The sequence below is a fragment of the Micromys minutus genome (assembly GCF_963924665.1).
Source record: "Micromys minutus genome assembly, chromosome: 9".
Lineage (NCBI taxonomy): Eukaryota > Metazoa > Chordata > Mammalia > Rodentia > Muridae > Micromys > Micromys minutus.
In genome coordinates this window covers 36,860,950-37,149,307 of record NC_137978.1, presented here as the reverse complement: position 1 = coordinate 37,149,307, position 288,358 = coordinate 36,860,950, and the positions used below count along the sequence as shown (strand labels likewise).

The 288,358-nt window shown below is 42.7% G+C and overlaps 3 protein-coding genes and 1 pseudogene across 10 annotated transcripts; 2 read left to right on the top strand and 2 right to left on the bottom strand.

The window, feature by feature from the left end:
• Positions 1-49,654: 49,654 nt before the first annotated feature.
• On the top strand, positions 49,655-88,024 carry CTPS1 (CTP synthase 1). 4 transcript variants are annotated; one of them, XM_080920807.1, is made up of 19 exons: positions 49,655-49,773; positions 52,182-52,359; positions 53,985-54,155; positions 56,421-56,521; positions 57,402-57,518; positions 59,857-59,940; positions 60,343-60,423; positions 65,074-65,225; positions 66,395-66,527; positions 69,995-70,083; positions 70,802-70,896; positions 71,608-71,670; positions 74,404-74,447; positions 75,456-75,552; positions 76,427-76,482; positions 76,579-76,675; positions 77,280-77,424; positions 77,896-77,984; positions 87,961-88,024. In XM_080920807.1, exons 2-18 carry the CDS (start codon positions 52,194-52,196, stop codon positions 77,978-77,980), a joined length of 1,776 nt encoding a protein of 591 aa, XP_080776933.1. In that variant the 5' UTR covers positions 49,655-49,773; positions 52,182-52,193; the 3' UTR covers positions 77,981-77,984; positions 87,961-88,024. The 4 variants fall into 4 exon arrangements, with proteins under 4 accessions (XP_080776933.1, XP_080776931.1, XP_080776934.1 ...); XM_080920805.1 differs by lacking the exon at positions 87,961-88,024 and adding an exon at positions 78,607-79,312; XM_080920806.1 differs by lacking the exons at positions 49,655-49,773; positions 87,961-88,024 and adding exons at positions 49,947-50,053; positions 78,607-79,312.
• SLFNL1 (schlafen like 1) lies at positions 87,955-93,073 on the bottom strand (the record flags this gene model as incomplete). The annotated part of the gene is made up of 5 exons (XM_080921240.1): positions 87,955-88,077; positions 88,681-88,824; positions 89,032-89,550; positions 90,722-91,162; positions 92,939-93,073. The coding sequence occupies 5 exons, from the start codon at positions 93,071-93,073 to the stop codon at positions 87,955-87,957; spliced, it is 1,362 nt and encodes a 453-aa protein (XP_080777366.1).
• Positions 93,074-94,158: 1,085 nt separating this feature from the next.
• SCMH1 (Scm polycomb group protein homolog 1) lies at positions 94,159-212,434 on the bottom strand. 4 transcript variants are annotated; one of them, XM_080920905.1, is made up of 16 exons: positions 212,273-212,434; positions 174,450-174,578; positions 170,504-170,566; positions 170,053-170,076; positions 160,475-160,545; positions 153,794-154,028; positions 146,430-146,518; positions 141,679-141,922; positions 120,691-120,920; positions 117,146-117,272; positions 107,985-108,185; positions 106,331-106,522; positions 100,870-101,064; positions 98,253-98,318; positions 95,542-95,684; positions 94,159-94,678 (listed from the first exon to the last, which is right to left on the bottom strand). In XM_080920905.1, the coding sequence occupies exons 2-16, from the start codon at positions 174,460-174,462 to the stop codon at positions 94,553-94,555; spliced, it is 2,019 nt and encodes a 672-aa protein (XP_080777031.1). In that variant the 5' UTR covers positions 174,463-174,578; positions 212,273-212,434; the 3' UTR covers positions 94,159-94,552. The 4 variants fall into 4 exon arrangements, with proteins under 4 accessions (XP_080777031.1, XP_080777033.1, XP_080777032.1 ...); XM_080920907.1 differs by lacking the exons at positions 170,504-170,566; positions 174,450-174,578; positions 212,273-212,434 and adding an exon at positions 161,444-161,586 and having other exon boundaries at positions 170,053-170,078; XM_080920906.1 differs by lacking the exons at positions 170,053-170,076; positions 170,504-170,566; positions 174,450-174,578; positions 212,273-212,434 and adding exons at positions 161,444-161,586; positions 167,382-167,509.
• Positions 181,106-181,847, top strand: LOC308423883 (large ribosomal subunit protein uL30-like; annotated as a pseudogene). The gene has a single exon. The product of its transcript is annotated as a large ribosomal subunit protein uL30-like (transcript).
• Positions 212,435-288,358: the final 75,924 nt, after the last annotated feature.

The following is a 288,358-nucleotide window of genomic DNA, read 5'->3' as shown; positions in this document are numbered from 1 at the left end:
GGCACTTGAGCAGGTCACAGTTACATCAAGAAAACAAATTGCAGATCGTATTTGTTGACCCAGGCTGGACTCCATCTGCGTCAGGCTCCCATGGCTGGGATATAAGAGTTTACCAGCATGGCCAGCTAAGCGAGCGGATTTAACATAAGAAACTGGCCAACCAGCATTGGACAACTGGAAAACAGTGAGATCACCAGATATAGTATGCTGCAGGAGACATGAATGCAGGACTCCAAGAAATGGGGAGCCAAAACAGCAGGAGGTAGTGCTAAGAGCCTAGAAGCAGGGACTCAGGGCCTAAGGCCTTCAGAGGGCTGGTTGGCAATATGGGAGGAAAAGCTGGCTCAGTACCAATGTATAATGGAATCAATTGTCCTAGTCAGGAGGAGGGCCTGCTGCTGACAGGAATGGAGAGGCCACTACCCTTCTTCCTTCAGCCTGGCCAGCTCCTGTGCCCACCGAAGGCAGAGCCTGCTATAGACTTGGCTGGGAAAATGGAGACAGAGCGCCTGCTTCGTTGTTATCAGAGAGTGTAGAGAAGTAGGCTGGAGCTGAGGGCTAGAAGTTAGTGGGGAGGAGAGACGGTTTGGGCCCAGAGATAACGAACTCTTCGTTCCCTAATTTAGCCTCCCTGCCATTTTGTCTCTGTGGCTCCTCCTAGGCCAGGGCCTCTTTGAGGTGGTATCTTTTCCTGGGCAAGGCCCAAACTGCTTTACTCTGGGGTCCTCTTATTGATCCCCTGGGCATTCTGAACCTGTGGAAGAGGAGAGAGGTAGCCTCGAAGCTGGAACCTCCCACTCAGCCTTTCTCCACAGCTCCCAAGAACTCCTTGTTTCCCAGGGACTGCCTCTTTCTTGGTGTCAGTCAAACTTTGTCTTCATAGGTCACCAAATTTCATTTCTTGTTATTTAAAGACAAAATCAAAATACCTGATGCAAACTTTTCTCTCTACCTCTTAATTCTTATATTTTAACGACTTCAAAAATAGTTCTGGCATCTCTTAAGAGTCTAATTTAATCACCACAAATATTTAAATGATAAGCATGCAACTGGGTGGTGAACAGCTCCAATCCCAGCACTGGGGAGGCTGAGGCAGGCAGATATCTGTGAGCTCAAGGCCAGCCTGATCTACATAGTGAATTCTTGACTAGCCAGGGACATATAGTAAGATCCTGACTCAAACACAACAAAACAAGCATGTGAGAGAACAGATTTTTAATTGGCCTATTTTTAATCATTCCATGTGATAAGTAGGATGTTGTTCTTCATGAATACACACAATTATTTAATCATTAAAAATAAAACTGAAGGGGCTGGAGAGATAGATCAGTGGTTAAGAGCACTGACTGCTCTTCCAGAGGTCCTGAGTTCAAATCCCAGCAACCACATGGTGGCTCACAACCATCTGTAATGAGAATCTGAAGTCCTCTTCTGGTGTGTCTGAAGACAGTGATAGTGTACTCACATACATAAAATAAATAAATTTTTATAAAAAAGAATAAAGAAAGGAGGAAAACCTAAACCAATTGAATCTAGCTTGTGTTCACAAAACACCCCATCCAATAATAGAAAAATAAAATTTAAAGCCAGGTTTGGTCATGCAAGCCTTTAATCTCAGCACCCAAGAGGCAGATAGAGCTCTATGAATCTGAGGACATACCTAGTGAATTCCAGGACAATCATAGCTACATAGAGAGACCCTGTCTCAAAAATAAATAAATTAATCAATCAATTAATTAATAAAACAAAATTTAACAAGGAGGCAGGAAATATGGTTCTGTAAGTATAGTACCTGTTACCAAACATGAGGACCTATGTTCTGGTCCTCAACACCCATGTAAAAGACATTGTATGTAACCTCAGGGGTGGTGATGGAAACAGGCTTCTCACTGTTATCTAGTCTAACCAAAAGTAGGGAGCTGTTGGTTCAGTGAGAGACACTGTTTCAGAGAATAAGAGAGAGTAACAGGACTCCAGATGCCAGCCTCTGGCCTCCGCACATGCACTCACAGGCACACACACTGGCACACCACACACACACACACACACAAGCACACACACAATTTAATAAAAGGGAAAGAAAAAAATAAAGAGAGAATTGAACTGAGTGCTGAGAGCTTCCCTGAGTCCAATAAAGGGCCATCAAGCCATTTTGGTCAAACCCATCATGGTGGTTCACGGAGATTAACCAACAGGTGGGAAGTAAGACAGAAGGATCAGGAGGCCGAGGCATGAGAAGTTCAAGGTCAGCCTTGGCTGCAGGAGACTATGTCTCATTTTTCTTCCATCCTTAGTTTTATTTTTAAACTTTATTTCTGTGTATGTCGATCTATGTATGTGAGCATGTGTGTGCATGTGTGCTGACTCCAGGGGCCAGAAGAAGGTACTGGATTTCCTGCTAGAGCTGGAGTTATTGGTAGCTGTGAGTCTTGAGACATATCTATTGGGAACAGTGTACTGAGCTGACCCTCTGCCCTTTCTTTATTTTTTCCTTTCTTCCCTCCTTCCTTTCTTTTCTCCTTCTTTCCCTCTCTCCTTCCTTCCCTCTCTTCTTCCTTCCCTCTCTTCTTCCTTCCCTCCCTCCTTTCTTCCTTCCCCCTTCCTTCCTTTCTTCCTTCCCCCTTCCTTCCTTCCTTCCTTCCTTCTTTTCAAATGAAAAGAACCAGTAAAACCGAGGGTTAGGGAGGCATGGAGCTCTGTGATAGGCACTACGTTATCACTAGATAAGAGAAGCGGGTGCTGATGTCCAACTGCAGTGGGTTATTGTAGATAAATATGCTTATAGTTCAAATTCCAAGAAGACACATGATATGTGAGGCCCTGGGCTTTGTTCCCAATGAAAAAAGCTAGATGAAAGGGTTTTGAATGTTCTCATCTCAAAGAAATTATAAACATGCTCCACTAACAGGTGAGATTTTTCATGGCCATGAGTTCAAAGTTACACTGGTCTGCAGGGTGAGACTTTTCTCCAAAGACAAAAGAAGTGCCAGGATTGTGCAAAAACAAGACTGAGAAATTATCATAGGAAGAGGAAGACTCAGGAGGCCTGACAGATGAATACGATGTGTGTGTAGCTTAGGAATCTTGGAACAGACATACAGACACACAGACAGAAACACACAGTGCAATAAAGAAACTGGTAAAATTCAGAAAAGTCTGTAACTTAAATGTTATGTTAAAATGTATGTTTAAATGTATGTTAAAATTTCATTTATTTATATGTGTATGTGTGCATGCCTGTACCTATGTATGTATATTAGGTACATTCTTGGTGCCCTTGGAGACCAGAAGGGAGCATTGTTTCCCTGGAAACAGGAGTTACAGGTAGTTGTTAAGTTACCATCATTGTGTCCTAGGAACAAACCTGGATCCTCTGTAAGAGCAATTGACCTTCTGCTCATGGTTAGTGTGCATGGCACATGACATTCAGGGAAGACAGACCAAGGGACTCCCCATCTCTATAACTTTATAACAAGGAACCCTATCTTTATAACTTTGTTGTTATTGTTTCATGAACCACAGGCTGGACTCTATCTAACTACGTACATGAGGATACCCCCTAAAGCGTGATCCTCCTGCCTCCACTGCCTGAGAGCTGGAATTTCAGGCATGTGTCACAACTCCTGGTTTATGAAGTACCAGGAATTAAACCCAGGACTTTATGCTTGCTATATCTGCACTTTTTTTTTCAGCTGAGTCCTATCCCTGGCCCGATAGCTCTTCTTTAAATATAAACATATTGCAAGCCAGTGTGGGGACTGGAGAGATGGCCCAGCACTTAAAAGCCCTTACTGCTCTTGAAGAGGGCCTAGGTTTGGTTTTCATCACCATCAGGCATGTGTGCCACAGAGACATAATTGCAGACAAAACACTCATGCTCATCAAATAAATAAAAAAGTTCAGTTGAACTTACATGATTTGCCTAGTGCTAGACTGCTCCAGAATTTGTATGTGTGCCTGTTGTAAGATTCCTCCTAGGCTGCACACACAATGTATTCAGCTCTCAGACCTCCTTAGTCTTCCTATCTATGATAATTTCTCAGTCTTGTTTTTGCAGGATCCTGGCTCTTCCTTTGTTTGTCTTTTGAGACAAGGTCTCACGCTGCAGACCAGGATAACTTTGAACTCATGGCTATCTGTTTGGTTTAGCTTCCTAAGTGCTGGGATTACAGGTTGTGAATGAACCACCAGGCCCAGCAACTTTGGACCTTATGAAGAATACAGTTTAGGTATTTTTGTAGAATGTCTCTCGAGGCCTAATCTGAAGTTTCTCAGGATCAGACTGTGGTTATTGGTTTGGAAGAGGAAGGTCACAGGGATGACGTTTCCCTCTCCTTGAGTCATGTTGTTGATATGTGATAGCAACATCCCTTGTGGCCATGATATTAACCTTAGTCGTGTGGCTCCAAGGTCATGTTTGCTGTCAAGTTTCTTTCTTTACTGTAAAATTACTCTTCTTTCCTTACTTGAGAATTGAGTCTAAATCCAATCCTCAGTCAAGGGTAAGAGAATGGGCTTTGCTTCCCAGGAGAGGAGTATCAAAGTAGGAACAGCCATTAATTGCACTGTGGTAATTAAGGATTCTAAGGAGACACTTTGAGGCTGTACCAATATTCAGTTTCTCTGTAACATTTCATTCTCTTTTCTAGTATTGGTCAGTGGATCTTGCCTACAGCAATTCTTCAAGAACAAGAGAACACTTTTCAACATTAAATAACACATTATCCATTGTTTGAGAAAGCATGCAATGTCAATGAGCTATTGTGAAACCAGCCTTTGTATTGTGTTAACCACAATCAAATCTACATGCTCTAGATGAACTTAAAATGTCTTCATGGCTCATTCAGAGCTAGGACCCACCGCTGTGGTCATATTGAGCCTGAGTGAGTAAAATCTTGCCTCTGTGGAAAATGGTTCTCACTCCTGAAGAAAGAAAGAAAGAAAGAAAGAAAGAAAGAAAGAAAGAAAGAAAGAAAGGAAGGAAGGAAGGAAGGAAGGAAGGAAGAAAGAAAGAAAGAAAGCGTGTTTATACTGTTTATTTGCCACTACAATATCCTCTAGCTGTGACAACATAGCTAGCAGGCCAAGGCAATTTATGTTCTTTCCTAGAAGGGACATTTTATGTGTGTGTAAATGTGTCACAGTATGCTTGTGAAAGTGGGAAGATATTGCAAGAACTGGTTCTTTCCTACCAGGTAGGTTCTAAGGAGTGAACTTCAGGCTTGGTGGCCAGTGTCTTTAGCCACTATGATATCTCTTCATCACTAACCCCCCCAAAAACCCCCCTAATTTTAGATTAGCAGGAGAAAGAGAATATTGCCCAGTTATTAAATAAATGCAGTCATATACTTTGGGACAATTGTGCTTCTTTCCCATTGGATAGGCACCGAAGTACAACCTTCATCACCCCTGCCAGCTAGGGACAAGGGTGTTGTGTATTCTGATTGCAGTCCTGTGCTGGGGTGATGGTAAATTACTCTGGATAGCAGCCAAGCTTTGTGTGAACACAGGAGAGATAGTAAGTAGCCGGTTGACAGTTGAGTTCAGACATGGGTGGTCTCAGCTCAAAGAAAACAGGCACTAGAGCCAGAAAGAACTGGTTTTGAAATTATATTAAATACAAGTTCCTTGGTAGTTTTTAAACAAGCCTTTTTTTCCCTTTAGACAAGCCAGAAATGTTATGAGGATTTGAGATGATGAGTGTAATGTTTTTGAAATGGTATTTGGAAAAATAACATGCATTCAAAAGTGGTAATAACAATAAACTAGTAATAATAATAATAATAAGCCAGATAAGCCAGGCATAATGGAATGCTTGTAATTCCAGCACTCAGGAGGCAGAAGCAGGGGAATCTTTGTGAGTTTGATATCAGTCTGGACTACAAAGTGAGTTTCAGGCCAGACAGACATAGTCTCCAAACAGGAAACAAAGAAAGTAACAACCAGGGCTGGAAAGACAGCTGACCAGTTAAGCCCACTGGTTACTCTTCCAGAGGGCCCAGGTTTGATTTCCAGTATCTACAACCACTAGAACCCAGTTCGAGAGGATCTAGCACCCTCTTCTGGCCTCCATAGGCTTTGTGCATGCACACAAACGTACTTGATACACAGACGTATATGCAGACAAAATGTCGGCACACATTAAAAACAAAACACAAATCATTAAAAAGAAATAGTGGGCTGGAGAGATGGCTCAGTGGTTAAGAGCACTGACTGTTCCTCCAAAGGTCCTGAGTTCAATTCCCAGCAGCCACATGGTGGCTCACAACCATCGTAATGAGATTTGATGCCCTCTTCTGGTGTGTCAAGGACAGTGTGGTCATTTACATAAAATAAACAAACAAACAAATAAATAAATATATTTTTAAAAGAACATGGCTCACACCCATGATTGGGGGCTCACAACTACCTGTAGCTCCAGCTCCCAGAGACTTCTTTTGGTCTCCAAATGTATCTGTACCCGTGTGCACATCCATGGCGACATGTAGACACGCAGACATACTCATAAATTAAAAAAAAAATCTAAAACCTTTAATTTTAATTAATTAAATGTGTGTGTGTGTTACACACACATGCACAACTTGTAGAAATTGGTTCTTTTTTTTCTCACTGTATGGGTGCCAAGAATTGAACTCGTGTAGTCTGGCTTGGCAGCAAACGCTTTCATCCCTAAAGCATCTTGCTGCTCCAAGAATTTTTTTTATCTCTATAGTAAGAGTAAGACCGGTCAAAAGAAGCACACCCAGCCGGAGCAAACCTTGAGCATGTAAGGGTTCAGGACAGACAGGGTGCGAGTGCATAGGAACAACAGGAACGCTGAGTGTCTCCACACTGTTTCAGGCCCCCGTTTGAGAGAGAGCCTCTTTCCAAAATATCACAAGATATCCTGAAAGTCTATTTTCACTCATTATTCAGTTTAGTTTTGTTTTAGACGGGGCCTCACCATGTGGCCCTGGCTGACCTCCATCTGAGATGCCCCTGCCTCTCTAACAGTGCAGGCTCTCTGTCTGCTTACCACATCCTGAAGGTCTGAAGGTGGGAAGCTGCATGCAAGAATAAATCAGAGCTTCTCATTAACAAATAGTGAGTTGGGACTGGGCTGTAGCTCAGTGGGTAGAGTGCTCGCCTCGAGTCCTTGAAGCCCTGGGTTTAATCCCTGAGTATTGTTTGCTAAGCAGGTTCCCTTCTCTCGGAGTTTGGAAGCCATGGCTGTACTTGACTGACCCATGGCGAAAACCAGAGGAAAGGAGGCACTGCAAATAAAAGTGGGCTGCTCAAATACTCCACAAATTCTTTTGTAGGGATGGCTCCATAGTTGAGATCGTGTACTCCCTGCCTTTTCAGGGGACCTGAGTTATGTTCCTGGCACCCATGTCGGGTGACTGTCACCTGTGACTCCAGCTTCAGGGAGATTTAGCACCTCTGGCCTTTGTGGGCATCTGTATTCATATGTACTTGTGCATACTGATGCCTTACACACACGTGCACACACACACACACACACACACACACACTTAAAAAATGGTAAAATTAAATAAAAATAAAGTTTTTTTTCCATTACAGAAGTTAACTGTGGTTCCCTGCCACGTCATGTACTGCAGGGGACAGTGGTTGCTGGAATGGGGACTCATATACAATGTCCTCTCCATCAACTCTCCACAGGGAGCCCACAAAGCCCCTTTGTGTGTGCCAGGATGGAGCCACTTGGCACTTGACAGTTAGAAGGACTTAGGAAGGGCTGCCGTTGTCCTTGGAGAGCTCAGTGAGAGCTACCTCCATCTCTGAGGCAAGAGCCAGGAAAAACAGAGCCGGGAGGAAAAAGAACCTTGCCGTCACAAAGCTTTAGTCTTTTGGAAAAGCAGTGTCATACCTGACCATTGCGTGTGCCACACAACGGGGTGTCCATTATCCATTGTGTTCCCAGACAAAAGGGCCTTCTGTTTCCATCTTAAGCCAGGCTGTTGTATAGGGGGATGAAAAACTATGTCAAGTGCCCTAAGCTCTGGCAGCTACCAACACCCACCCTACAGAGGACCTAGTACTTCATTCCAGACTCCAGAAGCCAATGGAGACCAGGAGGAATCCTAGAGCAAATAGCGTTACCTCGCAGATTGAAGCTGAAAAAAGCACTGTTATCTCCCCCTTTTCTTGAGCCTTCTTTCTCATCAATGGAGACCTTCCATGACTACATCTGTGCCCCTGTGACCTCACATGCTTTCCTGCACCTCCCACAATTCCAAGTTCTTCCCTTTGGTTTGTCTGTGGCAGATGGAATTGAATATGGCTCTCATAGAGGTGTTTTTGGTTTGGTTGTTTGTGACAAAATCTCATGGAGCCCAGGCTGCCCTTGGGCTGACTACATAGATGAGGATGACTCTGAGATCATTCTACCTCTACTTGCCAAACCGCAGGATGACAGGTATGTCCCACCATGCCTGGACCTGTGGGGGTTAGCGGCTCAAAGTTGTCCAACACAAACTCTATCTCTAGTATTTGATTGGTATCTAATGGGACAAGGCAGGGACAGGTAGGACTCTGGACAGTATTTGATGGGTGTTACAAAGGAGTTAGTTAGCTCTTGTGTCTGGTCTGGTGACCTGGGGTAAGCCTTGGACCAGGCCTCCCTGAACTGGTACCTGGTCAGGTGGCAGCAAGTGACTGGTAAAGGAATGTCCCTGGGAAGCCCATCCGGCTGCCTCTCAGCCTTGGTTTCTTCACTTGTGGAATGGAGATGGTACTCTTTCTCTGCTCAGCTCTTGAGTCTTGGGTGGAATCAGTTTTGGCAGGCAGTGTGAAGAAGCACAAGTCTTACATAGTCTTGGCAAGTCAAAAAGAAAATTAGCCCGTTTGGATGTAAGTACCTTTCCCCTTTGTTTACTTCAAAGTTTGCATGTATGCATGCATGTGTATATATGTACATATGTATGTATGCATTCATATATGCATGTATGCATATATATGCATGAATGTATGTATCTATGTATGCATTATGTATGTGTTTTCAGACAAGTGTATGTATATATATGTACATATGTATCTATGCATGCATGTATATGTTTTAAGACAGGGTCTTTTGTGTAGCTCTCAAACACACAAGCCTCCTGTCTCAGCCTTTCAGGATGTGATAAGAGCTGTATATTACATACCCACCTCTTAGGTACTTTTTCCTCGTTGTCTGTCTTTTCTGCTTGCCTCCAACTTTCCCTAAAGACATCTGTTTTAGTTAGGAACCACTTAGCAGTCATTCACTCCTGAGTGTGAATTTAAGCCCCACCTCCACCGGCTCCACCTGCCCCCCCCCCCCCCCCCCCCCCCCCCCCCGCTCAGCCTCAGGTCCCTCCCCCTTGTCTCTGACTGGTGGAAAAGGCTTTGTTTGAGCAAAGTTCCATACTGGATTTTTAGGTTGTGTCAAAGATTAGAAATTTGAAGACATTTTCAATGGAGTTGGGGTTCAGGGGCTCTGCTCATGGAGCTTGGGAGAATACTGCTTTCTAGAGCTGGGAGCTTTAAAAAGTGATGGCATTGCAGAGAGACAAGCAGGGGACCCCAGTGAACTTGTTCTCATGCTGAGGGCCTGCCTTCTCTGGAAGGGACTCCAATAAGTGTCAGAGAAAACTGCTGCTTTTATCCAAAGATGGGATCTTTGATTTCATTGTCACAAAGACCTCCATCCCAACTCTTTGTCAATTCTATCCATGTGGGGGGGGGGGCAGAGAAATTCTCCAAAGGCTGAGTGACTGGTCTCGAGTTTCTCCACATTCCTGTGGCAGGGGATAACCTGGGGTCAGTGTCCAGCCCAGTGTCTCTATACTGAGCTGCTGCTCATGGGGCCGGGGCTCTGGCAGTTCTTCCTGGGTCCTCCCATCCCCTCAGCTGTTCCAGTGTGGTCAGGCACTGTTGAGAAGTTCCCCTCTGAGTCCAGTCACATCTGCTTTCTAGTCCTATATCCCACCCATCATTCTGGATTCTCATTGTTCCCAGTCACTCTCTGGGCCAGGAAGCAGTTCTGTTCTTACAGAGGTAGCTATGGTGGGCACCAGAGACCACTGCCTGGGCAGAGGGACCAGCACGTGACTCCATCTGTCACACGAATGGCCATGGCTCAGTCCCCAGCATAATGCTTGGTGCACAGTTGGGTCCTAACCTGATGTACTCTCTCTACAGGAGATGGAAAGTCTGTGACCATGGAAACTGTGTGCGGCTTGGTGGTCACATCCCCAGAAAGTGAGAAGCACAAGAGAAATAAGAGACACAGAGAAGAAAGTAGACCCAAAAGTTTAGTGCTGGGAAAGACCAGTGCACCTGGTCACGTGAAGGGCACTGGATGGGACTGGATGGGACTGGATGGGACTGGATGGGACTGGATGAGGGCAGAAGCCTATTGGGAGGGGGCTGGAGAGAAAAAAGCTAGAGATGGCCGTTGCAGACCTCACTGTCGGGCAGTGAGGGTGGGACAAGCAGGGCAATGGGCTAAATGCTGCTGGGGTACCAGAAGGGTTCTCTGGCAGCATCTTTTGTGACAGACAGTGAGCATGCCGTGGAAGAGAGGAGGAGGAAGACTGTGGAGTGAGGGGTTTTCTGGGTAGATTTCTGCGGGTGGGTTGCATGACTTATATGGGGGTTGTAGTTTGCGGCTCTTCAGTTCAACCCCAGGAATCAGGAGGAAGGTAAAGGAGGTGGGTGTGGACCTGGGGCTTTAGGGCACTGGCGCGCAAGGGCTCTGTTAGCTGCTGTGTTCACAGTGAATCAGTAGGCAAGGGAGGCCATGCATATAGCCTAAAGCAGTGGTTCTCAGCTTTCCTAATGTTGTGGTTCCTCGTGTTGTGGTGTACCATCCATAAAATTATTTTCCTTCCTACTTCATAGCTGTAATTTTGCTACTGTTGAATTAAAATGTAAATATTTGATATGTAACCTCTGTGAAAGGGTTATTTGACACACACTCCCCCCAAGGGAGTCAGGGCCCACAGGGTCAGAGCCATTGGCCTAGAGTTTTGAAAAATAGACAAGAACTTGTTGCCTGGGAGTATGACTGGGCCAGGCATACATTGCCAGGCCCACCAGGGCCCTGCTGGATTGAGTAGGTACGTACCACAGTGAGATCCAGCAACACAGGGAGTCCAGCCTCACTTTTGACCCCTCCATCAGGAAAGGCAGGAGAGAATGAGAGAATGCCACCTAGGAAAGGCGACTGCAGCACTCAGGAGGCATAGGGATCTCTGAGTTCAAGGCCAGCCTGGTCTATAGAGCAAGTTCTAAGACACCCAGGGCTATACAAAGAAAACCTTTCAAAAAATCCACCCAGGGCTATACAAAGAAAACCTTTCAAAAAAATCCAACCCAACCCAAACCAACCAAACAAACAAACAAGGAAAAATTGTGGAGTGACAATGTGGCATTTTATACCTCAGCTAGGGACAAATTTGGAACAGATGCTCCCCAGTCATGCCCAGGGCTGGAAGGAAGGCCCTGAGGCAGAGGGGAAGAGAGCATGGCTGGGTTTTTCTTCAGCCACCAGCTTGGGTGCTCAGGGACACAGGTGTGGCTCCCCTGGAGCCAAAACAATGCTTCAGGTTTGCCCAGCCCAGGACTCTGTGTTCCCACCTGCTTGCCCAGGTCTCCACCCCAGCATGCCTGGCTGCTCCCCAGGAAGCAAGGCAAACAAGCTTCTATTGATTCCAGCCCTGGCTGGGAGAATGCTCCTTTGTTGAGCTCTTCCCCCTCGTGTCCGTGCCCACAGGACAGGTGTTCAGGTAAGAGGCAGCCAGGCCAAGAGCCTTTCCTAGGTGTCCAAGAGGAAAGCAAAGGGCAGAATGCGCCCCCGCCCCCTCCTCCCCACACCTTTTCCCCCCACCCCCATAGCATCTGTGTCCTTTTCTCGTCTGGAATTGTTCAATCCCGGCACCCTTTTGTACCCTTCTCTTGGGCACCCTCCCCACGGCTTGAGAGTCTGCTGCTCCACCAGGTTGTACGTGGACAGAAGCTCACGTGGTGGTGAAGGCATAGTTTATCCTTGTCCACAGCCCGGTGCCTAGCCTGGAACTCGATTCAGAGAGGCAGAGCAGTCTAGGAGAACAAAGTCCACTTAGACCTTGAAAGCTAACCTGCTCTATTCCCCACCTCCCAATCCCCACTTGCTCTCTCACTCCGTAGCCCAGGCTGGCCTGGAAATCCTGGGCTCCAGCCATGCTTGCCTCTTCAACCTTCCGAAAAGCTGGGATTTTAGGCACAAAGCACCAGGCCTGGGTTTTCAGAATTTTTTTATTTATTTTATTTTAGGGGGTGTGTGTGCACCTGCATGTAGAAGTCAGAGACAACTTTATTTAGTCAGCGCTTTCCTTCTACCCGCATGTCAGTTCTGGGGACCAAACTCAGGTCATCAAGCTTCCCAGAAAGCGCTTTTACTCTCTGAGCCACCTCATTGGCTGTTGGTTCTCTGGCACTTGAGTTCTTTAGCTGGAGTGCTACAGCAATGCCCAATTTGGGCATGAACCATCTCTCCCATGCTTCTCCTGCTGGATACTCCACTGCACAGCCACCACCTGCTTTCCCGGTTCACCAAGCATGCGCAGTGCGCCTTCATAGCTCAGGGAACAAGAGCTGCGTCCAGGAACCAGGAAGCTCCACAACAGACTAAGTAATGTAGTAGCGGAATGTGCAGGGTGCTGTGAGGAAACCCCCAGCTCAGGGGTCAGGGACTGAGCAGTATGTGTGTATGTAGATCAGGGAGGGGACACTGTGAGGTGGTGCAGGGACTGGCAGAGCTGAGAAGCAAAGCAGAGAGCAAGTGTTGTGTGCGCTTGCCCACTCCCACTTCCGGACCCTGCACCCCTTCCCCCTCCCCCAGCTCAGTGCCGTCCTCTCCACGGTGTCGCTCTGCAGCCTTCCTTATTTACTAACCTCAGCTGTCTCCTTCCAAATGCTTAGATGCCATCTCTGGTGGTGGACTTTGTCACTTAGAGGGTTCAGCTTCAGATTTCTCAGACTTGCTTAGCACCAGCTGTATGCCAGGCAGAGGCAACCTCATTGCTCTTTAGTGCCTTTCCACCAGGTTTGGTTTACGGCCACTTTTACAAATGTGTATTCTGGGACTCAGAGTAACTTCATGTCTATGGAGTCGTGGGGATGGAATTTGAGTAGAAGTTGTATGACCCTGGAGCCTAGCTCCATTAATTTTTTTTTTTTAAATAAGAGAATTATATCATTTCCCCCTTCTGTTTCCTCCCTTCAATGCTTCCCTCTTGTTCTCTCTAAAATTAATGGCCTCTTTTTCTTTAATTGCTGACACACACACACACACACACAGACACACACACACACACAGACACACACACACAGACACACGCGCACACAGACACACACACACAGACACACAGACACACACACACACACAGACACACACACACAGACACACACACACACACACACACACACACACGTTCCATCATGCCCAGGTTATTCAGTGCTGGGCACTGAACCCAGGGTTTCATGCATGTTAAAGTAGGTACTCTGCCTCCAGCTTACCACTTCTTTCTTTAGCATGGGATTCTGGTCTTCAGACGCCCCAGCCTGACCCTAATCTCCTTCCCTACCTTGTCTTCTATGGGACACTCTGCTCTTACACATCATCAAAGCAGATGATTCCACCCTCTGTTCCTTCCCGCCTGTGTCGTACCAGTAAGTGAGCACACCCACGCCAGCCAGTTTGGGACGAGGACATGCAAGAGAGGACACTGCCTTCCCCTCTCACAATGGGTTCCTGCCACGAGAACCCAGAAGGATGCTGCTGTGACACCAACTCCAGAGAGCCGGGAGTCCTCACGTAGAAAGAATCAGGGCCCAGTGTTCATCACAGAGTTGTGTACTGTAACTCCCTGGGTGAGTGATGTCATGGGGTGACAAGTGTCACCAAGGCCTTGGCTACAGTGACTCCTGGCTTGCACCAGTCCGTTTTAAACTCTTTCTTTTGGGTTTAATTCAGGATGTCAGCAGTAATAACAGGCGATAGTAGCTGCGTTATCGTCCAGCAAACTGAGACCATCTCTTGTCTTTCTGCTAACACCCTGAGGATGCCACTGTGAGTCTAAGACAGGTGAGGCAGATGGTTCTCTATGCCTGGCAAGCCCCAGCGCCCAGGCTAGTGGGCACCCAAGGGCTTGACCTCTACTAGCTATGCCACCAGGTGCTGGGCTGCTTGATCACAGGCGGCAGGGGAGTAGGAAGACTTAGGAATCCCAGTCCCTTAGAGAGGGAACGGTGCTGGGTCTGCTGTGCATCTCTGCTCACATTGCTTGCCCTCTCTGTGTTATGGCATCAACTGTGTAATGAAGTGGTAAGTCCCCTCTCTTGGGCCTGCCCTGACAAGGGTACACAGTGATGCTTGTGTACACGCTTTGAACCTGCAGTATGTTGTTATCTATCCCTGGAACAGTAGAATCAGAAACTGTGTGGTGGGGGAATGCTGGGATGGGCTTGCTCTAGGTAGAGGGAGGCAAGTGAGCCTATTGCCTAGCCAAGCTCACATGACAGGAGACCTGCTAAGTAGGTCAGCTTGCGGCAGGAAGAGCTATTCTGGGATCTGCCTGTCAGCGCAGTACAGGAGCTGGGAGCAAAGCCTGGCTATTTCAGGGCCGCCAGAGAACAATGCTCAACAGCTTTCTCTTGGATCCTGGCCCTGCCTTTGTGGCTTGGGCCTGAGAGGCCAGAAGGTCGTCATAAACTCAGGGCCAGTGCTCTTCGTGGGTACTCTAGGATAGAGGTGAGGACATAGGAGCATCCCTGCATAGTTTTCTGTCTCCTAGGTACCCCTGCCCAAGAGCTGTGGGTAAGGACACCAAGGTTCTAGGCTCGAATTTCCCACTGATGAGAGGCTGAATGACTGCCCTGCAACCCCGAAACTGCTTGCATAGGCCTGGCTTCCTCTTGTAAAGCGTGTGTGTGAGTGTGTGAGTGTGTGTGTGTGTGTGTGTGTGTGTGTGTGTGTGTGTGTGCGCGCGAGCGTGTGTGCGCAATATGGTATGTGAATAAGGTATAGTGTGTATGTAAGGTATATTGTGTATATGGGACTTAGAAGTGTGTACATGTATATGGTGTATGTGTATAGGGCATGTAGATGGTATGTGTGTATGGAGTGTTGTGAGATATGTTGTGTGTATATGATATATGTATAATATGTGTATTGATATGCCTATATGTTCATACATAATGTATGTATGATGACATGCATGTGATGTGTAGTATGTGTATGATGTGATGTATGTGGTGTTTGATATATACATTTGTCAATACAGTGTATGTATTGTGTATGTTATGTAGTACATTTTGGGTGTGTGTGTAGGTGACGGTGTATGTGTGTGCAATATGTTTGTGTCATGTGACAGTGCTTGTGTTCCAGTAGGGTTTTATTTACTTTATTTTGAGATAAAGTCTCACTGTGTAACTGTGGTTGGTCTGGAACCCACCATGTAGATCAAGCTGACCTTGAGCTCACAGAGCTCTGCCTGCCTCTGCCTCCCTAGGGCTGGGATTAAAAGTGTGTACCACCGCACCCTAGCAGTGTTTTAAGACTCATGAGATATTGATAGTACCATGTGCTGGTCTGGTCCAGGCAAGTGCTCACCAACATCTGTTCTCACTTAAGCTTCTAGGACCTTCCAAGCCATGATGGTAATTGTGGGTAAAATGGGGGTTGGGGAGACTGGAGCACTGGTGTGCTGCAGGGTAGCACAGGGATGGCAGAATGGGCTTCACTGGGATAGCTGGGTTTGAGCCTGGGGAGCAGTACTCAGAAGACACTCATCTGGGCAGGGCGACACATCTGTGGCCTCCTCCCCCATTGTCCTCCCTTACTCCCCAGCCCTCTGCCTGGAGAACGAAGACAGGAAACTGCTGAGAGTGAGAGGTATTAAACAAAAACAAACCTAAACAAAAGTGAAGAATCCCTTCAGGCACACAGTGACCTTGAGGTCAGCCTGACCACAAGGGATTTGCTCAGTTCCTCCACCTTCCTGCTGGCAGGTGGCCTCGGGTGCTGCGTCTGCACAAAGCTCCAGTGAGAAGTGAGACAATTAACACCACACCTGATGGAGCTATTATTGCTACCTTACTTAATCCTAACAGCAACCCCGTGATGAAAACGTTAGGACCCATTTTATAGACAAGAAAATGGAAGCTCAGCGGGGGAAGAAGTGTATTCATGGTCTCATAGATGAGAAGCAATTTTACTGAGAGTTAAGTCCAATTTGGTGCTAAGATTTGTTGTTTTAGTCCTCACTCACTATGACTAGTGTGTGTGTGTATGTGTGTGTGTGTGTGTGTGTGTGTGTGTGTGTGTGTGTATGCCAGCCACTTGCATGTGCCCTCACATGCAGAGAACAGTCCCGAGCACATCATGTTACATAGTTGATGAGGAGTAGCCGCTGCTTCTGCTGGACTGTTATTATCACACATATTGCTCAGTATTTAGTTGGAAATAATAAAAGTTCAGTATGGCTCATAAAAGTAGAGAGTTTTCTAAGATATTAGACAAATGTAACAATCTCATTCCCAAGTGAACTGTCAGAAAGACGGGCTAGCACCTGGAATCATAGGTAGTTCCTGATTATGAATTTGCAATTATGAAACTTGGTGAAATGTATATATCAAACCATAAGGCAGTGGTTATATAAATTATGGTTAATTTCTTTGCTGGAAAATTACACACCTTCTTAGAACAACAGTAATATGACTTAACATGGGAAATGTTTATTATATAATTACTATTACAGAAAAGATGCTGGGTATGAAAATTCTATTTTTGTTCCAATTACACCTCTATTTAAAACATCATCTGCATGTCACAAAGAGCTGAGAGGGAATATATAGACAGTTGGTGTGTTAAATGCTGGAGTCGAGGGTTTCTCTTTTTGTAATTGATTCAATAATTTAACCATAATTTACTGAGAACTTACTAAGTGTCAGTCATCAAGTTGGGGATAATTATTAGTGTGGGTACTACTAGGCTGCAGGGAAACTTGGAGAGAAAAGAAGGTTTTATTGCCTCCTGAAAGCAGCTCCAAACTGATATGATGTCTTTAGGGTACCAAGGCCCTCTGCTCTCTACTGGGTGCCTCTGGTGTGCCACACCCACATTCTTGATGGGCAGGCCACGCCCCTTCCCGGGGAAAAGTCTAAGGGAAGGTTGTATGTACGGTGCCACCTATGTCCCAATGCTCCAGTCAGATCTTGGTTATGTCGCCACCCCAGCTGCAAGGTACATCAGGACGTTTCATTTCTTTAGCCATGCTGACAAATAGGGCTTTGCTGATAAGGGAGAGAGAGGAGGACAGAAATGGGGTACCACATCCCTGTGTGACTTCCTGGGAGAGAAGTCAACAAAGGTCTGCTCACCTGGAAAGAACGCTGACACAAAGAGTCCCTTTCACTCAAGGTCAACTTGCTGAAGCAATGAGTTCACTGGGGTTTCCTATGGGAGCACAAGTGAGAGCTTACTTATGGGAGCATGGCCAACTGAAGCCCACCCCGGCATGGGTGCAGCTCACAAAGGCTGCATCTCTAGAGCTCCCTGCCTAACATGTACACAGCTCCATCAAAGACAGCCTCCTCTGGACACTCAGCAGCCGCCTAAGACTTTCATAGCCAGGTGCCTATAGCTGCAAATGCCTAGTGCCTATAACTGGCAACCCCCTGAGTTCCCTTGGCCTGATAAGTCTCATGAGTTTTTAAAATTATTATGGCTGGGTGGTGGTAGTGCCCACTATTAATCCCAGCACCTAGGAGGAAGAGGCAGGCAGATTTTTGTGAGTTCAAGACCAGCCTGGTCTAAAGAGCAAGTTCCTGGATAGCCAGAGTTATTACACAGAGTAACTCTGTCTCAAAAATAAGAATTATTTTGGTGTGTGCATTTGTGCATGCATGTGTGTGTGTGCTTACAGGCATGTGAGTAGCATAGCATGTGTTTGGAAGTTAGAGGATAATTTTGGGAGTTGGTTTGAAAAGTCAGTTCTCTCATTCCACAGTGGGCTCCAGGTCATCAGCTTTATGTGATCTTACCCACTAAGCCCAAGTTAGCTCAGTTATGATCCTCCCTCTCCCTCCAAGAATGAGTATATCAGTTTGGAGCTCTACAACACAAGAGCCCAGCATGGAGGAGAGACTTTGTATGTCATAACTGTGAACCATCTCTGGGGTGTTGCGGTGATGTTGCGGGATCCCAGGGTATGGGATGATGAACTCTGCCTGGAGGGTCTAGCCTCTCCACCTTTGGGGAGATTCTGCCTCTAAGGAGGGTTTCCATGACTGAGCCTCTCCTACCCTGTTCCCACCAGTGGCCTTATGCAGGCAGGAGTCAGGGGTCCTCTTGACTCAAGCTGCGACTGGCCAGTGCTTCTGGGAACTGAATAGAGTGGCAGCTTCTAGAGCCATGTGCTGACTGGCCCATCATACTGACTGTCAATCTAACTCCCGCCCCCCTTCTATCTACCTGTTGTGTTCTCAGAAATCCATAGCTAGCACTCCACTTCCCACCATCTATTTTTGGCTTAAGGTAGCTAGTGAGACCAAAATAAACTGAGCTAATTTAAGGGTTGAGGTATGTTAACAAGGCCCATAGCTTTGATTTTCCCAGTGTGATGAGAAGCCAGGAGGGTTTGAAGGGGGACAGGGCAAGGTTTCCAGGCAGGGAGTCAGCAGTGTATAAATCTGGAAATCTTTTATTTCTGTGAGTGGTTTATTGATTGTACAACAAAAATGACCACCAAGAGGAGAAAAATACTTAACAAGGCATTAGAGGGAAGGGAGCTAGAGGCTGAAAATGGCTCCTGGGGGAAGGGCTTGGAGGCTTGCCATCCAAGAAGAAGCTTGGATGTGTGATCCGGGCACAACAGCAACCTCTCTGGACCTATGTCTTCAATTCAATGAGAAATTTTAAGTGAATTAAAAGCCACAGCTAGATGTAGTGGTGTACACCTACAATCTCGACACTTGAGAGGTAGAGGCTGGAGAATCAGGAGCTGAAAGTTATCTTTGTCTATTGAGTCCCAAGATAGCTTGGGTTACATGGGGTTACATGAGACTCTGTCTCACACAAACAACAAAACAACACACAGAAACACACACACACACACACACACACATCACCACCACTACCATGTGCACACCTTTGATCTCAGTACTTGGAAGGCAAAAGAAAGCAGAGCTCTGTGAGTTCAAAGCCAACCTGATCTACATAGAGAGTTCCAGGCCAGCCAGGGTTACATAGGGAGTCTCTGTTCTGAAAAACAAACAAACAAAAGCATACTTCAAACAAAGCAAACCTCAGGGAGACCTTACTTAGAGAAACTTTAATATGCTGCTCTCTCCAGGCCTGACTCAACCCCACATCACACTGACCCCTACTCTATGATGCTCTGTGATGATTTCCCTGTAATCTGTGTACCAGCAGCTCCCAGAGGTTCCCAGAAATGGGGATGTCTGTGTTCCCATTTTCTCCCACTAGTCTGGCCAAGCACAACAGTGAGCTCTCACTCCTCACCAGCTTTCCTGCCATTATCTCTGCCTTCTTCCACTTGTTGGCTTCGGAACAGATACCATGGCCTTTAAAAAAATCCATAACAAGTGACCAAAGGCACTCTGAAAAGGGACCCATATCAGTCACTGACCTGTTTCTGGGGTCAAACACCACGACCAGAGCAACTTTATTTTGTCTAACAGTTCCAGATGGCTAAGAGGCCACAGTGGCCGGGAAGTGTGTGAGCAAGAGGCTGGCTGGCATCGGGGCAGGAGGAGGAAATGGGAGATCACATCTTTGACTTCGGATATGAAGCAGAGAGAGCAAGCACACCAAGGGGAAGTGAGGCATGGCTGTAAGCGTTCCTCCAGCGAGGCTGCACCTCCTAATCTTGCCCAAGTAGAGCCGCCAACCTCGGATGAAGCAGTCAAATGCCTAAGTCTACAGGGCGGGGGTTGTTTTTCATTCACCCCATCACGGTCATGTAGTAATAGATACATAGACAGGAAATAGACAGAAACAAATATGAGAGAATGTATGTAAGAGGAAGTGGATGGTTGTGTGTGAGAGGGGGTCTAATAAAGTGCCAGATCACATTCCTTGGAAACCCTCCCTGAATCCCATTGTACCCACTGCCCAGGAAGCCTGCATGCTGGCTCCACACTGGGAATCCTTCCGTTCCTACTTTGTTCTTCAGGCCTTTGCATAACTGTTGATTCTGCCAGGGCACTTCCTCCAGGTAGCTGGCAGAGAAGACACCCCTGGCCACTGACCAAGAACTGCCTTCCACACAAGCCACTCCTTGCTGTACAATCCTGTTTGAGCTCCTGCATGAAGCCACTGTTGCTGCTTTTCTTGGTTGTAGAGTACCTATAGCCTGTGATGTTGCTATGGAAATCGGGTCTTCACTGCCATCTTGTTGCTAGCTCTAGCTCCTAAGACAATGCCTGATAGTTCTGTGTTACTTAAATAGACACTGTGTGTTCATAAGTATGCAGGTGTGTGTGTGCATGGAGGTCATACCACCTTGCTTCTTCTCCCTTAATGGCATGACCTCAGACAAGCCTGGAGAGAAACATTTCTCAGGAGGCAGGCTTCATTGAGAAGCTCATTTACTTGTGGGGAACAAAAGCTATAAAAACCTTTGGGGGGTGGAGGCTATGGTATAAGGGGACATCATTGGTCCAGGCCAGGGTGCTGGGGATGTCTCATTTGCATAAGGTAGAATTCCTTCCATGGGGGGGGGGGATGATGGGTGAACATGAGCTGGAACGAGGAAGGAGTCTTATTCCCGTCAGTTTCAGGAGGAGATTTATGGGATTTGGACATGCCTCAACCCCACACTTGCTGCAGGCCTGCTCCCCATGGCTTCACAGCTCCCCTGACCCCACAAAAGGTCAACCTTGGGTGTCACCCCTATCTTCTGCTTTTATAAACAAGGTCCCTTATTGGCCTGGAACTTGCTATGTATACTGGGCTGGAAAGCCAGCAAGAATCAGGATCTGTCTCCACCTCCCTAGTGGTGGGATTACAAGGGAACACCACTATAACCACTATAACCAGTATTCTATAGCACGGTGTTGGGAACTGAACTCAGGTTCTTAAGCATGTGTAGAATTTTCCAACTGAGCCATCTCCTTGTCCCCCATGGAAAGAGTAAAGGAAGTGAGAGGTGATGAATGGGCATGAATTTGTTGAAACACTCCAGCCCAGGCCTCAGCAGGAGCCCGGGTAACTGGTTGTTGGTAATTCTGGCTCTCAAATTCTACCACACCACACAGAGTTTATGTGGTGTGGGAGATGAAGGAGTAGCTGATAGCATGGGCCCTGGGTGCACAGCTTTGTATGTGACATTTTATATACTCAGTCAATGCTGGTCCTCATTATTATCCCGCACAACAGTACTCTCCTTTCTGGACATTGTTTCTTGTATGAGACAGTGGTCTCACACTATAGCCACTATGTGGCTTAAGTGTGTCTTAAAACTTCCCTCCCCAGGGAGATTACAGATAGCTGGAGGAACAAGAGCCGCCATCTTGCTACATACATACGGAGACTCGGAGACCGGAGGTTACCTGCTCAGTTTACCCAGAGGAGGTGGAACTCCGAATGACTGTCCATTCACGCAAAGGGAACAGAGTGGGAAAGGAAGAGGTAGCCCAAAGCCCGTCCTCCTCCCCCACCACGGCGGCTCCAGTTCTAGTCTACTGGGGATACGTTGATGGGCGGAGTCTGCGCTGCTCTCTGGTGGCCTCTCATTCTCTATGGGGAGCTCTGGAAGCAGCTCAGTTAGGGTACAGTGCCAAGAGTTTCTCTTTATCTGGATCCCTGACCCAAACAGGCCACCCTGGGCTCTTTAGCCGGACCTAATAATTGGCTGTCACTTGCAAGGAGGGGAGCAGCTGCCATCGGCCTCTATGAGTCTCCGGTCTGCCCGCTTTAGTGTAGGGGAAACCATATGGGCGTTGCCGAAGCCTTGTTATTAGTCTCTAAAGGAGCAGAGATGATAAGATGAGTGTTATTAAAAGGGAATTTGTTAGGTGGGCTTCCGGGATCAGAGTAACTAGTCTATGCAGCAGCAGGATAGGAGGGGGAGGAGGAGAGGGGAGAGGGGAGGGGAGGGGAGGGGAGGGGAGGGGGGAGGGGAGGGGAGAGAAGGGGAGAGGGGAGGGGAGGGGAGGGGAGCAGTGAGAAAAAGTAGAGAACTCCTGTTGTCTTGGACAGGCCACTGATCCCTTTTCCTTGTTCACACAGCAGTGAAGAGTGAAGTGTGTCTTACAGGGTACCTCCGAGGAGCAGTACCTAGCCCATACCAAGGGCTCCAGTAATTAGATGCTAAGGTTGTAGTAGTTGGCTCTGCTTCATGAAATTTACTGTGTTGTGGGGGAAGATAGACGTTGAGTTAGCAAGTGTACACGTAGTTTATGATGTTTCTGCCAAGTGTCAAGGGGGAAAGCCAGAGTTGGATGTCATGGCATAAGCCCGTCTGAGCCTTCCAGGAAATCAAGGCCAGCCTGGGCTACATTAGGAGACCTTGTCTTAGTACTTTGCATCATGGGAGCATAAAGCATATGAGCCAGGCTTGGCCAGGGCTTCTCAGAGGATGCTGTGTTTAGGTGAAGATGGGAGTGAGCAACCGTGGCCTGCTCCAGGAGGATGTGAAGTGAGAGCATTCCATACAGCAGGAACAGCACGAGCAGAGATGCTGTGCTCCAGGAGGAAAATGAGGAGAAGCAGGAAGAGAGAGCAGGACAGCAGGTGACTCTGTAGAAAGGCAGCCAGGGAGGGGCATGTTAAGGACTGGGGTCTGCGCCCCACTGTGGGGAAGAAGTGACTAGCAGGTCCAGGACAGAGTGACTGCTGGAGTGGGGGTATTGTCTACCTTGATTTAAATATATATATTTGAGGTATATGCATGTGTGTGATATGTGTATGCGTGTGTTCCTGGTATCAGCAGTGATGGAGATACATCCAGCACACACATCAGAGTCAGAGTCTGGCAGAAGCAGCTGCTCCACACAGCAGGTGTGTTGTCTTCCATTTGGGATGCGCTGAGCCTGAGGTTGCAGATGGGGTTAATCATTGAAGGGAAGTAAAAATAACAGAGAGACAGATCATACTATATTAAGGATGCAAAAGTAGGCGAGGTAATTATAGGTTGAACAGAGGGTTTGGGTTGGGGGAAGGGGCACTCTTCACCTAAGTTACATCAAAAAGGGCTACGGCAGAGGGAGGTTGGTTCCTTTTTTGTGAAGAAGAGAGTCAAGTGGAGGCTAGTTTTAGTACAAAGGAGATAAAGCCTACAGTGGGTTCCTACACTGCCCTTCATGGGTCCTGGCAGGCAGCAAGACAGTTGACAGAAGTCACAGTCCAGACATCTCCTGTGATGTCTCTCAGAAGATTCATCTATCCATGCAAAAATAAACCAGTATTTCCCAGTCACCATCCTTGGAGGCACAATAGTGATGTGAATCCAAGTCCTTTGGCTTTTTCTGGAAGACACAGACAGCAAATGTGTCAGCATGTAATTTGACAACAGATCCATTTAGGAAATGATGAATGTTTAAACTGGACAGTGATAAGGAGAGTCTGCTCTGAGTGGAAGGAGTGGTAACTGGTGTGTGTGTGTGTGTACACGCGCGCTCATGAGGTAGCATGGTATTAATATAAAAGTCAGAGGCCAACCTCAAGTATCATTTCTCAGGTATTATCTACCTTGATTTAAAAAACTATATTTGAGGTATATGTGTGTGATATGTATATGTGTGTGTTCATGGGTAGCAGTGTGAGCTTGCTACAGTGCACATGTCAGAGGACAATCTCAGGTCCTTGGCTTCCATCTTGAGTAGCAATAGCTTTCCCCTGTTTATCCAACTCACTGGCTTCACCTTTCTATTTTTGTGTTTATATGTTAAATACTCAACATAAAAATATTTAAGGCAGGAGCTAGAGAGATGGTTCAGTCGTTAAGAGTGCTGACTGCTCTCCCAGAGGTCCTGAGTTCAAATCCCAGCAACCACAGGGTGACTCACAGCCATCTGTAATGAGATGTGCTGCCCTCTTCTGGTGTGTCTGAAGACAGCCACAGTGTGCTCATGTACACAAAATAAATAAACACTTTAAAAAAATATTTAAGGCAGTAGAATATGAAATAAAAGCCACAGAGATGAACAATGAAACCAATATAAATCAAATGAGAAAAAGAAAAGCAAATGGCACTGAAAACATCTCCATGTAGCCTGGAAGCTGAAGCTCAGAGAGCTCCTGAGGGCCTGGGACAGCTCAGCAGGGAAAGCGCCTGCCGCAGGAGCCTGGGGTCCCAAGCCAATCCCAGCACCAGTGTGAGATGCCTTTCGTAATCCTGACTCTGGGGAGGCAAAGACCGGAGGATCACTGGAGCTTGCTGACCAGTCAGTGTAGCCACCAGGGTGAGCTCCAGGCCAGAGAGGCCTGCCTCAAGGGTGCTGTTCCTGAGGATGACTGACATTCGAAGCTGTTCCTTGGCTGCCACGATCACCAGCACACATGTGGACACACATGCACACACATACACATCAGGAAAAAAAAAAAAAAGAAGTGGTACATTTGAAAAAAGGTATTTGGAGTCTCAGGGTCCCTTAGTAAAAGGCACATTGATATTGGTAAAAACAAATTTTAAATATCCTTTCTAGTTTACACAAATTGCAGAACCGCTAAGGCGGCACAGATACCGCCCTTCAGACAGCTGCTGATGAGAAAGAAGCTGGATAATAAGCTCAGTTTAAAGGATTCAGGCTTAGTCATTGTGCAAGGACACTGGAGATGATCTGAAAGCAACTTAGAGGTTTCCCCAATATCAACAGCAACCCTAACCATTTTACAGCATGACCAGAATGTTCTGTGAAGCTAGAAAAAAGGTTCTGGAAATTATCAAGGGGGAAAAAAAGTTATCCTGTAGAGAAGGAGGAACCATCTCTTCTGTCTTCAGAAATAAAAAATTACAAAATTGCCATAAATAAAGAGACAATGACAACGGTTACAAAAATGTAAGAAATCATAAAGGCAAAGCAGACAAGCAGTTAACCAGAAAATATTCTAAAGTCCATCACGGTTGCCAAGGTCTTGGCCAACTGTTAAAAAACTGTTTTATCTCATTGTGATTTATTTCCTCATTGCCCAGAGGTCTTCACATTTTGCACAATACTGCTGTGTAACACACTGCCTCAGGGGTACAGGGACTCTTAATCTCTAACCACAGTGAAGGATTTGCATAGATCTGCAGATCCAACACGCTACGCAATTCCTCTCTTAACACAATGCCCCAGGGCACAGGGGCTCCCAACCCCTAACCACAGTAAAGGATTTGCATAGAGCTGCAGATCGAGCCCAGTAGGCTACAGTATGGTGTGAGTGTGTGTGTGTGTGTGTGTGTGAGTGTGTGTGTGTGTGTGTGTGTGTGTGTGTGTGTGTGTGTGTTTTATCAGGGCCGGGTCTCAGGATGGCTCTTCTCTTGAGTGTTATGCAATGTCCTGCAGGGAGCAGTGTGCTTAGTAGGTAGAGGTCAATACCTAGATTCACACTCTCTCTTCTGCTCAGTTCCATTGCCCACAGTTGAAAGGGTGGAACTGAACTCTTGACTCTTTAGTGGCCATAACTGCCAGATCTATAGCAAAGATGGAGGGACCAGAGAGTGAAGACCTTAGGGGAGGTGAAGATATTTTTGAAGCCCCTTCTCTTTCTCTCTTTCCTTCCCTTCTCCCCTTCTTCCTTCCTTTATACAACACAACATGACCAATAGCATGTTGTGAAGCTAGAAGAAACTTTTCTGAAAACTACCCAGAAAAATATTTGGAATAAGCTGTGCTGAAGAGATATAGTTTCTCTCTCTAAAAACGTAAATTTCCCTCCCTCTCTCCCTCTGGTGTAGACCACCACTCCCACTGTGAAATCTTTTTCTCAAAGCACCCCTCGATCTTCAAAATTATATAAACCCCAGGTTTCCACAGCACTTGGGTCTCCCTGGCAGCTCTGTTCTCTTAATGGACTGTGCCCAAGGTAACTGAAGGCTGACTCCGCTAACAGTGGGCTTCTCTCAAATATGCACTTCATTTATTAGTATTTTGAAATACTTAATAAACAAAGCTTTATTGAACTTAACATTCACTTATATTGTTTCAAGCAATTTTATTCATTTATAGCAGAAAAGGAAGTGCTTTTGGAGTCTTTGAGAAAAGCTAATTGTCCTAATTTGCTTAAGCAGTTGCAAAAATATGATAGACATTTGTAGGGTAAATTACTTTTTAAAGTAAATTTGATGAAGAATTTTTTTTGGCATTTCAAATATAAAATCTGACCTAAAAGTACATGGTCATAGGAGCCAACTAAAGGTACACACTGTAAGGAAAAGATGACGGGGCACCAATGAAAGGAAAAGTCACTGAAAGGAAAAGTCACTGAAAGGAAAAGTCACAGGGCACCAATGTTGTGAAAAGATGAAGATCTGAGTCACAGCACCAATGTTAGGGGAAGGATGAAGAGAGTGGAGGGCATATGGACCATGGAGGTGAGGCGAGGCCTGGGGGCAAGGGAGATGCCTCTGGGGGGTCCATGTTGGGAATCCCTTTTCCCTGAAGGACCAGCCACACAATGGTATAGTACAGAATAGAGTTTATTCAGGTCATGGGAGAGTTAAGAAGGTGGTAGAGGCAGAGAGAGAGAGAGAGAGAGAGAGAGAGAGAGAGAGAGAGAGAGAGAGAGAGAGAGAAAGAGAGAGAGAGAGAGAGAAGTAGAGGAGTAGAGGCCGGCCATGAGCACGTGGAGGGAGGGGGGAAGGGAAGGGAAGGGAAGAAGAGGGGTAGGGGTGGAAGAGCAAGGCTGCAAGAGCACAAGAGCAAGAGAGAGAAGGGGTCAAGCAGCTCCTTTTATAGTGTCAGGTCATTGGGGCGGAGCATACCTGGCTACTGCTGGGTAACTGAGGGGTGGGGTCTACAGAATCTCAACACACACAACCTCATCAACATGATAGGTGTTTTAAGGTACTCTTCATACTGGTTCCTGTAGTTTACTCTTGTAGTTATTTTTGGTAATATACCATCTAAAACCAAAGCTAGAACCTTGATCATAATCATACCATGCAAGTACTAGACTGCAAATTCCTACATCCTGTGCCCCGTTCTCTATCCCCAATACCACATTTTTATTTAATTTTTTTCTTTCCCTCCCTCCTTCCTTCCTTCCTTCCTTCCTTCCTTCCTTCCTTCCTTCCGTTCTTCCATTTCTTTCTCTGTGTCTGTCTGTCTGTCTCTTTCTTACTATGGGTATTTGCCTGCAAGTGTTTCTGTGCACCATGACCATGCAGTGCCTACAGAGTCCAGGGAAGAGGGCGTCTGATTCCCTGGGCCTGACATTCCAGACCATTGTGATTAACCATGTGGGTGCTGGGAATCGAACAGTAGTCCTGTGGAAGAGCAGCCAGTGTTCTTTAACAACTGAACCATCTTTCTAGCCCTTTATTCTGATTTTATGAATACTAGATGCTTTCACCTTTATAGGCCTTTCTGCCATTGTGTGTACACATACACACATACAAATATTTGTGTGTGTATACGTATACTTATAGTACTTAATCAGTAGTATGCAAAATATATATTTATAAATTAAAACATATCCTTTGATCTAAAAGTGTATTCTTTTCTTCTTATTTTAAAGAAACTAAAATATCTGTATGGAAGCTTGAAAGTATGGAGAGCCCCAGTGTGGTGCCTCCTGTGCCCTGTGGATGAGCCTTTCCAATCCTCCATGCAAGGAACCACATCTGGATCTCATCCTCGTCATCCTCATCTTCTCTTTATCATAGTTTATGAAGCCATATGTGTTTCTTAGAGAAGGTTATGTCCAAAGTTAGTCGTTTTGAACTTCAGAAAAGAGTAGTATGCTTGAACCCGTTGGCATATAATCTTCCTCAATCGCTATTAGTTTGGTTAGATAAAGTCATGTCTTTTTGATTTTCTGACAAATTTGTATGTGTATATAATGTGTTTTGGTAATTTTCACCCCCATTATCTTTATCAACCCCTCCTACTCCTATTCAATACCTTGTTTCACCAACAAACAAGTCCCTTGCTATTTTCATCTCTGTCTCTGTGTGTCTCTGTCTCTGTGTCTCTGTCTCTGTCTCTGTCTCTCTCTCTCTCTCTCTCTCTCTCTCTCTCTCTCTCTCTCTCTCTCTGTGTGTGTGTGTGTGTGTGTGTGTGTGTTTCTGAGGCATGTCTCCACAATACATCTGACTGCTGTCTACAGAGCTGCATTTGTGAGCATATCACACCCTGTGAATCAAGCTCCTATTAAAGATATTTTTCATTCTTTTGTATCAGGAAAAACAACTTCACTATTTTAATGGCTTAAAGCACCAAATATGTATTCTAGTTTTTGTTCTTGCTTATGTTGTACCTCTGTGCACCATTCATGTGTCTGGTGCCTGCAGAGGCCATAGAGGACATCAGATATCCTAGAGCTGGAGTTACAGATGGTTGTGAGCCACCATGTAGTTGCTGGTCCTCTGTAAGAGCAGTAAATGTTCTTTAAAACGGAGCCATTTCTCCAGCATCACAGTGGCTCAAACGTGCCCAGAATGCAGCAAGGTCCCTAACCCATGGCAGGGCTGGTAGTTCACACACAAACACCTGTAGGAAGTGGGACAGCTGAGGAATTGGAGATCCTTACTGCATGCCAGCTCTGCCCCTTTTAAATGAGTGGCTTTGGACACCACGCTTTCCTCTTGGCATCTTGGTTCTTGTGTATAAACGAGGAGAAATAATATAACCTGGCAAGGTTCAAGTAAAGCAGTTGGTGAGAGAAGCTCCTGGCGCCACACCTATCTCTTTAATCTGAGCTTGTGGAATGGAACCTAGAGAGATCTGGCCACATGCCCAAGGCCATGCATCTGGCTGCCCTTTGCTGCTAGAATTCAGAGAATTTCTAAATGTTAGCTTCAGTTTTTCTGCTTCCTGAAGTTTTTTTTTGCTTTGAATTTCTCTAATCTGATGGGAACAGGATGAGACAGACAGTGTCTCTCCAACACTGTTGGAGTTGAAGTCACGTTTATTTAAAATTTATCGTCTTTTGGCTGTTACCCCTGACCTTGGCCAACCCATAGATGAAGGAAATACAAAAGCTACTAGATCCGAACATGGATTCCAGAAGAGCTCCAGGGAGTGATGGGAAATTGTTCCTGGAACATGGGATTCTCGAAACTCACAGTAGCCTTGAGAGTTAATTTCTAAATTCAGCATGTGAGGCAGTACCATGCCTCTTTAGGTCTCAAGTCAGGGTAGCTTAATAGTACAGGGTTACTGAATGAATGAACAACATAGGTCAGAAAATGCAATTTGGGCTGGAGAGATGGCTCAGCGGTTAAGAGCATTGACTGTTCTTCCAGAGGTCCTAAGTTCAAATCCCAGCAACCACATGGTGGCTCACAACCATCTGTGATGGGATCTTATGCCCTCTTCTGGTGTGTCTGAAGGCAGCTACAGTGCACTTATATACAATCAATCAATCAATCTTTTAAAAAGATGCAATTTACTGTGAGGAGACATTCTGACCTCATTCTGAAGGTGTTAACAGGAATCTGGAGAGATGGCCAGCAGGTTACTGTAACTGCTGTGCAGGTGTAAGCTCCCGAGTTGGGTCCCAGCACACATATGGGAATAAAAGCATAAAGTGGTTGTGTGCTCCTGAACCCCAACATTGGCAGGGCCAGGGTGGGGCACAGGCAAGAGGATTGCTAAAGCTTGCTGGCCATCAAACTAGCTCCAACCTGAGAAAGAGAGATCCTGCCTCAAGGAATAACGCAGAGAGTGACAGAGGAGGGACCCAAGGCCATCTTCCGGCCTGTGCAGGAAACAAACACAGGCTCAAATGTTTGCACGAGCACACACACACACATGACCTCCAGAAAAACTAGTTTATGGACACAAACATAGAATAAGTGAGCTTGCACACTGGGATGATGGAGAAACCTGGCTAAGAAATTGATTCAAGGAAGACTGAAAGCCGCTAGCAATAGTCAGTGGAAGACTGGCAGGAGAGAGCGTAGATTGAGCATGTTGGCTTACCAGATGGTCTCTTTCTCTCTTAATGAATTTATTCTATGTGTGTGGTTTGTGGGTATTTATTTATTCATTGAGACAGGGTTTCTCTGCGTCGCTCTGGCTGTCCTGGAACTTGCTCTGTAGACCAGGCTGGCCTCAAACTCAGAGAGTTGCCTGTTCCTGACTTCTGACTGCTAGAAATAAAAGTATGTGACACCACCTCCTGGTTATGTACAGGTGTTTTGTTTACTTGTATAGCATCTGTGTACTATGTGTGTGCCTAGTGCCTGTGGAGGCCAAAAGAGGACATTGGATCCCCCAAGACTGGAGTCATAGATAGTTGTAAGATACCATGTGGGTGTTGGGACTTAAACCCCAGTCCTATGGAAGAGCAGCTAGTGCTCAGAGCCACTGAGCCATTCCTCCTGCCTCCTTATCAAATTATTTCTTTGAGGAAGAGAAGGACTAGGGGGCAGAGTCTTCCCATGTGGAGATGGGTGCAGGGGGAGGTGGGTATAGGGAAGATGGGTGTATGGGGAGGTGCAGGGGAGGTGGGTGCAGGGGAGGTGGGTGCAGGGGGAGGTGGGTATAGAGAAGATGGGTGTATGGGGAGGTGCAGGGGGGATGGATGCAGGGGAGGTGGGTGCAGGGGGAGGTGGGTGCAGGGGGATGGATGCAGGGGGGATGGATGCAGGGAGAGGTGGGTGCAGGGGAGGTGGGTGCAGGGGAGGTGGGTTCAGGGGGAGGTGGGTGCAGGGGAGATGGGTGCAGGGGAGGTGGGTTCAGGGGGAGGTGGGTATAGGGGGAGGTAGGTGCAGGGAGTATGGATGCAGGGGGGATGGATGCAGGGGAGGTAGGTGCAGGGGGGATGGATGCAGGAGGGATGGATGCAGGGGGAGGTGGGTGCAGGGGGATGGATGCAGGGGAGATGGATGCAGGGGAGGTGGGTGCAGGGGAGGTGGGTGCAGGGGAGGTGGGTGCAGGAGGAATGGGGGATGGATGCAGGGGAGGTGGGTGCAGGGGGATGGATGCAGGGGAGATGGATGCAGGGGAGGTGGGTGCAGGGGGGATGGATGCAGGGGAGGTGGGTGCAGGAGGAATGGGGGATGGGTGCAGGGGAGATGGGTGCAGGGGGGATGGATGTAGGGGAGGTGGGTGCAGGGGGATGGATGCAGGGGAGGTGGGTGCAGGGGAGGTGGGTGCAGGAGGAATGGGGGATGGATGCAAGGGGAGGTGGGTTCAGGGGAGATGGGTGCAGGGGAGGTGGGTGCAGGGGGATGGATGCAGGGGAGGTGGGTTCAGGGGACACCATGCTCCCTATTCCATCCTGGTTAGTGTTGCTGCTGACATCTGCTGGAATTTGCTTCATGGTGGAGGTAGCAAGAGACAGAAATACTGAGAGGAACGTGTGTGTTGCTCTGTGCCCAGCACAAGGGGTCTGGCACAGAGTAGGAGCTCAGTGAATATTGAGAAGGCAAAAAGCAAGAAGGCAGAAGAGAGAGCAGAAACAGAGGAGATAGGGATGATGCAGCATGGTGTCGGAATGCTTTGAGGGAGGCCATTAGGGGGCTGTTCCTACTATGCCACCCCTCTTCAGGTTTCCACAGTCCTATGTGTGTGCAGCAGGTTGGGGGGGGGGGTGTGCAGAGAGTAGGTTGTACCACTTCGGTGGTTCAGACCTGGAGCCCCAGAACTCTAGGGAATTCCCAAGATAGAAACGTGTACCAAGAGCTATTTCAGTATTTCTAATGCATGGAATCTAGCGTTTGCTCTGGAGATGGTAGGCCGGGCGTCTTTGAGGCCAGAATTCCATCCTTCCTGGGACACAGGAAAGCATGTGGCTCATGTTTGTTGGCAGGGAGGACTAGCTTAGGGGTAGACATCATCTGGAGATATGCTCTTGGGGAACCGACTTAGCCTCTTTTGGTGAAAGTTTCTTCAGTAAGATGAGGGTCATAAGAGCACCCCATTTATGGTGGTCACTGGAAGAACTTGTCCACAGGGAGTGCCTGGCAGCCAGTAGTTACTGTCATTATTAATTCAGAGTAGGAGGTCTGGACGTTTGTGCTAATCAAAAACTCTGATTAGAGCTCTGTAGGTATTGATTAATAAGTAGTGGAAATGCATGAATTATTAATTATGGTCAGCTTGTTTGGAAGACAGCTTTCAAAGCAAGAGAACTGCTGAGAGAAAAGTCTGGAGCTGGGAGGAGGAAGGCTAAGCCTTTTGTGAGGACCCCTGGAGCAGCTAGTATTTGCCAGGATCTACTATCTCCCTTCCTCCCTCCCTCCCTCTCCCTCTCTCTCTTCCTCTCTCTCTCTCTTTCCACATCTTGGAACTATATCTTCTCATCTTGAAGACCCATCTCCTGAGTCTTTATTGGTTCCTAGGGCACTAGGAAGCTTTCCCTGGCCTCTGTTCTGCTCCACTGGCCTTGGAATAGCCGGTTGCAGTTCTCGATACATGGTGGTGTGAGTTTTTGAACCGGTGATTCACAGTCTGTCCTGCCTGTACATCACCATGAGCCCCCAGCCCACCCTGACCTCCCAGATCAGAAGATGAAACTAGGCTCTGGGTCTATATTTTTCACATACTCTTAAGGATCTCTGATGCTGCTGGCTCTAGAACCCCCTGGCAACCACCAGTTTCCTGTGCTTCCCACTGCACCTGTCTCCCCAGCTCCAAGAACTCCACGCCTCAAAGGTTATTACATAGAAAACAAAATTCAGCTGAGCCCATGCAAATTTGTACAAAGATTGCCTAAGGGCCTGTGTGCTGAGTTCTTGTTGGCTCACCTTTCCCTCTCCTGGCCCCTAAAAAGTTTCCAAGGGTACTCTCTGCTTCCTTTTAGAGCAGAGAGAGCCCAAGAAGCTGTCTGGTTTGTTCAGGTCTCCTGGGAGGCATACTAAACTGGCAGTTATAACCAGCTAGAAGCAGGAGTCTGAGTGTCTGGAAGGTTCCTGTGTCCTAGGTTATAGCACCCTCTGGTGCCAAGAGCTCAGGTCAGCACTTGGCACTAGAAAGGCAGGTGAGTGATGGTTGGTAAGGGAGCCCTTAGCTGACCTCCCAGCCTCTGGCTTTTCCCTCTTGACTTCAGCTATGGTACCACCCAGCCTTGGCTACACTCCATTGCCCCTCCCCTTAGCTTAAGCCCTACCTTTGGCTTTCCATTGCTTCTGAGACAAAGGGCATCTGTCAATGTCCCTAGCTATTTACTGGCTGGGGACACTTCAGTTTGCTGCCTCAATGACACAAAAGTACCCGTTTGAAGAGTCTGATCCTCCCTGAGGCCATGGGGTTTTTGGAGGTCCTGACTCAATTTGGGTGTCTATACATGGCTTACAGAATCTAAAAAGGCTATTTATCCTCTGTAAAAACATACCGGAGTCTCCAGTTCCATTCATTGGACCCTAACCCCAGTGCAGGGTGTTATAGGGAAAGGAGGATAAAGTGGGCGGGAAGATAATAAGCAGAATATATTACATTCTGATAAGCAGCGGTAAAGTGCAGGCAAGGGGCAGAAGCCAGGGGATGAATCCATCCCAGGCAGTGCTGTTAGGGAATCCTCGATGGCGAAGTGAGATATGAGTAAAGACCAGAACAAAGATGAGCCTCACGTGGGCATCTGGGGAAGCCATTGCAAAGACCCTGCAAGCTTCAGTCACTCGAGGGACAGCAGGAAGGCTAGTGACTTAGAGGCAGGTGCTGAAGTGAGGATTCCTTAAGGAGTGAATGCTCCTTAAGGGATGGTAGTGGGAGATTTGGGAAAGGTAAACAAAGTAATGAAAGACAAAATCCTCCTGAGAGGTCTCTAGGGCTGATCCCAAAGAGCAGCTTGAGAATTTAAGTTGAGACAGGATTTGTCACAGCAGGGTTAGGAGACTCACTCACTCCTGACCATCTGCCCTGGTGTTGGCCATCCCAGGGACCCAAGGCCTCTTGGGAGCCTGTGTAGGGAGAGTGGGCTCCAGGGCTGCAGTTAACAAGAATGGTGGCTCCTTCAAGAGCCTTGGGCACTGGCAATGGGCAGAAAAGGCACACAGAGTGAGGGAAAGGGGAACTTGGAGGCTCCTGGTTAACACATCTGCTCTTGGTAATGAAGAGGAATCAATGGCTGACTCACCACAGGAGGGGAGAGCAGAGGTCTCAGAAGCAGCTGTGGTGGGGAGTGTGACTTCTCTCAAAGAGGCAACAGGCAGAGCTGCAGACCAGGAATGTTAGGGAATGTCTGCTGGAGGCCTCTGAGGAAGGCCTGATAGAGGCATTGCACCTTCCTCCTTGCTGTTTTATTCTTGCCTGGAATGTGAACCTGGGGCCTGAGGTAATGTAGCCATCTTGTCACCAGGATAGGGGAAGGTGAATTTGAAAAGAGAAGTTTTCTGTTAAGCCTGGCAAAGCAGAGACACAGAAAGCCCAAGCCCCTCATGAAGTTCTGTGGCAGCACCTGCCTAGTTAGTATGCCTAACACTAGGTTTGTGTGTGTGTGTGTGTGTGTGTGTGTGTGTGTGTGTAAAAATATTAACCACTTATTTGATGTATTGGCTTTGGGGTATACTCCCTCCAAAGAGTCTGTCTGTCTGCAGGCTTCCCACCTGAATTGAGGGCCATCTCAAATTTAGCCATTGGACAGCATATATAAGAAGGTCTATTTTGTTTCAGTGAGCAATTGTTTAGTTATGAAGGGCTTTTTTGGGTCTGGGTGCATGTAGGACACTCACCCTACCAACTGAGCCACATTCTCAGCCTCCCGCTGAATTGTATTCATTCATTAATTTAATAATTATTTGTGGGGCTAGGTGTGGAGGCACACACCTTTAGTCCCAGCACTGGGGAGACACAAGCAGGTGCCCTTGAACTCTACAAGTTCAAAGCCAGGCTGTTTCACAGAGTGAGTTCTAGGCCAGTCAGGACTACACAGAGAGTTGTTTCAAAACAGATAGCATCTTGCTAAGTTTGAACTCACTGTGGCAGCCCAGATTGGCTTCAAGCTTGTGACTCTCCTGCTTCAGCCTCCAGACTACTAGAGTTACAAGTGTTCGTCTCTACCCCTTGTTCCTTGAACATTAGAATGCTTTTGGGATATTTGTTTATGTGACCTGTGTGTTTCTGGGCCCATCTATTGTTATGTGGAGGTTAAAAAAAAAAAGTCTGTGGCATTCCTGCAGAGTTATTGAACCTGGGGTTTAATTTAGCTCAGCTTCTTCGGTTATTAGGCTACAGTGCATGTTTTGTTCTGAAATCCCAGTTTCCATTAATTAGGACACAGCTTTCTACTGAGTGGGCCATGAATGAGCCAGAGGCACACTGGCCTGTTCCGACTCCTAGAGATTTGCCACAGCTGAGAATATACTTAAGTAGTATGGGATGGCTCCCTCTAGAGACATCCTGAGTCCTGTAATAATCATTTTAGTATTTTGGTTTTACTCAAAACCGGCTTCTGAGAAGCCTTTGTCATGATCATGAGTACACTGTTACACCTCTGCCACACAGCAGACAGGCCAGGTAGTTGGCTGATCATCTGGCCTCCTGCAACAGTTTCTAAGTTAATATAAAGACACTGGCATTTCAAGCTGGACATGGTGGCTCACTCAGAGAGTTACAGGCCAGCCAGGGCTACAAAGAGAAACACTGTCTCAAAATAACAACAGTAACAAAATGTTTAGCTTTCAGAGATATTGCCAATACTGATTTTAATTTTTTGGATTTACTTCTTTCTCTCTCTCTCTCTCTCTCTCTCTCTCTCTCTCTCTCTCTCTCTCTCTCTCTCTCTCTCTCTCTCTCCCCTCTGTGGTTATTCTAGAAATACCATAGAATTTAATTAATTGCAGAAATCTCTTGTTACCTTATATTCTGTAATAGTATGCCTGTCTGCCTTTTGAATGTGGTGAGATACTTTGCTGAAATTGTGACAAGTTAGAAAGACTGCTTAAACAAAACAAAGCAAACCTGTTTGTCCTCAGCATCAGTAGAGTGTGGAGAGACAGGACAGATAGCCTTCTACTGTTTCATTCCAAAATGGTGGACTGTCCAAAGAACGGTTTTGGGGGGGGGGGTTGTTGTTTGTTTCTCTTCTTTTGATACAGGGTTTCTCTGTGTAGCCCTGGCTGTTCTGGAACTTGCTCTGTATCCCGAGTTGGCTTCAAACTCACAGAGACCTGCCTGCCTCTGCCTACCAAGTGCTGGGATTAAAGGTATCCCAGATGGTCTGTTTATCTGTTGGGATTTTCAGGGCTCTAGCCCAGCCAGAGTGGCCAAAGAATTGCACTCTCCAAAGGGGAAGTCAGTGCACTCTCCATAGGGAAGGGGAAGTCTGCTCAAGGCTCTGGAGGAGCCCGTGGCACGTGACTTGCTAGCCAGCTACAACCTGAAGGCAGGGTGTAGCAGGTTGCTAGGAGCCAAGGTCCGGTCACGGAGGGGAAGTGACTGCCGTAGGCTAGAGCAGCTTCCATCAAGGGAAGCTTCCAGAGAGAATTCTTCCCCAAGTGTTTCAGCTCTATGAGACAGACGCTCTTGTCTTTGATGAAATAACTCCTGCACTTCATTCCTTATGCACAGGGAGGTCTTATATGCATTTTGGAGTGGGTTTGGGGTCTAAAAGCAGATGCTTTCCAGTGGTTTGGTTTGAAATATTAGGGATGCCTCATCTGCATGTGAAGGCATGTCAAGTGTTACCCCTACCTGATTGTCACAGTCCTGAACTTGGGGTGTTGTGGTGACATGTTCCAGGACAGGAACCTGGCCAGGAGTTAGATGAATGCCTACCATTCTTAGACACAGAACTGCTGGGTTTCTGAATCTGTTTAACCTTACCAAGTTTTCTGTCTGGTGGCAAGGTCCACTGCTCAACAGGCATGTGATACCACCACCTGCCCAAAGAATAGTTTTGTCGTGTATTTATAAGCTTAAAAAAATAAGAAAAAGTTGAAAATTAGGAATCACTTTCATGTCACAGTTTTTTTTTTTGTTGTTACATAATCTAATTTAGAACAGGCATGAATCTCTGATAAAAAAAAAAAATTCCTGGGCTGGAGAGATGGCTCAGTGGTTAAGAGCACTGACTGCTCTTCCAGAGGTCCCAAGTTCAATTCCCAGCAACCACATGATGGTTCACAACCATCTGTAATGGGATCTGGTATGTCTGACAACAGGTACAGTGTACTCATATACATAAAATAAATAAACATATTTTTTAAAAAATTCCCATAGGAAGAACAACAATATTAACTAACCAGACCATCCAGAGCTCCCAGGGACTAAATCACCACTACTCAAAGAGTACACACGAAGGGACCCAGGGCTCCAGCCGAATATGTAGCTGAGGATGGCCTTGTTGGGCATCAATGGGAGGAGAGGCTCCTGGTCCTGTCAAGGCTCAATGGCCCAGTGTAGAGGAATGCCAAGGTGGGGAGGCAGAGGGGAGTAGATGGGTGGGTGAGGGAGCACCCTCACAGAAGCAGGGGAGGGGGTTTTCAGAGGGGAAAAAGGGAAAGGGCATAACATTTGAAATGTAAATAAAAATATACAATAAAGAATAAAACAATAAAATTCTAAGAACTGTGTCATTAGATGTATTGAGTGAAAGGTAAACTGGGGGTGGGAGGTGGTGGGGGTGGGGGCTGGATCTTTGCTTCTTCTAGATGACCTAGTCCTTGATCAGTTCCTGGGACACAACACTGCTACCTATGGGATCTCCTGATGGTTGAAGGTCTTTTCTGTGCCTAAAACATTAGACAGCTCTGTGTCACTGACTTCTGTGGGTAGTGCTGGGTTGGGTTGAATGACCCAAATTCTTATGTGACAACCCTTGATTAAACACTTGGGACACTGAGGTTAGGGATGCTCCTCTGGTTTGCAGCACTTTATTCAAGTTTTCATAACCCTCTGGGGAGAATTAAATGGCTCCACTGAAGGACAGTGGGAGATAGAGCCTGGTTTTCCATGCACCAATGGCTCTCAATTCTCCTGATGCTGTGGCTCTTTAATATAGTTCCTCCTTGTAGTGACCCCCTAACCGTAAAATTAGTTTCATTGCTACTTCATATCTGTAATTTTTCTACTGTTATGAGTTGTAATATAAATACCTGACATGGGAGCCCTGCGAAAGAGTCATTTTACACTCCCAAAGGGTTCACAACCCCCAGTTGGGAACCTCTGCACTGGATCTGTATCTATTCTCCATGATAACTGTATCCTTAGCTGTCACAGCTGTTCTGAACATGTGCTACTCAGCCAACGGATCCAGAGATACCTTTGGAAACCCACCACCCCCAATACTAATATGTGTTAGTAATCCCTACAGATTCAAAGAAAAGATGCTTTTATAAGGGTGAAATTACAAGTGTTTATTTGTGAGTCAGTTGGAATAGCGTGAGAGGGAAGGAAAAATCATGGCAACTACAGAGAGCTGTGTCTATGTGTGAGGAAAACTTAAGTGTGACTTGAAGAGGATGAGCCAAAGTGTCATTGTGCTACGATGCCTCTCGTATTATTTCAGCCGATCCAGCACTTCGTTTTAAAGAGGCAGAGCTGTCAGATCAGAGAACAATTGTGCCCGCCCAGAGCTCTCCAAGGACCCTAATTGTATTAACAAGAAAGGCATTGCTGACAGTGGTGGGTGGGTCATGATGGACGAGGCCGCTGTTTGCAGACTCCGCATTGTGCAGTTTCTTGTCGATGCTCACTATGACCAGGAATTTAAAGAAAGGATAATTAAAAAAAAAAAAAAAAAAAAAACATATCCAAGGATTTTGTAGCCATCCCAAGCATAAAATCTAATATAGAAAATGCATTTGGAGAAGAAAGCTGATTTTTCATAAAAACTCTGAAACTATAGTACTGGGACATTTTATCCTAATTAAATATTACTGCCTTCTGAAATACTTTGTGCTTTATTCCCTTTTATGTGCACTATTAAAGAAAATGTGGCCAGGAAAGTCTTTAACAGATTTTGACAACTCCAGAGTTTCTTTAATGTGTCTTAAAATACTTCCATATTCCACAAGTCCCACCCATGACATGAGAAACACTGGGAACTACACAGTTAAAATTCGTGTCCTGCTGCAAAATAATGATGGCTTAAAATACAGAAATGTATTCCCTCTCCACTGACAACCATCCCAGGAAGACCAAGGGACTCACTCCTTAGGTTCCGGGCAGCAGAACACCTTTTGTACTCTGCTCATTGTACCCAGCATGCATTGTGAGCATTTCTCAGCTGCCTGGGTCACTGTGTTTCCTAACACAGCGGCACTCTTAGAGCTAAACAAACTTACCGGGCCTCCCATTTCTGTTGATTAAAGCTAGGTGATCAGGCTAGGTGCTTGTCCTTTCTAAGACTCAGTTTCCACATCTGTGAAATTGGGAGAAGAGGGCCAACAACCTAAAAGGCATCTGGGAGAACCAAATGAGGAAGGCAGGGAAAGCATGAGCTGAAGGGGGCTCAGGCTTCATTGTCTAGTGCAGTGTCTGTACCGGGGGACAGCATTAGTGTCAGTGGACAGGAACTGAGATTAATGAAATGTTACTCTCTGGCCCAGTGATCTCTTGGGCACAGCAGATCTAGTAATCAACACACATACACACACACCACCATCACCACCACCGACAACAAAACAGAACAGCAACATCACACCAACTAACAAATAAAGTAAAATAATCTCCCCTCTCCCCATGAGAGGTTTAGATACTGATTTGGACAGAGTCACAGGCCCTGGAGGTCTAAGGACCAGGACAGGGAACTCAAAGCATCTGCCACACTAGCTAATGTTATTTTTCCATATCATTTGTGAAACTACAAGAGGAGCCCGAGGTGTGGAAAGAACATTTAGTGAGGAGCACTTGTTTCTAGACCTGAAATGGTAGCCAGGCTGCTGTGAGCTCCTACAATCTGTAGAAATAGTTTGTCTGAGACTCGGTTGCCTGGCCTGGAATTCCATTTCCTAGTCTCCGCTGAAGCTGAGCTACAATAAGAGGTATGCACTCAGCCGAAGACACCAAGCTCGTCTCTATGGCTTAAGCAAAGTAGAATTTCGTTCTCTCTGGCCACTTGTCCAAGCGTGAGCAGTGCGGGTCTGGTGTGCTTAGCTGGAAGAGGAGCAGATGTGAGGACAGAGAGGAAGCAGCTGCTGGTGTGCGGCGGCTCCAGTGTGTCTTTTCTCTGCCCCACAGAGGTGCCAACCAGGCACAATCTCATACAAGCTGCAGCCGTTCAGTCTTCCCCTGGTGCCCTTCCCTGAGGCTGGCTGTGCTCAGCTGGGCCCCCCACCAACTCCAGCTGTCCTCTGCAGCCAGCCCCCTCTTCGCTTCCCCAGCTCCCCTTCAATGTGCGGAGCCTAACTCCCATGTCGCTCTGTACCTATCCGTGCAAATCAAAATGATCTCATTTTCTTCATTAGTCCCTTGACTCTTTTGTTGTTTGTGTTGTTTTAAGACACATTTCCTCAGTTTTCCATCTGATTTGTTGCTTCTTGAAATTTTCTCTTATTTGATTCCCTGTTCTGCCTGCCTGTGTGGATTTCACTATAAAAATAATGAGGTTTTGTCGTGTTTGTTCAGTCGACCATCTTTACTCAGGGGCCTCTACACTGTCCTCATTCATGTGGAAAGAGTGTTCTGTTCCTTGAGAGCCCTGGGCCTCCTGCCTCCTGCTGGAACCCTCAGCCCACCTCCCTCCACCAGAACCTTTACTCCTACTACCCTGGCCTCACCTGACTTCCTCTGTGGGATGACCTCTGCCCATCCTTGGAGACTCTGCTCCGAGTAGGTGATGTGCATTCTTGTGGATTTCAAGGCATCTTACCACCTCCCCCACGTGTGTCCTGACCTCCCGATCCCAAACTGTATCTGTAACTTAGGTGACTCAGGCAGTGTCTGGCGTGAGGAAGACACCCATAAATGCAAGGTTAATGAATAAACAAAACACACCCATTCTATTGACTTCTTTAAATTGTTTGCATAGTGATAATCAAAGGAAGAGAAAGCCATGCCTGGTGGTGCATTCTTGTAATTTCAGTACGTGGGAGGTAGAGGCAAGAGGATCAGGACCTTGGGGCCAGCCTTGGCTACATAGCAAGTTGGAGGCAAGCCTGGAAAAAACAAAACAAAATAAACTAACCAGTAAGTGAAAGAGAAAGGGAGAGAGAGAACATGGGGGCCTGGGAGCGAGTGAACAGGTACCATTCACAGGAGCTTTATAAAATGTGAATATTGACACGTTAAGACAAGGATCCTCAGAGGTTTGATAACATCATTCTAAGTTTAGCTTTAAAAAGACACCCCACATACTCATGTATCTGAACCCACTGAAACCCCCATGCCCATACCCCCATTCCCTACCCCCAAAAGAGCACTGAGAGACCAAACCAATGACATGAGAGGTCAAGGTTGTGGTTATGCTAGAATGGCAACTCAAGGGGACCAAGGGAGCTTCTAGGCTTCTGTTAGTGTTGTCTTGGGGTCCGGTGACACAGATATGGAAAATTTATCAAGTTGTGTTCTAACGATTTTCATACCTTTCTAAAAGCTTTGAAACAAATATTTAAAAACTGTAATATTTAAACATAATAGATTTTTCACTTTTTGACACATATTTACTTATTATGTATTGGTCATGTGTATAAGCTTACCCATCCCATAGTATATAAGCTCTTTACCTGCTGAGCCATCTCACCAACCTTCCAAATATAATATTAAACTTCATAATATGAGATAAAAAAACTGCCAGTTCTAAACTTTCCTCAGATTGTCTTTAGTGTGCAAAGTAATTCAAACTCACAAAGAGATGGGAGTTTTTCTGTTTCTTTGAGCTCAGCTAAATACATGTTAGATGCAGTTATTTGAAAAGGTTGACTCACTTAAAAACTCTCACGTGCAGTGGGAGTTCAAGTGCTTATTATGTGAACGTGAGGGTTCTTGGACGCCCTGTTTTCCACCAGGTTTCAAACACGCCTTTCATTGTGATAATGAGTATGAACTGTTGCTCATGGAGACAGAATGTGTAACTCTTAGATCTTGGGTACAGATGTCTGGAGCCTGGCCCAGAATTTGAAATTACAACTATTGAGTTTTATGCACATATAATAGCTCCAGTGAGTGCTTGGTGGATGCAAAATCTCATGATTTTTCTCTCTACTTGACGTCATTAGGTGCTGTGGCAGCTGGGAGAATGCTGGGTGTGTAGTGGGTACCCCGAGCACATGGGCATACTGATCCACGACAGTACCCAGGCCACAAACAACCCTTGGGAAACATTGCCTGGCAATGCTCAAGACACTGCAATTATTGACTTCAGCTGATGCAAAGATGGTTTTTGTGGTGTTTTCCAACCAACTGAAATACAATAATTGGTTTGCTTTCAAGAGTGCTTATTGGTCTTGGTCAGATACATGGATAAAAGCCAGACCATGGAGAAGCTTGCATGCAAGAGGTAATTTCTGAGCTTTAATTTAGTTCATAATTGAGGGGCTGATATGTGCCCAGCTCTGTGCTGGGAACGGTGGACAAAATGCTGTTTCTAAGACTGAAAGATAGCTCAGTTGGTAGTTACTTTCCTTGAATGCAGGAAGTCCTGAGGTTCTGTCCCCACTATATTCTTGTAATCTCAGAATTTGGGAGATAGAAGCAGGAGAATCAGAAGTTCAAGGTCACATAGAAAGTCAGAGACAAGCCTGGACCACAAGACACTCCAATTTAAAAGCAAAACCAAAAACAAACAAACTGGGTTGGAGAGATGGTTGAGTAATTAAAAGCACTGTCTTATAGAGAACCCAGCTTCAGTTCCCAGTACCCATGGTGGCTCACAACCATCTGTAACTCTGGTTCCAGAGACTCCAACATCCCCTTCTGATCTCTGTAGGTACCAATACACATATGGTATACATACATGCAGATGAAATGCTCTGTAGTGGCTATTCCTGGTTGACAACTTGACTATATCTGGAGTGAACTACAATCCAGATTTGGAAGGCTCACCTATGATCCTGATTCTCACTTGAATCTTGGCATGGAGATCTTGAGGTATAGTGGCCATGAATCCCAGGAGACTAAGCAAGGGGATCTCTTAAGTTCAAGGTCATTTGAGACAAAGGAAGTCTCAAATCCAGGCATGGTGGACACACCTTCTGCTGGAAACCTATATAAGGACATTGGAAGAAGGAAGATTCCTTTTTACCCGCTTGTCTTTTGGGACTGAGCAACTACTACCACCTTTCACAGCTGCTGCTGACCATTGTTGGGGAGTTGGACTACAGACTGTAAGTCATCAACAAATTCTCTTACTACATAGACTACCAGTAAGTTCTGTGACTCTAGAGAACCCTGATTAATACACACTCAAACATAAAATTAAATAAATCTAAAAAAATTATGAAAACAAGTGAAAATCCCAAAAACCCCCCTCCCCCAAAGAAGCAAAAAGAATGCTGTTTCTAGAGTCGCCACGTTGGGAAGGGGCAGCATTTGGGTAGAGTACTATTAAGGCTGGGAGAAGGTGGTTGAAGGTCATCTTCCAGGTCTTTCCTATAATGAATATAGTTTTATGTAGTCAGCATTCTTAGGGTGGTTCTGAAGGATTTGTGAAAGCTGAGGGGTAGCTTTATCTACTCCTTCTGCAGCTATTGAGCCAAAAACAAAGCATTTTATTTCCTTGGTCTAGAAAGCAGAAATTCATATATAATCTCCCATGTTGTATGTGTTGGGACAGAGAAATCTTTTTTTTTGGGGGGGTCCTGGAGCCTCTGTAGACTAAATTGGCCTCAATATCATGGAGACCCACCTGCCCCTGCCTCTGTGCTAGAGTTAAAGGCTTGTGCCCCCACAAATCTGTCAAGATTTTTAAAGTGAGGGTCTAATGTTATCCAGGCTGTGATCTTGCTAGATATCTAAGGATGATCTCAAATTTCTAATCCTTCTGCTTTTACCACCTGCGTGTTGGGAGTACAGGTGTGTACCTTAGGGACAGAAACCATGGCTTCATGCATGCTGGGTAAGAACTCAGCCACAACCCCAAGCACATGCTTTTATAAAGTGGATTTCCCCTAAGTGTGTGGAGTACGTGATTACACTGTGTGGTCACAGACTTATTATAGGCCTCACACAGGACAGATATCTTGGCCAGATTATTCCCACACCTCACAGTGCTTCCTGCAAAGGGCATCAATTAACTTGAGGTGAATATAAATTTACCCTCCTGTCTAACTGCTGGCTGTAGGCCTTCTGAATTTAACTTGAATACAGAAGAGCTTCCTTCTATCTCAGAGTTTATGTTAGGTCCACAGTTCCTCACTAACCCAGCACCCAGGAAAAAGCTTCATAATAGCAGCTGATACTTTATTAGCAGCTGATACTTTATGCCTGTGTGTGTGCCACCTTCACTTTCTGAGAGGCTGGATTGACAAATGTTCACTTGGTGACATTGCCATCAGCTATGCTCTCAAGTCATTATGAGGAACAGGCCAGTGACTCTTTCCCATGTGTTCTCCCCATGAAGACTAGATGGGGTATTAATTTCTGAGGTCAGCGGCAGGTCTTTTATTTATTCAACAACCATTTGCTGAGTGTCTCTTGCATACAGACACTATGAGGTGGTGTGGGCAGACTTACAAATGCAGTAGTGAAGACACAACTCAACTTACCATTTATTTTGCCAAGTATTACAATTTTAATAATTTACTAGGAAAAACAGGAGGGACTTAAGGATGCAAGAAAGGGAATCCAAGAGCTAACAGGGGTAGAGGGTGTGATGTTTCTCTTGAGCAATTACTGTATGTTTTCTACACATTCAAACTGGTTCTACTCACTTAGGCTTCTAGAAAGCTTAAATGATGGAAAAACCAGGAAGTTAAGTTTGCAACTCACCTGAAAAAGTCTGTAATCTTATTTCATTTCATTTGTGGAACAACTATTTACTAAAAGCCTACTGTGTGCTAGGACCAGGGAGACACAGAGCAAACAAATGACAGTTTTTTATGTTGTGGTCACTTTAGCCACAAACTTATTGCTACTTCATAAATGTAATTTTGCTACTGCTAGGAATTGTAACATACATATTGGTGTTTTCTGATGGTTTTAGGTAACCCCTGTGAAAGTCTCAATTCAAAGGGGTTAAGATTCACAGGTTGAGAACCTCTGATCTATAAGATAGTGATAATGAGGATGTTTTCATTAGAGGGTTCTAGTGAGAAAGATGTTAGATCCTGTTTATTAAAAGGTGAACAAGATTGTACCTGGTAAAGAAATGGAGGCAGAGAAAAGTTAAGTAACCTCAAAGAGATTCCAATCTGGGGTAGAGGAGACAGACAAGTAAATAGGCAATGCCATCCTACTGTGACAAACACCTCAGCACCCAGTAAGGTGTGTGGGGTGCTACCTTAAAGTCCCCTGGGAACATGGCCTGAGGTGGGGCTCTTGAGTCAGTGGATGACTAAAGAGTGCTGGAGGCTCTGCTCCTTTAACCCACGACTCAAAGCCTCAGATGAGGTTGCGTAGCTGATCGTGAGTACTGTGTAAAGTTTCTGAATGTGCAACCACCAAAAAGAACTCAAAAGTAAATATGTGTCGGCTCCAAGATGCCTTCTGGTTGTGCTCACCTGTGTTATGGCATATGAGTTTTACCACAGCCATGGTTCTAGACATGCAACATGCGTACGTACTTTGCACTAATTATGAAAAGCCAGCAACTATTGCCTGAAGCACCTCTGTTCAGATTTAAAGTTGCTGCATGTTATAAAGTGCAGAAGATCGGCTGAGTATAGACATGCTCATATAGAAACCTAGTAGCTAAATGACAGAAAACAAAGACTTTTAATATTTTCCTGCCATCTTTCCTTAGCATCAACGTTATATATATTTCAGTTGTACTGTGTTAAGAGTTGGTAGAGTACTCGTCTGTTAGAGTGCAAGCCCTGGTTTAGTGTACAATACCAGGCAAAAAAGGCTTGGTGGTCCATGTCTGTAATCCTTGTATTTCATAAATGGAGGTATAAGGTTGTCTAGATGTTCAAGGCTGTCCTTGTATTAAAAAAAGAAAGGAAGGGGCTGGAGAAATGGCTCAGTGGTTAAGAGCACTGAATGCTCTTTTAGAGGTCCTGAGTTCAATTCCCAGCAACCACATGGTGGTTTACAACCATCTGTAATTGGATCCAATTCCCTCTTCTGGTTTGTGTGAAGATAGCAACAGTGAGCTCATATACATAAAATAAATAAATCTTAAGAAAAAAGAAAGGAAAAGAATGTTTGATTAAAAACTTGCTGTTTGAGTTCCTGACTTGATTTTAATTTTTAAAAAATCATTAAATGAATTTTGGCTTTGGATTAGAACAGAACTTCCATCAACTTCTAAAATGGTTATAAGCATAGTTCTGACATTTTACATTCAGTCTTACATATTTATTTGGTCTTCTCATCACTGATTATTATAAGATCCATCACCTCTAGAAAACCTTGAAGACACCCTATGTCCTGTAGTATCATATATTCAACCAAGATTTGTGTGCGTGTGCGTGTGTGTGTGTGTGTGTGTGTGTGTGTACTCATTTGTTTGGAGACCTGTTGAGGCTAAGAGACCGGAGGATGACATCAGAATGTCTTCCTCATATGTTTCTCTTTAATTTTTGAGACAGGGTCTCTCACTGAATCCAGAGCTTGCCCTTTTAGCTAGACTTGCTGGTCTGGACAAGAAGCCCTCGGAATCTACCTGTTTCTGCCTCCCAGTGCTGGGGTTATTGGTGTGAGCTGCTTTGCCCACCTTTTCATGTGGGTGCTGGGGATTCAAACTTAGATTGGTCCTCATGCTTGTGCAGAAAGGACTTTATTCATTGAACCATCTTCCCAGAGATTTAATTTATGTAAAAAAAGTAAGCTCATCTATTTCAGCAGTATGAAAAGTGCATTCACCTTCAATATATTATATACTAAAGAGTTATCTTAAACTTATGTTCTCGTACAGCAGATGTTTGTATTTATATACCTATATATCCAAGGTTACTCCTTGGGTGAAAAGGACTATGGGTGGAAAATGTTTCTTGTTCTAGGCTAAAGCTCATGATAGAGTGAGGGGAAGAACACAGGGCAAAGAAGAAGCTAGGCAATATGTATGTTTTGTTGAGGGACTGGCAAGCTTTGGCCTTTGTACCATTTATGTACTTCTGAAAAGAAAGGTTCTTTGAAACACAGTTGTCTTTCGATGAGCCACACTAACTTCATGATGTACTAAATGTTTCTCTTTCTGTGCTATGAAGACAGAGCTCAGATGTTTGGGTAGCGTCAAGTATGGCTTACCTGCCCTTTACAGAAAGTTTGCCTTGACCTCCTTCTCTGAGGAGCTGTTGATCAGGAAAGGCACCACAGAGAGCCAGGTATAGATGAGGACAAGATGCCTAGCTGACTAAGGACTGTGCTAGGAGGGGAATTATTCATGAAGTTCAGAACAGGTCCAGGCTGGGGATATAAATCCCAGAGTTGTCATTTCAAACATGATTATTTAGGAGATGATTATAAGTGGAGACTTTTACAATAAGGCCTGAGGCAGAACAGTGTTTACAGGTCAGGAAGAGGGTCTAGACAGATGCAGAAGGAGAGGTCTATACAATTAGGAAAAAAATGAATGTGGTTTCCTAGAAGTCAAAAGAAGACCATTCTAGGGAGGAAATGATCAGCTGGGACATAAGATGCTACAGAAGTCAGTTTAATGGGCTGTTTTTTGGGACACATTATGGCTGTACACAGAAGCTTACAAGACGATTAAGTCTAAGGTTAGGAAGACAAGCAGTCCAAGTATGTGTACACACACAAATGCATTCACACCACGTACATATTGTCTTCCTTTGGGGCCTGGGAACAGATATGAGATTAGAGTCAGCATCCAATGTTCAGAGGAAAGGTTTGGGAACATGAACCTCATTTTTGACCAAAATGTTTTTGGTGAAATTACAGAACATGGATTGGGCTGGAGATAGTTCAGGCTTTAATGTCTATGGCTCCTGACCAAAACACATCAAAAGCTCAGTTACCAAGAACATGAACAATGGCTGACTAGAACTCATACAAGGGGCAGGGTGGGGGGGTGCAAAACCCAATGATAGTCAGTGCCAACAATTTTCTTGAGTTTTGCTGAAAGGTGACAGAATGGGAGGTGGGTGTAGACAACCAAACAAGGTCCCTGGGCAAACATGGGGGAACAAGTAACACTCTGCACTGGGGTAGTAGAAGGAGAAAAGTTGTGATGTGGGAGAGCAGACATGACAAGCTTGTATGGTACCTGGAGCAGTGGGGAGAGGCTGCCCTCTCCGTTTGCAGCCGCTTGTCTGAAAGACGATGTAGCCTGCACACATGAAAGCAGGTTGGTAGAAGTTCTCTCCTTGGCTTCCATTTTCTTAGTGAAATGGAATGCAAGACCACTGATGGAATGCAAGACCATTGGAGAGTGGAGAGGAGTGAAAGGGTCCCTCAGTAGAATGGCTGGGTGAGAAGTTCAGTTTTGTACCTTTTACTGAAGCTTCTTGGGAGCAGAGCAGCTCGGGTATGCTGGCAGACTCAGAGCATGCTATTGGTTGGGATTTGGAAGAATGCGGAAGTCTGAGAGCAGCCCCTAACTGGTCTTCTGAAATTCCACTTGTTTGAGTCATTTTCCCGGAAAACCAGTATGGTCAAGGAGGGCATACGTTTTCTTTAACTCTTTTCAGCACTGAAAAAGTGGTAAATTACGCCTAAGGAAGGAAATAAACCTACTGGACGTTCAAGGTACAAGGTACTTCTCATGGCAACCTTTGTGTAGTAGTATTTGCAGGGTGGAGGGTATTAAAAACTCAGATGGATTTTTGTACTATTCAAAAGACAAAATCAAGTTTCTACAGCTTTCCACTCTCCTCAGCGCAACTGAAAACCTGACAATGTTCTGCATGGGGCTTCCCTTCCAACCTCTCCAGACTACACTGTCCAATCTGCTAGGCTCTTTGGGCCTCGCCTGGAGTGTGCACATAGGCTTTTTCTTCTGCCCCATTTTCTATTCTTACGTTCCCTTCTCTATCCTTGCCAGTAAATGTTTCTGCTTCTGACCCAATCCCACACACGTGTTTACAACCCCCTGGATACTAATTCCCCAAATCCCAAAGATCTGTGAAAATCCCGATTGTTAGAAGTGGGCTAATTTGCTTCTCTACATTTAGTGCCAGATGGAGCTACTCTAGCGATCGTTGTTCGAAAGAAGGCACCATGAGGGCTCGTTGTGTGGAAAGGGGGCTGGCTAGGGGGTGAAGCCGAGCGGCCCGGCCTGAGAGGGAACAGGCACAGGGAGAAGGCCGTGTGGGGCGTGACTACCAGATGGCTTGGCCCGCAGCCCGAGGGAAGGTGGACGGTAAGCGAGAGTGTCTACCGGCTATTGCGGGACGAGACGAAGGCCCTCGGTGTTCTGGTTAGATGTGAGTCACCAGCAGCCTTCTACACGAAGAGGCCCACAGAACGCATAACTCCCGAGACACACCCGCAGCAACCACCCGACACGCCGCTACGAGGCGTCCCGCGCATGCGCGCCATAGCCCCACCTCCTCCCCCGGGCCCGCCCTCTGCGTGCGCACCGCCTAGAGCCCGCCTCTCAGAAAGACTGCCGGCGCATGCGGCCGGACTGAGCATTGGCTGCCCGAGGCTCACCGCGTGCGCGTCGGCCTTGCTGCGGCTGACACGAGACTCTGAAGCCGGCCTCAGGTAGGCTGACTTCAGGGATCCCGGAGGAACGGCTCCCGGGTGCAGGAGCCCGTGGCGCCGCCGGAGCCCGGCGCGGACGGCCACGCCGCCAGGGTGATAAACGCCTCTTCTCACCAATCAGGGGAGAGTTGGCCCGGCGTTTTGCCCAATGGGCTGCATCTCTAACGGGAGTAGGGCGGGCAGTCCCGGATCGTGAGGTGCCGGCTCCCGCGCGCGGGCCGCGTGGCCGGGCTGAGCAGAGGGGCCGAGTCGGGCGCCGCGGGCAGCCGGGCTTGGTGAGGTAGAGAGCGCCGAATGCCGCCGCGGAGGGGCCTCCCAGAGCCCCAGCCTTGATGGGGCCCGCTTGGCGGCCTAGTGATCCTCCCGGCCCTACCCCGCGGGAGGAAGGGGCTTGTAGGTTCGCTGGGCCTCACGGCCCAGGTTGCCCGGCTGCTGTCGCTCTTTTCAGCCCAGAGTGAAGATGCTGGGGTTCTTGAGTTCACTACGTCAGCGTAGCACCCTTACGTCCACGCTCATTATTTTAAATCCTCAGCAGCCGACTGACGCGGGTGCTGTTGTGGTTCTCGTCCCACTTTTTACGACGGTGCGAACCGGAGCATCAGTCGCTTCGGGGGTAGATTTAGATCCTCAGCACATCGGCCCGAGCCTGATTTCTCCGACTTCAGTTTTTAAACAAAAGCTTTCAAGATTTTTCATTCGTGAATTTCTTTGGTGCCTCTTGATCTATATCGCGCCTATATTTGAAAAACCTTTTGTGTCTTGTCATCTTCAGAAAAAAGTGCAGCGTGGACATTCAACTTTGCCCATGAATTGGCCCCAGACCATCCCTTTGCCCTCATCCTCTTTTCTTTGTGCATGCTGTCGGTTCACCTGCTTGTTCATACTTTGCTTGATTCTTAGCTCATTTCAGTCAGTCAACCTTTGGGGCCCATTACAGGGCAGGTTTACAAAAAGAGCTCCTGGATCCTCCCTCAGTCCAGGTCATCCCTCTCTGTTACCTTGGCCTTGGCACTAAAAGATGATAGGCTTTCTTATTTCCCTATTAATATAGCCTTGTCGTGTCTCTGTTTCCTTCCATCAAACCCTGCTACTGATTTATTTTTCAGTGTTCTAACTGGACTGCTAGTTACTTAAGTATGGGCCCAAATTTGACTTAATGTTTGTGGTGCCCCTAGCATGTGAGTAGCTCTCCCATATTTTTTTGCCAGTCACTGTGGGAGACTACAAGAATCAGAGAGAGATGTATCTGCCCTCACTGAGTAAAGTTGGGGCAAGATGAGGTGATTCTCACGGTCAAGAGTGGCTGAGGAATCTGTAGGAACTCAGGCTGTAGTCTTAGTAAGGTATGCCAGGTTAGGACATATCTAAAATATAGCCAAATTTGTTATGCCTTAATAAGGAACCATTTAATTATGAGGCGACAGAGTATTTCCCTCAAGGGTATTGTCTACTCCTATGGGGTTCACAATCTGCATTAATATACTGAACACTCCTGAAGGTCTTGGGTTAAAGATTAGTCATCATTTATTTTGATTTTTTTTTTCTGCCCATAAAGTCACCTTCCCCTCTTTGAGATAAGATCGCCATTAGATCAGGGTGTCTTTGAACTTGGGGCAACCCTCTTTCCTCTTTCCAAGTGCTCCTTTACAGGAATGGAGTACCACACCCAGTCAAGTCCTTTCTGGAAAACCTAGTTGTACTTTGCAGAAATATATTTCTGAAACTACTGCAGCGGAGGGTAGAAAAAGCAGGATAACATTTCTTACTGTGGAGGGGAAAGGTATTTCAAGCATTATGATTTCCTTGCCAAGTATGTTCATTCTTGTTCCTGGGAGGAGTGGAGCTGGGAAATGAGTCCAGCTGAATTCCCCTTCCCTTGTTCCTTAGCTTACTTTTGTCTTAATTTGGCTTTACAGCTTTCTAGAGGAGGAAAGTGTCTTCTCAGTGCTAAAGCAAGCATTTTTTCTTTTTGGTCACATTTGGGTTTGCTGACCAGTTGGTGGCCTTCCAAGCTGGGTTGTTTTACAAGTTCCATTTCCTGCAGCCTGCATCATCTCTGTAGGGCATACCTGGGAGAGACTGTTGCCATGAAGCAACTTATTAAAGCACAGATGAGAACTACATGCAATTGAACGAACTTCTTTTAAACACTCAACATTGGTCAGTCTTTCAGAACTTAGAGGAGCTTTGTTCTCTTTGTGTGATACACTATAGTTTAGCCAAAGCATTCTTTCAAGGAGAATTTGAATGCTCATTCAAGATTGTGATCCCCCACTGCCCATACTATGCAACTGTCTCAATATTTACCCAGTGTGGGGAAAAAAACCTCAATCTTGAATGAGCTACAGAGTTATTTATAAGATTTATGTATATAAATGTGTATATTTATATGTACATTTTCTATCCAGGTTACAAGAAAAATGAAGTACATTCTAGTTACTGGTGGTGTTATATCAGGAATTGGAAAAGGAGTCATCGCTAGCAGTGTGGGCACAATACTCAAGTCATGTGGCTTACATGTAACATCAATTAAAATTGACCCCTATATTAACATTGATGCAGGAACATTCTCTCCTTATGAGCATGGTAAGAAAACTGCATTTTTTCTCATTTAAATAATTGTGTCTATGGAGAACATGCTTTGTATAACTTCCATTTCCTGCCTTCTAGAATGATCCTTAGTGCAACAAAATGCTTTTTCTCTCTTGGATTAAGAGGAAGCTGCTATCTTAATAGATAACCCAAGAGTTTCTATACTACAAGTGAAATATGGAGTGAGATGGGGTGGTAGCAGCTGAATAAAATTTTCATTTCACTTGAAAAATGAAACATTTGAGAAGATAGAATATGCTGCTTTGTGGCCCCAGTCTTTAGAAATTGCATGGGTCCGTAGAAGCTGTAAGAGACTAGTTTTTGGCCTTGCCATGACACGTTTTTCAAACAGTGAGGGCTATTTTGTAGCAACAGGTAGATGCTGGACTTCAAGGATGGGTAAGCTTGGGATACTGTATTCCTACTGGAGTTGAGTAATATTCATAATGAGGATCTTTTGAAGTGAGTAAAAGTTGAAACCATGAAGAAGAGTGGAAGATAGCATTTTACTTTGTGATTAATTTCTTCTTTCTTTTTGTGTTTTGAGATAGGGTTTCTTTTGTGTGGCCTTGTCTGCCCTAGAACTAGCTCTGTAGACCAGGCCCACTTTGAACTCAGAGAGATCTGCCTGCCTCTGCCTCAAGATTGCACTGCCTGGCTTTGAGTTCTTATCTGTGGTGTGATGAATGAGGTGTGGCATATTCAACATTCTTTGTTTAAAGTTGGAGAAGCAGTGTTGAAACAAATCTTAAAGCTGAGTCTGGCACAGTCCTGTAGTAGTAATCTTAGCATTAGGAGGCTGAGACAGGGCCATTGCGAATTGAGACCAACCTGGACTAACTAACTACATAGTGAGTTCAAGACCAGCTTGGGCTGCATAGCAAGACCTGTCATAAAACAGTAGAACTTGTTAGGTCCCCATGCCTTCAAATGCTAGCAATATATATCTGTCTGCCAATCTATAGATATACATAGATAGATACCACCTTTGGAGGAATTTTTAATGATAAGTTTTTGAGCAGAGGATGGGTTCCTTTTCTAAAAGGGTGATATAAGACTGCTTCGCTGTTTTTGAGCTTGTCCTCTATGTTGGTGGTAGGGATGAATCATTCTAGGTAGCATTTCCACCAGGAAGTTATAAAGAATAAACGAAACAAAGGATGGAGTGCCTTGGGCTGTTGAATAACTACTCAGAACTAAAGAGTAGTTCTGGCTGGCTTGTAAACTCAATTACCACCTTTCTGTGTATGTGTCTAGGGGTTTTCGAAATGTCTCTTTTCTGTTCTTGGACGTTTTCTGCTCTAGCAGGTCTTTTGCTCAAGAGGCTATATTACTGTAAAGTTCCTTCACCCACAGCCTTCATGGCAGGCCTTTCCTTCCATTCCATGCTGTTTAGTTGTTCCTGATACAGAGTGAGTTCAGGCTGGAAGTATGAAGCACTCTCTTGGAGAATAATTGGTAATTTTTCTTTTTGTGACATTTAATTTTCTAGAAATGCTGTCCTTGTTTCGTAATCAGATTATGTAGACTTTGTTCTGAGTGTTTATATTTCAAGATTGAAATTGCGCCATGGCAAATGTGTTTTTCATTTCCTTGAACATGTTCACTCTTCACTGCAGGAGAAGTCTTTGTGCTAGATGATGGTGGAGAAGTTGACCTTGACTTGGGAAATTATGAACGGTTCCTTGATATCCGCCTTACCAAGGACAATAATCTGACCACAGGGAAGATATACCAGTATGTCATTAACAAGGAACGCAAAGGAGATTACTTAGGGAAAACTGTTCAGGGTAAGACTGAATTTACCTTTAAGGCATAAATTATTAGCCAATTTAATTTCTTTTGAGTTCAAAAACTTACTTTTATGTAGTTTCACTATTTTGTCAAGGCATTATTACCAAAATATCCTTTCAATTGAAAATCCAGGATTGTATGGTTGTTCACTCAAAAAATAATTTGAGAATGCTGTTTGTAGTAATGGCATTGGTGGTGTCCGTCTAGCATGGCGGTGTGGTTGGAGCCTATTGCCAAGCGGCTTGTGTAAGGGAGGAGGAAATGAGCTGCCATTGTATATGTTGGGTTTTAGGGTTTTCATCTGTCATGTGGGCTGGAGGGAGTCTGAGAAATGGGCTCTTGGGGGCCCTTTTGAGGGCCAGCACAGCTGACATCTGTTGACTGTTCTGAGATTTTCTGTAAATAGTCATTTGGGAAAAGTATTTTCATTTGAAAAGGTGGTGTTGGGACACCATTGGTCTAGTGGAATGACAGTATGTCAGTTTGGGCCACTGTCCAAACTGAGTTATAAGAACAGATTTGCATTTGATTTTTTTGCCTTGGCTGCACTGAGAGCTGAGATTCAGCCTGACACCTGGTTCTGGCATGGGCTGGCCTTGCCAGATCAAGGCTTAATCATTTGTTAATTTATGGCTTAGCTCTATTACTTAATAGCCTTATGAACACCTTTTCTGTAAAATGGAGGTGGCCAAGGCTTCTGTTACTTGGGCTGTTAAGAGTTAAAGGACTGTCAGTATGGTGCTGCTCCACCTTTCTGATGCGTAGAAGGGACTATTGTGAATTAGGTGATGTCAGACATACAGTCTGTTCTGGTGTACTTGTTTTCTCTTCATCACAAAATGTTTACTGAATACTCAGCTGTGGTCCAGCTCAGTTAGTATATGTGATGAAGAGATCACTGTCCTCATGTTAGTTGGCCATGGGACAGGCAGAAAACAAATCACATGAGATATTTGGTAGAAGGTGTGGTGGAAGTAAAGAGTAGGGCCAGAAAGCATGACTGGGAAAGCCACTCCAGACAGGTGTTTTGGGGCTCCAGGAGAGAGCTTGAGCTTAGGAGCCAGTTAAGAAGAGTGAAGAGGCACAGGTACACAGGCCTTAGACCACTGGGATTTTTGGGCAAGGGCTAGAGGGGAGGCTGCTGTGGCTGAGACAGTGTGGAGCAACGGAGCAGTCACTCAGTGGATCTTGTGAAGCTTTCATTGAGTACTAGACTTAAATGTGGAGTGGTGATTAAATGGGACTTCTGATTGTAGATCACTTGGCTGCTCATATCAATGTGACATAGATAATGGCTATCTATGCAAGAGCACTGCTGCTTAACCCCAGATCATTCCAAACAGTCACCTTTGTACTTCAGGGACTTGTACTCTTGAGTTCAGCAACTGTGATTCTAAAGTGTCCCACAGTAGCTGGTTGTTACTGAGTCCTGCCTGGATGTGCAGCTGTAAAGACATTTTGAGAAGTAGAGATAGCAGTTACCAATAATTGTTAGATGGAGACACCAAGCTTAAAAATAGAGGAAGCCTTTTATTTCTGTGTTTTATATTAAATCAGTGAGGCACATGTAGTGAGTGGTGAACTGAGATTTGACCCTGGATGCTGTGACTTTCACCCTCTGCTGTGTTGTTGAGTAGATTGTACTTTGGCAAACTGGGAACAAATGGCACAGGGTTCTGGTAGACTGTTTGTTGGCTCCTGGAAAACCACTCAGGTGTGATGTACCCACTGCAGCCTCAGCTGGGAGCAGTGGGGGTAGTCACATAGCCTTGTGTCCATGTGTGGCCAGAAGAGTAGACTGCATAGGGCAGGTGTTCTGAGGTCCTTAGGGAGCCACCCACTCTTATTTTATTTTTTAAAAGGCTATATTAAAGACAGGTTTATTGGGAAGCTTCTCTCTGGTGAATTCACTAGTCTCAAGGACTGAGGCCAGGGATGTCACTATGGGGGTTGGGGAAGAAACAGCAGAGAGAAGAGAGTAGGGAGCCACTCTTGGCTTCATTCTTTTCACTGACTTCTAGCAACAACCTACAAATATGCAAAGGAGGCCTAGGGAACTATGAGCACAACGATTTATTGATTCATGTAAGAGTACTTCAAAAGTATTTTTATGATCCTCTTGCTTGTTTAGGCAAAAGTACCCCATTGTTTGTTTATCTGGACAAAAAAGTATATCAGTTTGTTTTACAGTGAATGCATTTACCTTTATAAATGCTGATTGGCAGCAAGTGCAAATCACAGGTTTCTTTTCTTTTTCTCAGTTGTCCCTCACATCACAGATGCAATCCAGGAGTGGGTGATGAGACAGGCATTAATACCTGTAGACGAAGATGGCTTAGAGCCTCAAGTGTGTGTTATTGAGGTTTGTATGACTTGTTTCTGTGAACTAATTCAGTCATTTTTCTCCTTAGCCACCAATAGGACCATGCCCAGTGAAATCCCACCCTTTCATTCCTGTCTATGCGTTCGCAGCAGCAGGTGGAAAGGTGCTTAGGGGAAGCAATGCTGTCCCCAGTGATGCTCCCTTCTGTGTGTGCTGGACAGTCTAACACTTGACTTGTAGTGGCAGGAAACATTTTTGTCCCTCCCTTGATGTTGGCAGCCCTTTGCTTATCTCTGGTGGAGTTTACCCTGTTAGCTTCCTTTGCTTTGTTTCTATTTCACTGTCTGTTCATTCCAGGGCTAGAGCTCAGAAATGCTGGTAGTTTTGTTATAACTGGTAGCTTTTACTAGAAAAGCTATTTATACCTAACTAAGGAGACACGTTTAGGTTTCACTCTGTCTATTCTTTGTGGCTCTCAAGTGAATTAAAGGTACCTAAGAATTATAGTTTACTTCCTGGTCCATTTCTTTTTTTGGGGAGGGGGCAGGGCAGAGCATGGGGGGGGGAGTTCGGAGACAGGGTTTCTGTATGTAGGCCTTGACTGTCTTTGAACTAACTCTGTAGACTAGACTGGCTTCAAACTTGAGTCTGCGTTAGCCTCCCAATTGCTAGAATTAAAGGTGTGCCTAGCTCTTGGTACCTTTCAAACCTGACCATTTTCTTAAAATGCTATGTCAATATCTACAGTATTCTTGGTAATCAGGAGATTCTGACAGGATCACCTTTGAGCACAAAGTAGTGTCTGAAGACTGACTTCTGCAGGGCTACTAGGTGTTTGCAGTCACACTGTAACTGGGCACTGAATTGAGACAGCACATATTAGAGAGTCAGTGTTAACTTGTGACATGTGTCCTTTCAGCTTGGTGGCACCGTGGGAGACATTGAAAGCATGCCCTTCATTGAGGCCTTCCGCCAGTTCCAGTTCAAGGTCAAGAGGGAGAACTTTTGTAATATCCATGTCAGTCTGGTTCCTCAGGTAAGGCATGCAGTTTGGCTCTAATAGTTCTCAACAATGGAGGTGCTGGAAATAGAAAATAAAGACCTTCCTGTGAGTTTATTACAATCACATTCTTATATTAACTTATTTGGTATTTGTGTTACTGGGTGGAGGACATACATGCTCATACCTGCTGAGCCTTTTTGCCAGTCTGTGATATGAAAGATTAAGTGGAAAACATTTAAAAAATGAATCAGGACAGTTGTAATTAAAGATGGTAGATTGACCATGTATGCTTGTCTTTACTGTCTGTCAAAGTAAAATAATTTTTTAAGACAAATTAAAAGAAAAGATAGAATGGAGAGGAGCTGGTGGTAATAAAAATAAGGAGCACACAAAAGAAGTCATCCTTTTTCTGTGGACTATGTAGAGGCTCAGGATGGGCAGTGGGAGGCTTTTAGGCTCTTCTGGGAGTAGATGCAAATAAAGGGTCACTGTAACTGTTGCCTTAGAAGAGGTGAACTATTGATTTATTTGCTTATGTGCTCAGTCAGGCATCTGTGTTTCTTGTCGTAAGACAGCCCTGACAAACAGACATTGGACAATTTAGAGCAGTGATGCTGACCATAAACATGCCTTGTTGCTGAGATACCTTGCTGTCTTCTACCTGATTGTTTCCAGAGTCTTCAGAGACAGGGTGGGCCCCTCCACAAGGGAAATCTGAGTCTTATGTATGACTAGCCTAGGAGAAGACACTAAACGTAAGGCTCCCCAGTCACCAGCCTGTCATTTATAGGGAACTTGTAGTTTGCTTTTAGATAAGAGTCAGCAGCCAGTGACTGCATGTGCTCAGCAGGAGCTGGATACCATAAGACAGGAACATGAGATGGGTAAGAATTGAAGTTAAGAATTGGGTAAACAAAGATGAAAGTATGAAGGAAGGAGGTTGAAGTGGGGCAGAGACAGAAAATAGGAGAGAAGAGGTAAGAACGTTAGAGGATTGGTCCAGATGTGTTATATATAAAAGGATATCCTGAAAATTACAACAAAGAAATGAAGAGGGAAGTGTAGCTTGAAGCAGGTTGTCACGGTGTGGCTGGGGGTCAGGGGTTATTGATTGTCTATGAAAATAGAGCCATATTCCTTTGTGGATGTGTCATCTTGACTGCTTTATCCTGAAACAGTAGAGCTGAGTATATATGAAAGCAATATGGTTCATAAAGCTCAAAATAATAGTAATGGGTTTTGAGATAGACAATGTGTCATAGAGTGGCCTGGACACTGTGTAGTCTAGGCTGCTGGCCTTGAACTTTTGGCATCCTAAGTGTTTGGATAATGTTCATGAGCCACGATGGAAGGTTGAAACCTAAAATAGTATTAAAACATTTTTCAGAGTTTTCTGACCTCTGCTCTGAACAAGGAAACTTTAAGATACAGTTTCTAGATTGAAAAAGCCCATTGAGTGCTCACTATATTTGATGTAAAATGGCCAGCACTCAGGTTATTAGCTAGGAGAGTACAGAATAATGGAGCATAAGGCCTCAAGGCTCTAAGGAACAAAACTCAGAAGTTAGTGTAGCAAAACTAGGAGCTAGAAGAAAGTGGAGCCATGGCATCCAAACATTCGGAGGCAGTGGTTTTCAACCTTCCAACACTGCAACCCTTTAATACAGTTCCTCATGTTGTAACTCCAATCATAAAATTATTTTTGTTGCTACTTTCTAACTAGTTTTGTTACTGTTAGGAATCCTAATGTAAATATCTGTTTTCGGATGGTCTTAGGTGACCCCTATGAATAAGTCACAGGTTGAGAATTGCTGTTCTAGAGGAAGGTTCTTTCTATCTGAGAACTGTAAACCTGGCAGATTTGCCTTACGTGTGGGAACATAATAAAAATGCTTTACTATAGACAGAAGTATGGCACATGCCTTAGCGGAACAGGTCTTTACATACTCAAGTGTGCACAATTGAAGAGGATGGTGTCATGTCAACAGAGCATGCCTTAGACAAGAGCTGAGAAGTCGCAGTAAAATGAAGACTCGAGTTAACATGGGGGTCAGCTCAATGGCAACCCTTGTCCTGAGTATGGGAAGAGCCCTGGTTCAGTTGTGTCCAAAATATAGATATAAGCAGAACCATTATTTGGAGGGTTTGGAGAGTGGGAGGACAGGGCTATGTAAAACCAAACCCCATAGAACCAGTAGATTCTAAAACATGAATCTACTATACATTTTCTACATGAAACTTCAATAAAAATTGAGGCTGAATTATACAACCGAATTCTTCATTCAGAGGTTAAGGAAAAGTTGTTCTAGAATTCTCTTATTTTTTCATAAGAGAAATGAACCACTTTCCCCCCCCCTCTTTTGTAAAATAGCCAAGTTCAACAGGGGAACAGAAGACAAAACCCACCCAGAACAGTGTTCGGGAACTTAGAGGACTCGGACTTTCTCCAGACTTGGTAAGATTTCCTGAGTCCTTGTTTCTGAAGTTATCTCCCAATTCTAGTTAAACTCTGGCCTGTATGGCAGGATGGACATTTGCATCTAGTGGGTCTGGAGTTTCTGTGGACTTTCTGGGTCTTGCTTCTTTCTGTCCTCCATTCTTCCTGAGAACAATAAGGAGGAAAACCTGTCAGCTTCTGAAGTTCACTCATTTCTCCCTTGCTGTCTCATACTATCCTTGGGATGTAGGAGTTTTGGTAAAAAAACAAAACAACAAAAACAAAAACAGCAGTATGTTTGTGGATCATGTGCACTGTACTTAGAACTTACGTTTTTATCTCTATTTTAATTCCTGTTGTGAAAAAGCCCTACTTTGACCCTTCTTTCTGCTCATAGTCCCTTGTTTTCTTAATTGCTAGGTGGTGTGCAGGTGCTCAAATCCTCTTGACACATCTGTGAAAGAGAAAATATCAATGTTTTGCCATGTGGAACCTGAACAAGTAAGTACAATTTATTTCAGCTCTGGAAATGGCTTTTTACTTCTACTTGCCTAAAGCCTAGACCACGATCCACTTCTCAAGACTTCTCAGAAAACTGTCCCCTAGGTCTTAACCTTTCTTTTTCTCTTCTCTCATCCTCTGTTCTTTATGCTGTTTGGGGTGAATGTCTCTAGGGTCCCCTTATTTCTTGTTATCCCAGAACCTTGTGCATGCTAGTCAAGTTCTCTTACCATTGAGCTATCTCAGGTCTGTAGTTTCACTCTGTGCTTCATTCTTGCCTTCACTTTATGCTTGTCTAGTCTTAGTCTCTCAAGTGCTGAGATCACAGGTGTGTGTCCCCAACCTAGCTATTGCTTTGTTTTTGTGCTTTTGGTTCAAATCCAATTACACAGCGATAACATGGTAAATAGATGATCTCCAAAAAAAGATTGCCAGAGAATGCAGTTTTGCTTTACTTAAGCATGTATACCCCAAACCAATTCAGGCCAGATCAACCCTTCTATTTTTCATACCCAGATATGTTCCTTAATTACAAACTGCCTAAAATGATTGTTATGTCACCGGCAGGGACATTTACACGACTGTTCAGAGATGGTAGTACATGTAGCTTGGTGCAGGTTGTAGGTTATGGGAATGTGAGGTTGCTAGATGCGTGGTTTGACGATGGGTGTGATACATAATATGTACAAGTGAAAGAACAAGGTTGCTAAGTACATCATTAAAGGGAGGGTCCAGAACTCAAAACCAAATGTGGGTCCCAAGCTAAACTGTCTCCTGTTTGCCTGCCTCAGTACTTATAAAAACCCTCATCCCTCTGAGTTGCTTGTATGTCTCAGATATGCTGGTCATGAACCTATCTTTACACCCCTTGATATGTATATACACATGCATATGTAATCCATTTTATATTTCTGCAACCTGGTGTCCTGGATGTTATGGCCCCCACATATTTTTGTCTGTTGAAGTATTAATATTTAAGTGTGGTGTTTATTTATAGAAACACTAGTAGATATAAATTGAGCTTATGGCATTGGTCAATGTATTAAGGGTTTCTTTTTCTAAATTTATTTTATGTGTTTGAATGATTTGTTTGTGTGTGTCTCTGCACAGTATGCATGCATGGTACCTGTAGAGGTCAGAAGAGGGCATTGGATCTGGAATTAGAATTGCATATAATTATGAGCTACCTTGGGGCTATTGGGTCCTGGACCAAGGTTCTCTGGGTAAACAGCTTATGTTCTTAACAGCTGAACCATCTCTTTAGCTCCAGCTACTCATTTTTACAGCAAAATACCTGAGGCAACTAGTTTAATAAAGAAAGACTTATTATAGTTTGGGAACTGAAAGTCTAAAGCATAGTTGAGACTCTGGGATGGACCTGTGGTGGCAGCTGGAAGAGTTCAGGAGTTGGAAAGATGCACTTTCCATTTCAGCTGCAGAGAGATTGAGGGACCAGATTCCATAGGGAATGCAAGGGTTCTAGGAAGAGTCTCACAATTCCTTCCAAGAGCAGGATTCCCAACCTCTCAAGGACCTCCTAGGTCTGATCTTAAAGTTCCCTAGCACCTCATCTTGGGCTTGACCCTCCAGCCACATGGGCACTCAAGGAGCTCCAAACTATGTGGAAACCGTAGCACTAAGAATTTCCTGAAGGAGGTCAGAAGAAAGGTGCAGGAAAGGAGTTTCCAGATGAGAGTGTGTAGAATTTGTTTTACTGCTCCATGACTGAGGGTCAGGAGACAGAGCCGGAGAGCCCAGCTAACCTGGTGAGAGGAGCAAAGCAGTGGCCTTAAAATGAGAGCAGTCTACTTGCTGAAATTCAAAGGACACTGGTAAAAAGGGCAGTTCAGATCATTGGCATGCATGGAGCAAGGAGCAAGTTTGTTGACCTTCACAGAGGACTTTGTCTATGAGATCTCAGGCCTTGGGATAAAGGCATCTGGGGCTGGGGTCAGGTTCCTTGCCTGACTCTTGAGCCAGGGGCTCTTTCTCAGGTTTTGCTTTATATTCAAACCACTGAGCATAGAATGGTTTTCACTTTTTCACAGTGCCCCTTTATTATGTACATTATTTCAGGTATGTCTGTCTTTGCAAGTGAAGAGGGGAGATTAGCAGACTTGGCTTTTCAGAAGAATTATTCTCTGGGTATATGGTGGTACATGCCTTTAAGCCCAGCATTTGGGAGGCAGAGACAGGTGGATATCTGTAAGTTTGAAGCCAGTCTGGTCTACAAAGCTAGTTCCAGAACAGCCAAAACAAAACAAAAACAAAAACAGAGAATGTGGGAAAAAACCCAAAAGCTGTGAAAACTCTTCACTGTTATTCACTGAGATGAGTATTTCCTCATTTATAACAGTGAATTTCAAATCTTTTGCCCGTTTTAAGCAATGTTTGTCATGGTCTAAGAGATTAGTTTGAATGTGATCTTTTTGTTATATATGTGATATGCAATGTTTTCTCAGCCTCTAGTTTGCTTTTACACTATTACAGTCCCACAAAAACTTTTTTTTCCCAAAGATTTATTTATTATATGTAAGTACACTGTAGCTGTCTTCAGACACACCAGAAGAGGGCATCAGATCTCATTACAGATGGTTGTGAGACACCACGTGGTTGCTGGGATTTGAACTCAGGACCTATGGAAAAGCAGTCAGTGTTTTTAACCGCTAAGCCATTTCTCCAGCCCCCACAAAAACTTTTAGATGTTCAGTGTTTTCTTTTGTGGGCTGTACTACTTTCTGGCTATTTGAGAATCCTGCTTAATCACCATCATGAAGATTTTCCTCAATTTTTGCAAATGTTTTAATTTATACCAGACACATCTTTGAGTTGGTGTTTGTGTTTGATAAGGAATAAAAAACATCTTTTTGTGTATGTATATTCAGGTATGGAGCTCTGTTTATTGATTGAAAAGGCTATTTGTGATAATCATTTTTTGTGTTGTATATGATATTTGTTTTATAAACTAGATTTATATATATAACTTCATAGTTTTTGTTAACTATAACAAATGATATTTTTAAAAATTGTATTCTTGGGGCTGGAGAGAGGGCTTGATTCCCAGTAACCACATGGTGGCTCACAACCATCTATAATAGGATCTGATGCCCTCTTCTGGTATGTCTGAAGATAGCAACAGTGTACTCACATCCATAAAATAAATAAAAATCTTTTTTAAAGAATTGAATTCTTGATTAGAAATGGTTCACACATGAAACACCCTAGTGATTTCTTTTGATTCATGGTTTAGCATCCTACTGGAATTCTTTTAGACACAGATAACTGTAATTCCTTTTTTATGGGCACATGCAGGCAATAGTGACACATGCATATAGTACTAGTTGCTTTTGGTTTTTCAGATTTCACTGTGTTTCTTGTTTGACTGTAATGGGTGACATCTCCAGTACCTGAATAGTGACTGGGGCCATCTTCTTGTTGTTTTAGGTTCCCTAGACTTTTAACTGTAAGCAGGAATAGCAAGTGTCAAGCTGAGGCTGTTTTCTATTTTCAGAATTTCTCTAATTATAATTTACCTAAAATTTTATTACGAGCAGGTTCTGAACTGTAATCTTCTGAATTATAATCATTTGTATCCACAGAGATGATCTTATTTTTCTCCTTTTAATGTGCTTATGTGACATGTTCCCTTGTTACTCTTATTATTGGCATACATTCATTGTACACAGAGATAGGGTTTTTAATAGCATTTCCATAAATTTATATCCTGAATTCTGATAGTATTTATTTATTTATTTATTTAAAAAAGTATTTATAGCAGGGGGAGGGGGGCAGGATGGAGGTTTATGGAGGGGAAACCGGGAAAGGGGATAACATTTGAAATGTAAATAAAATATATCCAATAAAAAAGGGAAAAAATAATTTATGTTTTTTGAGATAGGATTTCTGTGTAGCCCTGGCTATCTTGGAACTTACTCTGTAGATCAGGTTGGCCCTGCTTTCACAGAGATTCTCTTGAGTTAATTAAATTCCACTTCCCTGTTTGTGTTTGACTACTGCTTAGCTTGAATTTTACAACTCCCACCCCCTTTAAATTTGTTTTCCAATCTGTTGCTTTTCTACCTTTACCTACGGTGTGAATCTCCTGCTTTCTTGTCCTACATGTCTCAGAATGGGAGAGCAGACAAATTCCATTTAAGATGGTTCAGTGTAGTGGATTTCAGATTTGGCTGCACATTGCTATAAGTGGGGAGCCTTCGCTTCCAGAGATTCGTTACAACTAGGATTCTTACAAACTCCTTCAGAGATTCTTCTGTTAGCTGAGGTTGAGAACCACTGATCTATTTGTGGATTCAGGAACAGGTTCTCTGTGGGCATAGTTTTGTTGTTTTGTGATAAGTATTATGGGATAGCCTAAACTTAGCCTCTTGAGTGTAGAAAATGCAGGCATGCATCACCACATCTGGCTCTTTTATAAGGATTTTTGCATTCATGATCATAATAGCCTAGCCATGAATTATTTTCCTTTCCTGACTCCATCGTGGAAGTTTATCTTTTTCTAGAAAAGTACCCCCCCTTTGTTCCAAATTAAAGTGTCCCTCCACCCCCAAGGTCATATAGATATAACCGAAGTTATTTGTTTTTATTTAAGTCCCTATTAAATCACTTTTTTTTTTTTTTAAAAAAAAACAGGTGATCTGTGTTCATGATGTTTCATCCATCTACCGGGTACCCTTGTTGTTAGAAGAGCAAGGGGTTGTAGACTACTTTCTTCGCAGACTTGACCTTCCTATTGAGAGACAGTCACGAAAAATGCTGATGAAATGGAAGGAGATGGCAGACAGGTTTGCCTCCTCACATGCTATTGGGCAGCATGCTTTGTCTTTTGCAGGGGCTCCACCATGCTGTAATAATGTTAGCACTCCTGTTAGAAAAGGTACTTAGAGGAAATGAGGTTTAGAAGGCTAACAAGGGATTTATAATCAGCACAGAGGAGGAGGCTTGGCCAGGTGGGGCCTCTTCCCAGGCCTCTAGGCAGAGTTCAGATTACAGTACTATCTCTCAGCACCAGCAGCACCAGCAGCAGCCTAGTGGCAGAGGGATGAACGCTGGCCTTGGCTGCAGTGCTGCTGCTGTGTTTCTGTTACTAAGCTGAGTTTGGGAACATTCCATTCATTCTACAGGAAAGGGCTGAACAGGGGTAGGCTGCTGCCATTTTGTCCTGAAGCTCTGAGATTGTCTCATTTCTAAGATATTTACTCATGGTGTAGAGCAGGGTGAACCCAAATGGAGCTGGGAAATCACTGGTGGTGGTGTAAGTACACACGGAGCAAGCAGGGCATTTGTTTTCTTGTCTGTGATAACGGCTTTGACAGTTTTTGATTTTTTTTTTTTTGACCATTTATGTGGTGTGTTTTGTGTTCATTTGTATGTAACTGCATGCATACATACTTTAGCCTGTAGTTTTCAGTGGTCGTTTTGATAAACATGAAACATTGTCAGTCTGTTATTAATTATATTTCAAAATGAAAATTTTTAATGAGTATGGCCATTTCTTCTATGACTGTGCCAAAACTTGACTTATCACATTAACTTTATGAACTGTTTGTTTAGGTTTCTTTTCTCCCTTTTGGGTTTTTTAAATGACATTTATTTATTTTGGTCATGTTTGTGTGCTTGAGTATGTGCATGCCACAGTTGTGTATGTGGAGGTCAAAGGACAACTTGAGGGCATCTTTTTTTTTTTTTTTTTCTATTGTGGGTTCTGGGGATAGAGTTCATATCTTCACACTTGTATGGCAAGTGCTTTTAACCACTAAGCCATCTTATTGGCTCCTACTTTCTTTGCAAAGCCTGCCCAGTTGATCTGAGGGTCATTTTTATTATTCTGTGCACAGTATTAAAGTGATACTCCCTGGTTATCATTTTTCCAGGCATGCTTTTTGTTTTGTGTAATATTAGTTTCATGATGGTGTGGACATTACCAGTAACTGTCTTGACCTTTATTTGCTAGATATGATCGCTTGCTGGAGACCTGCTCTATTGCTCTCGTGGGCAAATACACCAAATTCTCAGACTCGTATGCCTCTGTCATTAAAGCTCTAGAGCATTCTGCATTGGCTATTAACCACAAGTTGGAGATCAAGGTAAGGAAGGGGGTGTAAGTACAACTAAGAATTAGATGGAGACAGCTTGTGTGTATGTGTGTGTGTGTGTGTGTGTGTGTGTGTGTGTGTGTGTGTGTGTGTGTGTGTGTGTGTCTGTCTGTCTGTCTGTCTGTCTGTCTTAAACATTTAAGATGGTTTTTGGGTGTAGGTTTATATGGGTCCATGTTTGTGTACCATGGTATACATATGGAGAAGACAATTTGTAGAAGTCAGTTCTTCCATAATGTTGGTTTTAGAGATTAAACGAGGTTATCAGGATTAATGATAAAATACCTTTATCCACTGAGTCATCCAAAGACTCAAGCTTACTGATTTGTGGCTTTTCGAGCTCTGCATTCATTTTTAAGGATAAGTAAGATTTATATTGGCTGCTGGCTCCAAGAAGACACTAGAATATTTTCCAGAAATAATGAAAGGGCCTTACTGCATGGGTTTGTGTGTCAGTTCCTGTGGAATTGGAGGGCCTGGTGGACATAGGTACATTGCATATCTGGGGGAGACTCTCTTTCCCAGGAGCTGCTCTGATGTCAGTATAGGCTTCTAGCAAGGGTCGTGGTTAAGGACACAAGACCACAGAGCAGGTGGTCAGGCCTAGAGTGGTGACTTTGGTGCCCAAGTGCTCTGTATTCTTGGATATCTTAACTTCATGCCCCAGTTTCCTTTAAAAGGGGATTATAATAGCCCTTCCTCCTGTGGTTAAGAACTAATAGTTTACTGGGAACTGCTGAGCTGAGATTGGGTGTTCCATATACTAACTGCTGGATGTATTCATTGCCCTTGGAAGCTAGGAGTTTGTCCCTTTAGAACTTTTGTTCCTATTGTACTGGATGGAGCTTTTCAGGAGATTGAGGACAGGAGAGTGGGAGCTCGGTGCCCAGGGGCCCACGTAGCTGCTTCTCCACATAGTTCTATAATGGAGTATGCTGGCACATAAGTTCCTATAGATGGACATGGTATATGGGTTAAGAAATGGAAGAGCCCAGTATACTCTTTACATAATTGATTTATTTTATTTATTTGAGGTTACCTTGTGGCCACCATGTGTTCAATGGTGGAAGTTGAGAGAAAAATAAGAATAAAATGTCCTGTTTTTTTAGGAATACTAAGGCTCTCAGACACCTAGGGAGGAGGATCACCTGCCTTGGTGGATATATGAGAGGGGCAGACGTCTCAAGTCCTGAGGAGGTTGAAAAGGGTTGAGGAGGCAGGGGGAGAGTATTTGGAAATTTAGTATGAATTGAAGGGGGTCTATAGGTAGTGGTGAGGACATGAACTGGGTCAGCATAGATTTTACCCTGAGGTTTGGGGAATAATTGCAAGGTATTAGACAGGATTGATTAGGAACAGTAGCAGAAAAGAACCTTATTTTAAAAATAGTCAAAAGACTTTAAAAAGAGAATGCTGCAAGAAATAAACCAGGTATAATCTGAGCAGTTTTTAGGTCTAACAATTGAGGTCAAGGTAATTTTTATCTTCATTGTATTAGAGTCAAATACTGCTAAATGTTCATATCTTATTATAAATCATTATGTTTTCTGTATTATAAACAATATGTTATACTTTCATTTGAGTTTGAATCCAGCCTGGAATATATGAGACTTGTCTCAAAACGAAGGGGACAAGGAAGGAAGGAAATTTTAAAACAAGATGCTGGTGAAGAGATGCTTGGTTTTCACAGAAATAATTGCAAATGAATTCAAATGAGCTAGTGACACATAACCACAGGTGCCCGAGAGGACTGGGGACCTTGTGCTTTGCTGCCAGGAAGGCATGCTAAAGACACTGCTTTAGAAAGCTGTTCTACAGTTTCATATAAAAGTAGAACAGCATGGCCTTATGCTTTCACACCCAGGTACTTACTCAAGAGAAATGGAAATGTGGTGGTAGCTTGGTTAGTAGAGTGCTTACCTAGCATTCAAAAATCTCTGAGTTCAATTCCCAGCACCACATAAAACTGGGCATGGTGCTACATGTCTGTAATCTCAGCATTTGGTTAGTTAGAGACAGGAGGATCAGAAGTTCAGGGTCATTCTCAGTTATGTAGGACAGGTGGGCTATATGAGACCCTGTTTTAAAAAAAAAAAAAAACAAAACAAAAAAGATTTTATACAAATGGATACAGGCATACCACCTCAAGTTTGGGAATGACCTAAATGCCTTTACCAGGTCAGTGTGTAGAATGTGATGTGTTTATGTAGTAGAAATTGATTCAGCAATATAGAGAAACACCTCATAGTGCAGGAGCATGGATACCAGACAGCCTGAACAAAAGAAGCCAGGCACAAGACTATAGCTGTTTGTTTGTTCATTTACATGGAGTTCTACAAGAGACATGGAGTTGTAGAAGAGGCAAGGCCAGTCTGTGGTGGCAGAATCAGTCCTGTGGCTGTCTAAAATTGAGAAGCAGGGAAAAGCTATCCCTAGGCTGAAAAGGTTTTTTTGGGACAATGGTATTATGTCTTTGACTGGGTAGTATACATTTTTATAGGGTACATTCTGTCTTCATGGGGTACAGGTGTATGTCCTAAGTCAGGGTCACTATTGCTGTGTTGACACCATGAACAAACATCTTGGGGATGAAATTGTTCATTCAGCTTACATTGCCACATCATTGACAGGAAGGAACTCAAGCAGGACGGGAACCTGGAGGTAGTGTTGATACCGAGGCCATGGAGGGGTGCAGTTTAATGGCTTGCTCATCCTGCTTTTCTCTTTAGAACCCAGGACCATCAGTCCAGGGGTAGCACTACCCACAATGGGCTCTGCTTTCTCCCATCAATCATGGAAATACTCTGGAGGCTGCATTTTTTTTTAAAAAGAATTATTTATTTTATGTATAAGTACACTGTAGCTGTTTTCAGTCACCAGAAGAGGGCATTGGATCCCATTACAGATGGTTGTGAACCACCATATAGTTGCTGGGAATTGAACTCAGGACCTCTGGAAGAGCAGCCAGTGCTCTCTAACTGCTGAGCCAGCTCTCTAGCCCTACAGCCTGATCTTAAGGAAGCATTTTCTCAACTGAAACACCTTCCTCTCTGACTCTAGCTGTGCCAAGCTGATATAAAATTAGCTGGTACAAAGTACATTGGACAAATACTCCTAAAATGTTTATATCTTATTGTTCATAAGACATGTCACTGTTCAAATAGGGAAAAAACAAAACAAAACAAAACACCAGCTAACATAGCAACCAAAAACTTTAGTGGAGTTGGCCTGGGGAGAGTGTCATAGTCTCCTCCAGTTGCTTCCTTGCAGGAAGATGTAAACACTGAGTGGAATGGGTAGAACTGGAATTGAAGGTTAAATAGTTGGAAAGGAAATTTAATTATGTTGTCACTTTAAAACTGAAATTAAGGGAGATGGAACACTGGTAATGTTTTTGAACGCTGAGAGTATGGTTGGATTCATAAGCTCTTGTTTCTTTGCCTTCCTTGGTGCACTAGTACATCGATTCCACAGACCTGGAGCCGAGCACCCTGCAGGAAGAACCTGTGCGCTACCATGAGGCATGGCAGAAGCTCTGCAGTGCTCAGTAAGTAGCCTTTTTTGCCATGGTTTCCTTTTGTTTTTTGAGACATGGTGTCTTTGCTTAACCCTGGCTGACCCATAGCTCTAGTCTGGCCTTAAACTCAGATATCTGCCTGCTTTTCTCTCCAAGTGTTGGGATTAACCTAGTGTGCTACCATGTCCAGTTAGGGGTGTGTGTGTGTGTGTGTGTGTGTGTGTGTGTGTGTGTGTGTGTGTGTGTGTGTGTGTGTGTGTTTTTGCTTAGATGCTTGGTCAGTATGACAACACTGCTGAGGAAAGTCTCCTCACAGGACCTAAGAAGAGTGTTGGAATTGGGAGGGAAAGTGAACTGATTGCATGTTGGACACACCCATAGTCTGGTGCTTAGGAGGCTCAGGCAGGAGGATTGTGAGTTTGAAGCCAGCTTGGGCTATGCTGAAAGACCCTTCTCAAAAAACGAAGTGAATAAAGAATTTGGGGGAAGGGCAGTGGTAACATTGTCATTATAGACCCACCATTCTTTTTTCTGTGTTTGTGTGGTGCCCATGTCTTTGTTTGTATCAAGTTTTTTGTATGTATAAGCATGGAAAGTGCATCCACAGGCTTAGTTACAGTCCTAGTCCCTGGGGGTTGAGCTAAATGGAAAGTAAGTGCAGGGCCTCAGTATTTTGGCAGTGCCTTTGACATGACTGAGAGCTGGATTAGTTAAATAGGGAATTTCCTCTGTGCTCTTTTCTCTGCAGTGGAGTGCTGGTTCCAGGAGGATTTGGTGTTCGGGGAACAGAAGGAAAAATTCAAGCAATTGCCTGGGCTCGGAAACAGAAGAAGCCTTTTTTGGGTAAGGAGTTCTGCTGTGCCCTCTTCACTCTGACAAAGAAGAATGAGAGGAAAGGAATTTTCTGGGGGAAATTCAGTTACATCTATTTTTATATGTGTGTATAGGCCCATGTCATGGCACACGTGGAGGTTAGAGGACAACTTGCCAAGGTCTGTTTTCTCCTACCATTTGTGTCCCAGGAATTGAACATAGGTTATCAGACTTGGTGGCAAGCATCTTTACCTGCTGAGCCATCTCATTGGCCCTTAGATTCGAAATATGGAAAGTTTAAGAACTGCATGCAGATGACAAGGAATTTTGAGAAAGTGGACTGTCAGGTAGGAAATAACTTTGCAGTACATGTAAGGCTGGCTTTGTGTTCTAATTTGGCAAACCAGCCAATAACTGGGCCAAGTGATTTTTGATGCTTCCTGTTGCTGCAGATTTAGGCAGTTTTCAACTTGATCAGTTTGTAAATGAGAACTTAATGAGAGAGGATTAAGAACTTGGATTTTAAGGTACTGACTGAGTAGAGTGTCTTTAACTGAGTAACTTTGTAGAACCCTGAATCTTAATGTATATGTAGTCCTGATTTTCATTCAGTACAGGTAACACTTCTGGGTGTTTCTTATATGGTGTGATTTCCACTTAGGATACAAAGACACTGATAGGCAGGGAAATGTGGGAGTTGCCCTCTTATTGGAAAGTGATGTTTTTTCCTTTCCTTGGAAGGTGTGTGCTTAGGAATGCAGCTAGCAGTGGTTGAATTTTCAAGAAATGTGCTGGGATGGCAAGGTAAGTGTATGTTTAGCAGCTGATTCCTGGAGGGCCCGACAGCTATTGTGTGCTGGTGGTTGGAAGCTGTGAGCATGATGCCTTCTTTCTCAGCATTTGTCAGTGTTCAGTGAAATGGGCACCTTGTTCTGAGGGATCAAGCAAGCAGGCCTTTGGCCACTGACTCTTGTCTCAAGATCCTCACTTTCAACACAGTGACCACTACCCTGATGGTACCCAGCAAGAAGCCACTGGCCTACTGAAGGGCTGAGTAGTTAGAGACTTGGGATCAAGCTTTATCACTAGTTGTGCGTGGTTTTAGGCAACTTTCTGGCTTCTGTTGCCTGTAGAATGGGCATCAAAGTGATTCCTACTTCACACATTTGTAAAAAGTAGGTGAAGGCAGTTAAAGACGGTTCTTCCAGAGGACCTAGGTTCAAATCCCAGTACCAGCACGGCAGTTCACAGCTGTCTGTAACTCCAAGATCTGATTCTCACACGTAGACATGCACGCAGGTAAAACATTAACACACATTTTTAAAAAAAAGTAGGAGAAGCCTGATGCAAACTACTAATTCCATCACTTAGGAAGCAGAGGCAGGCTGATCCCTGAGTTCAAGGCCAGTCTGGTGTACAGATTGAGTTCCAGGATAGCCAGGGCTACATAGAGAAACCTTATGTATGTGTGTGTTAAAAAAAAAAGAATAAAACTAAACAAAACTGAGAAATAGTATAAATAAATGGTCCTTAGCAGTTTCTGGCAGATAGAAACTGCTTAGTGCAATATCTAACTACATTGACCATGGGAGCACATCCAAAGGACACTGGCTTCTTGCAGCCATTTGTGAAACTGCCTCAGAACGGAGCAGCATGTAGCTGGAAAAGCTGTTTGGCTTAGGGCAGCCGGACTAGTCTAGGCTTATTGGAGTGCTTTCATAGCTCGTGTTCACACTCTGCCTCTTTTCAGGGTTCTCAGATGGACATGTGGCCTGATGATGTGGTTATTGTAGTTTAGACCCAGGCAGGACCTTACAGAAAACCCAATACACAGTGCTAAGGGCTTGATCTATTGCCTTTCTTCCTTCCTTCCTTCCTTCCTTCCTTCCTTCCTTCCTTCCTTCCTTCCTTCCTTCCTCCTTCCCTCCCTCCCTCCCCCCCCCTTTTGTCTAGTGGTTTTGCTTATTGTTGCAGTAAATATTAAAAAGTAAAAAAAACCGTTTATCTCTTTACCCACCCTGATACGGAGCCGTGTGCACCTCTGGAGCCTGGTCCGAGCCACCACGGCCCAACTCGGCCACGCAACTCCCTTCCCTTGGCGGTTTACTGCTGCCTGTTCTCTGCCTCTGCTCTGGGGTATTTCTGTACCCTGAAATTCCACACAAACACAACTCTACAGCCCAATAGCTTTTCATACAGGTTTATATGTTCAACTCTCAATCCACAAACCCTCTACACAAGATTACATTAAATAGACAAAGATACAAACTGCCCTTCATATAAGATGCTAGACCTATAAAATCCTTAATGTTCATAGGTATTTAATGCCAGTTAATATCACCCGGGACCAACTGGTCCTTGGGAACCTTCTAGTTGCCACGACCTTCACCCTCAGTCTGACCTCAGAGGTTTCTGCCCACTCCACCTACTTCACACCGCCCAGTTACTTTATTTTACTAATTAAAATGGGAAGATTCAATTGGAGTCACGTGACTAGCCAGCCCTTCTTGGAGAAGTGGAATTAACATTAAAATACAAACAGCTTCAGGACAATCTACAGCTTAAGGTTAGAACATTTCATAAAATATAGAAAGGTTGTTGAAGTCAGTTAACTTCCCAGCTTTCCCAGAGACTGGGGCAGGAGGATCACAGATATAAACCTGCTACCGAGTGAGTTTCATGACATCCTTGACTACAGCAAGACCCTGTCTCAAACTAAAACAGAAAAAGGGCTAAGCATGTGGAAGCCCCTGGATCCAGAATCAGTACTGCAAAGAAAAATAACAAGTTAATTCCTAACTTAGCTGAGGATAGTAGCATAGTAGATGCTCAGGATGAAAGAAAGGTAGAAAGAGCAGTTCTTGTTCATCTCAGAGAATCTGCAACAAACTGAAACATTAATGTAAGTTGATTTTGATCTACTTTGTGCAGCTTGACTTCCTACAAAGCTGAAGATTTGGTAGGAAAAATTCACCTGTGTTTGTTTGTTGTCTTATCTTTAAAATGCTGTTTCCTGAAGGGGAAAACAGTGTGATTATATTTTAAAGTTACCAGTTTTCTCTTTTTCCTTTGCTTTTTTTTTCTTTTGATACAATTTTACTGTGCAGCCTTAGTTGGCCTAGAACCCTATGTAGTCTTGAACTCTCAGAGATCTGTCTACCTGAGTGCTGGGAATAAAGGAATGTGCCACCACACCTGGCTATTGGTGTCCCATAATTTTCTAATCATGTATTTTTCTTTATTTTGTGCAAATGCATGTATGTTAAGTGCACTCTGCCTGCCTGGTGTCCATGAAGGCCAGAAGGCACTGGATCCCTGGGACTGGAGTTAGATGGTTGTAAATTGCCAGGTGGGTGCTAGGAACCATACCTGCATCATCTGTAAGAGCCACGAGTGCTCTAAGTACTTGGCCATTCTCCCCAGCCTGTAATCATCAACTTTAGAATGAGAGAGCTCATGATTTGATGCTTAGCAGGAAACTAGTAACTAAGGTTTTGTTCATACTATGTTCATGACTCAATTATTTTAACTTTTCAGATGCCAATTCTACAGAGTTTGACCCTAAGACTAATCATCCTGTGGTGAGTCAAACGTTTGTACCTCTCGGGCTTAGAAGGGGGGTGGAAGGACATCTGAGAAGAAGGGGCTGGCATACAGGCAGTAAGACCACTGTGTCCCAAAGACCCTTTAGACCTCCTGACAAGGACCTTTTAAGTTTCGCCTAATTCCTCACCAATCTTTCCAGGTTACCGTGGGAAATCTTTAAATGGCAGGTATATTCCCTAATATCAAGAGGAGGTTCCCAAGTGAAATATCCTCACATCCCTCAGCGCCTGGTGGGACGCGCATGTGAAAGCTTGCTGCCTGGTAGCCACTGTTCTCAGAGTTCCCTATTTTCATGTTCTTTCCAGTGCCAGTCCTGGAGGGTAGACAGGCTCAGGTTAATGAGCTAAGGGGTGGTGATTTCTTTAGTGGTAAGCAAAGCTTTCCAGGCTGCAGTCCTGCTGCTGCTGATCACTTAGGTCATGTGGCCCAGTCAACCTGTGGTGGTACTAAGGCTCAGTGAGGATCAGCAGTGTCTTTGTCTTTGAATCCCTAGCCCATTATTAGGTATTTGCTTTTTCAGTATTCAGCAAATGCAGAGCATTGGTTGTGTATGAGGTACTACTGTCACAAGCTGGACAAAGTTTTTGAACTTTTCTTAGCTTCTGCATATTTGTTCTAAAGTTGAAGTTTTGTTTATGTAGGAACAATGATGGGGTGAGGGAGTGGAACACAGAGGCCTGGAGGGGTTTTATAAGTTGCTCAAGTACCCTTGGCCAATAGATGACTATAGCAACCCCCTCTGGGGTGCCAGTCTTCCTGTTCCCAGACTTGCTAGTGGCTGCTGGTCCAGAGGATGGCTGTGTCCATGTTCCTATTGCCACAGCACCGAGCCTTTGGCATTCCAAGTGCTAGGGCAGGTGACACCATCATGAGGCAGGCTGGAGCATTGAGTTCCTGCCCAGGAGGGCTCCACTTGGGGAAGGAGCTCTGGCTCTAACAGAAGCAGAGTATGGCAGTCAGACTTCTTTTTTGAACATCTCTAGGTCATAGACATGCCAGAACATAACCCTGGGCAAATGGGTGGAACCATGAGGCTGGGCAAGAGGAGAACCCTGTTCCAGACCAAGAACTCAGTCATGAGTAAGTTGTTTCACATAAGTCTGGCTTTTGTCCTGGTCTGTGCAGGACATGTGGGCTAGGTGGTTCCATAGCTTCAAAGAGCCAGGCCAGCCTTTCTTGGCTATCGTGCTACTTTTGGGTTTCTTTCCTCCTCCTCCTCATCTCTCATGCTTGTTTAGGATGGATGGTGTTAATGCAGCTGGGCCCTGTGGGTACTTTAACAAAATGGGCCATTAGGTTACATCCATTGCAATCTGTGGTTACTTTCTTAAACTAGTAAATAGAACTATGTGGAATTTGGTGATTTAAAAAACATTAGTTTCACATAGTCTAATCTAAATAGTTTTATTCTAGCAAATAGTGATCGTGGTTAAAACTTAGGGAAATTGGAGGAGAAAATGTCCCTATAAGACTTGCCCATTGGGAACATTGCTCTTTTAACCACTGGTAGAGGTACCTATGTCTGTCTAAGGATTCCAGTCAGACTAGTTTGAGAATCACTTGAGTCCATTTTGTGGATCTTCCAACTATGCTGTTCTGTGGGTTTGGGGTCACAGTAGGAGTGACAGGTGAGCCAGTAAGCACCCCATTTGCACACACTACACTTGGTCATCTACTGTCACCACATACCAACCAGCTTTTCTTTTCCTTTCTCCACACACTGTTCTCAGGGACCTGGCTTTCTGGGAAGGACAGTCCTGTCCCTTTGGTGTTTCCCAGCATCACAGTGCCCCAGGAATTATTCCTCTGAATTATATCAAGAGCGGGAGAATGTGGCTAGCAGAAAAATGATAGCCTGGTTTATTTACATGATAAGAGTGAATTGGGATTAGTTAGTACTTTGCATAGACTTTTTGCACAGGTAGAAGTCATATAAATTGCTTGGTTTTTGCAGGGAAACTCTATGGAGACACAGACTACTTGGAAGAAAGGCACCGCCACCGATTTGAGGTGAGGATGTGAGCCTGTTCCTTCCATTACTTTGCAAAGGTAATGGAGAGGCCAGAACAATACTTTTTTTTTTTTTTTTTTTTTTTGTCCCACCAGGTGAATCCAGTCCTGAAAAAATGCTTAGAAGAGCAAGGCTTGAAGTTTGTTGGCCAAGATGTTGAAGGCGAGAGGATGGAGATCGTGGAGTTGGAAGGTGACTGTCTCGGTAGTGAGAACTCAGTGGACAACTGCAGTGAGGTTTTCTTGGCGTGTGGGAAAACAGAAAAATGTGTTCCCCAGATAAGATGTGCTGGTGTCATACACCTGCAGTCCCAGCACTTGGAGAGCTGAGAGAGGAGGAGCCTAAGTTCTAGGTCAGCCAGGGCTACAGAGACAGACTCTATATCAAGAGAAAGAAAAGTGCTGTGCTGTCTCCTGACCTGGTGCAGAGGAAGCTGTAGTGTCAGGGGAGGAGCTTCTGACAGGTTCTAGAGGTGGGAGGCACATACATATATACGGTATCCATAGCAGCCATGTAGCATGAAGAGCTAGCTGGACTCAGTGCTAAATCCCTTTTAGCTTTCACGTGAACAGTGTAGTTTAGTCTGTGCCAGTCACAGGATACTCAGATGGAACTCTGGAGAGCAGGGGAGCTTTGAGTTACACAGTGTAACACAGTATCAGTGTGTCAGCTGACTGCTGCTTTGGGATTCCCTTTTCCTACATTTTGATGACTTTTTCAAATACTAATTTTTTAAGTCTCCTCTTTTCACTTGATGCACAGAATGCTAATTGTTCCTTTTGAATTTGTGTTGCAGATCACCCGTTTTTTGTTGGAGTGCAATATCACCCTGAGTTCCTGTCTAGGCCTATCAAGCCCTCCCCACCCTACTTTGGCCTCCTCCTGGCCTCTGTGGGGCGTCTCCCACATTACCTTCAGAAAGGTTGCCGGCTCTCACCCAGGTGGGGATGCTAACTCATCACAGTGAGGTTCTACACAGTTCTAAGAAAAGGCTATAGGTGTCAGGACCTGGTCCTAGTGTAATGACCACATATTCCTTGGTATGCTGTGAAGTTCCCATTCTTTTGCTGGGGTTTTGTTAGGCTGCCCTGTCTTACTGGCCAGGTCTCATCTTTGTAGTTTCTGGGTTCTGTTATTGCTGCTGAGCATATCCTTGTCCATGGCATGTGGGTGACAACCAGGTAGGCATATGCCCTATTACTTCTTTTATCTGAAACTGGTTTCTCTGGTTGGTTAGTATATCAATGCTGAACTGTTGGGGAGGGACTGTATCTCTTGCAACTAGAGGAAGGAATTCCCTCCACAGCCTCATGTATGTGGTAGAGGTAGTTGCCACATGATGTGTATAACAGTGGTTACAAAGATGGGGAAGTAGAGTGAGTTTGATGGAAGTAAACATCTCAATTCTACAGGGACACTTACAGTGACAGAAGTGGGAGCAGCTCCCCCGACTCCGAAATCACTGAGTTGAAGTTTCCATCAATAAATCAGGACTGATTCAGTAAGTAACTTTTTTTTTTTTTTTTAAACGAGTCACTGTAGCTGTCTTCAGACACACCAGAAGAGGGCATCTGATCCCATTACAGATGGTTTTGAGCCACCACGTGGTTGCTGGGAGGTGCTCTTAACCCCTGAGCCATCTCTTTAGCCCCAGTAAGTGACATTTTTTAAGGCTTATTAAAAAAAAAATCAAAAAACAAAAAGTGGTAACAGGCTCCCTAAGAGCTCACTGGCCAGTCGCTTTAGCCTTCCCTGTGAGCTGCAGATTCTGTGAGTTGTCATCTCACAGAGTAAGCTGGAGACCGACAGGAAGACGTCTGTCAACTCACCTTCCACATACTGTATAAGCACATGCACAGGTGTATACACCACATTTCTCCATTTGTCAATCACTGGGAATTGCCTGCCCCTCAGCAGCTGTGAAACAGGCAGTGCTGTGGACAGAGTGCTTGTATCTGGCTGAGACACAGATTGCTGCAAGGCCTTGAAGGCCTGTGGATTTGCAAATATAGGCTCCTGTCATTCTCATGTAGGAGCAGGCTCGTTCCCTACTGTGCTGGCAGCTAGGTTCTGACACCTTAATACACATCATGTAATTCTAGCTTTTTTTTTTTTTTAAACAGGATGATTCTTCAAGAAATCCTTCAACTTTTGATAGTTTATAACTATGATTTTACACCCTGCTTTTGACACTTTTAAATTATGTTTTTATTAAGATTATTTTATTACAGGGGAAAGGCATTTGGAAAACTTTGTCACTTGCATGTCCCATCATTTATACTGGATCCTGCAACACATGTATTTGTGCGACATACCTTTGCACTTTGTGTGCTTCTGCGATAGGAAGCAGGACTCTGGAGGGGACCAGATGGTGGCCACTGGCTGTTTTTCCAATCACTTGAGTCATGGTCATTGGAGTGAATTGCTGTTATTTCCCTGGGCTGCTAACTGGGTGCTGCTAGGATCTCAGTGCTGCTGAGCTACAGGGGACTAGGTGCCAGCTGTGGTTACCCTCACCACCCAGAGGGATGTTTGGGTCTTTGGTACATCAGACAAACTCTGTCTGTATAAAGTGTCACATAAAAACCCTGGGTCTCTGGCTACACTTTCTATTCCTGGGGCTGAGAAAACTCCTTGCATCAAGGGGTCAAGAAACAAGGAATTTTAGGCTCTAAAGCCCTCTCTTGTGTATGCACCTTTGATTTGAGGGTATTTTTTTTCTTCCAGAATGGTGTTAATGAAGTTGAAATGCAATTTGAAGTTATTTTCTTAATGTGACATATAGCAACGGGCATGGCCATGTGCGTACAATATGGTGGCTGACTTGATGTATACTCCTAACTTAATAAATAATGCGGAACCATTGGTGTGTCTCCTGTCACTGGCTGGGATGCTGCTTTTCCATGGGCACTGAGCTTTTCCTGGGGCAGCCTCAGTGAGTAGTCTGAGTATCAAATTAAGATGCAAGCCTTAGTAGCAACTAGGATTTCTCAGCAAGTCCGTTGGGTTATTATGACATGTGTGCCAAGGGATTAAAAGCCAGTTGGTGCTGTGGTGCTGTGTGCTCCTTAGCAGGAAGAGAAGAGGGAAATCATGGCTGCCTGAACAGGTCCTTTGTATGCGGTAGACAAGTAATTCATTCATACATAGAACTAGGCTGTGGCTGTCTTGACCCACTGTCCTGTTTTCTGTCCCACTTTGTACTCATTCTTGACTTACAGAGTTCAGGCTCTGTAAGTTCAAGGTTACAGGGCAGGGTTCTTTCCAAAGTGAATTGTGCTGTGTTGGTGACATTGAATATTCACTTCTGGCTACAGGTCTGCTTGTGTATTGGTGTAACATCCTTCACTTGCTACAAGTTGAGAGGGGAAATTGGGGAAATGTGTCTCACCTAACTCCTACCTCAGATTCCTCTTTCCCTGGTCTAATGTCACTGTCACCCTTGAGACCCAGAGCTCAACCCTTCTAATCCCTATTCAAAAGCATCCTGTGCCTTCATTTCTGTGGGCTCAAAAGCTTAGTTCTGTATGGATCCTGTCTGGCTTTGGGATGATTCTACTGTTTTCTTCTCAGAGGGTCTACTGCTATTGCAACAATAGTGAGGGGTTGGCTGTGTGTGGTGTGGTTTGGAAGAGCCATTTCTAATGTTTTTCTCCTGATGAAGATGGCCTTATTATTGAACAGTGCTACATGCTACCTACATGTATAACCTGTCAGCAAAAGGAAAGCCCCCTTGGCTCCCCAGAGCTTGCCATGCTGTTGACTTTCCTGACAGGACTGATGTTTGATGGTGCTGGAAGGCAGTCTTCCATGATTGATTGGTGACGACCGGTGCATAGTGGCTTCTCCCTCATGTCGTTAGTGTGCTGACCTCAGACTGAGGGGCCAAGGGCAGGTGGCAGCCATGTTCCCTGTGACTATCTGCTTTTGCAAAAAATAGCTTCCATAGAAAGTACTTCTGAGGGTGATGCCACCTGGACCAGAATCTAGCATGGTGCACATGCATGTGTGGTGCCCAGAAACATTCTTCTCCAGTCACTTTTTGAGTAATGGCTTTATTTTTTCATTTGTATTTTGATTATCCTGGGACTAGAACCCATGGCTTTACTCATGCTAATGAATGAAGTGTTCTATCACTGAGCCATGCCTCAGCCTCAGGAATGCATTCTTTATGTAGCACTGGGGATCTGTATGAACATTTATGATCGTGTTTGGTTCCTGGAAGCACGGTGTGTACTGGCAGGGATTGTATCCTGTTTGTTACCCAGAAAAATCAGGTCTAGAGTAGTGAGTGGTCCAGGGGGTGTCCAGTGTCTGGTGAGTGGGGCATGGGAACTGAAGAGTTTGAATCTTGCTTTTTTTTTCCTTTTTTAAAAATTGGATTTTTTTTTTTTTACTTTTTAAAAAATAAGTAGTTAAAAGACAAACATAAATGTCCAGATTTTAAGCATTTTTGCATAAAAGTGTATGAATACATTTTTGTCAGTACTTTTTGATTTTTTTTAAAGGTTTGATAGTATGCATTAAAATCTTACTAGTTATAGTGAGCATAAAGTACATGTAAAACAAGATGTAACCTGGAGATAGTCAAAGTTTTCTTGGTGTGTAAAGATTAAGCATAGTGGTTTTTCATTTTCTTTTTTTTGAGGTGGGGCTTTGTTTTTTCTTGAACTTCATATAGTCTGTGAGTTGTTTCTGGGGTATTCAGAGCTTTCTGGGGTTAGTATCCCATTATCAGTGACTGCATATTATGTCTGTTCTTTTGTGAATGGGTTAACTGACTCAGGATATTATCAGGATGCATCCATTTTCTTAAGAATTTCATAAAGTCATTGTTTCTGATAGCTGAGTAGTACTCCATTGTGTAAATGTACCACACTTTATGTATCCATTCATCTACTGAAGGACATCTGGGTTCTTTCTAGCTTCTGGATATTATAAATAGGGCTGCTATGAACATTGTGGTGCATGTGTCTTTGTTGTATGTTGGAGTGTCTCTGGGGTATATGCCCAGAAGTGGAATAACTGGGTCTTCAGGTAGTACTATGTCCAATTTTCTGAGGAATCGCCAGACTGATTTCCAGAGTGGTTGTACCAGTTTACAACCCCACCAACAGTGGAGAAGTGTTCCTCTTCGCATCCTCGCCAGCATCTGCTATCATCTGAATTTTTGATTTTAGCCATTTTGGTTGGTGTGAGGTGGAATCTCAGGGTTGTTTTGATTTGCATTTCCCTGATGGCTAATGATGTTGAGCACTTCCTTAGATGCTTCTTAGCCATTCGATATTCTTCAATTGAGAACTTTTTGTTTAGCTCTGTACCCCATTTTTTAGTAGGGTTGTTTGATTCTCTGCTGTGTCTAGCTTCTTGAGTTCTTTGTATACCTTGGATATTAGGCCTCTATCAGATGTGGGGTTGGTAAAGATCTTTTCCACTCTGTTGGCTGCTGTTTTGTTTTCTTGACAGTGTCCTGAGCCTTACAGAAACTTTGCAATCTCATTAAGTCCCATTTGTCGATAGAGCATGAGCCATTGGTGTTCTGTGCAGGAAATTTTCTCTTGTGCCTATGTGTTCTAAGGTTTTCCCTACTTTCTCATCTAATAATTTCAGTGTACCTGGTTTAATGTGGAGATCTTTGATCCACTTGTACTTGAGCTTTGTACAAGGAGATAAGAGTCTATTTTCATTCTTCTGCATACTGAGTGCCAGTTGGACCAACACCATTTGTTGAAGAGACTGTGTCGCGCACCCCACTTCCCGCCGGTAGGAAAAGGCGTGCAACCACAGGATTCTTCTGCGAACAACCTTTATTGTACAATACTCTGAGCAGGGGATCTCCCTGAGCAGGGGACTTCTCCTTTGAGCAGGGGACTTCTCCACGTGGGAGAGAAAAGCATTGCTTATATATGCCCAGGAGACTCGTGTCGCTACCTGATTGGTGCGCCCTCCAGTAACTCAATAGTATGCCCAGAGAGCGGGCTATGATGTATGTGGTGCATGCGCATTAAGTCTCTTGGCTGGGCAACACCTCTGTTTGCTGAGTTCTCGGCGGGAAGCCGGCGCCATGTTTGGGTGTGGCACAAACAGCTCCCTACAAGACTGTCCTTTTTTCATTGAATGTTTACAGCTCCTTTGCCAAAAATCAAGTGACCATATATGTGAGGGCTCATTTCTGGATCTTCTATTCTATTCCATTGATCCATATGCCTATCTCTGTACCAGTGCCATGTAGTTTTTAGCACAGTTGCCTTGTAATATAGCTTGAGGTCAGGGATAGTGATTCCCACAGATGTTTTCTTGTTGTTGAGGATGGATTTCGCTATTCTAGGTCTTTTGTTATTCCAGATGAAATTGTACATTGCTCTTTCCAACTCTTTGAAGAATCGGGTTGGAATTTTGATGGGGATTGCCTTGAATCTGTAGATTGCTTTTGATAAGATGGCCATTTTTACAATGTTGATCCTTTCAATCCATGAGCATGGGAGATCTTTCCATTTTCTGAGATCTTCCTTGATTTCCTTCTTTAGAGATTTGAAGTTCTTGTCATACAGGTCCTTCACTTGCTTAGTTAGAGTCACACCAAGGTATTTCAGATTGTTTGTGACTATTATGAAGGGTATCTTTTCCCTAATTTCTTTCTCCACATGTTTGTCCTTTGAGTAGAGGAAGGCTACTGATTTGTTTAATTTTATATCCAGCTACTTTGCTGAACTTGTTTATCAGCTGTAGAAATTCTCTGGTAGAATTTTTGGGGTCACTTAAGTACACTATCATGTCATCTGCAAGCAGTGATGTTTTTACTTCATCCTTTCCAATTTGTATCCCTTTGATTTTCTTTTGCTGTCTAATTGCTCTGGCCAGGACTTCCAGTACTATGTTGAATAGGTAGGGGAATAGTGGGCAGCCTTGTCTAGTCCTTGATTTTAGTAATATTGCTTCAAGTTTCTCACCATTAAGTTTGATGTTGGCTGTTGGTTTGCTGTATATTGCTTTTATTATGTTTAGGTATGGGCCTTGGATTTCTGTTCTTTCCAAGACTTTTAACATGAAGTAGTGTTAAATTTTGTCAAATGCTTTCTCAGTATCTAGTAAAGTGACCATGTGGTTTTTTTCTTTGAGTTTGTTTATATGGTGGATTATGTTGATGGATTTCCTAGGGAAGAAGCCTAATTGATCATGGTGAATGATCATTTTGATGTGTTCTTGGATTCAGTTTGCAAGGATTTTTTTGAGTATTTTTGCATCAATGTTCATAAGTGAGATTGGTCTGAAGTTCTATTTCTTTCCTTGTAGGGTCTTTGGGTGGTTTAGGAACAAGGGTTATTGTGGCCTGGAAAAATGAGTTAGGCAGTGTTCCATCTGATTCTATTTTGTGGAATAGTTTGGAGAGTATTGGTATTAGGTCATCAATAAATGTCTGATAGAATTCTGTACTGAACCCATCTGGACCTGGGCTTTTTTTGGTTGGGAGGCTTTTGATGACTGCCTCTATTTCTTTAGGTGTTATGGGATTATTTAGATGGTTTACCCGGTCTTGGTTTAACTTTAGTATCTGGTATCTGTCTAGGAATTCATCCATTTCCTCCAGATTTTCCAGCTCTGTTGAGTATAGGCTTTTGTGGTAGGATCTGATGATTTCTTGAATTTCCTCAGTTTCAGTCGTTATTTCTCCACTTTCCTTTCTGGTTTTGTTAATTTGGATACTCTCTCTTTGCCCACTAGTTAGTCTGGCTAAGGGTTTATCAATCTTGTTAATTTTCTCAAAGAACCAACTCTTGGGTTTGTTGATTCTTTGAATGGTTCTTTTTGTTTCTATTTGGTCAGTTTCTGCTCTGAGTTTATTTCTTGCTGTCTACTCCTCTTGGTTGTATCTGCTTCCTTTTGTTCTAGAGCTTTCAACTGTGCTGTCAGGTTGCTAGTGTATACTCTCTCCAGTTTCTTTTTGGAAGAACTCAGAGCTATGAGTTTTCCTCTCAGTACTGCTTTCATTGCATCTCATAGGTTTGGGTATGTTGTGTTTTCATTCTCATTAAATTCTAGAAAATCCTTAATTTCTTTCTTTATTTCTTCTTTGACCCTTCTATCGTTTAATAGAGCATTGTTTAGTTTCCATTTGTATATGGGCTTTTTGTTGTCTTTGTTGTTATTAAAGACCAGCCTTAGACCATGGTGATCTGAAAGGATGCATGGGAGTATTTCAATCTTCTTATATTGATTGAGGCTCGTTCTGTGTCCAATTATGTGGTCAGTTTTCGAGAAGGTGCCGTGAGGTGCTGAGAAGAAGGTGTATTCTTTTGCTTTAGGATGGTATGTTCTGTAGATATCTATTAATTCCAGTTGGTTCATAGTCTCTGCTAGTTTTACAATGTCCTTGTTCAGTTTCTGTTTCCATGATCTGTCCATTGATGAGAGTGGGATATTGAGGTCTCCCACTATTATTGTGTGAGGTGCAATGTATTTTTTGAACTTTAGTAGGGTTTCTTTTATGAATATGGGTGCTCTTGTATTTGGAGCATATATTTTAAGGATTGAGAGTTCCTCCTGACAAATTTTCCCTGTAATGAGTAAAAAGTGTCCTTTCTTATATTTTTTGATAACTTTTCGTTGAAAATGTACTTTATTTGATATTAGAATGGCCACTCCAGGTAGCTTCTTGGGGCCGTTTGCTTGGAAGTTTTTTTCCCAACCTTTTACTCTGAGATAGTGTTTTATCTTTGTCTCTGAGATGATTTTCTCGTATGCAGTAAAATGCTGGATTCGGTTTATGTATCCAGTCTGATAGCCTATATCTTTTTATTAGGGAATTGAGTCCAATTATGTTAACAGATATTAAGGAATAGTGGTTGCTGTTTCCTGCTATTTTTGCTTTTAGAGGTAGAATTGTGCCTGTATGTCTTTCTTCTTTTGGTTTTCTTGCTTAGGTATTCTTGTTTTTACTAGAATGTAGTTTCCCTCCTTGTATTTGGTTTTCCACCTATAATTCATTGTAGTGCTGGGTTTGTGGTCAGTTATTGTGTCAATTTAGTTTTGTCTCGGAACATCTTGGTCTCTCCATCTATGGTGATTGAGAGTTTTGCTCGGTACAGCAGCTTGGGCTGACACTTGTGTTCTCTTAGGGTCTGCATGATGTCTGTCCAGGATCATCTAGCTTTCATAGTCTCTTTTGAGAAGTTGGGTGTTATTCTGATTGGTTTGCCTTTATATGTTACATGGCCTTTTTCCCTACTGCTTTTAGTATTTAGTATTTCTTTGCTTTGGGTACTTGGTGTTTTGACTATTACGTGTCAGGGGGATTTCTTTTCTGGTCCACTCTATTTGGAGTTCTGTAGGCTTCTTTTATGCTCATGGTCATCTCATTCTTAAGGGTAGGGAAGTTTTCTTCTACAGTTTTGTTGAAGATATTTACTGTGCCTCTTTCTTGATATTCTTTGTCCTCTTCTATTCCTATTATTGTTAGGTTTGGTCTTCTCATTGTGTCCTGGATCTCCTGGACATTTTGGGTTAGGAGCTTTTTGGTTTTTGCATCTTCTCTGACTGTTTTGTCTATGTTTTCTATGTTGTCTTCGGACCCTGAGATTCTCTCTTCCATCTCTTGTAGTCTGTTGGAGATGCTTGCATCTAGGACTACTGATTTCTTTTTTAGGTTTTTCACCTCCAGGGTTGTCTCTTTTAGTGTTTTCTTTATTGTTTCCATTTCCATTTTAAATTCCTTCATCTCTTTGGTTCTGTTTTCCTCTAGTTCTTTGATTTGTTTTTCTTGTTTCCTCTTTAAAAGCTTCTATTTCTTTATGCTTTTCCTCCTGTTCTTGTTTAAGGATCTCTATCATCATCTTGAGGTATGATTTCGGGTCTGAGTCTTCTTTTTCTGGAGTGTTTGGCATTCTGCTGTTTGCTGTGATAGGAGAGCTGGGTTCTGGTGTTGCCAGGTTTTCTTGGTTTCCCTTGGGTAAGTTCTTTCGCTTTCCTTTTGCCATCTTGTTGTCTGTGATTATACGTGGTCTTGTCAGTGATTGGTTTCCGTCTCTCCCATGTACCTGTCCTGTGTCCCTGGATCTCCTGTTCCTGGTGGCAGATGGTCTTGAGCGCCTGTTCTGCAGGCACAGCCCCTAGGGTTGAAAACTGAGCCCCTATGGCAGAGTTCCTGCTCCCCTGAACCAATGGGGGGGGCGCTTTCCGGGTGCTCAGCCCAGACCTCTCTGAGCCCCGGCTACTCGGCAGCACAGTCTCACCAGGCCTGCGTTCCTGGATCTCCACTGTTCCTGGTGGCAGATGGCCTGCTTCACTCTCCTTTCAAATGTTTTCCCCTCTATAATCCCATCCCATTCCCCCTCCCCCTGCCTCTATAAGTGATCCCCCACCCACCCACTCCTTCCTGCCTCCCTGCCCTGGCATTCCCCTACACAGGGGCGTAAGCCATTCTCTGCTATATTTGTTGCTGGAGCCATGGGTACTCTTTGGTTGGTAGCTTAGTCTCTGGGAGCTCTGGGATTCTGGTTGGTTGATATTGTACTTCCTGTGAAGTTGTAAACCCCTTCAGCTCCTTTGGTAACTAAATTTTCAAAACCAGTATTTGTGTGCAGTATATCAGAGGATCCAAGGCCAGCTTGGAGGGGAAGCTAAAGTCCTGAAGCTCTGAAGGAAGAGGGTTCTAGGCAGAGATCACCCAGTGCGGAGGTGGGAGTGGGTTGGTTGCTGTGGCACACATGGCTGGTGTAAGGGGGCAGGAGGATCTAGTACAGGTGGCTTTTTTATGATGAAATTTGTGCGGACAGGGCAGGTGCGGCAGGATCTAGCTCTGCCTTTTGTCTGGCTAGTCCTGTCCTATGAATGGCTGTTTTTGCCATAGCCACCAAGATGCCAGATACTATATGATGGTGACAAAATGCCCCTTGTCCACTGTCACTGTCTCACAGGTATCAAGACTGAGGCAGTTAGGCACTGTTGCCCAAAGTGCATGGTCTTAGGGCAGAGCTGAGGTGGGTGCTGAGTGGTTGAAGTGTGCTGCACCAGTGGGCTCTGGCTCCTGAGCAGGTGTGGGCTGGGCATGCGACTTGTGATGCAGCAGCCTCTGGTGGCTGACCAAGTGTCTTAGAAATAACTAGGGATTCCTGTGCATGCAGAGTAAGCAGTGATCACATGAAAGTTCTAGAAGGTTGGGGGAGAGCTGCAGGGTGCCCTGTAACTGGTTACCAAGTCAGGTTGACAGATTTCCTAGCCCACTGTAATTGGCTTAAGCAAAAGTTACATTTAGTTGGAATTAGAGTTACAGTCCCTTAGCACTCAGCTCTAGAAGACTAGCCAAATTTTCTGAAAGCAGGGCTCCTTGAGGATGTCCCAAGAGGTGTTTATTAGCTATGTTACTGTGCCCACTCTGAGGTAAAGACACATGGCTCCTGTGTGTGCAATGCTGAGAGAGAGGAGGTGACCCAAATAGGTTTTATTCCAAGTCTTAACCCATATCTTCTTCATCCTCACAGGACACAGCAGCTGCAGGACAGTGGCTGGCGCTGCCTCAACTGCTGCTGAAGCTGTTCCTTTTCCAGCGTTAACACCTTCACCTTCTCTTCCAGTTTGCCCAGCTCCATTGTCCACTTCTGAGAGGACAGCATGGTGGCAGAAAATTAGGCTACTATTGTGTGAGGCTGTCCTCCCTCCAGGGATGGGCTACAGCTTGGGGGCCCTGACCATGCTGCTGCCTCTGACAAAGAGTCTTGAGGTTGTCTGTATACCATCCACTGGGATGGAGCCTCCTTTGCAGCCTTTCAAGGGTTGGCGTAGGGACCTGACTACCCCAGTGTAGCTTCTTTACCCTCTGCTTCCTGCCATCTGGTGGTCCCTTCTTAGAAAGGCTCCTTCTTAGGACTCAACCCTTCTTTACCTCCTTGCCAGGTTTTCCTTCAGTACAGCGCTTGCCCCTTTTCTAGTTTCCTTTTAGGATCTCAGTAGTCTAATCTTTGATCCCCTGGCCTTTTGGGTGGGTGGGGTTTTGTGCTATGGACTGGGGCACAGAATTTAAAATGACTGCTGGGACTTTACCCCTAATCACTGAGCAATGAATTGTGGGAAGAGGTGGCAGAGTTCCTTTTATTCAAGCCCCCCCCCACCCCTTCTCTAGGCTTGCCTAGCACTTTGGGGTTAATGGCTGGTGGGGTCTGAGTCAGCTTGACCTCAGCTCACCTTGGCCAGATCCTCCTCACCTGCCTGCACCAATCCTGGATGGCGCCAACCGACAGTGGGCCCTGGATGCTCCCATCACGCCTTAGAAATACCTCTCCCTGGTCTGTCTCGTACAGCTGTGGTTCACCCTGAGCCTTGGGGGTGTGCACTGTCAGACGGAGTACCTTAATGGGCAAGGGAGGCTCAAAAGGTGCCACATCTGATGGTGGTAGTCCCAATTCCACTTGGGTAGTCCCATACTTTAGCTCCTGAAGGCAGCCTGGTAGGCTCCTTTCCTTAAGCTAGCTCCTGTTGCTGCCCCCTGCCCGTGCTGCTCAGCAATAAATATCACAGGACAGTGTCACTGCCCTGCATGATGACAAGTAGCTCACCTTGAGAGGCATGCTGGTTGTGGTTGTACTTATGACAGGGATGAAAGTAAGGGTGTAGGCATCGGGAAAGACCTGGGGTTTGAAGCCCTGCAGGATGGAGTCTACCAGCAGGCGTGTACGGTCCTCATCACGATGGTTGCAGTGGATGCCCTGCACCAGGCCACTGTCCTCGACCCCTACCAGCAGGCTGCCACCCTCACTGTTGAGAAAGGCACATACATAGCGCCGCACATGGTGCTTGAAAGCCAGGCTCAGGTACTCACCGCTGCCTCGCTTAAACTCCATGTTCCGTGTCTCGCTGCCAAGGAAGGCACCCTGGAAAAGCTGCTCCTGGCCCAGGATCTTCTGGTGCACAATGGCACTGTCAGAGCGCACGCCACTGGGTCGGTTCTGAGAGATCTGCCGACGCCCAGCTGAGCCCCAGTTAGGGGGAGGGTCTGCCAGTTGGGGCAGCGGTGGTCGCCTGAAGCCAGGGCTTGGGCCAGGGCTGTGGCTTGGACTTGGACCACTGTCCTCCTGCTGGGGCGAGGTCAAGATTGGGTGTATAGGCAAAGGCAGAAAGGCAGGGGAACCTAACTTAAAGGACTGTCAGACCCCCATCACACTTTTCCTAGCAGTCCTCTTCTAAGCATTTGGTAGTCCTGCAGTCCTCTGGGCAGAGATGCAGGTCCCTGAACTGAGGGACCCTTCCTTCTTTGTTGTCCCTGAATGTCTCTGCCAGCTACTTACTGGCTAATGAAAAGTTCCTCTGAATCTTGGCTTTTCCTGCCCTTCCTGAGTCCCTCTGTGGCTTCTACTTTGTCTCCAGGGCTCTGGCAGTTTGTTTCTGTATAGTCACCTCCATAGTGTCTCAACCCATCAGTTTCCTCTTCCCATCCTCTCGGCAGCAATAAAAGCCAATTCAGTGGCCACCCTCATTTCCCAGGTCTCTGATGCCTTCACCTCTACAGGGCTTGACACTCAACTGGGCTGGTGTGTGGAAATGGACAGAGCCCTACTAGCCCACAACTCCCAAAAGAAGATGAACTTAGCTTCAGAAACACAATAGGTGCACATGTATCAAAAAACTATCACAGAGCTATTTAGTTCCACAGTTCAGGCTCCATGGGTTTGTCCTCAGAACAGAAGACCAAGGATACATAGGTAGTCTAACCTTTAACCCCCCAAAAAACTGGCCTGCACCTGTTTTCCCTTGTTACATATGTAGATCTGGGTCTACCTTCTGGCCCAGCCTCCTTCCTCAGTTGCCTCTGTGGCCTCCAGCTTTGAGCTCCAGATACATCCCTATCTCAACATACTTTCTCTGTCTTCCATGATTCCTAAGTCCTAGGCCTTAGGACCGGATTTCTGGTCCCCTGACCCAGTGGGCAGTGAGGACTTATCTGTTCTCACACAGCCATCTCAGTTTTGGGACTGGCAGAGTCTGTTCTGTTCTTGGAAGGCTTGACAAAGACAGTGCTTAGGTTGCCTGCGTCAGCCTTGCTTCTAGTGTTTGTCAATGGAACAAGAGGGGTAGACCAAGGAGAAAATCAGGACCTGGTATGTTCTAGTCCCAAACCTGATTGGAATGCAAAAGGGTCCCTAAGAGTTAGTTTCCCTTTTAGTAGAAGGGTCAGTCATTTGAGTCACATCCCCTGGGTGTGCACAGTTAATGCCATACATGGTCTTTTCATGGGTAGAATGCACTTACCTCCCTGTGGTGTAGGGACTCCAAGCCCTCACTCAATACCAGTTCCTTGCCACGGGCTGTGAGCTCTTTGAGGATTAGTTGCTCCTCCAAGGCCATCTGCAGGCGCCAGGGGAGGGAGGCCAGTGCTGCCTTTTGGGCAGCCACCTGTACCAGTGCATAAGTGTTTCGTGGCTTCCTCACTACCTCGATTTGCTCACGGGCCACTGGCAGCTCCAGCCGCTCTAGGGTGTCTCGCAGCAAGCAGGCAAGCACAGGCACAGAGAACTGGGGGTTTAGGTGGCCCACATAAAGAGTATATGTGCTGGGAACTGTCTTGAGGCCAGAGTCCTTGGGTGGGGACTCTTTTAGAGGTAGCTCTTCCAGTGACTGTTTCCCCTGGGACATCACAGGAGACTCCCACATCTGTGTCTGTGCTGATCTCTTCCTGAGGGTCTTGGTGGTCTACCTCAGAAGGGATTTTGGTAGTCCTCACTGCTGATTGCTCCTCCTGGACTCTCAGACTGGCCAGGGTTTCCCAGTGGACTCACAGGTGCTGAGGCTTCTGAAGACTTGTAGACTGGCAGAGGCTAGGCAGGGTCAGAAAGAAAGGGCAGAGGGCAAGTAACCTCCTTGGGTGCCTAGAAAAGAGCCAGGCAGGGTTGAGCCAGGCCTCTGAGCTTGTGGGCAGATAAGGGATTTGCCTGAAGGGTTAGGAATCTTTGAGGTCTCCATATCCTTTAGATACTCCTCAATCTGTATCTAGGACCTCCTGGCTGTCTCTGGGGTTTTCTGACTTCCAGAAGGTTCTTAAAAGTCTCTAGGCCCTAGCAAGATGGTTAAAGAGACCACACTTCCAAACAAAGGGCTGCCTTTCCCACTGATTCTAAAACCTGCTAGGAGGCTAGTGTGGGTTAGCAGGTTCTAGGATTCTGGCACACAGACTACAACTATGGTCCTTCCCCATAAAAGGGGTCTTTGCATATATACATAAAACTTGAGGTGGCTCAGGGACTAGAGATAGTTCCTTATACCTTACCCTAGGCTTGTGTAAGGCACACACACACACGAGCCTTCCACTCACCCCCACACCCCCAGCCTCCAACCTAGGTAGCAGGTACCACCAGACTGCATCTTTCCAGATGGGTCCTTGAGGCAGTCAGAGTCCAAGAACGACAACAGCTGCAGTGGGGGCATTCAGAGCAAGCAGCCAGAGGAAAGAGGAGGCCTATGATCTTCATGTCCTGCTGGCTCCTGCAGGGGCATAGGAGATTTCAGCCCTGAGCTCCCACAACTCCTTGATCCAGGACACTTAGGACTTGGCATGGTGACAGAATCAGGGTCTAGGAAGTGGGCGGGGCCTGTGTAAAGCTTCTGTGATCTCACGAAGGCCAACAATGCCTTCTGATTCAGACAGGCTGGGCTGGGATACTGAGCAAAATAGTCTTCAACAACCAGAGTGTCTGCTAGGCAATGTAAGCAGACACAGCTGCTCACCTGCTACACAACTGCTTGCCTGCTACACAGCTTGGCATGGGTGCCCTTGGAGCAGAATCTAGAACCTGAAGATGCTTCTTCCCTCTACACCACCTCTCCACTCTTCAATGCTCACACAAGCCACCAGACACCTTCTCTTTTGGCTCTGCTCTTTAAAGTTTCCACTTCCTTCCTTGGTCTCCAATTCCCACTGAACGCACTGACAGGACCTTGCTGCTCCCAGAATGAACCAAAATGTACACGGTGTGTTCCAGGGCTCCCCTGATACAAGGCTCCTCTCTGTGCCAAACACAGATATTTCTTGTTATTGCTATCTAGAAGGAACTGAAAATCAGCTAGCCATCTTGGGGGAGGAGGGAGGGAGAGGGAGGGAGTATGCTATCTGCTGCTTGAGTGACATGCAGCCTCTGCCAGTGTGGCAGCTAGTTCCTTGAGGGCAAGGCTTAGCTTAGGACTTTTTTGTGATTATTAGAAACTGATTCATTACTATCTATAATGTGGGGAAAGGGAGTGCATGTTTTATGGAACATGTGGTTGTCAGAGGACACGCTGGAGTTGGTTCTCTCCTACCTTTGAATTTTGGGGATCAAACTCAGGTCCTCAGGCTTGTACAGCAAACACCAAGTCATCTTGTCAGCTCCCAGATAAACACTTCACTACACACTTCTCTACTTGTAGTGTCCCTGGTTACTAGGAAAAAGGGGGAGGCCACAGTGACTAGTTCAATCAAGTTTGCCTTCCTACTGGCAGCCATTTTGAAGGCATGCCTGAACTTTTGTTGCATGTAGGGTTGGAGGCAGAAGGTGGCCAAAGGCACAGGGTGGCCAAATGAGACTCTGAAGATTTGGCAGGTGCTAAACGGGTCACCCCTGCAGCCATGCCTGGGTCAGCTGTCCCACAGCTCTCACACAGTAACAGTGAAGCTGCTGTGCTCCCTGGCTGTTATCTCAGGCTGCAGACAGCCTTCTCCACCTTCAGTAAACATGCTCTCACTGGAAGCCAACATCTGTCTGAGCCTGGGATGGGGTGCCAAGCCCTGGTCATGTGTATGAAGACCTGTCTGCATCTTTTCTTATTCCACGAGGAGGAAGAAAGCAGCCTACTGAGGCTTCTGGGAGTTGCTAGCCCTTGGATTGCTTCTTGGCTTGATCAAACTATAGTACTAACAATTGTCAACCTGACAGGGAAGCAACTGGGGGAGAGCCTGGGGCCTGCAAGGTGCTGGGTGCTGTGGGCACTTGGACAGTAGCCTGTTCTTTTGGACTATGAGTCAAGATACTATACTTGATCTTAGTCAAAAGGCCGAGAAGACTGGACCATGAGTCAAGAAGAGTTCCTAGGGATAATCTGGCTGAGGCTCCTTGTTTTACATGTATAAGAACCAAGACAAAGTGAAGGGGTGACCTGCTTGCTGAATAATTTGGATGTCAACCGGTTAAAAAGACAGAGGCATTTGTATTGGTTTTTATTTATAAACAAACTGACATAAAATAGTTCAGATGGCAGTGGGGGCAGCAGTGCTGCTGACTTGCTTAGGAGGAAGCACAGGAGCTAGCCGAGGACAAAACCCCTCCAGCCTTGAGGTCCTCCGTCCCACCATTGGGGCCCCCGTGGCCTAATAGCATTAGGCCCCATCTTTTGCAGCAATTCTGACCAGGGCAGGGAGCTGTGGGGGCAGGGTGAGGGGAAAACTCCATCAGAGATGAAGGTTGGGGCTACAAAGTACCCAGTGTAGGAAGAGGGACCCTCACCTTATGCTCAGTGAGCCATATGCTCTGTCCATTCTAGAGAAGAAGGGCCCTAAGGCAGTATCTTCTGAAATAGGGCTGCACTTCTCTGGAGAAGCCCTCTCTGGACCACAGAGGATGGTCTCCCTCTTCCAAAATGTTTGGTGCAAGAGAAGCATTAAGTCCAAATGCCAGAAGCAATAAATTAGCAGTAAGAAAGGATCTCTTTATAAAAGGTCTGCACCATAGGTTCAGAGTCTGGGGATCCAGTGAGAAGGCATGAGCTGGGAGCCATGGGACACTATGCCAAGCCCAGAAGGTGGTAAGGGGCCTGGGTACCAAGGTCCTAGGGTTGGCATCTTCCTCACCTCTTGAAAGGTGCTCAGTCTAAACTTGTAAGAGCCTTGAGAAATAAATAGAAGGGCCTGGGAGCCACAGCAGGCTAATGGGAAGAGCAGCACCAGCCCTGGGCCCACTATTCCCTCCTCAGTCCTTCATGGAAGGACACATCAGGGCAGGAAGGGTAGCAGAGGCGGTTTTCCAGCCTCCTAGAGTCCTGAGGTCACCCAGAGCCCTACTAAGGTGCCTGGGAGCTGGCTGGTGGCTTCCTGGGAGAAGAGTGTCTCCCCATTCAGAACTTGCCCTGCTTCAGCCGGTCAATGTGAAAGGAGAGCTTGAGGGCAGGCCCCAGCTTCAGGCCCATGTACTTCATCATCATGTCGCTGCGCAGCAGGAGCAGGGCCTTGCCATCAATTTCCTGGGGGTGGGGAAAAGCCGCCATCAGAGGTGCCAATCAAAGACCATCCAGAGCAGCGTTTGGCACACAGTGCTGCTGGGATCCTGAAGTTTGCCTGCTCCCCTCCCTCTCACTTTGAGCACTTCTCCCCAGGCAGGCACTATAGGACAGGCCGCTTCCACCTTGTTCTTCTCTGCTGCTGGGGGCTGTATTCTTGCCCTAAGCCTCTAAGAAGCTTCCAGTCAGTGCACCTGGGCAGGCTGTACAGACGTTGATCCTCAAGATGCATTGTGCACTGAGCTCAGGGCCTTTTGAGGCAGTGGTAACCTTTAAGGCCTATTCTGGAGCCCCTGCAAACCCACCTGCCTGAAAGATTTACATGGTCAGTGACGGGGGTAGACTATCTCTGTGACCACAGGAAGAATGGCACCAAGCAGAAGAGGTAGGGAAATGGGTTTGAGCCCTAAAATTGGGGAATGGTCAGAGCAGGGGGCAAGAGCAATGCTCAGCCACAGAACCAAGTAAGTGGTCTCTTGAAGGAAGCACTGGGCTCACAGTTGAGCAGAGGACGGGGACCCATGAAGAAGAAAGCAGGGGCCTCTTGTATAGAATTCTCTAACTTGGGCTGAAATCCCTGACTCTCATACCAAGGCAGACAGGGATAAAGCACCCTTGAGAAAGAGATCCCTGTAACTTGGAACTGAGCTCCAGGAAATGCGACTCAGTGAGAGCCTGTGCTAAGAGACTGAGGTAAGCACAGTGCCCAGTGGGATCTGCTTAAAAAGGCATTGCTTGCTTTATGTTTCTATGGACGCAGAACAGACAGCCATGCCCCTTAAGATCTATTGGTTACAGCACACAGGAAGTCAGACAGAGGCACCTACATGTTTTCTGAAGAGATCAGCATGGGATCCAAGCTGAGGATCGGCTTCCCGGATAAACTGCATCACATCCTCCACTGTCCATGAGGAGGGGTCCCGGCCACTTAGGCGAGGGGGGTCTCGGCTCTCCAGATGTCGATCTGACCCTGACGGACAGAAGGGCACTTAGCACAATGCACGAAATGACTGGTTGTCCATGGCCACTGGTCCCTGACATACTCCGTGGCTCAGAGGTGACACTCACGGCAACATTCAAGTGCTAGGAGACGACTGGAGGTAGCCCAGGGAATGAAGAGACGTCACCACTTCCTTCTGTCATGCTGGTCCAGCTTTTGGAAATTTCACACTGGGGCAATGATGGGTGGTAGGACAGGAAGAAGTGGGTACTTACTTTTGCTTTGGCTTTGGGGACCAGAGAAATGGTGGTATTTGCATGAAACTAGAGCCAATTCTTTGGGGACTAGAGATAAAGCTGATGAAGCATATTCTGGGTCCATTCCCTACAATCTCACACTAGGGCAGAATGAAACAAAACACATGATTTTTGCCTTGGATACCAGGAATCTCAATATTAATTTAGGACCCTGTTTACAGCTTTTATCTCAACTGTGATTGAAACACAGCTCTTCTTTTTTCCCCTGTGTGATCTGGGATCTGATTATTTTGTCATCCACTGTGCATATCCTTGCACATGTCTTCCCTCTGCACGTCTTCCCTTCTCCTTCTTCAGTCGGTGCCTCTCTTCAGGCAAACTCCAGCTTATCTAAGGAGGTCCTGGCTCCTAGGACCACATCGGTTTCACTGCTGAAATAAATAGTCCCTCCAAGCATCTTCTGTATTGGTTATGGCCTGTTCTGTAGACAGTGGCTTCATCCCGTGCACCTTCAGCACTGTAGACACCTATGTCACAGAACTGCCTGGTGGCAGAGCTAAGAATGGCATCTTCACCTATGTCCTCCTGCCTGCCCACCTTCCTTCAGGGTCTTAGGGCTAACATCACACGAGCTGGCCCAGTCTGACCTTTCCTTTCTTTTGTTTAAGGTTATAGAGCTTTAGCAAATCTTTCCAGCTTGTCAGCACTGAGCAGACAAGAGCCGAAGTGCTGAGACAGCAGATGATTAGAGGCATAGACACCCTCAGGGGGTTTTAAGGTGCTAAGAGGACTGGAAGTAGGAGGGCTGTGTGAGCTAGTCATTCCCCTCACTAAAAGTCCCTGTGATGCCAACAATGAAAGCAGCTGCAGACACTCTGGAGAGGGATGTGGTTGAGTGGTCTGTGTGTATAAATATGCCCCTTTTAGACCATCCAACTAATGTCTTTAATGAGGACTAGGAAGTATGTGTGTTTGTTCACATAAAAATATACATGCAAGTTTATACACACAGACATTACACAACATACTGTCAACTGTATTGTGTTTTCCCCAAATTCTTATGTTGAAGTTTCCAACCCTCAAAAGTGATTATATTAGGAGTTTGGGCAATGGCCAAATTTAATAAAAAGATCAGTGTTCTTTTTATGAAGGAAGCCCAAGGGGGAACACCCACCCAAGTCTGCAGGTTAAGTGAGGCAGGCTTGCTGGTCCTCATCAGATGACAGACATGCCAACACCTTCATCTTGGCTTTCCAGCAATTAGAACTGGGAGAAATAAGTTTCGGTTGTGTGTAAGCAGCTTACTTTAGTAATTGTTACAGAAGTATAAAGGAGCTAACAATCTACATATTGAACACCATTATGCATTTATGTTTGTCAGCCCATTCCCATTAGAATATAAATTCAGCAGGGCAGGCGATTGCCAGAGAGGCGTTCATGAAGTGACATCTGAGCAAAGACCTGAAGCAGCAGAACAGTTAGCATGTTTGAGGTTAGCAGGAAGGGAATGAGGTGGAAACAATGTGAGGTGACGTGTGAGGTGGTGTGTGTGGCATGTTTGCTTACGGAGGGGAAGAGGGCAGGGTGGTGAAGATAGAGGACCATGTGCATCACTGACAACTACTGACTTTGCACATGAGTGATGTACTAACCCAGAAGGCTCAATTACCGTCTGCTGAGAATAGGTGTGCAGAGCAAGGGGAGTCTTGGTAATAGTGTTAGGCACAGGTACCTGCCTAGTGCACTACAGAGGTAGTCAGGAAAGCAGTTGGATCTAAGGACAGTAGTCTACAAGTTACAAGACCTACTGTTCTAAGCTCCTGTGACCTCTAACACAGCACTTGAAGGAGGTGTCAACTCCATCTGCAGAATAGAAAGGAGGGGACTGAGGCCCAGTGAGGTGCAGTGACTAGCTTAAGAATACCTAGCTAAGGAGATGAGTTAGTGCCTTATCCTTGACTTGCCCTGCTCCATTTTCTGTATAGATCTGACCTCAGGGTCCTCACTTCCAGACTCAGGGAAGGCAAACTACACCAGTGTGAGGATGTCACAGGGTCAGGTAGAGAGCATCTGTAAGGGAGCAGGATAGCATACTTATGTCTGATCTTCTGAATGAATGAAATAAGACTCAACTTCTTTGAGACAAGCAATCTAGACTCATCAGATAGAATCCTCCAGCCTTAGAGGTTCTTCATGTACAAAAGAGTGAGTATAACCTGACACAAAGACTCATTCTGTGTTTAAAGAGGGGAGAGCTGATACCACAGTACCATCTGGGCATCCCTATCAGAACCAGACCCCGCCCTGGTGGAGATGAAAAGTGCAGTAACTACCCACATACCTGGGGAATGATTTAGTTTCCAAAATGATTCCACATCCCTTCTTTCCCTTGTTCCTTTTAACACTCCTGTGGAAAGACCAGGTTGATGTGAAAATTTTCATTCCTCATGGGGAGCACTTTGCATATAAGAGACCTGAGGTGAGAGAGACAACTTATCCATGCCTCGAGGCAAGGAAACTGAGGGAGCCATGTTCCAGCCACATCCATGCTTGACAGCTCCTTCTACCTCATTTTGTCCTCTTGTATACCACAGGCTGCTTCTTCTGTCTCAATCCTCATGAAATCTCTCATATAAAGTCATCTTTTACTTCTTGTTACTGGAATCTTTTTTATTTTTCTACACTTTACTCTGGGCTGGGGAGGCTAGGGTTTGGGATAGTACATCCTCCTAGCTTCCTGTTGGTATTTCTAGATCACCTCCCTATGAAACTCAGAGATAAACTTGTAACTTACCATCTGTTCTTTCTGAGCACTGTTTATTATTATTATTATTATTATTATTATTATTATTATTATTATTATTATTATTATTAAACTCTGTGTTATTTTCCCATATTAAAATAGTCCTTTGGTGTACCCCAGTTCCTGATGTGGGGCAATCCATTCGACTCCCATACCTCCAGTGACTATCACCTCTCTTCTACTTCAGATATCTACTGCTAAGGTCACTCACTGTCTTATCCACATTTGGAACAAATTGCTTCAGAATTTTAACCATGGCCTTCTGTGATACCAACTGCTCATCTTTCCAGCTCTCTTGAGATGGATCCCAGAGCTGTTCTATCTGACACTTAGCTGCCAATGGTCCCCACCGTGCTCCTTCCGGCTCCACTGAGTTCTTTAGTGCTGTCCTGCTTCCCAGTTCTTGTCTTACTAGCACACCATAAAACCTTGATTTCCAAACTGTCTTGTCTCACCTCCTATAGAAGACTCTAAGAAACAAAAGAAATTCATAGTTCTTACAAACTAGTCCTCACCCAAAGCTGGCCTCCTGAGATTTCTGGCAAACATTCTTCTCTTTACCCACTGCCTCTCATGGTCTGTTCGCCTGGTCGAATCTTCCCTAGAGCCTTCTGTATTCTGCTGGCAGTCTTCCTTCTGTGTCCGAGGACATCTATCTTCTAATCCATCTGCCTGTGCTCTGAACCCTACGACTTCTCACCATTCCTTCCTTAGCTATAGTTTTAACCTCTCACAAGTTCAAGTTGTTTACTGACAATCATGCTCAAGAGCTCTATTCAATAAAAATTTGTTTTGACTCACAGGATTTCTCATGGGTTTTTATTTTGATCAAATTCTCCCTTGATATTTGCTCAACTCACGGCAATACCCTCCCCATGTCTCTTGATAAAATCACCAACTACCTACTAATTATTGAGTTGTGCAGGTATTCCTCAGGTCTGCTGCTAAACATTCTTGGAGTGTCAGCCACCATCCAACCAAACCCCCCTTCTCCTAACACTGGGTGCCTTTCCTCCTGTGTAAACCCTGTTCCTGCTCCCACTTTCCCAACTTTGCTTACTAGGGCCCCCCATCTTTGGTAAGCTGTTCTTTTCATCCCACCTTTACTTGTAAAGTTTCAACAGTGATTGACGTACCAATGACTCTGAACACTTAACTTCAGCACTACTGTGCTCTTCCTGTGAATCTGACCTGCACTAGCTGCTGTCTGCTGTGCATCTTCATGATGACTTATGCTCCCCCTCCCTTTCATCTCTTGGTCTTCTGTAGCGAATGGCACACCATTCAGCAAGCTGCATCTAGACATCTAGACCTAGGAGACAGTTTCCACTTCCTCCTTACTATCTTCAAGCTTTTCTAAATTAATCTAGTGAGTAGTTTCACATCTAACCTTCAGGCCTTTCTCACTTCTGTTCTAGACCATTCTTTCTAGTCTTGTCCCTCAAGTGTGGGTTCAGGCCAGCAGTCCGTTATTCAGACAGAGTTCTGTTTGTGTCTTGCCTCTGATCAGCTATCACTGGTACCTCACTCTGCCAGCGTGGTCAACTCCAAACGTTTTAGTTTGGAAGTTTTCCGTAATATATGTTTCAGCAATACCAAAGTCAGAGAGCTCCGATAAGACCCATTCATCTCTCTACCTTCAGCCTTATTCTGTTCTTCCTGGAAAGTTCTCCCCGTTCTCCAGATGACACATGGCCATTCACCTAGCCTCAAACAAGGTGTCACTCTCCAAAGAAGAGGGCCTTGAAGGCACAGTTGGGATTAGGTGTCCTGCAATTTCATGTTGTCAATTATGTATCTTTATTGCTTTACAAGTTTTTTAAAGTGCATCTCCTGTATAAGACATTTTTAAAAAGTAATTTGTATTACCCCATACAAAAGACAGACGGCATTCAATAAACAGTTAAAAGCTGGAAGAACAATCATTTTAGTTCCAGGTCTTTGGCTCCCAATTTATGTTTTCTTTTTTTAAATCAAACCCAGAACACCAATAATATCCCAGATGTAGGGGCAAGGCACAAAAGTGAGCCTAGCTTCAGTCCTAACACTGAGGAGGGCAGCAAAACTAGTTTCCCTTAGTATTCTTTCATTCCAGGAACAAGGGAAGAAGAAAGGGCAAAGAGTCATGAGGACCCCAGAGCCCTGCTTGGCTTACCTCTAGAGCAGAGCCTACGCACAGCAGAGACAGTGCTCAGTGGGAGGCCACAGGAGGGAAGCAAGGGCCGATAGCCAGGGCTCCGGAGGTTTTGGGATGTGCTGACAAGGTTGGCAGGCTTCAAGGCTGAGTCCATCAGGTCTGAGTGTGTCTCCAAGGACCGGGCCAGGCTATTCCCCAGGACAAAGGTTTCCTCTGGAAAATAGTAAAACCAGAGGTATAGTAGGAACTGGCAGAGTGCTGGCTCCAGGTTCCTTTCCGAGGGAACAAGAGGCAGCAAGACATAAAGCTCTACAAGGACTCAGGATTCCTGCGTATCAATCATGGCTCCCAGCTCAGGAGCTCAGGACTTGGATTCCTCTCTAAACTCTGTCTTCTCTAGACTATTCCTTTTGGCCTGAGATAGTAGTCGGCCTTTTCTGACTAAGGACAACTTAAAAGGAAGTTGGGTTACTTTAGGTAGAAGACAATTCCTTGGCCCTAAGAGGCTAGCAAGAGGGTAAGGGCTGTGGGAAGGATGTGAATGCTCAGCAGAGAGTTCTCTGTGTGTGCTCATGCACACACATGTGGAGGCCAGAGGATACTGATCTTCCTCTGTCATTTTCTGCTTGATTCCCTTGAGACAGGATTAGTCACTGAGCCCAATATTCACCTTTGTTTTTGTTTTTTAAACTAAGCTGGCTGGCTAGTGAGATCCCAAGATCTGCCTGTCCTTGACCCCCAATGTTAGAGTTACAAGCACATACAGCCATGACCACTTTTTAATTTGGGTAGTAGAGATTCAAACTCAAATCCTCACAACTTTAGAGCAAGTGCTTTTAATTACTGAGCCAGTAAATCCTCATACGAGGATTCTTTAGAAGCAGATTAAAGCCTGTCTGCAGAGCCTGTTCCTTCAATGCCTCTAGTCCTTATCCTACGGTCCTTGTTCTATACAAACATTCCAAGGAAGCTGGGGAGCTCAGGCGCAGGGACTAGGATGAAGGTAAGAACTTGACTCTGACACTCAACAGGACACTTCTCACTACACTGTGGGAACCTGAAGTTTATCCACACACAGGAAGCCCTCCAAAGAGTTTGTGGACATCTGAAAGCCTTTGCAAAGGGAATATCATGACAATTTTCATCCTCTATGGGCAATATCAGGTGTAGAACCCAGCTACCAGGTCATGGAACCTAAAACTGGCTAGTCTTATGCCAACTTGATGCAATCTAGAGTTATCTGATAGAAGAGGCTTTCAGCTGAAAATGCCTCTGTAAGATCTAGCTGAAAGTTATTTCATTTGGATGTGGCTGGTGGTCCTGGGCTCTATGGAAAGCAAGCTGAACAAGTCATGTGGTGTATAATGCTCTGTGTTCAGTGGTTGTCTAAAGTGCTTGATAAAGAGCAAGCACTCTCCCTACCCCATGGCTGGTTGTTCTCTTGGAGGATTTTGGGCAATCATGTCACTGTTGAGTTCTAATGGCTAAAATGCTGAAATCTGAAATATGTCTTCTTACAAATCCTCCCCCATGTTCTACTCTCTGTACTCTTCCTCCTCCCTGCCTTTCCAGGCTCCCCTGGGAGTATTTGTTACCTATGACTTTTTTCCATACTCCTTTCCCACCTTTCCCCTCTCCCTTTCCCCTCTCCTACTTTCCACTAGGAATGTTTGTAGGGAACCTTATTTCGGTAAGATCTGGAGAAAAACTGCCTTTTATTGATGTGTACACGCAGCAAGGCCTCACCTCTGCCCGCAGCGAGCGGCACACCCTCACTTCTCCAACACCACAGCAGAAAAGCTAATTTACATTAACACTGGATGCTTAGACATTTTCTATTTGTCTGAATAGATAAGCAAGCTGACTCCAAGGGAAAGGGCTTGGAAAAAAGAGGATGGGTGAATGATCATTCCAGAAACAACTCAAGACTTTGAGTCCTAGAACAAAGGCACTACTTGCCCTAGTAGGTAGCAGCCAAGAAATCCCAAAACAGCAGATCTAGAGGTTAATGATGTAGATTCCAATCACAGCTAATGTGAATATCCATAGTAACTAGCTGAATTAAAATAAATTTCCTGCCTCATGTTGCCATTTTTGTAGGGAATCCAAAGGAATTCTTTCCTTTAGCCCCCACATGCCTGGTACTTGATTCAGAACACATTAACTCTGCAGAAGGGATTCAGCTGTTTAATCTGCTCTCTCCCAGGAATCCTCTCAGCCACTGCCTTTCCTGCTCTTTGCTGATCATGAGTAGCTGGACTGGAGCATCTCTGATCAATGCCCTTTCCCTCTTAGCTTCAGAGTGCAGAGGGTCAGTCTGTCTTACCCCTGTCTCCCAGAAATCCAGTATAGAGTCTGGCAAGGAGTAAGGATTTAATAAATGTTTGGTGACCTAAAGCTAAAACACCTGGACTGGGTCCTTAAAAATGCCAATGCAGTCAGAGAATACAGAAAGAGTAGAGAATAGCTCTAGATAAAGGAAGTTTAAGAGACAGGACAGCAAAAGTCACCAAACGATCTCTTATTGGATCCTGGATTATAGAAAACAAAACAAAACAGAAACAGCTACAAAAGACATCATTGAGACAACGGGGAAATACTGATCTGGATGGTATAGCAGCCCAGGAGCATTTACATTACATTTATTTTCTTTTTAAAGATGTATTTATTTATTTTATTTATATAAGTGCATTGTAGCTGTCCTCAGACACACCAGAAGGGGGCATCAGGTCCCATTACAGATGGTTGTGAGCCACCATGTGGTTGCTGGGAATTGAACTCAGGTCCTCTGGAAGAGCAGCTAGTGAGTGCTCTTAACCGCTTCTACATTAAATTTCTTGAACACAAAATTTAATGTCTGTCCTTTGTCCTTCTACCACCCTTGTCTCCCACTCTCCCTCTTTCTGATGTAGGGTTTCACTGTATAGCCCAGGCTACCCTTTAATTTGTGAACCTCTTGCCTCAAATTCCTGAGGGCTGGGATTACAGGTATGTGCCATGCTATGTTCTATGCTCTTTAAAAGAGATATGTAGAAAAATATTTCACTTGCTAGCTGGGCCATGGTGGCACTCAGGAGACAGAGGCAGGGGGATCTCTGTGAGTTCGAGGCCAGCCTGGTCTACAGTTCTAGTTCCAAGACAGCCGGGGCTACAGGGCTACACAAAGACATTCTGTCTTGAAAAAAGGAAAAAAAAAAAAAACCGAAACAAGACAAAAATTTTACCTGGAGTTAATTCTTGTCTTTTAAATAAACAAAAGACATATACATAGATATGTATTAAATATATAGATACAAATATGTGTGACCAGAGAAACAGCAAATACTGCAAAAGTTAAAAGCAACTCTTGGTGAAAGGCTCCTTTTACTTTTGTTGTTGTAATTTTTCTGTAGGTCTGGAAGTTTCTAAAATAGAGCAGTGGAAACAGTCAGTCTCCGTTGGAGTAAAGAAGCTTATAAGGATATGAACTTCTCTGCTACACTGTCAGCACGTGCTCAGCTGAGCCAAGTCCGCAGAGGTAGGGCAATGTTCTGGCAAGGCAGGAAGGGGAAAGGGCTCCAGTAAACAATTTAGTCAATACAGATGGGCACCAGGGATACTACATCAGTAGAGATGTGTGCCTAGGCAGGTGGGCAGGAATGGCAACAAACAAACAAACAGAAAACAGACAAACAAACAAACAAACAAAAAAAAAACAGTTTCAAAGGAAAAGCAAAAGAAAGCCATGGGTACTGCAGGAGCTCTCTGAAGAGGGTGGGTAAGTAACCAGGAAAATATAGGTGCCAACGAGGTGAGAGGCAGAGTAACAGGTAGGCAGAGAAGACAAGCTAGAGAATAGAGGACTCAGAAGTTTAGACAAAGCCCTGGCTTGTCTGGGCACAGTTAAAACTGCTTCTAAGAAGCAGACAAAAGGCAGGATGCAAGTAGACAGCATGTTCAAAGCTGTCCATGAGGAACAGCTTGGTGAGCAGAGAGGCTCAGAGTTGGTGCAGCCTGTCTGACTGACATGGGGTCGTAGGACACAGTCACAGCTGGAAAGGCCACCCCTGCTCTTCGTCATGACTAGAGGCCCATTGTGGGCATGTCCCCTGCAGCCTCCGTGTGCTGCTGTACTTTCCTGGAGCACGAGGGGCAGTGCTCTATGCAAACATTCTGAGTTTCTTTTCTTTGAGCAGCTGCCTACTGAACTTACGGCTCCCTCTCAGGCACATCTTTCAGTTTCCAGTTCGGCCTTTCGTTAGGGAAACAGAACCCAGGGCTCCAAACGACAATGGCTGAGAATATTTAACACTTTGTCTTTGTTTGCACAACTCTAGCCTATCCAATACAATATTCTAACTGAAGGACTGTTCTTATAAGTTCTAATGTTAAATAAATAAATAAAAAGCAGTTTAGAGCAGGCAGTTTAAGGAATTTCCTCTAAAGAAAAGAACCACCTGAGAGGCATGGCATGGTACAGCTGCAGGGACCAATGTTTGATTGACATGCAGACAAATCAGGAGTTTAGGTATCTTTTCACCTCAAATCACATAAGCAATTCTCAGTTGTTACGTAAGTACAGAGGGGTCAGAGAGACTTCTCTGAGTACATTCTCCAGAAGTGATACTTTCCTCAGAAGAATTATTTTCATTGAGAGTTTGATTAAGAGACAACAGGAAAGGGAGTATGGAAGCGAGACACGCACAAGCCCCCAGAGCACCTTTCAGACTCTGCCCCGAAGACAGACAGAGTAGCTTGGCGCTCACAGTGCCTCCTCTCTGCTCAGGGCACCACCACAAGTGTCCTTTAAAGAACAATTCCTCCTTCTTAACAGAAACCTACCTCTCTAGGTTTGGGGCCAAGCTTTCCTCCCTTCCTCAGTTCTGTGTCCAGTATTCCAGATCAGAGCTGCCGAGCTCCACTCATTCTTCACGCTGTCTTGGGAAGTGCTTAGTCACTGACTGAGCCACGTGGCATCCGCTTTCTCATTGTGGTATACTAACTAAAAAGTTATTTTCCAGCCTAGTTGGAAACAGCAGGAACTTGAATGGACTTGTTAGACTGGCAATGCTAGAAGTTAGGGCCACGTGCCAAAGAAAAGAATGGACGGCCAATCAACAAGGAGCAACTCTCAATCGCTAGCCTAAAACTAAATCCTCATGTAGCAAAGGAGAGCTACGTGAGGCCTTTGATGTTGGATTCATACTGGGAGATGAGCTGGGGCTTCATGGGCTGCACAGACAGAAATCACAGGACAACTTCTACAGACAGGAGTCCAGAGGAAAGAGAGATTCTAGAGTGACAGCAAAATTTTGAAGAGTTAAAGTGGAAGAAAACCAAAAACCCCTAGATGTAGCCCAGATGTGGCAAGGGTAAAGAGCAGAAAACCAGATCTCCGGACAGTGGGTGCTAGGCTTGCAGGGCCGAGGGCTGCCTGGGCCCTTACAGGTGCTGCTGACTGCCCAGCTACATCTCAGCCCAGGCCCATCCCAGCTCCTACCTGGTAGGTACCTGTCGGGGCCGTGACTGTATTCTGTGGCAGTGAGTGATACGTGAGTCTGTATAAAGGGCTGGTTGCCAAACAGATTGTCACTCCGAAGGTTGTGGCAGAGCTTCTCCAGGAAACGCAGAACATAGGTGATGCTGTTGACTGCTGGGAGGTTGAGAGTGTGCTGTTCCCGGTCAAACACGGCTGTGGAGTTAAGTAAACAAAGCAAGTAAGTTGTACAGTGAAATGTAGTGTTAGCTAGAGAAGTTCAGCTCACTGTGTAGATTGGGCTTGGCAGGTTACAAAAGGCAGGGCCAGGCTGCTTGCCCACTTGTCTTCTTCCTGCTGCTTTCCCTTGCTCAAGGGTTTTGATTTTTGTCTCTAACTCCAAAGGGTGTGTAATCACGGGAGTGCCAGGCCAGGTCCGTTGCACCCTCAGGGTTCTGGTATGATCTGACTCAACCTGTACAAACAACTATGAACATAACGTTATCTGCTTCATCACCTAGCTGGGCTCTTTCAGGAAGTATGCTCAGCTAGGGTGCTGTGTTCACAGGAAAACTGCCCAACAACAGGGAGGCTCTTGGAGGATAATAACACTGCCATTGCTAGCAGCAGCCTAGGTTGACAATTTCCAGTCTATATAAGGATCCTGGACTTGGGCAACACTGGGAAGTGTTTCATGCTTGTTTTTATTTTTATGTACTATTTCTATCAAAATATTATCATAATTTTTTAAAAGCAAAAGACTCATGTCTGACTGACATGACTGTCTTTGAGGGAAGTGAGGAAAAGGAAATCTGGGGAGAGAAATCACTCTCAGGAAAGTTTTAAAGAGGAACTCAGTAGAGGTAAAGAGCAATTGCAGGCAGTTAGGAAGACAGACTGCTGCACGGGAAGGCCAGAGAGTGGTCGGGGCCTCAGAGGGCATGGGTTTGAGTGTCTCATCTAGTGATTGCCTAGACTTGGCTCCATGCATTTCTGTGGTCACCTCTCCACAGAGTATAGAGATTTTCTTTTCCACCACTGCTGAGCAGACATGAGCTTGTCATTGTCTGTTTTCCCCTTTCTTGGCTAGTGTGTGGCAGAAACCTCTGTCACAAAGTAAAGGCTCAACAGGTATTTGCTAAAAGAACCATTCGGCTGTCTGTGCTCCCTGTCAGCTGGTTCCTTAATGCCTCAGCAGCTTGCTATGGAGAAGAGGGAGGGGCTGTAATGCAGCATTACAGTAAAGACTGGAAGGTGTAAAGTAGGTCAAGCCATTGTAGGCTTGTTGGGTAAAAATAAGATTTTGGACTTAAGAAAACTGAATCAGAAACAGAGCACAGCAGGAATAGTATCATCAGTTCAGTTCCCAGAAGCTTAGGAGGCAGAGGAATGAAAGAAGGTCAGAGGACTCTGAAGCCGGTTGAGGAAATTCTCTCATTGCAACAACCCAGCCCCTACATATTTTACCCATGAATACTCATATTTTCTGGGGACCAAAGTTTAGAAGCTGTGTTATACAGTGTGTTTGGCTATTTGAGGCAGAGGTATATGGTATACACTATATGACATGGTTTGGCAGAGCCTGGGAGCTGGCAGTAAGAACTCAGTACTTAATCTCTCATCAGAATGAAGGTTTGCTCCTCTGGTTAGGAGGCCAAACTAGCCCAAAAATGGTTACCTGAGATGACTTCACCACCGTGGCCCTGTTTGAGGAAGCTGAAGACAGTTTTCTGGTGATAAGCACAGTCAATGCAAGCCTGGACTGCCTGCTGCAACACCACAGAGGCACGGGCTGGCCCAAAATGGTCAGGGAGTTGTTGGATCTTCTTCTTATCCAAGTGTGGGCCCGTGCTGCCACTCTTGTTCAAGTAGATACAAACTACAGGAAACAAAGAACCCAACAACCTTACAGTGTGCCTGGCAGAAAGAAGTCAGAGAGCAGTTCTCTTCCATCTGGACTTGGCTCCTTTAGCATTCTCCCAACTATGCTGCAGAAAAAACTGTGGGTGATGAAGAAGGTTTGAAAAATTCTGTGCCTAGCTGCCACCAGCCCAAGCTGTACCACCAAGAGCTCTGGGAACACAGACTATTAGGAGAACAACACAGAACAGAAATCAAGGCACAGACCTTTTGTTTTGTTTTCTGGTCCCTGAATAGAAAATGTAAACTCTGAAGCAGACTCTCAATCTAACTGCCTCATCTCCTAACTTAAAGACAGCTATCTGGCAGGAAAACAGTGCCCATGAAGGTGGACATGAGGATCAATCTGTACAAAGGGCTTGCTGTGGACTGAAGACTGGAGTCAGTGCCACAAGAATCCATATAAAGGCTGGGTAGGCATGGGGCACCACCTATAATCCAAACACTTGGAAGGCAGAGTCAGAAGATTCCTGGAGCTAGCTACCTAGACTATCTCATATCGGTGAGCTTTGGGTTCAACTGAGAGACCTTGCCTCAGTGAATACGGTAGGAAGAAATTAAGAAAAACTATTGGCTTTTACATTCACACACATATAAGTACACTCCACACAATACAATAACACACTATACCACCACACACACACACACACACACACACACACACACACACACATACACACAAAGAAAATAAAAAATAAACAGGGCATGTTGTTGAACATCTGTAACCCTAGCACTTAGGATGCAGGAGGCAGAATTTTGGGTTCCAGGTAAGCTTGGGGTACTATTAAGTAGACTTGATATACCCCCCCAAAAAAAAGAAAAGGAAAAAAAGAGGATTTTCATGTTTGGCAGTGTGACCTCTGTTCTAAAATCACTAAAAATGGAGGAACTCAGAGACAAGACACTTAATAAGGATACAAATATTCAGAATAGTTTATTTATAATAACCTCAAATTAAAACCAGCTTAGGTATCCATTACCAGGAGAATGAACACACAAACTATGGTGTGTTCGTCTGAAGGAAAACCACTCGGTGGAAAGAAAACCTTGACCTATGGACAGTAACAACATAAATGACTTTCAAAAATATCTTTGGGTAAAAGAAATGAGATGCAAGAGTACATCCAGACAGAATGGCTAACTGATATAAATCAGCTCAAATCTGGAACTAATTTATAGTAGAAATGCTGCAGTCAGAGTGGAGGCAGAGACTGATTGCAAGGAGCCTGAGGGATTTTCTGGGGCAGCAGAGTGTCCTGTGTCTTCACCACAGTGGGTGTTGGGAGATTTATTAAAACTCAGCAGATCATATGAGTGTACAACAGACTTGCAACTAAGATTTATTTCACGGATGTAAATTGTATATAATTATTCTAATGGTGATTTTAAAAATTAATTCTACATGGATCATATGGTAAAATACCAAAACCACACTATGCAACCTCTAGAAGATTATCTGTTTTAGAGCATGGCTCTGAAAGTCTTTGACATAGCTTGTTGATCTCTGGCACACTTGACCAATAGACAGCAGTAGACCTGGGCCTAGGATTAAGAAACCAGCAGCATCTACTTCCTATTTCTTGGGATATTTACTCTTTGGCCCCAACTACTATGTGTGAGGAAACATTATTTTGTGGAGAGGCTCACATGGAGAAACAGGCAGAACCAATGCCAGCCATGTGTAAAAGTGAATCCCCAAAACTTGTTAGTCCCCCTCCCACTGGCCCAATCTGTCATTGTATGCAACAGATGAACTGTTTCTACCCAGCTGGCCCTTAGTGTTTCAACATTTAGTTCTATAGTAGTTTGTCATATAGCAAAAGCCTATCAGAATAAATTCTAATACATGATGCTTCAGTAACAAATGCCAAGCATATGGCACTAGCTTTGGGACCAGAGGTAGAAAGTACCAGAAGCAAAGCAAACTCATAACCCTGGGTAATTTTTATTTGTGCTGGGGGATTGAATCCAGGGCTTCATCCAAGCTAAGAAAGTGCTTAGCTACGCTACATTCCCAGCCCCATTAAAAGAGTTTTAATGGAGGCCTAAGGTTGCCCAGAAAGCTATCAGCGAGACTTTAAAGGAAGGTGAAGACAATGTGACTGGAAGGGAAAGGGTAGGAATGGGGTGGGGGATATGTGTTAGGAAGACACTGAAAGTTTTATATGACTGTTGGCCATAATAACAAGACAGGAAATATATTTGATGAGCTCAATGAAATGGCCAAGGTTTTTTAGAGCCATCACAGTGTTGCCTGCCTTTTTACTGCTTAAAGTGTAAGATGAGAGAGAAAATCCTTTTTTAAGAGGCAAGAAAGAAGGTGGAGAATGGTGACACATGTCTTTAATCCCAGCATTCATATCAGGGACAGGCAGATTTCTGAGTTTGAGGGCCAGGTTGGTCTACATCACGAATACCAGACCAACCAGGACTATTTATAGTGAAACCCTGTCTCAAAAAGCTAACTAAACAAAAGTCAGAAAGATACAAGAACATGCTTCATAGATTTGTTTCAGACCAAAGATTCGCATAGGAATTTGCTAATGGAAATCCTTGCAGACTCTTTGTTATATAACAATTTAAAATATTTTAATTAAAATTATATAAATTTCACTCCCCCTTCCATTCCTTCTCAAAGGCCTCTTTTTCTTAAGATTCTCCCATAGTGCTGTCTTGTAGCTGTAGCTGCAGAAGAGGCATAAAGTAGAGAAGAGTTTATCTTCAGAGACCTGCTGTTGAATATCTACTTGTTGAATAGCAAAGGTCAAAACAGAAGTAACACAATATCTAAGAAACAACCCAACCTAGTTAAGGAACTAGAATGTTAAACCTAGACTCAGCAGAAGATAATAACAATTAGAGATTAATAAAATTTAAAGAAAAAAATCACAATGAAATATAAAGTTGGTTTTGTGGAAAGATAGAGATAATGCAAACTACTTATATCAGAAGTGAGAAAGGACACAATGCTACATGTCATATAGCTGGTAAAAGGATAATATTCTTGTGAATCCTCTTGTAACTTGGCTTTGGTGTGGGCTGAGGGAAACCCCAGTTTTCTGTTGCTATTTTTGGTCTTTCCATCTAGCCTATCTCCATTCCTCTGTGACTCCCTGCTGACCAGCAGAACCACACTCTATCAGGAACCCCACAGCTGCCACCCTTGGCTAGAACCCAGAGTGGGACAATAGCAATGAAAGAACAGAACTTAAGACAAGACTAGATATTTATACTAAGAGACATCTAAAAAGTTAAAACTCCAATTGCCTATATCTCAGCAAAAACACAAACAAAAACAACTAAGATAACATGTCTCCATCAGAAGCCAGCAACCCTACTTGCAGGCTCAAGTGGATATTAATCAATACTTTAATGAAGACCATGAAAACAGAAATAGTTGAATGAAATAATAAAAACAATTCAAGATACAAAAGAAGAATTTAGCAAAGAAATAGAATAACTAAGAAAACATTAAATCAAAATAAAATTCAAAATGAAAACCTTAGGAAGTCAAAAGAAAAGCCTCACCAACATATTAGACATAGATGAGAGAATTTCAGGTCTTCATGCATTAGAAATAAGTACTATAGTCAAAGGAAATGTTAGATATAAAAATTCAGGCACAAAACATCCAGGAAATCTGGGATACTCTTAAAAGACCAAATGTAAGAATAATAGATATAAAGGAATAAGAAGAAACCCAGGTCAATTGCACAGAAAGTAGTTTTAACAAAATCATAGAAGAAAATTCCCCAGCCTAAAGCAAGATATGTTTATCAAGGTACAAAAGGCGTACAGAACACCAAATACACAGGACAAGGAAAGAAAACCCTCATAACACAGGATAATCAAATCACTGAATGCACAGAACAAAGGAAGGATATTGAAAGCAGCAAGGGAAGAAGACCAGGTCACATATAAAGGAAAGTTCATTAGAATAACACCTGAATTTTCAGTGGAGACTATAAAAGGCAGAGTGGCCTGGACATATTTTACAAACTCTGAGAGACTATAGATGCTTGCTCAGACTACTATACCCAGCAAAACTACCAATCACAATAGATGGAAAAAGAAAAATATTTCAGGATAAAAACAAATTAAACAATTTCTCTCTACCAATCTAGCGCTACAGAAGGCACTAGAAGAAAAACTTTTAGTCTGAAGGGAAGGTTAACTATTCCAATGAGGATATAAAGATTAAATGTCAGAATAGACAAAAAAAAAGAATAAAAATATATATAACAATGAAAATAGGAATTAGTAAATATTGCTTAACACTATCTCTCAATATCAATACTCTCATTTTCTCAATAAACAGACTGAATTAGAAGTCAGGATCCATCTTTCTGCCATATCCAAAAAAAAAAAACATACTTCACTATCAAAGACAGTTGTCACCTTAGGATAAAGGAATGAAGAACAGTATTCCAAGTGAAAGGAGCCAATAAACAAGCAGAGTATAATCTGACCAAATAGATTTTACAACAAAAATTAATCAGAAGAGATAGGGAAGGACACTACATTTTCATTAAAACACACACACACACACACACACACCAAGAGGATATTACAATTCTAAACATTTATGAACCAAATACAAGGGCACCAAATGTCATAAAGAAACATTACTACAGCTAAAGTCACATACTGGCCCTACGGACTCGATATCTTATTATGGAGATGCTTGCTTATCCGTGTTCATTGAGTGAGATATCCCAGACTCCCCAAATTAAATGTTTCATGTTTCTCTTATTTAGCTTTTAACTTTAGATACGTGTGCTTTTAGTAACTACAGAGATTAAGCAGATAATGAGGGGAAAGAGTGGATCTTCCAAGGAGAAGAAAATAGGATATAGTGTTATCAAGAAGTAAAGAGGAAACTAGAGTAGAAAGATTAAATGGGGAGTGGGTAGGAGGGCAGGGTAAAGGAGAGACTATGCGGACAGACATTAATACTAAAGGCCTTTTGAGAAGCTATATGGAAACCTTCTCTAGAAACATCCTAAGATATACACACATATGGAAGGAATTTAAGTGGAGTCACCATGGAGGAGATAATGCCACAACTAAACATCTTAAGCCATTAAGCTAAACCCTCCAGTGCCAGGATGAGTTACATATTGTTGAGTTGTTGGGTCCCACAGGTGGTCTCCTAAATATTACAGCCTCTTGTCAAGGCTATTGTAAACATCAGTCTCACCAGGTACACTATGACCTAGAATAGCAAGCTGCCTACAAGACATATTGGTGACATAGTGGCACAAGCATTATGGTAGTAACCAAATAGATGAACCGAGATGGAACCCATGCCTGACACGGATGAAGTGGCTAAGAACCTGTGACTAGATATGTCATGGGTGTGAGTGGAAAACCTATTTATTATTCTGCTAAAGGAACACAGTAATAAAATGACTGCTAGTGACACACTAGTACACCTATAGTTCAGCTCTCACTAGAGAAGCTTCTTGTAGTAGATGAGAATTAACAAAGAGATCCACAACCGGACAATGTGCAAAGTGAGAAAGTTTTGAGCACTTATCCCTTAATGGTTCAAAGATCTAAGTGGCAAAGGAGAAACCTTGTAAGAGTCAAGGTGGTGAATGACTTTAAGAAAATAGTGTCTTCCAGACACAACAGAGCTGATAACACATCTGAACTCAGAGACTGTGACCTATACAAGTTCAAATCATTTGAGGGGACACCAAGAAGCTATTTGTAATTGTTACCAGCTGTGAAAGGGAAACTCAGTTTTCTTTAATGGAATGATATTGGGTATATCAACTATACATACTCTAGGATCTGATCCAAGAGTAGCTAGCTGTCCAATATAAAAAGGTCTTCATATTTTTTGTATGTTTTTGTTTCACTTTGATAATTTTGGTCACATATTTGGTTTTATTTTTTCTGTTGATTTTCATTTTGTTTTCTTTTTCTTTTTGAGATGGAGATTAGAACATGAAGTTAGGTGGGTAGGAAGAAGGGGAGGATCTGAGAGCAGTTGGAGGAGGGGAAAGAGTATGATCAAAGTATATTGAAATTGAAATAAAAACTGAAATAAAAGAGAATACTAGCAATAAAATTTTATTTCTACAAATTAATTAACCTAGATGAATGGACCAGCAATGGACATGACAGTAATTGCGGCTTCTCAGGAAGCTGAGTTCTGATGCCTGAGCTCAGGCGTTCAGGACTAGTCTGAGCAAAACAATGAGAGAGAAATTTTTCCTTAACAAAAAAGAAAACATGATCAGAAAAGGCATACATATATTAAACAAATCAAACACTGGCAAGTTCTACCAAATATTTAAGGAACTAATTATACCAAGTCTACACAATCTCTTTTAGAAGACAAAAATAGATGAAATGCTAATCAAACTTATTTTGTGAGGTCAGCATTATTTTAACACCCAAACCAAAGATATTACAATAAAAAATTGTAGGCCAACACATCTCAGGAACACAGATGTCAAAATCTTCAATGAAACAGTAGAAAGTATCCAACATCATATAGAAAGAATTGTATGACACAAACAGATTTATTCCAAGTATGGAAGAAGAATCTAACATTAAAACTTGGTAAATGTAAGCTGGGCACTGTGGTTTCTATCAGTAGTCCTAGCACTAAGGAGACTGAGGCAAGAGGATGTGAGTTTGAGGTCAGTCTAGGATATGTGTTGGGTTGTAGGCCAGCCATGGCCATACATAGCAAGACTTTATCTCAGGAAATTCTAAAAAATCCTCTTAATCATCATATTTACAAGTTAAATTAAAAAACACATTAATATATTCAGAAATGCAACATTACTTCACAATAAAATCTCTCAGAACATAAATTGGGAATTTCTTTAACTTGTTAAATAACTTTATAAAACTCCTCCAGTTGGCATATTTAGTGGTGAGAAACTAAGAGAATTCTCATTCAGATGAGGAAGAAAGCAAGAATTTCCTCTCCTTATCTCTCTTCAACATTTTATTGGGAGTTCTAGATAATGCATTATGATAGGAAGATATAATAAAAGTAAACACATGAGGAAATAAAAAACCCTTTCCTGGACCACAAATGCTTATCTACATATAGAATATGAAAAAAATGATTTTACAAAAAGCAAGCAAGCAAACAAAAACCTGAAATTAAAAAGTAATTATAAAAGGCTGCAGAATATAAGGTTAATTTAAAAGTCAATCACATCACTCTGTATTTTCAATGTTTTAATAGCACCAAAGGTATAAACCTAATAAAACATGTATCAGATTTTTATTATTATGTATTCTGAAAAAAAATCAAAATTCCAAATTAATAGAGAATACAACTCACTTAAAAAATTAAGTCTTTCAGGGCTGGAGAGATGGCTCAGTGGTTAAGAGCACTGACTGCTCTTCCAGAGGTCCTGAGTTCAATTCCCAGCAACCACATGGTGGCTCATGACCATCTGAAATGAGATCTGATGCCCTCTTCTGGTGTGTCTGAAGACAGCTACAGTGTACTTATATATAATGAATAAATACATCTTTTTAAAAAAGAAATTAGTCTTTCCTAATGTGATCTAGAGATTCTACACAATACTAATCATAACTTCAGAAAGTGGGGCCTGAGGGATGGTTCAGTGGTTCTCTTGAAAGAAGACCAGGGTTTGGTTCCTACTACCCACACTGGATGGCTTACAACTGCCTTTAACTCCAGTTGCTAGTATCCGATGCCCACTTATGGCCTCCATTAGCATCTGCATACATGTGGTACATAAACACCTAAGCAATTCCCAGAGGTTTTTTTTGGGGGGGGGGAATAGCAATAAATGGAACCTGAGTTTTACTTAGAGAAGTGAAAGATACAGACTATCCAACAAAGTATTAGAGGTGAAGATAAAATTGGGGGCCTGAAACTTCATGGCCTTAAAACTTAGTACATAGTCACTGAAACCATGGCAAGTGAATAGCAAACAGAAAAGGATGATAGAGTCCAGAGATAAACTCACAGGAATTCACTTTGTTTTTGACAAAGGAGTAAAGGCAGTTTCTTTAGTAAATCGTGTTGGAACAACTGAAAATTCATGTAATCCCCTTCTCCAACCAAAAGTCAAACAATAACCAAACACCTAGACAGACCTTGTGCATGCTACAGGAAGGCACTGCATTTTGAAGCTCTCTGGAGAGGAGACAATGGCTGAAACCCCTCCTGTCTTTTGGCATTTTAGGATTTATGCAGAGATACACTTAACTCATTCTAAGAGGAAGATTACTCTAACAGCCATGGAGATCATTCTAATTTCTTAGACATCCACAAGGATGTTTATAGAAAACTAGAGAGTAACTATAAGTTTTCACACAAGTATCTCAGTGCATACATACTTTAAGATCACCCCACTGGGAAGGAATGCATATGCTTTAAAGGCATAGGTATTTTATGGTTATCTTTATAGGTATTTTATAAAGTGGGGACAGATATGTAAGATTTTTGCATGTGAGCCTGCACTCACACCCCACCCCTCTAGGTTGATTTTTCATCCTCATCAACTACTAGATTTTGCTTTAAATCAATCACTTGTTGTATGGTCTCTGAAGTAAAATTCATTTTAACTGTACCAAGTTTGTCTTCATTAATAATTTTTTTTAAACTTGGAAGCTTTTCGTCCAAATTTGAATGGTGGCAGCCTCACTGGAATGCTGTCAGGGATCAGTAAGAAGGGAACGTCCTGAGGTCAGCCCTGGTTCCCCAGCTCTGAGTTCACAGAATGGCTGCCCCAGTTTTTACTCCTCTGACATATGAAAGTTCTTCTGAGATAATTTCAATGTCAAAGAGTTGTTGTTTTTAATTCTACATAGATTTACAAGTGGACAGACTAGTTATTGGTAGAAGACTAGAAGAAATGTAGATACTATGCCCCAGAAGCAACTGCAACTAGTTCCATTCTCAGCTCTTACCTGTGGGGGCCTGCATGGCTGAACTTGGGATGGTGGCAGCATCTTGGGGAACAGTGCTGGTGTCCGGTTCAGGGGTGCTGGTTGTTGGTGAGGTGGGTGGTGGGCTCAGCAACGTCCGTGGTTTCCTCTGTTAAAAGCAGAAAAGTTTGCTTCTGTAACAGGTGACCTCTCTCCTCCTCTCCCTACCACTCAGTACACCCATGAAACTAGCATATTTATGAATGGAAACACACTTCATCTTTATTTTCTACTTAATAATTGGTCCCAAAGTTGTACATATTGACAGTCCTTGGTGAACATTTTTTGAATGTATGCATATAATTTTGATCTTCTGAAGAGAAAGAGCTTAATGCACTTTCATATTAGATTCGGTATCTTAAGAATTCCAAATCCTTTGTAAATTGGGCAGATAAAAGCAAAGAGTATGCTATGGTTTGATGTTATTACTGTTTCTCTCTCTAAATGGAAATGAACCTTCTGACTCTACCAAATGCTTTCCTCTGCCTTCTCCCTCTTTAGCTCACTACCTCCTTCCCTTAATAATAATCTAACAGTTTCTAAACATACTACTGCTCTAAACACTATAATTTTATGTGCCCTACATCTTTAGAATTTTAAGCTTTCTCTTCAATAGGAAACATTCTCTTTTGCTCTTACTTTTCCTCTTAACGCCATCCTTTGTTGTCCACATTTATCCATGTACCATTATTATCTGATACCCACTGATGGCCTCAATTAACCTACATCTCTTTGAGGTTCTGATCTGCTAATCCTCACATGGGACTTAACATATAAGTATTAATAAATGTTTTTCATGAAGCATATAGTAGAAATCACCAACAAAGGGGGTAGGCTCTGAGAGAAATCTATTATCTTTTATGCTGGAACTCAGAATGTTGCCAGAAACAGTTTCTAAAGGCCTTTTGGAATACAAAGAAAACACAACTATTACCAAGATCCAAAAGTCCTCTTTCACAAAGTGCTTGTGCAAGGTATTCTCATAGAAGCTCTATAAATGTGTTTGTCTTTTAGAGACGCAAAATCTAGAGAGATCTGCTGACAACAGCAACCATATATCAAATGACTTGACATAGGAAAGTCATCATGCAAAACCCTCGTTAGAAATGGACATGAGCCAGGCAGTGGTGGTGCACACTTTTAATCCCAGCATTTGGGAGGTAGAGGCAGGTGGATCTCTTGAGTTGGAGGCCAGTCTAAACTATGGAGGAGTCCCAGGATGGGCAGAAACTTGTCTACACCAAGAAACCCTGTCCTGTCTTGGAATGAAATGAAACAAAACCAACCAAACAACTGAACAACAAAATAAACAAGAAATGGATATGTGCTTCTATCATCAGATACTATTGAAGGCAGAATTCCATGTAAGCAGTCAGAAGCAAAGGGAAACAAATACTAGCTCAACTTCAATGAGCTGGTGCTATGATTTCAAGAGGGTCCCTCAGAGAGCAGCCTAGTGAGTGGAGTACTTGGATACTGTAGAAAAAAAAAAAGCCAAAAGATGGAAGGTATCATTAGCATTTAAGATATGTGTAGTTACACATATTACACAGATTTCATGCATTAACTTAGCTGCATGCATTTTACAGGGGAGAGGGGGTGCTCTGCACCCCACTGAAAGAAACTATTCCAAAGTCACATACTTGGCCATAAATGGAGATGGGACCAAAGCCTAAATCTATCTGGTTTCTAAGACTTCCTTTTTGTTCCAAAAAGAAATCGTGTCATCACATGGGAGGCACATAATTTTATAGTTTATGTAAAAGAATAAAAGAGGGATCAGACTTTAGAACACAAAACACAGGATACCATGAGAATGTTTATTTTCAAGAGGATGGAAAGAGAATATTATTGGCTATTATGTTTCAGACATAGTGAGGGGCAGAGCAGAGGCAATCATAATATTATAGGTTTTGGTTTGCAAAGGATCCTAAAGGCCTTTAATATAATCATCAATATTTCTGTCTTCCTCTTCCTGAAAGAGCCCTCTTACAGAGCCATCTAGTCCCTGAGAAAACATTGGGCTTACTGCTATTTTAAGATAGTTCCTTGTATTTGAAACAAAGACTTTTTGTGTGATTTTCCACTTACTGGCCCTTATTTTGTCTTTGGAGTCTCTCAGATACATACATTCATTCTTTTGATTACCCTCAAGATAAACCCACATGCCTTTCTGGCCTTGGCATCCTTAAGGCTTTCAGCCTCTCCTCCACAACATGAAAAAGAGAAGAGTGTAATAAAGTAATTGTGTAACAGATAGGGGTGGTGGTGGTGGTGATAGTGATATTAGTAAGAGTGTAGTAGATAAAAGTAAGGACCAAGGTTAGGTGTCAGTGGTAACATATCAAAATAACATTGTATGTCATACAAAAAGATTAAGTGGTGACATTGAGAATTCATATCCATTCAAAAAACAGACAACTAAGACTAACAACATCATGACTAAAATCACCATCCATACATCTATCTCCATCCATCCATCCATCCATCCATCCATCCATCCATCCATCCATCCTCCATTCATCCTCCATATACAGAACATCTCTCAAGAAACTGAGATATAAGATACTGTAGGAGAAAAAGAAAAGATTAGGTAATTGACCCTGAGGAGCTTATATTTTATCAAGGACAGAGGTTAGCTAGAGTTACTAACAAGCATAACAAATAAATCAGCCAAAAAACTGACTGGGGAAATATGGGAACTGCAATGGAGATCCAGGATGAATAGGGTATTATTTCCTTAGGGTAACTCAATTAATCCAATTCAGGAGGGAGGATCTGAGATAGTTTTGATTACTGGGAGTCAAGTGGAGGTGAGATGCTAACAGAGGCCCTAGAGAAGATTTTTCATACCACTGCTTTTGCTAGGGAGAGATCCATGAATAGGTGGGATGACTTAAGAGGCAGTGCTTTCAGTAACAATGCTCAGTGAAGCTGCACTTGGTATTTTCCCACATTAGAAGGAAATACATGTCTCTTAGGTATAAAAGGCGAGTATGTTGTAGCAATCTTAGAACTAGATCTAGGAACCTATCACTGCAGTCTTAAATCATTTCACATGTCTAAGTTTTAACCTGCTTCACAGTAAATAATGCCAACAGTATCTGCTCGAGGTTTGTGATGATCATGATATGAATACGGTACCATCTCATACAGCCTGACATTAAGTGATTAAGTAAAAATTTTTTAAAAGGAATGGTAGGAATAACAAAATAAATACATTTATAAAATTAATATATTGTTTAAATGTTAGAAATATATTTTGTGAAGGGTAATGAGGGGCAGGAGTATTATCTATGGAAGACAATAAACAGATCCTCTCAAAACCCAAAATTTGTTTCCTACTCTAATATTAGCAAAAGCCTGATAAGTACTAAGAAGGAATGTTAATATAGGATTTCCTCTTAAAAACCATCCATTGGATGTCAAGATGGCTAGATATGCTCTTTTTCAAGATGAGACACATGAATGAATTGCCTCTTTGCTCTCCTGTACCTCTTTCTGGGAAACCCACATTTTATACCTACCTTACTGCCCGGCTTGGGACCTCTCTTCTTTGGAAATTTCAAAGGTTCAGCTGACTTAGATGGGGTAGAGGTGGGATGGGGAATAAGGATCTTGGGTGTTCGGCCCCGCTTCTTTCCTGGTTTGCGCCCCCTCTGCCCTGGCTGATGCTCCAAGACAGTTTTGGTGCTGTGGATGCTGGGCTTCTCAGTGCTCACATCAGACGAAGGGGAAGGATTCTTTGGAATCACAACTGTAAGAAAAAAGATTTATTCCATCATCCCTCCACTTGCATTTCCATCTGTCTTAGGGTTTCTATTAGTACAATGAAACACCATGACCAGAAAGCAAGTTGGGGAGGAAGTGTACTAGGATTACACTTCCACACTGTAGTCCACCACTGAAGGAATTCAGAGTAGGAACTCCAAACAGGGTAGAAAACCGAAGGCAGGACCCGATGCAGAGGCTTTGGAGGAGTGCTGCTTAGATTTGTTCTGCATGCCTTGCTCAGCCTACCTTCTTATAGAACCTGGACCACCAGCCTTGGGATGATGTCACCCAAAATTGGCTGGGTCCTTCTCCATTGATCACTAATTAAGAAAATGTCTTACCCCTGGATCTTATGGACACGTTTTCTCAGTTGAAGCTCCTTCCTTTCAGATAGCTCTAGCTTGTATAAATTTGACACTATCCAGACAGAAGGAGAAATAACTTACATTTCTGTCCCAGAGGTTCAGAAGTGGTACAGACCTCAGGAGTCTACACCCTTCTTCTGATGAGAATAAAGATCTAATTAAAGATGAAGTGATGTCTCTCCCAGGTTACTCAGTGAGAAAAGAACTTCTCAACTGGGCTGGAGAGCCAAGGCCACATCACCATGGCTGAGTAAAGTTTTAGCATAATTTCAGTTGGGGGAGTGAAAAATGGCTATGAAAATCATCTCTCCTTAACTTGAAATGCTTGTTCTTTATTAACTTTACAGTTATTTATTGCGATTTCCAAGGAGTATGGGCTTTAGCCTCTGCTTCCTGCTCTGCTTATGCCTGATGTCATACTGTGTCATCTACTTTTATATCCCAGTTGCTCTCTATATTGAGCTTTTTATTATTCTTGGTTATACATGTATCAATACTTAGTTTTCAAAGCTTAATACATGGCCACATTTTCACTGAAGTCCTCTCTGACCAGGACATCATTACGTGAGTACTTCTTTCTGGGGACATCTGTGTTATAAGACTCCTTAATTTTATGCCAATCATTCTCCTTAATTTGAGAACATTTACAAATAAGGAATACTTAATTCATCACACAGATAGTTACTGAGCACCTGCTATTGGTACTATGCTGTTTTTGAGTCCTGGGGAAAGATAGAACAGTAAACATAATAGACATCATTTCCACTCAGGGGAAGGTGTGTGTCTGAAGGTAGTAATGTGGAGAACAGGTTAGTTAGAGAGGAGAAGCACTAAGACTGAGTAGATCAAGTTGGGTAGATAGCTCAGTCACTAAGCTGCTTGCTATGCAAGCACCAAGACTTAAGTCTGAACCCAGAATCTATCTAAAAAAGCTGGGTGTGGTGTGTGCTAATCCTAGCCCTGGAAAGGCAGAGATAGGAAGACACCTGGGGCTCACTGTCAGCCAGCCAAATTTACCTGGCAAAGTGGCCAATGAGATCCCATCTCACAAACAAACAAACAAACAACAACCCAGGTTGGGGGGCTGCTAGGGGATGGTTCAGTCAATAAAGTGCTTGCAGTACAAACATGCTCATCGGGATTCTGATCTCCAGCACTCTCATACACCAACATAAATACACAAAAACATACAAAGCACTTGAAATTGCTGTATCCCAGCAAACTTTCCAAAACCAAAAGGATTAAAACCCATCCTTAACAGTGAAGGGTGTGAAACAATTAGAATTTAACACTGTTGGTCTGAACATAAATCATTTTTGAAAATTATTTAGTTGTATATCTATGACCCAACAAAAGATATGGCCACCAACAAACATGTGCTGGATATTTATTACAATTTCTTTTGGTGAGGTACATGATGACAAACAGCAGAACATATTTCTGAAAAATAAGAGTATATTCATACAGAGGAACATCACGAGAAGCACAAAGGATTTACTATGCTATCCATTTTTATTTGCAACAGCATAGCTTAATCTCATAGAAATATGCTGCATGAAAGAAAAATAAAAAATGAAATAAGAAAAAGCCAGAATATCTCTATATATAATGTGTGAAGTTTAAAAACAGAAAAGGTAATCTAGATCGACAAGATGGATCAATTTGAAGGAACTGGATACTATGAGAAAGACTTTGAGATGCTTAAAATGAACTGTCAAAATAAAAGAAACAGAGAAGACAAAATAGGGCTGAGGAGAAGGCTCAGTGCTTGCCACACAAGAATGAGGGTCCAAGTTCAGATCCCCAGAATTCACATAAAAGTTACATTTACTTGATTAGATGTAGCCAAAACTTAGCAAACAAACCAGAAAAATATATTGAATGCATTCAATTAAAATCATACCCAATGAAAAAGAAGAGTTATACATGATACAATGTTATTAGTTGGACCAACTGGGAGAATAATGATGCCTTTTACTGAGATGGAAAACACCAGAGAAAGAGATCTGGAATTGAGTTTCTAAACTTTTTTCTTATGAGCTGCCTATTAGACATTAAAATATGGAAATGTTAATTAAGGAGTTATATATCTTAATCCAGAATCCAAAGGAGATGCTGAATTTGAAGATAAAAACTTGAGAATCATCAGTGTGTTTACTGATATTTAAAACCATTAGATTAAATGAGATATTGTTGACTATGAATGCATAATCAAGAAAAGAGGAAAAAAGATCATTTCTAAGACACAGTAATGTGCATCAGTTAGAGAGAAGAGGATCTAGCTAAGGTGACTAAAGAGGAGCCTAAAAATGAATACAAAGAAAATGAGTGTGAAGTGCCAGGAAAATGGGAAAGGCAGTACCTAAACCTAGTGATCAAAGCTAACATCAATCACCCCAGCTGGAACACACCCAGTTTATCTTATGATGTGATGGACCAAGAATATCACATATACATCATCTTTCCTTCAAATCAATTATTTTTGAGGTCAAACATACTAAAACCCAGGCCCAGTTAACAAAATAACTGGCCTCATCAATGTTACAGAGAGAAAAATACAGTAATTATTCTATATTATAAAAGTGAAAGTGACATACAGTTAAAACAATGTATAGTTTGGTTTGGAGCCTAGGGGAATATACATTTGAAAAGGTAGAATAGATCAATTGATACAATTTACATACTTTGGCAACATCTGACACCAGATGCGACTTGCTGAGTCACACTTGGTAGGGCATCATATAAATTACTGGACAAATCAGAGGATGTATTTACCCTATGATTTAGCAGTTACAATCATAGGTATAAACTCCAGGGAGATGCATGCACACATACATTAGGATATATGTTAAAATGCTCATAGTAGTAGTATTTTTTCCAATATAATGTTTTCATTGATTATTTGGCAATTTCACATTATCCATCCTGATCATACTCACTTCCAAGTTCTTCCAGGTCTGTTTTCCACCCCGTGAACCCCCATGAAAAAGAAGAAGAGGAGGAGAAGGGGAAGGAGGAAGAAGAGAAGCAGCAGTAGTGTCCGATTTGTGTTGCCCATATATTCAGGGGAGCGGGAGCACGGTTAAACTCCGAGGGGTCAGCCTCTTAAAGAAATCTGAATCCTTCCCCACCTGCATCCTGCAGATGCTATTGATTGTGGAGAGCGACACTTTAGCATCACTTCACAACTTTTAAGAGTTCTCTTCAATGGCTTTCAATCTAGACTGTTTCATTTTTGGGGTGGTGGGAGTTGTCAGAGAATCTTTCTTTGTCCATCTGCCTTTTCAACTGTGAGTCTGTAGTCATCGATGCAACTGCAAAAGTAGGGGCTTTTGCCCTTTATTGTAAGGAAACACATACTGGGCTTCCACATGGTCTTATGCCATGGATCTCAGCATTGTCTCTGGTGGCAGTACAGATCATGTACATCAACAAGGCCACTGGGAAAACAGGCCATGGACACCATCATAAGCCTTGGGGACAGTACAGGCCAAAAATATAAACATCAACATGACCCTTTACCACAGCATAGGCCATGGACACCATGTGGGCCCTAGTGGCAGCTTGGCCCATGGACATTAACATGGCTTCAAGTGGCAGCACAAAGCACGAATGTCTACCTGGCCTTCCATGGTAAAATGGTCACAGACATCAATACAGCTCTTGGCTGCAGCAGGACCATGAACCTAGACAATGGTCCTCTTGTATTATTTTTAATGACTGAAAAGTTGAAATGATCTAGATATGCACTATTAGTAAAATGGATTTAGGCCGGGCACTAGCAGAACATGTGTTCATGAGCATCGTGAGTCTTGGTTTTGTCCTACAGCACACTTACATGTTTAAAAGGGGGGAGGGCAGATTTTTAAATGCTATTTAAGCTAAGAATGGTGGCTCACACCTATATCACAAGAACTTGGGGGAGCCAAGGCAGGTAGATGGTATGAATTCAAGGTCATCCTGAACCACAGAATGAGACTTTGTCTTAAAAAAGTTATGAAGACAGCCATTCTCAGAGTGTGGTCTGAGGAATTTCAACAGAGACTGCTTAGTCAGTAAAGTGCTTGCTCCCCAAATAAGTTTGATCTGAGTTTGATCACCAGAATGTATATAAAAAGCCAGGCATAGTGGTATATGCTTGTTACCATAGTGTTGAGGAAATGGAAACATAAATCCCTGGAGCTGGCTGATAAGAGACCTTGTCTCTAAAAACCAAGACAGACAAAACAGACAGTACCTGAGGAGGAATGATGTCCTAGTTTGGCCTCTGGCCTCCAAACTCATGTGCACACATGTATATGCTTACTTGTACACGTGAACATGCACACATAGAGAGACATAAAGAGAAAAAAAAAGGAAAAAGATCCTTTGAGAGTCTATAAATCCAAATTGTTTCTAATGGTGTTCAGTATTATTTCCCTTTTCATATTCATTCTCCCATGATGGAGTTTTCCAGAGACTACTTTGTTGCAGATATTTGACCAACTGTGAACCCCAAGACTGTTATATACTGAAAAACAAACCTTCAGTATGGCTCAGCCCTTAGCATACACCTTTAATCCCTATGGCTGGAATACAGAGATACCACTAGAACATACCTTTCATCCCAAACAATAGAGGTGAAGTTAGTTTGTAGACGAAAGTACCCATATTTAAAAGTAATGTCTAACTAAGAGGCAGAAAAAAAATGACAAAGCAGAGAAAGATCTGACAGAATGGGATCTCCCCGTCTCTCACAAGAACAGAGAGGAAAGGGAAGCTACTTAAGAGAGCAGCGCAGAGAGAGGAAAAGAAGGAAGGAGGAAGTTTTACTGGACAGTATAGTACAGGTTGTAGAGAGAGAACAAACTAGACACAAGAAAAGATAGAATAAGCCAAAGAATGAGAAGGATCCAGAAGATTGGAACAAATTGTTAGAGTTAGTTTGAGGTAGAAAAGAGCAACTCAGGAGAAGCTGAGAGAAGCCAGATTGGATCAGTATGGAGAAGAATTTTGAACCAGAACAGTTGAGTTGTCTAGCCAGCAAGAGTTCAGAAAGAACTAGGAAGGGTGATCTTACTCAGCAGTAACTCTCAGAGACTGAAACCATTCTAGGCCTAGGTTAGACTGTCTGGAGGCAGTGGGCCTCAGAGACGACAGTTATACTGCTTTATGGTCATCACTATTCTATCAGGTAGCAAACACCTGCTTGTATAGTGTTCTTTCCTGAACAATATTTATTCATTACTAAATACTTTAAAAAAACCTAGCTTTCAGAGGTAGCTTTCTTTGGGCTAGAAAGATTGCTCAGTGTTTAAGTGCACTGGCTGCTCTTCCAGAAGACTCAGGTTTGATTACTAGTGGCTGGCTATGTGGCAGCTCATAACCATACTTCAGTTCCAATGTCCTCCTCTGGCCTGTGGACACAGACATACATGCATGCAAAACATGCAAACACATAAAAATAAAATAAAAACTTTCTTTTGTATATAAGTATGCACAAGCTTAATGTACATTGATGAGTTTGTATACATGCACATACTTATGATACCATAATCAAGGTAAAAACCATATTCACCAGCTCCAAATTTTTTTCTGATTCATTATGAGTTCTTTTTGTATATATGATAAGAACATTTAACATGAGAACTACACTTCTAACAGTATCTTAAGCACACAATATATATAGGTATTGTGTTGTACAGTAGGTCTCTGGAACTTACCATATATCACTGAAGCTTTATACCCACTGAGTAACAACCCAGTGTTTGTCTCTCATGTACCCTTTGGCAACTGTCATTCTAGTCTGTTTCTATACATTTGGCTATTTTAGACACTTCATATGAGTAGAATCATGTATTATTATTATTATCCCTTTATGTTTGGCTTATTTCGCCAAGGAAAAGCCCTCTGAGTTTGCCCATATTATTATAGAGGGTATTTATATTCATATTCTATTCATTCTTTCTCTCCCTCCCCTCATCCCAGTCTTTCTTTTAATACTGAGTTTCATATGCCACAATTTCTGTTTATCTATTCACGAACGCCTGGTTTGTTTCTGTGGAATATGTTCTTGTATATTCCTGTTTTTAAAAGTTCTGTCTGGACTGGAGAAATGGCTCAGCAGTTAAAAACGCTGGCTGCTTTTCCAGAAGATCTGCTATTGTGTGTTCCAGCACCCACACAACAGTTCACAACTATCTGTAACTCTAGTCCCAAGGGATCTTAATCCTTTCTTAGGCGCCTTAGGCATCAGGCATACATATAGTTCACAGACAGACATAAATGCAGGCAAAACATTCACACACAAAATAAAAAATAAATTGGAGAAACAATATTTTTAAAGTTCTATGTTTTAATTTTTTCAGCAGCAATATGAAAATATAGAAAATTTCTTTCAAGTCTTTAAGAATATATTTGATGACAGTTAATCTTGTCTACTTGATGAGATTTAGAATCATTTAGTAGACAAATTTCTAGGGGTGTGTGTGTGTGAAGATATTTCTAGAAAGTTTTAAGGAGATGAGAAGACCTACCTCAAATGTAGGTGGTCCCATTCTATGGCTGGGGTCTTAGACCAAATAAAGAGCAGAGAGTAGAAAAACCAGTGGATTTCCAGCATTAATTTCTGTCTACTTTCTGACTGCTGATGCAATACGCCTCACTCGCATTCTTGCCAAAAACTAGAATCATTGTCACCACACTTTCCTTGCCGTGATGGACCACTGTCTACAAACTGTGAGGCAGAGGAAGCCTCCCTTCCTTGCATCATTTTTGTTAGTTTTTTTGTCACAACAACAGGAAAAGTAACACAATATAAATATCCACAAAACAGTCCAGCACATACAATACCACTAAGGTTGACAATATTAGACCTCCCTATCTACAGCAATACTGTGAGAAAGTTCTCTTTCTTGTATAGAGAAAACCTTAACTAATTAAATTCAGTGTTCTTATTTTATGCTTTAGCTGGAGTAACTAAAAAAGCCAAATGGTCTCACTTTAAACTGATTATTATGGGTCCGGAGATAGTGATAGACTATGAGCCTAAGTTGGGTAAAGAGATAATCAGTGATATGACAGGGTTCTTTCTCAGTTGGTACTTAGTACATGTCTGCCGAAATGAAATGAAGCCAGATAACAAGAGAAGATCAGTCCTCTGTCCCAGCTCTTTCCCACAATTCTAATAGTTTTGTTTTCCTTTTCCCCATAGCCTAAGCACATAGTGTGCAACTCTGAACTGGGGAGGAAACTGCCTTTACTGGACTGAAAGATCTAGAGAGAGGAAACCAAACAATTATATTAGACAGTTCTTAAAAATCAGGTTATGTACGTCTTTTGTGAGCAATGCTGAGATGAGGTTTCAGGCTAATTTAAAACTTTGTAATAACTACATCCAAAGAAGTTATCCTGGGGGACGATCTGGAAGTTCTTCCCATTAGAAAGCCCTGTTCTGCCTCGCACGTTCTAACTTAATTATCCTGGTTGACAAAAAGATGATATTAAGGGACCAGGGACCTAATTCTAGTTCTGTCCCTCATGGTATGACCTTGAATTTGTCATTTAAACATAATCTTTTCTCACTTGTCTAGATTAACCACTTTAATGGCTGCCTTATATCAGAGAAGGATGAAGGATATAAGTATATTCCAACACATTTCAGTGCTTCTAAGGTGGAAAGAACTGAACCCTTAGTCCATAGTACTTATACACCTGGGTTTTCACTTGGCCTTAAAGAAACTCTTGTGGAGACTGGCAGTACCTCCTCTAACAAATGAGGAGAGCTAGCTTCAGAGTTAAAGTGGTAGAGCTGGACACTATTCTGACACATAGCATAGAAGAAAGAAGTCTTTCTCTGAATAGAATGGAGTGAGCTAGTGAGCAGCAGCCTTCATCTTCTGATCCTGACTACTGAGGCAGTGCACCTCACACTCCCACCAACAGCTAGGGCTGCTCTCTCCATCACAACTTCCTTAGCATGTGAACTGAATCTTGGGTATTCTGAGCTTTTGGGCTAACACCCACTTATCAGTGCGTGTATACCATGTATGTTCATTTGTGATCAGATTACCTCACTCAGGATATTTTCTAGTTCTATCCATTTGCCTAAAAATTTCATGAAGTTATTGTTTTTAATAGCTGAGTAGTACTCCATTGTGTAAATGTACCACATTTTTTTATCCATTCCTCTGTTGATTAAAAATGCAATATTTGGAGGACAAATATTGCATATCCTATTTTGCATATGAGCATTTAGATATAAACTTAGATCTAAGGTGCCATAGTTTTTATGATATATAAAAATGTCATAATGGAACCCAACATTCTGTATGCCAACTAAAAAATTAAGAAAAAATAATGAAAAAAGAAAAGCAGGACATTTATAATCTCTAAGTATTTTCCCACAAGACAATTAATTACAAGAGAAAAAACTCTGTGGTAAAGAAACCTGGTAAGCATAGCTTGAATCAAATAATTAAAAATTACTATATATAGTGATGAAATGGAGGTATTAAGAAAAATATTCATTATATATTGAGACTCTGATGCAACATGGGCTGCAACACTAATTTGGGGGAAATCTTGGTTAAGGATGTAGAGAAATTCTTTGTATTTCTGCAAATTTTCTGTTATGATGGAATTACGTTAAAAGATTATTAGTTTGAAAATTCAATAGTATTGAGAATATGAATAGAAATAGATGATCATATGAGAAGTAGGAAGAAAAACAAATGGATTGTTCAGTTAACCAGCAAACTTTAAGATAAAAAGAGAAGGAAAAACATTCAAACCAACAAAATTACAGGCATCTGTGACTGACTCAACAGTAATCCTAAATGCCTTAAATTTTTAATTAATATATTCAGGCCAGTGATTAAATTAAGAACAAGATCCACCCCAAACCCTGACCAAATACCTGGCAGAACTGGGACCCTGGACCCCAGAATGCAGATACCCTTCCCAGCTAGAGACTGGTGATCCTTCTAGTTTACATTGATACCTGGAGCAGAGCTTCTGCTCTGGACTCCCACCCACTTAGCCAACACCCCAGTAGCAGCTCAACTCCCCAGGGGTTCTGACACATCCGGGATCACAGGATCTCAGGATCACAGGAGGGACAGGGAGGCCAGTTAACACCAGATGTCAGAGGCAAGCACAAGGACATAAGCAACAGAAACCAATTTGACTTGGCAACATCAGAACCCAGTTCTCCCACCACACCAGCCCTGGATACCCCAACACACATAAAGCAAGATTCAGATCTAAATTCTCATCTCATGAAGATAATAGAGGAGTTTAAGAAGGACATAAATAACTCCCTTTAAGAAATACAGGAGAACACTGTTAAACAAGTAGAAGCCCTTAAAGAGGAAACACATAAATCCCTTAAGAAATACAGGAAAACACAAACAGGTAAAGGAATTGAACAAAACTATCCAGGATCTAAAAATAGAAATAGAAACATTAAAGAAAACACTAAGTTATGGATGCTTGGAGTCAACCTTCAGACTGGGCTCAGAGACCCTGGTGGGAGAACTGGCAGGAAGAATGGAGGAGCTGAGGGGGATTGCAACCCCATAGGAAGAACAACATCAGATGGCTGGACCACCCAGTGCTTCCAGGGACTAGACCACTACAAGATCCTCACATCAGTGGGAGGGGAGGCCCTTGGTCCTGTGGAGGTTTGATGCCCTAGAGTAGGGGGAAGCTGGAGGGGTGAGGAGGGAGAGGGTGGATGGGTGAAAGAGCACCCCCATTGAGGTAAAGGAGAGGGAAAAGAGGGAGGTTGTGGGATGGGGGGCTTGTGGAGGAGAAACCAGGAAGTGGGATATCATTTGAGATGTAAACATATGGAATGATTAATTTAAAAAAGAGACCAGTGCAGACGGTGGGGGTAGAGTAGGGGAGGAAGTTTTGCTGTGCCAGTTATATAATTATACGGAGAGAATGAGCTACAAACAGGTGAAGTCAGAACAAGCTAGAATTGAGAAGTTACTAGAAGACTAGACCAGATTGCCAGAGTTAGTTTGAGGGCAAGCAGAGCAATTCAGTCAGAAGCCAAGAAAAGCTAGTTTGAATCAGTTAGCTTGTATGAGAGTTTGGGCCAGAACAGCTAAGCTGAACCAACCAGCCAGAGAATAAGAAGCAGCTAGAGAGGGTGAGCTTATTCAGCAGTCAGCCTCCTAGGCAACAATTACATTAGGTGAATAAAAGCAACTTTTATACTTAAAAAATAAAAACAAGTTCCAAACTCTTGTCTTCATCAAACATTCTTTACTGACAAAGACATGCACATATTGAAAGTGAAACAATATACCACGTAAATCAGCTTGAAATTAACAAAAATATTAACATGTTTCATGATAGTTGCCAAACTTATTTTACTTAAGTGTTATTGTGTAACAGTTTCCTAAGAGATGGAAAGATTCCACTTTGCAAGAAACTTCTAAAGCAGAAGCTAAACAACCCAAAATGACTTCTGGAAGTCTCTGAATCTATAGGATTCACTAGGCTCCTCCCTCCTAGAATAAACAACAGGCTGCTGAGAGTCACTCCTAGAGAAACTCAGACAAATCAAACTGTAAAGAAGACTCTGAGACCAGGCCAGTTGCCTAGAACAGGTTTAGACCTACTGAGTCATTTGGAAAGGACACTCTCCAACCTGTTAAACTGCCGAAAGGCTGTGCATTATCTCCAAGTTTCAGCCGTCACCCATGCTAGGTGGGCTTCGGTGACACAGCTGTCTTTGAATCATTTATGCTACTGTTAGAGACCCCTCACCCATACTCCTGTAAACAACCACAATAAAGCTTACTGGTTCACCAAGTTGGACTTTGGTACACACACACACACTGTGGTCTGTTATGGGTTCCTATCTGGAGTGAGTAGTCCTGTGTTTTATCTCCCCAGGAAAAGTATAACTAGACACAGATATCAAATATCTTTTCAAATGATACTTTTTAGTAAAACTTTCCATGGTTATCTTATATAAAACAAACCCCTGCGTTCCCATTTCCCTAATACCTAGCAATAATTATTTCCTATTCTCCTTCCTCCTTTTTTTTTTTTCAAGAAAAAATGTTAGTATCTCTTCTGTCTTCTTTTGTGGTGCTGGGGACTTAACCCAGGGCTTCATACATACTACACAAACACTATACCCTAAACTGTGTCTTCAGCCTTTTGCTTATTTATTTATACTCTGAGAAATGTCACTTACTAAGGACAATACTTCCTAAACATGATCTTTACCCATGCCAGGCATTAGCTGCATAGTTACAATATATAATCCAGTAATAAAATTATATATATATATATATATATATATATATATATATATATATATATATTATGTGTGTGTGTGTGTTTGTATGTTCAGGATTTTGCTATATATTGATTTCCTTTTCAGTGCTCTGTTTTTAATGTCTTAGTAGACTACAAACTCATTACAGAGGTTAATCAACATTACATGCAGTTGCCAAAGCATTAGGCACAGGTTTTAGACAGATTATACACATTTTCTTCCCTAGAGAATACTTTTGAGCTTCACAGTCACAACTCCAGATAAAGCCTGTTTCTGAACAACAGCATACATATAAGAAAAGTATAAAACAGACAAAAAAAAAATCAACCTATCTGCTTATGGTTTGCAATAACTGTAGTTAGGAACATTGTATTTGTATGCTATATAATGTTGACCACTTAGACATACATGATTAAAAACAGCCAAAATGCCACTTGGATACCATTTTCTGGTTGGCTTTAATAGAAAGATTTTTTGCTAAACACAAGAGATACATTTTAAAAGTAAGAATATTTGGCTTGAACTTCACACAGTCTATGACTTGTTTCTGGGGTGTTCAGAAATTTCTGGGGTGAGTATCCCATTATCAGTGACTAGATATTATGTCTGTTCTTTTGTGACTGGGTTATCTCACTCAGGATGATATTCTCTAGATGCATCCATTTTCTTAAGAATTTCATAAAGTCATTGTTTCTGATAGCTGAGTAGTAGTCCATTGTGTAAATGTACCACAATTTTTGTATCTATTTATCTACTGAAGGACATCTGGATTCTTTCCAGCTTCTGGCTATTATAAATAGAGCTGCTATGAACATTGTGGTACATGCGTCTTTGTTGTATATTGGAGTGTCTCTGGGGTATATGCCCAGAAGTGGAATAGCTGGATCTTCAGGTAGTACTATATCCAATTTTCTGAGGAATTGCCAGACTGATTTCCAGAGTGGTTGTATCAGTTTACAACCCCACCAACAGTGGAGAAGTATTCCTCTTTCTCCACATCCTCGCCAGCATCTGCTGTCATCTGAGTTTTGGATCTTGGCCAATCTGACTAGTGTGAGGTGGAATCTCAGGGTTGTTTTGATTTGCATTTCCCTGATGGCTAAGGATGTCGAGCACTTCCTTAGATGTTTCTCAGCCATTCGATATTCCTCCATTGAGAACTTTTTGTTTAACTCTGTACCCCATTTTTAAATAGGGTTGTTTGATTCTCTGGTGTCTAGCCTTTTGAATTCTTTGTATACCTTGGATATTAGGTCTCTATCTGATGACCACAAACCTAGCACTACAACGAATTATGGTGGAAAACCCAATAAAATGAGGGGAACCACCTCATAGTAAAAACAAGAAAACTCCTAAGCAAGAAAACCAAAAGAAGAAAGACACACAGGCACAATTCAACCTACAAAAGCAATAATAGCAGGAAACAGCAACCACTATTCCTTGATATCTATTAACATAAATGGACTCAACTCCCCAATAAAAAGATATAGGCTATCAGACTGGATACATAAACAAAACCCAGCATTTTGCTGCATACAGGAAACTTATCTCAGAGACAAAGACAGACACTATCTCAGAGTAAAAGGGTGGGAATAAACCTTCCAAGCAAACAGCCCCAAGAAGCAACCTGGAGTGGCCATTCTAATATCAAATAAAGTACATTTTCAACCAAAAGTTATCAAAAAAGATAAGGAAGGACACTTTTTACTCATTACAGGGGAAATCTGTCAGGAAGAACTCTCAATCCTTAAAATATATGCTCCAAATACAAAAGCACCCATATTCATAAAAGAAACCCTACTAAAGCTCAAAAATACATTTCACCCCACACAATAATAGTGGGAGACTTTAATACCCCACTCTCTCCAATGGACAGATCATGGAAACAGAAACTGAACAAAGACACTGTAAAACTAGCAGAGACTATGAACCAACTGGAATTAATAGATATCTACAGAACATACCATCCTAAAACAAAAGAATACACCTTCTTCTCAGCACCTCACGGCACCTTCTCGAAAATTGACCACATAATTGGACACAGAACGAGCCTCAATCAATATAAGATTGAAATACTCCCATGCATCCTTTCAGATCACCATGGTCTAAGGCTGGTCTTTAATAACAACAAAGACAACAAAAAGCCCATATACACATGGAAACTAAACAATGCTCTATTAAACGATAGCAGGGTCAAAGAAGAAATAAAGAAAGAAATTAAGGATTTTCTAGAATTCAATGAAAATGAAAACACAACATACCCAAACCTATGAGATGCAATGAAAGCAGTACTGAGAGGAAAACTCATAGCTCTGAGTGCTTCCAAAAAGAAACTGGAGAGAGCATACACTAGCAACCTGACAGCACAGTTGAAAGCTCTAGATACACTCAAGAGGAGTAGATGGCAAGAAATAATCAAACTTAGGGCAGAAATAGACCAAATAGAAACAAAATGAACTATTCAAAGAATCAACAAAACCAAGAGTTGGTTCTTTGAGAAAATTAACAAGATTGATAAACCCTTAGCCAGACTAACTAGTGGGCAAAGAGAGAGTATCCAAATTAACAAAACCAGAAAGGAAAGTGGAGAAATAACGACTGAAACTGAGGAAATTCAAGAAATCATCAGATCCTACCACAAAAGCCTATATTCAACAAAGCTGGAAAATCTGGAGGAAAGGGATGAATTCCTAGACAGATACAAGATACCAAAGTTAAACCAGGACCAGGTAAACCATCTAAATAATCCCATAACACCTAAAGGAAAAATTCTTAAGATTTATTTATTTATTCATTTATTTTGCTGTGGGGATGTCTAAGCTCTAAGACCAAGAGATTCTGAGTCCTCTGCCTGGGTGGGAGAGCTGTGTCACCACCCCAGGGCTCAGAAAACATCTCCAGAGAGGGGATGAAAAGGAAGTGGAAGCCAGAGAAAAAGAAAGGGCTGTGAAATTCTGACCCTTGGCCATGACATGGCTGTTGCACACACATGAACTTACTACTGTTGTGGTTACCTATACACACAAGACCTGTGCACAACCAACCCAGTTAACAATTCCAACAAAAAAGAGGTGTTGGGACACCCTCATAAAAATGAAGGGTAAGAAAAGAGAAAAAGAGAGAAGCAGTTGCTCTCATCCAGGGTATCAATGAATTTACTCATTAACCAAAATTCATATACCCTTGTTCCCTTTTTGGCATGGCCCTTACTGGCACTAGGCATGCACATGGTGCACAAACATACATGTACACAAAGTACTCAAACACAAAAAATAAAATAAAAAACCACCAGCAACAACAAAAGTCTGCACTGCTGCTTATCTGTTTTCACTCTTTCCATACCTTCAATCTCTCTTACCTCTTACCTCTCTGGCACATTTGGTCCTCTAAAGTTATAACTAGTCTCTCTACTCTCAACACTGTGACTTCTAAAGGCAGGGACCCCTTAATCCAGATAATAACACTATTCATGACCTGAAGTTCGACTTAGCTGTGCTGACCTTATCTCTATTCCTTCCTATCCGTGGTCTAGGATTATATTTTAACCAATTCCATTTGTGTCTCAGAATCTGGAAGTGATTGTGGTACTGTCTGATGGTTTGACCAAGAATGACCCCAACAGGCTCATATATTTGAATGTTTACTCATTAGGGAGTGGTGCTATCTGAAAAGATGAAAAGGATTAGGTATGATCTTGTTGAAGTAGGTGTTGCCTTGTCAGAGGAAGTATGTCACTGAGAATGGGCTTGAGGTATGAAAATAGAAGTCTGGCTAACTATGTATGTCATCAGGTGTGCTCCAGGGTGGTATCTCTACTGGACATTGAACTGGAGCAGACAGTCCCAATGAACTGAATATGTGGTATAATCCAGGATAGCAATATACTGATTTTTAAATAAAAATGAGTATGATGTAAGGTTTGTTTTCTTCCTTTTATAAAAGTACTTAGGAAGCCAAGCTATATTGAAACTGGTACCTAATCAAAGCAAGGGGAAGTCAAATGACTTATAATGACTGAAGGCTTGATTAGCACAGTATGTCATGTGGGATGAATTTTTTCTATTAATTTTTACATTAAAAAATAAAGTATGCATTATTTTAGTTTTGTGTCACTTAAAAATAAACTAAAAAAAATAAAAGTCATTGCCTCAAATAACCAAGAATCCTGAATTAGTTGTTTATTTTGTGGCTGGTGCCATGAGTTGAGGAGTTACAGGCACATGCCTGGCTTAGTAAAGGACTGGAGAGGCTGTGAACAGCATGTAGGATCCCTTCTACACAGACAGAGATGAGTAGTACGGGAGCTGTCTGGAATCAAGTAGGATACAAAGTCATGATTCATTTGCTACCTGTTCCCAAGATCATTAATACATGGGAGTTTTAGAGGCTAAGGCACTTCAAAGCTCTAGTAAAGTCCCTCTCATTCAGAATTATTTGCTTAAAGACAAAACAAGTGTGTGGTCTCACTGAGCCCAGAACCTACTTTAGAGTCTGTTAGTATAAATACTGTTTCTTTCCTATTTCCTATCATGACCTGGAAGCTCAAATCTAGGATCTCAAATGCAGCTTTGAACAGTACAGGCCTGTGGAGAAGAATTCAGAGTATGGGCTGATGTGTGGGGATGATGTATAAGAGCATATGGCTCAGTGTACTGTCTCTCCCTGTAGCCTCATATATCACATACCAAGTCACTTTAAGCTTTAGTTTTCTCATAAGTAAATGTATCTGAAAATAATTATACCTAATTTAGAGTTAAAGGGGAAATAAAGTGAAACAATATGTGTGAAAGAACATTAAATAACATAACTTTTTCTTACCACAAGAATCATTCCTATTTTACTCTGAATTTCTAAACATTGCATTCTAATAACCAGAAGGTAGAAAAGATGAAAGAGACATTATAATCAGAAAGGAGAGCAAAAAAAAAAAAAAAAAAAAAAAAAAAAAAAAAAAAACCAGACGAATAGACAAAAACATCTTGTTCTGTGAAATGGATTGCATAATCACATTCCTTCCATATTGTGTCAGTTACTTCCTAGTCAGGGCAGGAAGCTCAATAAATCTTTCACTTTGGAACCTACTGAGACAGGAGAGAGGGGACAGAAGCATTATTGGAAGCAGAGGAATGACAAAGGTTGGAAATGCTGTAGAAGAAGCTCTGCTCACTGAGCCTGGTCTTTCTGGCCACCTGCCATTGAAATAAAGTCTATGGCTTTCTGAAGGTTCATGAGAACAGACAGCTTCCAGCCAAATCCTCGGCACTCAGCCACACAGTGAGTCATGCTTCTTATCAGCAAAGATGCAGTCAGAAAGAGATGTGTAGCCAGTAGTGGCTAGATACAACTTCCCAGCCCTTTTGGCTCAGTGGCCTAACTGACTGGTCTAGATTTTCCAGTAACAGAACAGAACTTTCTAGACAAGAAGGTATAAAATCAGTCTACCCTACTTCTGAACAGAGCTTGGAGAATAGCATGTATCTGGTTTTAGCTTTAAGTAAACAAAAGTAATTCCACTACCAGTTCCAAGGCATTTGTTGTTACCCAGAGCCTTGCAGGCAAGTTGGGGGATGGTGATAAATTTCTTACACTGATCTAGAACATATGTTTCTTGCAGCATTTAGAAGAGTGGCATTTTCCTGACATTAAAAAGGCTGTTTCTCCTCATCTTTGTTCAAGATCCCTCTACCTCAGCACCACTAACTGAAACTAAGTCATTTTCATTTCACTTAACACAACTGTATGGTACAGCTGAACTGTAGCAGTCAGCAAGCAATCCATTCCTTCTTTGTTGCCAAATAATACTTTATTAAGTGAATATACTGAAATGTATCTGTTCCTTGGCTGGTGAACATTTAAAGTTGTTTCACCTTTTGGGCTATAATGAATGGTGCTGCTAAGACAGTCATGTTTTACAGTAATGTGTTTTCTGGTTTGGGGAATATACTCCTTTGAGTGGAAATTCTGGGTTGTACAGTAACTCCAGCCAGCTATTGTAGCATCCAAACTGTTTCCTAATGTGTTGGCAGCATTTTACAACCCTGCTAGCAGTGTATGAAAGTTCAATTGTTCTACAGCTTCCACAATACTCACCACCAACCATGTTCTGATTACAGACAGCTATGAGTGTGCGTCAAGTGCCACTGCACTGTGATTAGTTAGCATTTCCTGAATGATCAATGATTAGGAGCATCTTTCCAAAGCCTTACTGGCCATTTGCATATATTCCCTGAAGGAATATCTACCCAAATAATTTGCTTATTTATAAGTTAGCACACAAAGTAATAGTTTCAATATAGCATTTTCATTCATGTATATAATTATATTTTGTTTTATTCACATTCCCAGCATTCCCACATCCCCTCTTGCTGGTTTCCTTACCCCTTACAGATAGCCACACCTTCTGTTTTTGTGTTGTAAGTGTTAAGTTATTGCCACATTTCCCTTATTCCTTCACCTCAACTTCTCATCATCTAACCCCCCCCACAATATATATATATGTGTGTGTGTGTGTGTGTGTGTGTGTGTGTGTGTGTGTGTTCATTTCCTAATGGACATCCTGTTCATTTTTAAATTGGGTTATTTATCTTTTCTATTGCTGAGCTGTTAGTGTTCTCTTATATTTTATAAAGTAATTCTAAACAATGAATCAGATCTCTTCATTCCTTGCAGATGGCCAGGCTGCATGTATCCCAGGGTAGTTATGAATGCAACCTAGAATATTTTTTGACAACAATTTGAAAACACTGATATTCCTATGTGGTTCCCCAATTAATTTAGAACAAACTGCCACTCAGGCTTATAAAGCCCACATGATCAGCCTCTGACAGCCTCCAAAGCACCTTTTTACACCCCCCCCCCCAGCCTACATGCTCTATAAACATCTTCATTTTGCTTGTGTCTGTTATAGCAGCAGTGTCAGTGGTTCTGTCTGGATGCTTGTACTCTCTTTCCCTACGCGGCTTCTTCTTATCCCCTCAGGTTGCAATTGAAAACTTTACAAACTTTCCTGAAAAAAAATCCTCCACAAATAAATTTGGGGGATGATAAACATAGACATTTTTTCCATAATAGCAATGGCACCATGGATGTGTATTTATGTTAAAAAATTTTCAAAATATACATTTAAAATACGACCTTCTCCAGGCATTCAAAACCCACAATGCTTTCAGGGCAACCACTGCCCTATCTGAGCCACCCATCTTTCCGCAAGACCTGAATCACCTCCTCCCCTCCAGCCCCTGCAGTCTGTCCCTAGACTCCTTAAGACAGGAGTTACAAACAATGGGGCGGAGCCTTGGGCCTCTGAGGGACAGTGACCAAACCACACTCCCCTGAGGCTATGGGCAAGCTCCTCAAAACTTGAAGGAAGTGGTCAGGTCACCCATGTGAGAGGACCTGTCCTTGTCCACACAAGCCTCAGTACTATTTGACATTCCTTCTCACCAGCTGGAAGAGACCTCATGCTTCCTAGCAATATTTTGGGGGCCCTAGATGCCCCCTAACCAATTCCATGGTCAACCTCATCCCACCCATGGGCAGTCTCCTTACCAAAGGAAGGTAAGAACAGCAGCTAGAATTTTCCTACCCCAACCCTGCCATTAAATCCTCAAAAGAGTTAAAAAAAATACTACCTTCTTTCTTAGTCTGTGTTGAGGATTAAAGCCAGGACTTTGTTCATGTTATGGCACATAAAAAAATTGAACTTGTGATAGCTCTTGCCATTGAAATGACCATATTTCTAAATTTATTGTAAATATTTACATATCTCATATAACTAGAATAAAAATGCCACGAAAGTAGGAAGACTGTCCATTTGTGTCACTGCTGAGTCTTCAGCTTGGCTTATGGTTAGGCGTCCAATAAATAGATAATTAATGAATTAATGTTTTGTATAAACGTTTAGAAATTCTGAAACAATAGGGTAATTTTCTATTCTTTCAGATTCACTAATATGCTTTAGACTTAAGATAATAAAGCTATTATTTTTGCTGCTAAGAGTATGGACCATCTCAAAATCTCTCTTGGATGTGATAAACCAGCCTTCCTCAATCTTGGGCTTGAAAGCCATCTTACAGTAAAGACAAACCAGGTTCATTCCTGTTAATGATTAAATGCCCCACCTGTAACCCTAACTACACATGGTTCTGCACCTTTGTTTCAGGAGGTTATGACCACCTTGTTATGCTTATGTTCTGCTTTCGGAACCCTTCCTATCTGCCTGCCAAATCCCCCATTGGCTAGACTCTCCAGCTATAAGAGGTCATATCTCACGCATGTCCAATGTGATCTCCTGAAGCCTGCCTTTAAGGGGAGAAAGCATTAACAAGTGATCTCTACTATCATTATTAGAAGTATTGTTATGTTTCATTTAGTAAGTGGCATTACTGTAATATGATATATCACGTATTTGTGATGGTTGATTTAATAGTAATGGCATTATAACAAAGATGCAGTCTAGTGTAACATGTATAGTAATAGTAATAATAAGTATAGCACATAAAATCCACAATAATGGTCACAGAAATAAAGTAGAAATTGTCTTGGAGCTTGCTATTTCCCAGATGTGGGCATTTTGTCCATGTGATTTCATTTGTGTCTCAAGAGTTTTTTGAAGTAAATATTCTTTTTATAAATGGGAATTTGAGGTTTAGAGGTGAGTTAACTGCTAGTGACCGGCAGAGGTATGGCCTATCCTCTGTTTCCTCACTCCAAAGGTTCTACTTTGCCAACAGTGTTTCCCAGCTCATTACACAATTTCCAAGACTTGGAGGAAATATTTGTTCTGAGAATGACACTTCTAAACTTTTAAATGAGTTAGGGGCAAAAGTAGGAGTTACCTGAGAATAAGTTGGGATATTTAGAAGAGAGAATTTTTGACGTTCCCCTGATTTCATGTCTGGCTTCATTTGATCTTACTCTTGAACTGTTAGTGGTTATTCTCTGGCAGCCCTTGGTCTGTACCTAAGGAGCCAACCCTCATTCTTCTGCCTGCAGTGAAGTATGCTGGTAAAGACACATTGACCATAATAAACCTGGGCGAAAGATTTCTTTTATTATCTGAGGTCTGGTTTCAGGGAACTACGGTGGCTCTTTACCTTTGGTGCCAGGTGGCTGCAAGTTATCTCCAGTCAAAGAACACCAGCCCACAGGAAAGATGTCCCGGGAGTCAAAGCGGCACCAGTAGTCAAATGCGCCTCGCCACCCATCAAAGGTGACTAGCACCTCTGAGCCTCGAACTTCTCCAATAGTGGCTGGGCAAATGAAATGAGGGTTCTTTCTGTCTACAGCTTCTAACTTCATTCCCATTTTGAAGAAGTTGTGGGAAGGTGATGGTGGCTCCTAGATGAGAAACAGAAATATTCAGACCTATCTCTAATTTGTGATGTATTTACACAGATCAAACTACAAATAAATTCACTGACCACTCTGTTCTTTTCTCCTCCTAAACACCTGGTTGGAAGTGCCCCTTTACTGTCATTCTTCAGCATTATTTTGAGTTGTTCTTTCTCCTTCATCTTTCAAATGAATTAATCGGCTTTTGAAGTTTAGATAGAAAAACCCTATTTGGATCTTGACTGTACCTGCAATGCATTTATAGATTGGTTTGGGAAGAAATAGCCTTTATTACTGATAACATTAAACCTTATTTATGCACATGATTAGTTTTGTTCATTTAAAACTTCTTTAATACAGATTTTTTTCTTTATACAAAATTTAAATCTCCTCTATAAATGTATTGCGCTTTACTTTTTGTTACATTTATTTATTTATTTATTTAGTGTGTGGGTATGTGTGGAGGTATATTTGCTTTGATAGAGATGTTAAAGCACAAATTATGGGAGTTGATTTCTTCTACCACTTGAGTCTCAGGGTAGGAGTCGGGTTGGCAGCAAACATCTTTATCTACTGACCCATCTTAGCAGTCCCTCATGCTATTAATGAACATTTGTTCTGGGTATATTAATGTTCCATTGTTACCATGAATAGTATTGTAAAATGTATTGGCAAACTACTAGTTAAAGTAGAAATGAATGATATTTTAAAAGTTCATCAATGATCTTGATTGGTATATGAATTTTTGTCTGCTTTAGTTATCAAACACTGAGAGATATACATGGTACTATTTTTTACTGACTACAGGTTTTCCAGTTTTTTGTGTGTTGTAGAATGAGGATCTCTGAGCAAAACAGCTACCATCTTGATCAGAGAAGCTGTATCTGCTTACAACAGACCCCCTCTAGTAGCCTCTTGATGCTCTCTCAGAGAAGAAAGGCAGAGGAAGGTTGTCCTTGTACTCATAGAGATCCCCCTGACTCTGCCTCCCAAGTGCTGGGATTAATGGTGTGTGCTACCATGTCTACTACCAATATTTTTATTTTGTTATGTTTAAATATGTCTACTACAAGTAGTATGTTGCAATTAAAATTTTTAATGATGACTGAAAACAAAATATTTATTTATTTAAATTGTTTTATGAGAGGAGGTCTTGATATGTTTCCCAAGTTTGACCCAAACTTCTGGGCTCAAGGGATTCTCCCATCTCAGCTTTCTGAAAACATGAACTACAAGCAGGATCCACTAAGCCCATCTGAATTTATTACAAATGTCTTACTGCCTACATTTCTATCTAATTTTATTTGTGGTTCTTTTACTTTTGTCAATGAACTACATTTCCTTCTCTTTCTCTTTACTGACTGAGAAGTTAAAACATTCTATTCATAGCTGTTTGATGGATTCCTTTAAGATTTTAACTGTAAGGCTAATTCAAAAATCCTAAAACATCTCTATTAAAATTTCTCCCCCTTTTCTCCTTTACCAACTCAGAAGTTATTCTATTTATAATCTTTTTGTGGAATCCCTTAAGAATTTAACTGCATAGCTGACATACAAGGTCTACCCCATCTTTATATATAGTCCTAGACAATGGAAGAACTGTTTTAACTACTTCTGGATTATAAAGGGATGAGTAATTAATTTCTACATTGCTTCTGCTCCCAGTTAACCACTTTGTTGTTATACTTAGAGTACACAATAATCTACATGAAAACAAACCCATTTCCTCACCAAATCTTGAGTCATTCTTTGTGGTTCAATTGCTTTCTTCCTGAAACATACTCAGTGGCTATGCTAGGCCCTACCTGCTTTGGTTTGTTTGATAGTTTGATTTTCACTTTCATTCTGAAATGACAGTGTAGTTGGATATCAACTTATTACATGTTAAAACACAGACATTGCCTTTGGCTTGACTTGCTGCTGTGGCTAATGTAAACACTGTGTGTGAAAGCATCCTGATGGTTACCTGCTCAGATCTTCTGTTTTGACCTTCATTTACTACAGTTATAATAATGTCTTACTCTTACAATGTGCATTTGTTTCTATTACACATGCTACAAAACTTAGTATCTTTTCAAATATTATTTCCCTTTTACTATAACTAGTCTTTTTGGGTTTCATGATTTCTATATATGAAGCCTCCTTATAGTCTCCTCATTTTTTTTCTCCCTAGTATATATTTCTATTTCTTTACTTCTCAATATTATATAGTCTGAGGGGGAAACTTCATATATGCATATATGTATATATACATACTCATATATATATATAATGTCTTGGTGGGTGTCTTTTTAGTTACATAAATGTTAATAATCTTTCATTTCAAAGGCTTGAAATTTCTGTTTTATTTTCAGATGTTTGGGTTTTGTCCTTTTAGAAATGTGGCACTTAAAAAATGATATTTTGAAACAGTGAGATGGCTTGGTGGTTACAGATACTAGCTGGCAAGCCTGATAATTCAAGTAACCTATCTGTAACCTGAGTTTCATCTCCAGAAACCAAAGAACCTCCATATATGTATGTATGGCATGTATCCCTCCCCACAAAATAAATATGTAAGGATAAATTTAAAACAAATGTTTTTATTTCTTCTTTTAGTTCTTCAGGCAAAATACTTACCTTATACCCTTTATCTGATATTTGTGCTGTCTGAAACTACTTGGAATGTATGATGTTTGTTACATCTTTATCATGTAAGATATGTTTTAAAAGTCTCTGAGGTCTTCATAAGGCAGGACCCAGTGGTCATTCTGAGCAGTCCTTCACTGAGTTACTGTGGTATCAAACCATATAGAGAGTTTTGGGTTTGCTTCTGCCAGGCACCTAGCAATACCTTCATATAACTCTGATGTCCCTAGACAACCCAAGCACAGGGGAGAAGACTAGTCAAAGGTGGCTGCATTCCACCCCTTCCTAGAGCCTCTTCCTTAGAAATGCCATCATCTGTTTCACTTAAGAGATAAAAATTTAACAGGTCCGGCCAGGCTCTAAAGATTTGCTTTCTTCTCACATGGGTTCAAGCCTAATCTTGTGTTTTACCATGGGTATATAAAAGCAAGATCTTATAAAGTAAGATTGGCAGAGACCTCAAGACAGATATGCATTTATCACATAGTTTAACACTGTTGCTTTTCTTACTTTTTAGTAAGTGCCACAAAGCACTGAGGAGAGTATCTTTGGCTCTTCCCTACATAACTACCTCACAGTTTAAAGAATGTATCCCTGAAAGAGGTGTCAAGTGGCCTAATATGTTATATTTGAAACCCAGGGTGTTCCCATGATTTAGCTTTAACTAGCAACACAGGTAAGCCTAACTCAGGCATCTCTACAGGACTCTGACTCCACTGAGAAGTCAACTACCAGCAGGCTAACATTTTCTCCTTTTGAGGCACAAAAGAATAAGCACAGGTTACCCATCCCTGTTCTGTTCCTTACTATCTAAGTGATCTTCAGCAGTTCCTAACTCAGAAGCTTGCTTCCTAGGGGCTGGAGAGCTGGTTCAGCAGGTGAGAACACTGGTTGCTCTTTCAGAGGACCCAGGTTTGGTTTCTACCACCTACATGATGGTTCACAAACATTTGCAACTCTAGTTCCAGGGAATCTGAATCCTCTTCTGGTCTTTGGGGGCACCAGGCATATATGTGGTACAAATGCATTAATACAGGCAAAATACCCATACACATAAACAAAGAAACAAACAAAAAAAATCAAGGCAATTAAAAAATTTTAAGTACATTTCCTTAATTATTGTTGAATTGAATTGATGTGGGTAAGTATAAGGCTATAAACGTATTATAGATAATTAACAGTTTCCTTCATTTCTTCCAACTTAAAACACAGACTACAGAACTCAATAAGAATTGCTTTAGGATTGTATCATATTTTTCATAGTTCTAATAAACAATCTTAATTTCTTAACAATCCTGTAGGGCTGGAGAGATGGCTCAGTGGTTAAGAGCACTGTCTGCTCTTCCAGAGGTCCTGAGTTCAAATCCCAGCAACCACATGTTGGCTCACAACCATTTGTAATGGGATCTAATGTGCCCTCTTCTGGTGTGTCTGAAGATGGCTAAAGTGTACTTAAATACATAAAATAAATAAATATTAAAAAAACAATCCTATAAAAGCTCACTTTGCAGATAAAGTAAAAAATATATCTCAGCCGAGTGGTGGTGGTGTTTGCTTTTAATCCCAGCATTCAGAAGGCAGAAGCAGGTGGATATCTAGTTCTTGAAAAAACAAACCAAACCAACAACATGAAGATATTATTAGGTTTGATTATTATTGGCAGCTAGAACCCATGAAACAGGAACCCTGTCTCATTATCACAGTCTAATATAATTCTCTGACGATAACATCCACTTCGTAGGTGTTTAAAGTCTTCTACTGAACTGGTTTGAGAAGCATTCTCATGCCACAGAAACAAAGAGACAACAAAGACTCAGTAATTGATGGAAGGCAAGTATTTGATCTTAAAAAGCTTGCAGATGGTAATGGCTGAGGGACAGTATACCTTGTGGAAAATCTTGATGGGAGCCATCTCTGCTCCATTTAGTGTCTTCAAAAGGAACATGGGCCAAGAGGAGGCATTCAGCCGAAATCCTGCAGCAAATATAATGGAGAGCAGGTTAAAAAATGTTCTCAAATGCAAGGTGATATCAAGTTGTCCCTTTGGAATTCCTGCTGTGACAGTCACAGAATCAGAGGCCCTGGAAAAGCTGGACAGAAGAAATGGCTCAGACAGATGATGGACAAGAGGCCCTTTGGAGGGAATGTAAATTTATCCTAGGTAACACAGCAAGTACGACAGGGTCTCCAAACCAATGTTCTGACTCTAAGACAAATACTACCATAATTTCTCAAACACTTTCCTTCATAAATCCAAGACAGATATAAGTAGGATGGATAGATACTTGAAAGTGATCTAGACAGTAGATTATAAAAGAGGATCTAACAGTATTTTAAGAAAAAAATGTTGATCAAGTCAATTTATAAGTACACTAGTAAATCAGTATAAATTAACACACCATTTTCCTATGGTTCTCTGAAGAGTCACACATACATATATACTTCTTACCTTCCTTATCATCTTAAATAACAAGAACAATAAATGACGAAACTAAAGATCATTCTACACCAAACTATTCATTTTCCAAAAAGTAAGCCTTAAAAAATTCAGTTCCTTAGTGAAATCTACACAGTCAATGTATCATTGAATTACTGAGCTGTAAAAATTAAAATCATTATTAGACTTGGTCTTCCAATTTGCTCCAAAGCCCTCCTTTCAATTTGGCCCCAACTCCTTATCCTGAGATGGTTTTAAAACTGTCTTCCAAGTTTGGCCTTCTTATCATAGTCAGAGGACAAGTCAGTCTGTGTATTATTGAAAATATGAAACTAAAGACGGAAACTGCAATTGAGTATGAGGTTCTGTGCCATTCACTTTCCACTGACTGCCAAATCCTTAGGACGAACTTAAAACATAGATATTATCTTCGTTTTATAGATGAGGAAGGAGGCAACAGTAAGGCACTTAAGGTTTCAAAGTATGCAAATGATCCAATCTGGGTTATCTTTAAAAAGATCACAGCTGTAGGAATATGTATAGATTCAGCATTGCTGCATAGAAAACATACCCAGATAAGACCAAAGCAGGCCTGGGATGGAGAGATTTAACTTATAGCATTAAAAAAAATATGTTCAAACATAAAACCAGGTAATTTCTGTGAGAATAGAGTTCAAAAGAATAGGAAATTTGTTTCAATAATCTTGAAGTCATAGATCTGAGTTTTACATTGAAAAGGAGCTTGGGTGTCAGAAATTAAAGGCTGGTTCACAATGTTAAATTTCATTTAATTGTCATACAAGCCATGTGTTCAAAAACTTACTAATGATGTTCCAGGTGAAACAACTTGAGGTTAAAATTAAGGTAAAGCAAAGTATCGTTGGCCACACAATGCTAAGTCAGTCCTCGCACAGCTTGCTTTGTGCTCATTGGCTAGGATTGTTTTAAAATCTTCAAGAAGTCATTCTTAGTTTCCAGGTGTTTCTGAGTTGTGGTAGTCTCTGGAGAAGTAGAATCCAGCTGTTCAGTGAACTATCATGTAATGGATTTAAATGTAGATCGATAGAACTCTAATTATAATTTGCATCCCCTGGTGGCAAGCGATATAACATCACTCACTTCAGGTAACAGGTGGATCCACCCCCACTCTACCAATACCAATGTCTTTTGTAACAAACTTTGGGAAGTTACTAGAGACCATGGCTATCAATATGACTTCATGGCACCTAGCCTTGGCTCGCCTTTCTGAAGAGCTTAGCATGTGAATGTGCATACAGAGGTGTCATTAACTTACTAGTTCCATGGACTTTCCTTTGCTTTCCCTCTAATATTTTGATTGTTTTTCTTCCATAAAAATTTACAAATTCCTATAAAATTCAATAATCAATAAATGTATCTTTGGGAAAAATTCTCCCCACTAACCCTGAAAGCTATATAGCTAGTGAAACAATTGAACAACCATAAAGACCACAGAGTTCCTTTCACATAGCACAGCACACACCTATTAGATGCTGGCCAATGTTGTTGAGCAAGCAGTTTATTCTGTCTGTTTAGTTCTGCTCTAAACCAGCAACTCACAAATTTGGACAGTAGAATTTTCAGGGGAGATTTATAGACTATACCAGCTTTACTGTCCCAAATTCTGACTTACCCAATCTAAGACCTGGATAAAGAAATTATACTTAAAGATCCCTAGTGATTTTAGCAGATATCAAAGTTATCTACATAGACCTACTGCACTGTTTAGAATTAAACACAATATTGAGTAGAAGAATGGATCAAGAGTAACAGTAGTTCTGAGGAAAAGGTTGCCGTCTTTGAGCTGTGTAGTCTACGAAGAATGGATACTGAAAATGTGGTTTGTTTACACAGTGACATACTACTTAGCTATTATGAATGAGATCATGAAATTTTCAGGTAAATGGATGAAAGTAGAAAATATCATCCTACTGAGGTAATTCAGACCCAAAAAGACACGTATGCACTCACTGATAAGTGGATATTAGCCAAACCGTAAGAAGTATAACAATCCCAGGTGAGGAGGCTTCAATCCCACTTAGAAGGGGGAAAGAAGTAATCACAGGAGGCAGAGGGAGGGAGGGACTTGGGCGGGAGAGGGGAGGGGGAGGGGAAAGAGGGGACAGGAGAGAAGCCCAGAGGGCTAAGAGAACTAATGGAAATAGACAGCCTTGCAAAGTTGGAAGTGGGAGGACCCTCTAGAAAGTACCAGAGGCCCTGGAAGTGAGGCACTCTCAGGACTCATTAGGGGTGACCTTAGCCAAAATGTCCAACATTGGAGAGCGAGAACTGGAAGAATCCACCTCCAGTACGTAGGGCCTCAAGTGGAGAAACAGGGTTACTAACGCACAGTCAAAATTCCTGACCCAGAATTGTTCCTGTCTAAAAGAACTGCAGGGACAAAAATGGACAAGACCCTGAAGGAGAGGCAGTCCAAATTGGGATCCATCTCATGGAGGCTGGGGGAGACACTAAGGCCTGACAGTACTATGCTATGATGTACGTACAGACAGGAGCCTAGTATGGCTGTCCTCGGAAAGGCCCTACCAGCAGCTGACTGAGACAGACACAGATACTTACATCTAACCATTGGACTGAAGTCAAGGACCCCTATGGCTGAATTAGGGGAAGGATTGAATAAGCTGAAAGAGAGAGTGACCCCATAGAAAGACCAACATTCTCAACTAACCAAGCCCACAGGGAGCCCCCAGAGAATGAGCCACCAACCAGGCAGCATACATGGGCTGGTTGGAGGCCCATGGCACATATATAGCAGAGGTCTGCCTGGTCCGGCCTCAGTGAGAGATGTACTTAATCCCCAAGAGACTTGAGGCCCTAGGGAAGAGGAAGGCCTGTGGGGTGCACCCTATTAGAGGTGGGAGGAATGGGATGAGGAGCTGTGGGAGGGGACTCAGGGCGGCCATGACTGGAATGTAAATAAATAAAATAATTTTTAAAAAAAAGAAAAAAAAACTTGGCTGCTTCTGCTTCGTCTTTCCTATTCTTCTGCTTCCTTCTCTTCCTCTTCTTTTTAGACTTTAATAGTTTTTACTAGAATAATGTTTCAGAGTTGAGCAATACAAAGTACACTTCTTAGGAAGTGAAAAGTAGCCCCTTAAACATAGATTTATGCCTGTTTTTACTTTAAAGACCTTATTTTTGTTCTGTTTTGTTTGTCAAACAAACCCACCTGCACAGGGTGAATCTTCTGGACCATGTTCTATGTTCCAGTATGTCCTTTCTACGAGATTTTATCTTTTCTAGTCTTATTCTTTTGGATGTTTTTACTTCTCTTCTCGACATTTCTTAAAGTATTTTCATTTGGATCTGTAGTCTCATTGGTCATCTGAATTTCTAATTAAGCTGATTTTGGCTCATCAGTGTTTCCTTAGTTTGGACAATTCCATTTCACATCCTCTAGCATACATTTTAAACATGATTTTCACTGTGAGTCAAGGTATTTTTCTCCATCTGTCAGTACTTGTTTAGCTCAAGTGAGGTTGTTGTGCAAGTTTCTTTCTGATTAGTCATTGGTTTTGGCAACAAGATCTTTAGTAGCTGTGTTATCATCATCTGCTTCTCTTCCTTTTTATGGATGTTGATGCATCATTTTAAAGTGTCTCGTTTTCCTACACCAATAAAATTCAGAGGTTCTATTTTGGCAGAAAATCTGAGTTGCCATGATGAAATGTAGTTTCTTCAGAAGACAGATTTCTTTGAAAAGGGATAAAGAGACTGGGATGTCTTTTGAATTTTATTTTCTTAGATTCTATATAGACTTAAATCCCACTCTTTGCTTCCTTGTTCCCTGTTTCAACACTAACAGTGCGTTTTCTCCCCGGTATTGTTCTTCTTTTGCTAGTCCTTCACACTATCAGTCAGACCCTCCTGCTTTATTATGTAGCAGCATATATCTGAGCCCACTGGGTCTCAGCTTTGGTTTGAATCTCTCCTGCTCTATATAGGTCTATTTCTTTCTAAGCTGTGTTAGATCTCCACCGCTCTTCCTTTGTATAGAGTTTCTGCTTCATAAACTGTTTATTCTGGTCTCTGCTGGCATCAGAGCTTCATATAGTTTAATTTGTAGAATTATTAACTCAAAGTTACATTTAAGTATGAGTTAACAATGGTTTGATTTCTTTTCTTCTTTGATATGTAGGTTTATAGAGAAATTTTCATGACTTTATTTACATACTCATTATTATCACTAACTGTATAGTTTTAATAATCTCTGAAAATGTCTCCATTCTATTGTTTGAGACATAGCCTCATCAATCTTAGGGTGGCCTTGAAATCATTTTGCAGACAAGGATGACCTTGAACTTCTGTTCCTCTTCTCTCCATCTCCTGAGTGCTGAGATTATAGATATGAACCACTACACTCAGTTTATTCAGTACTTCAGTTGAACTCAAGGGTCTCAGTCTCACACATGCTAGTTAATCTCTCTACCAACTGAGCTACATTCTCAGCACTAAAGAGTTTCTTCTTTTTTGTCGTGCTGAGAGTTGAACCCTAGGGCTTCATACCCTAGAATAGGCAAGTGAGAAGTTACCTACCACTGAGTTATATTCCCAGGCCACACAATAGCTTCCTTTTGTTATTGCTGTTTTGTTGTTATTGTTTTGAAGTGCTGAAGATTCATGCATGCAAGACAAGCATTCTACCAACTATGCCCAGCAAGATGCTTCTAAATTGCTGTCCAAAAGTAGCACAATAAAATAGCACTGTACAACTGGCGAAGGCAGTAAGAGTAATTCTATTTCACTGTAAAGACATCCTTAGGACATGCCAGTAAACAAAAAAGACAAAGCTAAGACAAACATGTAAAGTATGCTATCTTTTATAGGCATACATGTAATGTGCATGCATTACACACATGCAAATATGTACATATATACATACTTTTATTAGTCTAATTCTCTGCTATAGCAATTAATAATAATTAATTTTCTGGAGCAAATATATTTATATTAATATATAACAGTCTTATGTGCATGTGTATACACGAATATATTTACCATTAATGTTTTGCTTGCTTCTAAATTACTATTTCAGTGTTAGGTACTGTATCCAGGATCTTGTGCATATGATGAAAGTGCACTGAACTACTCTGAACTACATCCAAAGTCTACAGCTACATTTTTGAATGAAAAATAAACAATTAAGTTAAAGAAAGTGGTAACTTATTCAAAAAGGAAACACTATACTGAGAAGAATTTTTGATACTTTGTTTCATATAAACTTTTCTTTAAAATGCATTACTTATATATTTGCAAACTCAATTAATTCAAAGGCAAGTCCAAACATTCACATAAATGAACCTTAATTTTAAGTTATTGACAGAGCCATCTAGAAAAAAGTTAATCTAAATAACCATACTGTTTTCATACCAACCAACCTTATTCAAGGAAATTCAAGATGAGAAAGGATAGAGGAGAAGAGGGAGAGAGGAAGAGAAAGAAATATAGAAGAGGATGTGAAAAGAGAAGGAAGGATATGAGAGGGGGCAGGGAAGAGAGGAGGTAAGAGAAGGAGGAAAAGACAAACAAAGAGGTGAGGAGATCAAAGGAGTGTGAAATGAGAAACAGACCAGGGAAGACACAAAAAGTAAAGGTGATGAGACAATAGCAAATTCTAAATGCCAAATATTTAATGGTATTAAGAAATAAGCCTGGCTTATTTCATGCCTTTAATCTCAGCGTTCAGGAGGCAGAGGCAGATGGACCTCTGAAATTGAGGCCAGCCTGGTCTACAGAGTAAGTTCCAGAACATCCAGGGCTTCACAGAGAAACCCTGCCTCAAAAACCAAAACTACTGAATTTAATTATTAACATGTGATAATATGATATAGTTATGTTTTAAAAATATTCTTGCCTATGAGAAAGGCTGTTTCATGGTAAGGTGATACTAGAATTTTACTTTAGGACAGAAACAATCAAGTACAGATAATTATACTTAAGTACACAATGATAATTAAAGCAATAGAAGACAGACTGACATAACTGTGTTGTTGTTTTCTTTACTTTTGTACATACTTGAAATTTTCCATTGTAATATTTTACATGGAAGAAAATGTTAAACTCTTTCAAATGACACATATCCCTGAGCACAGTTAATATAGCTCAGCATTCTGAAAGAAACGTCCCAGAACCCATAACTTATTACTCTTTCTCATGAAGACTCACTACAATCAATACTAACTGTCAATTAACTGATGAGGTGGCCTAATTTTCTCAGTCATTGAGAAAAAAAAAAAGAATGACTATGATCTGAAAGAAAAGTGTGATTATTAGTTTAGCTACAAGAATAGATGGATCCTTAATGAGAAAAAACTGGGAGAGAAGAACTGGGGGAGAGGACATAAAAGACTTTAACAGTAGCCTTTCCTCCAGGTGAATTTTCTCTCGCCTTTTTTGGGGGGGAGGAGGGCTGATGAGAGCTTTATTCTCTGTCTCTCTCTGTCTCTCTGTCTCTCTCTGTCTCTCTCTCTGTCTCTGTCTCTCTCTCTCTCTCTCTCTCTCTCTCTCTCTCTCACACACACACACACACACACACACACACCTACTGACACAGATGGGGAAGAGTATGGTCTCCTGTTAAATTTCAAAGGCTGTGTGAGAACTTACACCCTACACTAAGGTAAAGATAAGTAAGTCTCTTTATTTTCGATGGGCCTCTCAGGGGAACTACTGTATGAAAGAACAGGTGTGTGCTCCAGACTTTCCCACAATATAATGCATACTGTTTGGGAGCTAGCCGACTGACCAAGGAGAGCAAGGCTCTAGTCACTCACCGAGAGGGGGCTGCAGCATCCCACCATTCTTCTCACAGTTCCCAACTGGTTGGATTTCGGAGGAGTCAACCAGTCTCCAGAAGTCATTCTTGTTGTCACTGCCATCAAGGCGCAGACGAAGTCGGGCACCTGTCAGTCCAACTACTGTGGCAATACAGGTGGATGTGGTGTTCCTGGGATCCTGTGCTTCCAATTTCATGCTGATCTTGAACTCGTTGCTTGGAGGTGTGTAGGACTGAGGAGAACAAGGGAAGGGAAGTAGGCAGACCATGGATGAACTTCATGGCAATAGCAAAGCTAAGGAGAAGGAACTTGAAAGTACAAGCATTTGGATTCAAACTGGTTATAGATGGGCCAAGGACAACCAGCCTTGCTTATTCCCTAACATTTAGGAAGGGTTTCATACAACTGAAGCATGAGAAAGTACAATGAAGGAAAAAAGGAAAAAAGTTACTTTCCTGTGATATATCAAATATCGACTCATTACCAGTATAAGAAATGGTAGAAGTGTTTGATTGTGTATGATGATCATTTACTTTTTCTACATCTACCATACAGATCATTAAAGTTTATTTTTTCTTATTTTAATACTAAATCAATTAGCATAATTGGCATACAGTAAACTATACCTTGGCAAGTTGTGACATGGCATCACATATACTCTGTCTACCTCTGAAAGCACCATCATAATCAAAATAATGAATACACACTATCTTCAAGTTCCCCAATGCTTCACTGTCATTTCCTTCTCTAGCCCCTCCCCTTCTAGTATTAGATGGGATGAAGGAGTACTGGTTTTATTATTAATTTTTTAGTCAGTATAACTATTCTGGTATTCTTAGTATTACTGAATATATCAAGATAAGTGAAGTAGACCTAATCTGAAATTATGAAATTCAAACTGAGAAACCTTGTCACTGACATGCTAGTACAAAAAAATTCTGTACTTGGTATTTTATGACGTGTTGAAGTCAAAATACAGACTATTAAAATATGGTATAATAATTACCTTTAGATCTTAGACTATAGGCATTAGGCATGTAAGAAACAATAATAAATTGCATGCTTAGATGGGTTATATCCATAAGACACTTTATAAAAAATATTCTAAAATCTGAAATCTTAAACACTTATGATTTCTAAAATTCAATGATGGTGGATCTGATATATACATTTTCTTTTGCTGCTGAATAAGAGTCCATTTGGTTTAGTTCTAGTTTTTGGCTCTGATAAACATGTGGCAATGTACAATTTCAAATTCTTGTTTGAAAATATACAATAACTCATTAGTGTCTATGAGGGATTAATTCCAGGCTGTCACTTTATATTCAGGCAAGTGTTCAAAGTCCGTATATAAAACGGCGTGGTGTCTATGTGTAGCCTATGAACATCCTCCCATAGATTTTTTTGGTTGCTTTTTTTTGATTCAGTTTCACTCTACAGTCCTGTCTGTTCTAGAATTCGTCATCCTCTTGAGTGCTGGGATTACAGCCTATAGTACCATGCCATATTCTGGGCATCTGTACTTAAAATAACTAATATAAATGTTGTTATTGTATTGTCTACGTAACAACAACAAAAATACCTCCTATATGTTAGTACAGAAACCCTTTTACCCACCCACTCCCAATTTTTTTTTGAGATAAGTCTCTCACCCATGGTCCATCTGTACCTGGACCTCACTATGTTGCGAAGATAGGTCTCTAGTTACTGTGTTCCTGCTACCTCAGCCTCCCAAGTGCTAGGACTATAGATGTGTAAGACTACACCTGTGTTTCCACAAATATTTTAGATCTGCTGTTTACTACATCTACAGATAGATGGAGGGCCACTTTCTTGTCCCTTGCAAAATCTTCTAATAGTACAATGGCTGAATGATGAGGATAGGTTTATATGTCATCCATACATCAAAAGTTAACTCCTTTACATCATATGACTCAATGCTTTTTAGTATATTCATAGTTGTGTAAACACCATACCTATCTTTGTAACATCTTCACCATCCTAAAAGAAATCCCATCATTGTTAGAAGCTTTTTCCATTTCCCTCTTTGCAGAGACCCCCCCCCCCAAGATTATAATTAGCCTTGTATAAACATACTCCATTTTGCTTACTTATCATTGATGGATATTTGCGTTGTTTCTTCTTTGGATAATATATATAGCTATTGTTAAGTAAATTAATTACAACTTTCCCTTTGTAAGTCTATATCCATATGTTTGTCTCATAATAAAGTATGTATTAAACCACATTTAGTAATAAAAATGAACAACTGTTTCACAATGCTCCATTATGAAATTCTTTTCTGCATCAAAGTTAGAAATTCCAGTTTGTTTTGAGTCAAGATCAGGGAATTGCTCAGGCTGCTGAGAGCAACAGTGTGAAGTTATGCCTCTGTCCCCTTACCTCTGGCACAATTACATTATCTGCCAAAAGTAGGATAATCTACTTTTCTTTCTATCTCTTGCCTAAGTTCTCTGGTTAAAATTTCTAGTATTAAACTGCACAAGAGCTATGGCAATACTAAATTTTAAAAGCCATATAAACCACAACAGCAGGATAGCTTCTAATTTTTACCTGGGAGAAAATGCTGTCCGCTTTCTTAAGATGCTGCCTAAATGTCTGTCAGATACAAGCTCTATTATGTTAAGGTACAATCCTTCTATACCTAAATATGTTCGGGACTTTTATCATGAAGAACGATAAATGTTTTACCACTTTTTCTGCAACTATTAAGTTGATCATGTGATTTTAAAAAATATTTAATTTATTTATATGAGTACACTGTAGCTGTCTTCAGACACACCAGAAGAGGGCATCAGATCCCATTACAGATGGTTGTGAGCCACCATGCGGTTGCTGGGAATTGAACTCAGGACCTCTGAAAGAGCAGTCAATGTTCTTAACCACTGAGCCATCTCTCCAGCCTGATCATGTGATTTTTATAATTCATTCCATGTAAGTAAAGTATTATGCATACACTGTATAATAAATATTTTATTTGCATATTTTAACCATTCCCTGGAAACAAACCAACTTGAACATGGCGTATGGTCTTTCTGATGTGCTTTTGGTTTTAATTTGCAGGTATTTTCTTGAGGATATTTGCATTTCTATCCATCAGCATTTATTCTAGGGTTTTCTTTTGTTATTGTCAGGCTCTGGCAACAGGTATTTCAAGATGAACAGAATAGGCTGCGAAGGGTCCCCTCCATTTCAGTTGATTTGTAAATTTTTAAAACTCAGCACACAGATGCTAGAAAACATTATAACATTTTCAAACAAAGTATGATTTGCTATTTTTTTACATGTCATCCTTGTTTCTCTGTTGTAAACATACACAATGATCCTTTTTTTTTTTTCATGATTTGAGGTGTATTAGTGTTAGATCTTTAAAAGTTTGGATAAATTCATGAGCTTGGGATGTGGTTCAGTCATTAGAGTGCTTGCCTACTGTGTAAAAGGCCTGGAATTCAACTCCTAAAATTAAACATCCTAATTACTGTATAAACTAGGATGTGGATGCAGGAGGATCAGGAAGGTCAAGGTCATCCTCAGTTATATAGGGTGTTTGAGGTCAACTTGAAATATATACATACATACATGAAAAAGAAATTTAAAAAGCTGCATTAATAAAAATTTGGTCCTGCGCTTTTACTTAGTTTTTTTATTACTGATTCAATATCTTTCAATATTACTTGTTATTGATTACATTTTTGAGTGTGTACAGGTGTGCTGAGGTATAATATAAGTATATGTGTGTAAGCACACATCCATGCAGAGGCCAGAAAAGACCAATGGGTGTCCTACTGTATCATTTACCTATTTTCTTGAGAGAGTTTTGCATGAACCTGAAGCTACCCTGGCAGGTAGCCAGCAAGCCACAGAGATCCACAGTGCAGGAGTCACAGGCATACATGGCACACATGGCTTTTCATGTGGGTCCTCATACACGTGGTCTTATCCACTGAGCCATCTTTCTGGAGCCCCATTCTGGTTTTTAAATCTTCTTCATTCAACTTTGATAGGTTATACAGGTCTTATAATTTTTTTATTTTACTAAAATTTCCTATTTAAAAAATAATTTCTAGATTGTTTCAAATATTGTACTCTAAGTTGTGATGTTTCTGCTTTCATCTGAAATTTTATCTGGGTCCTCACTCTTTCTTTAGTTAAGGTGTGTTAATTTTATCTTTTCAAAGGATTATTTTATTTATTTATTTGGTTGGAATTTTTTTTTTTTTTGGCTTCTATTTCATTTGTTTCTCTTTTGATTCTTCTACAAATTTTGGGTATAGCTTTTGAAAAACAGAAGTTTATAATTCTGAAATTTCCTTTTATGTTTTTTGTGTATGTGATGTATTGCATGTGTACATATTTATGTTTGTGCATGTGTGCACAGGTATAAGTATGCATGTGAGAGCTGGAAATCAATGTGAGATGACTTCAATAGTTCTTTCTTATTGCATGTGTGTGTGCTTCCCAACTGTATGTATGTGGAAGTCAGAGGCAGACATCAGGAAGTTTTCCCTGTCTTCCACCTTAATGTCTGACTACCAGCACAGGCCATCACACTTGGTTTTCATTTGGGTGCTGGGAATCTAAAGCCAGATCCTCCCGTTGGAGCAACAAGCAGTTTCTTAACTGAGCCATCTCCTCAGTGCCTTCTTTTATGATTTAAAATTTTTATAGTATGTATTTTGGTCAGATATTGTCTGTATCTAAGGTGGGTATTTGTAAGTTCACCTCACCCCTTTGGCTGCTATCTTTAAGTGCAAGTTTCTCTTGTGTTATATATCTTGTTGGATTATTTCATTGGCTAGATTGCTAATTTAATACTGAGGCAATTTTTCTGGTTAAATTATTCAATTCTAAGGGCTAATTCCCCTTCTATAGTATGTTTTCTGCCAAGGGTAAGACACTGTATTTTTGTTAACAGCATATGAGAATCCCTTTTGCTCCATTATCTTTACTCCATTCAATGTCTTCTTTTAGATCACCATTTAAAAAATGTACGGGGATATCTTAGCTTCACATATTCTTTTTGTTTTCCCCTTCTCTTTGGGAACATCTATGTGACAAGCAGCAGCCATGGCTTGCTGTTCTTTTTTTATTTATATCTGAACTGCTTTCTCTCTGTGGCTCACTTTGGATAATTTTTGGTTTTGTGTCTCAGAGCTTAATATTTTCTTCTAACATTAATATTAACCCGTTTTTTAAATTTTACACATAGTTGAGAGTCTTGACATATTTCATTTCTTTACTTGTTTTGAACCTATCAAATAATTACAATAATAGTTTAAGATGTCTATCTGTTGTTCTGTGCTCTGTACAGTCCTGAGTCATTTGAACCAATTAATTATTCTCTTTACTACTGACTGCACTCCTCTCTGTATAACCAATAATCTTTGACTGGATGTTAGGTACTGTGGATTTTATCACTGAGTAATAGATATTTTATTTTTCTATAGATTTCTTACTAGATAACGTTTCCTAAGGGTACATTGAGCCCTTCAAGTATTACGTTTATGATTTATTTTTTAGAAAAGTATAGAGCACTGCTCAGGGTATGACTTATTTCCTACTATCAAAAGGACTTCCTGAGTATCTCCTAATGCCCAACTAATGAAAGGGTTTTCCAGGAACCCTTTCTTGAGTGTGGGTGAGAATCAGGCTGTCTTCTAGGCTTTCAGATTGATTCTCCATTGGCCATAAACAGGTTTCTCATCACTTAATATCAGTACTTTCCTGAATAATTAGATAATTTTCTGTAGACCTGTTGGGTTTTGTTATGTTAAACACCCATCTTCTCAGACACACTTCCCTGTGAATTTTAGCTACTTTAATGTGCCTTAAATTAGGAAGTCTGATGGCCAACACAGGAGTCCCCTTCCTTGGAAGATGATCTGGATTCAGGCAGTGAGAAGGCAAGTTACACAGGCTTAGCTCATTTGTTTCCTGTTTCTCAGATCACTGTTCAGTTGCCTGATCTTTGGTGACTTGAAAACTATTGCTTAGTACATTTTGACTGAAGAATGTCTTAAGTAAAAATATAAATTTAGACTATATTATTTAAAATAACCAGAAATATGTACTTTTTGTAGAAAATAGATAAAACATCGATACGGAAATAGCTGAGGACTAAAGGAAAGCTGAGGGAGACCTTGTGACATCTCACTGTTTACAATAGTGCATTCTTCCACTCACCAACCTGATCATACACTGACATGGCAACACCCCCACACATTGTCTGCAACACTTAGTTTTATGTGGGAAGCTCTAAATCACTCCCAAAAGGTGCCTCAGTAAGACTCGGTTCGGTGTTCTTAGAGGTAAGACTGTGATGGAGGTGTTGAGCACAGGAAAACACTGCTCCATATTCAAGAGCCATCTAAAATCCACAATTCTCTTTTCTATCTCTCTGAATTAAGAGCTACAAGGGGGTTAAAAAAAAGACCCAGTATAATCAGTAACAGAATTACCTTGGAGGAAAGAATGAAGTCAGGGAGATGCCTTGTGCTAAATAAAACTCAGTGACCAACTTTTTACTTGAATCCTAATAAAATTTTACATTGGGATCCTCAGGTAAGAAGTCAAAGGGCTCCTGCCTTATGATCTGATTACTCAAGCACCAGAAAATACACTGTCTCCCACCTACTAACTGTATTGAAAATCAATTACCTGCTTGAAGCAATGGACAGGCGCTGGGACTGAACATGTTTCTTTTAGGTATTTGTCCCAGGTAAAATGACCTGTAAAGGAAATAGAAATCTCTATCACAGTCAACTTCTTTTAAAAAATGCTTTTAGGATGTACTTTACACTAAACAGCAAGTAAGCCATTAATGGACTAATTTAAACTTTTTTTCCCCTATTTGATCTTAATCAAAGATGATCTTAAAGGGAAGAATCCAAGTGTTCTGGGTAAGTCTTTTTAAATTAACATTTTAAAATCAGTCTTAAGCTGACTTTCACTGTTTTTCATGTTAGTCCCTATACTGACTGAAAATTCTGAAGTAAGGTATATATAAAATTCTGAAGTACCCTATATAGGGAAGTAAAGAAGCATTAAAAAGCCCATAGGAAGCAGAAAAGGCAGAAGGTGGTGGGAGAATTGTTTGTTTTGGACAATCTGACTCCTAGAGAGGCCCTGAAGTGCTGTCAGGTAGCATGATTTAGTGACCAGTATGGCTCACCCCACACCACAGCTTAGGAAGTATAAAGCAAAGACTACCTAGTGACATGGGCAAGAAGACTGCAGGGGAGGGAAAGCAAAATGAGTGAAATAAACACACTCTAGCCCTCACCCTTTAAACTGCCACTCCAGGCGTGAAATGCTGTACTGTGGTACAGAATGAGGAGTATGTGATAATCTAGCCCAAAGTAGGGATTGGGAAGCAATCCTAATAGCAATAAGGAAGGAGAGGTTGGCTGTCCACAGAATCTTTTAGTCACTTGATACTGCCTTAAGTAATTTAAAGTATAAAGAACAATGAACTAGAGAAGCAATCTTTAAGGTTGACAGTGTCCTGGGGCCAGTACAACAAAGAAAGGAATAGGCTATTAATATGAATATCATTGCATGACAAAAAGGTTACCAAGTTCTTTATTTCAAAGTTAAAGCAATTTACAGTTTTCCCCTAATACCCACCTAGAGGTGACCCCATGACGGAGCAGGGAAGGTCCCAGAGACTCTCACAAGCTAAAACACTGTAGCAAACCAGCATTTCTTGATGTTTCCTCTGTAGTGGAGCAGCACAAGGCCCCTTTGGGCCATGCAAAAAGCACTAGATGCTGGGAATAAAAATGAGTCACTGAATAATGATATCTAAATCACTACAAAGATGATGCCAAGACTTCATACTATTGACTTTATATCTGCTGTTTTGTCCCTTTCCCACATCCTTAACTAAGTAAGTAAGTCTGGCCAGAAATCTTAATCAGTTCAGAAATATTTCACAAGCCAGTCAATGATTAAACAACACGATTAGACAGACCATATAGTAAATGAGAGGGCAATTTCCTGGAATGAAGATTTAAATAGGTTATCAAAATTTAATTTTGGTGGTATTATAACTATTAGCTGAGAAGGTCTTAAGTTAAAGACTGAATAATGTTATCATTACTTGCTACTAGAAAAAGAAAACATGGGGCTGGAGAGATGGCTCAGTGGTTAAGAGCACTGACTGCTCTTCCAGAGGTCTTGAGTTCAATTCCCAGCAAACACATGGTGGCTCACAACCATCTGTAATGGGATCTGATGCCCTCTTCTGCTGTGTCTGAAATAGAAAAAATATACTCATACAAATAAAATAAATTAATCTTTAAAAAAATAAAACTAAAACATTGCAAATTATCATTGCATCTTTACAAATGAAAGACTTAAGTCAAACTTTGTATCTTGGATTTCACTGGACTGAGACCCTTAAGCTGTCTACCATCTAGAGCAGCAAGTCCAGTTCAACTTTCTGTGCTGACAGAAATAATCTACTGTATCTAGTAAGATAACACTAGCTATATATAACTTCTGAACATTTTAAATGAGACTAGGGTAAGTGACTAAATTTTAAATTTTATTTAACTTCAAACAATTTTAAAATGTACATATGGCTCATACCTAAGGTGTTAGAAAGCAAAGGTTAAACAGTATGGCCAATTCTGGATAGTTGTTTTTATTAGTTTGATTTCTGATCAAAAGTACCCAAGAGACTCTGGTTTTAAGAATTATGATGGTGTTAGTTCCAGTTGCCTATTATACATATCAACCATGCTAATCAATTCCTGTGCTATAAGGTAAAAGGCCAGACACCAGGCATATACCACGTAGAAAATTTATTACTGAGTAAAGAGGGATTTGTTAGAAGCAGCCCACCCACCATGATGGCTGATTGATCTGAACTATAATTTTTTTTCTTCTATTTGATTGTCTTGGCCTTGGTTATGATCAGGAGACAGAGTTGTGTGTGGGGGGGGGGGGGAGGGAAAGGAGGAGGGAGGGGAGAGAAGAGAAACTAACCTAACCAGATTATTTAAACACCTTCTTTCATGTTTATCATAAAGTTAACTATTATATGATTTCTGAATCTGCAAGCATTAAAGTAATCACAAAAAGGACAGTGAACAAGGTATATATCAAGAGTTAGTTTTTACAAAGATAATAAAACTATTATGTTATGGAAGCCACCCAGTCTACCTCACAGCTCTTACACTCAGCCACTGTGGAGTGACAGAAGCAGCAGTGACGGCTGGAAATAGCAGTGGAAGCTCTCATGTAGAAACCGTGCTAACAGCAGACTCAGTATGGCCCTCCAACAGCAGTTTCACAACACAGGGTCTCACTTGTTGGTTCCCAAACCATGTTCCTAAACACTCTCATGTCTTCAAATTTCAGGGAACCAAATTACAGGAACTGTAAGAGTTTTCACTCAGTAGCTTCAAGGACTCTGGGTACTTGAAGTTGTGTTTATGGACTACTGGTATTTTTACATATATTAGAAGTCAAAAATGTTGCTTTTATAGCAAATGTCTTGGGCAAATTTAACCTTCCAAGCCTCTGTTTACTCATCTGAAAGATGGAAATAGTTGTATATATATAATGCATACAATTGTATATAAATTCTTCATTTGATAAATATATAGTATCCCTTAAGTATAAAGAATTATGACATTTCCAGTTACTAGATAATCAGAATATTAAAACTTACTTGCACAAAAATATTTTAATCATGATAAGTTTAACAAAGTAGAACAGATTATAAAACTGTAGTATAGAAAAATTTTAATATTTAATTTTTGTTATTTTAGCTATGTGTGTTATGTCAGTGTTTGAGTATGCACACACGTGTGTGGGTGTCCACAGACTCCCAAGAAAAGGACCTCAGATTTTCTTAGAGTTAGAGTTACTGGTGAGCCACCTGACCTGGGCACTGGGAACCAAACTGAGGTCCTTCCTCTTTAGGAGCAGCAAGTGCTTTTAATTGTTAAGCCACCTCTCTAACCCCAGTAAAGGGAAACTTAGTTCATACTTTGGATCTGCAATCACTTGACTAATATTACTAACAGATATATAATATTTTTATAATTTAAGCACATATAAAACAAGTGTTTAAAAGTGTTCGCATGTTATTTAAAACATTCAAATATTATAATTTGAGTTTTTAATGATTTAACACATGTTTACTGAGCATCTTTCACAGAGTAGGCACTTTAAAAGAAATCCCTACCTTATAGAATTTACCTTGCATTCTGGTATATGTAAAGACACACCTAGCACATAAATTAAAAAATGTGATAAACATTTGAAAGGGATCAAGTGGTGTGAAAGATGATGTTAAAACAAAGAAGCAAGCTTACTGATTTATGCATCTACTCTAACTGGCTACTATTCTGGTTATGTTCCCTTTAAGAACTCTACTTCATTCTACTTAGATGTGGAAAGAAAAGCCCTTAAGAGCAATAATAATGATCAATGTCTTTAGATTACTGTCAAAACACGGTTTTATTGTGCTTATGCCATAACTTAATAGATCCTAACAACTTGTAACGGTCATTTAAGTACTGCCTGATTTCTTAGTGCATATTTTTGTGTACCCATCTGTACTTTTAAAATGATCTTTGGGATAGCTAATCTTAATTGTTAACTTGGTTGGACTGAGAGACACCTAGGAGCTTATTAAGCATCTTCTTGGGCTTCTGAGGAGGTATTCCAACAGATGAATACATCATGAGGGCTCTGACCTAATCAATGACTTAATCTACTGATAAGATTCAGACTGTCTGTAGATTCCTGGGAAGTGGTCAAATGGTAGAAGATGGAATCTAATTTAGAAGCTGGTTATTTGCCTTTGAAGGGTTTACCTAGTTTCTGGCCCCTTTCTGTTACTCCTCTTTCCCTTGTTTACAATCAGCGTCCTTTCTTCTGCTTTCCGATAGACTTACAAGCAACAAGGCCAGCTGACCATGACCAAAACCTCTGAAACAACAACCCAAAATAAATCTCTCCTCCCTTAAATTTTCTTGGGTATTTATTATTTATTTAAGTCTTATGCTTTTATTAACATATATTAATTATACACAATGTGTTTCATTAGGATACTTTGTATATGCATACAGAGTATTCTGGTCATAGTCACATCAGCACTCTGCCCTCTCTTGCTTCCTCCTACTCTCAGGTCTTAGTGATGAAAGTCTGGCTAAGATGGTCTTCCTAGGGAAGTACCAAAGAGGAGGATTAATAAACAAACTGGATATTTTAGGTTTTGAAATAATATATATTGCTGAAATATCCTCTACACAGAGTAGTCCAAGTTCTATTACTATCACAAGTACATGGATGAAGAGAGGGTATGTATGACCAAACCACATTGTATACATGTATAAAATTCTCAAAGAATAAAGAAAATAGAGTATGTATTTTATGCCTTTGCTAAAATTATGTTTCGACAACTTCTAGCTTTTGATTTTTTATGACAGGGTCTCACTTACATAGCAGTCTGACCTGGAACTTGGTACTTACCCTAGGCTGACTGCAAACTAGCAGTGCTACTAATTTAGCTTCTCATGTGCTAAGAAATTTGATAAATCTTAATAGTATAAAAAACAAAAAAGGAACAAAATGAAATGCTAATATACTTTTTGGACAGTTCTTTGATTACTAATAAGGTTGAAAACTTTTGGAGGCTTAGTAACTAGTTTTTATTTTTTGCCATCTTTCTATAACAAAATTCCATTTCATACAGAGTCTAGGGTCTTTGTAAACATTAGCCCTTCGTCTATCTCATTAAAATACTTGTCTCATTTAGAAGGGTTTGCCTTTACGTTTCTCCACCATACCTTTTATGGCTTCTTGGTTTTCATACCTCTTTCCTGCCTTCCATATTATAAAAAATATTAACTCATTTTTTTTCTTCAAGAATGTCTCCAGATTTGTTTTTTTATATGAAAGCATTTGCTATTCTTGTAATTTATAAAATAAATGAGGCAAGCCATCTAGATTTCTTTCTTACTTTTTTCCCTAATAAATGTGCTCCAGTGTCATCTACTGAATAAAACATCTTTTCTCCATGGATTTGAAATCTCCTTGCTTTTGTACTAATTTCTTTTGTAATACTTTCTAAGATCTATTTCTGGATGCTATCCCGTTCTTCTCATTAATCTGTCTATCCCAGCATCAGGAACACTGCTTCAAGTAATTTCATAATCAATTTAAATAATTTGCTTGAGTGGGTTCTTTTAACAACTCATACCTTGCATACTATATGTTCTTGGCATTTTTCAGATGATTAATAAATGGTAGCACATATAGCTCTAATAAAATCCAGTTGTTCTAAAATGTATGTTAAATAGTACTCACAAAATATCATCCAGAACCCTTTAAATTATTAAATTAATATTTTAATGGATCTGATAAAAATAAAACATCAAACCAAAAAATAACTTCTGAAAATAAATAACAGGAACTTAATTGTATTATTAGTGTTTCTCAAATATACCACAAAGTAATCTCTTAGCTAAAAGCAAAGTGCTCATCAAATACCCTGGCTAGCAGGGGAAGTTTCAAGTGGCAGCTCAGCTCCCAGAATCAATGCACTAAGAGTTCATTAATATACATTCTGACTATCTGGTCTGGGATTTTAAAAAATTCATGCACTGATAAGTATGAGTGATTTAATATGTACAGTCTTTCATCAAATGCCTTGAGACTAGAGCAGAAGGTTGGGTTAAAAAAAAAAAACAAAAAAACCAAACATACAAACAAAACCCCAAAACAACAACAAAAAACTCAAACAAAACAAAACTAACCTAAATAAACAACCCAAAACAAAAAAAGTTTGAGCTGTGACACTGAAAAACATTTTCATGTAGTTTCTTCAATGAGGAAACAAAGTAAAAGAAAGGTTACTTGAGGTGTTGTTATGTAATAGAAATGAAGCATCTAGAGCAATGTTACTCTTTTCAGGTAATGAAGAAAAGAGGTCTTGCTATGCCTTCTGTAGAGTTCAAGGAGGGTATCTGGGGTGGAAAACGTTGGGTTCTAGAGGCTTCAGGGGCTCAGAATCATGAAACTTCTGTTACATGGAAGCTTAAGACTTTCCTCAAACTTTTGGAACTTTGCTTGGCCTCCGACCTTAGCACCTCGCACCACACAACCTCTATACACTGAAAGCCACTCAATAAAACCACTATTTTATCTGCAAAGCCTTCTAATTTTCCTTATCTTCTTCACGCTCTTTTCATACTCATCCCATCATCTCACTATGATGAGCTATTTAGTCTTTATGGATGGGGACTGTTTATTCAACCCTCATTGTTGAACACAGTGCCTTCAAGTTTAGTGCAGCTTAGACAAAGTTTTTGGGTAAATGAAAGTGAAAGCAAGAAAGCACACAAGTCCTACTTCTGTCGTGGATCAGTAGCATTACATGTGGGCATTAAGTTTGGCCTGACTCTGAGAAAGATAGCACACAAGAATAAAAATGGTGACATCGTGTTAGAGATCTGAAAGTATGTCACCTGTGAACCAACAGAAGAAACAATCCATTAACATTAGTCACAAGTAAGAAAGCAAGTTCCCAGAGTCATTTCCTCACCCATTCTTCCAAGACTTATTTACAGTATTGTGCTGGGCACTGCAGATACAACCATGATCAAAATATTGCCCTCATTCTTGTGAGCTTCAGTCTAGTGAGGGACAGAAAGGTGTGGTGAGGGCTGCACTTGGAGAGGTGGAGGGTGCTGTAGGAGCACGCAGAAGGTTTGTGGAAGGCTTCCCAGAGGCAATAACATTCGGGCTCCTAAGTATAAAAGGATAAGATAAGCAGGAGTCAAAGCAAAAGCAAACTGTTTCAGAGAAAAGTTTCAAAAAGAGATTATAGACAGAAAGAGTGTGGGTATTAAAGGACTCTTTATACCACATGGTTAATATAGTCAACACAATAGGACCTACAAACAAATTTCTGGACATGGCTGTAAAGGTTTGTCTAGATTAGGTTAACTGAGGTGGAAAGAAAACACACAATCTGTAAATAACACCATCCAATGGGTTCCAGAAATACATAAGACGGAGAAATTTAGCTGAGTCAGAGGCATTCATCTCCTTCTGCTTCCTGTGTGGATATGGCTAGCTGTCAGAAGATCCTGACACCACTGTTCATGAGTATGGACGCAAACTAGATAAACCTTCTTCCCAACTTGCTTTTGTCAAGTATTCTGCTAGATCATTAAGACAAGAAACTAATGTACCACGCTAATGAGAAATAGAATACTCATATGTTTAGGGGCAGTCACCCTAGCTGCACTGTTACCTTGGTGAGGTGATAGTGGATGCACTATAAAAGTGGCAGCTCAGCAGAGAGAAGGCATTCCCTGGAACTGCCATCTAATAACCAGAAAGCAGACTCTCTTCTATATGGCCCGAAGTTAGAACATGGTTAACAGAAATTATGAAGAAACATATTTGCTCAACAGATACCTGTCTAATATGAAACAGTTTACCCAAAGCAGTTAAATTCCTAACAATTTGATGTACTCTCAGAATATTCAATAAGCAATCTGAAGTGTCAAATTTTCAAATGATACATCAAAGCAAATAACAATTATTACTCTTATTATCAAACCCAGGGTTTTGAACATGCCAGGCAAATACACTATTAGTGAGTAATATCCCAGCCCTCAAAAGCAGATTATTTTAAGGCCTTTTTCAGAATGAAGGCTTTGGAAGTCTTTGACTCTCAATTCTCATAGGAAAAATAGATCATAGAGCCTTAATGTATATTAGAGAATATACCTGTGTCACCAATTACTCTCATAAGGAAAACTGTACTTTCAAATTATAAACTCCCTTGCCAACTGATATTCTTCGTGTAAAATGAGTAACATAACTCCCTGTAAACACACTGTTTACAACATGCCCAAGGCAATAAAGTGAGCTACAACTGTTACATGACTCAAATTAGCAACAAGACCAAAATCACCAGCAGCTACAACTGCACCCCCTTGGCCTGATCATGTCAGATTAGCTCAGCATCTTTGTTTCATGTTCATTTTAAAGATGAGAAATTGCATCAGAAAGATTAATTTGCTTGGAGTAGAGAACAGGACTTGAGCCAAGTCTGTCTGACTTCATGCTCATGGTGCTTGAGGAAAAGTCTAAAGAATGAGGTAATATCTATTATTTGTTTATCAAACCCCAGATACTTCATCATTTCACTTCATTCATTTTATCAGCTCACATTCATAAAGCTTCATTTCCAAGACCGTCAGATTGTACTGAAAGCATGAGCTTAGCTGTTGAGAAGAATGAAAAGCATTGCAATTCTCCAGTGTAAAGGAATAGACAAGGCTCATGATGTTTTCACATTCACTAGCCCATGTGATCTCCCAGTCCTGTGATGCAGACAAGATAGGTTATTATTCCCATTTAACTAATACTAAAACTAAGGACTAGAGAGTCACAAAGTGTCTACATGGCAGACCCAGCTTTCAAAACCCCAGGATCTGTTGGACTCCTCTACTCTTCTGTTTTGCTGTTTTCTGCATCAGGATTGACAGAAATATCTTATAGGAAGAAAAGACAAGAAGAGGAGAGTGGATAACAACTATAATACTGCTGAACACATAGAATTACAGTAACAAAATGTATCAACACTTACGTGCTACACAGGATGTCACAGGACCCTAAGAAACTGACTGGTGTTTATGTAGAAACCTTAAAAGCTGACTGAGAATCAGAAGCATTCATTTTATTCCTCAAATCTTAGTCCTAAAATCGACTATGTAAAATAAAAACTGAATGCAGTATCAGTCTGACTTGTTCCTTAAACAGATGTATTTGTGTTTTTCTGTAGCTTATAAATGAAAATTTATATTAAAATGTTTAATTTTGGTTCAACATATGCTATTAGTAATTTACTTTAGAAAAGTTGCACTAAATGTATAATGAACAATGGAGGTTTGCTTTAGTGTGGACTTAGAAGACTAAGGAGTTAGTTCCAGTTTGGTTTGGCTTCCTGTCTTACCTGTACCTGTACTCTATATAAGTAACCATACTCCTTCCCTGTTTGCTGTCTTGGTCTGTAGTCTCCTGATAAGTAGGACTTGATATGACACCTAAGTTAATTACATGCCAATTAGGCAAACAATGATTCCTGAGTTAGGAAACAAAGACACATGGAGTTCATTTCCTAGTGGATTAAAACTACTTACAATCAAACCCCTGGTGTAGTAAGCCCCTTTATTTAACAGAAAAAGAAAATATCTTACCTAGCTCCAGGATGTCAACGGGTTCTATTAAAGAAAACAATGTTAAACCATAGGTCATTAGGTAACAGATTGTAACAGAATGATAGAAAGGTAAAGTTACTGTGCTAAACCGGGGCTTAAAAGTTTATGCAGTACAACTATCTCATTTTAAAAGAGCTTATTAATAGCATTCAATTTTGCCTTCCTTTTAAGCCTGAATGAATAAAATGGAAATGCAGAGGCTGAGAAACTGTGCCTAGAGAAATAGCATTAATTTGGGATTATTTATACTCAGAATCTTGGTTTCTAGATCAAAAAAAAAATAGATTTTTTTTTTGGCAGACACCTCTATAAATGATAATACATGCTTTTGATTTAAAGAGCCAGTTAGTTGTAAACACCAACTTCTAAGAACAACCTTTCTGTTGAGAGATATTGAATATAATTTTTATGTTAAATAGTATTTTCTTACCTTGATACTGAGATGCAGACTCTGACAAGTGACCATACTTAGGTTTTTTCACATCATTCCAGTCTATTGTTAGAGAAAGAGATAAGGATATGTCATGAGGGAAGAAAACACAAGATTCAGTACTTATGGCAGCATGCATTAGCAGTTCTTAATAAAGAAATGCACCTCAGAGATTTCATTCTAAGGACATACAAATAGAGAAAAGATTTTTATTTGAAAAGGTTCAGTTTTTCTATATAGTAAAAGAAAAAGACAAGTGTCTGTTATGTTCCTTAGAGTCAGGCTTGCTTTAGTTGGCTTCTTCCCTGATATGCTCCCATTCCCTCCTTTTGGAATGGGAATCTTTATTCTGTTCCAGTGTACTTTGGAAGTATAAAAGTTGCTTATAGGTATTCACAGTTAAGAGACTGCACGAGTCTTGGAAAAGACTGTATTTATACCTTAGATCTGTTCAAGATTAGGGATTTTTAAAAATTGGACTAAATGCATTCTGCCCCATCAGATTTCCATAAACCTATGGAACAAGGCTTAAAGTGATATATCTGGATGTTAAATTGGTCAGAGAAAGCCTTTTGATGGTTATTAATGTCAACTTGAATAGATCTAGGATCACTTAACATTTCTAGGCATATCTTTTTAGTTTTTAGATTGGGTTAGAGTGAGAAGATTCTCCATTACCACCAACAAAATGTGGGTGGTACCATTTCTTGGGTTTGTTTCCTAAACTGTGAAAAGAAGAAAATAAGACCAGTTTCCTATGATGATTTGGAAGTTCAAATTAAGACCTTCTAGGTAAGATGGCAGATTAGAAGCTGCACAAGTGGATGGACAGAAGATATAGCTGACAGAAGAATAGCTAGGGTTGCTATGCTGTAGCTTCAAGCCCATCCTGCTAACTCCCTTACTCACTGGCAGAGGGTGCTTTCTATACACCAGCACATGTCTACGAACGGACCTTGACTGTTCTTGCAGCAAGGAGGCTGCCAAAGCCACACTGCTGATCAGAATTACTGTCTGCCAAGAAACTGCTACAGGAGCAGCACTGGAGTTCTAGAGAGAGGATAGAGACTGTGAACCAGAACCTGAGACAGCCAGCCAGAAGAAACAAACTTCCTCCACCACACTTTTTAAAATACAAGCTAGGCAGTGTCTTATCAAGTATGCTGTGGGACCTAATACAGTACTCTGTCAACATACAAAAACTCTGAGATGGGCTAGCTTTCCACATTCTGTCAGAACCTGACCCACAGAAAGCCCTGGCTATGGCAAGTTGATCTTCAGTTCATTATCTAATGACCAAAGACTGAAGACAGGGAATATATCTAGATGAAGGAAGACATTTATGTATTAAGTTCATTTTAGATTCAACTAACTTCTACTATACTCATGTACTAGGCAAATTGCCTCATATATATTATATCAGGTATTATCAGTATCTTCTAAAGGTGAGAAATTAGGATGCAGTAAGAATTGGTTGGAGCAAGAGCAAAGAAAGATAAATAGTAACATTCTGCAAAAAAGTTAACCCACAAATAAATGAAAATAATACTTAGTGGGATACCTCCCTCCTACAAGACTCTAAAGTCCTTAGAACAACAAATACAATTTTTTGCCACTGTTCTTGGATACCCATCAGAATTTGATGGGAAAACCCTGTAAATGTAACCACACAGTTACAGAATACAGAGAACTTAAGCTGGAACTGAGCTGCAAGCTTCCTTCCTGCTGGCTAGCTCTCAATGTGTCAGAAGGTGCCATGCAGGCTGCTGAGGGAAAAGGAGCAATCAACAAGTCTCACCCAGCTGTGAACCCTACAAGGTACAGTAGTGACCTACCAAGATAGTCATGCAGTAGCTTTCTGATTTGAGGCACATCCACAGAAGGCAACCCATGCCTGGTACTGTAGACCTACTAAAAAGTCCATGACTGGGGAGGGTCATAGTCCCTAAAGGGAAACTTACACGTCTGCTTACTAAATGGACAAGTTGTCAAATTGCCTTCTGACTACTAGTGTTTACACCCATAGATTGGTATTGTTCTCAACCTTGGTCAGAGAAACTTCTAATTTGTGCCAGAAGCAATTAATGCAGAGGTTTTATCTGAACAAGACCAGCCAAGACTGGGACAGCCAACATTTCATCACAAATGGAGGACAGATTCATGCGGTCTCACCCTCTACCTAAGGGACTACTGGCAGCTAATAGCTGCTTGTGAGAGAAGTGTCATTTTCTGCAGTGGAAAGTTACCCATACTACAGTAAATAAAGCACAAAAACATGAAAGTGGGAGGGGCTTCTTAGGAGAAAAAGACTCACCAGAAGAGGGAGAGAGAATATGCAGGGAAACGGAGATACAATGACTAAAATTAATTCTATACATAAAGTTGTCAAGAATAAGAAAACTAAAAATAACATCTGTAAACATGCTAATGTAGGTCTATTCATTCAACAAATAGTTTTCATCTGCTATTTAGCAGTAAGTGCTCTAAATATCAAGATCACCAATAAAGCAGATAAAAACCCTTCCCCCAGGAATCCTTTCTTGAGGATTTGTTTTACCATTTATTCAGATGTATGTGCTTGCTCATGCAATGTTCCACAAATATGTGTGCATATGTGTATGTGCATGTGTGTACGGCGTCTGTGGTGCCTATGAAGGTCAGAAGAGGGCATCAAATGTGCCAGGGTGATTTTGTACCCATGGGGAGCTTCCCTTTTCTGGGGAAAAGGGGAGAATGGGAAGAGGGGGAGTGTGGGACTGTGAGGAAGGGGGCATTCTATGATTAGGATATAAAATGAATAAATAAATTAATAAAAAGAAGAGAGCATCAGAACCCCTGGATCTAAAGTTACAGGTGGCTGAGAGTCACATGTCATAGGTTTGGGATTCAAACTCCAGTCCTTTGGAGTAGCAGCAAGTGCTCTTAACTGCTGAGCCATTTTCCCAGACTCTTATTTGAGGCATCTTAAAGAATATACATTGCAAGGAGGTACATGTCAGAAACTTTTAAATAATGAGACTTTCCCTGTGGTTAATAATACCTTAAAATGAGCAAGTAGAAAGGCTGGATGGACACTTATTATCAAAGATTCAGAAAACTTTTCAAGAGGAGATGGAATGTACAGGTTGGACTAGAGAAGTAACTAAATAAACTATTAAGATCCTAGTAAACATTTGAATTCTTTTTCATTAAGCACCAAAGAACATTTGGGCACTGACAGAGTGACAATGGATACATTTTTGTATGTATTTGTGTCTAAGAATGTGTCCATCCTGCTTATGAGCTACTAATCTGAATAGATAATGCCACACCCTCTGTCGTATCTCATAATCTGATTCCAAGAAATGAATGGATGGATAGAACAGCAGCGAAGCCTTCATATTCTATGTCATTCAATTTGATATTTAGATTAAATTCAAAACATACTATTTTCAAAATAAATCTCTAAACTTTCTGCTACTTCCTCATTGAAATTCTACTCATTCATGCTCTGAATGAGTAGACAACATATAGGTCCCAGCCTTGTGCTAGGTAATGAGAAATCAAAAAAAAAAAAAAAATCCACTTTTTGGTCTAAAAGGGGGGGAGAGATACAAAATACAGACATTAAAGTGTTGTAGACAGTATACTAAAGACAAAACATGAGGAAGACATGGGGGAAGAGCCAGTTCTATAAAGGAAGGGGGTGAAGGATGAGGATGTAAGGGGAAGAGAATGCTCTGTTGAGTACTGATAATAAATTAAACCTCTGAATTGTGAGCAGCCCCAACTAAATGTTTTCCTTTATAAGAGCTGCCTTGGTCATGGTATCTCTTTACAACAATAAAACCCCAACTAAGTAAAAAAGGATAATAAATTTAATTGGTAACAAGAAATTCTATAACTCAATCTGTTAGGTCTCCTTAATCTACTTAATTATGATAAGATGGCATGAATAAATACTTACCACTAGGCTGCATAGTCAATGGACTAAAACTAAGCAAGGAGTGATGAAGCGTAGGGCTTATTTTTGGATCCACCTATACCTTGCTCTGACCTCTAACAAGTTAGTTTCTCTGTGTATTGATCTCTCCATCTATAAAAAAGGAAACAAAAAAGGGAATGGAGAGAAATGATGGTTAAAATCCCATGGTGAGACCTCTATGTACTAATACTGGCTATACTATTATGAAAAATGTATTTCAATACATATTTTTTTTTACTATTAGAGTATCTCAGAATTAGAGGATACCTTACAACAAGTACAACGGGTACAAATAAGCTCTTTATACTTATATAAAAATAAATACAAATATTTTATATTTGTTTCTATGCAAATATTGAAAATAAACATAGCTTCTGATTAACCAAATAAAGCCAGAAAATCCAAAAGTCACAAAAACCTATTAATTAGGATTATGAATTAAACTTTACCATACATATTTTGAAACCTAACCCTACAATTTTAACACATTTGGAGTTAGGCTTTATAAGGTGGTAATTACTATAAAATGAAATCACAGTAATAGGGAGTGGCCACTGAACTGGAAATTGCAGATATATAGAATATAAAGATTTTGATATTTTTTAAAAAGTTTTTTGTTTGGTTTTTTAAAAAATTTTGTATTTATTTTACTTATTTATATTACAAGTGTTGTCACACCTCCCTGTCCTCCCTCCGAGTTCTTCAGACCATTCCTTTCCCCTTTGCCTCTGAGAGTGTGTTCTCCTACCTACTCCACCTCACCTTACCACCCCCACCCAGGCATCCCCTTTCCCTGGGTCAAGTCTCTACTGGATTAGGAGCATCCTCTCCCACTGAGGCTACTCAAGGGAATTTCATATATATATATATATATATATATATATATATATATATATATATATATATATATATATATATATATATATATATATATATATATATATATATCTTGTGGTCCATGGACCAGCCCATGTATGCTCTTTGGTGGCTTAGTCCCTGCGAGATCCTGGGGCCCCAGGTTAATTGACAATATTGGCTTTCCTATGGGGTTGCCATCCCCTTTAGTTCCTTCAATCCTTCCCTAACTCTTCCATAGGGATCTCCGACCTGAGTCCAATGGTTGGCTGTAAGTATCTGCATCTGCATCAGTCAGCTGCTGGTAGAGCCTTTCAGAGGACAGCCATGCTAGGCTCCTGTCTACAAATTCAACATACCACCATGAGCAATAGTGTCAAGATTTGGTGCCTGCCCATGGGATGGATCCCAAGTTGGACTAGTCACTGGATGGCCTTTCCTTCAGTCTCTGCTCCATTTTTGTCCCTGTATTTCTTTTAGACAGGAACAATTCTGGGTCAAAAGTTTGAAGGTGGGTTGGTGACCCCATCTCTCCACTGGGGGCCATGTCTATCTACTGGAGGTAGTTTCTTCAGGTTCCATCGCCCTACTGTTGGTTATTTTGGCTAAGGTCAATGGAACCTCCACTGAGTCCTGGGAGCTTCTCACACCCCAAGTCTGAAACTTCCTAGAGGTTCCTCCTGACCCCCCCCCCTAAAATTTTAAAGGACAGAATTAAAAATAAGAAAAGCCTGACATGACACTGTGAGACAAGGCAGCTCCAAAGATGTAACTAAGTTCATTTTCTGTTGGCAATCTCTTCCTGGGCATGCTGCCTCAGTCTCTGTGAGTTCACACAGGTATCCATTATAGCAGGTTAGAAGGCCTGGTTGTCTTGGTGTGCACCATCTCATCTGGCTCTTATGTTGTTTCATCCTCCTCTTCCACAGTGTTTCCTGTTCCTTGAGGTGCAGGATTTGGTGGGACATCCACAAAGGGCTGAATGAAAGGTCTCTCTCCATCTCTGCATACTATCTCACCGTGGGTCTCTGTATTTGTTCTGATCTGCTGCAGGAGTAAGATTCTCTGATGATGGCTGAGCTAGGGACTGATCATATTTGTCCTTTTGGGTATGGGTCACCTCATTCAGAAAATTTTCCTTTCAAATTTCATCCATTTATCTACAAGTTTTATGATTTTATTATTTTTAAAGGAAGATTAATGTTTCACAATATAAACACACTTCTTTATCCAATCTTTTGTTGAGAGCCATAAAGATTGTTTTCAAATTCAGGGTATTATGAATATAACATCAATTAACATACTTGATCACGTATCTCTATGATAAAAGTTTCACTATATAACCTCAAACTTGATATGTAGCCCAGGCTGAATTCACAATCCAATTTCACAGGCCCCCAAGTGCTAGGATTATTTTCATGTTCTACTATATTTGCATGTATTTCTGGAAAATTTTTTTAAAAAAGATATGTGGTTGAAATCAACAGGTATGGAAACATTCTTTATAAATGAGATAAAACATCACCCTGACCACCCCTAAAGCCAGGGAAGCTTGAACAAATTTAGCATATGATACTATTTTAAAACTCAGCTGTAAACTGTAACATATATTAGTACTGATTCCTAGCATTATATTGCTATCATTAAAATGTCCATCATATGCCAGGTGGTATACTAAGTATTTCACTAACAGATACTATCTTGTTGAGTATTCACCATGTGGCACAATATTACTATCTTCTTTTACTACTAAGGAAATGATACCAAAAAAGATCAATTAACTTTCTTCCATAAGAAAAATCATTTGAACCCAAACAATACTTTCTTTTTTAAAAACTTAATTTTAATTTTTTTATTTAATAAAGTTTTATTTTCCCAAATGTACAGCTGATTGAACCTGTTCATGCATCTTCACCAGCAGCTGCTGCATCTACCCTTTGTGTTTCTGGTGCAAATTACTTGGGCTCTGTGCTTATGAAACCAGCTTGATAAGTCCTTTACTAAGTAGCTCCTGAAGGGCTGCCCTGACCAAGGAACCTGAATCTTCAGTCTCTCGGAGACCACGGCTGGAATGATAAACTTATAGTTGGAAACTTCCTTACAAAGTTTGTGCTATGTAGCTTTGTCAAACAGGACAAGATTGTTCAGCTTGTCCAGAACTTTGCCTTTAGATCACGTCTTCTTTTTGGCTTTACCACCAGATTTATTTACTGTGTTTTTGTCTTTTTGGCCGACATTCCGGCATCTTTCTTCTTCTTGTCGTCTTTGGATGGCATGGAGAAGCTCAGAGAGTAATATGGACCACAGCAGCCTCACTAAGATGTTGGAAGAAAAAGAAGCTCGGAGGGCCAACAATCCCAGAAACCTCTGCCTCGAGTAAGTACTTCCGGAACCTAATTTTTTTATTTTAAAAATCTCCTTATCATAAGAAGTGATAACCCATTTATTTATTTAATGTTTATTTTCAATTATGTATATGTGTGTGTGAGATGTTATGTTAATATGAGTGCAAACGCCTGCAATTACCAGAACCCATCAAATTCCCTGGAGCTGGAATAACAGGCAGGTCTGAGCTATCCAAAATGGGTTCTGGGAAGTAAACTTGGGTCTTCTCCAAGAATAAGTAGTATGTGCTCTTAACCACTGAGCCGTCTTTCTGGCCCTGGTTTTATTCTTATTGATTTAGTGTGTCTGTGTTTGTGTTATGAAAATGTGTGTGGGTATCTGTGGAGGCCAGAAGAGAGTGTTGGATCCTCTGTAGCTGATAAAAGTACTGGGACCCAAATTCAGGTCCTTTGCAAAAGTAGTAAGTGCTCTTGATCGCTGCGATATAGCTCCAGTATTCCTGCATGTTTGATTATGATATCTCCCTTCTCTGTGTTACCCTACCCCAACAAAAATGACACAGGAAACCTTCAAATGCTTCTAACATGCTTATTATTATATCAATCTGGATACTGAATAAGAGTGGCATAGTGAACTATTTTCTAAAAGGTAATGCTAGATTAAATGTAGAATGCTCATAGGTACTATGTTTCAAATGCTCATAAGGTTTAAAAAATATAAAAGGACAATAGTTTTGAATGTACATACAAATATAAAGAGGTGAGGAAGAAAGTGGAGCAAAGGAGTAGGAAAGGGATGTTCTCCTAGAAAATGAACCTGGGCGCTGGAGAGATGGCTCAATGGTTAAGAGCACTGACTGCTCTTCAGAGGTCCTGAGATCAATTCCCAGCAACCACATGGTGGCTCACAACCATCTGTAATGAGATCTGATGCCCTCTTCTGGTGCGTCTGAGTAAAGCTACAGTGTACTTGTATAAAGAAGAAAAGGAGGAGGAGGAGGATCCTTCAGCTCTTAAATTCTGAGCTCTGTGTATGCTGGCATGGAATTATGTTTTATCCCAAACCAAAGGAGCTGTCTTTTTGTAGTGGGTCTTCAGAGGTATGGTTGATGCATCTTTGTTTTCCAGGTTCACCTGTTCAAAATAGGCAGGGAACTGTAGGACATACAACTGATGAGCCACTTCCATTAGCTGACAGTCTTAGTGCTTCTCAGCCAATTGTCTGCCTCCAGAGCCTCTTCATTTATATACTTCATTTGGAGACAAGAGTGAGATTAATATTCCTCTGGGATGTGTTCTAGGAGAAGGAAGGGCAGCAAACCAGGCAATCCTGTTTCCTCTACATAGCAGATGTGAACAAACAAGAAGAGATTCCTGCCACTTGCTTTGTAACAAATTGTGCATCTCAGTGTGTACATACAAAGAATTCCAGAAAAAGTCAACATTTTCTTCAACAACCAGAAGCAGCTAGCAATGGAGGACTCATGTAAATGCTGAGAAACAATAATGCCCTTTGTCATATATATATTTGTATATATAATTCTATTGGTTATTTTATTTACATTTCAAGTGTTATCCCCCTTCCTGGTTTTCCCTGGTGTTCTTTAGAATGTTTCTGGCTTGTGCTTGGGTTTCAGTCTGCTGAGATGAAGTTACACTATGCAGTCCAAACTAGCTTCAAGTGTTCATTTTTCTGAAGTATCTCCGATTAAGAGTATCACTAAACTCTTAGTATTGTTGTTAGCATTTGGGATAAAGGAAATGATAATACCATATGCTCTACTCAATGTCAGTCGAAACACATCAGATATAGGCTCTTATGTTCAAATCTAGATCTGAAATCCTGCATGTACTACTGGCACATAATCTCATTCCAAAGCAACAAGGAGAGAAAGGGTTGTTTTTTTAAGATTAAAAAAAATTTATATGTGTATGGATGCTTTGGCCACATGCATACCCACCCATGTACTACATTTGTGCATAATGTCTAAAGAAGCCAGAAGATGGCACTGGATCCTCTGAAACTGGATTTTTTTGATGGTTAGGAGCTACTATATTGGTGCTGGAAATAGAATCTGGGTCCTCTGGAAAAGCAGCCTGTGGTTTTTAACACTGAGCCATCTCTCCAGCCTGGAATGTGAACTATGGGTGGTTAGGAAGGAGAAGACTTGGGAGAGATGTACAACCTGTTTGTAAATATCTGGAGGCCTCTTATGTAGAAGAGTGATGAGGTTTTCTCTTTTTGTTCAATAATCACTCCAGGGGGAAACTGCTAACTAGAAAGTAGAAGTTCCAGATAGAAAGATGTGAGCACATTACTTAGACATTTTTGCAGTCAAAGGTATCCAAAATGAGGTAAGCTCACTGTAAAGGAAAGGATGAATCTGGCATTGCAAAGGGTTCACAGGCAGAAGTAAGATATCTCTTGGTCAAGATTTTAAATCATTAGAAACAAGAGAGTATAACTTTAAGGTTTTCAAAGTCTACTTTTAATGATGGTTCTTAAATGCTTTAACCTCCCTTCTAGCCCACCACCCATCAGAGGTAGTAGGAAAGAAAGGATACAGGGTAAGTAGATCTATTTAGAAATGGTTCTTTGGAGCACATCCCATCTGCACTGTCAGGAAATCAACAGTTCAGTTCACAGGTTAGCAGCAGCAACTCGATCCACTTGCAAACACTTCACAGATATACCAGCAGTCCAGTTCAGTAGTGTCAGGACAGCAGCAATGGTGGCACAATCTAGCAGGATTGCTCAGGCCTCAGCCAAATCCTCAGGAATCAGCAGAAAGACCAGGGCCAACAGGAACGAATAATGTCAAGAATGGTTCTTAGCTGTGCCTCTCTCAGCAAATTGAAGATTAGTGAAGACAGGAGACTAAGGAGCATTTAGCTATGCTACCAAGCCCAGCTCAGCCAAGCCTCCGTCACAGTTTACTGGGTCCTATTTATACTCCTTCCAAACATCAAGTGTCCTCCACGGGTCTTGCCTCAGCAGATGAGTCTGTCTCAGCTGACACCACTCTGCCAATCAGCCTGAAGAAGCACACCACCAGAAGTTTTTTATATGTTTCTCTCTATGGCATCCCAACAAATGGAGCTCAACTGCACAATGGAAAGCAGACCAATACATGCATTTCATTGTTGTTATTGGGATCTGGAGAAATGGTTCAATGGTTAAAAACACTGGCTGCTCTTTCAGAACTCTGGGTTTGGTTCCCAGTACTAACATGGTGGTTTCCACCTTCTGGAATGCCAATTCCAAGGCTCTGAAGTCCTCTTCTGGTCTTCAAGGGCACTGCCTACACGTGAGGCACTTATTCGCAGCAAAATATGCATATGCATAAAATAGAACTTAAAATCTTTGAAAAATTGTAATATTCCATTTGATGAGCCATGTAGTATCTGCTCAAGCATGCTAGTTCTTCTCCTTTTCCGGCTGGAACCATGGAGACTGTGCCAGAGAAGAAAAAGAAGGTTCCTGCTGTGCCAAAAACTCTTAAGAAAAAATGAAGAAATTTTGCAGAGTTAAAGGTGAAGTACTACCTGAGGAAGAAGTGTGCCCTGAAGACACTGGGAAAGGCAAGGAGGAAGCTCATCTATGAGAAGGCAAAGCACTATCACCAGGAGTAGAGGCAGAGGTACCAGACTGAGATTCAGATGGCTAGGGTGGCAAGGAAAGCTGGAAACTTCTATTCTATGTGCCCGCAGAACCAAAACTGGTGTTTGTCATCAGAATCCGAGGTATCAATGGAGTAAGCCCAAAGGTGCACAAGGTTGCAGCTTCATCTTCAACAGATCTTCAATGGCACCTTTGTTAAGCTCAACAAGGCTTCAGTTAACATGCTAAGGATTGTGGAACCATACATAGCGTGGGGATACCCATACCTGAAATCAGTAAATGAGCTCATCTACAAGTGGGGCTATGGCAAAATCAACAGAAGCGGATTGCCTTGACAGATAATCTCTTGGTAAATTTGGCATCACCTGCATGGAGAATCTAATTCATGAGATCTATACAGTTAGAAAACACTTCAAGGAAGCAAATAACTTCCTGTGGTCCTTCAAATTATCTTCCCCACGAGGTGGAATGAAGAAAAAGACAACCCACTTTGTAGAAGGTGGAGATGCTGGCAACAGGGAAGACCAGGTAAACAGGCTTATTAAACAAATGAACTAAGGTGTTGCCCATGGTATTTTTGTAATCTGGTCAGTTAATAAACAGTCACAGCTTGGCAAAAAAATACATAAATAAATAGAATAAAATAAAGGAAAAAAGAAAGCAGCTATAAGTAGTACAAAAATTAATTGGAATGGTGGTGTTCCAATATTTTAATTCAAAAACAGATAACAGAGCATATACCTATTAATAGAAAAATCATCAACAAACACTAGCAAACAAAATTAAGCCACGTGGTCTGAGGATTCTTACATACAAATATCAGAAAAAATTATTTTCAGAATGCAAAGATGGTTCACCATATAAAAACCAAACAATGCAATGTAGACCATAAACAGAAAAAAAATTTTTAAAGGCAAAAATATGAAAAATCTCATTCTGTTGGTTGCCGTTTTGTTTTCTTGACGATGTCCTTAGCCTTACAGAAACTTTGCAATCTCATTAAGTCCCATTTGTTAATCTTTGACCTTAGAGCTTGAGCCATTGGTGTTTTGTTCAGGAAATTTTCTCCTGTGCCTATGTGTTCTAAGGTTTTCCCTACTTTCTCATCTAATAGTTTCAGTGTATCTGGTTTAATGTGGAGATCTTTGATCCACTTGCACTTGAGATTTGTACAAGGAGAGAAGAAAGGGTCTATTTTCATTCTTTTGCATGCTGAGTGCCAGTTGGACCAGCACCATTTGTTGAATAGGCTGTCCTTTTTCCATTGAATGTTTACTGCTCCTTTGTCAAAAATCAGGTGACCATATACATGAGGGCTCATTTCTGGATCTTCTATTCTATTCCATTGATCCACATGCCTATTTCTGTACCAGTACCATGCAGTTTTCAGCACAATTTGCCTTGTAATATAGCTTGAGGTCAGGGATAGTGATTCCCGCAGATGTTTTTTTGGTGTTGAGGATGGATTTCGCTATTCTAGGTCTTTTGTTATTCCATATGAAATTGCACATTGATCTTTCCAATTCCATGAAGAACTGGGTTGGAATTTTGATGGGGATTGCATTGAATCTGTAGATTGCTTTTGGTAGGATGGCCATTTTTAAGATGTTGATTTTTCCAATCCATGAGCATGGGAGATCTTTCCATTTTCTGAGATCCTCCTCAATTTCTTTCTTTAGAGGTTTGAAGTTCTTGTCATACAGGTCCTTCACTTGCTTAGTTAGAGTCATACCAAGGTATTTCATAGTTTTTGTGACGACTGTGAAGGGTACCTTTTCCCTAATTTCTTTCTCCACATGTTTGTCCTTTGAGTATAGGAAGGCTACTGATTTGTTTGAGTTAATTTTGTATCCAGCCACTTTGCTGAACTTGTTTATCAGCTGTAGGAGTTCTCTGGTGGAATTTTTGGGGTCACTCAAGTACACTATCATGTCATCGGCAAAGAGTGATGTTTTTATCTCTTCCTTTCCGATTTGTATCCCCTTGATCTCCTTTTGCTGTCTAATTGCTCCAGCCAGGACTTTCAGTACTATGTTGAATAGGTAGGGGGAGAGTGGGCAGCCTTGTCGAGTCCCTGATTTTAGTGGGATTGCTTCAAGTTTCCCGCCATTAAGTTTGATGTTGGCTGTTGGTTTGCTGTATATTGTTTTTATTATGTTTAAGTATGGACCTGGGACTCCTGTTCTTTCCAGGACTTTTAACATGAAGGGGTGTTGGATTTTGTCAAATGCTTTCTCAGCGTCTAGTGAGATGACCATGTGATTTTGATCTTTGAGTTTGTTTATATGGTGGATTACGTTAATGGATTTCCTTATGTTAAACCATCCCTGCATCCCAGGGATGAAGCCTACTTGGTCATGATGAATGATCGTTTTGATGTGTTCTTGGATTCGGTTTGCAAGGATTTTGTTGAGTATTTTTGCATCAATGTTCATAAGTGAGATTGGTCTGAAGTTCTCTTTCCTTGTAGGGTCTTTGTGTGGTTTAGGTACGAGGGTTATTGTAGCCTCAAAAAAGAAAACAAAACGGCAACCAACAGAATGGGAAAAGATCTTTACCAACACCACATCAGATAGAGGCCTAATATCCAAGGTATACAAGGAACTCAAAAAGCTAGACACCAGAGAACCAAAGAACCCTATTAAAAATGGGGTACAGAGCTAAACAAAATGTTTTCAGTTGAGGAACACCGAATGGCCGAGAAACATCTGAGGAAGTGCTCGACATCCTTAGCCATCAGGGAAATGCAAATCAAAACAACCCTGAGATTCCACCTCACACCAGTCAGATTGGCCAAGATCCAAAACTCAGATGACAGCAGATGCTGGCGAGGCTGCGGAGAAAGAGGAACACTTCTCCACTGTTGGTGGGGTTGCAAGCTAATACAACCACTCTGGAAATCAGTCTGGCGATACCTCAGAAAATTGGATATAGTACTACCTGAAGACCCAGCTATTCCACTGCTGGGCATATACCCCAGAGACACTTTAATACACAACAAAGATATATGCACCACAATGTTCATAGCGGCTCTATTTATAATAGCCAGTAGCTGGAAGGAACCCAGATGTCCTTCAGAAGATGAATGGATACAAAAATTGTGGTACGTATACACAATGGAATACTACTCAGCCACCAGAAACAATGACTTAACCAAATTCTTAAGAAAATGGCTGCATCTAGAGAATATCATCCTGAGTGAGATAACCCAGTCACAAAAGAACAGACATAATATGCAGTCACTGATAGTGGGATGCTAACCCCAGAGGCTCCCACTGCCCCAGAAACAACTCACAGACTGTATGAAGTCCAAGAAATAAAGAAAACAAAACAAAACAAAAAAAAATTTACAAAACAAGAAAACTTTAACTATTTCCATGTTACACTTTATTTTACATGTACTTTATGCTCATTTTAACTATTAAGTTTTCAAGGCATACTATCAAACCTTGAAAAAAATCAAGTACTGACTAAAAGTATATTCATATAGTTTTATGTAAAAATTATGTTAAAATCTGAAAAATAAGTACTGACAAAAATGTATAATTTTAAGCAAAAAATGTTTAAAATCTGTACATTTATCTTTGTTTTGTAAAATAAAGTTGTTTAAAAAAAAAAGAAAAATCTCAATTGATGTTTTAAAAGGATTTGCCAAAATTCAATACTTTCATAACAAAACACTCAACAAATAATATCTTTAACATAATAAACATCACATATGAAAAACTCATAGCTAATAGTATAAACAATAGAAAAATTTTGAAAAAGTTTTCCTTAAAATTAGGAAAAAGATATGTCCCATAAGCCATCTCTAGATTGTTTGTAATCCCTATATATATACATGTATAATAATATGAATGTGATGTAAATAGTTGTTACTCTTTACTACTTAGAAAATAATGAGAAAAAGTTCATATATCACATCAGTACAGGTATGCCTTAAGAGAAATTTTAATTTATGTATGACTGGCTGGGTGCAACTGGTACTGAGTACTCCCATGTGGAGTCCACTATAAGGGCTGACTACGCTGATGTCTATCCAGAGCAATTAGGTATGAAAAAGTAATTAAAGGCATCCAGATTTGAAAGGAAGCAGCAAAACAATCTTTGCAGATGATAGAGTAATAGAGTAAACTTTAATAAGTATACACACACATACACACACACACACACACACACACACACACACACACACATACACACGAGCATGTGTGTGAACACATGAAAGAGTTACTAGAACTAATTAACTCATCATAGTTGCAGGATGTAATTGATGGATAATCTGAGAACATTAAATAATATGAAAAATAAAATATATAAGAATCTTTTTAGATGTATTTTATGTACATTGGTGTTCTGCCTGCATGCCTGTGAGAGGGTGCCAGATTATATGGAGCTGGAGTTACAGACAGTTGTGAGCTGCCATGTGGTTGCTGAGAACTGAACTCAGGATCTCTGGAAGAGAGGTCAGTGTTCTTAATCACTGAGCCATCTCTTCAGCCCAACATAGGAATTTTTTAACCAAAGAAATGAAAGACTTGTACACTGAAAATTAGCAAACAATTCTGAAATACTACAGGCTATAAATAAAATCAATAAAAAGGCAATCCGTGTTCATCAATTCTAAGACTAGTATAGTTAGGATTATACTACCTAAAGCAATATACAAAAGTCAAAATGAAATTCCTATGAAAACCTCAACCTTTCCATTTTGCCTTTCATACAGCTAGGGAAATTGATCTTAAAATTTACATGGAAGTGCTAGAAAGAGGACTCACTAAAACGTCTGTCACGAAAACATGAAAATCTGAGTTCAAAGCCTAGAAACCACATACGAATCCATGCCTATAATCCCACTGCTAGGAGATAGAAACTAAAGGATTTCTGAGACTTGCTAGCCAGCCAGTGTAGCTCAACTGTGAGCTCCGGTCCAGTGAGTGAGAGAGCCCGTCTCAAAAAACAAAACAAAACAAAAAAACAAGATGAAGATCAATTGAGGAAAACATTCAATATCTCTGGCCTTTTCACACACACACACACACACACAGTCTACAAAATGTATGTACTAGAGGATAGGAATGAGTAATGAATATGCAAATATGCAAATCTCAGAAATAAATATATATTGACTTTTAATTTATATAAAATCTTTTTAAAAATCCCAAGCAGCTAAAAGAATATTTTAAAATATTTTTATTAATGCCATAGAGCAAAACTGAACCTATGTCACATATTACACACACATACACACTAATTACTCAAAACTCATTAAGAGATAAAATGTAAAATTATTAGGAGAAAACACAAGGGAAAGTCTTTACTACATTTAACTTGTCAGTGGTTTTTAAATATCACTGAGGTAGCTCACTCTGTAGACCAAGCTGGCCTTGAACTCAGAGAGCTCCACCTAACTCTACCTCCCAAGTACTGGGATTTAAGGTGTACGCCACAACAGCAAGCCATAAATAAATATTTTAAGTAAACATAAGAATCATTAATAAAAACTCATTCTTTTTCAATAATAATTCTTTAAAATTTGGTATGTGGTTATAAGTATAACTCATATCCATTTAAATGGAAAATTTTCTTTTTTTAAAACTTTATTTTACAAAACAAAGATAAAAGGAAAAAATTTTAAACATTTTTGCAGAAATGTATACAAATACATTTTTGTCAGTGCTTGGCTTTTTCTTTTTCTTTCTTTTTTTTTTTTAAAGGTTTGATACTCTGCATTAAGGTCTTACTAGTTACAATGAGCAAAAAGTACATGTAAGACAGGATGTAACCCGGAATTAGTCAACGTTTTCTTGGTGTGTAAGGATTGGGCATAATGTCTTTTTTTTTTTTTTTTTTTTTTTTTTTCTTGAACTTCACACAGTCTGTGAGTTGTTTCTGGGGCAGTCCGAGCCTCTGGGGTTAGCATCCCACTATCAGTGACTGCATATTATGTCTGTTCTTTTGTTATCTCACTCAGGATGATATTCTCTAGATGCAACCATTTTCTTGAGAATTTGGATAAGTCATTGTTTCTGATAACTGAGTAGTACTCCATTGTGTAAATGTACCACAATTTTTGTATCCATTCATCTACTGAAGGACATCTGGGTTCATCAGAAAATCATAATCTATATTTTGATTTTTAAGGTTATAATTGAAAATGCATCTCATATAAGCAAATTGTTTAAAACATACTTTGAATTTTTCCAAGAACCTAAATGAAAGTTAGTTTCTAATTTAAAGCTATATTAAGCTTAAAAAACAATAATTCAAGTCATACCCAAGCTTGAAAGAATAAATATTAATAACAGACATCTATTAAGGGTTTATCATGTACTAATTTTCTCTAAATATTTCACATATTAAAATGTTCAATTATCTCTATTCTATAAGGCAAGAACTATTATTCTCACAGTAGTGGTGAGAAGGTCATTACAAAAGAAGGTCTGAAAATTTGTTTAAGTTTACACATTTAGTTAATGGTGCATTTACTTAAAAGCAATAGAATTTGGTCAAATTTCTTACCTCTAAGGTGTTTCAAGAAAACCAGAATACTTGATTTTACTTAGCAGAAATTCTAATCTTTTACATATGAAAGGTTCTCGTATTGACCATTTTATAGAATCCTGTCTGGATTAATATTAATACAAATTCTATCATATTACTCCCATTTAAAATCTTTCAAAGGCTGAAAGTACCTTCCCATGGCCTAAACAGTACAATGTGATCTGGTCCTGAGCTACCTGCTTCTCTTTTAACCCATCCCTTAGTTCTCACCATTCAACCCATGGTCCAGCCTGTTGAAAGACCAAGAATCTCTGCATTATTGACTGGACTGTTTCATCCTTCTATTCACTTGGCTAACTATTTATTTTTCTAGGCCTCACTTTTAATGTAAGTTCCTCAGAGAAACCTTCCCTGACTCACTCAAAAATTGTAATCCAGGGGATTGGAACAGCCCCTGGTTAAGGGATAGGGCCACCCATACATCTCACCCAAGAGTCCGCATGGAGGGGAACCATGGCTCTAGCCCCATATGTAGCAGAGGATAACATAGTCTGGCATCAATAGGAGAAGCCCTTGGTCCTATGAAGGCTCATTTCCCTAGTATAGGGAAATACCAAGGTGTTGAGGTGGGAATGGGTGGGTGGGAGGGGGAGCATCCTCATAGAAGCAGGGGGAGGGAGAATGGGAGAGGGGAATGTTATCCCCAGGAAAGGGGATACTATTTGAAATGTAAATACATAAACTATCCAATGAGGGAAAAAAAGATAAAAAATTTTAACCCAGAATTGTTCCTGTCTAAAGAAAATACAGGGACTAACGGTGGAGCAAAGACTGAAGGAAAGTCCATCCAGAGACTGCCCAACCTAGGGATCCATCCCATCTTCAGACACCAAACCCCAATACTACTGTTGAAGTCAAAAAGTACTTACTGACGGGAGCCTGGTATAGTGGTCCCCAAGAGGCTCTGTCAGAGCCTAATTAATACAGATGCTAATGCTTGCAGCCAATCATCAAACTGAGCACAGGGACCCCATTGGAAGAGTTAAAGGAAGGACTGAAGGAGCTGAAGGGGTTTGCAAACCCCATAGGAAGAACAAGGATATCTACTAACCAGACCCTCCTTAGCTCCCAGGAACTAAACCACCAACCAAAGAGCACATATGGAAGAACCCATGGCTCCAGCTGCAGATGTAGCAGAGGATGGCATTATCTGGCATCAATGGGAGGGAAGGTCCTTGGTCCCCATGGAGCCTCAATGTCCCAGCATAGGGGGATGCTAGGGCAGTGAGATGAGAGTGGGTGGGTGAGCACTCTCATGGAGGCGGGGGGGGGGGGAAGAGATGAGATTGGGGGCTTGCAGAAGGGAAATAACATTTGAAATGTAAACAATAAAATAACCAATAAAAAAGTCATTCAAATTGTCTCTAGTATATTATTCTTTAGTTATCTACATAGTAATTGACATCATTAAATATTTTCTACATCTATTTATGTATCTCTCCCAACATGGCCTTGTCTTTGTTATTTATTCAGCCCTAGATCTCAACACCTGGAATATGTCTAGCATAAAGAAAACAGTATTCATGAGTTAAATAAAAGTCCTCTAATAACTGGGTAAAATAGTACAATTTTTTAAAATCAGATAAGAAAGAACACAGTAGTCACAATTGAATTTTTAAATTTTTTATTGGAAGCATTGTAATTAAAACCCATGAATAGATTTCTGAGAGTAAAATAATTAATGAAAATTGTTGAAGATTGGTTCTAATGCTGAGTTAATCAGGTCCCCAAAATCCCCCCAAATCGGAAATCTGTGTGTCCAAACACTGAAGGTCCTTGTCTCCAGTTGGCTTTTGTTCAATCTATAAAAAGCCAATGGCAAATGGCTGGGCAGTGAGAGAGAGAGAGGCAGAACTTTTAGATTTGAGAGGGCTAGGAACTGGAAGGGAGGAAGAAGAGAGAACCGCCATGATTTGGAGGGAGACATCAGATTTAGAGCTGTAGAAGAAAAATCATCATGTAGGTGAGAAGGAATTCAGCCCCTGGAAGGGCTACGCAGAAGTGTCTCGGGCAGCAAATACTAGGGGGCTGCCCAGAAGGAGCTAGAGCAACAAAGATAAAATACTGAATTAGAGGGCATTAAGCCAGGAGTACAGGAGGGAAATGTTCTCTCTCTCTCTCTCTCTCTCTCTCTCTCTCTCTCTCTCTCTCTCTCTCTCTCTCTCTCTGTCTCTCTCTCTCTCTCTCTCTGTCTCTCTCTCTCTCTCTCTCTCTCTCTCTCTCTCTCTCTCTCTGTCTCTCTCTCTCTCTCTCTCTCTCTGTCTCTCTCTCTCTCTCTCTCTCTGTGTGTGTGTGTGTGTGTTTCATTCACGGATCCAGATAGATCTTGAGCAGCTGTGCAGGTGTGCCTCATTGGTAACACAAAGCAGTTTAGCTAATTACAGAAAACCTCATAAAATTAAACAAAAATAAGCTGAACACATTAATATTTATCTTTAAGTCACAGTAATTATCAGGATCATTGTTTAAAGATACCCTGAAAAAACTAAGAAACTTAATGATTAAAATTCAGCTTTACGAAGACTTATGAATACAGTTTGCCTGACTTAATAACACAAAGGCAAATTCTAGCTGATTAAAAGTCATTTAAAAGCCATTCATTCAAATGACAAAAGATTTTTAAAATACACTATACAGCTACTTATAGCACTGGAAATAGAGAAGGAATCAGCAACTTGAAAGAATTTTTGTAATATAAAACAAACAGAGCTTTTTTTGGAGAAAATCATTCAAAGCTGAGCATCTCTCTGAACAAACACAGTAAACAAATAACCAAACCACCCACAAAACCTTTTTGGATACACTAAAGGTCTAATTTTCCTGAGAGAGGATGAGAAGAACTAGGATTCCAAATTCCATGTTAACACTCCACCATGGGCACGAGAGTTATAGCTGCAGAGTTGGACTTGAAGCTATCAGGTTCAGTTGTGCAGTGCTGGTTTTATTCACTTTAAAAGTTCTTTAAAGGGGTAAAGGCAAAGACTAGAATTTAAAACACCCACCCTAAACAAGGCACCCCCAAAAGACCAGCTAAAGAAAGTACAATCATTTCAGTACCTAAGACTCCAAGAAAAAATTGTATTTGTCTTTATTTTTTGAGACAGGGTTTCTTTGTGTAGCCCTGCCTGTCCTAGAGCTAGTTCTGTAAACCAGCTTGGCCTTGAACTCAAGAGAGTTTCCTGCTTCTGCCTTCTGAGTGCTGGGATTAAAGGCATATACCACTGTACTGGCTGGTTTTGTGTCAACTTGACACAAGCTGGAGTTATCACAGTGAAAGGAGTCTCAGTTGAGGAAATGCCTCCATGAGATCCAGCTTTAAGGCATTTTCTCAACTGGTGATCAAGGGGGGAGGGCCCAGCCCACTGTGGGTGGTGCCATCCCTGGGCTGGTAGACCTGGGTTCTATAAGAAAGCAGGCTAAGCAAGCCAGGGGAAGCAAGCCAGTAAGTAACATCCCTCCATGGCCTCTGCATCATCTCCTGCTTCCTGACCTGCTTGAGTTCCAGTCCTGACTTCCTCTGGTGATGAACAGCAATGTGGAAGTGTGAGCTGAATAAACCCTCCCACCCCCAACTTGCTTTTTGGTCATGATGTTTGTGCAGGAATAGAAACCCTGACTAAGACAACCACTATCACCTGGCTCCAAAACTATTTTAAGGTGAAAGAATAGGAGAAAGCAGCAGAAGCCACTCTCACATTTTCCATTCTCTTCCTCAGAACTGATCATAAGAACCAAGGAAGGTTTTCTCACTGTCCCTCAACACAGGTCCTAAGATCCTCACAGTAAAAGTTACCTCCCATACCAGGAGGTAAGTAATCCTGGAAAAATCTGAACATACTGTCTGGCTCTAATTGCTGAAGCCCCTGAGTTATGACCATGACCATTATACTTCATCCCCTTTGCTTAATTTTATTTCTCCCTAACTACTTTATTAAACCTGGCATAAAAATATACAAACCACTGAGTACCGTGTCCTTACAAAGGCTCAGATGTCATGGTAAAACTTATATATGAGTTAAATGAATGTTTTTCTCTTGTTAATGTCTTTCATTATATGGAGATATACAGTGAACATATAATAAGGAGAAGATAGTTTGCTCCTTTACCATGAGTACATTAAAAATAGTTTAAAAGTTTTACTGAAGCTGCCACCATAAGGACATCAATAATGCAAGGGTCTTCAGGATACAGCAGAGGTTAAAGGAGAGAATGGGCACTTGCTTGAGAGCATGTTTTATAAAGAACAACCATTTCTTTCATAAACTTTAAAAGTTAGAAGACATATGCACATCTGTATATGCCTACAAACACATGCACATCTGAGGCTTAGAATAACTTAGCCAAATTATTTGGATATTAATATAAGCTCAGGCGAGTTGGAGATCAAAATCTATACACAGGCTTGAAAGCATGAGCTCCTGGTCATCTCTACTATTTACTTTGTGATGTTGGTTATGAGCCCAGCCTCTGGCTTGAGCTCCTGTGACACCAATTGTTGAAAGGCATTTAAAGTTGGCACTTTAAATAACAAAAATAATAAAATCATTTTACAAAATTCAACTATATTAAAGATTTCATCTTGTTTCAAAATTGTTTATAACTTTCAGTCATCAGATTCACATATTAACTTATTTTTATTAGCTATTTGTATATTTGTACACATCAAACTTAAAGTTTTAAAATTTGCTTCAGGATACTTCTCCAACTCATCTTCTCTTTCTTTTCTACCTCCAAATTGTCCTACAAGATTCATAACACTTTGACTCACCGGCTACTCACTGAATACATCTTGCTAACTTACAACTTATTCTTCACAATTTAACTTTAAAAATTAGTGAAAACTCTCTTTCAGCCTTCTTGACTCTCTTTTTCCTCAGTAAACAATTCCTCTTCTATATGACATTTATAACTGGTTCATACTTAAAACATTTAAATTACATTATAATTTTCTCTCACACATACAAGTTAAATTTTTAAAATAAAATTTAAAACTAAGTAAAATTAAAGTACACACTTTAAAGTTAGAAAGCACATAGAACTAAAACAGTATTTGAATTTTGTAAAGTGTATGTTTCAAAGGAAATAAAGCAGAAACCTTACATCTTTTAACCACATTGTGCACAACAATGGCAGCTGCCCTGAAGGTCCCTGTTCGCACTCTGTACCCCAGCTGGCCTCTAGAAGGTTCATTACTTTCATATTACCACTGTGGCAATTTATTAATGTGCTCAATGCAAGTAAATTGAAATGACAGTCATGGCAACTAACATTTCATATTACTAGAGCTTCCTCTCACCAGTAGTGCCACAGATAAGTCTTCTTAATGCAAAACCTAAATTTTTGTATAGTAGTCTGAGATCTTCAACATTGATATTAGTACTAAAAATATTTTTCTAAAAAGCACAAAATCTATAGATCCTCATGAAGATAGACAAAGGAGCCAGGCACAGTGGCACCTGCCTGGAAGGCTGAAAGCCCTCTAAATGCACAGCTACTTGGTACTCACTGCCTTGCACTGATAATCACAGAACCCCAGACAATACTCCTATTTGCCTTTCTTAGAGCTGCTAAACTCAATAACAGCTCTAGAGTGCATCATGCGACAAGGCTGACATTTGAGATCAAGCTGTAAACAGACCTATCTCTAGCAGCCCTAGAAAATTAATAATGATCGTTGTAGCTAAAATGGAATGCTACTCTAACAAACAGTAAAACCGAGGACTTAATCCTGGAATTAAGTTAAGAGAAGGAGCTGAAAGAGGTTTAAGGACCTCAATAAAAAACACCTTGATGGGCTGGAGAGATGGCTCAGTGGTTAAGAGTACTGACTGCTCTTCCAGAGGTCTTCAGTTCAAATTCCAGCAACCATATGGTGGTTACAACCATCTGTAATGGGATCCAATGCCCTCTTTTGGTGTGTGTAAAAACTGATATAGTGTACTTATAATAAATAAATAAATAAATGAATAAATAAATAAATAAATCTTTTTAAAAAACACCCTGATTTGATGGGACACATGGTTATAAAATGTAAAAATATTTCTGGTGGGACCTTCGAAGGAAATAAAATACAAGTTATTGGACATCTTTGAGAAATCTCTGATATAGTAAAGTGGCAGAAAACTTTGAATTGTATTTGGCAGTTGAGTTTTTCTAGAAAGTAAGAGTGATTACCTGGGATGTTTATCTCATATTACTAATTGAAGTGTGAAAGGGCCTGGAATCTTCTTGATGCTTAAAGTAAAATGTAGAAAACAAATCAAGAAAACAGTAAGCAAAAAGAAACCATTAAGAATGACTTGGAAAATTTAGAGAGTGCATTTAGAGAGTTTACTCTGAAAACAAGGTAAAAAATGAGGCTAGACAATCATTTGTGTGAGTCAGTCAAGCATCTCAGCAAAAGCAGGGTATACATTACATAGGAAAATTACACAAAGAGTCTCTATCAGATACTTGGGATACCAGTACATTACATGGGAAGAATGAAAAGGTTTTGAGAATTTCATACCAGCAGAAATGTCTTCAGACTGGACCAAAGGGGCAGAAATAGAGCGCTATAAAAGCATATAGTTTCCAAAGGCAGAGTCAGAGACATGGGGCAATGAGATCTTAGGGTGAAAGGATAAGGGCATTTTAGCAGCTCAGAAGGCACAACTTAACCACAAAATACTATTATCTTAGAATAGAATATAATGTCTCCTACCGAATTGTGAACTTACTCTAGGCCAGTGACACTGGTTCTGGGATCATAACCAAGGGGTCAGTAAGTTTTTTCTTTGATTTTTCTTTTCTTTTGATGGGGGGGGGGGTGTTACAAGGATGGAGGGAGGATATATGGAAGGACTGGGAAATGAGTAAGGGACTGAGCTACATGATGTGAAATTCCCAAAGCATCAATAAAAACAAAAGTCTCCCTTTTGAAGGAACTCTCTCCTGTGACTGCCCTATCATTGCATCTTGGAAGCAGGTGACCTGCCTTCTAGGCCTCACAGAGTTGGTTTTGACTCAGGATGGGCCATATCTAGGGGCTTACTCAGCTAGATTCAAATAATTAGAAGAAGAGATTTGGAATTTTATTTAGGAAAGATTCTGCCTCAAAAACAAGAACAAAAAAAGATAGAGGAAGATGGACAGCTCCTAAGAAACAATATTTAAGGTTATCTTCTGACTTACACATACTTATTGCATGTGCATATATACACACACTCAAACAATGTGGAGAAAAAGGAACTCTGCACACTGTTGGTGGGAACATAAATAAGTATAACCATTATAGGTTGTAAATGATTATGGTCAAATGATATAGCTTCCTTATTCTTCACGGATGAAATTGTCATTATGTATAAAAAATATCACATTTTCTTTATTTCATTCCTCTGTTGGCAGACATGGTAGCCAATATCTTGAAATGTTTTCTGTACTTTTTCTTCTAACAGTTCCAAAGTTTCAGGGCTCACATTAATTTAAAGTTGAGAAACAGGGATCTAGTTTCATTCTTCCATGTGTGGCTAGGGTTTTTTTTTTTTTTTTTTTTTTTTTTTTTTTTTTTTTTTTTTTTTTTTGTTTTGTTTTTGCTGTTTGTTTGTTGGAAACAGAATCTCACTATATCCACCCTGGTTGGCCTGGTACTCTCATCATGCTAAGTGAAATAAGCTAGATACAGAAAGACAAATTTTCTCTCATACACAGAATCTAGAGTTTTTAAAGGTAAGACTGAACGTATGAGCAGCTCTACTTGGGCAGAGGGAAGGGACCTGCATAAAGGGAAAAGGTATAATGGGGATGAGAATAATCAAAACACATGACATACATGCATGGAATGCAATAACCAATGTACTATGTTGTACAATCAATGCATACATTTTTAAAAGTCAATCTGGGCTAGAGAAATGGCTCAGCAGTTAAGAGCACTGACTGCTCTTCCAGAGGTCCTGAGTTCAAATCCCTGGTGGCTCAAAACCATCTGTAATGAAATTTGATGCCTTCTTATGATGTGTCTGAAGACAGCTACAGTGTACTCATGTATAATAAATAGATAAATGAGTAAATAGGTAAATAAATAAATCTTTGAATTAATTATTTAAAAAAAAAAGTCAATCTACCACATGAGACATCTGCCCCAATTCTGAATATACATTTCAAAGAAAGGAGTATACTACAGAGATACTCCTACGTCTATGTTCACTGAAGTACTATTCGCAAGAGCATATACAGAGAATCAAGCTAGGTGCCCATCAGATGAATGAATCAAGAAAATATGGTATCTGTGCTCGCTAGTTTTTATCAATTTTACACAGAGTAACCTGAGTAAAGGGAAGTTTAACTAAGGAATTGGCTCTATCCGATTTGGTCTGCAGGAAACTCTGGGGGATGTTTTCTTGACTGATGGTTAATATGGAGGGCCCAACCCAGTAATGCTACCCTTGGGTTGGGTAAGAAAGCAAGCTGGCCATTAAGTAGAATTCCTCCATGGTCTCTCTGTTTGAGTCTTACCTTCAGGTTCTACCCTTGAATTTCTGCCCTTGCTTCCCTAAAAGATGGGCTATAACTTATAAGGTGAAATGATCCCTTTCTTCCCCTAAGTTGCTTCTGATTGTGTTTTGTCACAGCAACATAGAATCAAACTATCCATCCACACACGTGTGTGTGTCTGTGTGTGTATAGATAAACATTTTTAAGCAATGAAATCCTGTCATCTGCAGCAAGATAGATGAAACCAGAAAATATTTATTGAGGTAAGATATGCACAGGAAGGCAAGTACCACATATTCTCTCTCATCTGTGGGAAATTAAAAAGTAAGAGAGAAGGGAAACATGGTAGTCTTGATTATAGAATAGTGTTTTCAGAGGGTCAGGAAGAAGAATTAGCTAGACAAAGAGCAGGTTAAATTTGACTATATACTGTTAGCAGTATTGAAATATCACATTGAACACCAATGTGTAAAATAAATGCATGCTAATAAATAAATGAAGCCAATTATCTTACATTTACATTTCAAAACAAATTTATCCAAAAGTTTCACTGAACTTAGTAGAAACTGTTGTTTCTATTATTTCTTTCATTCATTGACTCATTCATCATTCATTCATTCATTCATTCTAGAACTCAAACTCAGGGTCTCACACATATTAAACAAGTGTTCTACCACTAAGCTATACAGTCTCTGTCTTGTTTTAAATTAAACACGTGAAATAAAATTAAGGTAGAAAAGCAAAGATAAAACATTTCAACAATTCAACTAGTAGTTCTCAAAAGAAGGCGGTGTAACAACTAAGTATCAAGGTCAACCAAAAAACAACACAACCCATTGGCTCAGCAGCTGGATCTGCCCCTGTTCAGCATACCTGCTTCGTCATTAACTAAAATTGCTTTAAGTCAGCTGCAGGTGTGGTGGAAATCTAAGAATTCACAGAGTTGAAGGATTTGGTAAATGGGTTCTTGAACAAGAAAGAAACAAGACAATTTCTAGTTCTATATGCTTGTTTAGCAACAGTTTCTAAGTTTTCTACAGTAAGAGGACATCTGAGGTCATTAAATAATATTTACATAATATACTCTGAAAGATAAATTTCTGAGTGGTTTTCATTATATAATCATAACTAATAATGAAAATACTTTTAGTAGAGCCACAAACTCTATTGAGATGTGTGTTACACAAATGTGTGTGCACATGTGAACTGGAATGTGTGCACCTTTATGTGCACAAGCCAAAGGTTTGTGAAACACCTTACTCTATTTTTTTTTTTTATAAAGGGTCTCTCACTGAACGTGGAGTTCATCGGCTGGGCTAGACCTGGGCAAGCCCCTGGAGTCCTCTGTCTCTGCCTCCCAGGACTGGGATTACATGTGTGCACCACCATGCCCACCTTTTCCTATGGGTGTTGTGAATCTAAACTCAGGTTCCCAGGATTACACAGCACGCATTTCACCTCCTGAGAATCTCCCTTGCCCCTGAAAAGATTTTATTTTTGAAAGTAATTATAGGTCTTTTAACTTTATCCTATACTTTTCATACAGACAAAATCATAACTACTCAACTCACCCTTATATACAGAGGTAATAACTATTAAAACATTTTTAAGAATCACACAAACAATTTCAATAAAAAAACTATCTATATATGAAATCATTTTTGTTCACAAGCCAATGTGAGGACATATTCATAATTCTGCCAAATAATGGCACTGTGTTTTCAATTAAGAAACTATTATATGGTAAGAATTGTTTATATTTGTCTGAATGCTTTCTGTTAACCTGCACTTGGCACATTTTGACAGCTACATGTATAACATAGATATAAAAAATTTATTTGACATTCAGCTAGCATATACTCTGGCACATAAGTCTGTCTATAGATTGCAGTTTATCAGATCCATAAAATGAGTCAACCATTTGTCATATCATTATGAAAAATATGTTTTAATTAAATTTCAAATAAATAGCATCTAATCCTTTATTTGAACAGTTTTAGATTTATAGGACATTGCATAGATACTTTGTATTTTCCACTCAGTTTCCTGGTTATAATATCTTGTGTTATAATAACATGCATATCAGTTACAGTTAATAAACCAATGCCAATACCCTACTAATTATAGAGCCACTACTTGGGTCACATTTCCTGAATTTTACTTAACACACTCTTTTTGTTCCATGATGATACCTAAGTGATTACAATATATTTAGTTGTTCTATCTTCTTAAGCTTGGCTTGACAGCTTCTCAGACTTCTTTTTGTTTTTTCTTCTAATCATGTACACAATTTTTGAGGAGTACCAAACAGCTATTTTTCAGACAGGTCTCTAGCTAAGATTTGTTTGATGCACATGAGGGTTATAGGCTTAGTAAGGAAGGACACTGAAGTTCCTTTCACCTGGATAAAAACTTGAAACAGGTGAGGGAACTCCATCTCTCTCTGCAGCACCAGGCAAGTATGGTTAAAGTACTGCTAAAATTCCAAGCATTGTTAAAAAGTACTGTTAAAACTGATTAAATCTGGGAACTAAGAAGATGGCTTAGTCTATAAAGTAATTACTGTAGAAGCATGAGGTCTTGAGTTTGAGCCCCAGCATACATGTAAAAACTTCGTGTGGTGGTATGTACCTGTAATCCCAGTGCTGGGAAAATAGAGAAGAGAGAATCCTTAGAACTTGCTGACTAGCTAGTCTAGTCAAATCTGTGAGTTTCAGGTTCAGTGAAAGGCTATCTCAAAAAATAAGGTGGAGGGCCAATTGAAGAACACTCACAAATTAATATCTAGCTTATATACATGCACACATCTTCCAACACATAAACAGGTATACACATAAAAATATCTACTAATGTCACAATTAGTGTTAGTAAGTTCTTTCTGATTTTATTGCAGGTGCTAGAGAGATAGGTTAGTGGTTAAGAACACTAACTGCTTTTCCAGAGTTCAGTTCCCAGAACCCATCCAACAGCTTGAAATAGACCACAACTCTAGTTCCAAGGGATCCAATGCCTTTGTCTGGCATCTGCAGGTACCAAACACACAAATGGTACACAGGTATGCATAGATGCAGATAAAATATTCACACACATAAAAATTAATTTAAAAATCTTCTTGTAAGCACCCCAGATGGATGTTCACTTTACTGTAAATGAACAAAGATATTAAGGGATGGGGCAATGTGACCCTATAATTGAATTTCCTCTTGCTTCTTTGGCTACTGAAAGGGGACTCAACAGCCAGCCAGACTACTCTTAAAGGAACACTAGCTGTTTCCAACAGTCCACAGATACTTTGAAAAAACTGCATAAGGACTACTGCTGATTGCTCTGGCTCCTGAAGGTACAGCCTTAGCCAGGACAGTTTGAAACAGTCTGGACCTGTCTTTTTGCTATTACAAGCCTCAATACACTCCAGATGACCCTGAAACCATTTCCAACAAAGGCAAAAAGGTACATTTTTTTCCTGTTGAGACTACTGTACTAAAAAGACATCGATGCAACTGATGTAAAACAAACCTTCATCTGAATGCCAGGCTTGCTATGATTGGTGCAAACACTCATTTTCTGGCTATATGAGCAGAGATTGGTTACTTGGCTGAGAGACAACTTCTCTGCCATTGCAAAATTAGGCACAAGTAAAAACTTCTTGGGTGGCCTTTTCTTGCCTATTTCTAGTTGTGGGGGCTGAGCTGGTATCAGAAAGAGAGAAGCAGCAGTGACAGTAAGACAGCAGAAAGGCAGGCAGAGGAGCAGCCAGGACTCTGAGCTGCAAAAGCAGATCTGTCTGTATGGGCAACAATGCCAACAACAGAGGCTAAAAAGCATCAGTAGTTGCCTCCTGAACAGTAGCAACTGAACTGGGAAAAGAGGTCATAGTAACAAGAGGGAACTGAGCAATTCAAGAGGCCATGTAGGGCAGAAACAAGGAGAATGGCAGAAGTAGAAAGAGAACAGAGTTGAGGCTGACAAAGAACTGAAGACTGTAGGGAACCTGAGAAGGGAAGCTGCAGGCCTCCTACTCACTTCAAGGTTTCCTAAAGGCTGACAAGCTCTTAGGAACAAGTCAGAGGTCTCAGACACCCCAGGCCAGGAGCTATAAAATTGACAATTGCCAAGGGCTCAGGAATCTCAATTTTTCAGGCCAATGAGGGAGCTGGAACACTGTAGAGCTAAGGGCCTGGCTTCCTGAAGCCTGCAGGAAAGCTGTAACACTAGAAGGTACTTTATCTGTTGCTTCTCCACCCGCCTACTGCCTTGTTCTCTGGGGTCAAATGCCAACTGGCACCATGCCAAAGACTTAACACTTGGGCTTTGTTTTGCCTAGCCTAACCACAGTTTCTAACCTAATACAGTGAATTAGTAATGACATCAGCAAGGGAAGAAACCATCTCATCCTTCTTTGTATCATTAGAGAGTCTGTAAGTGACTGGTTGAGATGGGAAAGAAGATGCAGACCAAAGGTTGAGAGAGTATAGAAATTTTGGAGCTTATTAAAACATGAGCATTAACTCTTTGGTTTTTTTTTTTAAGATTTATTTATTTTATATATGAGTATGCTGCTGCTGTCTTTATACACACAAGACGGCATTGGATTCCATTAGAGATGGTTGTGAACCACCTTGTGGCTGCTGGGAATTGAACTCAGGACCTCTGGAAGAGCAGTGAGTGCTCTTTAACTGCTGAGCCATCTCTCCAGACCCTGACTTAGCTCTTTAAAAAAAGGAAAATACATTTTCTCAAATTCAAAATCAACCTCAAGCTGAGCAAATGACTTAACTGGTATAGTGCTTACCAGGAAGCAAGCTGTAGTCCCCAGAGCAGATATGGTAATGTGAACTTGTAACCTTAGCTTTGAAAGGCTAAGACTGGATGAGGATCCACAGGGTGCCAGCCAGCTGGCCAGCCCAGCCTAACATGGAAAGTCCAGATCAATAAAAACCCATCGCAGAAATAAGGTGGACAGTATTCCTGAGGTTTTTCCTCTGGACTCCATATGCATGCATACCACCTGCATTGACGCCAACACATGCAGAAAGAATCTTGATTGATTTACTGAAACACGCCATTCTTCTACTTAGATGTTAATCAATTTTCTGTCACTCTAACAAATACTTGAGACAACCTACTAATGAAGAGGAAATATTTATTTTGGCTCAATTTTAGAGAATTCAACCCATATTCAATTGACCCTGTCATTCTGGGCCTGTCATAGATCACCACTGTAGCTGTGCAAAGCACTTTCCTCATGGTGGAAAGCAGGAAAAAAAAGAAAGAAGATAATGAGGTCCCACTATTGTTTTTGAGGGTACGCCCCCCAAGTAGCCCAGAGACTTTCCATTAGGCCCGTATTTTAAAGGTTTCAATAGTGTCTAAAAGCATCAACCTGGGGACCAGTCTTAAACAAATGCCTTTTGCAGGAAAATTTAAGACTCAAACTATAGCATCAGGATTCTAGTTTGCCTATATTGTTTGATGAAATAATATATATTCAATAAACATATATGTGTTAACTGTCATAAATCAACTTATAAAGTCCCAAAATTATAGAACATTGCTAGGGACAGTGTACATGGTAAATGGAAAAGGCAATGAAGTAAAGTCAGGCTGCCCTGTGTTTCAAACTGTTTCCTAGCACACATTTCTTAATTGTGGCCAAATATCTGAGTCCCGGGGTCTATTTTTTTTAACATATCAAATAGAACTAACAATACTCGTATGCAGTTAGTGGAAATGTTTTCATGTTTCACTGTATCTAGAAGATACCCAAGCTACTCAAGAAAGGTTAACCTCCTGCTTAGTTTAGTGCCTTATGTGGAAAAAGTGTCCTATAACTACATTCTAGAATAAGACAAGATATGTACAAACACACATAAAGAAGATCTGGTTGCCACTTTGATACATTGGATAAACTCTGAAGCGGTTTCCCACGCTTACCCTTCCCCTACACCATGTAACTAGTTTGTGCCTGATATATAGCAGCCAATCAAATACCTCATGATAGTTGAGCCAAGAATTAATAGAGCTAGATTCTAGCTTTCATGCCTTTGCCAAGCTATTTCTTTCACTGAACAAGTAGCAGTTCCAGAACTTGAGTTACAAGAGATCTTAGATATCACCATTGCAATGTCCTTGCCTAAACCACAAAGCCAGCAAATGGAAGACTAGAACTGAAGAGAGACTTTCTAACTACCAAGTTATACAATTATGTCCTAATTAGATGCATCTGTGGGATTGGTGTGTGTGTGTGTGTGTTTGTGTGTGTGTGTGTGTGTGTGTGTGTGTGCACGTGCACACAAGTGCAGGTGCCCTCAGAAATCAAAGACATTGGAAGTCCCTGGAGCTAGAGTTACAGAAGGTTGTGATCTACCTAGTGTAGGTGTGAAGGTGCTGGAAACTGAATTCAGATCCTCTGTAAGAGCAATACCCACTCTTAATCACTGAACCATTTCTCCTGACCCCAATTTCCAGACTGTTAAATTCTGTTTAAAAGTTCTCTTCCATCCTCTCAGTTGTAAAGTATTTAATGTTCTTTAGAGTATCTAGAAGCCCTTTACTTTGTCTTGAAATCCACTAAAAACAAAAGGATAAGTTCTATTTTTGTTAAAAACAGAAGATACAGAGTAAACAAAACTGTCAATATCAATCCTGATTAGCCAAAAGTAACCATGTTTACAGTCTTCAAAGGATAAAAATTCCTTTCTTCATGTTGATACACCAAGCACTTAAAAATAGAGATCTCTTTTGAATATCTGACTCTCATCTTCTCAAACTAATAGTATTATAATCACCAGCCCAGAGAAGTGACAGTAGGTTGAATAATTAGTATTCTGAAAACTGTAACTCTATTATCTTGGTGTCTTGTACTTAAAGCAAATGACTTTTTTAAAAGTAAATGCTGTTTTTTAAAATATATTTGTTTTTGACTACTTTTTGTTTCTCATACTGATGACTATTCTTTTTTAACTTACTATTGTCCCCTTGACATTCAAAACACTAGTTTCTTTTTTTTATTGAAAAACTTTATTTTAAAAAACGAAGATAAATGTACAAATTTTTAAGCATTTTTGCATAAAAGTATACGAATACATTTTTAAGGTTGTAATTAAGTATTTGTGGGTACATATACATTCACATATGTATATATGTAACAATAATATAGGAAAAGAGGCTATTAATTTGAGGGGATAGGAGAGAAACTGGGAGGGGCTGTAGGGAGGAAAGGAGGTTGTGATACAGTTCTATTTTAATTAAAATATATTCTTTTTTTTTCTTGAACTTCACACAGTCTGTGAGTTGTTTCTGGGGTGTTCAGAGCTTTCTAGGGTTAGTATCCCATTATCAGTGACAGCATATTATGTCTGTTCTTTTGTGACTGGGTTATCTCACTCAGGATAATATTCTCTAGATGCATCCATTTTCTTAAGAATTTCATAAAGTTATTGTTTCTGATAGCTGAGTAGTACTCCATTGTGTAAATGTACCACAATTTTTGTATCTGTTCATCTACTGAAGGACATCTGGGTTCTTTCCAGCTTCTGGCTATTATAAATAGAGCTGCAATGAACATTGTGGTGCATGTATCTTTGTTGTATGTTGGAGTGTCTCTGGGGTAAATGCCCAGAAGTGGAATAACTGGGTCTTCAGGTAGTACTATGTCCATTTTTCTGAGGAACCGCCAGACTGATTTCCAGAGTGGTTGTATCAGTTTACAACCCCACCAACAGTGGAGAAGAAAACACTAGTTTCTACCAATTTTGTTTATATGTTTATTGATCATACACATAGACTCTGATCCCAGGCTGCCAGAGCTCAAATCTTATTTTTACAACTAGCCAACCCTGAGACCTTGAGCAGACCATTGGGTGCTATACAGATAAACACTGTTGTACTTCCTCTTAATCCCTTCTTCCAAGACATTTCTTTGGCGGACCCTATTCCATTCAAAAGGGTCTTTTTCTCTTCCTATGTGAAGCTGTCTTTTCATTATCCTTCTCAGAGTTCATACACTGTTCTCCCTACAGAGACTTCCAAGGTCTCCTCCTCTTCTGCCTTGGCACGCTGCTGTTCACACCTTTGTGTTCTGAAAGTAATTTAAATGTATTTCAACCAAAGCATTTGTTATGCTAGATTCAAAGAGTTTAGGTAATTTAATACAGCCCATATTAGGCTATTTCAGACCTACAAAACCAGAAATTTCATATGATTCAATTTAATTATATCCCTTTATATTTCTGTTATCTTATTCCCATACTATACTCAAAAACAGCTATATATTAATATTTAAAACACAACTGGTGAGATCATATTTTAAGTTTAATAAATAGAGATACATATATTCACTACACAGTTGAAATATAATTTAAGCTTTATATACTTATTTTCAGAAATTTACTCTAACTTAAATGTTTGTGAGATTTACAAGTTCATTTTCATTATCATATGTAATTATATTAGGTAAAGTGTCAATATTTTCATTCTTTTGTTAAAATATATTTGAACTAGTTTTTGTTTTGTTTTTTGAGACACGATCTCTCTTTGTAGCCCTGGCTGTCCTGGAGCTCAGTATGTAGACCAGGCTGGCCTCAAACTCGCAGAAATTCACTTACCTCTGCCTACGTGCTAGGATTAAAGGTACATGCCACCATGCCCGATCTTAGCCTTATTTATTTATTTATTTATTTATTTATTTATTTATTTATTTATTGCTATAAGCATGTGTGAATATTTTGTATGTTTCTTTTTTAATTATTTATTTTTGAGGTTATAATATTACATTATTTCCCCTTTCCCTTTCCTTCCTCCCACTTACCCTTCCTTACTCCCTTTCAAATTCATATCCGTTTTTCATTAATTCTTGTTATATACACTTATTTATACATAATTACAACCTGCTATCTGTATAATGCTACACATATGTAAGTTTTCAGGGATAACCATTCAGTTTTGGATAACCAATTGATGTCCTCTTCCTTGGGAAAGACTTCGCCCATTCCCAGCATTCCTCAATTGTCTGTGGACAGACAATTAAGTAGGGTGAAGGTCTTTTGGATTTCCCCACTCCTTCACCTAACATCTTACCCCTCCAGCCACTTTAGCATGTCTATGGTTGTCCTTGTTTAACCCATGTTTAGGTAGCCATGCAGGTGAGGCTTTACGGGTGTAGCATTTTACTGTCAACAGGTGCAGCCAAATTGTTTTCTGCTGTGGTTGCATAATTACTAGTCTCACTAACAGTATCCACAAGCTCTTTTAGCTCTCCATCTCCACTAACTTTTGATATTGCAAGGCTTCATTTTTGCCAATTTGGTAGGTATAAAATGACATCCTGTAAGAATTTAATTTGTCCAAATGGTAATAAACATTTATTCTGTCTTATCTGTCTACTGATTTGTCTTGTTTTAATTCTCTAAAAGGAATTTTTATTATTGTACTAATATTGGCTATTAAGTGTACCACAAGTGTTTTCTCAACTCTATGACTTATCTTTTATTTTTTTTAATTACAGTATCCATCTTTATCATAGTATACTACTAGTTTTATGTCAGTTTGACACAAGCTAAAGTCAGCAGAGAGGAGGAATCCTCAATTGAGAAAATGCCTCCTTAAGATCCAGCTGTAGAGCATTTTTAATGAGTGATCAATAGAGGAGGACCCAGCTTATTTTGTGGGTGGTGCTACCCCAAGGCAGGCTAAGCAAGCCACGAGGAGCAAGCAAATAAGCAGCACTCCTCTATGGTTCCTGCCACCAAGTTCTGACCTGTATGAGTCCCTGCCCTCAATGCTTCTGAGGATTTCCTATTATATGGAACTGTGAGCAAAATAATCCCCAAGTTGCCTTAGGTCATGGTATTCTAGCACAACAATAGAAACTATAACTAAGACACATTTATTAGATACAAATAAGTATTAGACATAAATATTTGTTGAACTGATGAACAAATGAAAGCCTGTAAAATGCAAACAACAATGTGTCTAAGCTCAGATAAATATTCTCTTACTTTGGGATTATGACTTTGGGATTATACGTGTTTATACTCCTAATTTTTTATTTTATTTTTTTGGGGGGATGGGTTGTTTTTTTTTTTTTTTTTTTTTACATAACCCTGGCTGAGCTGGAATTTGCTTTACTTTTGAAGAGACAAATGTAATATAATTTAGAAGCCATCTACTACAAAATTAGAATTGAAAGTCTAAACTTCTAAATTGTTATGAATGAATATATTGATTTTTCTGTTTTCTCTCATATGTCACAGGACACAACGGTTAAAACAGTCTCATTTCCACCATGTTAGAGTGTCCCAGAGGAATGTTTATATAATAAGTGTCTTAGGATTTCTACTGCTGGGATAATACACTAATCAAAAGCAACTTGAGGATGGCAGGGTTTAATTCATCCTACAGTTCCTACAGTTCCTTACCGTGGACCATTATCAAAGGACAGGGACCTAGAGGCAGGAACTGATGGAGAGGCCATGGAGGGATGCTGCTTGTTGGATTGCTCACTATGGTTTGTTCAGCCTGCTCTCTTCTACCACCCAGGACCACCTACCCAGGGGTGGCACTGCCCATTAATCAAGAAAATGAATCATCAGCTTGCTCACAGGCCAATCTGGTGGGAGCATTTTCTCAACTGAGGTTCCCTCTTACCAAATGATTCTCTCTAGGTTGTGTCAAGCTCACATAAAACTAACTAGTACAATAAGGATGGTATAAAGCAACTCTAATAACACATTCTAAGAAAGCACCTGGGAATGTGGCTATAAGCCAAGCAGCAAAAACCACTGCAGATAAAATGAAAATATATGTACATTCTTCCATTTTTAAAAGTGAATAATATTTATAATTAATAACAAGGGTAAAAATACAGCAGCACTAATTCACAATAACTATGAGGGGAACCACCATGAGGCTCAATAATATACACCAAGTTTTTAGAAAGAGGTCAAAGAGGCAGTGAGCCACAGTGAACAAAGCAGAGTGTAGTAAGACCTGGTTTTTAGGAGTCATTCTGACACTTCCTAGCTGTTCCCAATTGGACATATCATTTTCTCCATCTGCATTTTCTCCATCACAAAATCCTGTTGACAATGTCTGGCATCTCATTAGGATTAGTACATACTTCAGATTTAAAAAGATGTGTACAACATCTTCTGCAGCTATAATCATCTGCCCTTCCCCACGATACCTTTCTACTGTGGCCTGTAGCAGCCCCATAGCCAAACTGGACATTAGCTGTAGAAGATCCTTGATAACTAGAGTTAGCATCAAAGCTTTGACCAATGTATCTATCAGTTTCAGATAAGGAAAAAGGGACCCAACATTTCGGTGTCTTATGTGACCAACAACTACCAAGAATTTACTCACAACCTCTTCAACCTTACAACCTTATAGCTGTACCTTCCCTCATTTTATAAAGAACTGAGTATCTGAGAATCAAAGTGACCTGCCTCTATGCAGCTAGTATGTAACAACACTGAGAGATCTGGGCTTTGTTTTAACTCTAAGTCAGTATGGCAGGAAAGAGAATCTTTTACCAATAGAATATAGAATTTGACTGAGCCTATATACCAAATAAGGTCCTTGCAAGGATTAAACTAGAGCTTCAAAACAAACCATAACAGTTACTTTGTTAATCTGAAATTGACCTACAATGGGGCTTATTGTCAAAGAGGAACTATTTACTTCAAACAAAAATCTGAACTTCTGAATTAATGTGTATAAAGGAACACATATAAACCTGGGTAGGTACAGAGGGCATACACCTACTGCTCACTAATATATCTGCAACCAGTTCCAAATGTGATAGTGTCAAGGTTTTCACGGAACAGCTCCAGTCCATTTCTCTAGCCACAAATCCCATTATTGACTTAAACAAATAAAATACCCAAATTTGTGTCAAAAGCTAAGAATTTGAAACAAAAATACTCTATACTTGATAGAGTATACTTGGTAGCTAGGCATAATTATTATTTAATCTACTGAGATATCTCCAGAGCCCAAAGAAAATTTATCTTGAATGTGAAGACTAAACTTATTTCCAAATGTTGAAAACGATTGCTCTTTCCTACTGTAGTTTTACTTCCCTTAGATAAGAGAATACTTACTGTATTCTGCCTAATAATTTGGTAAGTGTGGGGGAGGAAAAGCTTCATTTCTGTAAGCAGAGCATAAGCCCATTAAAAGTAGAGACAAGAAAATAAACATTTACTTTACTTATATAAAGAGCCAATTGCTTTTCTAGTGCCTCTTATGTTTTTATGTAAACTTTGTGAAATTCTATGAAATAAGATTTTATTTATTTCTTTTATATTAATCAGGGTATTTACAGTCATAAGGCTAGAAAGTAACAGAGCCTAGATGTGAATCCTGGTGTTTCTTAAACCCAAAGCCTAGGCTCTTTCGAATAGACTGACCCAAAACCACTACTTTATCTAATTGTTAGTCTCAGTTTTTATCTAATTGTTTCCTACTTACCTACAAGCATCAGAGAAAAATCCCTTTGTCATTATATATGGGCAGAAAAGGTTCAATATACGGTATTTGCCATTATTTTCAAGACTCAAAAAAGATTTTTTTGGTGCAAACAATAATGGATGTGAGTTCTGAATAAAAATGAAGAGATCAAACCATGCTTATAAGCAGGAAAAGGTAAACCTGATTTATCCTCTCCTGCATGTAAAAGTCCTCCTCTGAGGTTTGTGCCATCTGGCAGTACCACTTTCTGCCCGGCTGCCTCCTGTGTCATCTACTACCTCAATTAGTCCTTTATCTTTACTGCACCTGGGTCACAATCTTCCTCTTCTCCTCATCCCATCATCCTAAATCACTTTGCTATCCTCACAGCTCCCGAATACTCCATTTCAATGACCTTCACTTCTGTTTATTTTAGTTAGCCACCCCCCACATATATATATATATATATATATATATATATATATATATATATATATATATATATATATATACATACATACATACATATCTAGTTGTCATCTGGAACAGTTCCACATAAGACAAATTTATTATTTATAATAATAAACTAATATTTTATGTTCTGACCACATTATTTTTTCTTCTTCCACCTTACTTCCATTATATTTGCCCCCTGGTCTAACTCAAAAACTTGCTAAATCTAAAAATAAGAAATAAAATAAACCCTTCTCCAAGTGTTTCCTGTTTCAATTAGTGACACCATCCTCCCATGGCCATCCAAGTCTCAGGCCTGAGCACAACACGATGTTATTATTCCTCATAAACATAAGACCTCGTAAGCTTTTTCAAGTTCATTTCTTCCTTTTTCATCTCTGTGACCATTTTTAATGTTACTTCAATCATACAAAGTTTTTGTTTTTGTTTTTTAGCAATCCTTTTGGAGATTAAAGAACATCCCACTGAATTAATTTCACAATGTTCATATATACAAGGTCCACCATGACACAGCCTCTGCCAGACTGGAGCTTCCTAATTTACTACATTTTATCTTAACTGTTACATTACTGGCAGACACAGAACGCTGTGGGATCTATGGGGTCACACCTTTTTTCACACTTTTATTTGTTCTATTTTCTCTAAGGCACATTCTACTCCTCTTGGCCCCTTATCACTGGAGCCTGGGCTCATCCCTCCTCAAAGCCTGGCTGTTCAAAAGCCCACACTTTTAGGCAACTAGAACATTCTATGTGCAGTACTAAACTTTTATTGAGATAACCTGTGTAAGCACCGCACTGATCCAGCTCTACACTGATTAGAAATGTCTCACAAATGTGTGTCCAGCTTAGCACCGTGCACATAACACGATGCCTAACACGTGGTAGTACACAAGTATAAGGTTACAGTACAGCAAGTTTAAACACTGAAAGGTTCAGACCAATGTTTTCCCAGTTTTGAATTCTTACACTGGAGGGTTCAGAGACTTCTGTACTTATACTGTTCTGTGCAGAATGGTGCCACATGAATTTTTTAACAAGTTACAAAAAAGTGAAACAGCATTTGTACAAACATGCCAGAAAGTAAAATCTGATATGTATGGGGCTAAAGAGATTGCTCAATGTTTAAGACCATGTATCTCTTCCAGAGGAACCAAGCTCAGCTCTTAGCGCCCAAGTGTTATCTTACAACGGTCTCTAACTCCAGCTGGAGGGAGATCTTATTCCTCTAGCCTCCATGGGCAACGACACTCAAGTGCACACACAGACACACACAATGAAAAAATACTTTTAAAAATTTTGACATGTGCTACAAACTTTAAAACCGCTAACCAATTCAAGAAACAAAGACATAGGAACACAGATAAACACAATTCTGACTGCTGGTGTGCTTGCCTTAGCTACAAAAGCAGTGAAACTTAGATCTAGAACAATGTCCCAGACACAGAGCTCAGCATTTTATCTACAAGCCCATCACTTCTCTAAGGGGTTTAAGAAATTACTTGTTTGCTGGGATGCCTAGGCAGGGTCTAAGAAGCTGATAAAGGATCCATTTTAAGCACTTTAACCGTATGTACCACCAAGGAGAAATGACTTTAAAAAATTAAACTTTAAAAAAAAAGGAATGCTTTTTAATGAGCCAATAAAAAGTGTTTTTTCACAGCAAGTTGAGGCCGTCTGTTGGCAGGGCAAAAAAAAGCACAGTTCATTGTAATAAGGCAGTTCTCTCTCCGAGCAAATATTAAATTGCAGTTTGGCACCAATCTAGGTTTCAGTCCTTTTTAGAGCAAAAATAATAAGCTCTTTTATTTGCATGATATATTACACTGTACAATCTTTTGATATACATTAGCTCACTTGATGAAGTGTTCAATTTTTCAAAGGAAGAGAAACCACAAAACAGGATGATCTCTTTTAGCTTTGGTGAACACATGCTACTAGACAGCTTTCCCTCACGGCTCCCCACCCCCAACCCCCTAAGTTCAACACAGTACGAAAATGAGGAAGGGAGAGTACTTTTTATTTAAGGTCAGTCCTTTAGGGTTAAAGCTCTTCCCTCAGCAACGATTACGTTTGGTCTCTCTGCTCACAATAAGCTCTTCTGTGGGGGCAATATGGGCAAACTAGTGTTCATCAAAGGAGCGGATCAAAGACCAGAGTAAAGAGAAAGACGAAAGGAACTGGGAGTTAGCCAAAATTAGACTCAGGGGACACGATTACTATCTTCACTCTTAAACAGCTGCCCATGAGGGAAACGAAGCAGAAAGACGGTTTCTTTCTTTCTACCTATAATCAAATCCATCCAGGACCAGACTGGGTTACTTTGGAACGGTATTGAGGACGGAAAGTCGTCCTAAAAGGTTCGCCGAATTATTGGGATATTAGTTGGGATTTTAAAAGATACTTTCATTACGAATAGGATGAGAGTAGGGGGAACCTGGTAGTCTCTCAGTTCTCTTCGCTTTAGGGGATGTTTTGGGGTTCACCCATCTACCTGGGAACCCCTTTCTCTGCTGTGCTCCAAGGTTGTCCGCCGTCCCCATCCAGGTTCGAAAGCTGCTGTAGCCGCCCGGTGCTGGCCCGGATTCAGGCAGGTGGCACGCGTGAGTTCTCCCCCAGCCCCGGGACGCCGGCAGACAGCTCCAAGCCCACGGCGCCCACGACCCCCGGTCCTCCGCTGCTGGGACCCAGGAGAATCTCTCCGGCGCCTCCGCACTGGGCCCGAGCCAGGCTTCCCCGATCCTCCCCAAGCCCTGTTGCCCGCGGAAGGGGCCCAGTGCGGGGACTCGCGCGCCGCGCCCCCGGCCGACCCCGGCGCCTCAGGCCGCCGCCGGACATTGGGCCCGAGTGGATGCCGCACAGGCCGCCGGGGTTCGGGCCGGGTTGACACGGCCGCCCGAGGGCCGCGGACACGGACACCGGGGTCACCGGGCGGGGACTCGCTCCGGCCCGTTGCCTTAAGGCGGGCGCCCCTCGGGGCACCGGCCCGGCTGGCGGCGGCCACCGCGGCGAGGCGCTTACCTGAGGGCGACAGCGGCGCGGGGCGCGGGAGGCTCACTCACTCCCTTCCAGCCGCCATGTTTCCGCTGCGCAGGGAGCGAGCGAGGACGCCGGCAGGGGCGGGCGGCGGCTCAGGAGAGAGGCTCGGCTGGGGCGGCGGCGGGCGGCGGGGGGCTCCACCGAGGCGGCGGCGGCCGAGGGGGTGGGGGACGGGGGCGGGGGCGAGAGCTGCCCAGCCCCGCCCGCCAGAGACTCCTGCCGCGAGGTGGCGCGCACAGCGGCCGTTGGGCTCGCGCGCGCGCGGGGCGGCGGGAAGGGGCGACCCCGCTCGCGCCTTCCCGCCGCCTCGCGACCGCCAGCCCTAAGCGCCCAGACACACTGTATGGCTCGCGTCTCCCAGACAAGAGAGTGACGTCCGCTGAGATCCCAGGTTCGAATCCCGTCGACCCTCAGCCCCCTCACCAGGCTGGTGGTGGACTGTGGAGTGACTTTAAAAGGGTTCCTTCGCACCTTTTCTCTCGCCCGTGCGCAAGGCGGGAGGAGAAATACTATGAGGAGAAAATGAGTGCACCTCCAAAAGGGTGCAGGCTTTTTCTTTTGCCCCGCAGTGGGCTTTGAACCTTATCATGCTAGGTATGGTGACCCTGGGTTCTTCCAGTGATGCTTCCCCACCCCACACACAATTGCGTTTCACGAATTTGATGTTTGAGCTCTCGGAAACTGAGGTCCAAGCAGGTAGAGTTACTTCTCCAAGGTCACACAATTTCAATGGCTGCTCTGGCCTGAGGGTCAGGTGTTAGGGGAAAACCTGGTTGATTTTTATCAACTAGAAACACATCTACAGTTATCTCGGAAGGCGGAATCTCAGTGGCGGAATTGCCCCCATCAGATTGGCCTGTGGGCGTTTGATTAGTGATTGATGTGGGAGGTGCTACCGTGGGGTAGGTGGGTGGTCCTCGGTGGTATAGAGAAAGCAGACCACGAAGAAAGCCGGTAAAGTAGTTTTCCTCCATAGCCTCTCCAGTTCCTGTCTCCATGTTGCTGTTCTTGCTCCCTCACATGAACAATGTTGTGGAAGTGTAAGCCAAATAAACCGTTTCCTCCCCCAAGCTGCTTTTAGTAGTGGTCTTTATCACAGGTATAGAACCCAAACCAGAACGGAAGGGTTCCGGGAAAGGAGTCCTTGACCCCAGGCTCCATTCAAATCTAGTTCCTGAAGGAAACTGCAAGGGAAGGCATCTCAGGGTGAGAGAAGGCTGAGAGCAAAGGTATGGCCAGAGACGGCTACTTGGAGTCTGAGAGGCTCTGGGAATATGGTGCTGAAGCGGTTAAAGTTAGAGAGGGAAGGGAAGCGAAGCATTAGGAGTTCCTTGCACATCTAGATTAGAGCTTCAAATTGATTTTTTTTTTTTTTTTGAGTCCATGGTGATATGCACCTTGAGACTTAAGGTTTCCCTAAGATCCTTTCAGGGGTCAGTGAACTGAGGTATCTTTTTCTTGATAATGCTTTGTTGGGAGCACAGCGTGAAGATCCTTGTGCCCAGAGCTCTCCAGGAAAACCAGAAATGGTAAGCCTTTAAGCAGTATTCCTCTGTGGCCTCTGCATTGGCTCCTGCCTCCTGGAGCCTTCCTGTCTTGAGTTCCTGCCCTGACTCCCCTCCGGTTGTTACCTGGAAGTAAGTGTAAGCAAAATAAAAACTATTTCTCCCCAAGTTGCTTTGACCTTGGTGTTTGATCGAAGGGCAGTAGCCTGAGATGAAAAGTTTGAGGGACTATTTGTGTTGGGATGCTAAGAGGGCCAGCCATGGCTGCAGTGAAGAAGAGCAGTCGGTTATAAACTACAAGGCTGCCTTCTCTTCCTTCACCTTCAAATGTAGTGGCGCTCCCAACACTTGAGACAGAAAATCACCAGCTCAAATCCAGCTTGGGCTACATAGTGAGACCCTGCTCCAGACACAAGACAATAAGACAAAGAGTAGAGAGCCCCTCAGGGAGTATCAGATGCCAGGCTCACCGCAAAGCATTTGGCTTCTATCATCAGCCCTCTGCTCGGACTTGCTCATTTTCAGTTCCATGTCTATACAGTTCGAATGTTGCCTGTCAGCCTCACAGGTTAGGAAGTAAAGTCATGGCTTCCCCAAACCTCTATCTTAGTTCAGCACTTCAGGTAACGGCACTGTCAGACTGACAGTCATCTAGGGGTAAAGCTATGGTAGCTGTGTTAGCCTCCTTTCTGCCACTGTGACAGCGTGCCTGAGAGAAACCAAAGGAACGTTTGGGCTTACTGTTTCAGAGATTCCCATGCATCCCATAGCTAACCATGTGTTATATGCATATATGTGTTCATATGTATGTGTACATGCCTGTAGAGGCCAGAGGTTGACACCCAATGTCTTTTTTCTATTGCTTTTCATCTTATTCATTGGGCCTAGACCTCACTAATTAGCTCGGTTGGCTAGTCTAAACCCCAGGGACCTGCCCGCCTGCACTCCCCCATCGCCAGGCTGGGATTAGAGATGGATGCCAGCAGCTGTGCCAAGGTTTTACGTGGGTGCTTCAAGTTTTCACAGCCAGCGCTTTACCCGCTGGGCTGTCTACCTAGTTCCTGCCCATTCGCTTAAAGCGTGTGGTAAGGAAGCAGTAAGAGAGCTCATTTTTATAGCAAAAGGCTTTCCCTAGACCCATTAAGTTAAAAATCTGTCAGTTGATTTCTCCATTCATGAGGTTAGATCCTTCATGATCCAATCACTTCCCAAAATATCCCACCCCGGAACATGGCTACACTGAGGACCAAGCCTTCAATCCATTAACTTTAAGGACATACTTAAGATGCAAACCGTGGTGGTGGTTTTGAAATGACTTCCTGTCCTTATCCAAGTCCAATAACGTAGCTATAGGGGATGTAACCTAAATCCAGATTGTGTTCTCTCCAACTTGCCGACCACAGCTGCCAGATGCTGGCAGCGTGTCTCCTAGTTCATAAAACTTAATAAGACCTCATTAGCAATGGGCCACAATCCAAACTTCTCAGCCTAGCATTCAAGGTTCTCTATGGTATAACCACAGGTTTCCTTTCTAAATTTATTTCCCACAATACTTCTTTCCTCTTCTTTGAATGACTTATTTCTAATTTGTCCTCTGTGTACCCAGCTTCCCCATAAACTTTTCCATCTTAGAATGCTTTTCTCTCCATCACCATGTGTCTAAGTCCTCCCTGTCTTTCAAACACCTGGCTCAATTCTGCCTTCACGCAGCCCTCCATGATGTTGAGTATCAAAGCATCTTCCCTTGTTTACTATAAGCCAGGCGCTCATTAGGTGCTTCACTTGGACTGTCTTAACTCATTCGTGGGATATTGGCTTCTCACAACAAACCTGTGCAGTAAGTAGTGTAATGATTCATATCTTGTAGGCAAGAAAACAGAGTTGTCCCAGGGTCTGCCAGTACCAGCATCAATGCCGGTAAGTGGTGGCCACACAAAGGAACCTGAGCAGTCTTGTTGGGAACATCCTTTCTCAACCACTGTTTGGATTCGAGATGTTTCTCCGTCTCCCATTAGCTCTCACAACCTGCCGTAAGATCTTCTGATCTTCTCTAAGGGCTTTTAATACTTTCTGTCTCATTTCTGGGTAACATGATTTATTTTTCCTACATATACAGTACGATTGTTGAAAAAATGCTTTTAATCAGTACCTAATCTGCAGCAGAACCTGGCAGACAATTCATAAATATTTCTAACTGAATGCCTATGTAGAAGACTAGTAAGAAGAAACAAGTGATCTGGAACAGGATTACCAAGCAATTGTCCTCGGGCTTAATCTGACCAGTTTGGACAGAAACTCAAAATGGCTTGACTTTTAAAAATTTGAAACTTTGTCATTTATTTATTCTTTATGCAGGAGGAGGAAGAGAGAGAGGAAGAGGGGGAAGAGAGAGAGGAAGAGGGGGAAGAGAGAGAGGAAGAGGGGGAAGAGAGAGAGGAAGAGGGGGAAGAGAGAGAGGAAGAGGGGGAAGAGAGAGTAGACACACGTGTGCCACACTGTACATGTAGAAGTCAGAGGTCCATTTTTAAGGAGTTGCTTCTCTACCCCCACCCTATTTGAGGCAGGCACTCTTTGCTACAGTTGCAAAATATTGCAGGCTAGCTGGCTCGAGAGCTTCCAGCTGGCTAGTTTCTGCTTCTCTGAGGTCACCCGCACATCCCACACTGCACATGGGTCTGGGGTATTCATTCAGGTTGTCAGGCTTGCACAGAAAATGCTTTCACCTGTTGACCCATGTCCCCAGCTGTGTTCCTACATTTAGAATTGTTGAAAGAAAAAAAAATTGGGTCCGATGGCACACCCCTGTTATCCCAGCACTTGGGAGGTAAAGGCAGGAGGACCCTTGGCTTCACAATAAGGTCTAAGCCAGTCTCTCTCAAAAAGAGGAATGAAGAGAAGAGTAGAACTGTGCAGAGAAGGAAGCTCATGGGATGGAACTTCTTCAGTTTAGTTACACTTTTCATGTTAAAACAGTTTAAAGCATTTCTAGAGATCAGTAAACGGAGTTGGACTTTGAATAAGAGACCACTCTAGCTACGAAAGGCTCCGTGGACAGTGTGCTGTGCAGAAATAAGACTCCAGAAGCTCCAGCTGTGCTGAGATTGCCACAGATGTAAACATCATTCAGAACCCAACTTCGTTGCAGGCGGCTGGGGTGTGTGGGGTGTGCATGTGGGATGGGAGAGGGGCACACATCCAACAGTGTGCATGTGGAGGTGAGAAGACAACTTGGTGGCGTTGATTCTCTTTCCACCTTTATATGGCTTCAAATGCTCAGAGATTTAACCATTTCTACAAAAAACGAGCGTACCTGTCTTGTTAGCATCCAAATTTGCTTTTGTCTCTGATACATGATGCAATTATGTTTAGCAAAAGAATTGCTGTAAAGCAAACTTATTTATGATGTAAATGTTTGGTTTATATACCTGTTTTGTAGACTTATCCAAGGCCACATAAAGATTTTTCAGGCGGGAACAGGCTGCAGGTAGAAACGTTTACAAGCATGCAGCCCTCATGTCAGAAGGCCTGGATGGGCGGATGTGCCTCTGCGAGCAGAGTGCCATCTAACCCATGGTCGGGGCACTCAAGCTGATACTTGTCTTACCCCGGGGGCCAGGCCCTGAAATATCCTGGAGGGAGGATGGGTACTGTTCTCTGTCCAAGGGTCCTTCTGTGTAAGGTCAGTAAGTCTCATCCTCGGGAAAGCAGAGCAGACATATATGTCTGGGTAGTAATCTGCATCTCTGAATCTTACATACTCTTTCACTCAGTGGACATTTAGTTAGTAACTAGCGCCTAGGCTACAGGGATAGTTACAGCCGGAACCCCGGGTGCTCCTTGTCAGGAAACAAATGTGTAAACAGCTATGACAGCGAGGCTGTTGCTGCATGAGCAGCTAACACAAGCCTAGCAGCTCCAAACAATACGTACTGACCAGCTCTGGAGGTCAGAACTCCGGCCAGTGTGGCTGGGTGCTCTGCTCCGTGTGTCCAAGGCTGAAATCAAGGCATCTGGAGCCTCAGCGAGGGAAAGGCTTGCTTCGGCACCTTTGGTTTGCTGGCAGAGTTCATTTCTTTGTGGTTGTTGCTCACTGTTAACTGAGAACTGCTTTAAGGTCCATGCCATGAGTCTTACTTAGCTCATCGACAGAGCCTCTTGAATTCCTCTGATCTCCGTGACTGGCTATGTCTGTAACCTCACTTTCTAGGCTGAAGGCTGCTTGGGAGCCAGGCTCTTCACCCAGTAGCTCCAGCACTCACAGAGTGGCAAGGAGGACGCTGTACGATTGTCCTTTTTGCATCTTGTCCTTTCGCTCCCTGCTTTTCTCTCAGATCCAGCTCAGACCATCTCTGACATGTCTTTTGACAGCAGTAAAAGAGGCTTGCTGCTTCCTTCTCCGAGTGGGCCCTTACAGGCACCAGTATATGGTGTGTAAGGATTACATTGTCGTCCTTTAAGTGAGGCTGGTTTCCTTGTGCACACGAGTTTCATTTATACTCCACTTAGTATCCCAGGACACAGCTATCACAGATGTCATTAATTGTTTAACGTTTGGGTTCTTTTTTAAGGAGATCAGTGGGCTTTAAAGCTCAGGAAGCAACTGCAGAGTGAAACTGGACACATGGGGTCATAAGTAAAAACAGAGTCAATCAGGAATGAGGGGGATAAGAGAAAATAATCAAGATGCAAGAAAGGGTGCTAGGAAACCATGCTAGATGTTACATTAAAGAATCAAACCTGGCAGAGTCTTCTAGAAGAATAGCAAACAGGAGTGACTGTTGTGTTATTGCCAACTGAAAGTCAGCATTTTACTTTGGTTGGGCTCTTGATCTGGGGGCAGGCTGGCAAAGGCAGCAGAAAAGATGGCTTCTGGTCCTTAAGGAAAGGGAGTGGGGGGGCGGGGAGGCCAGGACGTGAGCTTGGTGGCCTCCTTCAGGATTCTGATAACACCCAACTCACATCTTTCTATGAGTCTTTTGTGACTGCTTTTCTACTCCGAGGCTGTCTGAGGTCATTGCAAGGGCAGTTTAGACTTATCACCTGCTTTCCAAATTTGGGCCTGAAGGAGGGCTGGACGTTTTGAAAATCTGATTTGCTAGGAACTCTGAGCCTGCTGTCTGCTCGCAGAAAACTGTGGTGTGACCTGGCAGGTACAGCACGGTGGAGAATGCATTAGCACTGACTCTGTGACATACCACACGACAAGAACAAGTACCTTATTAATGCCTCTCCATGTCTTGCTCATCTAAAAAGAACAGTGTACCTACATCACAATTTAGTAAATGTGACCAAACAGCGACTCTCAAGTATTCTTTGCGGGGCCATTGGGGTAGATTGTTTTGTTTGGAAGTATTCTCACTGTGTAGGCTGCTCTTGAATTCTCTGTGCAGCCTAGGTTGCCTTGAACTAATGATCCTGCTGCCTCTGTTTTCCTAGCACTGAGATTACAGGCTTGTGCTACCATAGCCCCAATTTTATTTCTTATTAAACCCATTAGACTCATCCCCGCTTCTCTTAGCCAGCTTCATCTCAGGTTCCCATCAGAAACACGTAGAAGCATCCTCTGTCAAAAGCTAACTAGATTCTGATGCTGGAACAGGATGTACCAGTAAGAATGCTGAAGATCAGGGAGTTCAGGGAGCTCAGAGCCCACACGGTTACTGAGGAACTGATTCTCTCAGTTACTACCGAGTGACTCCATGTGTAAGACCCTTGAGGGAGATATCACTGAGGCATGTATTTTTCAAGGAGTTTAGAATCCAGTGGAGACAGACTATGAAGTAAGACAGGAAAATGTAAGTACCACAACAGCTACATCATCAAAATGCTGTTCCCCATGAAAGAGACCCAAGAAGGGTTACAAAGACAAGGTGGGATTTTAAATGGACCTTCAACAATTGGGAAGAAAAGTTGGTTAGGAGCTTGGGGTGGAATTAAGGAATGGGGCCTGGTGTGGAGCGTTTATAATAAGGACTGCAAAACTGAAAGAATCAATTAAAAGGTGATGAGTGGATTTATGTGGGCAGAACAGAGGTTCCAGGTAGAGGAGACCTAGAAACATAAGCTAGTTATGGCGAATCTCAAATGTCAGCTGGGTATTCCAAAGGCAGAACGAGTGAGCAGTGGGGGTGGGCAGAGACAGGGAACTGATGTGTATGGTGTTTGTTTAACTTTGCCAGGCTCTCATTGTCTCCTGGAATCCCCATCAGTCTCCTGACAACACTCTTCATCCTATGGCCTACCACACTGCAATCTCTTTCAAGAAGCCTTGACCTGCCCTCCAAGCCAGCCAGGCTCTCTCCTAGTCTCAGTGACTGCAGCTCACCATCTGACTCTTCCCAGTGGCTTTTATCACAGTGAATGTGACAGGCAGGTATTATAATCCACATTTTCCAAATCCTACAGGTATAGGTAAATGATTTTAAGCCTAACAGAGTCCTCTTTAATACCCTGCCTACAGATCCTGGGTACAAGACTACTACAAAGCTCAAACGTCACTTAAATTAACCAGTAAACAAGGTAGATAGATCATAGGGTTGAATGTCTTTACTCAAGAGTATCATATGTTAAGTAGTACATTAGAATTCACTAGTCTTCCTTTTACCAGTGAGGCCCAGAGAGATGCAGTAAGGTCATATGGTAAGGTAATGCTCGGAAGTGAAGCATGTAAAAAGTTCGCCACAAGGTCTAATACACACCAGACACCTAAACCTGTCTACCTCCCCAGACTCTTGAACTATCAACCTCAAGCTGCTTGTAATTCCTCCCACACTTAAGCAAACTTCATTCTGTTTTTGCATTTGCCATCATTCCTAGAACTTTTCTTCTTTCAGCTGTCTTCACTGGGTTAACGCCTACTCATGAATGAGGAGTGCCTTCTCTGGAGATGTTGAATGTCTCTTGCATCTTCACTGAGGGATAGGGCAAACGGTTCTCCTCTTACTGTCCTGGTAGCTTGGACACATATTTCCATTGCTTAATTCAAATGTGTTGTCGGTTGTTTCTGTCTTCTGCTGTGCTCAGAGGGAGGAGCTTCAAGTTCACTCTGTCCCCAGCACCTCACACCTGCTGTTGCTTAGTAGATGTTTAAGAAATGGAGGTACACAGCAGCACCCTCTTCCTCCAGACCTGAGAAGCAGATTCCTTATTGTCTCCAGTAACACTGATCCATTTGATACGCAGACTCTGATAACTCGAGTGCTTGGTAGAGACAAGCTGAGCCATGAGCCTCACTGTTTATCTAAAACACTCCTCTTTCACTCCTATTATAAAATACCAAATAAAAATAGTTCCAGAAAACTATGTGGTTGAGAAACTCCAGGCTCTGCCTAAGCTCTTAGATCAAGGCTGTTACTGTCGGGCAGCTGGTCATTAATCCAACATGCCTTCTCTCTGTGCTTCGGTTTTGTACCCTTCTAAAGACACTGATCCTTTTTGTCCTTGGTTGCCCTGAAGTCTGCTGCTAGCTGGTAACTGGAAAAAATAACTTGACAGCAGTTGATATTAAAATAATCTACAGATATCAGTTGACCAAAGGCTCACTGTTCTCTGGGCTTGTGATGTTAACCAGATGGTTAGAATCCTCAGCTTTAAAGCAGGAGAACCAGATTATTGAGAGTGAGAGACAATAAAGCAGGAGCAGGATCCCGAAGGGCCGTGGTATAAGGAGCACCCCTCCCCCGGTCCCAAATCAGAGTCCTCACACTCACCTCTACCTGGCTGTGCTAGGTCTGGGCCATCAAGTGTTAACCTTGGTGTCATATGTAGAAAAAGGAATAGTGACCAGGTGATAACTGGAAACAAATAATCAGCTAAGAAATCTGGACATGAGACTGTCTAAGAAATAGATGAAATATTTGAGACTATTTATCTGGCATAACAAGAGTATAGTATGGCAAGGTCTTAAGTCTTCAAAAAAATGTGGGGAAGAATTAAGCCCACTTACTTCTATAAATGTTGATGCTATTGGGCACTGAGAACTGAGGAGTCAAAGAAAAGTAAAGTACAACCCCTGTCCTTGAGGCTTGTAGAACTCAAGGACCAAGACAAGGCCAAAGAGGCTCTTGCAGAAACTCATAGAACATACTAGTCAAAGTAGAGGAAAGAGTATTTTGCTTGAAGAGAATGAGCAAGCTTCACTGGAGAAGTGACATTTGAAGGAGCCTTAAAGGAAAAAAAAAATCACAATTTCTTTAGGCGGAAAGAGGGGCAGGGCATGACAGCAGGAAGCACAAAGCACACAAACACACAAAAGCATCCTTCTGGGAAACCCCAGGGCGCTGGAAGAGCAGAGCAAAGTGAGCACATCAAGTCTTCTTAGAGCCCAGAGTGTTCAAGGTCTTGGTTGTTCAGCTAAACAGTTTGGACTGTTTGCCTCAAGTGGGCATTCAAGAGCCGTCAGAGGTGTTCAGCAGGATATTTGATTTTTAAAGTGAAGCTTTCGCACAGACTGCAGTCAGGGCTGTACAGAAGAGCTACACAGCAGAGACAGGACAGAACACACACAGTGAGTCTTGTGCTTGTCACAGTCGAACTTGAGCCTGTTCTTTAAACTCTCCAAACCTTTTGGGTTTTTGGCTTATAAATTGAGATATGGGGAGAACGTGCCCCGGCTGAAAAGATGAAACAGGCTTCTGATATTTCAAAAGTTTCACATTTTGGAGTTTTGGATTAAGGATGTCCAACTAGGAGACTCCATGCAAATATTCCAAAAGGCAAAAAAACTCTGAAGTCTCAGACACCCACCTTTATAAAGACGCCCACTTTATAAAGCACTTTACAAGTGAGGTGAGCTGCTCTAGCTTTGGAGGAGATTGCCAAGACCTGGGAGATTTTAGTGTTGATCTTGGACCACAGGGAATTCATCTTACTTGAGTGAGCATTCATGACTGTGATGTAGAATCTGGAAAGACCCACTGTAAACTTACCAGTCACTTGGAAGTAACTATAATACAGAACGCCAAGTTAGGTTTAGAGAGTTGTACTACAAAGTTGGAAGTTACAGATTTTGCTCTGTGGGCCTAAATGGGTCATGGCTGTGTCTTAGCCTCAATTTCTCCATCAGAATGCAACTTTGAGAGATTTTCTAGTACCAACCATCTGGGATTCTGGGAATCTAAGTTATTAAGATCATAAAACTCTGGCTATATAAATATCAGCTAATCCCAAGAGTTCCTACAGCAATTGTATGGCTCCTAGGTTATACGTGTGTCTCAGTCTCATAGCATTAATTTCTATCTAACACACTTTCCAAGATATGCCTATCTCTCTCTCTCTCTCTCTCTCTCTCTCTCTCTCTCTCTCTCTCTCACACACACACACACACACACACACACACACACACACTGGGGGCAAGAGTTGTTTGACATTCTTCTTAGAATCAAAATTTGGGAATTCAGTGTATTTTAATTCTCAGTGTTAACTTAGCTGCAAATAGGATTATTCCATGTTTCTGGTTGAGAGAGAAAGCACTTTTTCCAGCATGGCACGAAAATAAAAATGTCAGTCATCTGTCACAGAAGGGAGAGATTGTTTTATCCCTGAGCTAACTTCAGGGCACAGAAGCTGCCTCATTTGGAAGCAGACAAAGACACAGACTAGGTGTAGGACAATGTTGCTTTTGTGCTGTGCTTCCCTTCCCTCTCTGGAATACTCCTGCCAGCTCTTCTGATGGGAGCTGTCCCTCCCCATCTCTGGTAGTACAAACATCTCCATTTGCAATGCTCTCTTTGCACTTTTGAATGTTACAGCATTGATCATAGCTCACGATGGTTAGTGACTGTGATTTCAATTCTCCTAGAAAGGAAAAGGCCACCAAAGTTTGATGACCTTCTGTGGAATGCTCCGGTGTGCATCTTACACCATCCTTGTGAAGTAGCTGTTATTTCCTGTTTAACTAAGAAAAGTGAAGTTAAATGGCTTGGTCAAGGTCAAATGGCCAGTAAGTAACTGAGTCTGGCTTTGAATTAAGCTGTTTTGGGTTACAAAATGTGCTTGGGATTATTCATGCCCTTTTCTTGTTTTCTTGACATCTCTGTAACCTGAATTCTTAGTATGGGGCCAGCCTTTGGTAACTATCAATTACCATTGTTGAATGACAAGCCCTTTCTGTTCACTCAGATTTCCTGAATGGGACAAACCTTCAAAGGAGAGTGTAATTGGGTGGGGATCGAGCTGGCCTTTCCTTGACTTGCAGTGAGCTAGAGGCATCCGCTATGAACCAAATGCTCTTGTTAGACTTGTTAGTGTCTGCTCAGTGGGGGGCTGTGGTACCCCTGACAGGGCCGGCTGGCACAATTGGCTTGTTTAAGCCAAATTAATTTCACATCTTTCTAACAATCCCACTTTGAGGTCCTCATGTCATAGGAGAAACAAGAGTCAAAAACAAGTGTCAGACATTTGAGAAGAACTATGAGAGAGACTGTACAGTCTCTGAGGGCAGAACGGGAGGGTTCATTCTGCCTATAAGGGTTGGAGGTTCAGTTGCTGATTTTAAGAGAAGTAAAGGAATATTCAGGGGAAAGGTGACATTGGAGCTGAGACTCAAAGGACAATCAGTTTTGTTTATTTTCCAAGGACAGAAAAGAAAAGGGAAAGAACATGCCAAGGGAGGGGCATGTCCCCTGGAAGCACCAATGGTTCCTTTAGTGGCACTTTGCTATGAGGGAGGGAGAAGAGAGAAAAAGAAAGCTTAGTCCAGGGAACACAAGAGTCTTGAATGTCTAAGGATTAAGATTGATTTTGTAGGGCTGGAGAGATGGCTCAGTGGTTAAGAGCACTGACTGCTCTTCCAGAGGTCCTGAGTTCAATTCCCAGCAGACTACATGGTGGCTCACAACCATCTGTAATGTGATCCAGTGCCCTCTTCTGGTGTGTCTGAAAACAGCTATAGTGTACTTACATATAATAAATAAATAAATCTTTAAAAAAAGATTGATTTTGTAGATACCCAAAGACATTCCAGTGTCCCCCTGAACTACAGTTTCTAAGTGTCACCTAAGTTTATATCTTTCATCCCCAAATCCTAACACTAAGCGGACTTAGCAGCAGTGGGAAGGTGGTGAAAATTGAAATTCTGGATTCTAATCTGACAGTGCTGTTTAATCCCATTGGCTGCTGACTCTCCATAGGCTTTCTCCTAAGTAAGGCAAGATAGCATATATATGTATAGGTACATGGGTATGGCCATGTATATGTGTGTGACACACATGTTCACATACACACACACACACACACACACACACACACACACACACACACACTTACTGTGCCCCAAATGTGCTTAATAGTTTTGCCAATGAAATCCCCTTGAAGGTTAACCCCCCCACCCCGCTTCTGCAATGAGCAGACTGTTAAATCGATCACCTATCATCTCAGGTTTACTTCTGCTTCTGCAAAGAGCAGACTGTTAAATCGATCGCCTATCATCTCATTTCTTTGTTCCACAGTCATGGCTTACATCATTTATTCCCTGTCAGTGTGTGTGGGCTTACATCATTCATTCTCTGTCAGTGTGTGGGTTGGAGGGCTAACTTCTAACTGGTAGACTCAGCATAGGTGGAGGGATGGAGGGGTAAAAAGTCCTTTCACATGAAAGCATGGTACCTGTCTTGCAGAGTCCTAATGCCTGTCCTAATGCTCTTGTTGGCTTTGAAGAAGCCAGCTGCCATGTGCCCAGCTACCTGTGATGGAGACCTCCTAGGCAAGGAACAGAACTGAAGGTGGCCAGCCTGTCAGCCAACGAGAAGCCTGACCTGTTGATCCTGCTATGGGAGGAACTGAATGCTGCCCAAACCACACATTCTATGAAAGTAGATCTCTCCCTAGACAAGCACAGAGCAGACCCCAGCTCTGGAAAATTCCTTTATCAATTCCTGACCCACAGAACCCGGGTCACAAACATGTTTGTGAGCCTGTGTTATTTTACTGTAGAAGTGCTTTCAATTCCTGATCAGCAGCCTAATGGTTTGTTTATAACTCCATGCTGCCTCCCTGTGGCAATCTTCAATCAATAGCTTTTAGGTGTGTGTGTGTGTGTGTGTGTGTGTGTGTGTGTTTCTTTGTGTAGCTCATACCTACTTATGACACTTACATGTGTTAAGGTGATGGCCTTTGAAATGCCCACATACCTGACTGAGTATTTTTCCTGGGTATGTCTATAATGGTATTTCCAGAAGAGACCAGTATTTGGATTGACTGAAGCAGATCCACCCCCACCCTATGCCCTGCCCCCGCCCCGAGTGTCTGGGCAGCATGCATGCAGTTGAGGGTCAGAAGAGAACAGAGAGGCAGAGGAAGATTATACTGATGTTCTCTTGCCTTTGGTGCTCTTGTTCCTCAGACTTTAAGATCTGGACTGAAATCCCCACCCTGGGTTTCAGGTTTACAAGACTTTGAACTACACAAGTAAGATTCCTGTGTCTCCAGATATTACACAGTGGAGTGTGGAACTCTTCAGCCTCCAAGACCTTACTGGTCAGCCTATCTACCTGTCTGTCTGTCCTGCTATTCATCTACCCATATTTCCTATTGGTTCTGTTTTCTGGAGAACCCTGACACTTAGGGTTTATATTCACATTTAAAATTCACATTTAAATTTCATGTTCAACAAGAAATATTTGTAATTTTTGGCACACTCAGAGACGGTTCTCATAACTCTGAGAAGAACTATGAGTGAGAATGAGCAAGCTGGGGAAAGGACACCTACCCAGCGCTATGTGAATGAGCTAGGTTTCACAGCATGCTGCTTGGTTTTCTCAAACCTCTGAGGCTGGTTTCCTAGAGAGGCAACAGAGCCCTAACAGAGAGGTTAGGGGACTTATCTTTTATTACACATATCCTATTAATTGGATCCAGGCTCCAACTTAGTTCTTTTAACTTCAAATTGTTTAACCAACTAAGAATCTCCCATGCATTTCCATGTGTTAATAAATTCTTTCAGAAGACCTAGCAGGCAAACTCACCCAGAAAATTCTGGAGGTGATGTGGGCGGGAGTCTGTCTGATTCCAACGTCTGTGTATCACTGGGTTTCTAACATTATCTCAGAGGAATAAGACCAAGATGGATACCCTGGCTTACCCCACATTCAGCTAGCATATGGCAGACATTCAAGAAATAGAGGCAGAATTTTATCTTCTTTGATAGTCTAACCTTTGCTGTGTGTAGTTGGGTATCCTTTGATATGACAGAGAGGATAAAAAAGTTGTGACAACCAAACTCAGATACCAAAGTGTCATCTTAGGAGACCTGACAGAAAATGAAGACTCCAGGGTCTCCTTCTATATAAACTCCTAACTCGGAACAGCCCAGCAAACATTTTCAATAAGATCCTCTAGCTGTTCTGAGACCAATAATCATAGATCACATGAATATTAATGGCAAACTCACAGTTTGCCTGTTCTCTGACAAGAGTTGTTTCCAAGCATCCCCACTCATATTTATCATCCCTTCTCTTCGTGGAGTGAAGAAGACAATGGTGTGCTGGCAAATGTATGAAAGTCCAACCTCCTTAGTAACTCAAAGTGAAAAAAGAAAAAAAAACAAAACAAACAAACAAACAAAAAAAAACAAAAAAAACTCCCGTCTATAGCATTTGCTGACATCTACAGTGGAGAGTCATACACCTGAGGTTGATGTAGCTACCACTAGACCTTCCCTTAAAACCAGACGATTATTCTTGCCCCTTGCAAAGTAGAAGGGACTGGCTCCCCTCCCGTTGGAAATCCAGATAAAAGCAAGGCTTTACTTCCTCTGGACCCAGTTTCTTTACAAAGTGAGACTCTATGAAGAACAAGTGTGCTTTCCTCAGAATGGTGTTACGGATTAGCCTGTGGGTTGTGTGTAAGGCTGGAGGAGACTGCATTAAGGCAGTAGAGTTGCCTGGACAGGGTGGGCCAGCTCTCTTGTCCCTTCTTTCTGGGAAAGCTGGAGGTGTTCACAGCCTGGGGAGAGCAGGTAGGGAAGGAAGGGCAGTCCTGGTTGACACCTCCTCCATACTTTACTCTGTGGACTTATGTCCTTGTCTTCTAGCTGGGAGACAGAAGAAGTTCTATACTATACCTCCAGGGCAGTCACGGAGAATAGATGACAGAGACTGGCAGACAGTCAGGTTTCTACAGGTATTTCTCTCTCCTTGTCCTCATTTCTTTTCCTGCCCATGGAAGTTACTGCCAAGGCTTTACTAGGGACTGGTTAGACCAGGGACTCTGTTTCTCTAATCCCCAGGTTAGTAGTAAAGTTACCCACTCTATATAATTTAAAGAAATGATTTATGACAAAAAATGTATATGTGTGTGTTTCTAGCTATTCCTCCATTATTATATGGTACAGAGATGAGCATCTACCACTTAAATCTTTTTTAACATTCCACAACAAGGCTTCCCAGAAACACATCCTGTACTCAAAGCTGCAAGATCCCATACTGTACAAAGAACATGGCACACCAAGGGAGCATGTGCTGGCAGAGGGCAGAGGTAGCTCTATAGTTAGTGGTCTTTTAATTTTTATCTAAGAGAGGGGAGACCAGAGCAGGCTGAAACTGTAATTGGTAGAGTACTGAAGACACTCCTGCTCAGGGGTGGGAGATGTCTGATCCTTTAATGAGTTTGACCAGTTATCTGCCCCTGTCGGTACCTAGGCAGTTTCAGGGTGGTTTATTTTGTCTCTATGTATTGTAATGACAACAATCTTGTCTGGCTCGGTGTTCTTTGAACTCCTGAATATTCCTGGCTATGAGTGCTGGGCCAGCAAACCACCATCATGGCTGCCTTTTCCTCTATATTCTCATGGCATCAGCTAAGGTCTTTGGCACAATGACACATTTTGCCACATCTCAGCACCACGATGACTCTGGGAGGTACGTTTGTCTGTTTTATGGAGTAGGGTGCTAAGAGATTAATGGCTTTTCCAGTCCACCCTGTTCCATAAATGGCAGTGTCTGGCCAGATGTGGTAATGTACACTTTTAGTCCTAGTTCTCTGGAGTCAGGTAGAGCTCTGTTGAGATAAGGCCAGGCCAGTTATATAGTAAAAACCTGTCTAATAACAAACAAACAAACAAAAACAATGTGAGGGGACATGTTGGTAGAAAGTTCAGGAACACTTGAAATCTTTCTTTGTCTGGAAGTGCTGCTGTTGCTGACTGGTCTGGCACACCCTGTTCAGGCCTTAACCCCTAGCACTGGAGTCTGCCTATTCACCAGTACAGTTCTTTGGTGTTTGAGAGGGTGATGGTCTTGAGCTGCAGACTTGCTAGTGACCCCCCAGTGTGGCTGAGATCAGGTGAGTCTCCTCCCTTGCACCTCAGTTTCTTGCCTCCCATCCTCCCCTTCCCTTCTTTTCCTTCCTCCTCTGTTTCTTCTGCCGCAGTACAGGATGGAAATGTTGGGTCTCCAACTTGCTAGGAAAATGCTGCACCATGGAGCTATGTCCCCAACCCCTCAGTTTCTTCTAATGCCCTCAGAGCCCCTCAGTTGGGAAACCTGAGAAGTACTTAGGTAGACGAGGAGTGTGGTGTGTGGATGAACAGCTGTCTGGTGGAAATGGCTTTCTCAGGACTGTGTTGCTTTTCTGTTTCCCTAGTCTTTCCCCAGCTAGGGCTCTGGGTGCCTGGCACTCTCCTGGCCTAGTTGCCCCGCAGTAGCAGACACACTGCATTACCCAGTAGCTCAGTCCCATCGTCTCTGCCTCATATCTGCCATTCGGCCCTTGGGTGACAGTCAGTTTCAGTCACTGCTCCCAGCAGCTCCGTCTCTGCCTGCCCAAGTACCTGAGGCAAGGGTCCCTCAAGGCCATGCCCCAAGAGGAGCGTGAGGCTTACTTTAGAAATGATCCAGTCCAGCCATTAAAGACTAGGCTCACAACCAAAAATCTAAGAAAGGATCTGGCCCAACTGTCTCAGGCTCAGAGAGGGGATACAATTTCCCCACGGGTACACAGCAGCTTAACCTGAGACACAAGCAGAAACAAGGCATCCTAATAGCTAGACTTTCCTCCCTACTCTGGAAAGCCTAGATTCGTATAAAGCCTGTGATTTCTGGTGCATTTGATGGGTTAATTCTGTACTCATTTACTGAGCAGCTTTCTGTGCTTGGTTCTGAGGCAAGAAAAAGAAAGCCCTGTCTGTATTTAGAGGATACTTATCAAATGGAGGCGAAAAATGGATACAAATGACATCACCTTTGTATTTAAGTAAACCTAGCTAAGTAGACAACTCTGCCAGAAGCTAGTTTGGGAGAAAGAACCGGCTAAGCACGGGGCAGGGATCAAGATGTCTGAAGTATGAGTTCGGGGAGGGAAGGCCGTCATGAAGATGGACTCACAGAATGCCTACAAACAAGCCAAGTCTCATTTATCACGTCTCGGGTACCTTCTGGCCTCTGTAGGAAGATGGCCGTCTACCTTATGACTCCAAAGCTGTGTGCAGCTCACTGGCCATCAGATATAAGGGACTATTAAAATTTAAATCAGCTAAAAGTAAACTGAGCACTGTTGAAGCTCTCCTGGTCACTGTACAGTTCGACATGGCCACCAGGTCTCGTATCATCCAAGGAGGCTCTGCTGGCCTGAGCAGTTCTGAAGCCTGAAACTCTGAGGAAAGAGGCAAGGCATCCACCACTCCCTCTGCATTTACAAAAAGACTCCAAAGAATCAGGTAGAGCTGATGGTCACTCGAAGCGTTGGCACCCACCATGTGTGCATGAACATACTCATGTGTGTGTGAATGCGTACGTGTGTGCAGAGGTCAGAGGACAGCCTGAGGTATTTCTCTTCAGGCACTAGCTGCTTTTTTTTTTCATTCTTCATCTTGTATTACCAGTGGCAGTAGTGCTTTGAGACAGGCACTCCAAGTGGCCTGAGTCGCCAGGCAGGCTGGGCTAGCTGTCTGGCAGCTGCAGAGCTCCATCCACCTATCTCCAGCTCCCTAGGTCGGGGATTACAAACACAGGCCATCACAGAAGTGCTTATTTATCTGGGGTCTGGGGATGGAGATTAGGTCCTTGTGTTTCAAGACAGGCACGTTGCCTATTAAATTATCTCCCTAGCATGATACCTGTCATTTGTGACCCAGGAGGGGCCAGTATCTTGTCCCTTTGCCAATACACATTGCATTTTGACTCATCTATGTCAAAACCTACTTAGGACTTGGCACACAATAAGGGGTTTTGTGAGCACTGGCTAGTCTAGCCCCCAGCTTCCCCAGCTGAACCCCACAATAACCCGGTTTAGGATTTGGGTCTCCACGTAGCAAAGGTATCATAATGATGAAACTTAGGATGGAACAATGCTCTTTGGGGATCGCTTTGTCTTACGAATGTCAGATTTTATTGACACTGTAAATCCTGGTGATCTTATGAGGAATGTGCATGTCAAACAAATGACTTCAACAGCTGCTTTGTCTGCAGCTCTGTGTGCAATGGTGCTGCAGATTTACCTTGCAGAAATTAACGCAGCCCTCCTGCCTGTAGTGTGCCAGGCTTTACCATGGTCAGTCTCCATGGCTTAACAAAAGGAATTAGGTAGCATGCAGACTCGAGACATTTTTTTTTTTTTTAATGAACACAAATGACCACCTATTAAGAGCCAGACTGTTTGCAGAGGTTCTTACAGACAAAGATTTTCATATTCTTATTTTTGAAGAGAGAAAATTGTATGCCAAGATAAACAACTTGCCCATGGTGGTTCATCTATGAAATGACAAAGACTGGCTCTTCCTGACAGTAGCTTTGGAGGTTACAGCCAAGTGTTCACGGTCACCTTCGAGACTATCTGATCCAATCCTTTTTTTTTCCTGCTGATGCTGACTATCACCGGGGGTCACTAGGATCACTCAGCCACTTCTTATGAGAGAACCTGACCCTGGGTGGGGGTCTCCTGACCCTGCTCAGTGACCTCATTGCTTCCTTGTTTTACAAAGGCCTAGCACACAGAATGACCCACTGAACAGCTCGATGCCTAGTCTGTGATAGATGCAATTGTAGGAAAAAGAGCAATTTTGGATTTGGGCCAGAGAGATGGCTCGCAGGGTAAAAGGGTAAAGGAGCTTGTCGATGAGCCTGACAGTCCGAGTTCAATCCCTGAAGCCCACAAGATAGCAGAGAACTGACTTCTGCAAGTTGTCCTTTAGCCGCCATGTGTGCCACACACGTGCCACAGACTCAAATAGATAAATAATAAATAAGCAAGCAAACAGAGTGTGTTTTTAGATCCCTGAACTTGTAGAAAGAGGTTCTGAAGCCAAATCTTACCTTGATTGATCAACTAGTAATGTTAGAAACCTTAAGTAAATGTCACTTCCTGGTTTCAGCCTCCGTTTTCCAGATAAGGAATAAGGGCACATGCATCTTAAGGACTGAATTAGAATGGTTGCACCAGAAGGGGAGTGGATGCTGAAGACAGCGGTCCCTGCACTCTGCCCTGAGGATGCACAGCAAGGCTGGCACACAGCGGGGGCTGGAGGGCAGCAGGGAGCAGCCTTTGTTGACAGACAAGACAGTGAATGTTAAGACAGCTAATGTGTGTTTGGCTCCATCTAGCTGAGTGTTCTTCTTAAGGCCATTTCAGGATCAAGCAATTCTCCCCAGAAAGGCTGGCCTGCAGAAACAAATGATGAACAGTAGGTGGCGGTAGAGACCTTCCAGGAGGGGGAGAGACCAGAAACCTGGGGAAATCTGTAACCAGAGGTTTCACTCTTGTTCCTTCTAAGAAGGGAGGAGCTCTGGGGACTCTGGGTCAGATCATCCTGCTTCTGGGAAGGGGGAGGCACACTTTTGGCAGACTTAATATTCATAGCCACCCTCTCGGGCCTAGCTCTGTATCACACTGAGTGGAAGAAGTTAAATCATTTCCCAAGGGATGTAGTTGAGAGTTGGCTCCACCCAAGCCCACTGCTTCCAAATCCCACACTCATCCCAGAGAGTTCGTGCCTTCCAGCCGGTGACTCACTCTTGCAACACAGCCTCGTGCTCTTGGAAGTGGGGAGCTCTGTAGTGTTTGAGGGTGGTGTGCATTCTCTCTCTGCGGTGGCTGATTACAAGCTTCTGTAGGACATCACTGAGCTCAGAGTTGAGAGGTCAGTGGTCATTGCTTCAAGAGTCTGAGGGGCTCAGCACGGGGGTCCACATAAAGAACGAAGAAGTGTGGTCCTGAACTGCTTCTTCAGGCAAAGTGTGGATTTACTTTTCTTTTTCTCATTCATCCTTGAGTATGCATTTCAAATCCCCCTTTAATCCTGGAAAAGTCTTAGTCTTTACCGCTTGAGTTTTGCTCCTCTGGCAATCCCTTTGTTCTGGAATCCCTCCATGACACCTGCCAACCTGCATCTCTGAGCTGCTAGGGCCATATAATGCTACTTGCTTCTCGGTACCTAACCTCACTTTCCTTAGCAAATAAAATCTATCCTTTAATTAGGCACATGATCTCTTAGAAGAAAGCCATTCTTTCAACAGATCTAGACTGAATGCAACCAGGAGCCTTGGGGAAAACATCTTCAAGGCAGAGGAGTGTGCTAGCCTGTGGCCTGTTTCTTTCTATTTGAAAGATGCACAAGCTGGATGGAGTTGAGGCAGCACTGAATGACCTTATGCAGCTGTCTCAGTCCTACACTACGTAAGGCTGGACCACTCCAGAAGAAAGTTGCATCTTGGTTAAGCTATGGTTCTTTTTCTATTTATTTCCATTTCAGTTTCCAAAAGCAAATTCTGGAACAAGGATTTGCACACCAGGGGTTTACTCAAGGAACGAGCTCAGGAAACACAGCTACAAAGTCCCATGGGACAGGAAATAAAGACTGAAAAGATTGGGCCATGAGCAAGTTATTGCTGGATACAACTGACTCTTATCCCAACAAGACAATATGAACTGTCTTAGTCAGGGTTTCTTTACAGCTGTGAAGAGACACCATGACCATAGCAACTCTTATAAAGAAAAGCATTTAACCGGTGCTGGCTTACAGGTTCAGAGATATAGTTCATTATTGTCATGACAGGAAACATGGCAATGTGCAGGCAGACATGATGCTGGAGAAGTAGCTGAGAGTTCTACAGTTGGATCAGCAGGCAGCAGGAAGGCAGTGTGATCACTGGGCCTGGCTTGAACACTTGAAACCTGAAGCCCACTTTCTTTCTTTTTTAATGGGATATTCTCTGCATTTACATTTCAGATGTTATCCCTTTCCCCCAGTCCTACCCCCTCCCATTGCCTCCATGAAGGTGCTTCCTCTCCCAACCACCCTCTCCCAACTCAGCACCTTGGCATTCCCCTGCACTGGGAAAATGAGCCTTCACTGGACCAAAGGCCTCTCCTCCCATTGATGTCAGAAAATGCCATCCTTTGCTGCATATGTACCTGGGGCCATGGGTCTCTCCATGCAAACTCATTGGTTGGTGTTTTAGTCCCTGGGAGCTGTGGTGGGTTTGTATAGTTGATCATTTTGTTCTTCCCATGGGGTTGCAGACCCTTTCAGTTCCTTTCTTTCAGTCCTTTCTCTAGCTCCTTCACTGGGGTCCTTGTGTTCAGTCTGATGGTTAGCTACAAGCATCCTCCTCAGTATCAGTATGGTTCTGGCAGGGCTTCTGATGAGGCATCCATATGAGGTTCTTGCCAGTAAGCACTATTTGGCATCAGCAATAGTGCTTGGGTTTGGTAGCTGCATATGGGGTGGATCCCCAGGTGAGGCAGTCTCTGGAAGATCTTCTGAAAGCCCACTTTCAATGATACACTTCCTCGAACAGTGCCACACCCACTCCAACAATGGCACACCTCCTAATCCTTTCAAATAATGCCATGAGCCTTTGGGGGCCATTTTCATTCAGACTCTGCTTTCTCCTTTATAAACTGAGCATGGTTTTGTGGCCCAAGATACTGTCCTAAATGACTGCTTAGGTCACTCAGGGGAATGTAGGCTGTTCACTGATGTACAACCCAACCTTCCCCAGAACATTCTTTATCTCCTGTGTCCTATAATTTGACTGTTGTATCCTAAGTGAAATCTTCAATTCTTGCCTCCAAATACTTAATTCTACCGTTTACCATATTCAATCGGATTTATTCTATCTCCCGAGGTTATCTAAGTAGTATACACATATGTCCTATTGATCACTGTCAGTGTTTTAAAATGGTTTCTGCTTGCTGTTTACACGTCTTTAATTTATAATCTACTACTATTATTATTATGAGTGGCTGCTATTACGAACTTTGAGATTGTGTGTGTGTGTGTGTGTGTGTGTGTGTGTGTGTGTGTGTTTGCCACAGCACACTTGTGGAGGCTAGAGGATAGGAATCAATTCTCTCCTTCCACATGTGAGCTTAGGGATCAAACTCAGGTCAGCAGGTTTAGCAGCAAGCCCCACAACACCCCATCACTGAGCCATCTCACAATCCCTATTTTTGGCTTTAATTTTGAAGTTGTTTTCATATAATTTCATACTTTTTTTTTTCTGCAATGGAGTCATTCCCAAGCCACTGGTTTTGTTTTTCCCCTTTGTTCTGGAACTTTCTTTTTGCGGTTTTTCTGAGGTGGGATTAATGATTTGTGGATTTCAGGTTCTTTCTACACTGTGGGTCTCTTCCAGTCTCTCCCAGAATCAGGTTTTAAACAGATAACTCAGTACTCTTGTCTTGGGTGAAGAGTGAGGACTTCACACACTAATTCCTGAACAGGTGTGAGCTTTTCACAGCCTTATGTATGGCTTATGTAGTCTCACTGGCTCTAAGGGAGCAGAGGCCAGAGGATACCACTGGAATCCCACCCCGCTACTGGAATCCCACCCTGGCTGAGGTTCATCCCTCTGTTCCTGGTCCGCAGAGATGTTTGTCCTAGTTCTGAGCAGGGAACTTCCTTCTCTCAGTCTGTCTTTTACATTGTTGCTCTAACTTTAGTGTAGGGGGTGGGAAGCATAGGACTGCAAACATAAGTTTGCAATGCCATCTTAACCAGAAGTTTATGAACCCCTTAATCTGTATAGGAAAGACAACTGTGGCCAAGGGCAGGATCGCCCCAGGAGCCGGCATGCAGATTCAGGTAACAAAGGGTTCCCCCATTCCCCCTTTTTCTAGAAACCTCTGTTCTGGAGCCTCCAGACTCCCAGGCTTGTTGTTCATTGTACCCCACTCTTCACAGTGCTGCCAGCCTGGGCTTCTTACCTGCACTCTACCTCAAGGTGTCCTCTCACTGCAGCTTTAGGTGGTCATTTGCAATTTAAGAAGGGACTCTAGAGTGTGTTTTCATCTTTCAAATGCGCAGGGATGAAATGTAAACGGCAGGCTGACAGGATGTGTGTGGGGTTAGTTGGCTGGGTCAAAGCCATCACACCTGGCGGGCCGGGGGAGCCTCCTGACAACAGGAGCTGTCCAACACGGTGTGGGCGGCTGTCACTGGGGGAACTCAAGCGGTGGACAGCTGACCTTCCTCAGGAGCCTGGGGGCTCAAAGCAAGGGTGAGAAGCAAAGGAAACAGCTCTACAAAAGGCATGTGGTACAGCGGGGCAGGCCGTCACAGATGCCACTAATGTTCCCAGAGGCCATGCAGCCCCAGAGTAGGCTGGGCTCCCCTTGCTGATGGGCAACCTCAGAGCTGGCTGTGCTCCCCATGATGAACGGACTTCCAAAAGCAAGGCCTGAGAACTTGGGCAGACTTCTTGTTGGGGGTTCTCATCTGTGAATAAAAGAGCTGCCCTTGAGCTCGGTTAGAACTTGGACACCAGGCACTGCAGGGCTTCCCCACTACCCAGGGTCCTTAGTCTACCATGTCCCCCCATCTTTGGGAACAGTCTTCACAGGTGGTTTTCCTACCAGAATTAGTGTACTTCTAAACAATAACCGCAGATATGTTTCTGGACTACTTGACCGTATTTAGGGGATTTTCCTAAGGGCACTTCAGATGTAGCTATCCTGCTTAGCCCCAGAGGTGGGGACCATAAGGTGCTCTCAGGCCAGGGCAGCTGTCACTTGACCACTGTTGGGACTCATCCTTATTGAGCGTAGCATGGTTCACAAGTGCTGTGTCTTCTAATGTGTCTAACAATCCATTTTACAGAAGAGGACTCTGGACCCAGAGAGGCAGAGTGACCTGCTCAAAGACACATAGCTAAGAGGCAGAGTGCACTTTCTTTTCAGCCACTTTCACTCCAAATCCCCCAATTGGTTTCTGTTCCAACTGCTCTTTCTGAGGTAACTTCTGCTAATGTGAGAGTCTCTGTGTGGATTGTAATCCTTAGGTCATGACAAAATATATTTTAACTCTCATCTATGTGATGATTAGCATCATAGAATAACTTTTCCAATTATAAAATAGGACATGTTCTATTTTAGGTAACTTTTTACTTTAACATAATTATATATTCACAGGAAGTTGTCAAACATGTACAAAGAGGTCCCTTGACTCTTTGCTTAGTTCCCCTAAAGGCCAAAATGAAAACCAGGATTCCAACATCAGCACAATATGTGTGCCTTATGTCATTTGATCACATGCACAGATGTGCGCAAATGCTACTGCAATCAGGACACAGAAGCATTGAAGTATTGCATCTGTCTCTGTGTGCTGCAGTCTCTCTGTCTCTGTCTCTGTCTCTCTCTCTCTCTCACTCACTTACTCACTTTCTCTCTCTCTCTCTCTCTCTCTCTCTCTCTCTCTCTCTCTCTCTCTCACACACACACACACACACACACACACACACACACTCCATCCCTTGCCCTGGCAATTGTTAATTTGCTCCTCAACCCTACAATTTTATCATTTCTAGAATGCCTTAAAAATTGGACAGTACTTGCTGGGTGGTGATAGCTAGTTCCAGGACAAAAAAAATCTTGTCTTCAAAAACAAAAAGGGGGAGAAGAGGAGGAGAAATAGGAGGAGAAAGGAAAGGAAGAGGGGGAGGAAGAGGAGGAGGAGAAAATAGGAAGGAAAGCAGAAAAGAAAGAGAGAGAAAAAAGAAAAGGAAGGAAGGAAGGAAGGAAGAAAGAGAGAGAGAGAGAGAAAGAAAGAAAGAAAGAAAGAAAGAAAGAAAGAAAGAAGGTGGACAATACCATATATTGTCCTTTAGAGATTGGCTTTCTTTACTCAGCATGCCTCCCTACAATCTACTCAAGTTGTCACATGTTAGTATATTTCTTTCCATTGTTAAGCAGTATTCCATGAGAGATCCTTTACAGAGAACACTTAGAACACACACACACACACACACACACACACACACTGTACAGAGCAGAGAATGAAAACAATTCCAAGCCCTCATATTGAAGGAGGAGGTGGTGGTATGTTGGTTCCCCTCTTTGGACAAGTTGAGTCAGAACTGGCCCTGGGCTTGCTGTGCTCACCTCTGCAGACACAGAGAGCAGACACAGGCCAGGTCAAGGCTGTGCCGATCATCCTACCACACCCAACGTGCTCCTCTCGAGCACTTCCTCTAGCTGCCACCACCTCTCTCTGTCTGCCTCTTCCTGCCTTTTCTTGCTCTGTGTGTTTTTACCTGTATCTATAAGTGAGTCTGTTTCTTGGGCCCCAAAACACGGCAGAATGCAATTCCCATTGAGTACAGTCTTGTGTCTGCCAATTGTACAATTCTCCTTCTTTCTCTTTTTCTCCCCAAGACTTTCTCCCACATAATATGAACATTTGGGGGCCTGCTTTTGATGGCTCTGCTTTTGAATACTTTGAAAAGTAGAGCAAGTGCCTCTTTTAGTCCTGTACCACCAGGGATGCATGGTTGGCAAGTTCCCTGGGGTTCCTGTTCAATTTATTCTTTGAGGCCAGTCCTGAGAAGGGAGGGCCTCTTGCCTGCACTCCCATAGCCAGGGCACTGGTCACTGCATCTGCCTTGAAAGGAAATAGGAGCTTTCTGGTGTGGCAAGCTCAGGCTTCTCCCTCTGGGTCCAGACTCCTTCCTCAGGCTGTTTAGACTAGAACCTAGTTCATCCATCCATCTGTTCTTTCATTCACACAGACTGGGTGGCATGGCTTCTTGCTCCAACAGCTATTGAAGTTTTAGAATGGACACAAGAGAGAACAGTCCAAAGACTAAGCATTCTAACCCTAACCCTAACCCTAACCATTCTATAGCCATACTGCCTCAGATGTGTGCCAGACTGCATCTAAATATCCAGCAAGAAGAGAATGACTGAATTTCTGTGAGATGTCCTAGAGAATCAAATATTACACAGCTGTTAAATCATAGTTGGAGAGATTTTGGAGATAAGACAATATTTATCATATACTGTTAGATTCCTAATGATGATGGGAAAGCATGTAAGTATAGGAAAATGACTCAGAAAGCCCCACAGTGCTAACAGTTCTTAGTTCTGGATGGTGGGGTTATAAATGACTTATTTAAAACACTGTTCTTTGAGGCTGGGTTAATGGCTCATTGGGGAAGAATATTTGGGACATAAGCATAAGGAACGGAGTTCAAATCCCAGCATCCATGTGAAAAGTCAGGTGTGGCTCTGTAACCGTGGTGCTGAGTTGTAGGAAGTGCTGAGACAGTAGGACTCCAAGGACTTGCTGGTCACTAGCCTCTCTCAGGTTCAGTGAGAGAGCCTGTCTGACATGCACAAGGCAGAAAGTTACAGAGGAGGATATCGCCATCCTGCTCTGGCCTCTGCACACACACATGTGCATACACATTTTCTTAATGTTTAGAATAAGCATTTTTTCCCTTTATAACTAGAAACTAATATGCATCATTAAAGCTAAATGAGATCTGTGAGATATAAGAAGTCACCTCTGCAGTTTTCTGCTTGAGTGGTGTCACAAAGATCGGACTCCTCCCCTTGGGCAGTAACTCCCTGGGAGGCAGAGAGAGTATCCAGACACTTGGCTTTGGATTCAGCCTCTGCTGTGGGGCTGGGCCAATGGAACTGGGCTCTGCTCCGAAATGGAATGGCTGCTTATCTCTGCCTGCTGAGCATGTTTTCAAATGACATTGTGGAGCAGGCAGGTTCTACTTGATGTCCCTACCTCTCTGTGTGAAGCCAGGCCCTTTCTGTGTCGTCCCTTGTATGGCTAGGACCAGGCACCATACAAAGCGGCCTTACACTGGCCTTGCCTGAGGTGAATACCAGCACTGGTCTCCCGTATCTTCTAGTTGGGGCACAGAGCTCTCAGCTGCCAGCCCATGGAGAGTTCAGGAAGCCTCAACTCTGCTGTGCACTCCTGTTGGAGGGAAGAGGCCAACAGTCCCATTTGCCTGGGGGGAGTGACTTGGGGCACGTTCTGTTTCTTTAGTGCTAGAGGGCAAACTCAAGACTGTGAGTGATGCTGGTGTCATGCCCTCCCGCTCAGCTACATTTCCGGGCAATTGTTTTTGACAAAGGGATTCTTTTATTTAAAAAAAAAAAAAAAAAAAAAGATTTATTTTTATTTTTTGTACAGGTGTTTTGCCTGCATGTATGTATGTCCAGGGTGTCAGATCCCCTGGAACTTGATTTACAGACAGTTGTGAGTTGCCATGTGGTTGATGGGAATTGAACTCAGGTCCTCCGAAAGAGCAGACAGTGCTCTTAACCACCAAGCTATCTCTCCAGCCCTTGACAAAGGGATTTTAAAGCCACTTCTGGGTGTCTTTTAGACTCTATCCATGATGGTTTAGGGATAGACAGTCTGTCTTGGCTAGGATCCCACCTCTACTAACCCAAACACTTTTTCTACTTCCTCTTCGTGTCTCAATTTCTCTTGAGAAAAGAGGAATGCATGGTGGTAAGATCTGCTCTGTCAGGTTCTCGTGAGAGTCTGCACATGTCCGTTCACAGAACCCGAAGACCAGTGCCTGCCTAGGCGGAGCACACGGCTAGCTAGCTAGCTCGAGCCATCTCCCTGATTATTTCGAGCTGTGTTCTTGGGAATGAGAATGCAGGGTATCTGACACTGGGGCTCTCCCAGAAAAGCCCAGATTCGATGAATACCAATGAGGATCACCAATTAAAAGCCCTGTCTTGAGTCTGTTTCTTAGCAAAACAAGGTATAAAGAAATGCATGCTGCTCTGTAAGGAGGCCTGGAAAGAAGAAAGTGGCCAGGGGCACTCCTCGGGAGTCCCCCACCCCCACCTCCCACTGCCTGTGCTTCGCCTTGAAAGAGGACAGGAGGCAGATGAAGGGGCCTGGCAGGAAGTATAAGCACCCCTGGGAACAGAGGGAGCTGCATTATAGCAGAGCCTCTTCAGTAACTGTGAAATCTCAGCTGGGGTTGGGGGTGGTCCATAGATAAGACTAGAGCAAGAGATAATTTTGAATCTGTCCCTGTAATTCCCATTCTTTCTCTGATGCTGTTTTCTCAACTACCTACAGAGTATGCCTACGTACAAAGCAATGCAGGCTTGGTTTGGGCAGTGGCTCTGCCTGCTAAGGACTACACCTGGGACGAGTGAGTGGGGGATTCAAACCCAGGGCTGTGTATTACAAGGTTTCAGGTCCTGCTTTGGCAGGACAGCAGATCTCTTCTCTGCAGAGGTGAGGCTGGGAAGGCCAGAGGCCTCAGAGGGGACATTACAGCTTCGGGGAACAGGGAGAGGTGGAGGGGGATCTGGTCCCAGGTGTGTGAGAAGCAGAGCTGCTGGGCAGGGACATGGGAAAGAGCAGAAAGTAGGTCAGTCACACAGGAGACAGAGCATGAAATTAATGAGCACATGGGGGCTGGAGTAGTCACCTTCCAGGAGGGCAGTGGAGGAGGTGGAAGGTCCCTCTGGGAGAGATAGTGGGGCCTGAGGGCCTGGAGCATGTGGGAAGGAAGAGGTTGGGCCATAAGGTTTTCTTTCTAGTCCTGGGCATTGGGGCAGGGGGTGTACATCAATCCAGCAAGAGAAGGGAATAACAGTGTCCTGAGGGGCATAGACTGAGGTGTCAGACATGAGCTCTGTGGGGGCAGAAGCCTTGCTTGCTCTCCAAATGCTGACCTTCCTGCTGCCCAGGACAATGCCAGGCACAGGATGGACGTGCTGAGGAGCTACACGAGGAGAAGCCACTCTGCCCTGGACGGTGCTGTTTGGCTCAGAGGAGAGGCCTCTGTTTCTTATTTGTGTTCAGAGGCATCAGCTGAGCTCAGTAACACCTGCTGAGTGGCTGCCAGGTGCCACCTCTGACCTGGTGTTGAACACATGGGATGTGTAAGGTAGGGGCTTTCCAGCGAAACTCACCATCTAGTAGAAAAGCAGGCTGCAAATGACTTTAACATGTGCTAAGCACAGAAGTGGATGGCTGGTGGGGGCCAAGGAAAGGGTAGTTCTGTAACATTGTTTGGAGAAAGGAATCACCAGGGATATGGAGGCTGTCAAAGCTAAAGTGCATATACCAACATGCACGAGCACGTGCGCGCACACACACACACACACACACACACACACACACACACACACACACATACACACTTAAAAATACATGTCCGGGCATAGTGGTATACCCTTTTAGCTTTGGGTCTTAGGTGGTAGGAAAATAACAATTTCAAGTTCAGCCTTGGCTACACAGAGTTCAAGGCTAGCTTAGGCTGTCTAATAACACCCTGTCTCCAGAAAAACAACAATTAAATACTAGTTTATTGAGCCTTTGTCTCTTGCACAGTGGTATTAGGAGGCACTATGGATCCCTGAGGAGGGGTAGCCTAATGGATGTTTCTCAGCATGGAAAGGCTGTTTCCAAAGGGCATTGTAGGGTGCTGGCCCCTTTCTCTCTTTGGCTTTGGCTGCCCGGGTTGGGGTGAGTGGTTCACTCTGGCACACACTTTTGCCACGCTGAACTTTCTTCCAAAACAGTGAACCGAAATAAACTTTCTCTCTTCATGGATTAAGTACCTCAGGTTGTTACAGCCTCAGCAAGCTGTCTACTTGCCAACTTCTTCCCTCCTACAGGGTGACATGAAGCTCATTTGGGTGTCAGGGTCTTCACCTTGAACTCTTGGAGGGGGGGGAGGGTGGTTAAGTCAGAAGGCTCCAATCCTGTGCCCCCCGGTTCCTTTAGGAATGTATCTCATCCAAGAGGGGCTGTTGCAAGTGTCAAGTAGGACTGTGAAGACATTAGGACAGGATGCACACCTGGTTGAGCTCCACTGGGGACAACAGTGGATATGACATGTCCCACAAGTGTTCACAACAGGGAGACAAGCAAGCAAGTATGCCAAGTGCTGCCCAGCTCAGAGGCCCCACTTGGAGACCTTGAGCATCTGCCTGAGTCCCAGATCAGTGTTCCCTGCTGCTGACGTGGGTTGGACCCTGTGTCTGGGGTACCTTTGGTGGTTCTGGCTTGACCAGGTCATGTAAGCTGTGCCCTCTAGCCAGGCCCTTGTAATCAGAACTCTCCAACCTGAAGCACCCAACTTGTCCTTCTTAGTGTAGAAACTTGTTCATATTGATTCAGCCCTCAGTGTGGGCTCACAAGCTTTTGGGGGTAGGTCAGGGATCATGGGCCAGTGTATAGATGAGAAGAGAGAATAAAGAGACTCACTAAGGCTTATCAAAGAGGGTATGAGTGGAGAACTAAGCTTTAAGTTATATCAGGCCGATCCCATGGCATCTGAGAGCAGGTGTATAAAGGCATAGCAGCGGCAGAAACTTCAGGGAGAAATATAAACATATTCAAATAGGGTGTGAGTCCTCCTTTCCTGAGGACACTTCTGACCTCCAACCCCAGATCTGTCAGCCTGTCAATGAGAAGGTTCTATGAGCTCTGATGGGTAAAGCCACAGGGTTTTTAAATCACAGGCCCAGAGCAAGGCAGACCCTGAGGCTTTCTGGTTTGGTCCACAACCATCAGTCAGCACACGAGTATTTAATTCCAGGCAACACACTGGGCACTGTGTGTGTGTGAAGGAGACTCCAGCGTGAGCACACATCCTGCCTCTCTAGGACATTTCAGGGGAGGTAATCCTTGAGGGATGCTGCACAGCATAGGAGATGTTGTAGCATCTCTGACATCTGCTATCTCTGGATAGTAACATCCTCCAGAGGTAGATCAAAGCTGTCTCCAGACATTGCCAAATGTCCCCTGGAAGTAAAATTCCCCAGGGGCACACATGCTAATGCAGTTTTCGGAGAGCTGCATCAGAGATGAGCCCATAGGGGACAATAGGTAAGAGGGGTAAAATTGGCCCCTCAAAATTGGCCAGTGGAGATAAGAAGCTGGGATCCAACCCTAGATTCTAAACACCTGGCCCAAGTGCTCCTCTGCCCACGCCTCCCCTCTTCTCTCTAAGTCCACCGCTGCCCTCAGGACAGATTCTGCTCTGGGAAGCCAGCCCTGGTGCTTTGAGCAGCTGGTCTTCTCAGCCCTGGACTGGTCTCTTAGCCTGCCATAGAGTTGGTGCCTAATAAGCTTTTACGCATGTTAGGAAAGGCTCCGTCTGTCCCCTGAGATGGCCCTCTGAAAGCCGACTGGGTGGCCACTTAAGTGCTGTGCTTATGCGAAGAACAATACTTCAGCAGAGTGCTTTGGCGTAAGTGCTTCCAGGTCCCCCACTCCACAGAAGCTGCAGCGTGGGAAGGAGATGGCTCTGCAGCGCAGATTCTACAGACTGGGCTCTCAGCAACCCGCGGACCAGCTGTGGGCCCCACTCCAGCCCTTGAGCCTTCGATGCTTCACTTCATTATCTACAAGGGTGAGGGGCACTGCCATGCCTTCCCTTGTCTGCTAGTACCCAGGGGACCAGTGAATGCTCAAAGGCAGGAGTTTCACAAATGAAGCATTTGCATGTTAAATGTTTTCTGAGTTTCCATGGGCAGTCTGCGGGGTGGGTCAGTGGTTCTGTTTTTACTTTCTTTTTGGGATTACTACTTGAATAGTCATCCACACACTTAATGAGTGTTACTCTGTGCTCAGAACTCAGCAATGCCGCACTGAATGGAGGCAGGACGTAAACAAAAGTACATTCAGAACAATGCTAGGGCTGAGAAAGCAGGGCAGGTGCTGAACTTCAGGTAGGGAAGAACACTCCAGAAGGTGACGTTTAATTAAAACCCTGAAGGCAATCAGGGGAGGGTTACACAGACGGTATCGCAGGCAGAGGGCAAAGCAAAAGCTCCCCCTAGGGTCTGGAAGAATGGGGTGAGGTGGCTAGTAGCAGCTGGGGGTGTAGATGAGGGACAGTGGGTGGAAAAGGAGGATGGTGGGGGGATAAAGGTCAGGGAGGGGAAACTAGGGGAAGGGAGGGAGGCAAGAACTTTGGCTCTCATCCTAGACTAGTGGGGGAGGGGCAGGTGGCCCCAGTGGTTGTTTGAAAGTGAGTCACATGGTTGCTTTCAAATTTTATTCAGGAGAACACAGAAGGAAGTTGATTCCACTTTGCTACTTTCCTGGAACTTTCTCCTGGTCAGCAACTGCAATCACACAGCCAAATTCTTGATGAAGCCAGGCCCTGGTTTGTCCCCTCCAAGCCCTGCGGTTTCCATTAGGGCCATTTCCACCCACAGCTTACTCCCAACCATTCCAAATCTTCATGGAAACAAGCAGAAAGCATTTCCTAGTGATTTAAAATTACGTCTGTGCCACCAAAGAGTATTGTTAAGTCTTACTTTTAATGGGTGAATGTCCCTCTACCCAGATGTCCTTGGAACAGAGAGACGAAAAGAAGAGCCTGCTAGATCAGAAGAAGGCCTGAGATCTGGTCTGGATTATGTCGTGTTGTTGCTGTCTGACTATCCACTTTCTGGTCTTGAATTTTCTTAACTACCCAGAAGTCAGATGGAGACCCAGAGCCAACCCTGCCTGCTACCTTCCTCCTTCTTTGTACCTTTACACTACAGTGAAAGCCAAGGGGCTCTAGGTGGCGCAGTTTCCTAGGCTCATTCCTGGTGAGCAACTGCTGAAGGAGGTTAGAAGATTTGGGGGAAAATGGAGGGGGCAAAGATGATCCAGAGAGTGAATCAAATGGTAGATTGGGGCAAAAACCCCTAAGCCAGAGACTCTTGCTTCTTCACTGGGCTCTAAGGGAGTTTGTGGCACAGAGCACCTCTGTTGCTAAGGCTCTTAGGTCCTGCTGTGGGACCCTAGAGGCTACGGCCCTTACAGGCAAGGCGAGTGTCTCAGGATAGATGTGACACAGTATTTTTTCTCTTTCATAGATGAAAGACAGAAGGGCTTGCCTGGTCACCTGGGGAGCCAGAGACACAGCAGCTGTCTAGCTGCCCTCTGCTGAGGAAGGGCTCCACAGCAGGTGGGACCTCGGGCTCGAAGGGTGGGGTAGCATCCCTTATTTTGCCCATTTCTCTTAGGTGGTGGCCTTCCCTCCGCCCTGCATCTCTTCTTAGGCTTACCCTCTTGCATTCACAGCCATGGCTGTTCTCAGGAAATCCTGGGAGAGGAGTTGTTTGCTCCTCTTATGCAGAGCTGTGTCTCAGGACAGTTTTAGGACACAGGGTGAGGGTCAGGAGACTTTGGGTGTTGCTCGCTCCCTCTGGCTTTCTTTCTTCTTTTAGATAAGGGTGAGTGCAGCAAGAGGGAGTTGGGCAGGATACTCCCAAGGTCACTGTCTAGCTTGAACCTTCTGAGTTGTCCTTGAAACTCTGCTATGTCCATCAGCAAGCAGAAGGCAGGCAGGGCTCGGCTTCACTCAGTTAAGAGGAGTAGGGGGTGTGGAATAGGTGCTGTGTCATCCTGTTTCTGACATCTGGCTTAGTACAAATGACAGGCAGCCACCAAGGCCAGAGCCCTCCTCCCTGAGCTTCCACAATGACCACCCTATTTAGGGAGACACAAACCCTACCTCTCCAGAGGAAGCCATGCGAGGCTTGCATGGGTCACCAGAAAAGAAGCCCTGCCCTCTGCCCCCGCAGGCATCCTTCTTGGCTTCCATTACTAACTCTCTGACCCTCTGAGCTTGGTTTTTATTTTCCAAAAGCAAACCCTAAGGAAGAAAACAATTGCCACTGTAGAAATGTAGAGAGCAGTGCTAGAGAAAAAGGATGTGAGGGGAAAGGAAAGAGTAGCTACTTCTTTTCAGTCAGCCATGTGCTCACTAATCTATGGTCCTCTTTGTATAGTAACTCATAGCAGGCCGCAGATAAACGTCTGTGCTCTCTTGCTTTCGGAAGATGAGTCTCAGAGGACCACATGGTGCAACTGTGAGTGTTCCATAAACCATTCTTGTCCCCCTGGAACACAAGAATCAGGGAGGCATAATAGGGCATGGCCAAGACAGCTAACAGACTGTGGCAACTCACTCTTTAGTTTCCAGATGATAACCAAATCAATGTCTGATTTCATTCCCAGACCAGTCGATAATCAGACGAGGAAACCGAGGCTCACACAAACCCAGGGACTTGCCTACTTGTGGTCACATAGTAGTTTGGTTGGCTTTGAAGCAAGTCTTTGATCCCAAGGCCTATGCAGTCCATAGAGCAAGCTACTTCTTTGACAGACTAGGGTTCTCTTGCATTTATTTCTTCATCTTGTGGCAATGAGGGGTTCAGATTAGGTCAGTGGTTCTCAACCTTCCCAATGCTGCGACTCTTTAATTCAGTTCATGTTGTGGTGACCCACAACCATAAAATCGTTTCGTTATTACTTCATAGCTATAATTTTGCTAGCGTTGTGAATAGTAGTGGAAATATCTGATATGTAGACTATCTAATATGTGACCATTGTGGGGGTGACAGCGCACAGGTTGAGAGCCACGGGTTAGCTGCATCGGTGACCAGTGGTTCCCAGACTCTCTTACGAAGAAACGGGGAGTGACGTGCACTAGAACCAGAGAATCAGTAAGTTGAGAATTTTTTTTCCCTCAAGTTTACTAAGAAGAACATTTTGTAGACCGGGTGTGTAGATCAACTGGTGGAGTGCTTGTTTATCATCCCCATCTAGGCACAGCGATGCATGTCTTCAATCTTAGCACTTTGGAGGTGGGAAGTGAAGAATCAGAGGTTCAAGGCTATCTTTGGCAACATAGCAAATTTGACGCCAGCCTGGGTTACACCAAATATTGTCTCAAAAAAGAACGTTTTACCTTCCAAAATGTAGAAGGATACACTTTTAGCATAAAGTAGAGAGAGAAAACCAACGATACCTTTAAAAAAAAATTCCTCTTTTTGAAGCATGTGGAACACAACACCTCGATGAGCCATTGTATTTGTAGCAAACACTGGATATACCTAGGCCGGGCTGGAGTGAGGCAGACAAAACCAGAGTAATTCCTCTAACAGACTTAACTTGTAGCAGGGGACTTGGAAGGATGAGCGGGTAGGTCATTTGGAAACAGAAATGTTAGAGACACAAAGAGTATCTGCAAAGGTCCCCAGGTGGAAGGCAGAGCGTGACCCAAAGATTTTAGGGGAAACAATGGCCAGTAATGAGCTATGATTGGCAGCTGTCTTTCCAGCACCCACGGACACAGAGGATACCCGTGAGCCCTCCCCGGATGCAACTTTAGCTGTACAAACTGTCAGACTTCACTTTGAGACCCAGCTCTGTCACTCGGAGGTCATAGACACTGTGCAAGATCTGATTTCCTTTTCTGTGGAATAGATCTGATCTTCCTGGTGGGAGGCTGCCGGAGGAAGTAAGTGGCTTGGAGGACTCGGCACAGCACCTAGTGCTCAAACCTCAGGAACAGCTACTCAGCTGCCGCTTATGATTAGGCAGAGTTGGATATTCACTGTGGCAAGCACGTAGGTTTTTGTTCGAGGAGGGGTTAAGTTTTGCTGCTGTTAAATCCAGCACAGGTTCTGAAAGTATATCATGGGGGGGGGGCGGTGGTGGTAAAATCTTCAACCTTAGCCCTTCCTCAAGGCTGGATGCTGTCTGTGCTCTATAATCTGCCCTCTTAGAAATGACAACCTCTTCTTCTAGGGCTCAGCCCAGAGGGCAGGACTCCCAACAAGGACAGGCTGAGGACTGAGGGTAAAAACACAGAGGAGGGTGAGGGAGTAGGAGGAGATAGGAGGAGGGAGAAAGTGCTTTCAGAGACTGACAGTCATTCACAAAGACAGAGAGGAGTGTGCTTGTGCCTGTTTGCATGTGAACGTGACTGTGAAATCACATGTGTGCATCAGGTAGCAGGTGCATTCGGCATGTGTGTGGGTGTGAGTGGCTGGGGGTGGGTGTGTCAGTGTATGAATGAGTGTGAAAACGGTTTGAAAATTATGAGTGCATGTGAGCATATGGTGTGTATATGTGTGTACATGCACACGTGTATGTGTGTTGTGTGCATTGTATCCGTGTGTGTGTGTGTGTGTGTGTGTGTGTGTGAAGTTCATAAGCACATGCATCTTGGGTGGGCATGTGTTTGACTCTGAGTGACAGTGAAAGGAGACATGTCTTCTAATAGTGTCTGGGTAGCACGTGGAATATATATATACCCCAATGCATGGGATATCGAAGAGAAGGAACCTTTCTGCAGCTTCTGACTCCCCTGACTCCCCATCCTACCCCCACTGATTTGGCCTCCCCACTTTCCCAGTCCATACCAGCAGCACTACGGTAAACCTGCTGATCTCAGCGGTGGGGTTGAAAGAGAAGGAGAGGAACAGGGGAGGGAGAGGAGTGACCAGCCCCTCCTACCCCCAACCCTTGGTGCTGCCAGGGAAACGTCCTCCTCCACCCCCCACCCCCCAATCACCATGATTCCTGCTGTGAGGGAGAGAGGAGCCCTCTGTTTCCATGGCAACATAGCAGCCCTGCTTCTCAGCCTGTGCCCAGGCTCCTCTGAGCCATGGAAGGAGTGGGAAGAAAGCCCTTCTTCAGGCTTTTGAGCCCCACCAGGTGTCCTGACCTCTAGACACCCCACTTTCACCCTAAAGACATTCCCAGTCTCCCTTTATCATTACAAGTCCTTTGAGACTCCTAACATATATGTACCCATTCTGCTGCTTGTAGCGTCTGGGGACTTGTCTTGTTCTTAAAGGAAGGACTAAACCGGAGCATGAATCCCAGACAGTGGCAAGATGGGGTTGAATTTCAGACTTCACCTGGAAGAGGTACCAGTGCCACAACCTCTCTGGTTCCCAGAAAGAGGACATACAGGGTCAATGTGTCATGCCAGTGGCAGGGTGTAAATTAACCCAGCAAGTTTAGCAGCAGCTTCCTTCCCTGGGACTCCACTTACTTTGTGGTGCTGGGATGGAGCGCACAGCATTGTCCACCCTAGCCAAATGCTGGAGCCTTGAGCTACCTCAGCACCTTGAGTGTCCTCTCCTGTAGAAGCACAAGTTCTACATGCACACAGGGGCAGTGGTTGTAAAGTCTTCTCTGATAAAGAACATCTGGATGTCACTTCAATGTCCACCAAGAAAGGTGATGGAAGATACGCAGCCACAGTCTCAGAGATCTTAAAGAGGAGTGCACATGTGTAATCTCAAAGATGCATTGCCAGGTAAAGAAATGCAGGCTGAAGAGATGGGCAACTGGGCACAAGTGGGTCCTCAGAAGGGAAGAGGTGAACTGCAAGAACAGGGTTCTGACACAGGGGGATGAGCAGAGAGGAGGCAGCAGAGGACAAATGGCTGACCCTGTGCACACCACTAGTTACTCCTGTCCCATCCCGAGGTGTGGTGATGCATAGCGTCCTGGGTGGGTGTGGAGATGGGTACCAATATAGAGGGAGCTATAGCACATTGACATGGGGACAGGGAGATGGCAGATTTGACAACAGTCTTGCTATTAGCCAGTCCTTAGCAAGCTTTAGTCAGCCAGCCCATGTCAATTCTCACATGTGAGGTGGCAGGGGACACTGAGAGAGGAGATATTCTGAAACAAGCAAAGGAAGGCTAGATCAAAACAAATGACAAGTTGGCTGTGCAGGCTAGCCTCAGCTACAAGAAATGCTATGACGGAAAGCAAGACAAGTAATAAAATCTTTACTTATGATCTATACTATGCCAGTCATGAACGAGGTGTTCTAATATGTTTATCTAGTCTTCACGGATATTTTAAGAGATAGATATGCCTATATTTACAGGGTAGAAACAGAAGTTCAGGGAAACTCTTCACCCACCTGTCTACCCACTCATCCATCCACATCTATATATCCATCTATCTATCCATACATACATCCATCCACACATTCATCCACCTACACACCCACCCATCTCCTTAATCATCTATCCATCTGTCCTTCATTCACCCCTCCATTCATCATTCACTCATCTACCCACCAATTTATCCATCTTTATCCCCATCTATCCACCTATTCATCCATCCATCCACCCACCCACCCATCCATCCCCTCAGCAAACACTTACTGGGCAGCTTCCACAGTAGACTCTATTCTAGTTGCCAAGTGGTTGAAAAATCCTGGTCTCATGAGTACACAATCTGGAAGAGAGACGGTCAAAGCCTAATCATGTGGAGTAATGAGTGCTGTGCAAAAAAGAAGCCAAACAAAGAACTAGGTGCTCTGATTTGTAGTCAGAAAATTCAATGGAGAAACAATTGGGCCTATTCTGGGCAGAGGCAAGCAAAGGCCCTGGGGTGGGAGCCTGTTTGCTGTGATCAAGGCTGACAAGAAGATGGATGTGGTTGTGGGTGAGAAATGGATGAGGCTGGGTGGGCCTGGAAGGTTTTATGAAGCTCTGGAAGTGATTCTACATTGTGTTGGCTTAACAGGGACAGGATCTCAGCTCCACATTTGCAAAATATCACTTTGACCACAAAGTGTGGATAAGGTCATGGGGGGCGTAAAACTGGAGGCAAAGGGTTAAATGGGAAGCCACTGTCCAAGCCCTGTGAGAGGGGAGTGGCAGTGTGGAGCACAGTGGGAGCCTCGGGATGTGAACAGAAGTCAGCCCTGAAGTATATTTCAGACACAGAGACAACTGGTTCCCTGTGAGGCTGAATGTGGCTCAGAGACCAAGAGAGAAGCCAAGGCTGACTCTGTGACTCCAGGCCAGAGTGACTGTGTGAATGTAGTGTTGTTTGCTAAGACAGAGCTGAGAGGAAGGACAGGTTTGGGGACAATGAGGGTTGACTTTAATTTTGAGATGGCTTTAGACATCTAAGCAGGAATGTCATCTAGGCAGCGGGATGTATGAGATGGGAGTTCAGGGGAGATGTCAGGACTGAAGATGTAAATTGGGGAGCTGTCAGTGCAGAGAGTGTTGTTGAAAGCCACAGGGTGGGATGATATCACTGCAGGAAGGTGCAGGCAGCACACAGGCTGCACAAGGGCTTCAGCTTTGGTAGAGCTGAGAGGAGCCAGAGACTCCGATGACCTGTGGGGCCCTCCCTGGAAGGTCTTCTGCTACCGGAGGAAGGAAACACTGAGTACTGTGATGGTGAGCCTCAGAATCATTCAGGCTTGTTAACACAGGCTAGGCAAGACCCCAGAACTGCATTCCTCTCCTGCTCCCCTCACTCCCTCTTCTTCCCCCTCCTCCCCCTCCTCCTCCACCCAAACCTCTACCTCCTCCTCTTCTTGAGACAGGAAGATACAGATGGAGCATCAAGTACCCCAGGCTGGACTCAAATTTGCTATGTAACCAAGAATGATCTTGAACTTCTGACCTTGCTCCACCTCCTGAGTGTCATCAGGATTACTGATGTGCACAGCCAGGCCCATTTAGTGTTGTCTAGTGAACAAACCCTTAGCTTTGTGCGTGCTAGGCAAGTAACCTTACGAACTGAGCCACATTCCTAGTATAAGAATTGGATTTCTTTTCTCCCCTCTTCTCATGCGTTTGTGTGTGTGTATGCATGTTCACGTGTGTGTGGCCCCACATACATGTTCAAATGTGTGTGTGTGTGTGTGTGTGTGTGTGTGTGTGTGTGTGTGTGTGTGTGTGTGTACATATGGAGGTTAGAGGTTACTGTCAGGAATCTTCCTCTATCTCTTCCACCTTATTCTTTTGAGGCAGTTTCTTTTCATTGGACCTAGAAATTGCTGATGCAGCCAGACTCACTAGCCAGCTTGCTCTGGGGAATCACCTGTTTCTGTCTTCCAAGGCTGGAATCATAAGCTGGCCACCATGCCCACCTGACATTTACCCGAATTCTGGGATGTCTGTCCTCTGCTCTTCATGTTTACACAGCAAGTGCTTTAACTGCTGAGCCCTCTAAGCCAAAAGTTCCACATCTAGCAGGCTGCCTGGCAGTGCCACTATGAAGGCAGGGACATTCTGTTGGCCCGCCTTTACAGGGTAAAACCAGAAAGGATCTGCAGAAAGAACCTGGACTTTGGAGTCAGCTCAAATTGGTTTTGAGTCTAGGCATTAACATTGACTTGCTGTGTGATCATGGATGAGATAAATAGTGATGGCCTTCAAGCAGCAGTGTCCCGACCTGTAAAATGGGAACAGTCTCTCTGAGTGCCTGAGGTCATTATGAAGACAAGCAAGCCACATCTTCGGTCATTCGGGACAAGTTCCCAGACAGATGGGGTAAGAAAATGTTGTTGGATGTCTGCAGCATTTCTGGGTGGGCAGGGATGGTCCAGTCCCCTTCAGGCTCCTGGGGCTTCTGGTGTTCAGGTGGAAGAAAGATGGAAGCAGCCTTCATTCGGAAGGCTTGCTTGGTTCAGGATGCCTAGCATCAATCAGGTCACAGGAGAGTCAGTGTACTCCAGGGTGACTTCATTCTTATCCCAGTGCCTTCTAAGCTCTTTTGCTGTCATTGTCACCTTTCTTCTAGCTTAAGAGAAAACCACCGTCAATCCTGCTGGTTCTTGTCCCTGGTCTTCTGTCTTCAGTGACCAGGGACAGCTTCCCTGTACACTTGGGCCCCGTAGCCCATCTATCTCCTGAGACATAACCACTCATCCTGCCCTGGAAGGGAGTGTGGTCTGATGGCAAGAACATGACTTGACATCACACACATGGGGCCTTGGGGACAGAGCTGCCTTTTCTGCGGGCACAGAAGCTGAGCAGCGTGGTGCAGGTGAGGGTGTGAGAAGCTTTGGGGCTCATGGTAGGCATGCTCTGCATGCTCCCTTCTCTTCCTTGTGCCAGGAGCCTTCCTCCCCCTGAGGCCTGGAGTGCTGAGAAGAGCAAGGAGGCCGCCTCCCCTCCCCCCTGTTGCTATTTAATGCCGTTAACAATGGATTCATTAGCTGGGATTAATCTCATACACCAGCTCTCTATCCCCCTGGCTATTAATCACTCACTTCATTAACAGGACAGCATTAGCCAACCTGGGAGCCAGGACATGGCACCCATACCAAGTACCTGTGTCTGCACATTCTGGTCTTTGCTCCTGGCTAATTCAGCCCCCCTCATCTCCCTCTCTGCCTCCCTCCCTGCCTCCTGGCCTACCTGCCTGCCTTCCTGCCTTCCTCTCTCCCTCTCCTGCCTCCCTGCCTCCTTTTCTGCCTCCCTCTCCTGCCTGCCTCCCTGCCTCCTTTTCTGCCTTTCTCTCTGCCTGCCTCCTTCCCTGCCTCCCTCCTTGTCTCTCTCTCTGCCTGCCTCCCTGCCTCCCTGCCTGCTTCCCTGCCTCCCTGCCTGCTTCCCACCCTCCCTGCCTCCCTCTCTCCCTCCCTCCATGCCCCCTGCCACCCTCCCTGCCTTCCTCCCTGCCTCTCTCCCTCCCTGCTTCCCTGCCTCCCTGCCTCCCTCCCTGCCTCCCTGCCTGGGCCCATTGCCTGTCACCACCTACATCTGCAAATGCACAGCCTCTCTCCCTGTGTTTCCTGCTGTGATCTTGTCTCTACCCAATGCCTTCTAGGTGCCTTTTTTTCTCCTTTTGTCCTCCTACTCCAGGCCCCACACACAGTAGGTTCACCTTCTAGGCTTCAGAACAAAGCACTGAGGGAACCAAGGAGGGAGCCGCCAATCCCAAGAGGCTTATTTTTTAAAATTGCCTTTTCTGTTTACAAAGATAATATATGCTCGCTGTACAAAATCCAAACAACATAAGAAAGGAAGAAAAGAAAAAATACAAATTCCCTGAAATCCCCGTCAAGATAATAACCTTTCGCATTTTGGTGAGCATCGTCTCCGATCTTGAGTGATATATATATAATTTTACCTAAATGGGATCATACTAGGCATGCTGTTTTGCAACCTGCTTTTCCACTCAACAATATGTTGTGGAAATCTTTCCATATCAGCGAATATAAATATACATCAGGCTTTTTAATGGTTGCGTAGCATTCTGTCTTATGGAAATAACATAATTTAGTCAATGGATCTCTTATCGATGAGCTCTGAAAATGTTCCCATCTTATCAGGGACATATTTGACACAGAGGGCAACCTTCTTACATCTTTATCTCTGTGCACTTGCCTAGTTAACTCCTTAAGATTCATCTCCAGAAATAAGATTTCTAGACAAAGGGTTGGCATAGTTTACATTTTGTCATGGAAAAGCCTCATAGAGCCAGGTGCCTGAGATTTCAAAGCCAATGTTACCACTGCTTAGCAAAGGTCTTGAGTAAACTGTGTCTATGGGTTTCAGTTTTTTTTTTTTAATCTCTAAAATGGGGATGTTATTGGGCTGGTGAGATGGCTCAGCAGATAAAGGAACTTGCCATCAAGACTGGTGACCTGAGTTTGATCCCATTCCTACATGATGACAGGAAAGAACCAACTCTGGTATATTGTCCTCGCCTCTAACATGCATGTGACATGGCACATAAGACTTAGTCATGAGTTTTAGTGTTAGGATTAAGTAGACAGTTGTATGCAAAACACTTAGGAAGCTGTCTCCTGCGTAGTGAGGGCGGCATGTATTTGCCTGTATGGATGAAGTGAATGGCTGATCCTCGGAAACACTGAGCCTGCATAAGTCTTTCCCTCCATAGTGCCAGCAGTGTGGGGAACAGCTCCTTTCTTTATGCTGTTGCCGATCAAAAATACCCTTGCCCCTTTGAAAACAAAGACAGGCTTCTGCATTCGTTAGGTGACAGTGGACCTCCCTTTCCTGTTTGTTTTCTTTGATCAGCAGTGAACCAGCATGTGGACTTGAACTCAGGTCTCAGCAGACATTCACATCGCATCCCTGAGGCATCTGATCGTGTGCTTGGCCCACTTCTCCACTGGAGTATTTGTCTTTTTTCTTATTCCTGGGAGCTGTTTTGCATATTAGAGATCATATCTCTAATCTTTTTCTACTTCATCCTGACTTTCAACCTTATTTATTTCTTGTCCTTCATAAGTACTTGATTTTTTTTTTTTTAAATGTGGTGAAGTCTGCCAGGCTTTTCTCTTTGTAACTTTTGTGTTTCATGTTGTGTTAGAGAAAGGCCTCTTTTCTAAACGGTGGATGCACACTTTGCTTTGGTGCACTTGTCCATGGCCACTCCACGCTTTCACCCTTTTGTGTTTATTTTGGTGCAAAGAGCGAGGCACGGTTCCAGCGTCATCGTTTTTCAAATGATGGGTCAGTGTTCTAGTTTGCTTCCTGTTGTTGGGAAAAGCACCACAACCAAAAGAAAAGTGGGGAGGAAACTGGCTTTCAGGCTAAGGTGCACATCACTGAGGGAAGCCAAGGCAGGAATTCAAGGCTGGAGCTTGAAGCAGAAACCAGTGGAGGATACTGCTTACACTACATTGCTTCCAGGCTTAAGAGATCAGCTCCCTGACATTGCTTCAAGTACAGCCCAGGCCCACCTGCCTGGGGATGGCACCAACCAAAATGAGCTGGGTTCTCTCACATCAGCTAGCAATCATGGAAATACCCACGTGCCAACCAGATGAAGGTGATTTCTCAATTCCCAGGTGTGTTGAGTTGACAATTGATGTTGTCAGCGGTCAGCTGACCACTTGTTTATCCAATCTGAGCCCCAGTGAAGACTAGAGAGGAGAGAGAGTGCATAAGCACTGTTCCACAAGAGAAAGAGCAGTTCTGAATGGGAGTCCCCAAGGGTCCTTCCTCCTGGTGATCCTGCTTGTCCTCCTTGTGCAGAGATGTTAGTGGAACTGGGCCACACCCAGTACTTTCACCAAACTCCCTGCCCAGAGGGGCTGGAGAAATGGCTCAGCAGTTAAGTGCATGTGCCTCTCTTCCAGAGGACTGGAGTTCAATTCCCAGCACCACACCAGGTGGCTCCGAACCACCGATAACACCAGCTCCAGTGGCATCCAACATCTTAGGCTTCTCTCAGCACCTGCATTCAAGTGTGCATACCCACACATATCCGTACATACAATGTAAGTGAAGATTTAAGAATAATCTTAAAGCCCCTTCCAGAAAGAGCTGTGTGTGGTGGGAGCCTTACAGCTAGGTCTTAGCAATCAAGATCCAACTGTGCCTGCTTTGGGTGTCTAGAGCACATTGCCTTGTCACCTGAGACCTCCCCACTATTGTCCCTCTAACAGCCACTCTCCCCCAAGACCTCCATAATACCACAGGAACACATAAACAAGCTATCTGGGCATGGCTATTCATACTCCTACTGCTGGGAGTAAAGCATTGGGCTTGGGCATAGAGCTTCTATGCTCTCCAGGAAGATGGCCAGAGCCACCACAGCCAGTGTGTATGGAGTACGTTAGAGTATGGGGAAGGGAAGCTGTGATTTGTCAGCACTAGCTTCTGGGTCACCTGTGCTGGAAGAGGCTGGAACCTTACGACTAGTGTCCAGTCTGTGACCACTGGATCCTCTGTGCTGGTTTGTTTAAGGTATCTTGGATTCTGCCTTGATGGGGTGAGTCACAAATCAGGTTGTCTAGAAGTTCCCTGGACAAATGTTCAGCACAGGGCATTTTGGAAGAGGTATCAGTTGATGTAAGCATCTCTGAGACCCACCACGAGCTTGCATGTACACAGTCTTTGTACAGTGGCTGGACTCCCTAAACACTAGAATGACAGGAGTGGACAAGCCTGGAGTCTGTGTCAGGAAGAATGCCAGGCTGGGCAGTCATCCTGTGGGCACGAAGGATAGATTATGGCACCAGGGCCTACAGAGCAGGCACAAATCACAGGCTATCAGGAACAGGGAGAGGCAACTCCAGCCTTTCTCCCCAGCAAGATTAATGGGCTCAGCTCTCAGGTCTGGGTTCGAGATGATTGGATTTTATGATGTTTCATTTCCCCAGGACACACCCTTTGTTCAGAGCATGTCATAGCACTGTGTGTGCATGAGTGTGCACATGCATTTATCACTCCATGTGACTTGCTGGGATGCTGCAAGCCGTGGGCTCTGTATGCCTCTCTAGGGCTCCGTGGTCTCTGTGGCCGAACAATCTTCTGCATTGTGCGAGGGCTTTGTGGGAGTGTGAGCATGGGGTCATCTGTGTCTAGTGTGTCTGCCATGGGATGAAGATGCGGGTGCTGTGGAGTCAGTGAAATCGCCATGTGGCTAGGCTACAGTTTCCGTTTGTCGGCTGGGGAATATGTTGTGGTATCCTAAGTTATATGTCTGGGTGGTTTGGTTACATGCTGCCCACCCCCCCCCCCGCCAAGGGAGAAAAGAAAGAGCAGATTTGGGAAGGAAAGTTTGGGGTATAAGTCTAAGATCTGGACAGAACATTAAGGGGAGACAATCCAAAAAGAGATGGAGACTAAAGGCAAAGTCTAGGCTGGGGGCTGGGTACAAGCAGTCCAAAGAAGAGGTAGGGTTTAGCAACACACACACACACACACACACACACACACACACACACACACACACCCTCTGAAGGTAGAGAAGATGCCTAAAGCTATGCTAACTATGGCTAGTTAGAATTGGGGGCGGGGCCCTAGGAAGCTAAAGTGGCCTAAAACGTACCCAATGGTGAGAGTGGAAAGAAGTTCCTAGTGAGTGTAAATGCCCAAGACAGCCATAAGGAAAGGACAATGCAGAGGGTAGAGACAATGTGGTGGCTTTCAGGTTGGGGATGGGTCAGTGTCTTGTAAGATTTGGGGCCCAGAAAGCTATGCAGTCTGCTGTTCTCAGAAGGTAGGCCCATTGTCTCTAGGAGACATTTCTAGTGTTGGGTTCAGGAGAGGGGTCTACACACGGAGTTTACTTAAATCAACAGAATTGACTAGAGTCATGGCCAGAATGACTCCTGTGAGAGACTCTAGGTGGTTTGCTAAATAACTTCAGAACCTACACAGTGGTCTGGAATGGTGGCATGGAAGACTAGAGACATCATTAATCCAACAGACTCCTTGCCACGTGCCTATCCCCAAACTAATAAATGGCAAAGGGGAATAGGAGGGGCTGCCAATGCATGCTGGTCTGGACCTGCCATGGGATCTAGACTTGTGGGTGGACCTAAGACCTGTTGTTCTGAAGCACAGGCCTCATCCAGCCAACTAAGACTTCATGCTCATGTCCAGGCATTAGACCTACCTACAGCAGCAACATCCAGAGCAGTACCAGTGTGTAATGAGGGCTGGCACCGGAGGCCTGTTGTAAAATGATAATAATCAAACCTACTTAAAGGCTCGGGAAAGTAAATGTACAACGTGGGAAGGACTTGGTCTAATGTCAGGTGCACAGCAAATAGCCTTGGGCCTTTTCTTTACCAATCCCAACTATCCATGCTGAGAATCACACAGGCTCTGTGTATGCCAGGCAAGTCCTCCAATCCTGAGCCATACACCAGCTCCTTACACAAAGCTACTTAAAACCCCAGTCCAGACCCATGCTAGGGCTGAGCCAGTCTCTCCTCTCAGTGCTCTGTGAGTCTGGACTGGGCCCTATTACAAGTCCTACCCTAAGCTGTCACTGAGCCTTCTTTTTCTAGTTAAATGGAGTCATCATGCGACTCTCATCTGACTGGAAGGTCAGATAAGAGAGCACCCTTTAGGGTGCTCTAGAAACCGTGAAAGGCCGTGGGCTGCAAGGAATCACGGTTCTCATTATCTTGTTGGAGTTGGGCTCATTCCTGGGCCTGGCATCTGCTTTGAATTTCCCAGTTCCTGTTTCTTGCCAGTCTTCGATTGCTTGTAGCCACCCACGATTCTGGCACGGATCATGTAAGGATGGGAAATTTGAATGTAGAAGGAACGTGACAGCAGACAGCAGCCCCCTGTCTTGTTCTCAACCTCAAGGATGACCTGCCATCTTCCTAAGTCCGAAGGCCCCAAACCACACTATTACACATCTCAGTTCTGGTTACTATGGGGACATCACAAAACTCTCTTAAAGGTAGGGATTTAGAACAACAATTTATTATGACTCTGGGGTTGATTTTTGAGGACCCTGTTAGGACTGTGGTTTGTGGGAAGCTGGAGTTAGTACATCCAAAGGTGGTAATGGATATTTAAGATGGAAATGGCTTCCATTTCTTTCCTCTTTCACACATCAGGAGGCTGGTTGCAACAGCTGGAATACCATGGGCTGGCTCTCCATGAAACTTCTCTGCAAGGCTATGTGGGCTCTTTCATTGCAGAATGGTCTTGGCACAGCTGGGCTTTCTAACTGGCAGCTGGCTTCTCCTAGACTCATTGGTTCTCAACCTTCCAAATGTTGTGAACCTTTAGTACAGTTCCTCCTGTTACGGTGACCCCCAACCATAAAATTACTTCGTTGCTACTTCATAACTGTAATTTTGTTACTGTTATGAATCTGATATGCAACCAACAGGTTGAGAACTAGGTTCCAAAGCCTGGTAAAGGATCCAAGTGGGAGCTTTGTAGATCCTGACTCAATTCAACTCACAGCCCTGCTGTGTCTTACTGAGCATCCAGCATCAGTCCAGATTCTTTGTGGGTGCCATCCCTGGCGACTGGCAGCTGGTGGCTGGCAAAGTGCTAGACTATGATTGGAACACCATTACACAGAGGACCCTTTGCTAGGGTTTGGAAATGATTGGGTGTGTTCACCCAAAGGTTCAGATGTTGAGGCTTGGGTCCCAAGGTGTTGGGATTAGGAGATGGTGTAGAGCCTTCTGGAGTGAAAGCAAGTGAGAGTTCAGTGAGGGCTGTTCCTTTGGAAGAGATTAATGTATATCTCACAGCACCATGGTTATTTTTTTTGGAGAGGTTAGAAAAGTCTGAGCCTGGTGAACATCGTGGACAAGGGGGCAGAAGGATTGTAAGAGCCAGAGATCAGGAAGGACCGAAACAAGAGTATCTTCCAGATACGACAATACCATTGCATTCATGAACTCATAGCAGCTGTGATCAACTGCATGAGACTTGCACAAGATCAAGTCAGTAAGCATCTAGCATGGAGTGAGGAGGGGCTTGTGAGCCCCTACCACTGAGAAGCTACCAACAGTTGACAGCCACTCTAGCATGGAGTGGGGAGGGGCTTATGAACCCCTACCACTGAGAAGCTACCAACAGTTGACAGCCACTGGGAGAGGGAAAGTTGTTTTCCTTCAAGGGTGTGGACCTAGTCAGGTGACTATGCACCAATACATGTCTCCATACTCATGTACAGATCAAACTGGACTAAGGGGGATATTTTTCAAAAAGGATGTGAAGTGGGAGACCAGATCTGAAAGAAGATTGTGTCGGGTCCCACGGGACTCTTACTTCCTTATCAAGCATTTTCTGCAGTTGTGACATCGTAGGTCATATGGTTCTCATTGGAGCCATGTTGATGCTGGAGTGATATCTTTGAAGTTTCAGAATTATGAACTAGTCTCAGTCAGTCTCTGTCTCTGTCTCTGTCTCTGTCTCTGTCTCTCTCTCTCTCTCTCTCTCTCTCTCTCTCTCTCTCTCTCACACACACACACACACACACACACATTAAACTTCCTTAGATATCTTGTTATACTAGCAAACCATCAACTACTCAGTTTCTGAAAGGTCAGAGTTTAGGGCACAAAAGCGATGGCAATGAAGGGCACTGAGCAGCTATAACTTTTAGTCCCCAACTTTCAAAAACAGATCTTGATTTTGACTTAAGATCTGGGAATTTTACAAATAATTTCATGTAAATTAAAAGCCCTAAGGCTCAGCTCACTAAAGAAGAGTTACAGATAGAAATATGCTCAACATTAATCACGAGAGAAAAGCAAACACAGTCTCAATGAGGTATTATTACACACCTGCTAGCATGATTAAAATAAGAATGAGTTCTAAGGCTGGTGATTTGGCTCAGTGGGTAAAGGCATTTGCCACCAAGCCTGGTGGTCTGGGTTTGATTCTAGAATTTTACAGGGTAAAAGAGAGAGCTGACACATGCAGGTTATCCTCTGACTTCTATAGTCACTTGATGGTATATGCATGTGTGTACATATACAGAGATGAAACAAACACGTAAGTAAATGCAAAATAAAATTGTTTGGAGATTGAGATTTTAAGCTTATGGCATCAAGTGCTGGTAGGAATACAAACAGTTGGAATTTGCACACTCTGCCCTGTGGGGTGCAATATGGCACAGCCACTTAGAAAGTCAGCATGGCTGCTTCTTACACACTTTATGTCTGATCCAACAATTCCACTCTCAGGTATTTACTTAGGAGAAATGAAATGACACAACCATAGGTAGGCAGGTCCATAATGTCCCCATAAGTTTCCATCACAGTCCCAAAATGAAAACAGGCCAACAAAGAATCCAACGGTGTCGACCGAACTCATTATTCAGGGGAACAGATCTCAGCCGTGCGCATGGTCTTAGTTTTTCCTGTGACCAAATACTTGGCAAAAGCAACTTAAGGTGGAACAAGTCATCATGACTTAGGTTAAGCAGAGTTCATCATGGTGGGGAAGGCTCACAGCCTGAGCATGAGGTGGCTTGTCGAAGGACACCTGGTCAGGAATCAGAGGGGTGGGTGCTGGTATCAGCTGCCCTTTCTTTCCACTCAGCCTTTTCCATTCAGTTCTTTTTTTTATATATAGAAACAACCTCATAGACAGATCCAGAAATAGTTTCATGATAATCTACACCTAGTCAAATTTGCCATTAATCACCAAAAATACCAACTGTGGTGGTTTGAAGAATGGCTATATAGGCTCATATACTGAATGCTTGGTCACCATGGAATGGCACTGTTTGAAAGGATTTGGAGGTGTGGCCTTGTTGAAGTAGGTGTGGCCTTGTTAGAGGAAATGTGTTACTGGGTGTGGACTTTGAGGTTTTAAGGGCTCAAGCCAGGCCTAGAGACTCTGTCTCTTCCTGCTGCCTGTGTATCTGGATGTACAATTCTCAGCTACTTCTCCAGGAGCATGTCTTCCTTCATGCTCTCATGCTTCCCACCATGGTAACAATGGACTAGCTTCTGAAACTGTAAGCTAGCCCCAATTAAATGCTTCTTTTTATAAGAGTTACCTGATCACAGTCTCTTCATGGCACTGTAGAACACTGGTTGCGACATCAACAGATATATCTGCATGAGTTAATCTCAAAAGCTTTCTTTATATAGAGTGAGAAAACCATCTTTGAATGCTATAGAAGATACACATTATAGCAACAGCAAGCTGATTAGTGGCTGTGAGGGTTGACATGGGTGGAGATTTTGAGGGCAAGAAAACACTCTGGGGTCATAGAAATGCTCTATGACTTTACTGTGCTTGTGGTCTCATGGATACACGTTTGTTAAATGCATCAAACTGTCTATCTAACAAGGATGACTTTTCCTGACCAGAAATCATATAGCTCTGGTGTTACCAGAGTTTGAAAATTCAAGCACCTCTTTCCCCACTTGTCTTCTTACATGTAACTAATCTCTGAACCACTTTCCATTCCTGTTCTTCTTTCTAGTTAGCCTGTGCATCACAACCTGTCCTACCCACCACAGCCTTCAGGAGCACAGTTTCCTCTAGTGACCTCTGCAGTATCTGCCACCTTGTTAACCCATCCTTAGTCTTCACTTTCCATCAGAGGACTTTTCAATCCCTGCCTCATCAATGCTTGCTTTTCTTTCCTTTTTTCTTTTTCCATTTTTTTTTTTTTTTTTTTTTTGTTTTGTTTTGTTTTTGAGACAGGTTCTCTCTATGTAATACTAGCTGTCCTGGAGCTCACTCTAGACCAGGTTGGCCTTGAACTCACAAAGATCCCCTTGCCTCTGCCTCCCAAGTGTGGGGTTAAAGGCATGGGCCACCACACCTAACTTGCTTTGTCTTCTTAAATAGAGGGCAAACTCCATGGAGCTGGAGACAGTACTTTGCTCATGTCTGGCCCACATTAGCACTTAGCTCATTTCATGAATTAGTAAACGTGGCAAGGATGTGCACAGCTTCTTTGGTCTTATGTTGCATGAATTTGTTTACCCACAAGCGTGCGATACTTTTTTTCATTTTCATGTATTTTTAAACTCCTTGTTAATATTGAAATAATTCAAAAGTTCAAAGAGTAAAAGATAAAAAAAATTCTTTCACATGCAGAGTTAAAAAAAAAATAAAAAGCAAGGCTCTTCTTTTCCCTGTTAGTACATAGAAATCTTCCTTATTATTTTTAGTAGGCAGGTGTGATGGTAAGCTTTAATCATTAAATGACACAACCTACAGTTGCTGAAAAGAGAGTTTTAGTGAAGGATTGTCTATATTGGTTAGGCATATGGGCATACCTGTGAGGATTATTTTAGGTTAACTGATGTGGGAAGCCCACTGTGGGCAGCACCATTCCCTAGGCAGGAGGTCCTGAATTTACAGGAGCATAAGCAAGCAAGCACAGGACCATGTATTCATTTATTTCTTTTCTTCATGTGAATGTGATGTGACCCACTGTCTCAAGTTCCTGCTTTGACTTCTCTATAATGATGGATTGTAACCTGAAATTGTGAGCTAAATAGATATTCTCCCCTAAGTTGCTTTTTATTGAGGTAATTTATCATAGCAACAGAAATGAAGCTAGAGCAATAGATGATGGCCCAGAATATATTCATGTCATTTTAAACATAAGTCAGTCCTTGATGAAAATTTGGGGAGCCCCCAACATCAATGTTTCAGTGTTGTCTTAATTAAAATGCGGCACTACACATTGGCATAATTATGTTACATTTACTGGACAGAGGCCTAGAAGACTGAGCTGTTAAGGAAGGTTTTGTATTTTAGACATAAAGTATATCTACTATATTCCAAAAAGCCTCTCAGGCTAGGCATGCAATGCAGGCCTTTAATCCAGCACTTGAGAGACAGAGGCAGGCAGATCTCTGTGAGTTGGAGGCCAACCTGATCTACATAGTGAATTCTAGGTAAGCCAGGGCTACATAGTGAGACTATGTCTCAAAACAACAACAACAAAGATGCATGTAAATACCTGTTACTACGGGGTATGAGAAATTGGGTGTCCACAGCCTCACTTTGGAAAAGCAATCCCTCCCCGAGTCTTACCAGTCAGATACCATCTCAACAGCTGATGTGCCTACCCCACACCGTCACTATGGCTGCACATATTATCATATGATTCGTTTTTCTATATCTTGAACTGGAACTTCTCAATGATATCCCCCCCCCGCCCACTTTTAGGTTCTATTTTTTTTCCAAGGTCTCACTATATAACTCTGGCTGTCCTGGGTCTCACTATACAACCCAGGCTGCCCTTGAACTCACAGAGATCCACTTGCTTCTGCTTCTAGAGTGCTTAGATTAAAAGTGTACATCACTTTTCCCTCAATTTTTTTTGTTCATGTTCTTGCCTTATTGATGTGTAGGAACTCCTTGTGTATGTATGACATGGAAATTGGTGGCTGGAGAGTTATAAATAACTTTTAGGGGTGATAGAGATGTTCATTTTTGATTGTGGCTGTTTCACAGGTGTGTGCTTATGTCAAAACTCATCAAATTATGTACTTTAAATATGTATAGTTTATTGTATGTCAATCACATCTCAATAAAGGTGTTCCTTTTTAAAGTGAAAATTTACAGTTCATATATTTTCTCTCACATTGTTCATCCTTAAGTCTTATTAAAGACATGTAGAAGTTCTATACATACATGGCAATAGACAATTTGTGTTCTAGAGTTAGCTGTGTGGCCTGGGCAGGCGACACCATTATTCTGTGCCCAATTCCCTTATGTAAAACCAAAGAATAACTTCTGCAGTGGGCTAAGTGGCTACATAATATTTAGTATCTTTAATTTTTTTACTTGGGTCTGAAGAGATGGCTCATTGGTCAAAAGTACTTAATGCTCTTCAAAAGACCCAGGTTCAGTTCCCAGTACCCAAATCATGGCTCACAATTATATGTAACTGCATTTCCAAGGGATCAGATGCCTTCTGTGAGGGGCACATACATGTGGTATACATACAGGCAAGCAGGCACACACACACATATACATTCATAAAGATAAATATTTTTTAATTTAAAAGTTTATTTATTTATTTTCTGTGTATGTGCTTATGTGAATTTATGTGCCCCATATGTGTGTAGGAGGGTATTGGGTTTCCTGGAACTGGAGTGAGCCATCCTGGTTGTGAGCCATCATGGGTGCAGGTGCTAGGAACTGAACCCAAGTCCTAGGAACCAAACCCAAGTCCTTTGCAAGAGTAGTAAGTTCTCTTAATCTCTGAGCCATCTCTTTAGCCCAAATCCTTACACATTAAAAGCTCTTAGTCTGAAAACCAGCATATGACCCCACACAACACATTAACAATTGTCCATGATTTCATTTCTAATTTAGGAAAAAAAAATTCACCCCAATATTATAGAACTTCTAGTTCATTTTCTTTGAGTAACTAATGTTTAGGGTTTCTTTTTCTCCCAGTTTGTTTAAAAGTTGATGCAGGCAGTGTGATTCAGGGGTCAACTTTTATTGTTTTCCAAATGGTTAGACGGTTGTTCAGTGCTGTTTATGGAACACTCCACCCTCTCTGTTCTAATTTCATGAATTATCTTTTCTAAATAGTGAGTTCCCGTGTAGGGGTACTTCTCCACTTTGGCTAAATCCTTGCAATATTTCTTTCTTCCTTCTTCCTTTCCACTGGTTAATGACTATGCCTTTTATTAACTCTAATTTGGTCATAGTTCTTGGAGATTTCATGTTTAAATAGATCCTCTTTGGGGCACCTTGATGATTTGAGAGCTTGTGTGACTTCTGAAGTGTGTTGGTGAGACTGGAGATCCTCACACTAACCCCATATAAAGGGTTGGAAGGTGGAACCTTTAAAAGGTAATAAGAGATAATTAGTGGTGCTGGGGAGTTGGCTTAATGGTTAAGAGCACTTGTATCTTTTGTGGAGGACCTGGGTTCAATACCCAGTACCAACATGGCAGCTCACAACCTTTTGTAATTCCAGACTCAGGGGATTCAGTGACCTCTTCTGGCTGCCAAGCACCAGGAACATACATGGTGTCCACACATACATGAAGGCAAAACTCCCATACATATGAATAAAATAAATTAGGTATAAAAATTAAAAAGAAGTTACAATCTAAAAGCAAACACAACTAAAGTATTTATCTTTACAAGGTCATTGCATGAATGGACACTGTGTTGCTGCTAACATGGGCTGGTAGAAGTGGGTGGGCCCTCTGCTGAACATTTGCCTTTTGCCATGTGATGCTTCAGCAAGATCTTTCCTGATGCTGGCACCTTGACTTTGAACTTCCAGCCTTCAGAATATAGGCCAATGAATGTGTAAGTCCCTCAGCTACAGGTGCTCTGTGCAGACCACAATGGACTCGGACATTCTGCCCTTGCTCCTTTGACTTCCTCTTCACTGTAGTCTTTGCTTTCACCCCCTTCCTCCACTCAGAGCTCTCATCAGGCTAGAGACTTGATGTGACCAACATCTCTGACTTCTTTAAGCAATTTATCTGTTAGGTCACTAGCTTTCATCTCCCTGCCAGTTCTATTCTGAGACACCTTCAGGCCACCAGGACTTACCATCTAGTGACCAACCCACCAGGACCTACCATCCAGTGACCAACCCACCAGGACCCACCATCCAGTGACCAACCCACCAGGACCCACCATCCAGTGAACAACCCACCAGGACCCACCATCCAGTGAACAACCCACCAGGACCCACCATCCAGTGACCAACCCACCAGGACCCACCATCCAGTGAACAACCCACCAGGACTCACCATCCAGTGACCAACCCACCAGGACCCACCATCCAGTGAACAACCCACCAGGACCCACCATCCAGTGACCAACCCACCAGGACCTACCATCCAGTGGCCAACCCACCAGGACCCACCATCTAGTGACCAACCCACCAGGACTTACCATCTAGTGACCAACCCACCAGGACCCACCATCCAGTGAACAACCCACCAGGACCCACCATCCAGTCATCACCCAGAGTCACCCTCCTTATCTTCCACCCTGCCCAGTTTTCTGTGGTTCATCATCACTGCCCCACCCCATCCCCACACCAGCTCCTGTGCCCCTCACGATGTCTTCATACTCACCCACTGACTCTCAACCTTGGCTCGTTCCAGCTGACCAGAGCCCCCCACTTTTCTTCTGTCAGCCCCCTGTTATTTCCTTTATTAGCTGTTGTGCAGCTAAATGAATCCGGGGGTGTGGGGAGGGAACCACAAAAAGCTGACCGGTCTCCTATAAAATTCATTTTCTCCAAGCTCAGGTGGTCCTGTGGGGGGTACAGAGAAAGACCACTCACTACCCTGCTCTCCCATTCAGTACCTTGTCCTTGCTCCTCAAAAGACCCAAGTCACTTTGTAAAGAAAGCATCCAAATGACCTTAGGAGCACAAAAAGGTGGTGTGAGCTTTATTCATCATCAAAAAAAAAAAAAAAAAAATGGACATTAAAGCCATGGATGGGATACAGCTCTGTGGTACAGCACTTGCCTGGCGTGTATTAGGTTATAGTTCACTCCCAAGCACCAGAGGGAAGGAAGGAAAACTGGACTGGGGTACCATGACACACCCACCAGAGTGGACAGAATTAAAAACGCTTGTGACAATGCCAACTTGGAACAAGGAGGCCTCTTTGCTGCCGGTGGGGTACATTGGTGCCACACTCTGGAAAACTGTTGGACAATATCTACTAAATGTGAAGGAACACTCATCTCCAAACCCAGCAGTTCCAATGCCCTTTCCCCACCAGAGGTGTATTCGTTTGGATTTCAAAGCACCTTTGGGCATGTGCATAGCAACATTAAATATAAAGGCACCAACAGAAACCTCTGACCGTCCATCCACCATAACAGGTTGGACACAACTGTGAAGTGGCCAGACAAGAACATTCTAGATGACAACGGGAAGAAAAAGGGCTTCGCTGCCACTGGCTCACAGTGTGGAGTGAAAGAAGCCATAGCGAATGGTTCTGCTACCTGATTTCCAGAAACAGGCGAAGGCACTTTATTGCTTAGGATAAACCTTTGGGGACGAAGGAAGGGAAACTGAAGGGGAAGTGGGTGGGGCTCTAAGCCCTGGCAGTGTTCTCTTTCCTCATCTAGACAGTGGTCTCACTGACAAACACTTCTGAAAACTGTGAGCACATATTGAGAATGTGTGCACTCCTCTGAATATATGTTACACTTTAACCAAAAGTTATCTGTGTATCTACATGTACACATGTGTGTGTACTTTTCTGTGTATATACATGTACACATGTGTATATAATTTTGTCTGTATATACATGTACACATACACATGTGTGTGCACCTTTCTGTGTATATACATGTACACATGTGTATATAATTTTGTGTGTATACATGTACACATGTGTATATAATTTTCTCTTGATCCTACTTTAATTCTGAGCTATTATATGGTTTTACAGATTTATCTCTTTCACTTTACAACCAAAATGGCAAAACATATTTTAGATTCTCGGTCTCATAGAGTTTAGACCCCTATATTCCCCTGAAATTGCTCTTGTCAGAGTCACCAATATCCATGTAGCAAAACCCAACAAGCTGGAAACAGTTTTATGTTGGGCTTTATATTGAGCTGAATTTGACACACAGGGCCCTTCTCCTAGGCAGACTTTCTTCATTTGACATTTGTTATTTCCATTCTTTCCGTTAGCTAGCTTTCTGTTGCAGTGACAAAATACCTGAGCTGATCCAATTAAAGGGAGAAAAGGTTTGCTCGTGATATTGGAAGTCTGTGGTCACCGCATGTTGCTTTGGGGCTGGGGTGGCACTACATAGCATGGCAAGAGCATGTGGCTGAGAGTGAAGATCTTGTGCCAAGCAGGAAACAATGACAAAGAAGGTCCGGTGTTTCAGCATCTTCTTTGAGGGCACAGAGCCAGTGACCTCACTTCCTCCCACCAGGCCCTGCTTCCTAATGCTTCTACTGCCTTGCAACAGCATATCATCATTAACACACAGGCCACTGGGAAACACCGGGAGCCAAGCCTTAGCTTTCTATCTCTCAGGGACCTGTTCTCAGGCTCCCTCACCAGTCTTCATACCCCTGGCCTCTAAACATCTGTTCTGCATCTGCAGTTACCCCACTGGCACCCATCGATGTTCACAGAGCTTCTATTCATGCATTGATAATTTATATTTGCATATCAAAGCTCTTTCCTGACAGGGACTCTATATCCAACTGCCAACTTGCTATGTTTGAATGTTTAATAAGCACCTCAAACTGAACATGTCCCCAAACAAGCTCCCTGTCCCCTCCTGTTTCCTTAAAGCTGTATCTCTTTGTTGTATTCCCCGGTGCTTGGGCCACATACCTTGCAAAGGTTCTTTCGACTCCTATCTTCCCCTTCCTCCCCAAGTGTGATCTGTAAGCAAATCTTCTGCTTCCATTCTTCTCGTCACAATCGGTACCACTACTTCGGAATGTGTTACCTTTATTTTTCACCTGGGTACCACTCAAGTTCCAACACAGGTCCCATACCCTTCCTCACTCTCATCTTTCCATTAGAATCAACCCTGGGAAACAGCACCATTCTGTAAGGGAAGTCGTAGGTACTGTGGGAAACTGAGGGGTCAGTGGGGAACAGGGAGGCAGTGCAGCAGTGAAGAGAAGGAAGTTACAAGTCCTCGGAGCTGTAGAGGTGACAAGTGGCATTACTGACACTGAAGCTGCAACTGCCCGGAAAGAAACCAGGACCCAGGCAGGCAGCAGGCCGAGGAAGTAGAGTGGCTCCTCTTACTGCCCTGTCCTCTCACTGGTCAGAAGGCGACAGACAGGATCCATGAGAAATGGGGACACTCCTCCACCTCGGAGGGTAGCTGGTAAAAGGATGAGCAATGGATCTCAACAAAGATGTGAAGGACAGCAAATGACCCTTGCTCCCATCCATGTTCTGTTCCCTTCTGGAACTTATTCGGGTTTTTGTAGGGCCTGAAGCATATATACTTACCAAAGTTCTCATTAAGAACAACAGGAAGGGGGAAAAAACAGGAAATTAAGTATATGAAAGTGAACATTTAGGATGAGAGATCATAACAAATTATACCTTTTGGCTTCCACCTGTAATCTCAGCAGTTGGGAGTCTGAAACAGAATTGCTAAACGTTCAAGGCTAACATGAGCTACATAGTGAGTTGCAGGATAGCCTATTTCAAAACAAATTAAAAGCAATGGCAACAGAGAAAACAAAAACAAAACAAACACCTAAAAGAACATCCAGGAAAACCATCAGTGGGCTCAGGACCTCGGTCAGAGCGATCAGTGCCCTCAACCACTGAGCCGGCTCTGGGACGTTTCCCACTATGTTACTTTCTCCTTTGTTTTTGCAGCTTGCCATTCCTTGTCAAAATTAACTTTAAAAAATTTTTAGTTCTTTAATAATTTTATAAGTTGATCATATGTCTCTCCTCTCCCCAACTCCTTCAAGATCTACCTAGTCACTTAATTTTATGCCCCCCCCCCTTTTTAAGCCATGAAAACCAATTTGCACTGCCCAGATGTTATTAGATGCGTGGCTTTCCACTGAGGCATGGTCGGCGTACAAGGGGCTGTACTTTTAGAGAAAACTGAGTCCCTTTCTTCTGTCAGCTAACCACTGTCAAACCTCTGTGGCTAAGGGTGGGACCTCTTTATGCCCACTGCCTCTCTCCGTGCTTGGGTTTGGTCTGTCTTGAGACTATTCTGTGTGTACTGTCACAGTCATGGGAGTCCAAAGGTTCAGCTGTCCTGCTGTCAACAGAAGACACCATTTCCTTGGAGACATCCACCACCTTATGCTTTCCCATCCCTTCTTTCCCAGTCGTTGCTGATCCTTGGACAGAAAGGGTGTGGTATCTTTTGGGGGCTTTATAATTTTGGTCACTGGTTTATATGATTTTGTTTGTAGTGACATTTTCAACAGAAAGAATATAAATACCCCCTCTCCCATGACTAGTTAAGATGCATTAATATTTCTAACCCTTTAGAAAAATGTTCCTTTATCCTCCCCACTTGTTATCACTAAAGGGGAGTAAACTTTGGGATTGTCTCATTTGCTGAGGATCCATCAAATGTCTTTTATATGGGAGCAGTAAGATGTCTTGAGTTTCTCAACTTTTCTTAGGCAGTGACTAATTTTAAAAACTTTTGCCAGATGACAACACTCAATTAAATCTCTCACGTCAAGTTCCAGGGTACGGCAGCAGAGTGGGTGGGAGGAGGGTTTCTGGAAACCATTCTTGCTCTAGGAAAGCTGGTGATAACTTTCCACAACATGAAAAGAACCATGGACCACACACTATATACCCTACAGAACCCAAGCAAAGAGGAGCCTCCATGCAGGTCTCCCTGATGCTTCTCTGGCACACACTCACTCCAGGTCACTCCAGTACCAAGGAAAACCCTCGGCAGAAAGCCCTCAGCTACTCTTTAAGGAGAGCTTAAAATCTCATTTTTGTAAAATTACCAAGCATGTGCTATGTGAATGCTCAGCTCGGGTATTGTCTTTTTCATGTAAGGACAGCATGTAGATTCCGGAGACTAGAACATGGACACACTGGGAGGTGGGGGGTGAGCATTGACTTTCCTAACCACCCTTAAGTGGGGGATGAGCATCTATCTGAAAGGTTGGGCATGGTGGTTCATGCTTGTAAACACAAACACTTGGGGGCCAAAGCAGAAGGGTCAGTATGAGTTTGAGGCTGGCCTGGTCTGCACAATAAGTTCCAGGCTAACCCAGATGACAGGCTCTTACAGTGTCTCAGAAAGGAGGTGGAGGGTTTGGGCAGAGCAGCCCTCCTCTGCTTCAGCCTGCTGGAAAGCGATGCTTCCTGGAGCTCAAGTGTATATGAGTTTGCCACCATTGGAACCCCGTGTCACTCAGGTTCCCATTATAGAAACAAAGCTTCTAGGAATTGTCTTGATTGGTTGTAGAGCTGGAGAGCCCTTGTTTAAACCTCAAAGCAGCTGTCAGAAAAGTAAGTCCTGAGCTGGAAACTATCATTGGTGGTGGCACCTCTGAACAGTCTTGGTTCTGATCCTAAAGTCAGTGACTGAGCATGATCCTCCCAGATTATTAAGTATGGATTCTTTTAATTAAAGGAACTTATAGACTCTAATAACAGTCACTAAAACCCCACGGTAACACCTACAATCACACATGGTGTATGGTTGAATAACTAGGTCCGTACATAGCATCCAGACACACACAACCAGTTGGCTCTGGTCCTTTGTCTGGTTAACATAGTCTTTTTCCTTTCTTTATTATTATTTTTTAACATCGCTGGGATTGAGCTCAGGGCCTCGAGCATTCTAGGCAAGCCCTCTAGCAATGGGCTACACCTCCACCCATTAAGTTAGTTTCTTACAATGCTATTTTCACTCATCCATAGACGTGATACTTGTGTGTTCTTCAATACATCACTAGTGAACAAGAATCATCATTTGGTTCATGATGTTGAAATGGAGAGTGGGTTGGAGTAAACCTATTTGATTATGATTTTTCCATTTTATACTGTAGAGAAGTTAAGATGGCTGCTTTTATTTATAGGCTATCTAGCTGAGTAACTGATTGGGCTGAATGCCATTGTGTGTGTTGGCTTTGGCTTTGGCATCTCAGGGTCAGTGGCTTCAGCTGATAATGACAACGTGGGTTGATTTAAAGACTGGCTCAGTAAGCTGAGGGGAGGCACATTCAAGGCATGGCTGCCTAGGGGCTCTGAAACCAGAGGTCACCTGCTTTGTTTCCCTGAGTTAGCCTTCCTGTCCTCCTCTATGTGGCAGGCCAGTGTCTGCTCAGAGTACAGTGGCCTCAAAGTTAACAGCCACTTCTTTACAGAAGTCCCTGAAAAATGTCTTTCTTTTCGTTCTCTTTGATCAGAATCCCATACTCTTCCTAGAGTCATTCACAGTGGGTTTGAGGAAGCGAAGGCTGAGGAAGCCTGGCCTGGTCCTGGAACCAGAGATGCTGCACACATTCCTGGGCAGACACAGGATGTGGAAGCAAAGTCAGGGCGTAGCAGATGCCCAGGGCCTTGGGAAGGCTCTCACCTTTAACACTGTAACAGAATGGAATTGAACAGAGATCACTTGTTCCTCGAATCTCTCCTTTAACTCAGTCTAGGCCTGATGCCATTTTCAGAGGCTCATCTGAAGTCATGAGTGCTTCTGTGGACATTGCCGTCTTCACCTCTTCCTGAGCCCTTAAGTGAACGAGTAAACATGAGGATTGGCATTTGGTTTCACTTTCCGAGTTTACATTTGCTTCTCGTCTGATTAATGTCCTGCTTTTGTTTTTATTCATCTCGTCTTTTAGGATTTTTACCCTCCAGTTTTCTCTTTCCCAGCCACTTACATTCTGTTTTCTCTCTTCCCCCTAACAAATGTGTTCAAGGCTATATATTTTTCTATAAGCACCACACCGACCTTGACAATCAGTTTCATTTCCTGACGCCCTCAGTGCCATTCATTTTTGAAATAATCTGTCATTTCACTCTCGAGTGTTCTACAGACAGTGTTTTGAGTTTCTGAGAGCCGGGTTTTTGTCTCTCTTCTCTCATTGAGACTATTTCTTTTCACATTGTAGTCAGAAAATGTGGTCTGTGTGCTTCCTACTTTTTGGATATTATAAGGTTGTTTTTTAAAAAACTTATAATCAACTTTAAGAATTGGCTATTTTGTAAGTAACCCATACGTGTTTTAAATGGATAAATATGTATTCTTGATCATTTTTTTGTTGCTATGGTAGAATACAGCAAAGTGAGTAATTTATAATAAACAGATTTATTTGACTTGTGGTTCTTGAGGCTGGGTGATGGGAGGCTGAGAAGTTGCATCTGTGAGCCCCTTCTTGCCACATCATGGCAGGGGCTGGAGGAGGCTCTATAGTAAAGTGATTGCTGTACAAATGTGAGGAATAGAGTTCTGATCCTTGGAATCCATGTAAACGCCACTTATATCCCAGTGTTGGGGAGGAGGACTCAGGATCACTGGAACAAGCTGGCTAGCTAGACCGGCCCATTGGAAAGTTCTAGGTTCAAGCAGGAGACCCTACCTTGATATATAAGACAGAGAGTGCCCAAGGAGGGTACCTGACATCAACCTCTGCCCTCCACTTGCACACAGGTGCATGCACACATATGCATACACCCCTTGAATGTGAACAGGCATACATGCATGCTTGAAAACATATTAATGGGGTTGGAGAGATGGCTCAGTGGTTAAGAACACTGGCTGCTCTTCCAGAGGTCCTGCGTTCAATTCCCAGCAACCACATGGTGGCTCACAACCATCTGTAATGGGATCTGATGCCCTCTTCTGGTGTGTTTGAAGACAGCTGCAATGTACTCATACATAAAATAAATGACTAAATCTCAAAAAAAAAATTAAAATAGTGGCACAAACTTGTAATTCAGGATTTAAGAGGGAAGAGGATATAAATGATGGCCAGCCTGGGTTACATAGGGAAACCCTGTCTCAATTTTTTAAAAAAAAAAATCACAAATATCTGCCCTCCCCTCAAAAAAAAAAATACCCAAGGAAATAATAACAGTAAAACAAGAGTAAAAGAAACTTCCCTGGTGGTAGGGCACTGACAAGCAAACCTTGAGGGTGAGAGCAACGGAAGGCTGGCCCTAACAGTCTGCCTTAAAGTGTTGAGGGATTGGGGTGATGCTCTTTCCCCTTTGCCACCTGGGGCAATCAGGAGAACAGGTGAGCTGGCCCTGCCCCTCACCAGCTGCAGCACTCAGGAGAGAAGGCCTGGCACCTTGACTGGCAGCACAGTGGAGCTGGCTCTGGAGGCATGAGTGTGGGTGACCCAGCCTTGAGGGTATGAGAGCAAGAGAGCTGATCTCCTGTTTCCTTCCAGTGGTGGCATTGCGTGTCCTAGCGGGAACAATGTTGGAGCACTCACCCTAATGGTGCAAATGAGGAAAGGGAGGCAGGCTGACAAGCTCAGCTACCACACAGGTCCAATCCAGGCCTTTGAATTGGCCCATCCCCAAATCTACATCATCTATAAACTGTTAGAAAGCTTGAAAGGGCCCGCTCCTGTTGTCCCAAAGCTGCAGGATCTCCATGGCACAGGGCAACAAAAGGCTAACCCGGAGGAGTCCCTGGGAGGATCTAATATTGATGGTGTCATAGAAGCCAGAGACCTCGAACCAGACCAATGACTTGTTGCACCAAACATTTGCAAGTGAAGATGTGTGGACAGAGGAATACTCTGTGGGACACACTGTGAAACACTACAGCTTCCACAACAAGATGTTTTCTATGCTTTGTTGTGATTTTGCTAGTGTGCTTTTTATTTTCTTTTGGCGGGGGAGGCTGCAAGGGCAGAGGGTAGATACAAGTGGAACTGGGATGCATAATGGGAAATTCGCAAAGAATCAATAAAAAGTTTTTTTTAATGTCCTAAAGAAAAACAAATTTTACATAGCAAGAGGTGTCATGGCATGGTGGAGTGACAGGGCCAAACTCAGTCTTTTCAGGAACCACTCAAAAGATTGCTAACCAATCAACAAATAAAGGCATTAATCCAGTCAAGAGAGCCTTGCGATGCTGACTTATCTCTGCTTCCTCCTCTTCTCACCTCTGTTTTTTTTTAACTTTATTGTTGCTGTTATTGTGTTTTAATTTCTGTATCTTATGTGTATGAATGTTGTCTATATGTATATATGTGCGCCACATGCATACCTTGTACCTGAAGCGGTCAGAAGAGGGCATCAGATCCCCTGGAACTCAAGTTACAGGTGGTTGTGAGCCACCATGTGGTTGCTGGGATTTGAACTCAGGGCCTCTGGAAGGGCAGTCAGTGCTCTTAACCACTGAGCCATCTCTCCAGCTCCACCTTATCACTTCTTAAATGTCCCGTTACTCAACATTGAACCTGTAAACTCACATTTCTTTGAAAGGCCCAATAGAAAAAAACAACAACAACATAGCATTTCTGCAGCATACTTCATTTCCGTAAACTTTCTCATATAAATCTTAAATTGAACTTCCTGATTATATTACTCATATTATCCTATGGCTGTACTTACTTTTGACCCCTCTACGCATCAGTTTCTGGAAAAGTAAAAGTTAAGAATTATTGCAAGCTTGAATCCTCATCTTTGCCATTTTAAAGCTATTTCTTCCTCTAGCCTAATATTCCATTGTTTAATATAAGACATTTTATTCTTGTACCTTCTTGGTGGATTGCACCATTTATAAAGTGTTCTGTTTGTTCCAGGCAATGCTTTTATTTTCATTTCTATTTAATCTGATAGTAATGTGCATATAGTTCATTTTTTGTTTCGTTCTCACATACCGGAATTTCCCATTGTTTTTAAATCTTGTCTGTGTTGTGTTGTTTTAAATGGGACTCTATGAGGCTCCTTGTTGCCACGGTAAGTAGAGTATCAATCTTACAATAAGAATAGCATTGTTTGTAGGGATACATACATTGGTTGTTGGTAGTCTCCGTCATTTAGTAGGATGTTCTAATCCGTTCATATTTATTATTATTTCTGATGTGTTTGGATTTCCCTCTGCTTTTTACTTGTTTGATCAAGTTTTCCTCATTTTTTTGGTTATTTATTGGCAAGTTTTAGGTACCATTTGTTAGTTCCTTACATTTTAGATAAATTTATTTAAACATTTTTTTCCTTCCAATAATGTCTTAAACCTCCTACCACCTCCCACATTCTGTTAAAACTTGAGATCCAAGTATTGTGATTTTACTTTGTTTCTATACTTTCAAAAGAAGTAATTTCTTAAAAACCATGTGAACTCTTACAGATGCATTTTTATTTATTATTTAGACTCTTGGGTATGTGTTGGCTTCTTAAAATTTTGTGCTCCTGTGACATTCTCTTACTTGAGTTCCTTTTTTGTTTTTCTGAAGTGCATAATTATTTTTTCAGCAGGAGTGAATGGGTAGTAAATTTTCTTTGTCCTTTATTATCTGGAAATATCTCAGATTTGTTTTTCATGCTTGATAGCTTGGCTGATGTAGAATTGCACGTTCAAAAAAAATCCAGAAGCGTTGAAATTTTTGTTTTTATTTTGTAACTTAGAAATGTCACAGGATGCGTGTCTTTTTAGTACTTTCTGCTTAGCATTTGGTAGGTCTTTTTATAGTTTGAGAACTCAGATCTTTCTCTAGATTTTGGGAAATACTTTAAAATCATATTTTAAATTATTCCATCACCTCTAGTCTTTGTCATTTTTGTTGCTAACTCCTTTAAGGTAAATACTGGGCCTTATATCTTCTCTTACTTTGAATTTTCTGTGCCATCCTTGTACCTTTCAAGGACTTCTTTGACTTTATTTTTCTTGCTTTTAGTGTTCAAGGATGATTTCTTCTTTGTTCCTTCCCAATAGCAATCTCTTCTTATTTTGTAAAAGCAAATGTCTTTTGGATCTCTTTGGGTCCCTTAATGTTCCCCAGTCTTCCCTACATTATCTTCACTGACTCTGGGATGAATCATTTTGAGTTTTCACTTTATTCTTTCTCATCCTCAAATAAATACCTTGTGTGTGTGTATAGGTTGTGGGTGTACTGTGTGTGCGTGAGTTCAGGTGTACACATGCCACTGTGTTTGTGTGGGGGTAAAAGGACATCCTCAGGTGTTGGTCTTCACCTCTCACCTCATTTGAAGCAGGGTTTCTTCTTAGTTGCCAATGCATACAGAGCTACCGGGAGTATGAGCTTCTGGGGACTGGCCTGTCTCCACTCTTTCACTGAAGGAGCTCTGGGATTACAGCTGTGCACTACCACTTCCGTGGACTCAGGCCAGCAGCCAAATAAGCTGCATTGGGAGGCCCAAGATGGTGTCCTTGCAGTCTGGGGTCCTGGTGGCTAACATTCAGCATAGACACCTCATTTTCCCGCCAGCTGGCCTCTTTCTCTACATGGTTTTGTTGTTTGTTTGCTTGTTTGTGTTGTTTAAGTCTCTAGAGTCTCCTCCGGGAGGCTAGGATGGACCTTTTTAGAGCTGCAGATGGTTTCCAGGGGGCAGACAAGCCCTGGTTTAAGTACTTATCTGGTCTCTGCTTGTATCACTCTTGCTAATGCCCATTGGCTAAAGCAAGTATCATGGTACCAAGGTGAGATGCAGGGGACCCACAAGCATGCGAACAGCAAGAGAGGTGACTCATTGCCTCAGTTTACCACATCTCTGAGGTGATCTTTCACCATCACTGGCTTCCAACATCAGGGACAAGAGCCTCAGTCAGACATTCGATGCCTTCTATGTCTGTAGGGGAGGAAAGGGTGGGATTGTCTCTGTGCTTGTTCTTTACCTGATGTCTGCTCTGTGGCTCACGCCCTGCTCCTGGCACTTGAAGTGTCTCCAAGATTCCATCGGAAGGACAACATACAACCTCTTTAGCCAGTTTCTTCCACACTGATGTCATCGCTGGTTTTCTCCACAAATCTAATCCTCTTTGCTCTTATCTTCTAGAAAATCCTCAAATGTACCTGATGTTACAACTTCTAGTTTTCTCAGGCTCGTAAGGATGTATTTTGGGGGTGGGAGTGGGGGGGTCTCTATTGTTGCAATGAGTTTACTTTGTAAAAAGGAGAAGGAAGCAGAGAGATCCCTGGTGACTCAGGCCTGTGTTCACACAGTAGGGATGCTGAAGGACCAGTGTACTTGGACCTGATGACATGTTTGTATCTTGTCAGTCATACAAGATGCTGTAGATACCAAGCCTGTGGCCCTTTCTCCATCTGGAGGCTGGCCTGGCGAGGTAGATACTGATTTTTGTGAGGCAAAATGTCCTGCCATTTATAAGGTAGAGTGGAGACCCTGGGAGCTGGTGCTTTGGTTCATTCTGTCACCCTTGCTTTGTTCTTAAGAGATGAGGCTCAGAGGTGGGTGCAGGCTGGATTTGGAACACGAACCCCTGCTTCCTAAATCCCTCACCCCACACTTTCCCATGTCATGCCCCCGTTTGCACCTCTTGTCACCTTAGTGAAGCCCAGGGTCTAACGTCCTGAACAGGCCCAGGCAATACAGACCACAATACAATACCCAGGAATGAAGGATTTGGCACAGGAGTTGCCCCCAAAAGAGACAGGCATCTGTCTGGCCCCTCCTCCTGAAGGCGATTTTTAAAGATGGGACGTGAGTGCCTTTGGATCATAGACTCTCTCTCCCTCCAGCGCCCTCTGTCTCCTACTCTATTTACCTATCTATTTACGTGAGCTCCCCCACACACAATGAATTACGTCTGCAAGGCAGTAAAATGTTATGTATTTGCAAGGCCCATAATCTTTAAAAGCCCAGTGATGCCAGCTCCAGACAGCAGCGAGCTCCCTCCAGTATGTTAATAGATAGTATTAGGGCAATAATGAAAACACTTGAGACAAGTAAGCTCCTATCAAAAGCTGAGTAATAGGGCTTCGCCGAGTGAATCACAATGCAGAAGAGATTAAGACGTCTGCCGTTGTGCAGTGTCTATTCAGACTAACAGCTGCTCCGTTTCTGATTAAAACGGGGTTGGGGAGACCTTTCTGAGCAAGTCCCCCTTTTCTCCTGCACTGTCCTCACCCTTCCCACCTCTGCCTCCACATACAGAAACCTGCATTTGTACTTAGCCACAGCCATTTGTGTGTGTGTGTGTGTGTGTGTGTGTGTGTGTGTGTGTGTGTGTGTGTGTGTGTGTGACATACAGTGGAGTCCCAAACCTTCATTACATCCTCATACAGAGCCACCATTGCATGCACAGTCATTAACACACAGCCACAGAGTCACACCAGCATATCCAAGCATGTACCCACACCACATCCACACATAGGCACACGGCCATGCATGGAACCAGTTTCTCACACTCTCATGGCCCCAGCCAGTTTCTCTCTCACACACACACATTAAATTACAATCTGTCATGAACATAGCCTCACATATTCATTGAGCTGCAATCTGTCACACACACACACACACACACACACACACACACACACACACACACACACACACCCTTCACGCAGTCACAAACAGATACTCAGAGACAACTGAACAAGAGTCACAAACCTACATATATCTAGCTGGCCATATTCACATGCAGCCCTGGGAGGTCCTTTGTATGCAGAAGCACATGGGAATACCCACACATGCGATTGCTATTTGTTAGCAACACACAGACCTTCATTCACAGAAGCTTTTGTGCCCGCACCCAGACAATCATCAATACTTATAAGCAGCCGTGCACTCATGCGAGACAAACCAGCGTGCTCTCCTGTACCTGCGACACAGAGGCAGTCTGTACACCTGCAGACCTCAGCTACAGGTGTGCTGTGCTCAAGACACAAGTAACAAACTCACCTGGGTCCACACATGGGAGAAAGACATTGCTCCTCATCTAATGGCCACGGCTTCAGATTCAAGAGCACAGCACAATTGGTTTGGGGTTTTGAATTTTGTAGGACATTGTAGTCACAATTCTGTCTCTGTAAGGCTGTGGTTTGGAAAACGATAGAATAATTTCTATGGAACCTCACGGCACAAGGAGCTCTGAGCCTGAGGGGCCTGCAGATGCAGATTTAGAACCTGGAGCTATACTGGGATAAAAAGCCTCCTTTGGGAGGTAGAGCATCTGGGTACCCACGATGTGCACAGAGGGACCAGAAAGCCACTAGAGGATAGCAGAGGATTCTGGCATTGCACTGGAGTAACCAGATTCCTTGAGGATTCGTTCTGGTCCTGATTCTGTGTGTCCCATCCCTCAGCCTTTGCTCCATCAGTGGCCTCCTTCCTCTAGTCGGGTTCTCCAAAAAGAAGCCAGGAGTTCTAACAGTATGCTTCTTTCCCCTTGTGTCAGATCAGTTCTCAGACAATCTTGAGGCTGCCCATTCTGATCTCTTTTCCTGAACTCTGTACTTGGGGTGGTGCCAGCTTTAGTAAAATAAGGAATTAGTCAACCTTCATCTTGATCCTTGGCACCTGGTAGAGCTTTTGGAGACCAATTTAGCAGTCCTCAATGGAAGGGGGCTGTGTCCTTACTGAGCTTCTGGAAACATCCTTAGTAAGCCATTGTGGGGCTGACTTTGGGAGTGAAGGAGATGATGACTTCCTGCCCACGGCCATGCTTGGCAGCATCTAGGATGGAGCCTGTGGCTGCTGCCTACTCCCCTCCAACTTTTTCTTCTTGGTCCCCATTTCCACTTTGAGAGGCATCTCATTGCTCCTTTTCCCAAGCAAATCACTCCCCTCCTCAAAGATACCTTCATCAATCTCTACAATAATATCTCCATTTGTCTGACACTCCCAATCTGAGCTCTATAGAGGAGGCAGCCTCAGAGCTAGAATCAATCCTTGCCTTTCTGTGCTGTGCAGGATGGTTTCCCTCTTCTAAAGCATGAGATATCTGTCTTTGAAGGGAGATATTGGTCAGGCAGGATGAGTAAGCAGTTCTTGGAATGGGGGGGGGGGAGCAGGAGAGACTCTGAACGAAGTCCCTAGCCAAGTGGCCTGAAGGAAAACCAGCTCCTGAGTAGACCTAAAGGCTTAGTTGGGGAAATGGACTCATATTCAATTATTCTGCACATTTGGAGACCATGGCTTGGTCCTGAAGCAATTAAGTGGAGTGGGGACCAATGGCTAGGTTGGGGAAGTTTTTCTTGGTTCTGACAGTCAGGATCTCAAGACAAAGGAAGCAGGAGAAGGAAAGACTTGGGTGGAAGCAGGCTCAGACAAGTCAGGCAGGGCCTTCAGATGGTTTCTTTGGCTGCACTGAAGGCTCAAGGCTTGAGTGATCCTCATACCTAGAGGATCAGACCCCAGAAAGAACCAAGGTATAAGGCCAGAGCCTGGGAAGAAGTTTCAGTCTTAAAGTGCTTGCTGCTTGTCGGGCATCAATGGGAGAAGAGGTTCTTGGTCCTGTCAAGGTTTAATGCCCCAGTGTAGGGGAATGCCAGGACAGAGAGGAGGGAGGGAGTGGGTGAATGGGTGTGGGAAAGCACCCTCCTCGAAGCAGGGGAAGGGGGAGGGGCTTTCTGGAGGGGAAACCAGGAAAGGGGATAACATTTGAAATGTAAATTTAAAAAAAATCCAATAAAAAAAGTGCTTGCTGTGAAAACATGAGGTTCTGAATTGGGGTATCCAGCACCTACATAAATGCAGGGTGAGTGGGGGTGGCCTGTAATGCTAGCTGGTGCTCAGGAGGTGAAGATGGAAGTCTCTGAGATAAATTAGTGAGACCAGCCAAATTGGAAAGCTCTGGGTTCATATGAGAGACCCCGTCTCAAAAAATAAGGTGAACAAAAATTGAGGAAGACACCCAGTGTCAACCTTTGGCCTCTCTCTACACATGCATACATGCAAAGCGAGACACACACATACACACACACACATGTAAAAATCAAGTGAGGTCAGAAAGCAGAGACTCAAAACCTAGAGAGCTAACGTCTTTCAAGCAGAGAGTTTTATATCCACATAGCCTATAGGATCTTGGCTCCTGGAGCTGGCCTGGGTATTTAAGGGAGCTGCATGAGATGGAAGTTTACTAATGGACATTTACTAATGGGCATGAGCATTCTGTCTACTTGGGTCTCTCTTCTCTCATCTCAAGGATGCCCTCAAGGACAGGCTTAGTTTTATGCCTGGTACATACACACACCAGTGGGCTTTTATGGCATTTGAATTCTGCCTTTGATCTGGACTCACTCCTCCAGCCCTGCCTGGAGCACCGTCATCCACCCACAGCTACCACCAAGGATTCACCTGCAGGATGAATCTTCTCCCAGCTCCAGGGACCCATCCTGCCCAACCCTAGGCCAGAAGGCTTTGAGAGCTCAATCCTGCCCCTAGAGTGCTTGGCTCCAGGGTTCAATGGGTCAGGTCCTGCCCTAGATCCTATCTGACACCTGAGTTCTGTGATGGAATTTCAATGCCTTCCCATTTATTCACACGGTGGATATTTATTCCACATTGTCATCAGCCAGTTCTCAATCTTCCTCTTGCTTGAGCTGTCATTTCCCCTCACAGATAAACGCCTTCTCCTCTTCCCCACACAGGCAGCACAGGGGACTGCCTCGGTGCTACCCTTCTGACCTCCCTTTCCCAGCCTTATCTTATGGATGCTGTAATCAGTGCCTAGGGCTCAGTCCACCCTTCTCTGCCTAGCCTACTTCCCCAGAGATCAGTCCCAATCTCTTGGCTTTAGGATTATCTAGTTGCTGATGACTCTTTAGTCTCAAGTGGACTTTGCCAGCATGGACCTTGCCCTGGACTCCAGACTGGTAGATGCCATGCTTCCTCAACATTTCCATGGTTAACTCTTGGTTGTCCAGCCAACTCCCAAACCCAGTCTACCCAAACGTATTTTGTGGTATCAACTCCACGAACAGTGGACCTTCTGTTGGAGACAAGTCATGGAAGAATTTATTCACTATAATATGGCTTAGTGGGTTAGAAAGTAAAGTTGAACCGTCTGTGCTAAGACACTCGGTAGGGCAGCTTTTATAGAGAACTTATTATGTGGGTGGCTTGGAGGCAAAAATGACTTAATAGGTGTTTTAATGTCATGGTACAAATGGTAGTTGGAACTTGTGGTTAGAGCTTTCTGGTACAGTACTGGCCCTGCCCAGAGGCAATAATGATCTTACTCTAAGGCCATATAGCTCAGCATAGCCATTAGCCAAAGCTGAGTTCACACTTGCCAATTGCTCGGACCAAAGACTTGCCCTTGTCTCTCAACACCTCAAACTTAGTCCAAGCCATTGTCATCTCTCACCTGGGTCACCTAAGTGGCCTCAAGCAGGTCTCATTGTTTCTCCCCACTTCTCACCAGCGGAAGAGTATAGGCCCTGGCTGCTTTCCCAGTTCTTACCCACCTTCTCCTGACATGTTAGCTGTAGAGTGATGGCTTTGACCCACCATGGTCTCTCTGCCCATTGTGGATCATCCCTGATTCCTTGTTTCTACAAGCCTGGCTCCTGTTCCCACTGTATCCAGCCTTCTGGTGACATCATCTGAAAAGAGACACAGCAACTCTTTTTGTCCCGGCCTGTTCCACCTCTTGTGCCTGCTCTCTGTCACTGAAGACCTGGTATTTTTGATTCTATACTTAGCAAGTTGTGGGCAAAGAAAACCAAGTTTAAATCCAGGCCTTTGGCTAGTACCTCTTGGGCCCAAGGGCCTACTTAAGGTCCACAGGCCTAGGGCTAGGATGCTGACGGGGTGGGAGCATTTCTTTTGTGTTAGGTCCTTACATTCCTATCCCCTTTAATTTTCACAGGGCTCCTCCTATGAGCCATGAATAGTTGCCCCTTCCTGTAGAAGAGAAGGGCCACTGAGAATTCATGTGCTCCCAGAACGACAGCAGGTCCCATCTGGCCCTATACTCCTGAATCTTAGTGGTCCTTGAAGATCATCTCCTTCCTTCTCATCCACCCACTTATGAAAACGAGGTGAGAACTGTCTTCTCCAAGGCCACACAGAATGACTCAGTGCCTGAGCCCAAAGATTTCCCAGGTCTTCAGGCTCAGCTGGCCCTCGGTAGACCCTGAGGCAGGAGGAGCACATCCTCTCAGAGTTGATCCTTTTATCACATGGCTCAAGTCCTGACATCTAGGCTGAGGCCTGCAGCCCTAGACATAGCAAGCAATCCCATCTCCCTTCCTGGGGAGGGGAAGGCAGCTGTGGCAGTTGTGGCGGGCGGAGAGAAATTTCCTCTTTCTGTAGATTGGATCAGTCACTCTCAGAATTGATGGCAACGGCTTCATCACGAAGATCTAATGCTTTAATTATGTTGTGACATGACCTGACATGGGGGTGGCATTTGATGGATTCTCTGGTGTCATCAGCGTGGCCCTGACATAGGGAAGTGGCAGAAGGCAGGGGGAGGAGGGAGAAGAAAGGCTCTCGGAGGGAAATGGGTCTTCCCAGAGACCCCTGCCCCCAGCTCTCTGTCTTTAGGGAAGTTCACACAGCATGGAGGATGGATCCAGGAGGGGAGGGGCAGCCACTACTGCAGAGAATAAACATGCACTTCCACGATGACTGTGCATGTGTGCATAAATGTGTACAAGAACCTATATGCACACAAGTGTGTCCCAGCAGGTGAGAGGATTCAGACCAAGAGATGACAGCAAGAGCTTCAAGGAGGTCAGGGGAGGTAGGTGAGGGTATGACAGATCATGGTCAGCATGTTTTGGAACAGTCTGAGCAGATGCACTCACACAGTCTAGAGGCAAAGCCAAAACCAACACAGAATGTCTAGGGAGGCAGGCTTTACTTAGCAGAATGAAGGCTGCCCTGCCATGGCATGGGAAACTCAGGGAGACCGTAAGCATTCTGTCCCAAGAAAAAATGCTGGCATTGCTGCAGAAGACTCTCTTCTTTCACTGAGTACCCTGACCAGTTATCTCAGAAGCTAGAACCCCAAGTATCCATGGTGAATAGGCTGTTCTCCCCTTCTCTCTCCATCACAGCATAGCTGCCTGCTCAGAATCCTGGGGTGCCCTTGTTGTTGCAAGAAAGAAGAAATCTGTTTCCATTAGCCCAAGCTCTTTTCCTTGATCCCGACACACACATCCCTCCTCTCCCTGCTCTCCCTACTCTGTCCTCTTTCGTTCAGATTAAGCTCTTCCTTGCAGGCCTTCAGGCTACAGAGAGATGGGCCCCTAGGCTAGCTAAGTAACAGTGCAGGCTTGATGAGGGAGGAAGCAGAGGTACCTGTAGGCACACACCCACACATCCTCAGGACAGGAGCGGGGCCAGTCCTTTCTCAGACTGTATCTCAGGGATCCCCATGGCCACCTGTAACCAGGCTGTTATCTCCATTTTACAGCCGAAGACAGTAAGGCTCAGTGACACAAAGCTTCAAGCCCAAGGCTACATGTCCGGAAAGGAGGGAATTAGATTTGACTTAGCAAAGGTTTGTGCAGGAGGAAGCTTCAGACCCAGACAGGGATGCCAGCCAGACACACCACTTACCCAGAGCCATCTGATGGTGTCCACTCTCATTTTGCCAATGGGGCTTAATTCTGCAGCTCACAGTAGAGGAAGGGTACCAGAAAAGCTATCCAGAGATAGAGGTCTAGCCTGCTGCCTTAATGAAAGTAATGTGGAGTTTAGGTCTAAGAAATATGTGGCTGGAGGCTGGAGAGAAGGCTCAGATATTAAGAGCACTTTCTACTCTTTACAGGACCTGGGTTTGGTTCCTAGCACCCAAATCAGGTGGTTCACAACTGCCTATAGCTCCAGTGCCAGAGGATCCAATGCTTTCTGCTTTCTGCAGCCACCTACATGCACAGAAATTCACAAAGGCACAAATATGTACCCATTTTTAAAGAAAGATGGGTCTGGAGGTCTCTGAAGCTCCATCCAACGAGATCCCTGTTCCATTCCACTCACCACACTGCATTGAAGGGGAGACCGAAGCCCACGGAGAATAGGTGCGTCCATGCGAGGATTGCACCTCTAGACTCGGCATTCCTGCATCAAGGCACGGCTATAGCTGTGCTCGGAGGGCTGGCACTGGTAGAGTGATAAAAGGCTTCCAGATCCTTGAGACTCCTCTTGAAAGCTGAGTTAAGGGAGGACCAGCCAGAAGAGGCTCTGAAAGCCTGGAGGGGGTTTTTCACAGCCTGGAGAAAGCACCACAGTATATTCTTAGTCCTAAACCCTTGTAGCCCCAGCCTCAGCAAAGGATATAAAAGGCAGATTGGCCAGGCCTGCAGTAGCTCGTGGCCAGGGCCGTGTCTCAGTGGTATCAGGGCACTCGAGGGTAGGCGTGCCTCGGCTTCTCTAAAGGTTGTGTGTTCTAATGAGGAGCCTGAGCAAAATGGAAGAATCTCAGAGGTACGGTGCAGCTGTGGTGAGCAGCTGGCCACACGCAGAAGCTGGTGGACACGTATGTGGCTGGGCACCCATCGTCTTGGTTGGCGTGGTCAGGCTTCCAATTGTCTCAACAGTGAAGACATGAGTCTACACAGCTGAGCGTGTATGACAAGAGCTGGGACAAGGAGAAGCATCTGTTCCCCAAGCAAAGTCTGTGTCCAGATGCATCCAAGGACAAATGCGACTGTATGTGTGCCCAGCACTCCCTGGTCACCACCCAGGGCTCCATTGTGATTAACTATGACTAATGTAACCATGGACATACATGGCTCAGTCTGTATGTTCATGGGTATAGCTGGTCTGACATGGGCTTTAGAGTACAGTTAGGTTGTTAATGACTTCCGCTGCAGGAATGGCCATGGTCCTCAGCAGAACTCCTTGTCCCAAATGGGGTACATTTGTGTTGAATTGCATGGTCCTATTTAGATTAATCCCTGGGACTCTGTAACAGGTTCCCCTATCACAAGGGGGCGCTGTGCATCTTCCTAAACCATTACCTTCAGCTGGTGTCCAATGGGTGGTCAAGTACGCTTCCATCTGGCACCAAGACCCCTAGTCCAGGTCCAGGTGCTTCTGCCTCTAGGTTCTTGAGAAGTTCAGGTTTCTTTTCGGATTTTTCCCCTTCTGGGAGACCGCAAATGATGAAGTTAACATCCTACCTGGTAAGAAAGTCCCATGGAAGGGGTCCAGAGAGGCTCAACTGTCAAGTGGCCTCATCTGACATATGGAGAAAGTGAGGATCAGATGGGAAGTAACCTGTAGAGAAGCAGTCAAGCTGATTGCTCCAAATGAGCACAGTT

Coding starts and splice junctions, on each gene's coding strand:
- CTPS1 (XM_080920807.1), top strand. CDS start 52,194: ATGAAGTACATTCTAGTTACTGGTGGTGTTATATCAGGAATTGGAAAA. Junction 52,360..53,984: donor ATTCTCTCCTTATGAGCATG/GTAAGAAAACTG, acceptor TCTTCACTGCAG/GAGAAGTCTTTGTGCTAGAT. Junction 77,425..77,895: donor GGTTGCCGGCTCTCACCCAG/GTGGGGATGCTA, acceptor TCAATTCTACAG/GGACACTTACAGTGACAGAA.
- SCMH1 (XM_080920905.1), bottom strand. Junction 146,519..153,793: donor GATGCTGCAGCCCCCTCTCG/GTGAGTGACTAG, acceptor TATTTGCTGCAG/GATTTCGGCTGAATGCCTCC. Junction 120,921..141,678: donor GCAGCCACCTGGCACCAAAG/GTAAAGAGCCAC, acceptor TTTTTCTTACAG/TTGTGATTCCAAAGAATCCT.